The 288,358-nt window shown below is 45.8% G+C and overlaps 3 protein-coding genes, 1 non-coding gene and 1 pseudogene across 9 annotated transcripts; 3 read left to right on the top strand and 2 right to left on the bottom strand.

The window, feature by feature from the left end:
• The first annotated feature begins 61,593 nt into the window (after positions 1-61,593).
• Positions 61,594-62,727, top strand: LOC118617804 (annotated as a pseudogene).
• Positions 62,728-83,996: 21,269 nt separating this feature from the next.
• On the top strand, positions 83,997-89,757 carry PFN2 (profilin 2). Of its 2 annotated transcripts, none has more exons than XM_036243854.1 (3): positions 83,997-84,249; positions 86,162-86,354; positions 88,094-89,757. In XM_036243854.1, the coding sequence occupies exons 1-3, from the start codon at positions 84,118-84,120 to the stop codon at positions 88,189-88,191; spliced, it is 423 nt and encodes a 140-aa protein (XP_036099747.1). In that variant the 5' UTR covers positions 83,997-84,117; the 3' UTR covers positions 88,192-89,757. The 2 variants fall into 2 exon arrangements, with proteins under 2 accessions (XP_036099747.1, XP_036099748.1); XM_036243855.1 differs by having other exon boundaries at positions 84,075-84,249; positions 88,410-89,757.
• A 3,662-nt stretch (positions 89,758-93,419) lies between these two features.
• On the bottom strand, positions 93,420-227,067 carry RNF13 (ring finger protein 13). 5 transcript variants are annotated; one of them, XM_036242883.1, is made up of 10 exons: positions 226,962-227,064; positions 193,014-193,143; positions 187,147-187,227; positions 180,827-180,952; positions 153,342-153,429; positions 148,035-148,125; positions 134,499-134,604; positions 123,247-123,340; positions 94,523-94,603; positions 93,431-94,277 (listed from the first exon to the last, which is right to left on the bottom strand). In XM_036242883.1, exons 2-10 carry the CDS (start codon positions 193,125-193,127, stop codon positions 93,922-93,924), a joined length of 1,137 nt encoding a protein of 378 aa, XP_036098776.1. In that variant the 5' UTR covers positions 193,128-193,143; positions 226,962-227,064; the 3' UTR covers positions 93,431-93,921. The 5 variants fall into 5 exon arrangements, with proteins under 5 accessions (XP_036098779.1, XP_036098778.1, XP_036098777.1 ...); XM_036242884.1 differs by lacking the exon at positions 148,035-148,125 and having other exon boundaries at positions 93,423-94,277; positions 153,332-153,429; positions 226,962-227,067; XM_036242886.1 differs by lacking the exons at positions 180,827-180,952; positions 187,147-187,227; positions 193,014-193,143; positions 226,962-227,064 and adding an exon at positions 156,265-156,474 and having other exon boundaries at positions 93,420-94,277; positions 153,332-153,429.
• Positions 122,983-123,183, bottom strand: LOC118617978. The gene has a single exon (XR_004956925.1). It is a non-coding gene; the product is annotated as a small nucleolar RNA SNORA73 family (small nucleolar RNA).
• Positions 227,068-245,190: 18,123 nt separating the features above from the next.
• On the top strand, positions 245,191-287,879 carry ANKUB1 (ankyrin repeat and ubiquitin domain containing 1). The gene is given in 7 exon segments (XM_036242244.1): positions 245,191-245,280; positions 247,278-247,439; positions 268,906-269,122; positions 283,230-283,344; positions 286,984-287,414; positions 287,417-287,644; positions 287,647-287,879. Coding segments are annotated over 7 exon segments (1,476 nt in total).
• Positions 287,880-288,358: the final 479 nt, after the last annotated feature.

Below are 288,358 nucleotides of genomic sequence, written 5' to 3'. Positions count from 1 at the left end.
TAATGAGTAAATCCTTAAAGAATAAAGAACAAAGCCCTAGCTGGTTTGGCTCAGCAGTTAGAGCATCAGCCTGCAGACCAATGAGTGGCAGGTTGCGGTTTGATCCCCAGACCTGGTCGAGGTCGTGCAGGAGGCAACCAATCAGTGTGCCTCTCTCCTCACATCGATGTTTCTCTCTCTCTTCCGCCCCTTCCCTCCCATTCTATCTGAAGATAAATGGAAAAATATCCTTGGGTGAGGATAAAAATAATAATAATAATAATAAAGAATAAAAGTAAGTCGTTTCTTTTAGTCCCAGGAGAAAAGTGAGCATGATACTGGAGGCTTGGGTATCAAGTATATAAGAAATGTACGCTGTCATGTTGCTGGTTGGACTTCCCCATAGGATCAGTCTGTACTCATCCGAGTTCAACCAGCCTTGACCTGCACAGCCACACAGACACTATGTAGCAAACCGTGTGCTAGACACTGAAGACACAAAGGGGACAGTTCTGGTCCTTGTCCCGCTAGTCCTCTGTGGAGACAGACAGAAACGGACTACCTCCCAGTGTTCTGGAAGCTGTGATAGGGAGGTGCCATAGGCTGCTAGAGGGGACCGGGGGGGGGGGCGGGGGTGTCCATTCACATGTTTTAAAAGAAACATCCAAGATTAGTTTTGAAAGATGACTAGGAGTTTTCCAAGCAAAGCAGAGGGGAAGGAATTCTAGTAATGTTCAGAGAAATGGAGATGTAAGACAACAGGAATAAGATAGTTTCTGCTGAGGAGCACAGGAAAAGGGGAGGGGATCATCTTTAAGGGCAATGGCACGGAATCACAATAATAGCTCACGTTCATTCAGAGGTTGCCACGCGCCAGGCTCCGTCCTCAGCACTGGACATGCACGAACGCGGTTAACCCTCACAACCCCTCTGGGAAGTAGATGTAGTGATCACTCCCAATTTTGCAAGCGGATAACTGAGGCACAAAAATATCAGCAACTTGGTCCGTGTTTCTTGGCCCGTGGAACTTCCCGTGGCTTTCAACATTTTGCTTTACTGTCTGTCAAAACTGTGGGGGTGGGGTCAGAGCACTTACCCTTTGAGACAGCATGGGGGGACCTGGAGAGTATTAGGCTGAATGAAAGAAGCCAGGCGGAGAAGGACACGTATCACATGATCTCACTTCTCTGTGGAATCTAATGAACAAAATGAACCGCTGAACAAAACAGATCCAGAGGCAGGGAAGCAGGGAGCACACGGGCAAACCCAGAGGGGAGGCTGGGAGTGGGGGAGGGACAGGGGAGAAAGGGGGGGAGAGAGAACATAGAAAGTTTCCAAAGAGAGGACAGAGGAGCAACATTTTGAAAAACATGTAAATTTTAGAAAATAATTAATCGAAGGGCTTTACTCTGGAAAAATGGGCTGAGAAGGTCGTCTTAAGAAAATGAACCTCAATATTATTAAGGAGCCTATAAATTAAACTCAGGTAGAAATCTGTACTGATTGAAAGTGAACTCCGCCAGGCCCGCATCACCCAGGGGACCTTGCCAGCTGTCTTTCTGCGCCACGATCCTCATGCGAGTGATGACATCAGAGTCCTGGCTCTCAGAGCAGCACGTGAAAAAGGCCAATGACTCATTTGGAATGAACCAGCCCTGTGAATGCAGATGTTCAGTAGATACTGATTGATAGCAATCAGTAACTAAGAGCTGTAACTAAGACTAGTCAAATTAATTGGAAACACACTGAAGAGTTGTTATGATTCACGGCTAACAGGTAAAAATTCAAAGGTAAAGCTTTAGATTTTTCTCTTTTTAAAAGACTTTAGTGTTGCCCTGGCCAGTTTGGCTCAGCGGTTAGAGCGTCGGCCTGTGGTCCAGAGAGACCCGGGTTTGGTTCCCTCTAAGGGCATGTACCTCGGTTGCAGTTTGTCCCCGGCCCTGGTTGGTCGTGCTGGTGGTGGCCGCTCGATGTGTCCCTTTCACATCGATGTTTCTCTTTCTCTCTCTCTCTCCCTCTCTCTCTCTCTCTCTCTCTCTCTCTCTTCCTCTCTCTCCCTCCCACTCTATCTGAACAAAAAATGGAAAAGTGTCCTCGAGTGAGGACAAAAAAAAAAAGACTTTAGTGTAGATGAGTTGCCAGTAGCTATTATTGAGAGTTCAATGGTAGCACGGCTGGTGTGGCTCAGTGGATTGAGTGTCATCCCATGCACCAAGAGGTCACCAGTTTGATTCCTGGTCAGGGCACATGCCCGGGCTCGATCCCCAGTAGGGGTCGTGCAGGAGGCGGCCAATTGATGTTTCTCTCTCATCAATGTTTCTCTCTCTCTCCCGTCCTCTCTAGCTAACTATCAATAAAAACATATTTTTTAAAAAAGAGAGTTCAAAAGTAAAACTTCAGTTCACTTCTGCCTAGCCAGAGAGGACTTTGTGATGTGTATTTTAATTGCTAATCTTGCCCTCGTTTTATCTTATTTCTTCAATTCTTATTTTCTCTCCATATCCACTATTTCCTTTTCAAACGATTTATTGCACTCTGTGTAGCTTTGAAAATGACTGCAAATTCTTCTGCAATGAGGTACCGCATAAGCAAATACATACATAAACCAGATGTTACTTGAAGGCCCTTTGAGATTCAGTTAAAAGGAGTTCGCCCCCGATCCAAGGACCTCAGAGATCTCCATGATAGTCACACTCCTGTGAGTCATGTCAGTTCAGGTTCACCTACTTATTTTTTTACTCTTGCTTTCAACAAGTATTTATGGACCACCTACTACATCCAGGTATGATCATAGGCAATAGCAACACAATGGTGAAAACCACAGGCAAGTCCTTGTCCTGGTGGAATTTACATCCTAGCAGGCAAACAAGCAAACAAAAGTAAAGGAATACTGTGCAGGAAAAGACCGCTTCAGACAGTGAAAGTTGGATAAGGACAATGAAACAGCACAGCGTGAGGTCCTGTGACGTAGTGGAGGGACAGGCAGTGAATTTCCCTGGGGGGTGTCCTCCCTGACAGGCGGCCACTGCCTGTGACCTGGATGGCGAGTGTGGCAGCCTGCAGATGTGAGGGAGGGGTTTCAGGCAGAGGGAACCACCCAGGCTTTGAGGCTGAAGACGACGCAGGGCGGGTGTGTGGCGGGGTCCGATGCGCAGGGAGAGAAGGGCTGGTGATGAGCCAGATCACAACGGGCTTTGCCAAACCCAAAGACAGAGATGTGAGTTTATTCTTAGCGTGGGTCGGAAGGACCCGCTTTATGATTTTTAAAAACCATTGTTTGTGTTCTGTGGAGAGAACATTGGACGGAAGCAGGGGACACTTTAGGAGGCTCTTGACGTGGTCCGAGGGACAGACAGCGGTGGCTGGAACCAGGGGAAGCGTTAGACACACAGGTAGGAGTGGGTGGGGCAGGGTCAGTACCAGGGATGCTGAGAGAGGCAAGCCCACCCTCTCTCGCCCATGCACTCCCCAAGCAAGAAATTCACTTGCACCAAGATTGTAGGTTTGGGGTTTTTATTTAAGATTTGTGGGGCCAGAGGGAGGGACTCACTTGGGGAACATGTGGGCATCTTTGAGGGGCCTTTTGTCTCACTTTGCTGTTCTAAGGCTCCATGGTGCCCACTTGTGACCTCCTGTCTATGCAAATCCTCCAACATATGCCATCCTGTCCCCACTGCCGGGGCCTCGGAGGGACAGCACTTTTGCATCAAGGCCTGTGCAAGATCATGGCAAACACATTAAATCACATGGGACTTGCCCACATTCCGTATTAAGTATCATTTCCATGTGAGTTGACCTGTGGCTGACTAGGTGATTTGTTGTTATGAGTTGCAGGCATTGCATTAGACATTTGCTTTTATTTTATGATTTACTTTTCTGCTGTCCAATCAATGTTTTTTCAGGCCTCAGCATTTTGCAGGCCACTGCAAAGCTTGCGCCCGTTGTGCCCGTGGAGTTCCACGATGCACACGGCCGTGACCAGCCTGTCTGCGTGGCGCAGGCTCGTGGGCATGCGGGCGAATGACCATCTCCACGCCAGCGCGCATGTGCACAGAAGCAATGTCAGCTGCGCCCGGCAGCAGCAGGTTTTCGTGCCGCAGGCCGCGGTGCGGGCACACACCTGGCCACCCACCCCTCCTCACCAGGCCCTGCGGGTGTGGACAGGGCCCCTGTGCCATCTGCCCCCTCCTAGCTCTCCTCGCCCACATTCCCACGGCCCTGGAGGGACCAGCAGCCCCGGGCCCCGGGTGTCCCACAGCTGAGCGGGTGGTGGCGGGGTCTCCACCCCGGTGCCGAGGCCGGGAGCTGGCGGCGGGGCGCGGCTCAGGCCGGAGAGAGCAGGCCAGGAGAGAGGCTGCAGGGCCCCTACGGGCAGGGGTCTTGGGCACAGGCTGGAGACAGCTGGGGACAGGAGAAAGGGAAGAGGGCGGCGCGTAGGAAGGGCCAGGCCGGGCAGCTGCGCGGGGGACCCGCGGCCCAGAGCCTGGAGCGCACCGGCTCCGCCCCAGCTCGCGGTCAGCAGCCACACGGGGTGGCCCAGTCTGTCCTCCCGGCGTCCCCCCCAGGCCTGTCCTCCCTCCCCCCTCCCTCCCCAGGACGCACAAGGAGCCCTCTCCACGCGCGGAGTGTTTTGAACCGAGACGGCGGATTTGGGGTGGAACAGTTCGCTCTGGAGCCGGACTGCGTGGGCTCCAATCCCAGCCGGCTGAGTCACCTGTGGACCCTGGGCACAGTGCTTCACCGGCCCGCGTCAAACAGAACAGTTCCTGCCTCGCTGGGGTGTCGAAGTTCCCTGCAAAGCGCCCGGCATCAGGGCAAGACTCGTACATGCTTAGTTCGCCCTGATTGTTTCAAAGAAATGTCAGCACAGGATCATCAAGTTGTGGTCTATTGTAATGTACACGGTCACAGATTACAACTTTAACGAAAGAAACACGATGGTGTATAACTCTGCCATTCACAGGTAATTACAAGAGTTTGTTTTTCTTGAATTAATTCATCGCACCCAAAAGGTAATACAGTTCAATCATGGGACGTAAGTTTAGAGTCAAATGAGAAACATCTGTGTCTATAATTTTATTTATAACCTCATTTGGAAACAATGTCAAAAGTCTGCATTTGAGGTCTTTTGTGAATGTTTGTCTCCAGGCCAAATGCTTTCCCTGGTCCCTTTCTGACCCTCGCTCCCACCCCCGCTCATATCTTAAAATGACTGAGCAAGTAAAAGTGGGGAGTTGGAGTAGATTCCACTTCCTGTCTCTCTGATTTCCAAATTAGATGAACAGGACTCGGCCTTTAATTCTATAATTGGGTGATTTACGTATGTTTACATACATCAAATGTCTATATCTAATTATAGCTTAAGATGCGGTCGTGGAGGGAGACGCAGTGCAAGGCCCCAACTCATTTGTCCTGCAAGGAACTGAGGTCGGTCTGGAGATGCAGGAAGGCCGGGTCCTGGCACAGAGAACCCGGGGGAGGGGAGGCAGTCTTGTTGTAAGTTACTTTGTTGCACGCCCAGGAGAAGCTGCATGTAACCAGCGAGCAGCGGATGCTTTCACAGCTACTAACAGGAGCCTAAATTACAGCCGCCCGCAATGCAGGGGCCTGCAAGGGCGCGAGGCAACCCTGCTCCGTGGTTTCCCTTGGAAACACGCACCCTGCGCATGGGGCTTTGTGGGGCTACCAGGGAACTTGAAAGCCCGGAGCTCTCTGGGGAGCGGAGATAAAAGCCTACCTAGACTACAGCGGGCGGGCTGACCTTTCAAAGGCCCCTTTATCCTCGGGAGTCTGTGGTTTTGATGTAGTGTTGCTATCTTACTTCGTATCAAAAAGAGTCCCTGAGTATATGAAAAACAAGGCCTGCTTCTTTACTAATTCCTTTTTTATTTTTTATTTTCCTAATTTTTTTTTCTTTATTGATTTTAGAGAGAGGAAGGGAGAGGGAGAGAGAGAGAAACATCGATGAGAGGGAACATCAATTGCCGCCTCCTACATGCCCCACACTGGGCATTGGACCCACAACCTGGGCATGTGCCCTGCCCGGGAATCGAACCAGTGACCTCTTGGTGCAGGGTCAACGCTCAACCACTGAGCCACACCGGCCAGGCCCCCTCATGCTTTTTTAAGATGTTAAAAGAATGAGTAAACATTGTAATGCTCAATAAGTAATAATTCCAACAAGACGAGAAATTAAAGAGTTCTACTTTGCAACACTCAGGGTTCAAAATCCCTCTGAAGGAACACTTGGGAAGAAAAGAGCACTTTTTAAAGACCAGACCCAATCACTGCTGCTCTGCCCAGAGCAGGACACAGCACATTTTTGTTGAGTGCATGAGTTACTGAGGAACACAGCTGTCTGCATCCTGATGTGAATTACTGTGGAAAAAATAAAGTGAATGGATAATGGTGATAACTTTAAAAACAGCTAATAGTTATTGAATGCATTCTGTCTCAGCTGTTGCGGTGTAACACACCAGCACAAAATGTAGTGGCCTAAAAATACGAATATATATATATAAAAATTTTTTTTAGGATTTTACAGGTTGATTGGGTTCAGCCGGGTGGTTCTTCTGCTGCACATGGCATCTTCTGGGGCTGGAGTAGAACCGGGCAGACCCTGTGTGAATCTGCTCCTGCAAGCACGGCCCTGCGGCGTAGCTCCCAGCTCTGCCTGCAGAGGACTCGAGGATGCTCTTCCCAAAGTATGGCTTCAGGTTTGTTTAAAGTAGTTCTCCATGGTTCGTTAACTGTGCTTCTCACTGTCTCGCGTGCCTGAGTAATGCCTGAGCCTCCCCTGTGCTGTTTCACCTCCTTCGGCTGTGTCGTCGTCTGCGGAATGGCCACGATGACGCCCACGTCGCGGTGTTGCTGGGGTAGCGAAGTGAAGTGGTTTCCACTTTCCTTTCTCTCACCGTCTTCCAGACTCTCACAATCCTGCATCCCAGGTGTCCCTGAGATAGACTCTTCTCTGCCTCTCACCTGAACCCCGGTGGGAAGCTGCAGCCTGTCTCTGCTTTCGATAGCAGAGAGATTTCCAGATTCACCCTGGCCCCCTCCACCTACAGCCCCCTGCTCGTTCCCCGTGCTGCAGGGTGACGTCCAAACTCCGGAGCGGGGCGCCCATGACCACCCAGCTCGGCCCGTGCACCTGCCTCTCCCCCTGCTCCCACCTCGGGTCCCACACACGGCTGCAGCTCGGCGACAAGGTGGAGGTGGTGTGGCCTTCCGGACGTGAGCAGCGGCCATCTGTCAGGTGGAAGGACGGAGAAGCCAGGGGATTCGTGAACTGCGGGGTCACGTGAACAGTGGCTAGAGGTGGCGCTCGGGTTGACACTTCTGCGTGGAATATCTCCTTAGATCCAACCTGTGGGTCATGACCCCTTTGGGGGTCGAATGACCCTTTCACAGGGGTCGCATAAGGCCATCGGAAAACACATATTTCCGATGAACCGAGACGCCCCTCTGTCCGTCTCCAGGCGGCCCGCCCACATGCAGACGCCCACAGACGACATGAGGAGCGGTGTTCAGGGTCGGCATTAGGGACTGAGGAGCGGTGTTCAGGGTCGGCATTAGGGACTGAGGAGCGGTGTTCAGGGTCGGCATTAGGGACTGAGGAGCGGTGTTCAGGGTCGGCATTAGGGACTGAGGAGCGGTGTTCAGGGTCGGCATGAGGGACATGAGGAGCGGTGTTCAGGGTCGGCATTAGGGACTGAGGAGCGGTGTTCAGGGTCGGCATGAGGGACATGAGGAGCGGTGTTCAGGGTCGGCATGAGGGACTGAGGAGCGGTGTTCAGGGTCGGCATTAGGGACTGAGGAGCGGTGTTCAGGGTCGGCATGAGGGACATGAGGAGCGGTGTTCAGGGTCGGCATTAGGGACTGAGGAGCTGTGTTCAGGGTCGGCATTAGGGACTGAGGAGCGGTGTTCAGGGTCGGCATGAGGGACTGAGGAGCTGTGTTCAGGGTCGGCATGAGGGACATGAGGAGCGGTGTTCAGGGTCGGCATGAGGGACTGAGGAGCGGTGTTCAGGGTCGGCATGAGGGACTGAGGAGCGGTGTTCAGGGTCGGCATGAGGGACTGAGGAGCGGTGTTCAGGGTCGGCATGAGGGACTGAGGAGCGGTGTTCAGGGTCGGCATTAGGGACATGAGGAGCGGTGTTCAGGGTCGGCATGAGGGACTGAGGAGCGGTGTTCAGGGTCGGCATTAGGGACTGAGGAGCGGTGTTCAGGGTCGGCATTAGGGACATGAGGAGCGGTGTTCAGGGTCGGCATTAGGGACTGAGGAGCGGTGTTCAGGGTCGGCATGAGGGACTGAGGAGCGGTGTTCAGGGTCGGCATTAGGGACTGAGGAGCGGTGTTCAGGGTCGGCATTAGGGACTGAGGAGCGGTGTTCAGGGTCGGCATGAGGGACATGAGGAGCGGTGTTCAGGGTCGGCATTAGGGACTGAGGAGCTGTGTTCAGGGTCGGCATGAGGGACATGAGGAGCGGTGTTCAGGGTCGGCATTAGGGACTGAGGAGCGGTGTTCAGGGTCGGCATTAGGGACTGAGGAGCTGTGTTCAGGGTCGGCATGAGGGACATGAGGAGCGGTGTTCAGGGTCGGCATGAGGGACTGAGGAGCTGTGTTCAGGGTCGGCATGAGGGACTGAGGAGCTGTGTTCAGGGTCGGCATTAGGGACTGAGGAGCGGTGTTCAGGGTCGGCATTAGGGACTGAGGAGCGGTGTTCAGGGTCGGCATTAGGGACTGAGGAGCGGTGTTCAGGGTCGGCATGAGGGACCTGGGAGCGGTGTTCAGGGTCGGCATTGAGGGACTGAGGAGCGGTGTTCAGGGTCGGCATGAGGGACTGAGGAGCGGTGTTCAGGGTCGGCATTAGGGACTGAGGAGCTGTGTTCAGGGTCGGCATTAGGGACTGAGGAGCGGTGTTCAGGGTCGGCATTAGGGACTGAGGAGCGGTGTTAGGGTCGGCATTAGGGGACTGAGGAGCTGTGTTCAGGGTAGGAATGGGGACATGAGGAGCGGTGTTCAGGGTCGGCATTAGGGACTGAGGAGCGGGTTGTTCAGGGTCGGCTATGAGGGACATGAGGAGCGGTGTTCAGGGTCGGCATTAGGGATGAGGCGGTGTCAGGGTCGGCATTAGGGACATGAGGAGCGGTGTCAGGGTCGGCATTAGGGACTGCGGAGCGGTGTTCAGGGTCGGCATTAGGGACTGAGGAGCGGTGTTCAGGGTCGGCATTAGGGACATGAGGAGCGGTGTTCAGGTCGGCATTAGGGATGAGGAGCGGTGTTCAGGGTCGGCATTAGGGACTGGAGGAGCGGTGGTTTAGGTCGGCATGAGGGACTGAGGAGCGGTGTTCAGGGTCGGCATGAGGGACTGAGGAGCGGTGTTCAGGGTCGGCATTAGGGACTGAGGAGCGGTGTTCAGGGTCGGCATGAGGGACTGAGGAGCGGTGTTCAGGGTCGCATGAGGGCCTGAGGAGCGGTGTTCAGGGTCGGCATTAGGGACTGAGGAGCGGTGTTCAGGGTCGGCATTAGGGACTGAGGAGCGGTGTTCAGGGTCGGCATGAGGGACTGAGGAGCGGTGTTCAGGGTCGGCATTAGGGACTGAGGAGCGGTGTTCAGGGTCGGCATTAGGGACTGAGGAGCGGTGTTCAGGGTCGGCATTAGGGACTGAGGAGCGGTGTTCAGGGTCGGCATTAGGGACTGAGGAGCGGTGTTCAGGGTCGGCATTAGGGACTGAGGAGCGGTGTTCAGGGTCGGCATTAGGGACATGAGGAGCGGTGTTCAGGGTCGGCATTAGGGACTGAGGAGCGGTGTTCAGGGTCGGCATTAGGGACTGAGGAGCGGTGTTCAGGGTCGGCATTAGGGACTGAGGAGCGGTGTTCAGGGTCGGCATTAGGGACATGAGGAGCGGTGTTCAGGGTCGGCATTAGGGACTGAGGAGCGGTGTTCAGGGTCGGCAATAGGGACTGAGGAGCGGTGTTCAGGGTCGGCATTAGGGACTGAGGAGCGGTGTTCAGGGTCGGCATGAGGACTTGAGGATTGAGGAGCGGTGTTACAGGGTCGGCATGAGGACTGATGAGCGGTGTTCAGGTCGGCATGAGGGACTGAGGAGCGGTGTTCAGGGTCGGCATTAGGGACTGAGGAGCGGTGTTCAGGGTCGGCATTAGGGACTGAGGAGCGGTGTTCAGGGTCGGCATGAGGGACTGAGGAGCGGTGTTCAGGGTCGGCATGAGGGACTGAGGAGCGGTGTTTCAGCAGGTCGGCATGAGGGACTGAGGAGCGGTGTTCAGGGTCGGCATGAGGGACTGAGGAGCGGTGTTCAGGGTCGGCATGAGGGACTGAGGAGCGGTGTTCAGGGTCGGCATTAGGGACTGAGGAGCGGTGTTCAGGGTCGGCATGAGGGACTGAGGAGCGGTGTTCAGGGTCGGCATTAGGGACTGAGGAGCGGTGTTCAGGGTCGGCATGAGGGACTGAGGAGCGGTGTCAGGGTCGGCATGAGGGACATGAGGAGCGGTGTTCAGGGTCGGCATTAGGGACTGAGGAGCGGTGTTCAGGGTCGGCATTAGGGACTGAGGAGCGGTGTTCAGGGTCGGCATTAGGGAGGTTGAGAACCACGGCCTTAGAAGAACATCCGCAGCCAAGGTCTATTTCTGAGCAAACACCTTCCCTTGCACCCTTCCCCTGGCTTAGAACCGTGTCTGTTCATTATAATTTTTTAAAAAGTAAGAGCATTGGGGCCGGGGTGGCTCAGTGGTTGAGCATCGACCCTGCACCAAGAGGTCGCCGGTTCGATTCCTGGTCAGGACACGTGCCCAGGCTGTGAGCCTGATCCCCAGTGGGGGCGTGCCGGAGGCGGCCAGTCGATGTTCTCTCTCATCGATGTTTCTCTCTCTCTCTCCCTCTAGCTTCCTCTCTCTCTCAACTCAATAAAGGAAAAAAAAAATTTTTTAATTTTAAAGTAAAAGCAGGTGATACTCTTTAGCTTTGATTAGCAGATTCCCAGGAACTGCAGTCCTGGGAAGAGACAGGGGTACTTTGGAGTTGGGGGACCAGCCCAAACACAACAGTGTGGTCAGTGACGACACTCTGGGGCCAAACACCCTCACTCCCCTTGTGCGCCTTCAGTCTCCGTGCTTTAAGGGAGAAGGACAACTGTTCGAACGGGGAGTGTTATAGTCTTCGCAGAAAAGGGTGAGAAGCTAAAGGGCAACGTTGGGAACCGCGCGAGAACGACAGACCTCGGTGCAGCAATGAGAAGGAACGATGACCAACACGTGCAGAACCGTGGATAACTCCTGAAGCCTTAGGTAAGTGGAAGAAGCCACGCCCCAGAGGGCACACACTGCATGGCTCCGTCTATATGACAGTCTGGAGAAGCAAGACTTCAGGGACAGACAGATTCGTGGTTGCAGGGGTGGGGGCGGGGGGCTGGCTACAAAGGGGCAAGAGGGAATTTGGGGGGTGAAGGAGCTGTTCTGGGTCTTGATTGTGGTGTCATTTCAAGGCTGTGTCATCTAACTGTGCACCCAGAAAGGGTGAATTTTACTGTATGCAAATTATACCTCAATAAGCCACACACACACACACACTCAGGATGTTCCCACTAGAACTGGCTGGGAACCTAGAAATGGCTCTGGGTGTCACCTGTGTTACACATTGAGATTCTGTGGCAGATTTTGTTTGTAAAAAGAGTTCAGCTCCCCTGGCCAGTTTGGCTCAGTGGTTAGAGCGTCGGCCCACAGAACAATGAGTCCTGGGTTCAATTCCAGCCTAAGGCATGTACCTCAGTTGAGGTTTGGTTCGGTCCCCAGCCCTGGTTGGGGGCATATGAGAGGCAACCAATCAATGTGTCTCTCTCACATCAATGTTTCTCTCTCTCTAACACTCCCTCCCACTCTGAAAATAAATGGAAAAATATCCTCCGGTGAGGATTAAAAAATAATAATAATAAAAAATTCTTAAAAGGAAAAGGGATCAGCTGCTAAAAACATTTGGAAACCACTGGATAAGCTGAATGCCAGTGGGCAGCTGAGGTTTCTCAAGAGAGTAAACTGCCTTTGTTGTTCTTCAGATGTGTCTCCCCACGGGCCAGAAACAGAAGAGGAGAAAAGAGACTGGACACGTTTGCTTTCCCTGAGTGACCCCAAAGTGTTTTCTTGCCCTAGAAGTTAGCGGGAACAAGAACGGTGTGCTCTCTGCGTTCAGGAGCGAAGATCGGGAAGCCTCCTCCGCCAGCCTGGGCGCAGCTGGGCACAGGTGGGCACAGGTGGGCAGCGAGGCCTTCCTCCGGCGCCCAGGCTGCTGGCTTTCCCGGCCCCCATCAGGGGGCAGGAACAGGACTTGGGGAGGTTTTGCCAGCCCGGGACGCTGGCTGAATAACTCCCCCTGACGCCATGCTTCTGCTCCAGGCCCCGGCCAGCCCTCCGGAATACAGGCTGTGGGGCTCTTCAGTGGAACGCCCCCACGGGCTGGCACCCCCTTTACCACAGTCCCCACCGCTTGATCCTGCCGTGGCCCTGAACCGCTCAGTGTCCTGGCCGAGCCCTGAGGTGTTAGCATTTATGAACACCTGTCAGGGTTTGCCGGCGAACATGGCAATGAACGGTGGTCATTGAAGACAAAATTCCTTCTCCCGCCCCCGTCTCAGATCAAATGGGCAGGTGGCCGGGTGCTCGGTCGTCCTCGAAGTCCAGATGTCCTGTGTCACCCACCCTCACCAGAACACCCCCTAATCAGCTGTCTCCGCCCTCCAAGCCTCCTAATGGCCTCTGAGTCACCGTCAGCGCAGCTGTCCGTAGCCCCTGTTTCTTCCCAGGGGAGGGACAGCTCCCTGTCCTCGGCCCTCCGGCCGTGGGTACCGGCTCCCCCTGCGGCAAGGGCCGCCTGCTCCCCTGCTTCGGGGGCTCCCAACTCGCCCACCTGTGTTCTGCTTACAGGGCTCTCGGCACAGCCCCTTCAGTCAAACCCTTTCGTGGTTTAACCCGATTTCTATGAGGATGGTGACACCACAAATTCCCTGCCACGCTTTCTCTGATGACCCGTGAGACCTCCCGGCCTCATCCCCTGCTCTCTTGTCCGGGCCTGCGCCCTGCTCAGACTCTCGCCCTCCGCCTGCTGTTCCCATCTGGAAGGTTCTTCCCCCACACGTTCCGGCGGCCGCCTCTCTCTCAGCGGTGGTCAGGCCGGACGTCTCTCCAGACGGCTTTCCAGGCCTGTCGAGGCAGGAAGCTCCCCCGGCCGCTCCACCCCGTGTCCCTAGTCGGCGTGTCTCAGCCTCAGCACCGCCTAAGGTTTTGTCAGGGCTCCTGTGGCCGTGTTTGCTGCCCGTCTGTCGTGCTGAGGTCAGCCTGCCTGCGTGCCATGATGCGGCCAGGTCACAGGAAGACAGCGGGACGGGAGCCCTCAGATGGAGACAGGAGAACGCGGCCCCGGGGCTGCTGGTACCCGGGTAGAGAGAGCAGGTGCCAGGCTCTGGGACGGCAGCTGAGGGCAGGGCTGCTGGCAGGAGCCGTGGCCTCGGGCTGCAAACGCACCGCAGCCGGGACAGCAGGGTCCCCCGTGGCATCTGGGAGACAGCGGGTTCCCCCACCGCAGCGGGGGACAACGGGGTCCCCCACAACAGCCGGGGGACAACGGGGTCCCCCACAACAGCCGGGGGACAGCGGGGTCCCCCACGGCAGCCGGGGGACAGCGGGGTCCCCCAAAGCAGCTGCGGGACAGCGGGTTCCCCCATGGCAGCCGGGACAGCGGGGTCCCCCAATGCAGCCGGGGGACAGAAGGGTCCCCCAAAGCATCTGCGGGACAGCGGGTTCCCCCACAGCAGCCGGGGGACAGCGGGTTCCCCCACAGCAGCCGGGGGACAGCAGGTTCACTGCGTGTCTTCCTTCCCTGCCTCCCACCTCTGCCAGCGCCTCCCACTGTCCAGTGCAAAGTGGGGCCAGAGAGCTGACGCGCCCCTTCCAGGTGGCTTCCCTGACGCAGAGGATGGAGGAGCCGAGAGCACGTCTGAAGGACCGGAGACAGGCAGCCCCCCCCGCACCTGGGCCCTGGTCTGCAGTCCCGGGAGCGCTGCCTACTGGAGTCCTGTGCCCGGGCAGCCGGCCTGGCCGCAGCATCACGGAGCAGAAATGGAACGAATCCGGGATTCCTGTGGGTTTGGCTTCGGGTTCTGGGGACTGATGGGTGAACACGTACCCTCGTCTTCACACCAGACAATACGCAATACAGAGTCCCTCCACGGTGGGCTCCCTGCAGAGGGCCACCAAGGTGTCAACCTTGACCCTGTGAGACGGAGAGAGCAGTCCTGTGACCGGGAGGCTTGCACGGTCCCTGCCAAGGACATTTCTGAAGTGGAACAACAATCTCTCTTTATGTGCAGCACAGAGACAGGAGACTGTTGTGCATTATCTTGAAGGCGGAGAGGAATCGGGTAGCAAACTGGCAGCTCCTCGGGGTTTACACGGAGCGTGGAGCCCGCCAGGCTCTGTGGGGGAGGAACCAGAACATCCGTCCTCAGGTCTCGTGGCTGCTCGGGGACGAAGCCAAGTCCTTCCACACTGCCGCCATCCGTTTTTAGCAAGGTGTGGAGTTACTATGGTGACAGGTACGGAGTAGGTTAATATCTAAGAGGAAGGATTATCAGAAATGGCCCTTGGGTGCCTCCTAAGCACGAGAAGTGGGGAGAATTCACAACCAAATGGGGGCCGAAGGTTTGCCTTTGACCACGGACAGCAAGAGGAGCGGTCGGTGCAGGACTGAGAACCAGGGACACGGGACATGTTACATGCTAAGCGGGGAGTGGGAGACGCTTGTCAAAGGGCGTGAACGGTGAGCTAGGGAGTATGCTGTGACCCCCCGTTTCCTCAGGACAGGAGAAGGAAGAGGCCACTGGGACGGCGGTGCCAATGGACAAGCGGGCAGACAGGACGGGCTGCCATGGTCTAGACTTGGGCTCTGGGTTCTGCCTGATGCCGCCCGGTTCACTCCGTGAACACGCGGCTTTGCACACGGGGCTCTGTGTGGCTGCGTGTACTCGGTGTGCAATTTCCCAACACACCTCTCTGCTTGACCCGTCCTATCCGGTCCGCATGAGAGGACAGCGTTGCTCTCAGTCACGGTGAACTCGCTGTTAGGCGAGGAAGAGAAGCAGTCGCCCACGTGTTAATTCCTGGCGGGAACTCTGCCTCCCCAGAAGGCAGGCTGCCGGGTGCTTGTTCACGGTGACACCCCGATAACGCAAACCAGAAGGTCCGTGTTCCCTGGGGACCTGAACTCGGAAGCTGAGATGTGTTCTTGCCACAAACCCCCAGGAGGCACTGGCTGGTAGCAGCTTAGGAATTTACTTTCTGTATAACATTTGCATTTGATAAGGGGGATCTCGATTCAACGTGGATGTGCCAGTCGCTGAGGTAGGCATGGAAGACACAAGGATGAATAGGATGGGTAGGCGCCCCCAGGAGCTCAGCCCAGCGTGTGTGTGCGCGTGTGTGTGTAGGCGGCTGTGGGGGACACAGCGATGCTGTAAGCTGAGAACACAGGGTGCTGTGGGGCCTCGAAGGAGAGGCTGCTGCCCTGGGGGTGGGGGGGTCTTCCGCCTGCCTCTCCCCCGCTCTGTGCCCTGGGGCTGGCTGGCAGGGCCTGCACTGATGCTCTGTGCCTGCCGCTTCTAGTTGGCCTTGGCCAGTGCGAAGCCCCAGCCAAAGATGAGGGGCTGGGATGGGGGGCCAGGGCAAGGCTGGGTGTTACCTCCGCGGTCCCTGCCTCAGCCTCCTTGCAGAGGGCTGTGCCCTCCCTTGAAGAACGCGGCTCTGTCCAGTGGTCCTCACCCACCGCTCTTGCCCCTGGGGTCTCGAGCCGTCTCTCCCCGACCCTTTCTAGCCTCTGCGCTGGTAACGGCCCTACTAGCCTGGGGTCCTGCACCATCACTCCCCGGCTTCTTTTAACCCTTTGTAACCGGTCAGCTCCTTCTGCTGGACTCGGACAGCACGAAGATTTGCAAGGAGAGGCGCGCGTGGAAGGGCCAGCAGCGGGATGTGGGTGAAACGGGGGGGGGGGTCCCACCAGGAGCCACGCAAAGACGTGGGCGGAAGAGAGGAGGCCGAGTGAGCCGGCCGCCAGGGCGCGGACCTGCACTCCGCCCCCCACGCCTCCACCCGCCCGCACCCTGGACACGCCCTGCGCCTTCCACGGGCCGCGCCCGCCCCGCCCACTGCGCCCCGCCCCACTGCCCTCCAGGCTTCTTGCCCCCGCTGCGCCCCGCTTGGAAGCCATGCTCGGGCGCCTGCCAGCAGTCCTTGCCGGTCTCCTCGGGACAAGGGCGACCCCCACAGCCCCGCGTGACTCCAGCGTGGACGCTGTGCCTGGTTTCTGGCCGCGTTTCTGTGGAGTGAGAAGCAGCAGGAGCACCTGGCCGATGGCTGCGGGAGGACACGGCCGCGAGCGGACAGCTCGAACCCGAGCCAGCGCGCACCGGGCGCGAGGGCCTGGCCAGCGCCCGTGCGCCCTTTCTCCAGCTGCACTGCTGTGCCCTTAGCTCTCCAAACACGCGTGGGTGCCGTCTCCATTAGACGCGGTGAGTATCGAATCGTTGTATTGATTTCAGAATCAGAGAAAGATGGAATAAGACGATGACAAGTATGGCATCGCCTTGATACCAGTGCACTTACGAAATAGGACTTTGGATCTCCATTTCCCCTGGACAAACGGCTCCAGGGGTACGCAAGGGCCGGGGGCCACCGAAGTCACGTCTCTGTTCTCTTGTTTTGCTATTATTATTCCAACGGGCAATTCGATTCAAATCGCCAGAAGCCAGACACTGTGCTGTACAGAATGAAATCTAAAGGAGAACGAGAGGGCCCCCCTGAACTTGGGGTGTCACCGGCATGGCACTGGATAGTGCAGGGCAAGGAAGGAGGAAATGAGAGACGGAATGATCCAAAGAGAAGCCCTGTTTCCTCACAAGGCCGATGATGTGTGTGGACGGGAGGATCCTAACACGTGATGTCCACATGATGACCCCCGTGTGACCGAGGGCCGGGACACAGCACTGTGGCATCACCCCACTTTCCAAGTCAGGGGCCTGAAGCTGGAGAAATGTTTTTAAATATACAGATCAGAACACACGGAGCAGAAGTATGAGTTTCCCTTTTGACATTCGTACTGCATCATGCCAGAATCAATCTTGATTTTGTGGAAATACCTAATATGTACACTCTGAAAGAAACAGTGTAACATGTGATGGGTGAAGACATTAATGGGTTTGACGGCATGAGTATCCAGATAAAAGTTCGATCACTTGGGCAAACAGGAAAAGAGAAGACAGTTTTTAGAATTCTTCGTTGTGTTCTATCAGCTCCTGGATGGAGTGCTATTGTTGATCTCTAGGGGATGGAATTGTGAGTTATTTTATCTTCTTTTTTTCTTATCTCTCTGTTTGCTTCTGTTTTTGAACACCTGCAGATTTTCTCTCTGAAAATTAATGCAATTTTCCAAACCCAACTATACAAATTACAACGTTACACATTGAAAATTTTCTTTCAAGAAAATAATTAGAAGTACATGATGGGGTTGTTTATGAATTGGTATAAGCTAAATAGTATTGATTAATTACTTTTCAGTCTACCCTTCAATGATCATTAAAAATTATTAGTTAGGTCCGGCTGGTGATGCTCAGTGGTTGAGCATGGACCCTGCACCAAGAGGTTCGATTCCCGGTCAGGGCACATGCTCACGTTGTGGGCCCCATCCCCAGTGGGGGGCATGCAGGAGGAGGCCAATCGATGTTCTCTCTCTCTCTCTCTCTCTCTCTCTCCCCTCCTTTCTCTCTCTCTACAAGCAATAAAGGGAAAAAAATGATTAGTTAGATCTATTTTTATTGATGTGGAAGATACTCACAATATTGTTGAATATAATGTACAAAAAATATATAAAAGAGCATACATGACATAATTCTTTTAAAAATGTTTAAATGCCCCTTCAAGGCTAGAATGGATAGACATTAAAATATCAGCGGTGATTTTGTAGTTTTAGAAATACAGGTAATTGTTACTTCTCTACAGCTTTGTTTTGTGCCTCCTTTTTTTTTTTTTAGCTTTATCCTCTCATTCTTTATTCTTTTCTAACTAAAAATAATAATAAATTTATATTTTTTAAATTAGAGTTGAAGAAGATTGTCAGATGCTCATCAGACAAAGTCTTAAGAAACATGTCTCTGGAATAACATCTTTCTTGGAATCTAATGTAACTTTGAGAGGAAATACAGAACAAAATGCTATTGCCACACATTAATATCTCTAAGAGTCAACAAATCATTACCCTATAAACCTGCTTCTCCTCCCTGATTCACTGACTGTGACCATTCTTGAGCTCAGGAACTCAGCACTTGTTCCCCAAACCAGGTTGCAATGACTGTCACGACCTCATGGCTAAAATGGGGGTGTGCTCAGGACAGCTGCAGGCAGAGGTGAGCCAGCAGGAGGAACAGCATACACAAAAGCTGGGCGTTGAGCCCGGCCGCTGTGGCTCAGGGGCTGAGCGTTGACCCTGCACCAAGAGGTCGCCGGTTTGATTCCCAGTCAGGGCACATGCCCAGGTTGTGGGCCCGATCCCCAGTGGGGGGAGTGCGGGAGGCGGCCAGTCGATGTTCTCTCTTATCGATGTTTCTGTCTCTCTCTCTCTCCCTTCCTTTCTTCTCTCTCTGCAATCAATAAAGAAAACGAAAAGCCAGATGTTGAGAATGTGCACACTGTCTGGACAGTAGCAGTGAGACCCTCGTGGGTGACTTCGGGGTTTGTGAGAGGAATGGTGGGAAGTACGATAAAGGGAGCCTGGTCAGCGGGTCTTAAATGTCAGACTGAGGGCTTCTCAGTTTATCTCGGACATGACCACTGGATGTTTTGAAAATCAAAAAGATGGCCCTGGCCGGTTTGGCTCAGCTGTTAGAGCGTCGGCCTGCGGTCCCAAGAGACCCGGGTTCGGTTCCCGCTAAGGGCATGTACCTCGGTTGCAGTTTGTCCCCGGCCCTGGTTGGTTGTGCGGGTGGCAGCCACTCGATGTGTCCCTTTCACATCGATGTTTCTCTCTCTCTCTCTGTTCCTCTCTCTCCCTCCCACTCTACCTGAACAAAAAGTGGAAAAATGTCCTCGGGTGAGGATAAAAAAAAAAAAAAAAAGAAGAAAATCAAAAAGATGAGAGGTAATTAACATTTTAGAAAGATTCATGAGAGGGCTAAAAGCAAAAATGAAAATGAGTGTTACTGCTGTTGTCTGTATGTGAAATGAGAAGAGTCTGGGTTAAGACAGAAGCAGTGAGGGGAAGGTGACCGATGGGAGACCCGTACTCGTCAGGTTCTCCTGAGAAACAGCCAAGGGAGTGCATAGACGTGCACATCTGCATACGGAGAGACTGGTCTGTCTGAGGAGCTGGCTCACACAGTCGCACAGTTATGGAAGCTGACGAGTCCCAAGATCTGCAAACTGGACCCAGGAGAGTTGATGGTGTAAATTCTAGTCTGAAAGTGAGAAGGATCAAGATGCAGGAAAGTTCATGTTTTTGTTCAAATCCAAAGGCAGACAGAGACTGATATCCCGGTGTGAGGGCACGCAGACAGGGAAGTTCCCTCCTACTCCTGGCAGAGTGGGCCTCTTTGCTCTATTCAGGCCTTCGACTGATTAGATAGGGCCCACCACACTGGTTAGGGTAATCTGCTTTCATCAATCTACTGATTCAAATGTTAATCTCATCCAGAAACACGCTCACAGAAACACCTCAAATACTGTTTAGCCAAATGTCTGGGTACCCTGTGGCCCTATCAAGTTGACATATAAACATTAGTCATCACATTTTCCAAAGGAAAACAATTTTACTATTTGCATCTAGGATATCCACACACAAGGAGTATTGCTCACAGGCTTTTCCCACCTTCAGAAAGAGACACCTCTGACATCTCAGACACAAGCCCGACACTCTCCCGTCCCACAGGGTGATTGCTGTGATGTCCACCAGCCACCAGACAGCTGCGAGAGTAGTGGCCATCATCCAGAGCTATGGGAACATCTGTCCAGACACATCCTAGTGAGCAGGTTATTGTGGTCTTCTACCCAACTTAAAGATAAGGAAAACCAAGGCTCACAGCAATTAGCAGCAAAGTCGGGACCAGGGAGGGAAACAAACCCCTGAGTACCCACGATGGATCAGGCAAAGGGCCAGGAACTTGTTATCCATTACTCTGGTTAATCCTTATGGTAACCCAAGATGCTATTATTATTCCCATTTTACAGATGAAGAAACAGACTTAGAGAGATTGGAAATACTGCCCAGAGTAGACAGACAGACTCGGATTGGAACCTACATCTTTGATTCTAAAGCCCTAAGCTACTGTTCAGTGGTTATGACAAGGCACATGAGAACAGAGGGAAAAATGAAAGATGACCAAGGACAGTGAGTCAACCCAGCCCAAATGGCTGGAGTAAGTGAGCCCAAAAATTCTGATTCACTCTTTGGTATCTATAAACATAAAGTCAGCTGTCCCGATGCTCAGCCGCAGTTTATCCCTGACGTGGGTCCTTCCATCCCACACACCGCCCTGTGTTTGAATGATCGCTGGTGCTTGGAACCACAGAAGGGCTGGACGTCTTTGATAACGACAGAGAGACACTCAGTGTGAGTGTACCGAAAGCAGACATCCCCACTGTCTGCGATACTTGGTAAGAGGCCTCGATCCTGAAGGTTCCAGCCCGCACTCGCCGGCTGGCTGACTCATCAGCCGAATGTTCTTTGCACAGACGGAACCCAGCCGCCCAACACCGCCCGTGAGACCCGCCATGTGGAGTGGCCTTTCCTTCCCCACGGGACAGAAGTCTGAACGGAACGCGCTGTGACCGAGTTTCACCAGGGTCTTAAACATAAGGTTTTCAAGGTGGAGAGATGAGCGGATGAAGACAAACAGAAGAAGTGGGCGCTCCCTTGGGAGGTCTGTTTGTCCTTCTGGCTGCTTCGTGCCCGGTTCATCTCCCGGGAGGACGAGCACTGGGAAGGAGGAGGGTTTGTTGGGACCATATTGTGCAGATTTACACAGAAACGAGACATCTGGTCCACCCCTCACCTGCATTTCCTTGGTCTGCCGGAGATTCCTTTTATAATCTCAGGGTCTAGCTTCCAAAACAATTTTAAAATTCCCCCAAACCACAGCCAACACTTCTGTGACGTGGAAATGAACCTGCTCCACCTGACTAAAAGGTATTCTGTCCCAGTGTGCCAGGGCTACCTGGTCCCGGCCACGAGCCAGGGACACTGTCCACACCTGTCTACACTCCCACATCAACGTGGCAGAGGTGCTCTCTGACCCCACGGAGAAATAGTGTTTCCGCGCACCAGACCTCTGCGTGGGCACTACCGTGCCTGCAGACACGCGGAGGGGCCTGCCCGGGACACCAGGTGACACAGACCTGCCGCCCTGCCCAGCGCTGTGCGCACTCTGTCCGGTGGGTTTGCTAGTCCCTGGGGGTACGGACCAGGCCCGAGTGTGGACTCTGAGCCCCCTCGTGGATCTAGCCTGCGGGGTGCAGTCGGTGGGCAGAAAATGGAGCCGGGGACAGGGCAGGGCGAGCTGGGACGCGCAGGAGGGGCCCCGGACGGAGGGACGCTCGCATAGGAGCAGGCGGCTCCGCAGGGCCGTGCGAAGCTGACTCGGATCCGGTGGTGCCACCAGGTCCAGGGCCGCAGGAACAAAGCCCAGGTGGTGTCGGGTGGCAGCGAGGCCAGGCTGCAGCCCGTTGGCAGCCAGCAAACTGGCCCGGGCGAAGGAGAGAGGCTCAAAGAAAGCAGCGTCGTGCCCGCCGCTCTGCCAAGGCCTGGCTCCCCGAACAATGGGCCGAGAGGCGCAATTACCAGAAGGCCTCGCCCCTGGCTTCGGTGCACTGATCTCCGACGCCAGCTCCTGGCAGGCTCTGGGAGGGCAAGAAAGCCATTGGCCTGTGCGAGCGGATTTCCATAGTGAAGATGGTTGTCTCCGCCGCTGTTTGCAAACAGACTGTCACAACTAAGCCCAGTGCTTCCCGGGGGTGCTGTTCCTTTGCGGTTGACACTCGATGTTGAACGTTTCTGTTCTTTGTGTTAAAGAGGTGCGTCTTTTAGATAGGACTCCATGTTCATGGTACTGACGGATTGAAAAGCCAAAGCTCTTTTTTAGCATTTTACGCTCAAATCTGTTTTTCAGTTGATTTTCTGTATATTTATTTCAACCTACAATTTCAATAGCCGTGTGAGTCCTCCTCGACTCCTCTCTTCTCCATCCTCCAGAGTCACAGCCGAAAATCAGGCCCCACCATCTCTCTCCTGGACTGTTGTAAAAACCCCTCACCCTCCTGCCACCCTGTCCCCTGCAGGAACTCTCCCAGGGTGAGTTCGAGCCTCAAGCCAGGCGCTGCCCTTCCTGGTTCTCTGTGCGTCCCGTCTGACTTCCTCAGCAGGACACCTCTGGGCCGGGATGATGTGACCCCTTTCTCCCACTTTCAGAAAAATGAGGACAGCCCTCTCTGCCGTTGCGGGGTTAGCAGCCTAATGAAGGGTTTGCAAAAGCCCCAGTTACGGGGGCTTGCTGAGCAGTCTGCAGCATTTCGCAGCTGCTCTGACGACTCCCGCTTCCGGGGAGCAATCTCTGCACCGCGAAGAGTGGCCGTCATCTTGTTCTATCCAGAAAAGAACTTTCTAGACTCTTGCCAAGGTCAGTACTGTGAAGGGGTGTGGCTTCGATCCGGAGCAGGCCCCGTATGGCATGCCTCTCCCGGCGAATACTTTACCCTGCCGGCAGACCAAGGGTTAAGAAACTTTTTATTTATTTATTTATTTTTTTTTACCCTCACCCGAGGATATTTTTCCATTTTTTGTACAGATAGAGTGGGAGGGAGAGAGAGGAAGGGAGAGAGAGAGAAAGAAACATCGACGTGAAGGGACACATCGAGTGGCTGCCACCCGCACGACCAACCAGGGCCGGGGACAAACTGCAACCGAAGTACGCGCCCCTAGCGGGAACCGAACCCGGGTCTCTCCGGACCGCAGGCCGACGCTCTAACCGCAGAGCCAAACTGGCCAGGGCATAAGAAACTTTTTAGCATTGCCCTATGGTTTGGCTCAGCGGTTAGAGCGTCAGCCCGTGGACCAGAGAGGCCCGGGTTCGGTCCCCGCTAAGGGATGTACCTCGATTGCAGTTTGTCCCCGTCCCCGTGTGGGTGGCAGCTAGTCGATGCTTCTCTCTTACATCGATGTTTCTCTCTCTCTCACTTCCTCCCTCTCTCCCTCCTGCTCTATCTGAAGATAAATGCAAAAATGTCCTCGGGGGAGGATAAAAATAAACTTTTTAGCATTGTGAGAGTTTTGAAGAACTAAAATAAAAATAGCCAGTCTAATTATCCACACTGTTCAGGAGCTCTTGACTCAAGGACAAGCCTGCTAAACAAGAGAGAGACATCCATGTGGGCCCCACTGAGCCCAGAACCGCCGGCTGTCGCTTTTTCCTAAGAGCTTGCTTGTGCACCGCCCTCCGCGGTTGGCACCGAGGCCTGGGAGGGTACCTCCTCTCTGGGCTGTCAGATCCGGACTGGTTGCTCACTGAAGCCGGGGGTGACTGCGGGCAAACTCTTCCTCTGAAGGAAAGACCCAGACTGGCCTCAGAACCAACTAAGCTGGGAGAGGCCAGCCCTTGGCAACATGCTCGAGAAAATGCAGTTTGTGACCCGTGACACAGCTTCCTACTTGGGGTCCATCCATGACACCTCACCAGTGTGATGTGGGGACAATGATGCTGACATTGTGAAGTCATCGGACCTGACTTCAAATGCCTTGGATATATGGCCGAGTGCAGGGGTTGTCAAACTCCATGTAGCCTGCCAGCCAAGTCCAGCCCACCAACTGGTTCAGTAAATAAAGTTTTATTGAAACCCACAGCCACACTCATTCACTGATGGCTGCTTTTATACTCAACAGCAGCGTTGAGTAGCCACACAAAGACCATAGACTCTCAAAGTTTAAAACATTTACTCTTGCCCTGACCAGTTTGGCTCAGCGGTTGAGTGTCAGCCTGCGGACCAGAGAGTCCCAGGTTCGGTTCCCACTAGGGGCACGTACCACAAAATAAATAAATAAAATTTAAAAATAAAAGAAAAATACAAAATAAAAAGTTTACTCTTTACAGAAGGAGTTTGTAGACCTCTGGCCTGGAGCAAGGGATCTAACCTCAATTCCTTTATTTGTAGAATGCAGATAATAACACTATTCCAAAAGGTTTCATGGTAATGCCAACAGATGTTAAACAAAAATAATAAGTACATTTGGAAAACTCTAGGTTAAAGAAGGTTTACCCAGAAGTGTTTCTTTGTGGCATGTAGGCCCTCTCAGCCCTTAAAAAAGCCAATAAAGGAATCTGACATGAATTTCCCCAGTTAACTTAACCTTGGAGCCTACCGTCAAGGGGTAAAAATAAGAGTTGCCCCGCTGCTGGGATATAGCTACCTCCGGAGCTCAGACTTCCCGGGGGTACAGATAGTTTAAAAGGAACCAAGGTTCAGATCTATGTCCCGTGTATATTCTTTCACAGAACAGCCACCTGAGGTGAAGGAAGACTGCTTTCCCAGGACTGTGGTCTTCTCCCTGATCAGAGAAGCTGCTCTCTCTCTCACCCCAGATGTTCCGCCGGCTTTGGGTTGCGGTCCTCGGACCCTGGACTGCCTGTCCCTTTGTGTTGAAGCATGGCACCCGTGAGGCTCCCTGTCTTACGCAGATTCTTGTTGAGCCTGAAGCTTTGCACGAATACAGGTTTCTGACGTATATTGTTTAGCCTGTGACTGGAATGTTTTCTAAGAGCAGCAATTCTTTCGAGATATATCAAACAAAACGAATAGGTAAAAATGTTAAATCATTTTTTGTTTTCAGATTTGATGCTTTTTTATTCAATATGCTAGGGCACATGTATTTTATCAAGTCATGGCATGAAATATGTAGGCCCATGTGATCAATCCTAACCTGCTTTTATGTTATCAAATGTTTCACATTTTATCCTATTAAAAGAAGAATCTTTAACATATGATGAAACATTTTAGATGTGAACTTAAAAAGTGTGTAAGAGGGCACATGATTTTTCAAAATGCTCTTAAAAAGTAGGTGAGCAGCCCGGCCGGTGTGGCTCAGTGGCTGGGCGTTGACCCTGCACCAAGAGGTCGCCGGTTCGATTCCCGGTCAGGGCACATGCCCAGGTTGTGGGCCCGTCCCCAGTGGGGGGCGTGCAGGAGGCGGCCTGTCCATGTTCTCTCTCATCCATGTCTCTCTCTCCCTCTCTCTAAAATCAATAAGGAAAAATAAAATTTTAAGTAGGTGAGCAAAGACGTTTAGAGGCGCGCCCCCTGCAGGACTAGCTGTGTCCACACTCGTGGGGAAGGGCTGGGAGGGCCTGGGAAGAGCGCGGAGGAGCCAACAACCGCAGCTGCTCCCTCCTGCCCCCGCCCCCAGCCAGCTGGTCAGTGCGCGTGTGTCCCCCCGCGCCTCAGCAGTCCAAGCTCCTCGGGAAAGGGGGTGACAGACTTGTTCACACTAACAGATAACATATAGAGTGTGTGCCCCCACGTCACTCGGCATTTGCGTGTAAACGTTGGAGAGAATGCTAGCGGGGGGGAGGGGGGTGGTAGCCGGGGGGAGGGGGGACGGGGAGCCAGGGGGAGGGGGCGGGAGTTAGGGGGAGGGGAGGGTGGTAGCAGGGGGAGGGGGGACGGGGAGCCAGGGGGAGGGGGCGGGAGTTAGGGGGAGGGGAGGGTGGTAGCGGGGGAGGGGGGCTGGAGCCAGGGGGAGGAAGGCAGGAGTTAGGGGGAAGGGAGGGTGGTAGCAGGGGGGAGGGGGAGGAGGGTGGGGGGCGGAAGCCGGGGGAGGGGGTGGTAGTGGGGGAGAGGAGGGTGGTAGCTGGGGGGGAGAGGAGAGTGGTAGCTGGGGGGAGGGGGAGGAGCGTGGTGGGGGGAGTAGCGGGGGGAGAGAGAATACTAGCCCGGGGAGAGAAGTGCCACAGACACACCCTTGCTGTCCGCCAGCCACCATAGAGAGGCCCCGTCTGCACAACTCTCCTCTGCAGACCTGTCGCTGGGAAGAGCGGGGTTCAGGCCCCAGCCAAGGAGAGCTCAGGGCACATCCCGGGCCCTGTGCCAGCGGCTGCGGCTGCAGGGGGTCCCCGGGGGCACAGGCCGCTGGAAAGAGCACACGGGGAGCTCCCACCAGGGACACTTCCGTGCCTCCTGGCCCCACCCGCGCTCGGCCAGCCTGTGGCATTTGGGGCCGTCTTAACTCTCAGAAGTTGGAGAACAACCTAAATGGGCCGTTTTGTGAGTTTTCTCCAACACCGCAGAGGAATGCAGCAGAACTTTTAGCCGATACAGGAAACTCTGACCTCACTCCCACCCTTTAGAAAAGCCCGAGGCCCATCGAGGACAGCAACGGCATCCTCCCCACTCGCCCTCCGCACGTCGTCAGTGGCTTCGCTCAGGCCCTGTTCGGTTTTTGGTGGGAGCTGCTGCCTCGGAACAGAAGGCCCCCCCGGAGGACTGCTCTCAGGGGTGTCCCAAGTCCCCACGCCTGGAGAAGCCAGGACGGCGTTTTCCAGAAGGCTTGGTTGCTGACATGAGAGGCCCTTGTAACCCATCCCGACTCCTCCAACAGGTTTCGCCTTCTCCCCTCTTCCCTCTCCATCGGTTAAGACTCTGTTGAAAGACAAAAACCAGAAAATCCCAGTCCAATGGGCTCAAATAACAACCATAATAAATGTATTTGTTCATGGATATGAAACCCGCGGTCACTGGGATGTCAGGTCAGGTTTGCTCCAGCAGCTCAGATCGTGCCACTGGAGTCCTCATCTCTGCCTCACCGGCTCAGGCTCTGTTCTCAGCTCCCTGTGATGCGGGCCCGCAGTCCACCTGGCCCCAGCCCTCCAGCCTGTGGCACAGCGAGGGTGGGCCTCACGTACTTCACTCCGAGCCGAGGGGACACGTCTTCCCAAACAGGAAAGAAAGGTTTCTTTCTCGGGAGCCCTAGCAAGCATTCTGTTCCTTGTCTCAGACGGCTCAGCACCCATGAGCGAGCACTGGATTGTCAACTAGAACTAAGCCCTGTGGTGGGGACAGAAAACCCCACCTACACCACAGGGCAACTCAGTTCCGTCCCCACCTGACAGCACCTCCTCGCTAACCACGCCAAACCTGGTCACGAGGGTTCCCCTGACTGACCGTTAGTCCTGCTCCTGCTGGCGAGCCCTCCTTGGTGCCCCTTTCCGACACCCTGGCTTGGGAATCTGCCTCTTCTGCACCCGACGGGGGTCACTTCACCCAGACTGCACTCCCTGACCTCTTCACAGCCCAGCCGGACACGCCCACGGCCACGCCCCCACCGGCCCTCGGCCACGGCTCAGGGCTCGGAGCAGCTCTGTGTCCCTGCTACCCTGGGAGCCCAACCGGACCTGCCCTGGAGGTTCAGGGCCCTGTCCTCCCAGCCCGGCGCACCCGAGAGCCCGGGAGGACACATGTGCGTCCACGCCTGTCTCAGGCCTATGGCCACCCCTTGACTGACACGCACGCAGCCTCCCCAGCACCCCGACCCCCCGGGTTCTGGCAGCAGACATTCCCTAAACGGCCCCATCGGTTCTAACCCTCCCCGCTCCTCTCGGGGAGCCCCCGGTCCCATTGGCACCTCCCGGGCCCTTCACTGGGTTTTCCCCCTACGAGCTGCAGCGTTTCATGAAAACCTCACCCCCGTCTTCGCCCATGTGGCCTCCCAAAGCGGCAGGGGAGCCGGCCGAGGAAATGACACACCCCCATTTCGTGTCCAGCATCCAGCCTCGGCCCTTCCTGACATCATTAACATATTCGAAAATCCAAATGTTCTGCGCAGTTCCCTCGGGGGGACCCATCAGCCCAGAGTGTGAGGCTGGCTCACAGTCGACTCTCCACAGTCCTGTTGTGCACGAAAAAAGTATACACTTCAGAGGGGCTAAAACTTGCTCTTCCTTCCTTTTCATTGAGTCCTGTGTGTCCTCTTCACACGCCTGTGTCGCTGTGGTGGGCATCAGGGCGGGGCCTTTCCAAAGGGGATAGTTGCATAAGAACAAATGCATCACCCGGCCGGTGTGGCTCAGTGGTTGAGCGTCGACCCTGCACCAAGAAGTTACCGGATCAATTCCCGGTCAGGGCACATGCCCAGGTGGTGGGCCTGTTCCCCAGTGGGAGGCGTGCAGGAGGCGGCCAGTCAATGTTCTCTCTCATCAGTGTTTCTATCTCTCTCTCCCTCCCTCTCTTTAAAATCAATAAACAACAACAAAAGAAGAACAAATGTATTGGGCTCCTCCCTGGAGCTCCAGGCAGGGGACGGGGCTCTTCCCAGAATGTGGGCAGGAGGTGGGCTGGCAGGAAGGGACACTGGTAACATGCAGTAAAGGGCTGAGCAGTTGGGATGGGCGGGGGGGTGGGGGGGGTGAGGGAAGGTGCCTCCCAGCAGGTGGTCACATGTGTGCCCGAAGCCATGCCCACGGTCAGTATCAGACCTGACTCAACCAGTGACCCCCTCCTGGACCTTCTCCACCTGCTGCTCTCTAGGTGGGACTGGAAACTCCCTTGAACTTGAAGTGGACAACTGTGACTTTCCCCTGCATCCCACTGCCCGTCTCCAGTAATGGCCGGGATGCAGGAGTCAAGGCAGAAGCCTCGAAAAGAGTGAAAGCGTCTCCCGCCCGAAGGATGCTCAAGGACCCCCGCCCTTTGTCGGTCAGCATCTGTGCAGCTCCCCACACCTGCAGACTGAGCTGGCCTGGCACAAACCGGCTGAGCAGCGGGCCCTGCCAGCTCTCCTTCAGCCCCTGACTCACAGTCGGGGTGCCTAAGCCCCAGCCCATGCCCTTCGGGCGAAGCCACCGCACAGTGGCAGGGTTGAGGCCGGAGCCAGCGGCTGGCCCCTCAGACACGTTCTCCTTCGCTCTCCCGAGCTCCAGCAGACGCAACGAACAAACCCAGCCCAAGCGAAGATCAATGCATCATAAGCATCGTGGTGCTTCCAACAGACTGATTCATTATTGATGTGAAATTAAAACCCTCTCTGAACTCTCACAATCCGGTAAGTGTCTTGTAATTGTATTTATTGATGTCGCCCTGATATGGAACACTTGGGAACGGATACAATAAATACACAATGTTGCAAGTCCTAGGTATGATTACTTTTAAGTCGGACAGGCATGGGTTTGAACCCGGCTTTGCCACTCTTTGGAGTCGCTTACATTCTCTGAGTGTCAGCTTCGCATCACGGAGACAAGGATAATTGCCTCCACCACCTCGGGCTGTTGTAAGGATTAAATAAAGCAGCATTTGAAAAAAGCCTAACGTAAGTTTGAAAATACAGCTCATCCTCAATGAATAGTAGCAATCATTATGCTATATTAAAGTCGCAGCACACTGTAATCAGAAAATCCACATCAACAGAGTGAGTCTTAAAAAGCTTTTTTTTTTTTTTTAAATTTTTTTTATTGTTTTCATATGTGCCCCTAGCGGGAACCGAACCCGGAACTCTCTGGTCCGCAGGTCGATGCTCCAACCGCTGAGCCAAACCGGCCAGGGCTTAAAAATCTTTTTAAAAAAGAAATTGTAGCCCTGGCCAGTTTGGCTCAGCGGTTAGAGCGTCGGCCTGTGGTCCAGAGAGACCCGGGTTCGGTTCCCGCTAAGGGCACGTACTTCGGTTGCAGTTTGTCCCCGGCCCTGGTTGGTCGTGCGGGTGGCAGCCACTCGATGTGTCCCTTCACATCGATGTTTCTCTCTCTCTCTCTCTCCCTTCCTCTCTCTCCCTCCCACTCTATCTGTACAAAAAATGGAAAAATATCCTTGGGTGAGGATAAAAAAAAAAAAAAAAAAAAAATTAAAAAAGAAATTGTAGTCGTCACACTCACGGAACACCTGCGCCGTGCCCGACATCGTTCTAAAAGCAGGGACCCCAGCAGGGAGCGAGCTGTCTGCAGGTCACCTGTGAATGGCAGGGAGCCAACGATAGAAAGCAAATAGTTGATCAAAAAAATAGCTTCAAATATTTATATCTTCAGAAGAAAACTTAACTGGGTGATGCAACAGACAGCGAGAGGTGGGTTATTAGGGAAGACTATTATCATCTAAAAAGATCCTAATTGAGGTGACACCTGACAGGAGGAGGAGCCACGGGAATGTAGGGGTGGGACCAACTAGAGGCGAGTTTCAAGGCCTGGAGCAGGGTCAGTCTGTCAGGAGGACGGAATGAAGACAACTGTTCAGCCGCGATGAGGGGGAGGGCGAGCGGTGTGAGCTGGGCCCAGGGGCCTGGGCAAGGGCCCCGAGTCCCTGTCTCAGCTCTGCAGGCTGTGTCTCTTTGGGCAAAGCCCTTACGTTCCTGGAGCCTCAGTTTTGCCATCTGGAAAGTGGGGACAGGGACTGACCTTGACGTTAAGGCGCTCAGCTCCATGATTTGAATAGGATAGAGATTGAACTCCGCCTTGCTCTCTACGCTGACAACGCTAGAGTCAAACAGAATTCTTACAGATTGCCTGCTGTTGTTCGTTTGTGAGAATATCCATCCTTACGAAAGAGACATCCGCGAAGCCAACCCGGCCCCGCACGTGGAACCCTTGACTTCTCCCAACCAAGGCGTCCTTCGAATTCCCCGTGGCCGGGGCGTTAGCTGACGACAGATTGTTTTCGGTTCCTGGGGGCAAACCAGCAGCGGCTCCCAGAGCCCGAAACCTAGTTTAAAACGTCCCCCCCGAACTGTCCTGTCCGGTGCATTCTGTACAGTTTTTTCAAACAACTGAGGAGCGCGTACCAAGTCACACAGCTGGGTTTAGGAAAACGTTAATAAGAGACTTTCGATTTTGTCCAAAAGCATTAGCGAACATGGGAAATCATCCCAAATAGTCCGCGTGAATGTCAACGGCTCTTTGTACATCGCCACCTGGTATTAAAACAACTTCAACTCGATTTTGGTGCCAGAGCTTCTCCGGGCATTTTCCTCCGCAGTCGGCCCGCTCCGGGTCACCGTACATTCGGGAGGCGACAACCTGCACCCTCATTACCAGTGACATTGCCAATTCAAGGTCAGAGGAGACTGTGAGAGCCCTGTGACATCCGAGCCACCCGGTCAAGGGGGTGCCCATCAGGAGATAGCTCCGGCTTAACCGATTTACAGCGAAACGATCCTAGTCGGATGAGCAACGGACAATCCTGTTCGTACTTTCATCTTCGTCTTTATTGCTGAAAGTGTTGCAGACGCCCCCCCTGTCCCCACTGCCCCCTGCTCCCCGCCCAGCAGCATTGTTTCCAAAGTCACCTCGTTTTCCAGCCCACCGGACCAACGTGGGCACTGCCCAGAACTCGAACCCAGCACCGCCCCAGCTCTGCCCTAGTCCCGCCCCCAAGCTCCCGCTCTGTGTGGCTGCCTCGCTGCCCCGCCAACGTGCCTGCGTGGGGAGGAGAACTGGTGGTCGGACAGCTCGCTGACCTCCTGAAATAAGCGTCGATGACGAGCGGAACGTGTCGTGCTTACCGACCCAGGGTCTTCGCAGATTCTTCGCGCGGTCCTCACCGCCAGCCCCGAGCTAACTGCCGTCATACCCCACTCCCCGCAGGAGCGCGGGGGTCTGGGGGCCACACCGGGCGGGGCTGGGTGGCAGCCTTGCCCCCGGCCCCCGGGGTGCTTGTGGTCCCTGCACCATTTGGCCTCTCGTCATTAATCTCCACCTCTTCTTTGCTTCAAGGGGTTCATGAAGATGATCCAGATGTTTCTGTTTCCCCCTCATTATTATTCTTTCCTTTATTGATGTTAGAGAGAGAGGAAGGGAGAGGGAGAGAGAGAAACACGGATGAGAGAGAACGCCTCCTGCACGCCCCCCACTGGGGATCAGCCCACAACCTGGGTATGTGCCCTCACCGGGAATCGAACCGGTGACCTCCTGGTGCAGGGTCGACGCTCAACCACTGAGCCACACCAGTCGGACTCCCCCCTCATTATTTAATAAGTAAATACAAGCCCAAGGTCAGTGCTTTACCACAGAACTTTCAGAAAGGGTCTGGTAGCTCACGCTTCGTCACTGATGGGAGAAACCTCGCTGTGGCCCAGCTACGCCCATGTGTTTCCCATTCCCGTCCACCTGCTCCGGGGACAGCGGGCAGCACGGGGTCGCAGCAGAAAGCCCGCCCACCCAGTGTGACAGCTCAGGAGGCCACAGTGTCACAGCAGAGAGCCCGCCCACCCAGTGTGACAGCTCGGGAGGCCACAGTGTCACAGCAGAGAGCCCGCCCACCCAGTGTGACAGCTCAGGAGGCCACGGTCGCAGCAGAAGCCCCTGGAAACCCCCTCCGCTCACACGAGAACTTACTAGCCTCCCTCGGCCTCCCCTCTTCTTCTCCCTCCCCTAACCTGTAGCGTGAGGCGCTGAGGGGAAGACTTGCTTTTTCTCCACAGGGTCTTTCTATTCCCTGAGCCCTAGAACTTCTGAAAACCTAATGCCTTTCCCCACTATGACCACTTGACGCAAGAGGTCTGCGCCCTAGTGACACACAGGCAAAGGGAGATGCAACGTGAGAGGCCTCGACTTTTCATCCTGCGCCTGCACGTGGGAGTGTGTGACACGCCTGTTACATGTATCCCAACATGCGATGTGCATGCATGCATCTAATATACAAGAATTATATTTAAACATATGGGCATGACTCACCCATGTGGTTTTAGTTCCTGAATTATAGCTTTTGGGGGAGGATCCCTAGATGAATACTTCTATCCAATTCTTAAATATTTAAGTCATAAGCGTCATTTTATTTATGTTTATATTTAGGGTTTGTAGGATACTGAAAGAAATGGAGAACCAGAATATGATAAATGATAGGTAGGTAGGTAGGTAGAGATAGATAGATAGATGATAGATAGATAGATAGATAGATAGATAGATAGATAGATGATAGATAGATAATAGATAGATAGATAGATAGATAGATAGATGATAGATAGATAGATAGATAGATAGATAGATAGATAGATGATAGATAGATAATAGATAGATAGATAGATAGATAGATAGACAGATAGATAGATTTCTCATCACCAATCACAGAAGCAAGAATTTCTGACTCAAGCCCTCTGTAATAATTGACTCACTGTAACCCCAGCCGTGTCATTTAGTTTTATTAACAGTCTCATTTCATCATTCATAAGAGTTTTAAAAGTGCTCAAACACATGACAAGTATAAGATCACAGATTTCAAATAATGAAGTTGATTGTGCTTGAAAGTTAAATAGTGGTTTATTCATGAGTAAGACACTTCTGAACGCTAATCAGAGAGTACAGAATTCCTAGTTCTTGCACCAAATGCCATCGTTAGGATGTTCTTCTTGGTATGAAATTGCCTTCGAGCTAGATTTACACTCACTTGGGAGCAAAGTCAGAACTGTAGGATCTTTCTGTGCAAACTGTATGCAAGGGAGTGTTGAAAAAAAAGCAAATCAATCTCAGATTGGATTGATCACATCTTTATCTTATTTCTCCTACTCTAAGGCAAGAATTTAATTTATTTCTTCCTAAACATGCAAAGAAAATATTCCTCCCGTGGGCAGGAAGGTGGGACGTGGCCGTCTCTGATTACCTGTGTCGAGGGGCAGGATAGCTGTTGAGAGAAAAAAAAAAAAAAATTTCCACGGGCACCTTGAAAGGCAAAGTCCTTTTCCGGGTCGTCAGACAGGAGCTGTTTTCATTTCTGAATGTGTAAACGTATTTGTCACTGTGAATGCTAAGGGACAAGATTTAGGGAAAACGGTTTTAGAGGAGTTACCCAGGGGGACAAGAGGCCGAATCCTGGGGAAAGTAGCTTGAGGGACAGCGTGGCCAAACTCAGGAAGTAAAAATGCAGGAGGCCCCGGTCAATTCAAATCTCAGATGATCAGTGTAAGTCCCAAATGTTGCACGGGACACCACTGCTAGGGTGGAATCATGGGAAGACAAAAGTGGCCCCTGAGCGAATGCTCAATGGGAACATGGGTTCGAAAACCGAAAGGGTGAACACTGGATCCACTTGACCCCTGGGCCTCCTAGCCTCCGAAAATGGCTGAGAACCAAACTGCACCAACAGAACAGGTCCTCGGGGGCCCTAGAAATGCACCGAGCAAGCTGAAATGCTGCCTTGGAATGAGCCTGAGCCGCGCGGCACAGCATCCCAGTGAGACCAAGGTTGGGCGAAAAAGGAACCAAGGGCTGGTGCACCCAGGTTGCCCTGGGTCATGCCCATCTGAGGCTGTCTCTACACGGTCTTAGGGCACACAGTCTGTGCTCAAGGAGCGCCTCTTTCTGAGCCTTTGTATTTTTCAATTTGGATCTTCTTGTCAGTTTTTGAAAATCCTAGCTTTTGTCTCTAAATAATTAACATCTAGGTATTTAGTCTGGAGCATCCTCATCAATCCATCCTCTTTGTAACAACCAGAGGGGTCTCTCTCTCTTTCTAAAATCAACCTTTTGGAGGTATGGTTTGCATATAACAAACTTCATCATCTTCTGTGTACAGTTGCATGCATTTTGAAAATGCGTACAGTTGTATAACCACCACCACAATCAAGCTTGTGGAATAGTTCCATCGCACCTAAAGGTTCCGCTGTGCAGTCTCCTCCTCCTGTACCCGGACACCAGCAACCAGTAGTCTACTTCCTGGTGCTACAGTTTTGCCTTTTCTGGAATTTCATATAAGTGAAATTATACTGTATGTCGTTTTTTCTGTCCAGCTTTTTTCACTTAGCACAATGCTTTTGAGATCCGTCTGTGTTGTTGTGTCAGCTGTAAATTCCTTCACACAGACAGACCTTCGATATCGTTTGCGAGATTTATACCTACGTGTTTCATGATTTTTGATGCTAATGCAAATTTTTTTAAATTTCAATTTCTAATTGTTTATGGATAGTATATGAAAACAGAATTTATTTTTTTATACTGACACTGAATCTTGCAAAGTGGCCAACTTTTTTGTGGAGTAGATTTTTGGAAGATTCGTTGACCTTTTTTACGTAGACGATCATGACATCTATGGATAAAAATATTTTACACTTTCTTTCCAATTTATATGCATGTTACTTCTTTTTCTCGCCTTGTTATACTAGTTAGGACCTCTACTACAATGCCGAATAGAAGCAGTGAGAGAGGACTTTACTGCCCTTTGATCTTAGGAAGCAAGTATTCAGTCTTTCCCCATTGAATGTGATGGTGGTCGCTGTAGGTATGCCGTCGGTGTAGTGAATGTCACATGTGCACTTGACAAGAATGTATATCCTGCTGTTTGGTGGAATGTTCTAGAAATGTCAACCTGGTCCAAGGACACCTGAAACAAATTGAATGTCAACTGCAATGAAAAAATAAATCAATAAAATTTTAAAATTAGGTCAAAAGGGCAAAGATGTCGTTTATCAAATTGAGGACTTTCCCTTCTAGTTTGCTTAGAGTTATATTATGGATCTATGTTGGTTTTACAAATGTGTTTGTTCTATCTGTGAAAATGATCTTATGCTTTTTTTTTTTCCTTTTCTTTATTGATTTTAGAGAGAGAGGAAGGGAGAGGGAGAGGGGGATAGAAACATCGATGAGAGAGAACATCAATTGGCCGCCTCCTGCATGCCCCCCACTGGGGATCTAGCCCACAACCTGGGCATGTGCCCTGACTGGGAGTTGAACCAGCGACCACTTGATGCATGGGTCAACACTCAACCACTGAGCCACACCGGCCGGGCTCTATTCTTTTGACATAGTGAATTATATTGATTGATTTTCAAAAGTTGAACCAGACTTGTATTCCTATGATAAACCCCAGTTGGTCATTATGTATTTATTATCTTTTTATAAAACTGGATTCCATTTTGTTAAAGGTGCTTGTGTCTAGGAAAATTGGTATGTAGGAAAGTGGTAATGCCTTTGATTTGGGTGTCAGAGTGATCACTGGCCTCGTCAAAGGGCTTGGGAAGGGTCCCTGCTCTCCTCATTTCTGGAACACCTTGTATTGTGTCGGTCTCATTTCTTCCTGTAAGGTTTGGTAGAATCCACCAGGGTAGCCATCTGGGCCTGGATCATTCGCTATGGACTGCTTTTAGTCATAAATACAATTTCTTTAATAGTTACAAGGCTATTCTAATTATTTATTTCATATTGCATGAGTTGTGGTAATTTGTGCTTTTCAAGGAATTGGTCCATTTTATCTAAGTTGTCAAAAGTTTGCATGTTGAGTTGTTTACAGTATTTCCTTATTATCGTTTTGATGTCTGTAGGGTCTATAGTAACATCTTCGGATTCATTCTTGATATTGGTGATTTATTTCTTCTCTCTTTTTTTCTTTGTCAGTCTTGCTGGAGGTTTGTCAAGTGTACTGATTTTTTTTCTTCAAAGAACCAGTTCTCTGTTTCATTGATTTTCTCTCTTGTTTTTTCCATTTTAAATGTCATTGATTTCTGCTCTTTTCAAAATATTTTCTTCTTTCTGCTTGCTTTTGGTTTAATTTGCTCTTCTTTTTCTAATTTATTAAGCTGAACTCTTAAAGACATTTCTTCTTGCTTAAATTAAGTTTTAAAACTTTTTAAATTTTTTAAAAATTCCATAAATTTTCCTCGAAGCCCAATTTTAGCTGATAGACTGTGCTTTTATTTTCATTCCATTAAAACAATGTTGTACTTTACCTTGTGACTTCAGAAAAGTTATGCACATGCCTCCAAGTAGGGGACTGTGTGCCAGAGCCTGACCCCGCAGAAGGTCATCACACGCGTGTATTTCATACACTTGTACCTGTCATAGTAAACTATAAGCAGAATGACTTTCTTGGGAGAGTTTAACCTACTGTCACAGTATAATTTTCAAAAGTTAAAAACTTAACACTTGTATAAATATAAGATGAACCCATGCCAACTATTTAATTCAGATCATTAATGAGGAAACTCTTAGATGGTAAAGCTGGTACAATGAGCACTGGAGGGACTGGGTATTTATAAGCAATAAAAAAAAAAAATAGAAGAGATCATTAGATTAGATACAAAATTGATTAAGAAACCAAAATCTTTGAGGATATTTTTTCTACCAGATAGAAATCATTTGCATCTCTACCAGACCATCATTACCCCCTCCAAAAAAATCTACAAGTTAGCATGTAATTTCACAAAGTCTGGAACTATTAAACATTACTTTTAAAAATGAGTCAAATAAAGACATTCCTCTAGACAATTAAATACTCATCAGAGGGTTTGTTATTGATATTGACAGTCTGTCTTTCCGTGAGTCAGATAAGACTCTCTTGGTCTTATTTCTAAGTTTCTGCTGAATGTATCTTTTTTTCTTTAGATATTTTTATTGATTTTTTTTTTTTAGAGAGAGAAGTGAGAAGGAGAGAGAGAGAAACATCAATGTGAAAGCGAAACGTTCATCTGCTGCCTCCTGTATACCTCCTACAGGGGATCAAGCCCGAGACCCAGGCCTATGCTCTGATGGGGAATCAAACTGGCAACCTTTTGGTACACAGGAGGATGCCCAACTAACCGAGCCACACCAGCCAGGGCAAGTCTCACTCTTACACTTATTAGTTGTGTGTGAATTTTTCTTAATAACATACTAGAAAACCTACTGTAAGTGTCACGGTCTTTGACAAGGGTGGGTCCAAGTTGTACAGAGCCTGTAGCTTATATAATATTGGGGTCTCTTTATTTAAAAAAAAGTGCAGCCCTGGCCGGTTTGGCTCAGCGGTTAGAGCGTCGGCCTGCAGTCCAGAGAGACCCGGGTTCGGTTCCCACTAGGGGCATGTACCTTGGTTGCAGTTTGTCCCCGGCCCTGGTTGGGTCGTGCGGGTGGCAGCCACTCGATGTGTCGCTTTCACGTCGATGTTTCTCTCTCTCTCTCTCTCTCTCCCTCCCACTCTATCTGAACAGGATATCGAAAAATGTCCTCGGGTGAGGATAAAAAAAAAAAAAAAAAAAAAAAAAAGTACAGCCCTGGTCGGTTTGGCTCAGTGGTTAGAGCGTCGGCCTGCGGTCCAGAGAGACCCGGGTTCAGCACGTACCTCGGTTGCAGTTTGTCCCCAGCCCTGGTTGGTTGTGTGGGTGGCAGCCACTTGATGTGTCCCTTTCACATCAATGTTCTCTCTCTCTCCTTCCCACTCTATCTGAACAAAGAATGGAAAAAGGTCCTCGGGTGAGGATAAAAAAAAAAAAAAAGTACAAAAAAACTTTACTTTTACAGATCTTACAAAAATATAGAAACATGAAAATGCATGGTTCACATTCCTTCAGGGCCTGGACAGGGCCGTGCACGGAAGGCGCCTGAGGTTGAAGCTGCATTAAATGTCATTGTAAATTGCCTCTGCCTTTGACCACAGCATGATTTTAGTATAAAAAATAATAAAGTATCTGGTGGAAAAGAATTTCCTTTTTACCTTAAATCTCAAATATTTTGTAATCAATCACATCTTGCAAATCGTCGTTAAAATCTTATACCAAGAAACATAGGCAGGCATTGCATTTTCACTGGCTGAGAGACTTTAAGGGTCTGTGTCAATAAAATGATGTGCTTGTGTTTAGTCCACAAGGGACAGACTTAACGGTTCTCATGAAGGTGTGTTCTCGCTTCTACCCCCATTCACTACAAAGGCTCTGCCATCACCAGTTCAGTTACTTCCCAACCCCAAGTTCAGCCTGCACCAGACTGGGGGAGACTTGGAGTAGGAGAGGGAGACGGGGGGGGGGGGCCGGTAGGGGGGGGGATCACGGAGAGCATGAGAGCCAGGCTGAGCGCTTCCCGGGTCCCAGACTCTGCTCTACGGGTGCTGCACGGATCACCCAGCCTGTGGCAAGAGCGACTACTGTCCTCTCCTTATATTACAGGACAGGGAATAAATGAGGAAATAGCTTTCCCAGGTAAAGTCAAAACCTGCATTTTTCATCCCAGAGCAAAGTCACATTCAAAGAAACACAAAAGGTTTTAGGTCCTTTGAAAAGCTTAGAGTCCTTGAAAGACACGGTTTGTATCTACCCATTTTTTAAATTTAAACCCTCAGCTGAGGACAGGCCGTTATTGATTTTAGAGAGAGAGGAAGGGAGACGGAGAGAGAGAAACATTGATGGGAGAGTGAAACATGATCGGCTGACTCCCACAAGCTCCCTGCCCAGAGATCAAACCGGCAGCCTTTAGTATACAGGACGATGCTCCAACCAACTGAGCCACACTGGCTGTATCTACTCTTATTAAAATCCACTGGCCTTGCCCTGGCCAGTTAGGCTCAGTTGTTAGAGCGTCGGCCTGTGGACCAAAGAGTTTCAGGTTCAAATCCAGTGAAGAGCACGTAGTTCAGTTGGGGTTCAGTTCCCCGCCCTGGTTGGGCTCATGCAGGAGGAAGTCAATCGATGTGTCTTTCTCACATCGACGTTTTTCTCTCTTTCTCCCTCCCACTCTGTCTGAAAATAAATGGAAAAATATCCTCGGATGAAGATTAAAAAAAAATTTTTTTTTAAAAGACCCACTGGCGTCTCCCACTTTCGAATTCCCTGTGCATTTGGTTTCATGTCACAAAATCCAGCTCAGACTTTCTGGAGCGGAAGGGTTTCTGTTGAGGCTCTTGCAACGAGGAGTGCTCCCGCTTCAGGAACCGCTGGATCCAGCACCCCCAGGGACACCACCAGAGCCGAGCGCGTGTTCTCTCCACCTCCTGGCTCTTCTTTCCTCTGGGTGGCCTGCTCCATCCTCCGGCGGGACTGTCTCTGGCGTGCGCGAGCGCAGGTCTGTGCAATTAGAAACCCCCGAGCAGGTGCCTGTCCTGTTCCAGTGTGCAATCGGGTCGCGCGGAGGCAGTGCCCGAGGAGCTGAGATCCCCGAGTACGTACGTGGGAGCTCAGGAAGGGGAGAGAGGCCAAGAGGGAACGCAACCTTCCGTGACCACGTGGAGGGTGAGAAGCCCCGGCCCACAGGAAACGGAGCACGCCGTGACCTGACGAGGAGGGCACGGTACCACCCAGAGGAAGCCAGCAGACGCCTCCACACCCTGCCAGGCCCGGCTCTTCCCTCCCGCTGACCCGCACTGCTTCTCAGCCACGCTGCTCTCACCCCCGGCAGGCGTGCAAGGGCCCTCCACGGATTCCCCTCTCTGCTACTGCCCTGAGCCACGGCCTCCTTCTGACCTAGAAGTCCAGGGCAATCACTGACATCTTAATGTGATTTTTTTTCTCTAAGCACTGCCTCCCAATAACATTTGGATTTAAAGTCTAAGCAAGCAATTAAAACCTTGATTCCTGGCATCAATTAATCTTAACGTGATCAAACACAAGAACATCCCAGGTGTCTACTGTTCCAGTGCCGGCCACTGTCACACAGGGCCGCTGAGGTCAAGCCCTCCGTGACCACAGCCCGGTCATCCGGGTGGAACGCCAGGATCGGACTGACTCCTGCACAAACAATTCCTTCCGCGGACAGTCATGGGGTTTTTTTAGGCCTGAGACACATGGGCAGCTCTTCTCCTCAGGGTGATTTATTGGGACTCAGAACAATCTTACTTTCTCCGGTTACCTGAACCAAATAGCTGGCGACCACATTTAACCCAGCGTCACCATATCTGAGTGCCCTCTTAAATAGTCGTCAGCCGTTCTTGTCCTTGTACTTGCTCTCTCTGCAGCAGTGAAGACACTTTGTAGCCCTAACCTCAGTCATTTTTGACCCCTTCATGCCTTTCCATGTATATGCAGAGCAGATCTCTGGGCGAGGGCTGCCTACAGCAATGAAGGAGGACGGGGTGTACTGATGGATGAAGAAGCGGCACCCCAGATGCTCAGACAGTGGGAGTAAATGGAACCCTGCATTTCTTCCCCAGCACTGGGCCAAGGAAGCTTTTGTTTTTTTTAAATCCTCACCCAAGGATGTTTTTTTTCCCCATTTTTGTTCAGATAAAGTGGGAGGGAGCGAAAGAGAAACATTGATGTGAGAGAGACACATCGACTGGTTGCCTCCCGCACGCCCCCAACCAAGGCCAGGGATGAACCTCAACCGAGGTACGTGCCCTTGGCGGGAATCGAACCTGTGACCCATTGGTCCGTGGGCCGACGCTCTAACTGCTGAGCCAAACCGGCCAGGGCCAGAGAAAACTATTATTAAATGGACTAAGTGTTCACACCTAGAGCAGCATCTGTGAGATGCACTGCTGGGCCAACCTTTGGTCTTTAAATACATTCTGCCCGTAGGCTGCCCAGTGTTTTCTCCAAGTTATTTCTTGTCAACAAATGAGCTCATCCCTCGCCCCTCACTTTTCACCCCAAAATGTTGCAAACTCTGCCCTGCGAGTGACCCAGAAGGGCATCGAATGGAGGGGGCGCCTTGCACACCACACGATTCCTTCTGCATTCTCTGGGGGATCAGCGCTGGTCCATGTAGCGAACTAACCCCCAAGGGAAGGCTCTGCTGGTACAGAGATGCTAAACGACGCGCGTCGCCGAGTTCATGTCCTTCAGTCTGCTGGTGACATCGGTGCCCACGGGCCCGTAATCAGTACGAGCTTGCTGCTCCCCTGTTGTAAAAGACGTTGCTACAGAATATCACCCCCTGCCTGACTCCCTTCGGCCGAGGTGGCTCTGTCCCCGGGGTCCCACGGACAGCTCAGGCTGTGTTTCCAGGAACATTTGGGGTACCCAAGTATCTCTGGAACACTCCGGACCAATAAGAGGGGCCCATGTGAAAGTCCATCTGCACGAAGGTCCTAGAACTAATGGGAGAAGATGCCTAGAAAAGGAGGATTGGTGTCTGTGTGTGTGTGTGTGTGTGTGTGTGTGTGTGTGGTGGTCCTGAGTACATGGAGAGTCGGGGCTCACGCTGCCCTCTGGACTGGCCTTCCTGCTACCCCCACCCCCGGGTCTCTGATTAGCATCAGTTGAGGAGGTTGAAATACAAAACAGAGGCGAGGTGTTTCAGAGGTGAACCAAGGAACCAATATGCATGTACGCGTAGCCCAGGGACACAGGCAACGGAGTGGGGAAGACCTGGGGTAGAGCAAGGGGACAGGGGGGAACAGGGAACATCTGGATTGCTGTCAACAATAAAAGTAAATTTAAACACACACACACACACACACACACACACACACCGAGGCAAAGGGGAGGTGTTTCAGTAAAATCTCTGCAAGGCTTTGAGAGCAGAAAGACAATTACCTTGTGGCCTGTGTTACAGAGTGTACTACAAATGGACAAAAACCTGGGGCCCCAACATTGCCATCCAGAGTCACAGAGCCACAGCCAGGGCACAGCCCATGCTGTCTGGATGCAGAGAGCCAGGATGTCACAGGAAACGCACGCAAAGCCACGGAGACACGCCGCGGTCACACTCACAGGGCTGCCGTAACTCTGCACTATTTGGGAAGAATTTGGTGGGGAGCAGGGATGGGAAGGACGTGTGGCTAAGTGTCCCCGTGGTTCTGTGATTAGAGGCTGAGTCAAGAACAACTATTACTACTTCCGTCACTCTGTCTTCCTCAGGTTTGGTGTGGAGAAACAATGAGATTCAGAATTGTGATAAAAATGTTTGTGTTCAATGGTTTGTGCCCCCCCCCAATATAAATTTGCCTCTAAGTTACTCCACTTGTCTAGTTTCCAATGAGCTGACATTTGGGATCGGTTGGGTTTGCACCGGTCCTGTGATGTGCAGTGTCGCCAAGAGGCCCCAGGTGTGCTGGAAGTCAAGCCGGTCCAGAGACGACAATAACACTGGTTTCGGATAACAGACTCTTCCAGAGGGAAGAAGAGAGCCGACCGACGCTTCGGCCAAGCTGCCACTGGGTGCTCCTTGTTTAAGACTACAATTCGGATGCCGGCAATTATGTGCACTTTTGTTACTAATTACCCCTGCCATGGGTGCCACCAGCCACTTTGGGGTGCAATTATCCCCTCATGGGAGCAATTACGTACGAAAACAGGTCTAGACGCACATGCAGCTGAGGGTGACAAACAAAGGAGCTGGAGAGGACAACGGCTCATCAAGTCACAGCTCCAACCTCAGGCGTGTGCCAGCTACAGGAGGCAGACAGCGGGCAGGGCGCTGGCTGCGGCACCCCTGCCTCTCTCGACCAAGTGCTTTCAGGGAATTAGACTGTGGGTTTGTTTAATTAGAAAAGAGCAACTCTTCTGGGCCTTTAGCTAAAGTGGGTTCTAGATACCAAGTGAAGCCAACGAGCCCTCCGATCAGACACGTGGACTCTGATGGCACCAGGATCTAATGCAGCTCTGTTCTTTCACGAGCACATTGTCGCATCCACGCCCCCGACTTCTAACCTGCACACGCACGTGCACACACATCCACATCCACACACAAACGCGCGCGCGTGCCCTACTATACCCACAGCTCTTTGTCCATGGGGGGCAAGTAAGCACACAGGCTTTGGAGCCGGGCTGCCTCGACGTCCCCCTCTGTACATGGGGGCGATGGCTAGAGGAGTCACACACGGACACGCTCAGAACAGTGCCCAGCACCCCACCTGCCAACTGCTTCATCGTTGTCTATGGTATGTGCAATTGTTTATTTCCGGATCTGTCTCCTCTCGGAACGAAGTAAACGTTCCCCAGAGAAGACAACCACAGCCTTTTAAGTCAGACCCGAGCACTGTCTAGCACGCAGGCCTCAGGAGCAGTAACCCTGTCTGACTTACTGCGTTCCATTGACTAGAGGCCAGGTTTGGAAAGTTACATGCTAATCTGCAGAAGGTTGGTCATGATTTTTAGCCAGTAAAGAAGAAAACTGCAATCAAAAAATAAAGACAAAAGTAATGGTTGTCAGTTTCCTGTGTGACCTGAATCAGTTGGTACTGCACCTTGCAATCTTACTCTATGATTTTCTTTGTCCCATTGACTAAATCTAGCAGTTTTTCCTGTCCTCTTTTGAACCACTTTTACCACTTTGTTGATCTCCTTATTGATGAATTAAGTCTTTGACACACACTCACTATATATATTTATGAGATCATGTTTTTACCTTAAAAAAAAAAAAAAAAAGAAATTCCTTGCCAGGAGCCCGGATTCAGCAGGTGTGGGAGGAGCGTGCAAGCGTGGACTTCCCAGCAGGTGCTCTGGCCTTGGTCCTGAGCACAGTGCCGGGCTCCGGAACGCAGGCGCTTACAGATCTGTGTGAATGTCCACCCACGTGAGCAAACAAGGATTTACTCCATCACCACCTTCCAATACCCACCCTTTGTTTTCACAACTTACCCGCAGTGGTACAGAGCATCTAATTTGGGGAAAGACACAGTTAGTAAACCTGGCTTATCACAATGACCAGTTAAATAAGGTTGATGAGGTGGTGAGGGAAGATGGAAGCGGGTTCACCAACACCAGATGTCAAAACTAAGCCACCTGCTACGCCCGGCCGGTGTGGCTCAGTGGTTGAGCGTCGCCCCTGCACCAAGTGGTCGCCAGTTCGATTCCTGGTCAGGGCACATGCCCAGGTTTCGGACTTGATCCCCAGTGGGGGGCATGTGGGAGGTGGCCAGTTGATGTTCTCTCTCATCGATGTTCCTCTCTCTCCCCCTCTCCCTTCCTCTCTCTCTAAAATCAACAAAGAAAGAAAAACTAAGCCGCCTGCGAGAGTCATGGTGCCCCAGCCCCGGCAGGTACCCACATCACCATGAGGAGCGACAGCCCCCAGGAGCCTGGAAATAAGAGGAATAATGTTCCACCTGAGGCTGAAACTAATAACATCCACGCAAAATGGATACAATAAAGAGCCAAGACATTGTGAATATGTGATTATGAAGTTTTCTCTGGAATTTTTTACAGAATATTGTTGTTAAATACTAAAATACTTCTAAAAAATAAAAGAAATGACCTTGAAGAGTTACTGGGGTGAGAACATAGTCCCCACGCGCCCTCCATCCACCGCTCTCCACGTGCTGCAGAGGGGCCGTGGGGGGGGCTGCCTCGGCCCCTGCTCGCCAGGGGCCCCCCTGGCTTCTTCCAGAAGCCAAGCAGCTGAGAAGGCCCAGGTGAGGTGAGGACCGTTTTGAGAAATAATATCTAACACGATACCGAAGTGTCATTAAATGCCAACAAAAACGATGCCAAACGCCTGCACCTAAGGGGAGAGGCCGGGGGCGAAGGAGGACAGGCGCAGAAGGACAGCTGGCACAGAGAAAACAAATGTGCACACGCCGCGGCAGATCCGTGGCCACCACGTGTTGTTACGTGCCGGGTCCTTTACAGGTGCCAGCTCATGCGATTCTCCAAAGAGCTGGTGAGGCGGGGCTGAGGCGGGCTCCCGGTCCTCACCTCTCAGGCGAGGTTTGTTTTCGGCAGGGACAGCTCAGCCGGGATCCTTCCCCACTTGGCGATTTTAGATCACTTTCAATTTTGATGTCAGGGGGGGGAGGGAACACCAGGTGCCCAAGTCTGGGTGCCACTGGGGGTATGGAGCCCCAAGAAGGAAGGGAATGGGGCCCCTAAGTGAGCCCAGGGAAAACCGGCAGACCAGGAACACCCACACCGGACTGGGGGTGAGCAAGAAACACATTTTTATTCATTCATTCATTCATTCATTCGTTCGTTCATTCAACAACCACTCACACTGATTTGCTATGTGTTGGGCACTGTTCTAAGGCCTTTTTGATATAACTCATTTCATACACAAAGCGACACTATGAGGCATGTGTTAATATTCTACCCATTTTATAGATAAGAAAACTGACATATAAAGAAGCCAAAGAACTTCCTGACAGCACCACTGTTGTTTCGAGGCACTGATTAGAAGTTTTGTTTGTTACAACAGTGAGGTTGTCCTAATACAGCGTCACCACGCTGATATTTTTCTATTAGACTTCCTCAACTACTTTGGCCGAGAAGTTTACAAAACCCAGAAGAGTGACTCAAAGGCATTAGAAGTGAGTTTCAAAACACATATTGCATTTTGCTGTGGCTTAGTTCCCAAAGCACTTGTGACAAGGACGAGTCAATCTGGACGGTGGGAGGGGAATGATACATCACCTGCGCTGGTCTTTTTGGAGGCATCTAGCCAATTCCATCTACAGAATCTCTTGTGGAACTCACTGCCTTTTAAATACAATGATTGAGTGCGTCACTCAGATCCCGGTGCCCGTGTGCTCTCTTCTGCTAATGGAAGGACGGGGACTGATGGGCTGGCAGCACCTCCCACGTGCAGCGGCGATGTCACACTTCCCGTGCTGAGGCTGTCTCAACGTGGGAAACGTAACCTAGACTGAGAGCGGCTGACGTCATGGACAGTTCGCAGGGTGCAGGCTGAGTCTGCGCCTCTGACCTCAGTCTTCCCTCTGAGCCTGCAGTGCCAGTATGAGGGTGTATGTATATCTGGCTAATACAGAAAGGACTGTACGTACACTTCCATTCTGCTGTATTTGAAAACAGATTGTACACCCTGTATGGTCCTGTGGTCAATAAAGTGACAGATGAAATATTTGCCTTGGATGCAAGGGTACAGCACTGCTGCGCCCGGTTTCTAAGAGGAAACAAGAGGCATTCGGACTTCCCTGCGTCATGTGCGATACCTTTTAGTTCCTCCTCATGCGAGCCGCTGCCCCCAAATCTGCAGCCCCGTCATGTGACACTGAAGTCACCTTTCCTTTAGACAGTCCCACTACTTTCTACTTTCCTTTTCCTAACTCTGCAAAGATAAAACCTCATTTCTCCACGAAAGCCGAGACTCAGACACAAGTGTAACTGAGAGTTCGCTTAATTGGCAGAGAAAAAAGAAAATGATTTAATAAGCCAGATAACTGGCTCTAGCCAAAACACAACTTCATATCAGGCATAATTACTATCTTCTTTTCAATCCCAGGACTGAACCAAAATCGCTGTTTTGTGGAGGTTTTGTGGACTAGTCGAGAACGGCAGTGGCGTATGTGAGTGACGACATTTCCGAGAGCCCCCCGAGACCATGTGCACTGCCCCTGGCTTGAGCTGACCAAACCGGAGCAACCTTGGGTGTAACCAGGATCTAAAACCCAAGCAGAAAAATGTAAGGCACTGTCCTCCCGGGGCGAAGTAGCAATTCGATTTTATCCTTCAGGCAAGTGGACTGAAGCCACAGCCAGTGAGATACCAAGTCTTCTCTCCCTCCCTCCCTCCTTTCCCTCAGCCCTTCCTCCTGGTCCTCTCCTCTTCTCTCTTTTCACTTCTGATTGGGCGAGGGAAGCGGGAGAGGACGGCCCCCAGGCTCGGCCTCTCCCCAGTGTCTCGGAGGGACCCACTGCATCCTCAGAACCCAACCCTTTGTCTGGCTGTAGCTCCCACGTCCTGTCTTTAGCTCTGTCCCAGCTGACTCCAGGTCTGCAGGGTGTCGGCTCCGGCTCCTGTTGAGAGGTGAGCCTACTCCTTCACCCCCGAATCAGGGGAGGGGGCTGTGACCCCTGCGACCGGCACAATACAGTGGCCACGATGCAGGGAGACGGCCGAGGCTGGGGCTTAGGCTGTGCCGCTTCCCCCGGGACCTCTTGGCGCGCTAGTTTGGGGAAAGCCAGCCACCGCGAGAGACGCCAGTGACCCTGAGACCACCATGCTGTAAGGAAGCCCGAGCTAGCAACAGGAAGAAGCCAGGGAGGGAGCTGCCCCACCGTCCCCAAAGGGCCCAGATTTCACAGTCCAGGCGCCAGACACAAGTAAAGAAGCCACACAGAAATGTTGCTTTAGCCGCCATCTGGCCGCAGCCCCACCAGGAATCCCACGTGAGAAGCACCCAGCTGTGCCTGTCTAGACTGCAGAATGGCGACAGGCACTGACAGACGGTCGCTTTACACCACAGAGTTTCAGGGTGATTTATCATGTGTGGTAAGTAATAAATGCATTAATAAAACAACTGGAAGAGATATCTAACTCTCCTTTCACCAGTGACTCGTTCATCTAACAACTGTCTGTTGAACACTTACTGGATGTGCAGCGACATCCAAGGCACTGGACGTGAGCACTGCACGGGACAAGTCCAGTGTTTGCTTCCCGAGCTGACAGTCTTCACAAAGGAGACTTTGGACAGAAGTTGATCGACCATCTTAACCCTCTAATCCTCCCCTGCTCTCAGCAGCTGGTTACCTTTCTCACTTTTCATCAGAAATAATCAGGGGGCGCCCCCTCGGGAACCTAAATGTGACTCCATCTATGGGCACTCCCCACCGCCTTCTGCGTTTCTCTGGAGAAGTGTCCCCAAGGCCACTCCATCCACTTAGCTCTGGATCCCGTCTCCTTCACCACGACCTCTCCATCACTCCGTCGGAAAGCAAACAGGTCTCAGGTGGCCATCTTCAGGATGATGGCCCAGGGGTCACATCTCCCTTCCCAGACTGTTCCTTACTCGGCCACCTGCTTGGCCCCTCAATTTAGTATGTTTCAAACTTAACATGACTCAGTAGAACTCGAGATGTTCGCTTGCTGCCTAACCCCTCTCACATTCTTCTCTGTCCCCAAAAATGACTTCCTCGCGATTCTGTTACCAACATAAACAAGTTGTCCTCATTCCTCGCTCTCCTCACCCCCACATCTAACCCAGCAGGCAGCCCTGCTGACTCCACCTCCAAACACATCCACACTCTCCGCTTCAGCACGGCCATCCTGGCCCAGCACCGTCCTCTCCCACCAGACTGCTGGGATTTCAAGCTTCCTCCTAGCACTCCGGTCCTTCCCAATCCCTTTGCCGTATGGCATTCAGAGTATTTTTTTAGACACATAAATTGAATCATGAAATGCCTCTGTTTCATGGCTCACCAGTGGCTTCCACTGTACCCAGAAAGCTTGTGTATCTGTACCCTTGTCCCTAAACTCTGCCTCCTCATTTCCATCCTCTGGCCTCTCGGCCTTCGTATCACAAGACTCCACCACCACACTCTAGCCATGAGGTCTCCGTTCACTCCCGGGACAGGCCAAGCTCATTCCACACCAGGCCTGGGCACCAGCGACTGGCCTCGTGTAGTTCCAATGTGTCCTTCTCAGTCTACCCTCGTAGTGTGACGGGTTCTTCACAGCACCGATCACTCTGACGTGGTTGTGTCGATGCATTTTCTAACTTACTGTTTCGTGTCTCCCTTCCGCACGAGGGCAGGTGCGTCGTCTGTGGGCACTGTCGCCTTCTCAATACGCAGCACCGTGCCTGGCCCCTCGCCGGTGCTCAGGAAGTATCTGTCAACGGACTGAAGGAAGCAGTCACCGCGTGCTGAGAACTCTGAAGAAAAGTGCCGGGTGCTGTGGGGGCAAGTAATGAGGGCTCGGACCTGGTTTCAGGGGTGCATGCTGGTAACTATTTCTCTGAGGAGACAGTATGGCAGTTAAGCAAAGATCAAAGAGAAGAGAGAGCCAGGGGAGCAGGGGACGGGAGGAAAGCGAAGGCAGGGGGGCGTGCAGAGTGGCCCCCCGGGTCAGGGCAGGCTGGCTCCTGGGTGATGGAGAGAAGCTCGGGGGGGAGACTGCAGGGGGCCGGGACCACGCCTTGTGGGGGCGGGCGGCCCACAGAAGGTTCTCGTGGTTACAGGTCGCTCTGTGTCACCCTGCCTCGACCTTGTCACCTTCGGGCCTTCCCTAAGGCCCCCACATTCTCCCACAGGGTCTTGAAAGCCTGAGGTCACCTCTGCTCCCTCTCAGCCGGAACTTCATGCCCCCTGGGAATCACTGTCCACTTGATCCCCCCTCTCACATCTCTCTTTCGCCTGCTCTGAGATCCCCATTGCCACCACCACGTGGCAGAGAGGAGCACCTTTGCTCATACAGATCCTTAGGCCTTCATTGTAGACCCTCTGACAGCCTCTGTCTGACCCCTGACTCCCACCCTCCCCTGATCCTCTTCACCACCCTCCCTCCCATGCACACACATGAACACGCATGCGCACACACACACAGGCACACACTCGTGCACGCATGCATCCGCACACACACGCACACACATGCGCACACACAAATCCCACCAGGCATGGCCCACACTGAACCTTCCTGGGAAGTGGCCTTCATCACCGGCTTCCCCCGCCAGGGACTTGGGTGACTTCCTAGTCCCAGCAACACCCTGTCTAAGCCCAGCGGCAGGCTCCACACCTCCGTCCACCCGACTCCCAGCACCCTCCGGAAGGGGCTCCTTCTCCTTCGCCCTCTCTCCTCTGGTGACTGCAACCCTCCTCCCGCACGAGGACCTGCCCTCACTCTATGCGGCCCGTTTGGGGGCCGAGTCTGGAGGGGTTACAGTCCCACCTTCCCTGCAGCGGGATGGGGGCAAGTCACTCACCCTCTCGGTCCGCTGTCTCCCTCGCCTGCGGGTGGGGACAATCACAGTACCCACGGCACAGGGTTCCTCTGGGGATTACGAGTCAATACACGAGAAGGATTTGGGACGGTGCCCGACGGCACCAGGGAGTGTTTGCTACTGTTGCTACGACTTCCTCTTTCCTGTGACAAACTCAAACTTAACGATCATTGCCATCACACATTTAATGCTCACTCTTAGTCCAAACTATTTCCCGTTGCTTCCTGAGACCCCCCCCCCCCTTCACACTCTAATTTCCTCGAAGGCAGAGGAGCAGCAAAGACTGTGCTGTCCGCCACCAGCCAGGGACGCTGAGCGAGGCCCAGCCCGGGGCTGGCTCGTGGCTGGAGGAAGGGGACCGGCCTGTAAGGAGCACTCAGTACGCGGTACAGCCGCGTGATGACAAGGGGGACACAGGGCTTGGCAGCACCGGGGCGGGCTTTCTGGAAGGGGCTGCGCACTGCGGTCCGCAGGGAGAGCGAGAACCCGGCTGGTACGGGACGGGACGGGGTAGACTGCACATCGCTCCGAGACCGAGCCGCTCTTCCCGGGGCGCGATGGAAGCTCTAGCTCCGTATCTGGAGCTCTGAGACGGGTTCTAGAACTCTCCCGGAGCTGTTACAGCAGGCCTAAGCAAGACACGGTGCACAGCTCACCGAAAATTCTCCTGATCCTTCCTCGGCCACGCGGCCCGTCTCCACAGCGGCCACGCGGGACTCTCCACAGTGGCCACGCGGGACTCTCCACTGCGGCTACACGGCCTGTCTCCACAGCGGCCACGCGGCCCGTCTCCACAGCAGCCACGCGGGACTCTCCACAGCGGCCACGTGGGACTCTCCACTGCAGCCACGCGGGACTCTCCACAGCGGCCACACAGCCCATCTCCACAGTGGCCACGCAGACCGTCTCCACAGCGGCCTCGCGGGACTCTCCACTGCAGCCACGCGGGACTCTCCACTGCGGCCACATGGGACTCTCCACAGTGGCCACGCGGGACTCCCTCGGCGCCTTCCCCGCTCCCCTCACTGACTCCTCCCGAACTCCTCCAGGGCTGGCCCTTTCCCTCCACCTCCACCTCCGCACCTCTCACCAGAGCTGTTTAGCTTGGCGAGGCCTCTTTCCATTCATCTTTTATTCTCAGCAGCAACACAAAGCCAGGCTCCAAGGCTCCTTGAAAAGGAAGGAAGGAAGGGGGAGGCTGCAAACGTGTTTTTGTATACGTCTTCTTTAACACATCCCAAATTCTCCCTGGTGAACCATTTGCGGGTCACCCTCCAAACTCTAACCCACCCAGCCTACTTCCCCCACCCTTCTCCTGCTGGGTTGAGGGGAACACTCTTCTGACACCCCCGAGCGAGGGGGATGGGGATGGAGGATGCTGAGGCGGCCTGTGAGAACCGGGTCCTTCAGGGTTTCTCCTAAACCAATGACTTAGGACTTTCCTGGAGACTCATTGTAAGCAATGCATTTTCATTGCAGCCAAGTATACACATGTGTACACACGCAAGGGAAACAAAGCTTCATAAAATATTACTTAACCTTCATACTCTATGTTTTATTCCATGTATGTCATTTTAAAATGATCATAATCAGCCCTGGCCACTGTGGCTCAGTTGGTTGGAACATCTCCCCATAACCCAAAAGGTGGCAGGTTCAAGTCCAGGTCAGAGCACATAAGTTGCAAGTTTAATCCCCAGTTGTGGCTTGTACACAAGGCAACTGGGCAATGTTTCTCTCTCACATCAATGTTACTCTCTCTCTCAAAAAAAATAAATCAATAGACATATCCTTGGGTGAGGATTAAAAATTGTTTTTAAAATGGTCATAGTCACCATCTTTTGGGGATATCTACCAAAATATTTACAGATGAAATGCTATGAGGTCTGGAACTCGCGTCACAATAATGAAGACGGAGGCGTAGAGGAAACAAGACTGAGCCTGAGTTGACAGCTGTTGGGACTGGGTGACGGGATCTTCATGCTGCTCTCCCGAGGACTTCACACATTTGATATCTTCCATAACAAAACAAATTTTAAACAAAACAAAAGTATTGCTCATGACCCATCAAACTGATTTCACAATCCACTCATAGGCCAAGGGCTGCAGTCTGTAAAGTACCTTCTAGAAAAATCTAAGAGCTGGGGAATCTGAAACTGGCCGGCAGGGAACATCCACGCTCACTCAAGTACACTCACCCCCACCCAGGCAAGGCCTCTCTTTTCCGAGGTTGGGAGAGGGGGTGTTGGCTGAGTTTTGCTTCCCCTCAGATGTCCCTCTGCCAAAACTGAGCCCACGTAGTAGTTATCTCCACCGACCAAGATCCACCAAGCTTCTCGTGAACTGAGATCTCCTAGACACTAAAGGATTTGTGTCGGACACCTGATGGCAATCGTGAGAGCCACAGCAACCAGCCACAATGGAAGCAAATGAGGGGACACTCTGACCGAAGCTCTGCAGACTCTGGGAGGGCTCAGGTTGGGGCACAAACACCTGCCATTCATCTTCCACAGCCAACCGGCTGGTCACCTTCTGGCTCTCCAGGTGTACTGGGTGCCTCCCTGGTGGTCTCTGAGGGCCTCTGTGGGAACTCCTGTTCCTTTCTAATTACAGTGGTTTGTCACACGAGAGTTCAGCAGCACCATCTCCTCGCCACAGGTGCACTGAGGTAGCTGCAAGCCTGCTTCTCCGAGCCCTTCGTCAGCTGTGCCCGGGGATGTGGCAGCCGCCCCGTCGAAAGCACATGGTCGTCCCCCTTTAGTCACAGCTACGAGCTCTGCAGAGAAACCCCACTTTGGTGAAAAGCTGTCCTTCGCAGAAGCCCTCTGCCACGGAAACAGAGGCTTCTGGGTTTCCAGTCCACAGTGCTGACCTTGCAGACCCACACTTCTCGTGCCCGAAGCCTGCCGTCCTCCAACTCGGGGTTCTCTTCTCCCCTGCCCACAATTTCCCGTTTCTGATGGCAGTAGGCCTCGTGGCTGCTTTCCCATCCCTACTACTCAGACTGTCACAGCATCCCGACCAGCAGGGGCCAGACACCATCAACACCTGTGAGGAGGAGAAACGAGCATGGTGGAGCAGGAAAAATGCACCGAAAAGATGTTCAAAACACCACGACAGTCCGGACGGTGTCTGTTTCAAGTAAACAGACAAGGAGGTGACTGCCACACCCACTCCGGACATGACAGTGGGCTTCACCAGAAATACTGACAGTTGTGCTCATCAGCTGGTTCTCCAGAAACGCGCTGTAAGTGTACAGTTGATGCCAAGGTGCCAGCCACTCGGGATGATCTCCATTGTGGGGGTTACTGCCCTTCTGAAACAAGGCAAGTTCTCGGTTGAGGGAGAGTGGGTGGTGACACCTGCCTGTCACGTGGAGGCTGTGGTCGCACCTCCGAACCAGGTGTCTGGAGCGCTGGACTTCCGGAGACTCTGCCACCCCAGCCCTCCTGGGCGGCACTGACTGGTATGACAGAGGTGCAGCAGGAGGGCCCTGGCTGTGTGGCTCCTGACCGAGCACCTGCAGAGCCTGTTGACGGTTAGATCCGCTGCGTGGGGACTGACACGTGATACCGGCACCATCATTCCTGGAAGGCGTCCATGGAAAAGTTCAAGAACGGCCCTCCAAACCCTAACCAGGTCCACAGAAAAGGAAGCCTTCAAATGTGCGACCGAACTAGTCGAGCTTGCTTAAACAAGGTGGCAGAAGGCGCTCCTGGCTGATCGGTGTAGAGACACCTCCTAGAAGACAATGCACCATCCCCACCGCGGTGAGGTGGACTGTGGAAAGCTTGCTGTCACCTCATAACGGCTGACGTACAGAGATCAGAGGTTCTGGTGGTGACCTTCGCCACATGGGGAGACACGGCCCTCCAGAGTGGTGGGACCAGAGCGAGCCGTCGTTTTATGTCCCGCAAGCACCTACTTCCTCACCTGCCTCGGGGCCGCCCCCACCAGCCCTCCCGGGGCCGCCCCCCCACCAGCTCTCCTGGGGACCCCCGTTGCAGAACCTCGCGGAGCACCAGCCCCTCTAGCTGGCTGAGAAGCTCTGACCGGTCATGGTCACTCGGGATTAAGACTCCACATCCTGGACCCCCTTTCCCCCCACATCACACACACTCAGCCTCCACAAGCTGTGACATGGCTGCTACTGCCCCTTACTGTGCCCAGCCTTGCTGGGGTCAGGTACTGGGCTCTCGGGTCTCTAGCCCCTGGAGGCAGGGGACGGGGTCTGGTGTAGGACTGGGTCATAGTACAGTCCTGGGTTTCAGGCAACCCTGCTGCCCAAGTCTTCCACCACACACTGGACACTGACCAAGGGGTGTTGCCAGATGACCCCGCACGGTGGGACGAGCACCTCTGTGGGCACAGGGACCCTCTGCATTATGCACACGACTTACACCACCCCTCCCTAAAACCTACCCGACTTCTCTTCTTTCCTGGAATGAATTCACATTTCAGAAACTATGTCCAAGAAGGCGCAGACTAGAAGACCTGCGTGCAGCCTGCGCACCTGTCGGTCCAGAGCAGGCTCGAGGCCCTGGGCATTCGAACGCGCTCCCAGGGCTCCAAACCCGTGGCTTCAGATGGGTCTGGGTTTCCCAGGACTGCGAGGCGCTGCCCCAGGGAGGCACTGTGCTGAGCCCACACGGTCTGCTTGGCAGGAGTCGCCCGCGGCGCTCTTCCGAAGGCTCCTTGAAGTTCCCTCTGGGGGCCAGTTAACTCAGCAGCTTCCTCCAGCCTCAGGGCCGAGGTTCAGGACGCCCTCTCCCCATTTTGCTGGGTGGGCCACACAGAGTGGCTGGAACGAGAGGCGGGAGGCAGCAAGGCCAGGAGAAGGTGACATGTTGTCTCCTTTTCCTTCGCAGCTCATTTCAGAGAGTTGAGGACCTAAGGCAGGGCCGAATTACGGCCTCTGAGGGCCCTAGGAACTTCTATCTTCACGGGCCTCTTTCTCCATAAAAATGTTAAAATGTGCATGTTATTGCAGTGTTTGTATAAAGGACAAATATGCTAGCATTATATATTAAAATGTTTTCAACCTAACAGTTATTATCTTTCTTCTGATTAAAAAAATTAAAACATTTTCATGGACCCTTAAAAATATTGTGGGCCCCAGATACTGTGCCTATTGGGCCTAATATATGCCAATCTGGTTGAGAGGTGCCACTAAGTACCTGTGGATGGATGGGTATATAAAGGGCAAAAACATAGTATTCAGGAGGGAGGTTGGCAGAATACCCTTCACTGTGCTTCCTCCCACCTGTCCACACTGCCCAAGTGTCCAGCTCTCAGCATGGCTGCTGAATCTCCGTTCATTGTGAAGGGAGTGGGGAGACTATGCGAAGGGAAATGTCATTTCTCACACATGAGTCACCACAATAATGTAGTAATAGAGGGTTACAGTTTCCAATTTTAAAGGAAAATTTACTTAAGCACTCTAACAGAAATATCATATCAAGAATAAATTTTGTCCCTTATTGCAAAGCTGCAGATGTCCTAGCATTAGTCACGAGAAAGACCATTTTAAAAGATGTTTACAAAGCTACCTTCAGAATCTTGGGTTTTGTTACCATAATATTTCTCAGCTGTTGATTGAGTATCCAGTCTTATGATCCACTGAGTCACAAATAGAAAGACATGAGATTGGCAGTGGTTCCTACAATATTTCACACTTGTCATTTTCAAAATTTATCAGCAAGAGACAATTCGTTATGATTTTCTTTGTACTAGAGTTCTAACTCACTCTTCCTTACCTCATTCTGAATATCTGCAGAGGAATCCAAGATGGGATCCTCAAACTTCGTATTCTTTTCAAAGAATATTTAGTTCACTTCAGCTAACACCGGGAAGCCAGGCAGCAGTTAGCAGTGTGGGTTCCCCTGATGGGGATGGAGCGTCACAAGACTAGAGAGTTGGAGAACCCTTCTTAATATTGTTAAAACTAAGTGAACTGAATTATTATTGTTGGGGAGAAAAAAAATTTTTCTCTACCCTTTTAGGTTCTTGACTGAGACACCCTATAATAAAAAGATTAAGAGGAGAAAAACAAATTAATTATGTATGTATGGAAACCCCACAAAGATATGAGATTCAAAGTCAGCCAGGCAATTGAAGCTTATATGCCATCCTGAGATAAAAATGAGATAGGGCTTGCGACTTCAATTCACAGAAAGGTGAGAAGAGCAAATGTCTGGTAAACCAATGTCTGCAGCCCAGCAGGTGAGTCTCTCCGATGACAACGTTGTCCCTGGTACGCCAGCAGAGGCAACAGCTTCTCCTGAGTCAGCTGGGTCCGGATCGCCTTCAGCTCGAATAGTCCCCATGCCAACGTGGCATATACTGGGGTTGCTTATTCAGAACCCCCTCCTTATGTTGGCAAAGAGAGACAACTATAACCTGTGGGCCAAATCCAGCCCACCACCTGTTTTTGTATATCCGGAAGATAAGAATAGTTGTTTACATTTATAAGTGATTGGAAAAAAAAATTAAAAAGGAAAATATTTAGTGACATGAAAATTGCTTGAAATTCAGATTCCAGTGTCCGTAAATAAAGTTTAACTGGATCATAACCATACCGATTCATTTATAGATTACCCGCGACTGCTTCCACGCTCCAGGGCAGAGCTGAGTATTTTCCACAGAGACCACCTGCCCCACAAAGCTGGAAAAGTTACCATCTCTCTCCCCACAGAAATGATTGTTGACCCCTAGTGTTGCCAGAAAAAATAGGATTCTTTCACAAAGGAAAGGAATTTCTGGGACTCAGGCATAGGAGGATTTGAGGTACAATGGCACGATTTGTTGGAGCAAAAACAAAGGACTCTCCCCAGGTGCCCAATGTCTCTTCCAGGACCAGGTGCTCAGCACCCAGTTGCTATGGAATAGGCCCAGCGTCTGGGGCTGCAGGCCCACACCTGTCATCAGGCCCACACCTGTGCCCATCAGGCCCACACCTGTGCCTATCAAGTCCACACCTGTCATCAGGTCCATACCTGTACCCATCAGGCCCACACCTGTGCCTATCAAGTCCACACCTGTCATCAGGCCCACACCTGTGTTCAAGCCCACACCTGTGCCCATCAGGCCCACACCTGTGTTCAGGCCCACACCTATCATCAGGCCCAGCAGGCCAGGACCCAGAGGTGCAGAACTTCCGTCTCATTTCCCCATCTGCATGTCTGCCTCCAGGGCCCATGGCACCCGGCCTCGACCAGCACCGCACTTCGGTCCACAGCTGCCCACCTGGCCTGCAGCTGTGAGGGAGACAGACACCCCTGGGGCCTGTCAGGCTTTGCTTGCAACTCCTTGGTTTCGGGAAGGCTGTCCCACTGACTGACGTTCTCCCTAATTCTTCGCAGGCTGCTGGTGCCTCCCCTATCCAATCCCTTTCCGGCCCTTCCCGGGTTTGGGGCCCTTAGCCTCCGCCATCCGGTTCCGGATTTTCCCAGGCGCGACTCCTCCCCTTTACCACCATCTTGGCTCCTGCTGCGCATGCCTCGAAGTTCCGCCGCGTCATCTGGCTTCTGCTGCGCGTGCGCTGGTGGAAGGCCCGCCCCTGCGCCATCTTGGATTCTACTGTGCGCAGCGGAGGAAGGTCCTGGTCTCCGCCTCAATCGGCACGACGACCCGGTGAGGTAGGCGATGTCGTGACCTCCTATTTGTACATGAGAACTATGAGGCTCGAGGAGATAAATGGTTTGCCTTCGCAAACCCTCTAACTGGGATGCAAACTCCGGACCATCCAACGCCAGGTCCGTCCGTCCCCATCAACTGGCGGTGTTGGCCCGCACGCCCAGGCTCCCTGGGTGTCTGGTTGCCCTGAGGCCTGCTCTGCAGGCGGGACGCGCCCGGGACGTGCTAGCTGCTGTGCGAATCCCGCCGTCCTTGGGGGTGTCCCCCAGTGCGCCTTTCCCAGCTCCCCGAGAGCTCTGGGTTCGGCGAACTTGCCCTTGGCGAGTCTGTGCCCCGCCACGGCCTTCCTGTGGCCGCTGGTGGAGTGTGCCCCTCCCCCAGGCCCCTCTCGGAGGGGCGGGCTCTCCCTGATGGCTGCACGGCGAAGCCGCCTCGGCCCTGCCAGCCGGCTGCAGGGTGCTGTGCTTTTATTTCTTTAAATGCAACGGCCAGGCCAACATGATGCTCCAAGGTTCAGTGAACCGTCAGGGTCGTGTCTATTTTCAGTTCCCACGTCTCTCTCACCGGTTCTTTGCGTTTCATCGTTGTTTTGTTTCACCTTCCTGGGGCTGCAGAAGCAACACAGGGCAATGTGTTCAGCTTTTGGTGACATTTCAACCACCTTCCGGGATCCTGACTTTATTTGCCAAGAGCTGAGGATCCTGTTCTGTCGCTCACATTTGTTTTCTCGGAATAGTTTTTTGTTTTTTTTGTTTTTTATTTTTTTATCCTCACCCGAGGACATTTTTCCATTTTTTGTACAGATAGAGTGGGAGGGAGAGAGAGGAAGGGAGAGAGAGAGAAACATCGACGTGAAGGGACACATCGAGTGGCTGCCACCCGCACGACCAACCAGGGCCGGGGACAAACTGCAACCGAAGTACGTGCCCTTAGCGGGAACCGAACCCGGGTTTCTCAGGACTGCAGGCCGACGCTCTAACCGCTGAGCCAAACTGGCCAGGGCTCTCGGAATAGTTTAAATGTCATCTTCCTGGATTGTTCGGATTTGTTCGTTCTCATTCTAAAGGGAAAGGCACAGCATAAGTGGTGTGTGTGTGTGTGTGTGTGTGTGTGTGTGAACGAGGGCTGCCCAGTGAGGCGGAAAGTCTGCATTCCTTCACGGGAACTGGAGCTCCCAAACATCCCCCCAGGAATACCAGACACAACCTAATCTCTGAATTGGAAGTCAGCCAGCTGTTCCCATGACTCAAGACTCCAGATACATCTTTGAATCCTCAGGCCTTCACTTCACTGTGATGGGAGCATCCATCACCAGAGCTATGTGGATAAAGCAGATCCTTTTGAAAGACTCTCATTTATTCCAAAGGAGAGAGACAGGATTTTGATTGAGATACATTTTATCCTGCCTTCTTAAATGTATTTTCCAAAACATTTCTGCCAGGTTTCTTGGTAAATTTTCACATCAGCGTTTTTTCAAATGCCTCAGCATAATTGCCCGTTGGAAGCAGGGGGCTGACCCTGATGCAGCTCCTGCCAGGGCATCTCAAGGTCTCTGTGGTAGTCAATGTCACATGCTATGTGATGAGACGATGCCGTACATCTAGCTGGATGAGAAACGCTGTGTAATTTCTGCCTAGCAATTTATCTCCAGAATGCAAGATTCTTTCTGGGCATTCATGCAACTTTTTTGAAGTTTGCTTAAATGTTTTTTATTGCTTCTCTGTGCTATTCATGCTTATTCTTTCTAATCAGCTAGTTCTTCTTCTTCTTTTTTTTTTTTTTTGGTTAATCCTCACCAGAGGATATTTTTTCCATTGATTTTTAGAGAGAGTGTAAGGGATGGGGGGAGAGAGAGAGAAACATTGATATGAGAGAGAACATTGGTTCATTGTTTGCCCCCCACACATGCCCTGATCAGGGCCGGGGACTGAACCTGCGACCCTTCAGTGTGTGGGCCGACACTCCAACCACTGAACCACATCGGCCAGGGCTACTCAGGTATTTCTTTATGTACTAATTTCTCTCTTCCTTTTTGGAACACCTAATGAAAATTTTATCTACCCTCACTGTTAACACATTCCCTATCCTATATTTGTTTTTTTCATTTCATTTTGTTTTGTCTTTTTAGAAAACCGAGGTCTGAATGCATAAAATAGAAGCCAAGGAAAGGCATCTGTAGGAAGCACCCCAGCGGGTGGCTGGTACACAGTTAAAACCTGGGCTCCCTGAGGGCCATCTCACACATTCCTCAGGTGCTCGGAATTCCACAAAGAAAATGCGTCACCCAGCTCTTTTAGACCTGACACAAGTTTACCAATAAAATGTCATAGATCGACAAGCAGTTGATTCATACTTGGTGTAGATATTGTGTCACAGAACCAGCCAACAACTTCCGAACAGGTTCCAAAAGCATTTATTGACCATCAAAATCTAGGGACAATGGGTCAAGTGACAGGAAGGCCAGATTCAACCTGACGCACACAGACCTGACTGAGAGCCCACATGGGAAAGAGGCTTGCTGTTCCCAGGCTCAGGTGGGCCCTGTGGGAGGTGGCCTAATATTGCACTGGAGCTTGTGAAAATAACAGCCATGTCTGAACCTTGAGTCAAGGCAAGGAAGCCATGCACCTGGCCAAGCTGGAAAGGACGAATGAATGCTTTTAGTTATGTCAAAAGTAACTGAGTAATGTGTGTCTCTAACGTTGTAATTACCTACACTGAATACACTTGTCTGCAACTGATACATAATAGTGTATAATAGTCTTGAGCTTTCTGTGCACGCAGACTGTGCAGAGAGATATCTGTGAGAGGCAAGAAAAAATGAAAGGTTGTGAATCCCAGGGCTGTATATTTTAGAGAAGATCTTCCTGTCCCTTTTAAGAATCACAGAATGTTAGCTCTTACCTAAAGAGAACACCCTGAATGGGGCACTTCTAATATGTTAGAAACCCAAGTCACCAGAGACAATCTTACATTAGGAGAATAGTTTGCAGTAGCTCGTGAGACAAAGAATTTCTACAATCAGTGCAGGTATCTTCCTGTTTTATTAAAATGTAGTATACAGCCCAGCCAGTGTGGCTCAGTGGTTGAGTGTCGACCCATGAACCAAGAGGTCACCAGTTCGATTCCCAGTCAGGGCACATGCCCAGGTTGTGGGCCCAGATCCCCAGTGGGGGGCATGCAGGAGGCAACCCATTGATGTTCCCTCTCATTGATGTTTCTGTCTCTCCCTCTCCCTTCTCTCTAAAATCAATAAAGAAAAAATATTTTTAAATGTAGTATACATTTTAACTCTCATCTGATTTTAAAAATTATGAACCACAAAATACCACAATAAAGACTGAAAAGGGAAGGCTACAAACAATTGAATAAGAAACAATGTTTCTTATGCATTTTCAAAATTTCCATTTCTTAATAAAAGTTTTTATATCCTCATTAACTGATTCTCTAGATCAACCTCATTTCTGATCATGCTATTGAGTGCACACAGGAAAATGTCATCATAAATAGGGAACATTTGTCCCTAAAAACCTATCACATATCAAAATACACTCTCACGTGTCAGTTTCGAAAATAAGAATGTTTTGGTCAAATTGCAACAACCTTTTCTTTTCCTAGTTGAAATATTGTGTTTAACATATTTCCTATTTGCCCAGATCCCCGTTCCCGCCCAGGTGGCAGCAGCGGCCTTCACCATGGGGCAGCTGAGCATGGCCAGCTCCGGGTTTGCACTGGGCCTCTTCCGCACCCTGAATGAGCACCACCCCGCCAGGAACATTTTCATCTCTCCCCTGAGCATTTCATCAGCACTGGCCATGATCTTTCTGGGGGCCAGAGGCACTACTGCCACACAGATGTCCAAGACTCTTTGTTTTGATGTGGTAAAGGAGATTCACTCGGGATTTCAGGGTCTGAATGCCGATCTCCACAAGCAGGGAGCCCCTATGTTCGAAGCTTGCTAACAGGTTGTACGGAGAAAAAAGTTATCATTTCCTCCCTGAGTTCTTAGCTTCAACTCAGAAAATGTACGGTGCCGAGCTGGCCAGTGTGGATTTTCAGCATGCCTCTGAAGATGCAAGAAAGGTGATAAATGAGTGGGTCAAAGGGCAGACAGAAGGGAAAATTCCAGAACTGTTGGCTGCAGGTGTGGTTGATGATATGACTAAACTTGTGCTAGCTAATGCCATCTATTTCAAAAGAAACTGGCAGGCAAAATTCAGTAAAAAGCCACGACTGATGCACTTTTCAGATTGAATAAGAAAGACATGTAAACAGTGAAAATGATGTATCAGAAGAAGAAATTTCGATATGGCTACATCGAGGCCCTTAAGTGCTGGGTGCAGGAACTGCCTTACCAAGGCAAGGAGCTCAGCATGATTGTCCTGCTGCCAGATGACATCGAGGACGAGGCCACGGGTCTGATGCAGACAGAGCAACAATTGACCCTGGACAAACTGCACGAGTGGACCAAGCCTGAGAATCTGGATTTCATTGAAGTCCATGTCCACCTGCCCAGGTTCAAGCTGGAAGACAGCTACAAACTCAACTCTCCCCTGGCCCGCCTGCGTGTAGGGGATCTCTTTACCAGCAAGGCTGGTCTGTCTGGCATGTCAGGAGCCAGAGATCTTCTTATATCACACATTGTCCACGAGTGTTTTGTGGAAGTGAATGAGGAGGGAACAGAGGCGGCGGCCGCCACAGCAGGCATCGCGACCTTCCGCATGTGTATGCCAGAGGAACATTTCGTGGTTGACCATCCATCCATTTTCTTCATTTGACACAACCCGTCAACTAATATCCTCTTCTTAGGCAGACTTGCTTCCCCTTAGAGTCGGTGGAAACACAAGCCCAAGTTCAGGGCTTCATTGCCCCCACTTTCAATGGTGACAGTTTTTATATATCATTAACTACCATTTTAAACAAACCTTTCATCTCCTTTGTAAGGTCAGCTCTGTTGGCTGTTTATACCCATGAACTTTGACATGGGTATCTCTTTTCCTTTTTTATATTGAAAATTTTCAGTGATTGCTTTTGAATGCATCACTCAAATGTAGAGATTCTTCACAATGTAGTAATCTATACTCTCTTGATAGCCATGGGGAAAATTATAGTGCTGTAATCTGTTTCACAGATGGACTTCTGGAAGCCATGCTAGAGAGAGACTTTGATTGTTAAAGGGAGACTTAGAAACCTACTCAATTGAAATATAGGAGAGCAGACGCTGGAGGCTTGGAATAGGAAGACAGATTTGCCCTGGCCAGTGTTTCTGGTTTTTTGTTCTACAGGATTAGTCTTCCATTACAGCCCTGCTGTTTTCAAACCATTATAGACCTACTTCGTGTTAATCCCTTTTTTACTTTCCTTTAACCTACCTGATATGTAGTTGTGTGTGATCATAAGGTGTCAACAAATAGGTGTTTTATCACAAAAGATTCTGAGAAACTATGAAAAGAAAAATGTAGGAGAGACTGTTAAAAAAAGAGGGGCAGAGATCTCACTGTGAACCAGCTACTTGTATGTTTTCTGATACAATAACTCCCATCGTCAGATACATATTGTTATAGCAATGGGATGGCTTTATGCAAGGCTGGAGGCGGGAGGGAGCTCTCTGATTATGATAAACCTTTGTCCAATGTACTTCTTGGGATGGATCCTGAAATGCTCATTTTCTTTTCTTTTTTTTTATCCTCACCTGAGGACATTTTTCCATTTATTGTTCAGATAGAATAGGAGGGAGAGAGAGGAAGAAAGAGAGAGAGAGAAACATCGATGTGAAAGGAACACATCGAGTGGCTGCCACCCACACAACCCAACCAGGGCCGGTGACAAACTTCAACCAACGCATGTGCCCTTAGCGGGAACCGAACCCAGGTCTCTCTGGGCTGCAGGTCAATCAATGCTCTAACCGCTGAGCCAAACTGGCCAGGGCAAATATGTAAGGTGGTGGTGTTGTTTTTTGGTTTTTTGGGTTTTTTTTTTGTATGTGCCCCTAGCGGGAACTGAACCCAGGAGTTTCTGGTCTGCAGGCCGACACTGAACTGCTGAGCCAAACTGGCCAGGGCTAATTTTCTTGCTTCCACAAAGCCAGTGGGCTAATAAAGTTTCCTAAGATTTTGCTAGCCAAAAAAAAAAAAGTATTTAATATTTAACATTCCACACAATCTGTTCATTAGTTCGTGGAGCAACTTTGGGGGCAAACTCAGTGTGCAGACCACAGTGTTGTATAGCATAATAAAAATTAGTTTTTTCTTTTTAAAAATAACTTGAATCAAAAAATTTACTTGCTGCTTTAATATAAAAAACTGACTCAGAGATATAGTTTCTCTGATTTTTGTTTAGCAAAATCCTTCCCAATGGTAATATTGCTAATACTTCTATCAATGACTTATTTAGGTAATATCTTAATAAAATGCATTTAGAGTCCTGGTCCTGGTAATGGCAGACAAGCTTATATCAGACTAATATTCCTGAAGATAACAATAATAAACTTTAGGAAAAATATTTTTAAATGATCACCATAAAGCAGCATAGAGTAGCCAATCCCTGGCAGAAACAGAAGAGAATAAGGAAGGATGAGATTCACATTGATACAGTTTTGCCCCTGAAAGCATAAACCCCAGTTTGAACTTTGCAGAGTGGCTAAAATTCAAGTGGAAAACAGCAATTTTGTTGGCTTGAAATATCAAAAGATTAAGTTCAAAGCTGCTAAAAATAAACACCTGGAAATTAAAGGAGGAAATCTCAGAAAAGAGGGAGACATAGAGGAAGAGTCCTAAAATCTGTGGATAAGCTCCCATCAAATACTTAGCTGATTTCAACTCAGCATGTGTGGGAGAGACGTCAAGGAACCCAGAGGAAAGCAACATATAGACGGCCATAAAGCTAAGCAGGTATTTCATTTGCTGCAGAGTATAGGGAGACTGAATTTGAAATTTTGAGTTCTGTAAAACTGGAAGGGCTTGGTAAATACCTCAAAATGAAACAGACCTGCACTCACAAGTATTAATCCAAGTCTACAGAAATTCAAGGTAATCAGTAAATAATTAAACTGGTGACTACAAGAAAAATCAATACTTTTCAGAGGAAGATAACACAACCCAGAGTCTCTATAACATGTCAATCATAATGTACACTATACAGTTTTTAAATGACTAGATAGGCTATATCAGTCTAAATTTAATCAGGGGGCAGAAAGTATACAGTAATTGAAATAAGGTTTGATATAAAAATCATTAAATTATGATAGAAGAGTAATTATAAAGTTGTAAAGATATCATTAAAAAAGAGATTGTAAAGAGAACTACTCTGAGGCTGAGAGAGTATTCAAGGAAGAACAAACTTGGAAGGGGGTTCCCTTCCCAAGACAGGGGTTCAGACCTCGTTGGAGAAGGTGTGGTTGTAGTGCAATGGAGGGCAGAGAAGTCCACTGCATTGTTCAATCCAAGGCTGGTCTGTATCACATGGCAGCAGGAAGCAAGACTCCAGTGCACAGGTGAGCCAAGACTAGCAGGTGGGTACAAAGAAGGAGTCAGTGTGTTAGGAGCCTGCTTGCTGGCCTAGTGATGCAGTGCCCATGTTTGGATGATCTTAGAAAACAATTTTCTGGGGTGCAGGCAAGCGACAGCAGAATCAGAGCATCACTGCCAACACAGGGTCTGGAGGAGAGTGGTGTCCACATCAGGAAAACAACAGCAAACAATTCTTTGGGATGTAGGCAAATTGAGGTTAGGGACAGCTGTACAAAATGAATTGAGGCTCCTTTCCTAGTATCAGGCCTGACGTGCCATTGTCCACATTAAGAAGGCTTCAGATTGAAGGGCATCAGGCCTGAGATAGGACTGACAGGCCACGGAAGGACTGTGTACTCTAGGCACACACTTGGGGAAGTCTACCACTGATGGACACTGAAACAGGCACAATTGAAAACAAGCCTCTCAGAACACGGAACAGAAGGGCCCTTTCTCCTGCAATGTTCTTCCAGCTTGCTCCACTTATTAAAGTCAACATCATGCTCACTGTATGGAAGAAATCCTTAAACAGTCAATCCATTTTTACAGAGCAAGTATTAAAAGGTAAATTTGGATTTAAGAGACAATAAAGTGGTAACAGGCACACTTGCAAAGAAACAAGAAAATGTTATCTGAAGCTGAAAGGAAAAGCCTTCAGTAGAAATCAACCCTGGTATTCAATACTGGAATTAGCAGACAAGGGCGCTACAACAGCTATTACAAATATGTTCAACGGCTTAAAGAAAAAGATGTTATAATGATTGAACAGATGAGAAATGCCACCAAAGAAATGGACAACATAAAAAATTAAAATTAAAAAAAAAAAAAAGAACCAATGGAAAATCTATTTTTGGAAATAAAACCTCAGAAATTAAATTACTTAACAGCTTATTAAAAAGGAGAAGAAAGGGTTGATGAACTTGAAAACAAATCAATTGAGATGAGCAAATCCAAAGAACAGAGAGGAAAAAAGATTGGAAAAATAAACAGATCCTCAGTGGCCTACGGGCAATATCAAGAGTTCTAACAGCCCTGGCTGGGTTGGCTCAGCGGTTGGAGTGTCGGCCTGCGGACCAGAGTCCCGGGTTCAGTTCCCACTATGGGCACATACCAAAAAAAAAAGAGCTCTAACATATGGTGACTGGAATCTCAGAAGGAGAGAAGACAGAAAATGGGGCAGAAAAAATATTTAGAGAAATAGTGGTGAAAAAGAACTAAGAGGTCCAAGAGTTTAGCAGTTTCAGCAAACTCCAAGCAGATAAACAAAAAGAAAACCACACCTAGCAAAATTATAATCAAATTTCTGAAAACTAAAGATAGAAAATCTTCAAATTGGCTAAAGAAAAATATATATACATACAGGAGGAAAATAACACAAATGACAGATCACTGCTCTTCAGAGGGGAAAATGGAGGCCAAAAGCATTGCAGTGATGTTTTCAAGTGCTGAAAGAAAATTAGAACTGCCAACCCAGACGTTTTTAGATAAAGAAAAGCAGAAAGAATTTGTTGTAAATAGATTTGTGCTACAAACAAATATTGAAAGAAATCTCTGAAAGCAGCACCAAACAGGAATTTGAATTGATGGGAAGAAATTAAGAGCATTGGAAATAGTAAATACTTGGATAAATGTAAACACTTTTCTGCTCTTATGTTTTTTAAAGGACAATGGATTGTTTACAGCAAAAATTTTTAATATTGTGAGGTTTATCATCTACATAAATGTAAAATGCAGACAACAATAGCACCAAGGATGGGGGTGGGGCATAAAGTCATACTGTTGTAAATTCTTCTATTTTGAATGAATTGGGACAGTATTCATTCTAAATAGAGTGTTGTAAATTAAGATGCAGATTATACTCTTTAGACCAACCAATAAAAAAATTACAGAGATATATCTAAAAAATGGAGGAATCTAAATGGAATACTCATATATTTGATACTCTCACAAAGCCTGAAAAGGAGGAGCACAGAAAACAAATAGCAAAATGTAGACTAAATCCAATTGTATCAAAAATCACATTAAATGTAGATGGATTATATAATCCATTTAAAAGGTATAGATATATTTAGATGGATTTTTTATTTTACAAAAGCAAGACCTAACTATATGCTCTCTCCAACAGATAGGTTAACATACAATTTATGTCTGAATAATGAGATTGGAAGCATCCTGGTTTTAACTAAAGGTATTTTAGATATCTGGAGTTCAGTTAAACTGCTACAGTCTCCTCAAAGGGCCACAGCCCACAGAACAGAGGGAATCTGAGGATTTCATGAGACAGACTTGTTTCTGCTGCTGCCCATTGACTACAGTGATACCTCGGTTCTCGAACACCTCGGTTTTCGACCAAATCGGTATTCGACCAGGAGATTCGAGAAACTTTTGTCTTGGAATCCGAACAAATATTTGGAACTCGAACTTCCGAGATGAGCCGAGTTGAGCCGAATGGCATTCATTTGGCCCAGCGCGCCTTGCTCGCGTCATCAGTGTGAGTGCAGAGAGAGAGTCACGCTTTGTGGAGAGAGTCACGCTTTACACTGAATTTAACCCTTAGACATACTGTACACTTTTATTTCTTGTTGAGACTTATGTTTTTCTACATATTATATACAAATTAGGCCAGTAAATAGGCATTTTCTGGGCTTGGAACGAATTAATCCAGTTTCCATTATTTCCTATTGGGTTTCATTGCTTCGGTTCTCGAACAATTTGGTTCTCGACCGTCCTCCTGGAACGAATTATGTTCGAGAACCGAGGTATCACTGTATTCATGCAACTTCCTGCCCCCTCTGTATCTGTAGGCATTAAAATGTCATATTTAAACTCCAGATAAGATCTGATATCTAAAACCATTTTTCAGCATATAAAATCATGGTTTTAAATCCGGATGGTCTTTAATAAAGACAGAAATAATCAGTTAGATATGCAGCTCCGACGTCCCCCGGTGGCACTTCTGCTCCCTTGGAGGGAACTCGCGGTGGTTAGGGGCCACCTGCATCTTCAGAGGAACAGGGAGGCCAACCCACCTTGCTTTGACCTCTGTCTCTGCTAACGCAGTGAGACCTGAGGAAGCTACCTAGCCTTCATCTCTCACTTTCCCTCCTATGTGTAGGATGACTAGAAGCCAGACTGTTTAGATTCTAATCAAACCACCTCCTTCTAACTAGGTAACTTGGTCAAGTTACTTAACTTGTCCGTGCCTTAGCCTCATCATCTGTAAAATGGGTGTAAGCGTGGCCCCACGCTCCCAGTGCCCGGGGACTGACGGAGGCGAGTTTGCAGGACAAAGCGAGTTGCAGAAAGCATTATGCAGTGGTTGACTAAATAAAATAGATACCTTCTTCACTGGGCTCTCGTAATGCTCAATTAAGAAAACTTAAATAAATTACCACCCTGGCTGGTTGGCTCAGTTGGTTGTAGCATCGTCCTATACACCAGGAGGTGGCGGGTTTGATTCCCGGTCATGACACATGCCTAGGTTGCGGGTTCAAGCTCCTGTGGAGACATGTGGAAGAAGCAGCAGATGGATGTTTCTCTCTCTCCTTTCTCCCTTCCTCTCTCTCTAAAAATCAACACATATCCTAGAGTGAGGACTAAAAAGGAAAAAATAAAAATAAATAAATCACGTACCACTATGCCTGACCCGTTGTAAGTACTCAACAGTAGTTCTGTCACTGTTTCGGGAGGTGCTGTGGGTGATGGTGCTAAACCCCAGCCATGGCCTGACTGCTACATTTCCCACCATGCCCCGGGGAGGTCTCTGCTTGCTCGCTAGCTTTGAGACTTGACAACCTCTATGCATCTTTTCTCTTTATAGACTAGTTAATCAAGTGTAAAAGTTGCGGGAAGGGAAAACTTGTTTACACAGAGATCCCCTAAGAAGTTAAAAAAATAAGTCTGTGGAGAGGGGCTGGGGAAGGAGTGATGCTAAGAGATACAAAGTTGTAACTGTGAAGATGCGGGAAGCTGATGAAAATGTTCATGGAGAAGTGAAGCTTTAGGGACGGCTACCTCTGGGCAGGGTACAGCGGAGGAGGAGGAAGCAGCTTTCAGAGACCTGGGCGGCAGACTGGCAGCAGCGTCCGGAGGGCTGGTGGGTGCAGCAGCTGGGCCAGGGTCTGGCTCAACTAGAGCCCCGCTGATTCTCACGCTAATCGAAGTTTGAGATGCACAGTTGACTACTTCCACTTTCCTTGGCGTTTATTTTGAATGTGCTACATTAATAATGTTGAGATTTGGGTGATATTATGCCTTTTTAGAGTGATACATTTTTCTCCGAAGACGCAACTTTAAAATTTGGCTGTATGCATTATTTTATTATATCCTGGGGACAAATTTTTCTAATCAAAAGCCACTTGTAGTTTTATAAAGTTGCAGAGCAGGTTTTATAGTATATATGTCACCGGCATTTCTGTTTCACTCCATGACGGTTGCATGTATTGCAAAAAATTATGTCTGAGTCACTGGAGCTCAACATGTCATTTTTCGCAGGTCCCCTTTGCTCAGCCCGAAGATGAGGGATGAAAGGTGGAAACAGGTCCCTGGTTTCTGCTGCTTCTGTTCGAATGAAGTCACAACTCAGCGACTTTTAAAATAGCGTTTCCAGGCTGAATATTTTATTCGGATGTATCTGAAGAGCTAAACTGTTTCTATTGAAACTCCCTGTGAGAAAGCATTCTGGATATGAAACATCTGTCTGGGGTCATTTCGGCTAAAGACTGATATTTGCACAGGGCAGGGGCCGTTCTCAGTAGTCTCATGATGTAGTCCTCCCGAGGAACTGGCCAGAGGTACTCACCCCGTTAACATGGTTCAAACATTCCCAGCATATTTGGGAATATGTTTACCTGCAGATATGCGAAACTTGCTTTTTCACTTCCTCGTGATAGAGGGTGGAGAGTGTGAGTGGGTTGGCCACAGCTGTGGAGACACCCTAGAAGCTTAGTATTGGGGTAAAGTGTCTGGGAAGAGTCAGGGAGACAGGGGTATGATTACCACCAATGGATCTTCCCTGCAATTCCCTGGCCCAGAGTGAAGATGACCCAGGGGCCTGCCATGGACTTTGGTGGGGGGTGGGCGCATGCGTCCCCCTTTTTGCAGAGTGAGTGTCTGAGAGTTATACCCTCTGGTGTCACTTTCCTTGTGCAGAGGACTGGAGCTCAAGAACTCGTGAGCAGACCTTAAGCTGTCAACCCTGACTGCACTATTGGGGTCACCTGGGGAGTTGTAAGAGTTACTGATGCCCAAGTTTTACCCCGGACTTTCTGATTTAATTGTTCTCAGATATGACCTGGGCATTGAGATATTTTAAAGTGCCCCTGGTGACCAATGTACAGTCTGAGGGACTCACTCCCCTCTCCCTTCTTCAAGACACGCCCCTCCTGTCCTGTCTCAGCCCTTCCGATCTTTCCGTTCCTTCTCTCCAGAGTTGCTATCTTAGCAACTTGCCAAGGCTAAGCCCGTTGCCTTCGGTGAATAGGTCCCAACTCAGTCTTTGGGTTTTAGAAACAGTTGTGAGCTGAACTGTGTCCCTCCAAAATTCATACGCACCTCAGCCTGGGACCGTATTTGGAGAAGGACCTTTAAAGAGGTAATGAAGGTAAGATGAGTTCATATGGGTGGAGCCTGATCCAATGTGGTGAATTTATTAAAAGAGGTGATTAGGACACAGATAGACTTGGAGGGAAACCACGAGACGGACACCGTGGGAGAAGAGTGTCATCTACAAGCCAAGGAGGGAGACCCTGCTGACACTTCGATGTCAGCCTTCCGGCCTCCAGGACTGTGAGTCAGCACGTTTTTGTGACGCCCCCAGCCTGGGGTACTTGCTATGGCAGCCTGAGCGACAAATCTCTCCAGCACCCGGGTGCCTTGTGAGTCCCGGTCCTCCTCGCCCAGGGGCTTGGCTAGTGTGTAATATCGGAGAGAGTTTCACGTGGAGAGGAACGCCCACCATGATACGAACTTCGCTTAATGCTCAATGATTGAGCCTGTTGGCGTTAATAAAAAATTTGATCAAATTTCCTTAATTTAAACTGACGTTGCAAACTCAATATGATTGTTTCTTTTGAATACTGCAACTCCTTGAGTAGCAGATAAAATACACAAATATGATAACAAAACTTATTACATTTAACTTATATTCTAAATGCCATACGTTAAATGTATTTCTTCATGTAAGTTGTGTTATACCTCTCTAGGACTGGGGATGAACTTCTTTTGACATCTTCCAATGTTTCAGTAATAATAGCTTGATACCTACTAGGTTACAGTTCTCACCAGACCCCAAAACTCAGTGAGGTTCTAAAGTTTTAGAAATTTCTTGGTCGGGACACAAAATTCCTTCATTGACTTCTGAAGTATTTAAATCCAAGCCAAAAGTTACAAGGACCAGCCTCTTTTTCTTATTACAAAGCTTAGCTGGCCCAGTTGGTGCTGCTCAGTGGGTTGAGCATCATCCCATGGACTGAGAGGTCCTGGTTTGATTCCCGGTCAGGGCACATGCCCAGGTTGTGAGTCCGAGCAACAGTGGGGGGCATGCAGGAGGCGGCCAATCAATGTTCTCTCTCATAGATGTTTCTCTCTCTCTAAAAAAAAAAATTAATAAAAACATATTAAAAAATAAATAAAACTCTGTCATTAAAAAATAACAAAAGTAAAAACTTAGCTGTTCGGCTACTTAGCTGTTTGTTTACTCCTTTTTCTAGATTTACGCTTGTCACCAGAACTTGACCATTGCATCTGAAAAAATGTATGTTAAGTCTCATTGGCCAGGATTATATACTACACCCCCTAAGGAAATAGACTGAGCAGGTCTCTGAGGGTTACAAACAACGCGCGTGTCTATGTTGGAGTTTTATTACCATCTGGAACCACTGGGATTTCGTCCTCCAGGAGCCGAGTGTGTACTGGGCACCCCTCTGCGGGACACTGAGGACTTCGTCACCCTGGGCACCGGCAGCCCTCCTCCTACCTGGCTATCGTGAAGGACCTTGGTGCTGAGTCACTGTGGGCCCCTTTCCGCCGAATTGTCCTGCGCTTTCTGTTAACTCATGAATTAGAAGTTCATTCCCTTCATAGACTCCACTTGTTCAATCGACCTTAACATTACGTTTATGCTGAGATCACATCACTGCCGGTGCCCGAGTCTAGTCACACAAGAAGCATCTACTAGTCAACGTTGGAAGTGCCTCGTTCAAATCTCCCACCAGTCCCGGGCTTCCTCCCATCCTCACTCCAACTGTCTTGGCCACTCGTGCATAGGACCTTGTGATGAGCAGATGAATAAAAAGAGTCAGGTTGGCGTCTCTTCTCCCATGGCCGACTTAAAACCCAACCAGAGAGGCTAAAAGCAAATACTGGTAGCCAGGTGGGGGCATTGTGGGACCACAGAAGAGCCCAGCTGTGCTCAGACCTATTGTAACAGATCACACCCCAGAGTCAGGGGGAGGCTCCCCTTGACCATGACAGCGATGGGGATGATGACAGCCTCTCACTCTCTAGGTACTTGGTCCAGAACCTGTGCTCTTACTTTACGTATATTATATACACTATCTCATTTATAGTCTTCAAAATAATCTTATGAGCTAGGTTATCACCTTTACTGTACAGACAGGAAAGCTCAGAGCAGGGAGATTGGGTAATATCCAGCCAGTAGCAGGCAGGGGTTCGATCTCACTGCTCAATGTTGTTGTGGGTTGTTGTTTTTTTAACTTAAATTTTACTTCGTCAGTGAAGTAAAATACACATGCTGAACAGTGTTGTCACAAGCATACCAAAAATGAATTCTTGCAAATGAATAACCAGTTATAAATAAGCATTACACGGATCATCAGGGAGATAGAATGTTTCACAGCCTCAGAAACATCCTCACATGCCCTCTTTGTCACAGCCCCTCCTCCCCAAAGCCGACCACCACTCTGCCTCCTAACGCCATGGATGTTTGCCTGTTTCCTAACTTTATGTAAATTAAGTCATAAAGTATGTACTCTTTCGTGCCTTTTTGTGAGTCTTTGCCCCAATGTTATATGCAGCAATATTTCATTTATTACCATTACTGTATAGTATTCCATTGTGTGTGTATAACAATTTATTTATTCTACTGTTGATGGGCATTTAGACTCATAAAAATGCTGCTATGGACACTCTTGTAGACGTCTTTTGGTGTAAAAATATGAACCCACTTTTGTTGGCTGCAGACGTATGGATGGAATGGACACACCCCACGATACATATGAAATCTCCTAACGCATGTTCAGTGTTAGGAGATTTCATATGTATCACGTGATATCAGGGAGTACGTAACAGCAACACGACTTCTTATCCATGACATTAACCTTGACCAGTGTCCAAGGTCGCCTCAGCCAGCTTTCTCTACTGCGAAGTTATTGTTTTCCCTTTTTCATATTCTGTTCAGTAGCAGTGAGTCACCAAGTCCAGCCCACCTGCAGGGGCAGTGACTGAAGCCCCACCTCCTGAAGGAAAGAGTGTGAGGGACTTTGTAGGCTTAAAGCCACCACGGGAATTAATACACATCTGGGGGAGATGCTCTGAGGCTCTCCAAATACTTCGTTTCTCCTAAAAGACACGTCCACTGACTTTAGCACCCACCAGTCTTTCCGTGGTTCTTACTGCGGCGTTTTTTTGTTTTTTATCCTCACCCGAGGACATATTTCCATATTTTGTTCAGACAGAATGGGAGGGAGAGAGAGAGAAAGAGAGAGAAACATCGACGTGAAAGGGACACATTGAGTGGCTGCCACCCGCACGACCAACCAGGGCCGGGGACAAACTGCAACCGAGATACATGCCCTTAGCGGGGACCGAACCAGGGCCTCTCTGGTTTGCCGGCCAACACTCTAACCACTCAGCAAAACCGGCCAGGGCTTACTGTGGCATTTTAATGGTCGTTTTCTATCTTCCTCATCCCTCCTACATGCAGTGCTTGCAATTCTTCCCTAAGGAAGATGTGTCTGTTCTTCATTTATTTATTTATATCAGTATGAAGGCATGAATATTTATTTTGATTTGGAAGATCAAAGTTCAATACTGTCATTACTACTATTTTTTTTTTTTTTTTCTCAAATCATGCCAGCTTTGGCCATTGGGAGCTCTTTTAATTGCTTCTTATGTGCCTTTGACATACGCCCTCCCCTTATTGAGCCCTTCCTTCCTCCCTCCCTCCCTCCCTCCCTCCCTCCCTCCCTCCCTTCATTCCTTCCTTCCTTCCTTCCTGCCTCCCTGCCTCCCTGCCTCCCTGCCTCCCTGCCTCCCTCCCTCTCTTCCTTCCTAAACAGTTTTACTGAGGTACAGTTTATATACCACAAAATTGACCTGTTTTAAGTTGATGTGCATGTTCAACTTTAGGAGATTTCATTCTCATTACATCATATCAGGGATGCATACTATTAATATGAGTTTTGGTATATTTATAGAGCTGTGCAACCATTCAGACAATTTAACTTTCAAATATTTCCATCACCCCAAAAAGAAACCTCATGCCAAGCAGTCTTACCCATTCTGACTCTCAGCCCTGGGCACTCATGAATCCACTTTTGTCTCTCTAGACTCGGCCCCTCTGGATACCCTACTTGCGTTCTGCACAGTGAGATGCTCCGGGCTCATGTCGCGTTTCCCCGCCACAGCCCTGACGACAAGCCTTCCTTCAAGGGGCAGGGGCCCTGCTAGTGGGAGGAAGGTGTTCAGAAGCCGAGACCTGGGTGCTGGGTGTGCTTGTTGCTGCTCGAGTGTCAAGGCTCCCCACTTCTCCATGGGCAGGCAGGAAATAGGTGCACGTGTGCTAACCCAGTACACGCACACCTGTGCTTGTTTCTGTCGTGTGTGTACATACTAATATAGATAGAAGTGCATGCTGACGCCTGTGACTCTGATCCAGCACCACATGGCTCCTCCTAGCCTCTCCCTCTCGCTTATTTGCGATTTCTTTTTCTGACAGTGAGGAACCTGGCTCTCCTTATTTATAATACATTCTTCATTCCATTGTTATATACATGCGGGTACCCTCAGAAAGATATGTCCATGTGCTAGCTACTGGAAGCTGTGCAGGTAGCCTTATTTGAAAAGGGGTCTTTGCAGATGTAATTAAGTCAAAGATCTCAAAATCCTCATCCAGGATCATGGGGGGGGGGGGGGACGTCCTATATCCAATGACAAGTGTCCTTACAAGTGACACACAGAGGAGAGACACAGAGAAGGCCATCTGAAGGAGAAGACGCCGGTGGTGGTGGTGATGTTAATATTCTTCAAATATCGAATGCTGTTTTTAAAACACCTGTCTTCTCACATTCACCTTAAACATTGCTTTTAAATGCAGCCTATCATTGTTAAATCGACACTTCGTTCTCCAATCATCAGTACGTTTGTGGATCTGGAAACAACTTTCTCTAGAAGTCAAAGCAGAGATTTATCAGAGGAAAACAACCACAAACTGAAAGCATATTTTAATACTTTTTCGAAGACTCTCTGCTTAATTAAATTTAATTTCATTGCTTGCCATCTGGGGCTGAGATAAAGAATTAGATGTGCTCTCTCTTTTTTTTTTTGGGGGGGGGGGGGTTGTTCTGATAGAGTGCCTGCAATTCTCTCAGCATCAGATAACCAGTGTCTTTACGCTTCGTGTCCTTCCCCTTGGAATTCTGCAGTAGACACCTCTCCAATTCAAGACTAACTTTTTTGGAATGAAAAAAAAGATGATTCATATGTGACTCCAGTATCTTCTTTTTCATCTGGTAAATCAGAGAAAATGAACACAAACTCACAGGACATTCTCCATCAGACAGTGTGACATTTCGGAGAACATGAAACCCTTGAAGCCTCTACAGCATAATTTAATGGATTATATTTGCTGGGATGCAACCAAACCGGTGGAGCGATTTTCCATGATATTGCCAATTCAGTTGTTATTGCAGGAGATACGCAGTAACTATAAAGCTTTTCCTCAAGTACTTAATGCATTGTGGGAAGACCATACAGGACGAACCGGAATGTTCGGGACCTGCGATGGGGTAGGAAAATGATCGTTTGGTGACTGTGCATCGGCACAGTCTGAAGGGGATGGGGTGGGTGGGGGATGACAGGCTCAAGGCAGAAAGCTCAGGCCGGCTGAGCAGTCTGTTTTCAAAGTACCAGAAAATGAGTAGTTCTCCATGAAATAACTTCTGTTTCAGCTCATTGGCCAAATGATTAGATGGTCACCCTAGCTGGAAGGGCATTTGTGGAGACATTTACAATTGCATTTGCTATCTCCACCCCACCCCCCCCCCCCAAGCACATTTATTATCGTTAGCAAGTGGAACAGTGGATGCTGGGTAGACGAATCAGCACTGTCTAGCACATTTGATTAAGTGCCACGTTTTATATTTTAAATCTTGCTGTCAGACATTTGCATGCCTTTGAAAGTTCACCACCACACACACACACACACACACACACACACACATATATATATGGCTAAATTTTTCTTTTGAAAATTTGATTTTAAATTTTCTTTTGATTATGTTTCTCAACTTGATTTCTCAATCAGAATGAAAACTTATTATACATCCATTTGCTGGATATTGCAGTCATTACAATAACAAACATGTGGCAAAAGATTGGCACACACTCTTCACCAAAAAGTGCCCAAATGACTAACAAAGATACGAAAAAGGTGCTCACTGTTATTAGAAATATGCAAATCAAAGCATAAGAAATTACTATTACATCCCCAGCAAACTGTTTATAATTTAAAAGAGAGATAACACCAAATACTGGTGACGAGGTGCAGCTACTGAAACCTTTATACGTTCTGGTGCCGGGGTAAAATGTATAATCTATCTGGAATGTCGTGTGGTTTATCTATTACACCAGAACCTATGAGCTAGCAACCCCTCTCCTAGGTATATGCTTACCTCTGCTCGCCAAAATACATGCATAAACATGTTTATATTCATAATAGCAAAAACCTAGAAAACTGACCAAATATGTACCAACAGTAGAACCAATAAATAGATGATGGTATAGTCATGCACTGATATACTATAGAGCAATGAGAATAAGCAAACCACAATTATATGCAACAATTTGGATGACTCTTTTGCTGATTTCAAGATTTTCTCTCTTGAGTTTTCAGGAGTTTGACTCTAACCGCTGAGCCAAACCGGCCAGGGCAAACATCACAATTTTTTAATGAAGAAAGTTTTGACCCCCGGCCTCCCGTTTTTTCCCCTTTATCCATTGCAGTTTGGTTTGCTTCTCCACCATTCACCTGAATCTGTTCGCGAAGTTCTAAAACAGCTCAGTTGCTAATTCAGGAGCACCTCGACCCTCCCTGTTTGCTTCCTCAGCATCACTCCTCTTGACCACTCCTACCCTTGGAAAAACTCTCTTCGTTGGGCATTTATGACCCACGGGCTCCTGATCCCCCAGCTAACTTCTCTGGCCGCTCACTGTCTTCACTGTGAACTTCTGAAATGTTCCCGTGAGTCCAGCCGTGGTTTCTGAAGGACAGCTGCATAGCTAACTGCTGTGTGACATTTTCACCCAGATGTCTCATGAGTATGGAAGTCAACCAGGCTTAGCAGCTCCCTCCTTGATGTCCACCTTCCCATACTCCTTGTCTCAGTAAATAGTACCAAGTAGTACCCAAGCCTGAAACCAATTCAAGTCGTCATTATTGAACCCAGTAGGGAGGATGCAGAACTGCGGTTCCGGCATCACCGTGGACTAGATAACATGGGAACGAGCCTGCTGCAGAACAACTAGATCCCGAATCAAAGACATTTCTAAATGTTTTCCTGGCTCTCAGAAATTAGAAAAATCTTCCCGGACCCTCTTCGCACCAACTAGAACTCACTCCCGCGCAGAAACGAGAGCGGCGGTCCGTGTGCAGCCGAAGCGATGGGGCCGCTCTGAGGGCAACGCCAGCAGCAGCTCCGTGGGGGGGGGGGGGGGATGACTCGCACTCCGTGGGGGGGGGGGGTGACTCGCACTCCGTGGGGGGGTGACTCGCACTCCGTGGGGGGAAGGGGGGTGACTCGCACATCGCATTTTGGGGACACCACTGGAAGGGTCAAAGTGGTTCCAGGTTGCTAGCACTCCTGGGCACACAGCAGAAGCAGATGTAAATCATCTTCGAAGGGAAGCGTATTCAATGTAAGCCATGAGAATTCCCACATATTATGATCAAGGAACTGTGAATGCACAATCTGTGATCACGGAGTGTACAAGGAGGGAAAGAGCCATGGGTGAGAGAGAGAAAATAACACAACTTGTTTGCACAGTAGGGTTGTCAGAGGGTGTTTAGAATAACCCAGTAAGCAATGTTTGAAGAAATAAAGTACAGAACCACAAAAATGGGCAAGCATTAAGAGACTATCGGGAATAACAAGAAAGATCTGCAACAATAAAATGTCAATTCTAAAATTTAAAAATAGATTTTTAGAAATAAAAAAGAAAAATGCAATGTAGGGGTTTAGCAACCGAAGCAACATAGTCGAAAAATAAACTGAAACATTTGGCTGAAGAAATTACCCAGAATGCAGAGTCAAGAAGACGGGAATGGAGAACAGAAGAGAAAAGGACATATTTACTCTGAACCCTAAGAGAGTAGAGAGAACTGAGGACACGAAATCACTGAAGAGACGATGATGGCACATTTTCCAGAAGTGATCACAGATATAAATCTATTTCTCCACGTAGAGTAACAGGAATCCAGGTATAGATACAACAAAGTGAAACTTAGAACAGCAAAGACAAAAGATTCCAAAAGAAACCAGAGAAAAAGAACAGATCATCCATAAAGGTACAATATTTTTAAAGAATGAAAGCGATATAAAGCATTTTAAGATAAACAAAAGTAGAGAGTTTACCACCAAGAGACCACTATTAAAATAACTTCTAAAGATTTACTTTAGGAAGAAGGAAAGGATCATAGAATGATGGTCTGAGACATGAGAAGGAATAATAAGTAAAAAACAATGTATATGTATAAATACACATGTATAAACATAAACAAACATCAGTGTAAAATAATACTAAGGAGGGAGGTAACCAGATTTAAAATGTTCTAAGGTCCTTAGATTGTATGAAGGGAAAGGTTAAGGTATTAATTTAAAGTTTTATCCTGTTAAAAATGCATGGTAAAATTTCAAGAGTAATACTGAAAAAATAGATATTGAACATACAAATTTCACATGAATGAAAAATTAAAGAATAGACTGCCTGTTAATAAAAGAGTCCAGCTATGTGAAGTTCACAACAGATGTCTACAATTAAACAACAGGCAAAGGTGTTGGGGGAGGGAGAGAGAGAAGGAGGAGGGAGAGGGTTAGGAGAGGGAGCACAGGGGAAAGCGGAAAAGAGAGAAAATATGTATCAGATAGATATCAATAAAAAGACAACTGGCACCCTGGCCAGTTTGGCTCAGTGGTTAGAGTGTCGACCTGTGGACCAAAGAGTCTCAGGTTCGATTCTGGTAAGGGCACGTACCTCGGTTGCAGTTTGTCCCCAGCCCCAGTTGGGGTCCTGTGGGAGGCAGCCAGTCGATGTGTCTCTCTCACATCGATGTTTCTTTTTCTCCCTCACTCCCTTCTGCTCTATCTGAAGATAAATGCACAAATATCCTCAGGTAAGGATTAAAAAAAAAAAAAAAAGACAACTGGCTCAGTTCCCTTAACTTTTTACAAAATGGATTTTAAGACAAAAAGCAGTATTGGTGATAAAGAGGGCCGCTACTTAACGTAAAGGTTGAAACCATCAGAAAGAAAATAATTTTAACTTGTATGTAGCTAATTAAATAATCTCAAACTATCAAAAGCAAAAATTCAGAGTTTCAAGGTAAAATGGACAAATCCAGAATTGAAGGTATTCCTTGTTCTTTATTGTAAAAATCATGAATGAAAGTGAGTGAATACAAAAATGATAATAAATATCTATCTATCAACAATTGAACTTAAAAAAAAGTCCACAAAACAAAGTAAATGTACAAGCAGAACAGAAACAGACTTATAGATACAGAGAACATTTTGGTTGCCAGATACTAGGAGGGGTAGGGGAATCTGTGAAAAGGGTGAAGGGATTAAGAAGTACAAATTAGTTATTACAGAATAGTCATGATGTAAAGTACAGCACAGGGAATATAGTCAATAATATATTAATAACTATGTATGGTGTCAGATGGGTGCAGGATTTATTGGCGCAACCACTTAGTAGTTATGTATTGTCTAACCACTGGGGTGTACACCTGAAACTAATGTAATAATGTTTGTCAACTGTAATTGAAAAATAAAAATGATTTTAAAATGGGAAAAAATGTGAGTGAATACAATACATTCACAAGATAACGTGTATTGCTTGTGGGATTAAAGGTTGTTTGTCTTCATTTCTAAACTTTTTCTTGATTGTCAGAATTTTTACAATTAAAACATTAAAAAAAAATAAAGTACGGAGGTGAAATTTTTCGTTAATTGAGGGCTTAATTATGAATTTACTATATTTGGGGTAATTATATGCAATAGTTTAGCTCCTACCCCAATGTTTATCAGTTTGAATACATTTGAACAAATACAACTTAACTTCGTTTCTTTTATTTTACTAAAATGTAAATGATTTACTCTTACATTTAAATGAGTCAAGCATCCTTGACTGATACATCAAAAAAATGTGATTTACCACATAGATTCTGTTTTTATAAATAAGAATAAAAGAATTTTGAAGAGAATGCACAATAACATACTCCAAATTTAAATGTGCGATTACTGTTGTTAATGGCCACATCATTCTGGATGACTATATCTGTTTCTGCCCAGCCATGGCTATTCCCACTGTAGAGATCGGTTACTCTAAAAAAAGTCAGAAAGATACAAATTGATAATGCTTTTTCCCCCTATATTGATATTCCCTTGGACTTAATTTTATTGCTAGTCTTAAAACTCAGTGTTCTACCTCTATTTAAACCTTTTGAAACATGCTCTGATAAGCAAGAGTTCTATTAAATAGCCCTGGCCGGTTTGGCTCAGCGGTTGGAGTGTCGGCCTGCAGTACAGAGAGACCTGGGTTTGGTTCCCGCTAAGGGCATGTACCTCGGTTGCAGTTTGTCCCCGGCCTGGTTGGTCGTGCGGGTGGCAGCCACTCGATGTGTCCCTTTCACATCGATGTTTCTCTCTCTCTTTCTCCCTCCTGCTCTATCTGAACAAAAAATGAAAAAATGTCCTCGGGTGCGGATAAAAAAAAAGAAAAAAAAAAAGAGTTCTATGAAATAGGAATAGATCGTTGTATACAAACAGGAAATAAGGCAATATATTAGGAAGCTGGTTCTAAAGAATATGGGGCAGGATTGTTTTATCATAGTATTGAAAACAGACTCTGAATATATCAGTTAAAAATATAAACTGTAAAACCTAGTCAGTCTATTACACAGAATATATTTTTCATATTATTTAAATTTTACTATATAAGATTGAGAAAATAAGACACTATGCTGGGCCCTAGCTGGTTTGGCTCAGTAGTTAGAGTGTCAGCCCACGGACCAAAGAATCCCGGGTTCAATTCCAGCCAAGGGCACATACCTTGGTTGTGGTTTGCCCCAGCCCTGATTGAGGTGGTGTGGAAGGCAACCGATCGATGTGTTTCTCTCACATCGATGTTTCCTCTCTCTCTCTCTCTCTCCTCCCTTCCCCCCTCCTGCTCTATCTGAACAAAAAATGGAAAAATGTCAAGTGAGGATTAAAAAAAAAAACATTTTGAAAAATATAGAAAAATGATAGAAATTCTAAATTTGTATGAATGTTTTACCCAATCGATGTTTTAGAATCTTTGAGCTTTGAATATCTAGAATATTCAGTTGGTCTAATCCTTTTTCTGTTTAAAGACAATAAAAGAACAAGAATGAAATGCAATTATTTCCAACTCCTTGATATAGTAAGTCAATAGTCTAGAAATGAAATCTTTAAAGCTTCAGAGTAGATTAGTAAAACTCAATTTCAATATACTTTTTAAAACTATCATTTATTATCTTTCCTCTCATCATTGGTGTTTACTTTTTAAATTTATTGGATTATACACAAATCATAACTTTACATCTTGATCAAATCTCACAGTGACCATATCCGTTTTATCAGCACAGTGTAACATTAACTTTTAAGGTGATCAACTGCTAAAACTGAAGGATTAGAGGCATCAACAACCACTACCAAAAGTTGGGAGTAGTAAAGAATGAGTAAGTGGAACTGAATCAGGTAGGAGGCACACTTGCAAAAATGAAACAATTGGGGCACACATTTTATACCACATAGTTATTTCAAATAATCTGAACACTGACACAGTGTGTCACAATCTGACAGGTTCCTGACTTGGCGGTTCTCCTGTGCCCCCAGCCCCACAGTAGTTATGCATTTCAAAGCAAACAGCAGAAAAAACCGGAAACTTCAGAACCCATTAGATTGCTTAGCAACGTTTCTTCTTCCCTCCCGAGCTACCTCCGTGTAAGCCTGTCACAAGCTGTGACCTTACACGGTAACTTTAAAACTAGAAATCAGTTGTCGGCGTTTTAAATGCTTTTTCTTCTTTCTCTTGATAGGCAGCTCACTTTTGTTCATTTAAAACCGAAACTGTAGGGCGCCTCCTCATTACTTGTGTGGTCACAGCTCCCAGAGGTTATAAAAGATGAGTCGAAATTCACAAGGACTCTAACAACCGGTTACCTTGTAAATTAAGGAAGAAAAAAAAAAAGTCATTTTCAGATTTGGGTCCCGAAATGGCTTTACCCTTGGAGAGCAAAAAAGATGACTCCTTCAGTAAATCCGTTTAGATTGTCTTATTCTTTATTTTCGGCCTTTTCTTCGACCACCAATAACTTTCCCAGTTGACGAAAACCAGTTGATACAGGTCGATAACTGTTCGGAATTCACCAGCCCTTTAGCCGCACGTGATTAGCAGTGTGAAGGGGGGAGGGGTTCCTCCAGGCAGAGAATCCGAAGAATGCGAGGTCCCCGGTACCCCAAAGAGACAACAATGAAAGACCCGCAAACTCAGCCACGTTCGCACCAGCCGGCAGCGCCCGCTGACTGCAGGCGGCCGGGGCGCCCGGGGGCAGAGGGTCCCACCGCGGACGCCTGCGGGCCGCTCCGTCCCCGGGCCCCCCCGCCGCAGACACGAGGAAACGCTCCGCATCCCGTCGCCAGGGCAACCGCGCAACCCGACACCGAGGCTCGGGATTCCGCATCCCGGGCGCCGCCGCCGCCGCCGGCGCGCAGCACAGCCCGGCCGCGGGGACTCCCGGGCGTCCCAGGCGCCGCCGGGCCCGGGGTGCCGGGGGCCACGGGGAGACGCCCCCCCGCGGCCCCGGGTCCGAGCCCGGGCCCCGGCGGCCGCCGCGCCCCCGCCGCGCCGCCGGCACGTGGCGGCCGTGATTGTCCCCGCGCGGTATCCCTCCGCGCCGCCCCGCCCCGGCCGCCCGCCCCCCGGGACCCTCGAGCGCGCGGCGGAAGGATCGCGCGCACGCGCAGGCGCGGGAGCTGGCGCGGAGGAGCAGCGCCGCCCGCCCGCCCGCACCGCTCCCCGCTCGGCCGCAGCACCCCCGCCGCGGGCGGCAGCCCCCGCGCTCCGCCGCCCCGCGCCGCCCGCGCCCGCCGCAGCCCCGCCCCCGCCGCCCCGCCCCGCCCCGCCGCCGCGCGCCGCTCGCGTCCCCGCTGCAGTGCGAAGGGCTCGAAGATGGCCGGTTGGCAGAGCTACGTGGACAACCTGATGTGCGATGGCTGCTGCCAGGAGGCCGCCATTGTCGGCTACTGCGACGCCAAATACGTGTGGGCAGCCACGGCCGGGGGCGTCTTCCAGAGCATCACGGTGAGCGGCGCGGGCGGCCGGCAGGTGTGCGGGGCCGGGCCCGCGAGCCTGGCCCGGCGCTGCCGGCGGGGGCGCGGCCGCTGCCCGGGTCCCTGCTCCCCGGGTCCCTGCTCCCCGCTCCCCGCTCCCCGGGCCGGGCTCGGAGAGGCGGGGGAGGGGCCCGTCCCCGGGTGCGAGTCCCAGGTGCCCGGAGCCGCGAGGTGTGCTCCCCACGCCCCGGCGGAGCAGGGCCCGGGGCGCCGGCCGGGTGGGGTCCCCGGCGGCCCTCGCCCCGGAGCAGCGCGCCTCCCGCGCGGCGGGCGGTGGAGGCGGCGGCCGGGCCCGGGATCCTCGCGGAGACTTGGCGCAGGGTCGCCGGGGCCCGGGCCCTGCGGCTGGCGAGCCGTGGCCGCCGCCGGCGTAGGCGGAGCCGTGGGTCCCGCTCCAGCCCCGGCTCTATCGGGTTTTTTTTTTGTTGTTTTTTTAAAAATTCTCCAAGATGGCGAACTGCCATTGATTTCTCTCCTCCTATGGAGAGTCATCGATACACCGTTATCCCCAATTACGCAACAGAGCTCGAGGAAGGGGGGTGCTCTCCGGGGTGTCGAGCGTCTGCGAACACCAAGGGGACACCCCTCCTGCAGGTCCCTCCCCCTGCGGTGGTGGGAGCGAAGACCCAATGCCGATGGGTGATCCCGGTGCCTGGTTTGTGCCTTCGTGGTTCCGACTTGGTTCCACATGTGTGGGATAATTGTCACTCGGCCTCCAGTGCTGCTTCGTTGCTTTGCCGCCTGCTGCCCAAGGCTCGCTCTAAATTAGGACGAGTGTACCCCGTGTGAGACCGGTCCCCTCGTTTGTAGCCTGGCGCTCCCTTCCATCGGGCGCGCAAGTGTCATTGCTGTGCTGCCGGACGCGGCTGGAGGTCTGGCCGGGACCTCAGTGCCCGAAGGGCCCCCTGACCGCAGTGGCCTCCGGCTCAGGGAGAAGGGGCATCCGGTGCCCAACTTCGCTCCCGCAGCCCGAGACCGTCTGCGCGGGCCCCGCTGTCTGGCGGGGGAGGTTGCGGGAGCGAGCTCGGGAATGGCTGGGCCCTGCTATGACTCTGCAGTTCTGATGGGGGCGAGCCTGCCTGGCTGAGGGCATGTGGGAGTGCGCCCTGCTGCCTTCCGGGCCTGGTGGCGACCTCAGTTTCCTTCCAGCCCCCCCTTCTCCGGATCCTTTATTTCACCATTGCCTGCTGCAGTGCTCCCCACAGAATCCTCCTTGCATTTCCCGAATGAAAACCGAGTTACCCAGGTGGGAGGGCAAGGGGAAAGTTGGACAGAAGAAGGAGTAGTGGCTGGAAAAATACGAGGGAAATATGAATTTGGGAATGCGCTGAGGTCTAGGTTTGGAAGTCTGTGCATGTGGGGGAGATGTTCAGGCTATTAGAAGCCGGGTAGAAGTGAACAGACCTGCTAAGCATGGGCTTCATTTCCGAAGACTTTCAAGCAACTTTAAATATGATGAATGTAATTGACTGTAACGTGACTAAGTGTGATAGACACATTGTTGCTGAAAGTTTGTAGGTGTATCTTGACCATTACATAAGTACTTCGGGTCCCACCTGACTAGATACAGTTTATAAATAACTCTTAAGTTGGTAGTTTAGCTAGTATCAACTACCAACCCTTTAGAGATTCTTTTCGTAGACTGGTCTTTAGTTAGCAGACAACACTGTGAACTGTGAAATCTAATTAATGTGAAATATGTAATCACGTAGAATTAAGCTGTTCTTCATAAAAGACTAACACTTGATTTGCATTAGTGAAATGCAGCTGTCTTGCTTTGGTAGTAAAAACTTGGCACACAATCTTTTCTGTTATATTGAGACCTAAAAGGAATTAACTGTAACTTGATGGTTTTTTTTCCCCTTCTTTTTTTGGGGGGACAGCCATTGGAAATAGATATGATTGTAGGAAAAGACCGGGAAGGTTTCTTTACCAACGGTTTGACTCTTGGCGCAAAGAAGTGCTCCGTGATCAGAGACAGTCTGTATGTGGACGGAGACTGCACGATGGACATCCGGACAAAGAGTCAAGGTGGGGAGCCGACATACAACGTTGCCGTGGGCAGAGCTGGCAGAGGTAAGCGAGGGGCTCTTTGTTAACCGTTGCAGCCACATCACAGCTTACTAAGCAGTTTCTTTAACATTTTGAATAAAAGTGTTATTAGTCCATAATGGCTATTAAGGTGGTTTTGGTGAACTGCCCAGCACTGAAGGGAGGCCCCGCTTTAAATTTACTCTCCAGCAGCAGCACATACAGCCCAGCCTCTGGGATCCCGACTTGATTCTAACATGGAATATTCACACCAACTCTCCGGTTTGGGCTTTAGTAAACTGCAAACCTTGATTCTGCCTCAAACTGCTTGACATGTCCAGCGGTATATGGTGTACCCAGATTGTCAGGTCGCTGAAATCGTGGTTACTCCGTCCCTTTGAGTCTTTGACCTTTGGATCACTTCCTTTTCTTCTTACACTTTCGTCATTCATTGCTCAGCGTAAAAGTGGGAAAATCAACAGTGACTCATATTTCTATTAGAAACATTGCAGGGAAGAGAGAAATAATTAAATTAAGGTTTCTGGAATAAGTGGTCCCTTTACCAAAATATTTTAAAAGACTCAGTGTTTGTGATTTAGATATAAAAAGCAGGGAATCATAATTCATTTGTACATTTGATCCAGAAATTCTGATATTCCCTGACTGTTGTCAACATTGCAGAAAATCTTACTGCACTAAATAAGTCTCACAACTTTTTCAAAACTTTCAAAATTGGGGTTTATTATGACATCTGATTAATTCACAAGTATATTTAAATGTGCTGACCTGTATAACTATTTTGTAAATAAAGAAGCATTGTGTAGTCTCAGCAGCAGACTCAGCACTTTTGAGTAGGACCAGCTGTACCCGTGAAGGGCCATGAAGCCCTCTGGACTAGGGTGTCCTGTCGGGATCCTGCCCACACCCTGTGACCGTCCCAGAGGTCACTCTTATTCCGATGTGGCTTAGTGCTTATGACTGTTTCCCTATAGGAACATTAGGTGACTGAAATAAAACACAGATCTCTTTAAATATTAACTGAGCTCAGGTAAATGTTAAAAAGCATCAACCAGTGACAAAACCAGAATGTTTCATACCATGTAGCACTGCTGACATCTAGTGGCTGTGCATATAAAATCTGACATATTTTGGGGATAGACCTTTAAACAGCATCAAAGAAGAACCTGTTGTTGGAAATAATACATCTATTTCGGGATTTTAGTCTCAATTTAAAACAGTGAGGATATCAGTAAGCATAACCCTTAGGTACCTTTAATGTCACCTCTTCAAAGTAGCACTGAAAATGCTATTGGAAATTTGGTCTTGGTTTTCTCTGGAAGTAAGAGACACAGTTAGCCTCACTGGGAAGACTTCATAGTTTGTGCTTAATCAAGCTTGTTAAATTGGGAGAACTTTGTAGAATAGTCACCTAAGCTTTTTAAGTTTATATTTTTGGGGCCAGTCTAATATGTATTTGTCATAATAACTGGAGGTTTTTGCCCTAGAATGGAAGATAAATGATGACGCTTTTCCCCCTCGCTGGTGTCAAAGTATTTTACACGGCGCTGCCTTGATCGGGTTCCCAAAGTGCAGCCAGTAGTTCGTTTTCAGCCTGTAACTAGCTTGCAAGTTCTCCTTTTTGGAGACCTAGTTGGCTTCAGTGCTTGACAGTTCATAGAAAACTGACTTAATGTTAACTTATTAATCGGGGTTCTGTCTGCTAAAACTTATGTGACTTTCTTGATTAACACTCTTCTGAAACACTTTTCTTCTCTCTCTTTCAGTCTTGGTCTTTGTAATGGGAAAAGAAGGGGTCCATGGAGGCGGATTGAATAAGAAGGCATACTCAATGGCAAAGTACTTGAGAGACTCTGGGTTCTAGCTGCTAGGCAGACGCTAAGTATTAGGGGAAATTGCTCTTAAACTTTCCTAGCTGTAAGCTTGAGTCTTCATTCTGGAAATTTTATTAGCAATGCAGGGTGATGGGGAATGAACCTGTGTCTCCTTTGTATCCCTCTGTTGGTGGGGAAAGGTGTCTTTCTTTCTGCCCTCCCCCCCAGTAATTCTGTTCACTTTGTTTTGTTTCCCTGTGTGCTCCAGCATTGGTTATAGTCATGGGAAAGGAAGGTGTCCACGGAGGCACACTGAACAAGAAAGCGTATGAACTCGCTTTATACCTGAGGAGGTCTGATGTGTAAGCAGCCTCTGCCCATCTACCTAGCAACTGTCTTCATCAGCACCCAGTTATGGTCACAGGGCTGCCAGACTGCATGGTAGCTCCTTTTTCTTTACCGATTTTCTAATGTCACGATTCCTGTTTGCCCAATGGATCATTTGTATGTTAGCCACTGTATGTAATCAACCCTTATCTGGCAACATAATTGCAGCACAATAATGATTTGCATGATACCTTGAAATTTGGGGGGAGGGGGCATGCCAAGTTGGGCATCACTTTGTTTTAGCAATTAATGGATATTGATTACTAAAATAAGTTAATATAAGCAAGGTGCCGGTGTACAATCTCTAATTTGATCAGTGTCTTCAGCACTTTGAGCATTTACTTAGCTCATCTAGTCTTCCTTTTCCTAGCGCATGGTTGGGAGGGAAAGTGCATGGATCTTCCCTTCACTCCTTTTCTCCCCCTCCCTTTGCACACGGGACGTTTGGTTTGCTTCCATCTTACTTTATGCAATGCCTGGTTTATTTGACCAATTCCTGATCCCTTTTGTTGACGAGCTGTTGAGAGCTGCAGTAGTTTGCTTGTAGTATTGCTGTTGCACTTGAGTAGACGACCCTTTGGCAGTGTCTGCAGGACGCATGGCGAGTGCAGCTGCAAAACGAGAGCGAAGGCTCTTCCTCCCAGGCCCTCCAGCAGCCGCACTGAGCGGATCCCCAGGGACATTCACTCCATCACTGCGACAGCTCACGTTTCTGTTCCCATCTTCCCTTTGCGCACCAGCTCCACTCTCAGTACAGTTGTAAAAGGCTGCCGTTATGGACATCAGGTGTCCCAGCATAACCATCTGGAGTGTGTCCAGTTTGTTCTTCATAGGACCAATTTTTATTTGCAGCTTAAGTTTTTATATGAAGTTGCATTATTGTGGACTTGGCTGTCTTGTGATGAATTTTTTTCATATGTATCCGTGCCATACTATTGTTAAAATGAACTGTTGCTATTGTGAGATGGATTTTAACTGACCTATACAAGGTTTCTTTTGAATGGCACTACTTTAGGGACATTCTAGTATTTGCTTCTATTGTTTGGGCCTTGTGGATAATGTACAGATTTAAAAACAAATCTTGTTGCTGATTTGTCCATTTCTTCCCCTGCACTTTGTTACATCTGGGATACAGTCTAACTCATCTGATTTAATATGCATTTAAAAAAATGCCATAACTATTAAACACCTTGTTTACAGACAGATGAAATAAATTTATTCCAACCAAATACTCTAGACTCCTGTTGTTTATGTAGATTGTTGGCTTACTGATTTGATACAGTTGATTTTTGACATACTGGGAATATACAGAATAGGCCAAAAACTGCTACAAGCATAAAATCTTTCTTGAAAATTCAGTTGATGGCCTACTCTACTTCCTGTAGTATTTACTATAAATAAAATGAATGCCCGGGAATATCTTTTTAATGGTCTTTGATCTATTAAAATGGCTTTTAGTCATCTCAGGCTCATCTTCAGGCTTAGGAGAGGAAAATTAATCTAGCTCCTAGACACTGAGTATTTCCTCTGCGGCTGGCCCCTGGGTGTGGATGTAGTGGGCAGCGAGGCCCCACGCCGGGGGTGTGTGCGCTGGGTGCCTGTGTCGGACTGTCCCGGGGCCTCTGGGCTGGAGGCGGCGTTGCAGGCCGAGGGCAGGCAGCCCGCTGGGACTCGGGAGGAGAAGCCCTTCCTGAGACAGCGCCGGCGACCACTGGGCTGCGTGCAGTCTCCGGCCTTGGAGGGACGTGGCATCGCCAGCTGTGGAAGTCAGGTTCCGTCCCGGAGGCCGAGACCCTGCAGGTAGATCGAAGTTGAGTAAATATGTTCGTTTAATGATATTTCGGTAAATCGTGAGCAGGAACTAGCAAGCAGACGCTCAGAGAAGAGGTGTTTAAAAGTTGGAGGGGTCTCCCCGGCTGGTTTGGCTCAGCGGTTAGAGCGTCGGCCTGCGGTACAGAGAGACCCGGGTTCGGTTCCCGCTAAGGGCATGTACCTCGGTTGCAGTTTGTCCCCGGCCCTGGTTGGTCGTGTGGGTGGCGACCACTCTATGTGTCCCTTTCATGTCGATGTCTCTCTCTCTCTCTTTCTCCCCCTCCCTCCCACTCTATCTGAACAAAAAATGTCCATATTGAAAAATGTCCTCGGATGAGGATAAAATTTTTTAAAAAAAAGTTGCTGGGTCTAAGTGAAACGGGGGCTGGTTATAACCTGGGCTCCAGAGTGAGGATGGGGAGATTCACAAGCCAGGAAGATCCTTGCGAAACCACCGGCGGGTCCGCCTGAACCACTCGAGCGCCTGTGTGCTCCCGTCTGAGGAGCGCTGTCGGAATGAGCATCTTTCTTACTCACATGTACTGCGCAAGACTAACAGCTTTCTCTTTGAGGTGCTGTCAGGCAGTCCTGGGTTTGTACAGAGACACCGCCTTGAAATACAGGGATCTGGGGCGGCTTTGGCAGTTGGGTGGGCATAGAAATTGTAAAATAAGAACCAAAACCAACCTCGTGGCCTGTTAGGAACAGGAGGGTGGTCAGATGAAGTTTGGTCGATTGGGCTGCCATGACTGGATGATTCGTGGTAAAATACATTCACACTTCAGTTGTGAAGAATTGTTAGGGTCATTAGTGAGAAAGCAGCAACCAGAACTGAAACCCCGAATGCACGAGCCTGCGGGTGATGACAGGTGTGTTGGGGTGTCAGTCAGCAGGTGAGTAGGTGGTAGTGGGCATCTGTGTCATCAGTAGATCATGAAACCAGCCATTGGCCCCCGTGCACCGCACTGGAAACACACCTCGGAAAACACGCTGCAGCTCTGCTTGCACCCAGTGCCAGGAACCCCACCTGAGAAAAGGGAGCTGCAGATTCATGTACCAGAATACCCTTCCATAGTGTGACTTGTAATAACTAAACTCGGAGAACCACGGAGTTCAACTTTCAGGGTTCTGGGTTACATAAATGATTGTCCAAAGGATAAAATAGTCATTGAAGAATGACACGAGAAAGTGCTCACCAACGAATGTTAAATATGAGGATATAAATCAGAAAAAATTTTAATAAGGTATTGAATAGAAATCAGATTTTAATTTAATGTCCTGTTTTAAAATTTGTATAGCTATACTATGAAGACTTTATAAAAGACTTCAATTGAATATTAGAATTAGTAATTAAAACACCTGATAAATTTTACAACTAAAAGGAAGAGTTTTAAAAAAAGTAATTTTTACTTCAGAAAAATTAACTTGAATTTAAAGGAACCAGGTCCTTACGGATTAAGAACTGAGGGAACACAGTATATAATACATGTTACAGTGACTTCATTTTTCCGTATAAAAGAAATTGTTCTGGAACTATAAAAGCTATTACTTGTGTGTTTATGTGCCAGGCACTGAGTTCCATGTTTTGTCTTCACACCCAACAGCTTAAATGAAATTATACAAATGATCAAATTCCAACTCTGCTAACTAGCCTAGTAACTAATGTTCTAGTCTCATGCCTGTGCCTTATCTTGAGAAACGAGGTACTATCAGACAGGAGATGCTGAATTCAGGGTTTTATTTTCATAAGCAGAAATAACTATTTTTTGGTTAATTACACAAATTTTTCTAAAAAGCAATTCAGAAAGTGCAATTCCCCCTAATAGTGTTAAATTTCTTTTAAAATGTATTATTTTTCTTTTTTTTTTTAATAACAAAGGTTCATGTACCTAGTACCCTAGTATGGTTATTACTTTTTTAAAAAAATTTTTTTTCTTTATTGCTTTGAGAGAGAGGAAGGGGGAGGGAGAGACAGAAACATCGATGAGAGAGAACATCAATTGGCTGCCTCCTGCACGCCCCCACTGGGGACCCGGCCCACACCCTGGGCACGTGTCCTGACCGGGAATGGAACAAGTCGACGCTCAGCCACTGAGCCGCGCCAGCCAGGCTGGTTGTTACTCTTTACTGAGCTTTTGTTCCCCGACAATTCCCGTGCCCGCGCAGATCTATCGGGGTATTTCCTTTATCCTTCAAGGCTGTGCGCAGTCTGCTGTAAAGATGCACAGTAATTACAACGGTACCGAGATGCCCACTGTTGGTGGAGAGTTGGGCGGCAGTTTTACCTTGTTGCGGGAAGGACCTAACTGCTTGTGAGCCATCATTTTCCTCTTAAAAGTCCTCAGGCGACGCGTGTTTATCTCGTACCCTGATGCCTTTACAACACTGCACATGAAAATAAGCTGATGCCGGCAACACAACGAAGTTCTTAAATTGGAAAACGTTTATTAACATTCGAACTCCCTTCATACAGGCCATATAAAAACCTTAGTATTTTGATTATATATAAGTCTGTATTTTCTACATAGTTACAATGATGTATAATATAATTTAGCTTTTCATAATACATTGTTTATATACATCATTAGTTCTGTTAAACATAAGCAATTATTTTCAAATCCAGTACTTGAACAATTTCCTTTGTACATAGTTTAGCAGGGCTAATCAGCATAAGATGCTCTTTATTGAGAGGTATATGATCTGCGAGTTAACAGTTGCTGAAGTTAGGTATTTTTGTACAGCATTTACTTTTTGCTTTGATCACAACACAAAACCCTTAAGGATACTGAATTCAGTAAGTTAAGTCCAGTGACATAATACTTTAGCTGATGAGTCGAGTTCATACATAACAGTAGGGTATTAAAAACCTTAAAACTTGAGCCCTGGCTGGTTCGGCTCAGCGGTTAGCGTGTGGGCCGCGGACCAGAGTCACGTGTTCAAGTCCGGTCAAGGGCACGTACCTTGGTTGCGGTTCAGTCCATGGCCCTGGTTGGGTCGTGCATGAGGCAACCAATTGATGTGTCTCTCTCATGTTGATGTCCCCCCCCCCCCCACCTCTATCTGAAGATAAAAATGGAAAAAAGTATCCTCCGGTGAGGATTTTAAAAAAAACACCTTAAACGTGGAAATCTGCACCAGTCTAGACTGTTCCTTTCAGGACAAGACTACTTGGGGATAGAAAGGAAAAAGGCAGCTTTGACTTGGCGGTGCAGCAGGGAAATGCCTGTCGCCTGACGCTGGCACCGTGGTGGCACCAGAAGGGACACCCCCTCAGCCACCCAGGAGCCTGGAGCCAGTCCCAGCGCTGACCCGGCTGTGCACGCGGGTCTGCACCCTGAGCTGTCTGGCTGTTTCTGGAGGGAAGGGGTTGGGTGCGGAGGAACAGCAGCCTCTGACTACCACCCGCAAAGTGAAGTACACTCCTGCAGATAAATCTAGATCGACAGAAAGCTTTCAGTGAGATTACACTGTAGAGTGCTAAAAAATAAGTTATTTCTACAGAAACCTGTGAAGGGAGCAAAGAAATCAACTTGCACACCCGAACAAACATTTTACAGGGGAGTGACGTCGCGCCCGGTGGGTCAGACGGTGTTCGCGACGCTGTAGTCCTCGCTGGGCTGCAGCTGGACCACCACACTGCGCGTGCGCGCGTCGTCCTCGGCGTCGCTGCTGTCGGCGTCCTCGTTGTCGTCGTCCTCGTAGTCGGACGACTCCGTCAGGTTCTGGTGCGAGCGGGATTCCGACAGCGCCCCGAACGACTGGGTGCTGACAGAAGCCAAAGGTCTGAGCAAAGGGGTGTGTTCTGACACCTCGTTTTCTTGGCTGCTGTCTGTGTCCGAGTCTGAGTCACCTTCAGAAGAAACGACTTTTTGCTTGCAGACAGGACAGGTTTTTTTGGTCTTAGTTAGCCAAGGGTCTACACACTTGCAATGGTAAGCTGTCGAAGCAAAATACACATCTTTAGGAAGTATACTGTGGTTGTGAACACTTAAATTTTTACCGTCTATATGCATCATACCGGGACAAAAGAAAAGTCTGTAAAGTTTTATAAATATACCTCCACCTTTTAATGACACCAGTGGCGAGCACAGGGCCTGGCCCAGGCTGTGCTAATCACTGTGGTCTGCCTCCCTCCTCGCACTGAGCTACACGTAAACCAGGGTTCGCAGCAGCAGCTCGTACCATGGGAGCAGGGGAGGAGTCGGAGCTTGTCTCCATCCTCGTACTCATCCAGACAGATGGCGCACACGTCGTATTCGTCTCCTGGGAAAGAAGACAGGAAATCAACTGTATTAAAAGATGTAGAGAAGTACTCTAACTTCTCGCTTCTCAAGTTTGGTCTTCCTGTGTTTCAAATGCCTCCTCATCTCCTGCAGCAAAACCTCTGGGTTTTTGTCAGATCAAGGGACCCGCTTCAACTTCAGCTGAAGCTTTAAATAATTAACCTTTTACCTAAAATAAATCAAAAGATGTCACATTTGTTTACCAATTACCTTCGCAAAAGTTTTATAAAAATAATGACTGCATTAGTGTTTTATATAACTATTCAAAAGCAGTTCTGAAATGTTTTATGCCAGAGACGACAACATTTCACTAGATTTCTTGAAGTTTTTTTTTTTTTTTAAGTAAAAATGGAAACATGTTAGAACATACTCAATTTTTAAAAAATGGAGCAGTGACTAGAAACATTCGGAATGAGACACTGGGCTTCAGGCCTCGGCCGCACCCGCAGGCTGTGCCGCGTCCCTTAGCTCTGGCGTCCCTTCTTTATCTGGGACACGGGTCTGCCCACCGTGCAGGGCTGGCGGGATGAAGCCAGGAGATGTGAGCAACGGGGCAGGCACAGTGTTCAATCGATGGGGCTAATTAACATCACTGCCTTTTAAATGTCTTCTTGGTGGAGTCATCACCTTGAATCAGGAACGTGTATTAAGTCATAGCTCTGTTTTTAAGGAGCCGTCTTACATCGCAGGGCACATACCTCTTGAGTCAGTAGTGGCTTCCTGTGTAGTGGCTGTGACCACTGTTTTCTAAGTAATGAACATGTTAGGTAAAAACTTATAAAACTCTCGGGGAACAAACAACAGTTAAATTCAGTGCCCATCTCTCACACGTTAAAAAGAAAGCCAGAGCCCACGTCTGGACAGCAAGGCTGGACGGACACGACACACCAGGAAAAGAATGTCCGTCCCATCCAAAGAATCCCACTGACAACCTTCAGTCGGTTGGTTATTTATTTACTTATTTAATATATATACGTTTTAATTGATATTTTAGAGGGAAAGGAAGGGAAAGGCAGAAACACTTGACGTGAGAGAGAAACATCAATAGGCTGCCGCCTGCATGCCCCTCCCTGGGAATAGAGCGATGGAGCCCACAACCCGGGCATGTGTCCTGACTGGGAATCGAACTGGGACCTTTCAGTCCACGAGACAACGTTCAATCCACTAAGCCACACGGCTGGGCCATCCTTCAGTCATTTAAAAAAACATATTTAGGAGGAGTCATAAAGTTTCAATGAAAATTACTAGTTTTTGTTCAGTATCATATACATCCCATAACAAATACTAGGTTCTGTGTTAGAACCGTGCGTGTAGAATTCGGTGGGGCTGATTAGACCATCTCAAACTATGAAAATACTAAAGCACTCCCCGGCCGGGGTGGCTCAGTGGTTGAGCACCAAGAGGTTGCCAGTCAGGTTGTGGGCCTGAACCCCAGTGGGGGGCGTGCAGGAAGCGGCCAGTCGATGTTCTCTCTCATCGATGTTTCCATCCCTCCCTCTCCCTTCCTCTCTCTAAAATCAGTGAAGGAAAATATTTAAATAAATAAAGGAGCGCAGTGTTTCTATGTCGGATGATACAGCGGGTCCATTCCCATGGACTGAGGGCCACCTGAGCACATGGACAATCACGGCCGAGCTCCCCTACGGTCAGGCTGTCAGTCTCGTGCCTGTCGATGCGCCTGGACGGACAGACGAGCCCGCTCTAGGCCCCAGGCAGGCGGAGGGCAGCCTGCACTCTGCAGCTGGCCGGTGCAGGACCTTCAACCAGGGAAATGTGACTGATGAGTGGTCGGGACGCAGCGCTGCTGGCTTTGAAGATGGGGAGGAGGAGGGTCACAAACCAAAGAACGTGACGGCCTCTAGAAGCAGGGAAACAGATCCTCCTGTAGAGCCCCCAGAAAAACATGTAGCAGCCATGCTCACATCTCGGGTTGGCCCAGTGAGACCTGTGCTCACTTCTAACCCGCAGAACCGTGAGGTTAGACATCTGTGCTGTTTTCAGCCACTGCGTTTGTAGTCATGACTCCCACAGCAATAGGAAAGAAATACAGCTATTATTCGCTTAGCCTGAGGTGTGGGATCGAAGCTGCAGAGCCCCCAGATCCTCTGAACTGTTCCCAGTGATGGGTCTACACTGAGCTTCCTCATTTTCTAGCCACAGCACTCTTTTGAGGATGACAGGTCGAGATTCAAAGGTGCCGTCTGCGGGCATGGACCACGCTGAAGCCCGGCGCCCGCAGGGAACTAACCCTGATGGCGGGGCTCTGGTGGACGGCAGAGCACGGGTCCGAGTGCCCCGAGTCCTCACCCCGTCGTTCTGTGCAACACCTACGTAAGCTCAGGAAGGTGCTCACCACCTATGTTCCAGCGTCTCCAGGAAAACAGACACCGGCACACTGCCCCGGGCCTGCTGGGACAGTGACGCTGGAGCAGAGTGTGGCCCTGTGCACGCGGAGCCCCTTGGTCAGCCTCCGCCCGGGAGACGGGCCCAGAGGGCACCGGGGCGCACTCAGCCGTGTGCCTGTCCCCGCGGCCTGCGTGCCGCAGAGGGGACCGCGGTGGCCACTGAACCTGCCCGCTGCACTGAGGGTGAGGATGTGACTTAACTAAATGCTCAGCAGCCCTTGAACTGTGGCTAAAATACTTCTGGTTTCATTTGAAACTGGGTCAACTGTATTAAGAACACTTTTAATACTGCCAGAATTTGATCAAAGGACATGTAGGTGAGAAACAGAAACTGGACAAGCACATACTGACGAAAAGCAAGACCGAAAGCAGAACGCAGGTTCTTTCCCATTAAAACACCTGGAAGTGAAGAGGAGCCTCAGGTACAGGACAGCTGGGGACCCGGTCACTGGAGCCCCTCGAAACCACGCCGGTCGCACAGGTATGGGTGAGCTCACAGACAAACCCAAGGCATCGACCGCGACTCCGCCTCCACCTCGGCGGCCTCAGAAGCGCGGTCTGCGCGGGAGCCCGGCCAGGGCGCGGCCAGGGCTAAGGCGGCTCCGTCCCTACGCGCACCACCGGCCTCGACGGGCAGTCTGGCTCCCCCGGGCACTGCTGGCACCTGGAGCCTGTGCTGTTCGCTCCGGGGGTGGGTGCTGCTGGCGTCTGGGGAGCCAGGGACGCCGCCGAGCACCGGCGCCCTGGGAGAAGCGTCACCCCGCCCAGGGGTCCAGGGGTCGAGGGTCCGCGGCGCCAGGCCGGAACCGGGCCCCTAAGACTGCCCTCTGCTGGCGGCCCGGCGCTTCAGCAGCTGTGCGCGGGCGGGGACCAGGCTGCCGTCTGTCTGGACTGTTTGCATTATGCTCACTGGACGATGTTTCAGGGGAACTCCAGCGACATCAACCGGAAAGTGTCCTAGTGCGCAGGTGGCATGACTTCCCCTAGACCTGTCCCTCCCGAGTGTCCCATGAACCCGGGGTCGTCGGGGCAGCGGAGGCCCTGGCCCAGGGCAGGCGTCGGAAGGACTGGGCAGCCCTGCAGCGGCGGGAGTGCCATGGGCGCCGGCGCCCCCTCTGCCCCCCCCCGCCTCCCCCAGAGCCCCCCCAGAGCCTCCACTCGGTGTCCTGATCTCCTCCTCACACCTTCCTCGGCACTCGGGTCCAGTCCCGGGACTACGACGAGAGCCTCTAGTCCCCCTTCCATTCCTGCCCCTGTGGTTTTCTCCACGCAGCCAGGGTGGCTTTAAATTTAAAAAAAATTTTTATTTTTAATTTTATTTTAGAGAGGAAGGAAGGAGGAGAGGGAGAGAGAGAAACATCGATGAGAGAGGACATGGACTGGCCGCCTCCTGCACGCCCCCCACTGGGGATCAGCCCACCACCTGGGCATGTGCCCCAACCGGGAATCGAACCGGCGACCTCTCGCTGCAGGGTTGACGCTCAACCCCTGAGCTACACCGGCCGGACGAAGGGTGACTTTTAAAAAAACATCAAGCACACCATGTCCACCCCATGTAAGTGATCCCCCGTCTGGCCCGGCTGGTGTGGCTCTGCGGATTAAACGTCGTCCCATGGACCGCGAGGTCCCGTTGGACTCCGGGTCAGGGCACAGGCCGGGCTGGGGGCTGCAGGAGGCGCCGATCGATGTTTCTCTCTCATCGATGTTTCTCTCTCCCTTCCTCTCTCTCTAAACAGAATCAATAAAAACATTTTAAAGAGAGAGAGAATACATCTCATTAAAGTAAATAAGTAAATGATTCCCCATCTCCCTTAGAATAAAGCCCGAGCTCCTGAGGACGCACTTCTCACAGCTGTGTGCACGGCCCATGCCTGCCCTCAGCCCTGGGTCAGCCACAGACCTCAGCCTTGGACGGCCTGCACTCAGCCGGCTAACAGAGCATCTGCACGTGACCTTCGGCGAGGAGGGGTCCCCACTTCCAGAGACGACTGAGCGCGCCCGGCGGAAGCGTGTCTCAGGGCACAGAGGCTGCCGGAGTTTGCTGCTCCGTCCGCCGCAGGCCGACGTCAGCCAGCGTAGGCTCCCCGAAACCGAGACGTGAGCCCTCGGGCTCAGCACAGGCCCAGGACAATGCTGGGTTAGCGCTGACATTCTGGACAGTCGGCCCAGGGAAGGTGCGGCACCGGGTTCATAAACTTCGAAACCGAGACGTGAGCCCTCAGGCTCAGCACAGGCCCAGGACAATGCTGGGTTAGCGCTGACATTCTGGACAGTCGGCCCAGGGAAGGTGCGGCACCGGGTTCATAAACTTCGAAACCGAGACGTGAGCCCTCGGGCTCAGCACAGGCCCAGGACAATGCTGGGTTAGCGCTGACATTCTGGACAGTCGGCCCAGGGAAGGTGCAGCACCGGGTTCATAAACTTCGAAACCGAGACGTGAGCCTTCGGGCTCAGCACAGGCCCAGGAGAATGCTGGGTTAGCGCTGACATTCTGGACAGTCGGCCCAGGGAAGGTGCGGCACCGGGTTCATAAACTTCGAGGCAGAAACCAGGGTCCTGGGAGGGACAGGACCTCCACTCATTCCCTGCTCGGCCAGTGGAAAACAAAAACCACAATGGCAGCTCTTTCTAGCAAATTAAAAACAACATTTTTTTGTCTGCTGTTCTCTCCTCCTGCATACCAGTTCCCAAGAAATCTGAACAAAAGACAACATGAAAACTTATTTTTATATCCAGATTTGCTTTAGAATTCTTCCTGATTATTTTGAAGCCCTGGGCAAAGGAACAAACATTTACTTTTGAGATTAGATTAAAAGCAGTTAATATGGTTATAAAAACTAATAGGTAAAGCATGCCTTAATAGGTAAAGAAATAAAAAATGACCAAAGTTAAGTATTGCTCCATTTTTATGTAATCTGCTATAAAGTGCTATATTGCTTCTTTTAGTCTCATGTTACCTTGGAAAATCTCAATGTTTACACTATACAATAAAAATCACTGCTACCTTAAAATGTCAAATATGAAAACTATTTTTTTAAAATCCGTTTTTATCTCAGGAACCCGTCTTCACATACTGATGGGGTAGGGAGACAGCTCCCAGAGGATTTTTCATCTGCTACGAAACGTGGTATGTGACCTCCAGTCCTTATAGTCACAGACCTGGAGAAATGTGTTAACTGAATGACACACGAAACCACAATTCCGACTGAAGAGCAATTTTGAGGAGAATAATGAAATAAAAATATATAAGGAAGCTGGCTGCTTCAGAAGCAAGAAAAGGGCTGAAAGGCTATTATCTTGGATGTGCTGGAAACGGCTCAGTCAATAATTACGCCATTCAAGCATTAACCAGCACGAACATTTCTGGAAGAGCGCAAGGTGAAGAACAGTGAGACAATTAGGAATGTTTAAGATAAGCATGTTCCCGGATTATGGTAAATGTGTGAGGGCGTTAACTAACCTTTGCAGATACGCTACTTGTGACAGGACCTCAAGTTAACGATTTCTGCAGGTTTGGTTCAGGCTGTGCCCACAGGGGAGTTCCAAAAGCCAACTTCTTTTTTGGTTCATTGATAAGTATTTCCAAAATGTTACAGATTTCGCCAACAATAACATTTCCCTTACATTTGAAGCCTATAAGAATTCTTTTCAGCCCTGCCTGGGTGGCTCAGTTAGTTGGAGTGTTGCCCTGTATACCCAAAAGGTTTCGGGTTCGATTCCCAGTCAGGGCACATACCTAGGTTTCCGATTCAATCCCCACTTGGGGTGCAACGGGAAGGGACCAATCAGTGTCTCTCAGACTGATGTTTTGTTTTTTTTCTCTCTCTCCCTCTTCCTCTCTCTAAAATCAATAAAAACATACTTGGGTGAGAATTAAAAAAATGAAAAATTCTCTTAGGACGTCCACGGTTTGGTGCGGTAGCTTGCTGGAGTGCTGAGTGCCCACAGAAGCGTCCACACTTCCCTTCACGTTTTCAAGCATCTGTTAGTTGAATCTACAACTATAAGAAATTGCAAGTTTTGGAAAGAAATTGCAAGTGTAATATTTATAAAGTTATATATTTTTAAGCTGCTTTGTGACTTTGACAGACTTCTCTTTTTCATCATAAAAGAAATATTCAATGACTGGATTTGATGACACTAATATTTTACTTATGCTTTTTATTGAAGGGGTTGTCTTGTTTTTGTAATAATAATTGCTACCATTTGTTGAGCTGTGGTTGTGTGCCAGGCACTGTTATAAGCACTTTCCATATATTAATGCACATCTCCCACCCACCCACCCACCTTCTGAGGCAGAAGGGATGCATATCCAGAGGTAAGGACGTGCACACGGCACACAGGCAGTGACCGGGTGCCCAGAATTCCCGCCAGGAATTTCACCCTCCAAAGTCCACGCATGTGCGGTATCACCTTCTGGCACAAGCAATGAGAATTTCACATTTAAATAACCCCCTTTGATGCCCAGTGTATAATGTAAGAGGTTAAGAAATACTCTTAAGCAGCCACTTAGAAACTAAAAGGTTTCCAGTTCATAAGCCAGAAACTCCTTTGGTCTTCAGATGGTCACACATAGAAAAGGAATGAAGATTGTTTTTTGGCCCTGGCCGGTTTGGCTCAGCGGTTAGAGTGTTGGCCTGCGGTCCGGAGAGACCCGGGTTCAGTTCCCGCTAAGGGCATGTACTTCGGTTGCAGTTTGTCCCCGGCCCTGGTTGGTCGTGTGGGTGGCAGCCACTCGATGTGTCCGTTCACGTCGATGTTTCTCTCTCTCTCTCTCTTCCTCTCTCTCCCTTCCACTCTATCTGTACAAAAAATGGAAAAATGTCCTCGGGTGAGGGTAAAAAAAAAAAAAGATTGTTTTTTGTTCCAATCTCCCCTGGTTTCACATTTCTATAAACCTTCCCAGGATGCTACAAAATAGCAGCGATATTCGACAGCATTAACTAAGCGTCACACATTTCTTACACATCCTGATGACGCATGACCGTGCAGGCGCAATAAGGGAACAGATGACTCCACCAAGGAAAGAGCATTATGTTGGCAACTTTTTTAGGGGCACGGGGAGTAATTACTTCTTTATTGAGAATAAGAATAAAAATGACTGCCCTAGAGACCATAAATAAGTCCATATAACAAACTTATAATCCAATCCTACACATTGATACCAGCATCGACCAAATTCCATTTTGGGTAATTTTTTAAACTCTTCCCCGGAATCTGAACGGCCATTCTGCATTAGTCTTTACGCGTTCTAACCTGGTCGCACTGTGCAGATAAACAACCGCACCCGAGACCTTTCTGAATATAGAACCAACCAGATTCAAAACTCTGTCATTGTCCTGAAGGGAAGAGTCAAAGTTAAAGGGATCTTGAAATGGTAAATATCGTCAGACCTTCACCACTTAAGCAGCATTTCCCTGTACTGCGTCCTAAAGGCTGCATGTGCCTTCTCATCATCGCTTCCCAGGCCTCTTCCACAGCCAACTTCACAGCCTCAGATTCCTGTTCGTCTTTAGATCCTGGTGTGTCTAGTCCAATAATTATTTTTCTTTTCCTTCTTATAAAGGAATTTTTTATTTATTTATTTTTTTTATCCTCACCCGAGGACATTTTTCCATTTTTTGTTCAGGTAGAGTGGGAGGGAGAGAGAGGAACAGAGAGAGAGAGAGAGACATCGATGCGAAGGGACACATCGAGTGGCCGCCACCCGCACAACTGACCAGGGTCGGGGACAAACTGCAACCGAGGTACGCGCCCTCAGCGGGAACCGAACCCGGGTCTCTCCGGACCGCAGGCCGACGCTCTAACCGCTGAGCCAAACCGGCCAGGGCTATAAAGGAATTTAAACAGAAAACTTGAGCAGCCTCAGGTACACTTGGGGTTTAAAATGGAGGCGGCATCAGGCCTACATTATTTTAGTATAAAGCAGAATTCCTTCTATTGACTAGATTGGGCTAATATTTATTACAAATCTCAATGCAGCAAAGGTGACTATTAAAATCGTGTGTGTGTATAAGAACTTTAAAAAAAAAAACCATAATACTATTATCACAAATAACAAAATGAACACTAATTTCTTAATATCATCCAATACTCAAGGCATATTCAAATTTCTTCAATTGTCTCAAATCTTTCTTTTTACAGATGATTTACTCAAACTAGGATCCAAACACTGCATCTGATGTTTGTAATGTTTGGGTGATGACTTGTCTCTCTTCATCTAAGAGAGTCCTGCCCCCTTTGTATACTTTGTTGTTAAAGAAACTGGATGACTTGTCCTGTAAATATATTTACATTTTGGACTTGGTGATTGCATACATGACTTTCTTTCTTTTTTTTTTTTTAATCCTCACCCGAGGATATTTTTCCATTTTTTATACAGATAGAGTGGGAGGGAGAGAGAGGAAGGGAGAGACAGACAGAAACATCGACGTGAAGGGACACATCGAGTGGCTGCCACCTGCACGACCAACCAGGGCCGGGGACAAACTGCAACCGAAGTACGTGCCCTTAGCGGGAACCGAACCCGGGTCTCTCCAGACGGCAGGCCGACGCTCTAACCGCTGAGCCAAACTGGCCAGGGCCATACATGACTTTCTTAAGGTGGCTACAGCACTAGCCATCTTACACATCTGAACAGCATTCGATGTTCAGACAAAATATTCTACTGGCTCAGTGGCACCTTTATGCAAATCAGGGGGAAAAGCAACACTCCCTCCCTCAAGGCACTTTATTGCTGTCTGCCAAAAAATAAGGATCACAAATACAAAAATCTCTGATGAGGAAAAATGAATGAAAACCTCCCAGAGATATGCAATGTACAATCTCTGCAACTGTATGTTGCCACCTGGATTCAAAATTCTTGGTAAGACAACAGCCCACAGGTAACAAAAAGTGGGTGGGATTCCTTTTTGGGAAACTGGATTACGTCAATCCTTAAACAGAAAATACTAAAATACTAAATACTAAATGAAGGCTCAGATGAGACAGGTGGGTGTGATCAGACCTACAACTCTCTAAGGTACTGGGCTGACACGGGACTGGGAAGTAGCAGGAATTCTCATGTATCTCCTGTGCGATGATACACTGGTGTCAACACTATGGACATCAATTCAGCCCAGTGCAGTACACTTGATGGTATGCTCTGTGACTCAGTAGTTTCAAGGACCGAGTGGTACGGAGCAGAGGCAGAAGGGCGGGGCGGGCAGAGCCCTCGCTGACTGGGCTGGCGTAAGCCGTGTGGAAGTTGTCAGTCCTGTACTCAAGGAAAACGCTGAACAAACACCTCTTAGATCTACTGAAGGACAGTCCCAGGGAAAACCGACACCACCACCCCACCCCACCCCCCATTGGAGAGACTGGCTGATATAATCACATTTCACTGGAGCAGAAGCCCAGGAGCCACTCCACAGGACGAGCGCGGGGTGGACGAAGGTACACTGTCACTGGCAACTGCTGGAGGCCGGTGTGGACAAGTCTAGTTCCAACCCCAGGGGGTTCCTGGTACGCAGGTGAGGAGTGGAGACAGCGACATTTGTCCCAACGAGTAAAGAGCTTAGCAGATGGAAAAGTCAACAGCTGTCCGACCCGTCAGAGAACCGGCTCACCAGGGAACCACTGCCCCCGAGCTGGGCGCGCAGAGAGGCAGAGGGGATCCCGCTTCCGGAGCAGAAAGCCGGCAGAAGCGTCCAGGGAAGCCGGCGCAGAGCCGGAGCTGACGGACGGCAGCGCCTGTGCCAGCCTGTGCCAGCCTGAGCGCGCTCCACCGGGTGCCACCGAAGGCTGGGGCAACGCTGAGGCACTGGTGTCCACAGCTCAGCCACAGGTTCACAGAACCAGGCATGAGCACAGGGCTGTGCACTCTCCCATCCCCCACACCGTTACATCACACCCACAGCCCGTTAACCCTCGGAACCAGAAGAAAAACAAACGGTTGTTTGAAGACACACAGCAAGCATCACCACCAAACAGATGTGGCGGAATTATTAGTGCATCCAGAGCACTGTGGTTAATATGCGGAAGGGTCGGACAGCGAAGGCAGACAGCGTCGAGAAGGGATGGTAACGTGAGCAGAGACGGGGGTCCTAAGAAACCGAAAGAAACCCTGAGAGGTGAGAAACACTGACGTGAAGGAACAATGCCTTTCACGGGCTCGACAGACTGGACACTGCTGCTCAGAGTCTCTGGGCCTGCGGATGCATCGTTAGAAACCTACAAAACTGACAAGCAGAGAAAAAGACTGGAAAACAAATAAAATACCCGAGAACGGTAGGGCAATTAAAACAGAAAAGGCGGAGTCCGCACAAGGGGACAGGGAGAGAAGCAGACCAGAGCGTCTGGAGCAGGGGTGACGGCGTCCTGTGGCGGTGCGAGGCGGGACACCCCGGACCCCGAGCAGCACACGTGCAGAGAACACCGCCCCACACCCAGACTGCAGAAATCAGAGACAAATGATCTTGAAAAAGCCCAGGTTAAAAAAAATCTCACTCACACAGGAAAAGACAAGAATTACCTTTAGTTCCCCCCAAATCCACTCAAGCAAGAGGAGCGTGAAGCGAACTATTTAAAGAGCCAGGGGTGAAAACCACCAGCCCAGAACTCCGTCCCCACAAAGCTGTCCTTCACAAGAGGACAAGAGCCACCCAGCATGGCAGCGGAGCGCGGGTGTCACGCCCGCCTCCCCTCGGAGCAACTGCAGCTGCGGCGCAGGGCCGGCAGCCCGAATACCCCTGCACCCCCTGCGGGCAGCTGAAGCGAACGCTTACAACCAGGGGTGCGCAGAAGGGGCCACACCAAAAGTGGCTGGAAGGGCCGACGTGTGAAGGGGCCGCCCTGGCCTCGGGCGGCAGCGCAGACGCAGAGGATGTCTCAGCTGCAAAGGGCCCACCCGAGCGGCACGGACCCTCAGTCCCAAGCCAGGCTCCCCTTCCCAGAGCCCCGGAACTGGGGCGGGTGAGACAACATCTGGCTGTGGAAACCCGCGGGGTTCTGCCCGCCGGGGACAAACGAGTCTGCAAGAGAAGACAGGTGCCCTTCTAAAGGGCCGAAGCTCAAAGTCCTGCTTGCGGCCACTCCCCCTGGGCTCCGATAAGGGGGGACGAAGCGGACTACAGTCAGGTGAGGAGACGCGGGTGTGTGGCTCTGAAATGACAGCTGAAGGGACAGCCACCAGGATCCCTGTGCTGAGTCCCTCTGCCACCCGCAGGTGCCATGTGCCTGGGTGAGGCCCTCCCCTCTGTAGGCATCAATCTGGGGGACTGCAACAGCCCCACACTCCTGACTCCCTGTCACCCCACTCTGGGGAGCTCACACCCTAAAGACTTAGTTGCCTGGGCCGGGGTGTAGAGGTCTGGGCAGACTACGGGGATGTCAATGACTGACACCCCCATTTCACTGGGAACCTGATTGGCACTTCCCCCAGATGGGAGACCCAGCAGCCCCACCCCCACCGACACCTGGTGGCTCTGCGTCCGAAGTCTAGGCAGAATCGGGGACGGAGGGTCTGCGTCTCTGGGGGGCCACATCCCCCAGCTTGGCTGGCACTCCTCCCTCAGGCGGCCCACTAGCCACCCTCCGACGGTGGCAGCCCCATCTGGCGGAGGGGAAGCTCCTGGCAGACTCAGACAGACTGAGCTGTGCGGCTAAGACAGGCCCACGCAGTGGGGGCCCACCCCTCACACAGCCGAACCCTGGTCTGTGTGGACTGATACACGCTGCTGGCCTCCCCCTGCCAACTCTCCAGGACCACGTGCTCACAAAGGCGAGTGAGCACAGCGGGCGGCAGCAAGATCTGGCCCACTCAGGACACCTGCTGAGGGTCGCAGACCAGCTCTGGCACCAAGTCCCACCTGTATCGATCTGGTGACTCTCTGAGAACCTCCCTCATGCAACTCGAGTACCACCTGAGGATCCTTCAGTGAATGGACTTAACCAGCAGGCAGGTGAGGCAGATCTCAGGGCGCCGGGGCTTTCGCTAACCTGCCCCTGGGCCCATGCGGTACAAGCCGGCCTTCCGCACAGTTGGTCCTTGAACACAGCCAGGCCAGGCACAGGCAGCGGCTGACACTGGCCAGCACCAGATTCCCTCCCAGGAGGCCCCAGACCAAATGCACGCAGTGGCAGCTCCAGACACCAGAGCAGAACCCTATTAGCTTCACCCGTGGCATGCCCAAAGGGGACCTCAGCAGGCTCCAGACCCTACTGAGGCAAAATTCCACTTAATGTAGTCAGCACCTGCACAGCAGCTGTACACTGTGCTCAGGGTTGATCATCAGTCAGCAGCCTGAGGGTTGACCTCACACGAATGACCCAACAGCAATCAAGGCTTAATTACAACAGGAGGGCCCACATAATCCACACAAGGGGCATTCCTGGAGCACCCAGCCCAGGTGATCAAGGAGATGTGCCACTAGGTCTCAGGTGACACTTACTACATAAGGACACCCTACCAACACTGGGAGTCAGAGCAGATCTACCTAATACATAGAAACAAACACAAAGTGGCAACCAAAAAAAGGAGACAAAAAAACATGCCCTAAATGAAAGAACAGGAGAAATCACCAGAAAAAGAGCTAAATGAAATGGAGGCAGGAAGTTTATAGATTAACTATAGAATTCAAAGCAATAGTTATTAGGATGCTCAAGGAACTTAGTAATATCTACAACAGCATGAAAAAGGACACAGAAACCATAAAAAGAATGAGTCAAAAACAAAGAATACAACATCTGAAATGAAGAATACACTATAAAGGAATAAAAAGTAGGTTAGATGAATCAGAGGATCAAATCAGCTATTTGGAAGACAAGATAGCAGAAACCAGCCAATCAGAGCAGCAAAAAGAAAACAATTTTTTAAAATGATAGCTTAAGGGACCTTTGGGACAACATGAAGTGTAACAACATCCACATCATAGAGATACCAGAAAAAGGGAGAAAGCAAGGGATCAATAACCTATTTGAAGAAATAATGACTGAAAATTTCCCTAACATGGTAAAGGAAAAAGATGCACAAGTCCAGTAAGCATAGAGAGTTGCAAACAAGATACACCCAAAGAGATCCACATCAAGACACATCATAATTAAAATGGTAGGAGAATCTTAAAAGCAACAAGAGAAAGACAGTTTCCCACAACAGAGCTCCCACTAGACTGTCAGCTGATTTCTCATCAGAAACATTTCAAGCCAGAAGGGATTAGAATAAAATATTCCAAGTGATCAAAAGCAAGGACCTTCAATCAAGACTACTTTATCCAATAAGGCTATCATTTACAATTGAAACAGAAATAAAGAGCTTCCCAGATTTAAAAAAAAAAAGCTAAAAGAGTTTGCAACTAACAAACCAGTATTATAAGAAATATTAAAGGGTCTAACAGAGGAACATAGTTAAAAGAATAAAACAAAAATAAATACATACCTACCGATAATCACTTTAAATGGCAATGGCTAAAATGCTCCAATCAAAAGGTATAGGGTAGCTGAATGAATAAAAAAACAAGACCTATATATATGCTCTCTCCAAGAGCCCCACCTTAAAACAGAAGATGCACAGAGATTAAAAGTAAAGGGATGGATGCCCTGGCTGGTGTAGCTCAATGGTTACAGTGTCAACCTGTGCACCTAAGGGTTGCAGGTTCGATTCCTGGTAAAGGGCACACACCTGAGCTGCAGTATGTGTCCCAGTTGGGAGCATGTGGGAGGCACCAATCAATATGTCTCTGTCACACTGATGTTTCTCTCACTCCATAACCCTAACCCTAACCCCCCCTCCCTTCCACTCCCTAAAAATCAATAGAAAAAATATCCTCAGGTGAGGATCAACAACAACAAAAAAAAATAGAGGGATGAAAAAAATATTTCATGCACATGGAAAGGAACAAAAATCTGGGGTAACTATACATATATATGACAAAACAGACTAAGACAAAAGCTATAGTAAGAGATAAAAAAGGATATTATACAATGATAAAGGGAGCAATCCATTAAGAGGATATAAACCTTGTAAATATTGACACACCATATATATATATAAAGAAATTCTTGATGGACATAAATGAAGAGATAGACAGTAATATAGTTATAGTAGGAGATTTTAATACCCACTGACATCAGTGGTTAGATCTTAAAGACAAAAATCACCAAGGTAACAGCAGCCTTAAATTACACACTAGATCAGATGGAATTGACATCTTCAGAGCATCAGAATGTATGTTCTTTTCAAGTGCACATGAACATTTTCTAGGATAGGCCATATTTAGGACACAAAACAAGTCTCAATAAATTTAAGAACACTGAAATCATATCAGGCATCTTCCTTGACCATAACACTAAGAAACCAGAAATTAATCACAAAATTGAAAAACACATAAAGACATGGATGCTAAATAACGTTATTAAACAATGAATGGCTTAACTATGAGATCAAGGAAGACATCTAAAGATATCTTGAAACAAATGAAAATGGAGAACACAGCAACCCCAAATCCATGGGACACAGTGACAGGACTAAAGGAAATTAACAGCATTACAGGCCTATCTCAAGAAACAAGAAAAATCTCCATCTAACTTTACACTTAACAGGAACTGGAAAAAGAACAACAAACACCACCCAAAGTGAGTAGAAGAAAAGAAAATAATAAGAATCAGAGCAGAAATAAATGCCATAGACACTAAAAAACAACAAACAAACAAAAACAATACAAAAGATCAATGAAACCAAGAGCTGATTCTTTGGAAAAATAAAAAAGAATGACAAACCTTTAATCAGACTCATCAAAAATAAATAAATAAGCCCTGGCCGGTGGTTAGAGCGTCGGCCTGCGGTCTGGAGACACCTGGGTTCGGTTCCCGCTAAGGGCATGTATTTCGGTTGCAGTTTGTCCCCGGCCCTGGTTGGGTCGTGTGGGTGGCAACAACTTGATGTGTCCCTTTCACGTCAATGTTTCTCTCTCTCTCCCTCACTCTATCTGAACAAAATATAAAAAAATGTCCTCGAGTGAGGATAAAAAAAAGAGAGAGAGAGAGAGAAAGGACCCAAATAAATACAACTGGAAATTAAGAGGGCATGTAACAAATAACACCAAAGTAATACAAAGGATTGTGAGAACTTGTTATGAACAACTATATGCCAAAAAATTGGAAATCTGAATGAAATGGATAAATTCCTAGAAACATACAATCTTTCAAAACTGAATCAGAAAGAATCAGAAAAACATGAATAAACAGATTACAACTAATGAAATAGAAGCAGTAAGCCAAACCTCCCAAACAACAAAAGTCCCGGACTAGATGGCTTCATGGGTAAATTTTTCCAAACATTCAAAGGAAAAGTAACACTTATACTTCTCAAAATATTCCAAAAAAGTTAAAAGCAGGGAAGACTCCCAAGCCCATTTGCAAGGCCAGCATTATCCTAATTTCAAAACCAGATAGAGACACTACAAAGAAAGAAATTACAGGCCAATATCCTTAATGAACATAGATGCTAAAATATAAAGAAACCAAATGCAGCCCTGGCCGGTTTGGTTCAGCGGTTAGAGTATCAGCCTGCGGTCCACAGAGACCCGGGTTCGGTTCCCGCTAAGGGCACGTACTTCGGTTGCAGTTCGTCCCCGGCCCTGGTTGGTCGTGCGGGTGGCAGCCACTCGATGTGTCCCTTCACATCGATGTTTCTGTCTCTCTCTCCCTCCCACTCTATCTGTACAAAAAAAAAGGGAAAAAATATCCTCGGGTGAGGATTAAAAAAAAAGAAAGAAACCAAATGCAAAAATACATTAAAAAGATCATACACCATGTTCAAGTGGGATTTATTTCAGGAGATTGCAAGTTTGGTACAATATCTGCAGAACAATAAACGTGACAGGCACCACACAAAATGAAGGATAAATAATTGCATGATCATATTAATAAATGCAGAAAAAGCATTTGATAAAATCCAGCACCCACTTGTGATAAAAAGTCTCACAAATTGGAAGAGAGAAAACATACCTCAACATAAAAGAGGCGGTATATGACAAACCCAGAGCCAACATAATAGTGGGAAAAACTACAAGCATTTCCCTTAAAATCAGGAATAAGATAAGGATGCCCACTAACACCACTTTTATTCAACCTGCTACTGGAAATACTAGCCCCAGCAAGCAGACAAGAAGGAGAAATAAAAGGCATTCAAGTTGGAAAGGAAGAAGTAAAACTGTCATTATTGGCAGACAACATGACACTACATATAGAAACCTCTAAAGATTCCACCAAAAAACTACTAGAACTGATAAAAGAGTTCAGTAAAGTAGCAGGGTACACAATTAATATCCAGAAATGGATATTTTTCCATTTGCATTTTTTTTGTTGTTGTTAATCCTCACCTGAGGATACTTCTTCTATTGACTAATTTTTCTTTTTTTAGAGAGCATGGAAGGGAGGGAGGTGGAGAAAAAGAGAGAGAGAGAGAGAAGCAACTATGTGAGAAAGAGACACATCAATTGGTTGCACATGCCCCAACTGGGGTTGGGGATCAAACCTACAACCCAGATATGTGCAACTGACCAGGAATCAAACCCACAATCCTTTGGTGCACAAGCCAACACTCTAACCACTGAACCACATGGGCCAGGGCCAGATAATTTTTATACATCAATAATGATCAGAAAGAAAACAATCCCATTTACAATTGCATGGAAAAAAAATACCTAGGAATACATTTAACAAAGGACGTAAAAATCCCGTGCTTGTAATATTTTATTTTTTTATTTATTTATTTTTTATTTATTTATTTTTTAATCCTCACCCGTGGACATTTTCCCATTTTTTACTCAGACAGAGTGGGAAGGAGAGAGAGGAAGAGAGAGAAACATCGATGTGAAAGGGACACATCGAGTGGCCGCCACCCACACAACCCAACCAGGGCCGGGCACAAACTGCAGCCAACGTACATGCCCTTAGCGGGAACCGAACCCGGGTCTCTGTGGACCGCAGGCTGATGCTCTAACCGCTGAGCCAAACTGGCCAGGGCGCGTGCCTGTAATATTTTAAGACACTAAAGAAAGAAACTGAAGAAGATACAAATAAGTGGAAGCAAATACCATGTTCATGGATAAAAAGAATTAATATCATAAAAATGTTCATACTACCCAAAGCAATCTATAGATTCAATGCAATTACTATCAAGATACCAGTGGTGTATTTCACAGAACTAGAATAAATATTCCAAAATTTATAGGGAATGACAAAAGACCCCGAACAGCCACAGCCATCTTGACAAAGAAGAACAAAACTAGAGGAATCAATGATACCTGATATCAAACTATACTACAAGGCCATAGTAATCAAAACAGCATGGTACTGGCATAAAACACACACACACACACACACACACACAGATTGCCTGGCTGGTGTGGCTCAGTGGCTTGACCATTGTCTCATGAACTGAGAGGTCCCAGTTCGATTCTGGTCAAGGCACATGCCCGGGTTGTAGGCTCGATCCCCATTAGGGGCATGCAGAAGGCACCCGATCAATGTTTCTCTCTCACATCAATGTTTCTATCTCTCACTAAAAAAAAAAAAAAAAAATCAATGAAACATAAAAATAGCCCTGGCCGGTTTGGCTCAGCGGTTAGAGGGTCAGCCTGCGGTCCAGAGAGACTCGGGTTCAGTTCCCGGGCACATAACTCGGTTGCAGTTTGTCCTCGGCCCTGCTTGGGTCATGCAGGAGGCAGTCACTCGATGTGTCTCTTTCACGGTGATGTTTCTCTCTCTCTCTTCCTCTCTCTCTCTCCCACTCTAACTGAACAAAAAATGGAAAAATGTCCTCAAGTGAGGATAAAAAAAACAAAACCCACAAAAATAAAAAAGACATAGATCAATGCAATAGAACAGAGAGCCCAGAAATAAACCCACACCTTTAGGGTCAATTAATATTTGACAAAAGAGGCGAAAACATACAATGGGTAGACAGTCTATTCAATAAATGGTGTTGGGAAAGTTGCAGACAAAATGAAACTAGAGCAGCTTCTTACACCACACACAAATATCAACTCAAAATGGATGAAGGCCTTACATGTTAGACATGAAACCATTAACTCCTAGAAGACAACATAGGCAGTTAAAATCTCAGACATTACTTGTAGCAAGATTTTTTCTGATATATCTCCTCAGAAGAGGGAAACAAAGGAAAAAATAAACATATGGGATTACATCACACCATACAGGTTTTGCACAGCAAAGGAAAACATCAACAAAATTAAAAGAAAAACCAATGAATGGGCGAGCATATTCATCAACAATATATTTGATAAAGGGTTACTATCCAAACTTTATAAAGAACTTATAGAACTTATAATACTCAAAACCAAAAAGACAAATAATCCAATTAAAAAAATGAGCAAAGAACCTGAATAGACACTTCTCCAAAGAGGACGTAAAAATGGCCAACAGACATGAAAAGATACTCATTGTCATTACTCATCAGAGAAATGGCACATTTGGGAGGAAATTTCCAAGTCCTGTCTTCTACCCCAATATGAAAAGGTGCAGAATGTATGTCCAAGGTCAGAATTTTAGAGGGCCTACCCAAAAGAATGGTGTCTGTCTTGCTTTATCCAAGTATTGAGACCAGATGCTGCTTGTTTGAGAGAATTTAGGAAAATCTGAGGTGGTAGCCAAGACTGGCTAACCCTATGGTAAAGCTACCAGAAACGGCTTGGGTGGGCCCAAAAGTTGGTGGGGTAAGGCCTCAGGGAACCACCAGGGTGGGGGAAACAGTGTGAGCCAGGTTGCTGGAGTCCCCAATATGGCGTCCACCTGCCGGTTCGTAGCAGAAGGGCTCACCAAAGTGACAACAGCCTCCGCCAGCACGTCTGTCCGGAAGGAAGCCTGCCCAGCTCTCGCCCTGAAGCCAAACAGCTCAGTTTTCCCCGTATGTCTCTGGTGTCTTTCAAGCTGCCTCCCCCATGCTGGAGACAGTCTCGATGTGGCTTCTTCTTTATCTTTTGTAGTCGTAGGACTTCCATTCAGCTCGATGTCAGGTGGTTCTGATGATGGTTGTTCTGTAGTTTAGTTGTAAATTTGGTGTGGTTGTGAGAAGAGGCGAGTACCCACAATGGAATATTATTCAGTAATAAAAAATAAAAAAAAATTGAAATCTTACCATTTGAGAAAAGATGGATGGACCTAATGGGAATTATGCTAAGTGAAATAAGTCATAGAAAAAGAAATACTGTATGATTTCACTTGTATATGGAATCTATAAATAGATATACAAAATAAATGAATAAAACAAAACCAACAGATCCACAGATTTAGAGAACTAGCGGATGGTTGCCAAAGGGGGTGGGGTGGGGTAACAGGAAGAAAGAAATAAAAGTACTGTCAAAAGAATCCTCAATGAATTAAAATAGAGCACAGATAATAAAAATCAGGAAAATTATGCATAAAATAATATCAACAAAGAGGCAGACACTATAAAGAAGAACCAAACAAATTCTGGAACCGAAAAATACAACACCGGAATTGAAATAGTTAAAAGAGGGATTCAACAGTAGACCTTGCCAAGAAGAAGAAAGAATCAGCAAATTTGTAGAGAGAGCTTTTGAAATTATCAAGGCAGAGGAGTAAAAATAAAGCATAATAAAATAAAATAAAATGAAAAGCAAGCGAAGAGAACCTATAGGACACCATCAAGCTTAACGACACGTGACTATGACTACGGTAGCCCTGGAGGGAAAAGGAAGAGAAGGCGGCAGAGAACCTCTCTGAAGAAATTATGGCAGAAATTTCCCCAAATATGATGAGTGAAATTCTAACTAGGATAAGCTTAAAGAGGCCTACACCAAGACACATCATAATCAAATTGTCCAAAATCACACATAAAGAACACTGAAAGTAACAAAAGAAAAGCAACTCATTACATATGAAGGAACTCCTGTTAGAACTAGATTTGTCAGTAGAAACTTTGCAGGCTAGAAGGAAAAACTGAATGAAACTAACTGCCAAACAATACTATATCCAGACTTTGCCAGATTAAAAAACAAAACAGTTCATCATCACTGGTCTGATGCTACAAGAAATGTTGAATAGTCACAAGTTGAAGCAAAAGGAAAATAAATAACAATGCAAAACCATATGAAAATAAGAAATTCCCTCTTAAATTAAACATATGGACAAATATGAAATCCTATAGTATTGAAGTTTAGGTGAGTAAATCACATATAAATCTTGTATACAATTTTTTTAAAGAAAAGTAATTATATACAAATTGATGTTAATAGATATATGCAATATAAAAACAACATGTATAATCAATAACAAAATGAGAGGAAGCAAAGATGTAAAAGTGTAGTTTCTGTATATGATTGAGGCTATGAATTTAAAATAGATTGTGTAACTTGAAGATGTTTTATGTAATTGCAACGGGAGCCACAAAGAAAATGTCAAAGCAGTATACACAGAGGCAAATGAGAAGGAAATCAAGACATGTCACTACAAAAAGATCAGCAAAACACAAAGACAGCAAGAGAAGAGAGACAAAAAAGCTACAAGACAGAAAATAACCACATGGCAATAGTAAATACTTTAAATGTAAATGGATTAAATGCACCAATTAAAAGGTACGGATTGGCTGAATAAATTGAAAAAAAAACCCCACAAAAACAAAAAACAAGATCCAACTATATGTTATTTACAAGATTCATTTTACGTCTAAGGACATATGTAGGGTGGAAACGAAAGGGTGTAAAAATATATTCCATGCCAGTGGGAACCTACAGAGAGGAGTGTAAACACTTATCTCAGATAAAATGTAATTTAAGATAAAACTGTCATGAGAGATAAAGACACGATATAATAATAAAGGGTCAGTTAGCCGGGAAGTTACACCGATTATAAATATATACACAACCATCATCAGAACACACCAGACACGGAGCAGACACTGCCAGACTGAAGGGAGAAACATGCAAACAGCGTCGGGGGAAACTTCCCCTGCACAGGCCCTCGACGCAGCCACAGCGGAATACACATTCTTCTCCAGAGCACATGGAACATTCTCCAAGGCAGACCACACATCAGGCCACAAAACAAATATTAACAAATTTAAGAAGTCTGAAATAACACCAACTACCTTCTTCAACACAAGGGAATGAAACTGGAAACTAACAGAAGGAAAACAGGAAAATCCACAAAAATGGATAATGCACTCTTAAATAACTAATGGTTTAAAAAAGGAATCATTAAAAAATTTAGAAATTATCTGCAGACAAATGAAAATAAACACATGACATACTAAAATTTACAGGCTACAGCAAAAGTAGTATTAAGGGAAGTTTACAGCAGTGAATGCTTATATTTAAAGAAGAAAGATCTCAAACCACAACTTAACACCTCAAGGACTAGAAATGGAAGAACAAACTAAACCCAAAGTTAGCAGAAGGGAAATATTAAAAATTAGAGCAGAAATAAATAAAATAGGAAAAAAAATCAATGAAATTAAAAGTTGGTTTACTGAAAGATCAGCAAAATAACAAACCATTAGCTAGAATAACTAAGAGAGACAACTCATAGCTAAAACTATAAATGAAAAAGGAGACATTACAACTGATGTCACAAAAATATGGATTAAGAGAGACTTCTATGAGCAATTATATGCCAAACAATTAGATCACTAAGGAAATACTGATAAAGTTCTAGAATCATTAAACCTACCAAGACTGAATTATGAAGAAATAAAAAAATCTGAACACGCACTGTAACTCGTGAAGAGACTGACGTAGCAATCAAAAAACCTCCCACAAAGAAACCCAGGATCCGATAGCTTAGCTGGTGAATTACACCGAAAGCTTAAGAAAGAATGAGCACCACTGTGTCTCAAACTCTTCCAAAGAATTAAAAAGGAGGAAATACTCCCAAACTCATTCTATGAGACCAGCATCAAAAGAATACAACTAGACCCATTTACAAAAATGAACTCAAAATAGATTAAAGATCTAAATACAACGCCTACAACTATTGAGCTGCTAGGAGAAAACGGGACCAGCTTCAGGTCACTGGACTCGCAGTGCTTCCTCGGATATGGTACCCAAAGTGTAGTCAACAAAACAAAGAACAGACAAAATAAAAACATAACAATTACACTGAACTTTAAAACTTCTGTGTGTCAAAAACAAACAAACAAAACACAGAGTGAAAAGGCAACCTATGGCCCTGGCCAGTTTGGCTCAGCGGTTAGAGTGCTGGCCTGTGGTCTGGAGAGACCCGGGTTCGGTTCCCGCTAGGGGCATGTACCTCGGTTGCAGTTTGTCCCCGGCCCTGGTTGGTCGTGCGGGTGGCAGCCACTCGATGTGTCCCTTTTACATCGATGTTTCCCTCTCTCTCTCTTCCTCTCTCTCCCCCCCACTCTGTCTGTACAAAAATCGGAAAAATGTCCTCGGGTGAGGATAAAAAAAAAAAAAAAAAAGAAAGAAAAGGCAACCTATGAATGAAAGAAAATGTACCAATATGTATTCATCGTTTGTAACTAATGAAGCACACAAATGAAAGATAATATTAGGGGAAACTGTAAGAAGGGAGGGGCATATGGGAGATCTCTATACTTTCTACTCAATTTTTCTATAAACTTAAAATGCTCTAAAACTAAAATCTATTAATTAAAAACCAAGTTTTTTTAAACAAGTCTGGGGCAATGTGTTATTCAAAATGTCAATGTCATGAAAGACAAGGAAATGCTAACAAGTCCAATTAAAGAAACCCAAACAAATATAACTGCATGCCAAGGTGATACTAGACTGACTACTGCGCTGGAAGAAACAAATACTTAAAGGCACCTTTGGAACAATGGACAAACTGGGACAACGAATTAGATTAAAATAGTCCATCAACAAACTTCCTAAATTTGGTGACATCAATGAACACAGTAAAAAAATGTTATTCTTAAGAAATATACATGAAAATATTTAGAGATAAGGATCATGTTGCAGCTTACTCCAAATCCATCAGGTGAAAGTTCCATACACACACACATGCATAGAGGGAGAGCGCAAGTGATGCAGCTGTGGCCTCTGCAAGTTCACGTCCACCCAGAACCTGAGAGTCACCGCACTTGGATATGGGTTTCCCAGACATAATCAATGAAGATGAGGTGGCCCTGGGTTGGGGAGCTCAGAGAGGGAACTTGGACACGCGGAGGACGGGGCGGGAGGACGGGGCGGGCGGCTGGCGCTGCCGAAGCCCAGGCCCAGCGAGGGCTGCCGGCAACCCCCGGCGACACCCAGCAACACCCCGGCGACCCCCGGCGACCCCCAGAATCCCCGGCGACCCCCAGCGACCCCCGGAAACCCCCAGCGATCCCCGGCAACCCCCAGCGACCCCCGGCAACCCCCGGCGACCCCCAGCAACCCCCGGCGACCCCCAGCAAACCCCTGGCAACCCCCAGCGACCCCCGGCAACCCCCAGCAAACCCCAGCGACCCCCGGCGACCCCCAGCGACCCCCGGCAACCCCCGGAGACCCCCAGCGACCCCCAGCAAACCCCCAGCGACCCCCGGCGACCCCCAGAAACCCCCAGCGACCCCCAGCAAACCCCGGCAACCCCCAGCGACCCCCGGCAACCCCCAGCGACCCTCAGCGACCCCCGGCAACCCCCAGCGACCCCCGGCAACCCCCAGCGAACCCCAGCGACCCCCGGCGACCCCCGGCGACCCCCAGCGAACCCCGGCGAACCCCAGCGAACCCCGGCGACCCCCGGCGACCCCCGGCAACCCCCGGCGAACCCCGGCGACCCCCGGCGACCCCCAGCGAACCCCGGCGACCCCCAGCGACCCCCGGCAACCCCCAGCGACCCTCAGCGACCCCCAGCAACCCCCAGCGACCCCCGGCAACCCCCAGCGAACCCCGGCGACCCCCAGCGACCCCCGGCAACCCCCAGCGACCCCCAGCAAACCCCCAGCGACCCCCGGCGACCCCCAGCAAACCCCCAGCGACCCCCGGCGACCCCCAGCGACCCCCGGCGTCCCCCAGCAACCCCCGGAGACCCCCGGGACGGACGCGGCAGGAAGAAGCGTCGGCGCCTTCGGAAGGAAACATTCTTGCCAACATCTTGATTTGGGAAATCTAGTTTGTAAGCATGTGAGGAAATGAGTCTCTGTTGTTTGAACCACCTCATTTGTGACCTTTGTTATGAGCCCTACGGAAATGAATCTAGAAGGTAGGAGTTGAATCCGGGTAAAAGGGTTATGGTGTTTTTTGTACTGTTCATGCAAAGGTTTTGTCCTCTTAACGGTCTTTCTCAAAATAAAAGTTTTTAACTTTGAAGCAGTTTTGTTTTGTTTTTTGAAAGTTTGAAATTATTTCCCCAAAAGTTAAAGAAGAAGGCCTAGGACCTTTACGGACATTTCTCCATAGAACACGGACAAATGACCAATAAGCACCCGAAAAGCTGCTCAAAATCACTCCTCCCAAGGGAAATGCAAACCAAAACCACGTGAGACACCACAGCCCATCCATTAGGGCGGCTACTATTTGAAAAACAGAAAAAGACAAATGTGGGCAAGGATGAGGAGGAACGGGACCCCAGCCCCCTGCTGGTAGAAACGTGAAGTGACAGAGCCACTGTGGAAAAGGGTGCGCGTTCCTCAAAACTTAAACCGGGTACCCCGTGATCTAGCAATTCCACTCTGGGTGCAGACCCAGGACGTGAAAGCCGAAGTCACACAGGCATCTGTGCAGCCGTGCTCACAGCAGCTCACTCACCACAGCCAACAGGAGAAAGCAACCCAAGTGCCCACTGCCAGATGATGGATAAACAATGGCATATAAGGAGAGTATTTTGAATATTATTCAGCCTTAAAAAGGAAGGGAATCCTACCACACGCTACAACAGTGAATGAAGCGTGAGAACATTATACCAAGTGAAAAAGGCTGGTCACTTATATCCCATTTATATGGGTACCCAGAACCATCCAATTCAGAGACAAGGGAGAATGGTAGTTGCAGGGACTGGTGGGGGGGGGGGGGGGGGGATGGGCAGCTGTGGGTTACTAGGTAAAGTTTCAGTTTGGGAAGATGAGAAAGTTCTGGAGATGGATGCTGGTGATGGCTGCAGAACCACGTGAATGTACTCAATGGCACTGAACCGCACACTTAAAATGGTTAAAATGGTCAATTTTATGTTATGCATATTGTACTACAAACTGTACAATAACTGTGTACATGTGTTTGGAGCTGGGGTGGCCTGGACAAGCTGGTTTTAATTTTGCACAGAAGTACCGAGTGTAAGAATAGCTAAGACTGTTGAAGGACGAGGTGGCAGCACAGCTGTCACAGGGACCACGACTCACCTGAGCCTACAGGAAGTGGAGCAGTATGACAAGGGTACACAGTAAGAGCAGCAAGTCTGGAAACACATGCACACCTACCCGGACACTTGACTGTATCAGAGGTGAGACTGCAGAACATAACAGTCTTTTTAACAGTTAGCTGAGACAACTGGATATCCTTATGTAAAATATCAAACTATAAACACCGTAAATGGGCCATTGAACAGAGTCAGTTCAGGTGAATTCATACCCAAACGTGAGAGGCAAAGCTATAAAGCTTTCAGAAGACACTGTAATAGTTATATGATCCTGGGGTGAGAAATAAGTTCTTTGAAAACATGCAAGAACACTGCCATAAAAGACATGAAATTTAGTCCTGTGAAAAAATAAGCCACAAACAAGAGGACGGTTAAAACACATCAAATCAGTGAAGAACCAATTCCCCATAGACCACACCTCCGGGGTGGGAGTTGTGGGAATATATAAAGAATCCCTCCCTACATATGGAAAAGAGGGGGAGAGGATAACCTTACAGAAACATGGCATGAAAGTGGAAATCAAACTGGTAAATAAAAATACAGGTACTTAACCTCATTGGGAGGAGAGAAATGTAAATTAAAACTACTATGAGAGCTCTAGGCGGGCTTGCTCAGTGGTTAGATTCCTTGCAGAGGCACGTACCTGGGTTGCAGGTTTCATCGCTGGCCCTGGTTAGGGTCATTTGGGAGACAACCAACTGATGTGTCTCTCTCACACAGATGTTTCTCTCTTTCTCATTCTCTCTCTCTCCTTCCCTCCCTTCTGCTCTGTCTGAAAATCGATGGAAAAATATCCTGGGATAAGGACTAACAAAAAACAAAAAAACTACTATGAGATATCTTTATAAAATATTGGTATAAATATGTTGGACAACAGGAACTCCTATACACTGTTGGTGGGAGTATAAACTGGTACCACCATTACTTTGGAAATAAAACTGAAGATAAGCATATCCTATGACCCAGCTAATCTACTTCTAGGTAGACACCCTAACGAAAGTAACGTTCAAATAAACCACAATGTAAAAATGTTCTTAAGAATGTGGTCTGTAATAGCCCTAAACTCAAAACAAAAGAAAAAAATGTTTATTAATAGCAAAATGGATAAATTAATATATTTATACAATGGAATACAATTGAGTGAACTGTGTATTATACGTGCTATAATTAATTTCATCAAAAAATCTGTTACTAAAAAAGGAGACAGGATAAAACAAATGCAATTCAAAACAGGAAAAGGAAAGCATACTGCCTGGGGACGCATGCAGAGGCTGTCAACTTCAGAGAAAGGCAGTGAAATGATCACCATAAGCCAGCACAGTGACCACTTCCAGTGAGGAAGAGGATTATGATCTAGAAGGGGCACAGTGGTTTCCGGGGTGCTAGTCCTGTTCTATTTCCTGAACTGGATGGTTCCAGAAATGCATGTCATGCACTTTTCTGAATATATGTCATACTTCACGTTTTTAGCAAACAGGGATGTTGAGGGCACACCACTCCATACAGATCAACGTGGCCACGGAGTGTCACTGACGCTGTCTGGTTCATAACCAATACCCTGAAAGGGAGGTTCAGTGTGCCAGGCAACCACGTTACAGTCCATCTGCCTGCCTCCTCTCCGAGAACGATACATTGTAACTTTCTGTTCTCACACCCCAGCCTCCCCCGTCCTGTCCTCACCCTCGGCTATGGTTGTTTCCTACCTCACTGAGAAAGATGGAGTAAAGAACACTTCCACGGACTCTCCACCTAAATACCCATCTACTGGGGCTCTGCACCCAATCTTTCACCTGGCCTTAGCTCCGTGCTCTGCTGGGCAGTGCGCCGACTGCACCGGACCCCACCCCTCCTCCTCTCTCAAGGCACTGTCACAGCCACTCCCCTGTGTCACCAGCATCCTCTGCAGCGTGCTGCTATCTCTTGACCCAACTCCCCCACCAGCTACTACCCCATTTCTTGGCTCCCCTTTGCAGTTAATTTTCTTGAAAAAGTTGTCTGTAGTTACTGTCTCCAATCTCTCTCCTTCCACTTACTCTTAAACCCACCAAAATCAAGTTTTAGGCCTGACTACTATGTCAAAACTGCTCAAGATAATCAATAACCTCTAATGGTAGGAGAAGCTCCACTGGTTGTAATATCGACCACACCCTCCAGCTCTGTCGGTACCGGCTGTGACATTAGTTTTTCCCTCTCTGACCCTCTCGTTCTTCACCTCTAATGCCCATTATCGTATCCACTTCCCGGAAACGTGGAAACGTCATGAGAGAATACATGTAAAACGGAACGGCACACGGCAGCTGCCCACGTGTCCGCTAACGCAGTGTTAACGCAGCGGGGTGCGGTGCGAGAGGGAGGCCGGTGGGAGCAGAGGAGGATCTGATCCACCGATGTTTACAACTGCTGGCACGTGGTGATAATAAAAGCATCTGGCCAGTGTCACTGCTGTTTTTAAATTCTCTGCAGACAACGTACCCTACTTGCCTTCACTGGGGTACAGCACAGGACATTTCCCTCATCCACTCATTCTTTACCAGCTGAATGTGAGGCACAGTATGTGGCACAGACTCAAAAGGTAGTACTAAGAGTGTGGTCACCACAAATTCTTTTTTTTTTTTTCCCTAGACGTTTCCTGCATGGTTTTCTCCTCAGTCCTTGTCCACAGGACTCTGAGAAGCTGTAGGAACACGCAGGCGCAGACCCCAGGCCCGCCTCTCTCTCCAACCACGTGGGAGGGACTGTACAGCATCGGGCAGAGCCCTGTGCTCCCCGACCCACCTGCACAGAGCCTGGGAAGAGTGAGCTCCCAGGGCATCCACGCTGGGGGTCACTACAAATTCTTAAATAAAATAAGGGTAATTATTAGAACATAAAGATATTCACTCACCTTTTTTGAACTTATGTATAGGGAGTTTCTTAAGTTGATCTTTATGAAGTCTGTTTCTTCTAGCTCTATGTCTATCCTGGAAAAATTTTGTGATCTAAAAATAAAAGGGAAAAAAGGAATCAAATCTTAAACATGGGAACAGGAAATGGCCATTATAATAGCAAATATCTTTTAAGTTTCTGGATAGCTGCTGAAAATCAATTTACTTAAATTCTAATGGCATTAAACTACATTAGTGATTAATTACCCCCATTAAATTATCCTTTCAAGTTTTATTCATTCACCTACATTATCTTTAATTTACTGGCAGAAACATTATAAATAACATATATTTGTTTGAAAAAATACAAATGGTAAACTATAGTTACAATGAGGATCAAGAAGAATGGCAGAGTTGAAATTCCTGTTAAGTTATAAACAAAAGAAGTTTTCAAATATACACGTATTAGGCACTGCACTTTCAATTCTGGCAAATACAGAACACCTCTACTACAAATATTCAGAAATGCCAGATAACATACAAACATTTTCTTTTTAATATGATTTATTGAATTTTAGAGAAAGGAAAAGGGGGACAGAGAGAAACCTTGATGAGAGAGAAACATCGACCGGCTGCCTCCTGCATGCCCCTCACTGGGAACTGAGCCCCGACATGGGCAGGTGCCCTGACCAGGAATTCAACCAGCACCCTCTTGGTGCAGGGTCAGTGCTCAATCACTGAGCACACTGGGTGGGCACATGCAGAAGATGTTCACTATGAATGACTGTGCTTGTAAGAATAAAAAGGGAGTCCACGGTGCTAGAACCAAATGCCAAAAGCAACATCCACAAAAGAAAATTTTGACAAATTCGACTACAATGTTAAGGACTTCTGTCCTCAAATGACAGTTAAAAGATAAAAGACAAGTCACAGACTGAGATCAAATATAGGCAAACCACACATAAATAAGGGATTTGTATACAGAATAATAAAAAAGCTCAAAACTCAATAATAGGAAACCACACAATCCAATAGAAAAAGTGAGCAAAATATTTGAATAAGCACTTCACCACAGAAGATCTGAGGATGGCAAATAATCACTTGAAGAGATGCTCAACAAATGAGTCAACAGGAAACTAAAATTCAAACCACAAATACCACTACACACCAATGAGAATGACTAAAATGAGACAGACTATGGGCAGAGGAAGTAAACTGACACCTCTCCAAACAGGACATACAAATGGCCAAGAGACATATGGAGAAATGCTCAACATCACTAATCATCAGAGAGATGCAAATTAAAACAACAGTGAGGTATCACCTCACACCTGTCAGAATGGCCGCCATCAACAAATCATCAAACAACAAGTGCTGGCGAGGGTGTGGAGAAAAGAGGACTCTAATACACTGCTGGTGGGAATGCAGACTGGTGCAGCCACTATAGAAAACACTATGGTGTCACCTCAAAAAATTAAAAATTGAATTGCCATTTGACCCAGTGATCCCCTAAGAAACTTGAAATATACCCTAAGAAGCTTGAAACACCAATCAGGAAGAATATATGTACTCCCATGTTCATAGCAGCACTATTCACAATAGCTAAGATCTGGAAACAGCTCAAGTGTCCATCAGTAGACGAATGGATAAAAAAGCTGTGGTACATATACACAATGGAATACTATGCAGCTGTAAGAAAGAAAGATCTCTCATCCTTTGAGACAACATGGAGGGACCTGGAAAGTATTATCCTAAGCGAAACAAGCCAAACAGAGAAAGACAAGTATCATATGATCTCACTTATTTGTGGAATATAATGAACATAACAGTCTGGGGAATGGGGTAGTCCCAGAGACGTGGAAGTGGGGTACAGACTGACAATCTCCAGAAGAGGGGGTGGTGGGGGAGAGATAAACCACAGAACTTATATGCATGTGTGCATGAACAATGGACATGGACAACAAAGCTGGGGACAGGGCAGGGAGGGAGGGGGAAGGGGAATCAGTGGGGGGAAAAGGAGAAACATCTGTAACAAAAATAAATAATAAAATAAAATAAATAAAATAAAACAACACAATAAAATGAGACAGACTGACTACACCCAGCGGCAAGGAGAGAAAGCGCCCCGGTACACTAACAGGAGACTGTGAATGGTCCCACCCACTGAAAAACAATTTGGTGGTTTCTTATCAGTTTAACATACATGTACCATATAACCCAGTCATCCCACCCCTAGTTTTATTTACCCAGCAGGAATGAAAGCACATATCCATACTACAATTTGAATACAAAAGTCCATGTCCAAATGTCCACGTCAGCTTTATTTGTAAGAGCCTAAAATTATAAGCAACTCAAATGTCCATCAACAGGTAGATGGATAAACAAAACCTTGGCATTTCCATACAATGGAATATAACTCAACCATGAAAAAAAACGAATAATCAATGTATTCAATAACATATATGAATCTCCCAATTATTATTCTGAGAGAAAAGAGGAAGACACAAAAGATTACATAGTTTATGGTTCCATGTGTATAAAATCGTAGAAAATCTGGAGTGACACAAAGCAGATCTGTGGTTACCGAGGGCTGGGGGAGAGGGACATGACGGCCGAGCTGGAAGGAGCTGGAGGGAGGGGTCACCAGGGAGCAGGAGGGAACTGAGCTATCAACATTCATGGTCTTGATCGTGGTGGTGGCTCCACAGACATACACATGTCAGAATCTGCCAAATTGTGTAATTCAAATATGTAAGGTTTATTATGTTAATCATGCATTAATAAATGCTTTAAAAAAAATAACAGTGACCACTAGAAGAAGAACTATATAATGTAAGCTTTCAAACAAGGAGGAGAAGAGATGAGAGAGAAGGGGGAGGGGGAGGTAGGGAGAGAAAGAGGGAGAGAGAGAAAGAAAAAGAATAAATAAAAGTTGAGTAACCCAAATTTACATAGAAGAAAAAAACTAATAAAAAGTAAACAACAGAAATTAGTACAAATACACAATGATTAAATTCACCAGTTTTCCAAAAAAAGAGTGTATCATATTAGATAAAGAAAAAATTCCAAGCATGCGCTATGTACAGGACACAAGATTAAAACTTAACAACACACTAAGACAAAAATAAAGGTAAAAAATAAAGGGACAGATAAAGATAGACCACGATAATACTAAGTACAGAAAAAGATGGCATATCAAGTAAAATAGAATTTAAGATAAAAGTCATCATTAGGAAACAGTCATGACAATGATAAAAAGGACGTTTCCTCTAGAAAATGACAAAATTATAAGAGAAATACACAAATTCACAAGCTCCAGCAAACAAACATGTGGCGATGACAGATCTACGCTGCCGGCATGGGAGCCGTCGGCATGCGCGGCTCTGAGCGTGGAAATGCAGCTAATCTCAACCGAGATGTGCATGAAAGTACCAAATACACCCAGATTGCAAAGACTTTAGTACAAAAAGAAGGTAAAACATTTTATAACTATTCGTATTAATTGAATGGTGAAATACAGTTTAGCTTTATTAGGTTAAGTAAATATAGCATTTAAACTAATATCACCTATTTCTTTTTACCTCTTTTAATTTGGCTAGCAGAAAATTTTAAATTATAATAAATGATCTGGGGTGGTGAACACACAATACAATATACAGAAGATATATTATAGCATTATACACCTGAAACCTATATAATTTTACTATCCAATGTCACCCCGATAAACTCAATAAAAAAGTAAAGATATGCCCTGGCCTGTTTTCCTCAGTGGTTAGAGCGTCGGCCCACAGACCAGTCGCGGGTTCGATTCTGGCTTAGAGCACGTACCTCGGTTGCAGTTTGGTCCCTGGCCCTGGTCAGGGTCGTGTGGGAAGCAACCAATCAACGTGTCTCTTGTCTCTCTCACATCGATGTTTCTCTCTCTCTCTGTCTCCCTCTCTCCCACTCTGAAGATAAAAGGAAAAAATATCCTCCAGTGAGAATTAAAAAAAATTTTTTTTTTAAAGTAAAGATAAATAAATGAACTCATTGATTCCAGCTCCATCATCATGTAACCACAGGCAAGTTGTTTCATCCCTCGGAAGCTCAGTTCCTCACCTGTAAATTGAGGATCATGATTCACACATACTGGGGTCACGCTAAGGATGACAAGAGATAACATATGGCTCTGGCCAGGTGGACCAGTTGGTTGCAGCATCTGATCCCACACACCAAAAAGTTGCAGGTTCGATTTTGGGTCAGGGCACAAACCTAGGTTACAGGTTTGATTCCCAGTCTGGGCGCATAGGGGAGGTAACTGTTCAATGTATGTCTCTCTCTAAAATTAATCAAAACATATCCTCAGGTGAGGATTTAAAAAATAAAATAAAAAAGTTAGATAACATATGTATGTTATTGGTTATATAAAAATGTACAATAGTCCTGGCCAGTTTGGCTCAGCGGTTAGAGCGTCGGCCTGCGGTCCTGAGAGACCTGGGTTCGGTTCCCGCTAAGGGCATGTACCTCGGTTGCAGTTTGTCCCCGGCCCTGGTTGGTCGTGCGGGTGGCAGCCACTCGATGTGTCCCTTTCACGTCGATGTTTCTCTCTCTCTCTCCCTTCCTCTCTCTCCCTCCCACTCTATCTGTACAAAAAATGGAAAAATATCCTTGGGTGAGGATAAAAAAAATAAAAAAAATGTACAATAAACGTTAATTTTCTGCCAAAATAAATACAATTATAACTGTGTCTCACAACATTGGTCTGTTGCCTAGCACTGCTTCAGGAAACAGAAGAGTGAAATACCACAGACACTGTGATGACTGCACAATTCTGCACGCATACCACAGACACTGATGACTGCACAATTCTGCACGCGTACCACAGACACTGATGACTGCACAATTCTGCACGCGTACCACAGACACTGATGACTGCACAATTCTGAACGCGTACCACAGACACTGTGATGACTACACAATTCTGCACGCGTACCACAGACACTGTGATGACTGCACAATTTTGCACGCATACCACAGACACTGTGATGACTGCACAATTCTGCACGCGTACCACAGACACTGATGACTGCACTATTCTGCACGCGTACCACAGACACTGATATCTGCACAATTCTGCACGCGTACCAGACACTGATGACTGCACAATTCTGCACGCGTACCACACTGTGATGACTGCACAATTCTGCACACATACCAGACACTGTGATGACTGCACAATTCTGCACGCGTACCACAGACACTGTGATGACTGCACAATTTTGCACGCATACCACAGACACTGTGATGACTGCACAATTCTGCACGCATACCACAGTGATGACTGCATAATTCTGCACGCATACCACACTGTGATGACTGCACAATTCTGCACGCACACCACAGACCCTGATGACTGCACAATTCTGCACGATAACCACAGACACTGTGATGACTGCACAATTCTGCACGCATACCACAGACACTGATGACTGCACAATTCTTCACGCGTACCACAGACACTGATGACTGCACAATTCTGCACGCGTACCACAGACACTGTGATGACTGCACAATTCTGCACACATACCAGAAACCACTGAATGGTGCCTTTTACATGGGTCAATTGTATGTATGTGAATTATACAGGTGAGGCAAAGGTAGTTTTACAGTTGTTTGTATGGAAAATAATATAATTAATAATAGTACAAGAATAAACTGTTTTGCAAATCCACAACTGTAAACCTACTTTTGCCCTACCCTATATTTCAATAAAGCTATTTAAACACTGTGAAAAAAAAAGACTTGACAAAACTAATGTGCAAACTCAAACAAAAGAACATACACAAACTTTGCAAACTACAATTGTTTTCACACGCATGGGGAATGTTTATACGATAAAATAAAAAAGCCTTTTCCTTTTTAGAGGCAGAGGAAGGGGGAGAGAACCGCGGATGAGAGAGCAACCCCGGCTCAGCCGCCTCCTGCACGTCCCCAGCGGGTGGAGCCCGCAGCCTGGGCGCCAAGCAATCTGGAACAGTGCTTTCTGACCACACGGCAAGTGCATTAGAAATCAATGAGGAGGGAAAGATACAGGAACAAACATATATTTTGAACACTTAAAGTAGTTCACAAGTCACAGGAGACGTCAGTGGACATCTGTGTGAGGGCCCTGAACCCGGCAAGCCTCTTGGCCAGCTGCTGCCAGATGACGAGGCACAGGATGAGCTGCAGACGGAGGCGAGCGGAGCACCCAGCTCAGCGGAGAAAGAGACAGACTTTTCGCTGAACCACAGAAACAGTCTGCCTTACCCACGGAGACAGGACTAAGACAACGGGAACGGTGTGGGCCTTCCCCTCCCCGCCCCCAGAACTGCAGAACCAGTCTGGAGGAGCTGAAGACGGCTGGTCCGAGAGAGAGGTGGAGTCAGGCAAGCATGCCTCTAACCCTCATGTCCTCTTCCCACCGGCACCACACAGGTAAGACACCTGATCTTTCCTAAGACCGACTGAGTGCGAGTCGAGGAGGGCCGGGAGTCACAGTGACTGAGTCCCCCTCACACGGATGGAGAAGCAAAGAGTTGTAAAGAAACAGACATAAAACAATCAAAAAATTTAAACAAACCAATAAAAATATTCCTTATCAAAATTTATGTTACAGCTAAAGTTAAAGAGAAATGTATAACCTAAATGCATATACTAACAAGAAAAAAATTTTAATAAGCATTCCGCTGAACAAGCTAGAAAAAGAAAAGCAATATATCCAAACAAAACAGAAGAAACCAAATAATGAATGATGCTAAGAGCAGACATTCATGAGATAAATGAAAAATGAAAGGACGTTAGAATACAAGTTACACTAAAATCAAAGTTGCTTAACATCAGGGATTTTAAACTATTTTGTTCAATGATGGATCCTCAGACCCTAGAGTAGTGACTGTTCATCCTAGGTGCAAAGTAAATATTTGTTGAATGAAAGGGGAAAACAACACATCAAAGTCTACTGATCTGAAAGGCAAAACAGATACACTAACAATAATGTGCAAGGCACAGGTGGATATGAAGAGATCTCATTCCACACACAGTAGAAATTCTCTGTAAGTTGTTATATGAGTATAAAAATATTATAAATCTTTTGCCACTGTATTTGATAACAGACTATATAATTTCCTAGAAATATAATTTAGTATGAAGAAACAGACAACCATCTGAATGTCCAGGTAACTATGAAAAAAGTCGGAAGACTTTAGATGATTTTATAGGCAACCTTCATCAAAAAGCCAAGTAACAGATAATTCCAATTTTAGAAAAAAATTATTTTAGAAAATGGAAAATAAGAGAAAGCTTCATTTTTTGTGGTGCTAGTTTTGTGTATAGTTATTTTTATGCTATTTACAACATAGTAAAATATACATAAAATTTACTGTCTTACCCATTTTTCTGCGGCATTTGTATACTCAAATTATTGTGCTACCATCACCACTACCCATCCATAAAATTATTTTCATCTTGAAAAACTGAAACTCTGTACCCATTAAACAACAATTCCCCATTCTCCCCTTCCTACAGCCCCAGCAACTACCATTGTACTTTCTCTGACTACTCCAGGTACCACATAAAATGGAATCATACAATATTTGGCCTTTTGTGACTGGCTTATTCACTCAGCACAATGTCCTCTAGGTTCACACATGTTGTAGCATGTGTCAGAACTTCCTTCCTTTTTAAGGCTGAATAATATTCCACTGTATGTATATACCACATTTTGTTTTTCATCCACTGATGAACAACTGGATTGCCTACTACAAACAGTGCTGCTATGAACATAGTTTCAACCCCCTACTTTTGACTCTTGTGGGTATATAATCCCCTTTTGATTCCCAGAAGTAGAATCACCAGATTATACGGTAATTTATGTTTAAATTTTTGAAGAATTACCACAGTGGCTGCTCCATTTAACATTCCTACCAACAGTACTGAAGAGACTGTCTAGTTCTGATGTCAAGAGTATTCTAGCTCCATAAAACTAAAACCTAGACATCAGATGGCTAATATTTTACTTAGGATTTTTACATCTATGGACAAATCTAAAACTTATGGACCTTTATTAGAAATCTGAATAATCCAAAATGCAAAGACAAAATGAACACATCATAATCAAAGTTACCCCAAAGATACAAGAATTTTTAAAATTTATAAAACAAATTAATGTAATCCAACTTAATAAAGAGAGAAAATCAATGATCATTACAACAGATAGAAGACATACTTCAGGACCCGTTCATTATTTTTCTGAGAAGCAAACAAAAATTTAGTTTATTTTATTTCTAATCCTTATACTGCCTTTTTCTTTCATGTTTTACCAGAAACTATAATGCAGTCCTAATAGAGTACAACAATAGGCAGCCTTTTTTCCTGACTTTCAAAGGAAGGCTTCTAATAATTTACCAAATGATAAATGATGTTCATTTAAAGTTTTTAGTCAACAGTCTGTATTAGTTTAAGGGGTTTACTTCTATTCCCGGTTTGCCAAGAGTATTTTTTATTTGTTTGTTGTTCTAACTTTCTACATTTCTTCTTCTTTTTGTTATTTTGGTTTTATTTATTTATTAAAAATTTTTTTTTTCCTTTATTGATTTTAGAGAGAGAGGAAGGGAGAAGGAGAGAGATAGAAACATCGATGAGAGAAAACATCAACTGGCCGCCTCCTGCATGCCTCCCACTGGGGATGGGGCCCACAACCTGGGCCTGTGCCCTCACCAGGAATCAAATGGGCAATGTCTTGGTGCAGGGTCGATGATCAACCACTGAGCCACACCAGCTGGGCTGGTTTTATTTATTTATTTATTTTTTTAAAATAATATATTTGTTGATTTATTTTTGTTACATATGTTTCTCCTTCCCCCCACCCCCTAGACACCTTCTAACTTTATATATTTCTTTCTACACTGAAAACCCAGGAGAATCAACAAATTCAGATGATCAAAATAGGATAATTCAGCAAGTTTATAGATACAAAATTATTATATACAAATTAATAGTGGCCACTGTCCAAATCATGGTTTCTAAATAAAACTCTTTAATAAGAGAAATAGGAGTCCTTGGAGAAATGTCTGATTCTAGGGCTGGGACAAGAAAAATGTAAGATGAGCCTGAAGCTTCTTATAATACCAGACAGGAAAGATACTTAAAAAATCAAAGGGACACAGAAATAAGCCTAACACAGCTCCCAATGGCCAAAGTGCAAATAATTTAAACATAAATAAATAATGTTGTATTTTACCCAAAGTGTAAAATAAATATACATGAGTACTTATTACTGTCAATGAATGAATGAATGAATGAATGAATGAATGACCAAGAGACAGATCTTCCTTACAAAAGAATTCTAGGTAATGTATGCAGATACTCCTCCAGGAAATGAAGCCTACCTCCTGCCCCTCTCTCTCCACCTTCAGGGTGGGCGATACTTAGTGCCTCGTTCCCAAAGGAAGAACAGAACAGCAAAGGGGAAAATGATAACTGCACAGTGGAAACCTGGCAACGCCCACCTTGACCGAGGGAGGAACACTAGCATCTCAGTGACATTACGCAGAGATCTCGTGTCCCCTGACATGACACCAGGAAAAGGGAATCTCACCTCTGGGAGAAAAGCATCAGACTGAGAGGCATTCTACAGGACACCTGGCCAAGGTCACGGGAAGTAGAGAGACTGAGACACTGTCACAGACCAGAGACTGGGAGGAGGTGATGACTAAACACAATGAGGTGCCCTGGATTGGGTGCATTGATGGAAAAGCTGGTGAAATCCATACAAGGTCTGGGTTTAGGTGCCGGTAATGTACCAAACGTCAGCCCTTAGTTTTAACAGACGTACCATGACAATATAAAGTGTTAACAGGGGAAACGAGATGAGAAATGTACTGGAACTCTCTTCTTTGCAATATTTCTGTAAATCTTAATGTGATTCCAAAATTAAAAGTTTATTATAAAAAATCAATAATGTTCTTATAGACTAGTAATAACCAATTAGAAAATGCAATTTCCAAAAAGTCTAACAAAAGATATGCAAAATATTTACAGAAAAAAATTATTAAAAAACTATGAACAATATAAATAAATGAAGACATACCATAGCAGCACAGGAAGACCAAACATTTCAAAGATGCCATTTAATTTTTAAATTAATCTATAAACTCAATATAATAATAAACTCATTAGATGTTGATATAAATATTCTTTATTTAAAAAATAGAAGTTAGCCCTGGCCGGTTTGGCTCAGCGGTTAGAGCGTCGGCCTGCGGTCCGGAGAGACCCGGGTTCGGTTCCCGCTAAGGGCATGTACCTTGGTTGCAGTTTGCCCCCGGCCCTGGTTGGGTCGTGTGGGTGGCAACCACTCGATGTGTTGCTTTCACATCGATGTTTCTCTCTCTCTCTCTCCCTCTCACTCTAGCTGAACCAAATATCAAAAAAAATGTCCTCGGGTGAGGATAAAAAAAATAAAAAATAGAAGTTAAAACAGTGGGGTTGTCTTACTCTTTTGCAAATGCCTATCTTAACAGAATACAGGATTCTCATATCTGCTTTGCCTTCAATTTGTTTTCATACCATATACCATGCACCCTCAGAAACCTCCATTATAAACCCCGAGACTGACAGAGACGAAGGCAAAAGTGTCTTAGTATTATTATGAAAATGACTGTGACCCTGCAGAGCCACTAAGAGTTCTGGAGCTATACTCGTAATCACTGTTTTGAAGAAACAATGTGTCATTCCCCTTAACCTCAAGCTCTCATACTGTTTTATTATTTACATTTTAATATGAACATTTTCAAACACAGAGAAGAGTTGAAAGAATTTTTATAACAAATACATATATAGCCACTACTTAGATTCTACAATTAAATACTTCAGCATATATATCATTACTTAGAATTTACCTTTTTTCTCTTTTCTTTTTAGGTAAAATTTACGTACAATGAAATGCACAAATTTAAGTGTACAATTTGGTGAATCGGGCATCAGGGAAACCCAACCCTTTTCCAGATTCAGAACATGCCTCACACCCGGGAAGCCCCCCATGCCCGTCCCAGCGAATCCCTCCACTCTCCCAAGTCCCGCAGAAGCAACCACTGGTCTGATTTTTTTCCAACCAGATTATCTTTCCTTTTCCAGAACCAGTTACGTAAATGGATTCATACAATATGTACTTTTTAATGTAAGGCTTCTCCTACTCAGTACAATGGTTTTAGAGCCATCTATGCTATTTTAAAGTAGTTAAACTTAATTTACCTACCATGAAAATGACTATCAAGATGAGACAGATGCCCACTATGATGAGGAAGGGAATCAGGTAGTATTCCAGAGGAAGGCTGAATTCTGGAACTAAGACAATGTGGCCCCTGGAAGAAACAAGAATGTATAAATGAGAAATATTAAGAGTTATCAAATTATGATGCTAATTAAAACCAAAGAAGTATTTTTTGAAAAGCATTTAGACATTACAATTCAATCCATTAAACACACCTCATTTTCAATAACTTAAGGAATGATTTTTCCATCTTTAAGACTATTTCACATATTTGCCAAAGTAAGTTGTCAAAATAATTAAAAAACTTTTAGAGTGGGTAGGGGAAATCGGCCAATCAGTACTTACTGTGCCCATCCTGGAAACATGTCATTCACCGAATTTAATAACTTGGGCAAAATATGCATATTTTACATGCAAAATCGGCATTAAAATAATGGCAGTACCTGGGGTAGTATGCCAACCACAAACCCCAACCCCAAGCAAACTGCTGTTCCCCAGTTCCTATGGGAAAACCCTGGGCATCAATGACGAAACATTTCCCTCCTCCCCGTATGCTTCCGTGAACGTGTTGCACCAGACGCGGAGGCACAGCTGCTGCACTCCACGGTCTGTGCGGTGGGGAGTGGAGGGCTGGCAAAGGAATTCATCAGACTACGTCCTTATTCTCCATCCCCTCCACTGCTAAACCGAGAGAACACCACCACAACCCTAGAAACTATGCATGATGCCGGGGGAGGGGAGCACGCGGCATGCCTTACTACCCTCAGGTACTGTCGCATTACCATTATAAAAATGAAACTGTGACGAGAGTAGGCACACTATTTGTGCAGCGTGGGCAACTTCTGCACAGCAGCGAGATCTGCACTAGACAATATCCTCAGGCTAGGGAAGGGCCTACATGCTGAGCAACATGAGCGACTTCCCCACCGCACTCCCGGGCTACTCGCTGACGTGGTGCAGCAACACCTGGTCACCCACCGCGGGGTGACTTTTTTAGGTAGCAAAACCAGGTACTTCGTAACTCAAGGATTAAATGCAAAACAAAAATTCTCAATTTTATAAAAGAAAGTAAAAATAGGTTGACTCTTTCCCCCATGTAGAGATGCTTAGGACACCGTAGTACTTAAGAAAAAGAACCTGAAAGCAAATTATTTCTATTCCAAAGTGATTTTTAAGTGTTTATGCTATTATTTATTACACTTACATCCAAGGAACTCTATCAAGCTTCACCAGAAACAAAAACAAACAAAAGAAGAGGTAATACCAGGAATTTCCCCCCACTAATTTAAATTTTCTCCCCAAACTGCTAAGATTGCTAGAATAAAAATAGCTTTTTACTTCAATCATCACTTTCCAACAGAATAGGGGAAGACAAAGGAATCACATGCACTGTTTGTACATTCCCATGAGATGACGAGGTGCTAACGTACCAGCAGTGTGAAGGGAGAGCAGGCCCGAGCCGCCCTGCTTGACACCATCTGTTTCGCATGAAGTCAGCTCTTCAAAGTATGTCCTGTTCTTGGCATGCGCCCTCTGGACCCCGAGCCAGGGCTGATGTGTGACAGAAGTGCCACTTTGAAGGAGAAGGGCTTGTCCACGAGGTGCTAACCCTGGCACACCTGCCGGCCACCCCCACCAGCTGCTAGAGATCAACAGCGTCAGGTTTAGAAACCAGACTACTGCGCATCCTCAGTGCAACCCATCGTGGCATCTCAACATCTCAGCACAGCAAACATTCTCCGCTATCCCGTTTCTTCTTCTTCTATGTTAGTCCTTCCTAAGGTGCTCACGGCCTACCTGAGATAAACGAACACGACCCTATGAGACAAGTCCCAGGGTTGCTTAGAAACGAACGGAACGGCCAGGTGAAAGGAAGTTAAGCTCAAAGAACAAGGCAGAGGCCCGAGCCAACCCGGAATTAGAAGAGTTTACTGGAAACTCCCCGTGTGTGTGACCACGGAAATGGAATCGATTCCAGAATTCTCTAGTGCTAGGAATCACAGGCCTGTGTTCTAAATCTAATGTTCTGTATGTCCTGTTAATGTTTGCTGTCACATTTCAGACCGTTTCCGTTTACTGTCACGGTGCACTGCGAGGGTTCTCAAAGGGTCAACAACTGACAGGGTTAAACATCTTAGGTCGGCAGTCGCACGCACATTCAAGGCTTTTCCTCAGCCCAGCTGCTCGCAGGCGCGGGTGACCATGATCACGTACTGGCCGAGAGCTGGACAGAGCACCATCCCTGCTTCCCTTCTGTCTCCTGTCTGACCAGCGGAGCCCGTCCATTCACCCCTGCCCCATGCATCTCAGATCAACTTGAATTTCAAAAATGAGAGATGTTTAAGCAGCTTTCGTATCTTAGCACACGACCTCCGTGTCCACCCCAAACACCCCACGAGCTCTGCAGCCGGGATTTGCTCACTGAGGCCGAGTCCTAAACCACCCAGGAAACAGTGTCTTACTCCCCTTCCCAGGAGTTTCCAGGCTCATTTCAAAGCAGGTGTCTCGACCCAAACTTTGTAACAATAATCACTCTGATTTCCCAGTCCCTCTGGGATACAAGATGTTGCCTTGTTGTGTTTTCACATCCAACCCCCACCATCTTGGATCAAAGAGCTACAGCCAAACTACGAGTCCCTGTGGACGTACAACTACACACCGGAGCCTGCCCTTCCTCCACACCAGCTGTCCAGGCAACGGCCTGTGATCAGCCCGCTGCTGGACACCCTCAGCACTGCAGACACTGCCTGCCGGAACGTGCCCCTTTCAGACAAAGCTAGGCCTACCTCACAACGTCCTGCATCCCTACGGACAGGCCCTGCTGCCGTGGGGACCCCTGTGCGCTGCCACCGCAGCCCTCTGTCCTGCTGGAGAACCTCAGGTAGCACAAGAGCAGTTTAATTTGACCGGCATTTACTGAACGTGCTGTCGCTGTGCCTGGTGTGAGGGACAAAATATGAAAAAACAGAGTCCCTAAACATGAGAGAAAATGGAGAATTTAGAGTAACCCCTCATTTTCAAAAGACAAAACAGGTCCATGAAGATTAAATGACTGGTAAGGGCCACACCCCAACAATATCTGCAGCACATCTTGCTACTCACTAGAATCAAAAGCCATTCTCTGCCCACAACTGTCAAGGTCGTATGTGGTCCAGCTGGTGTGGCTCAGTGGACTGATCATTGGCCCGTGGACTGAGCATTGGCCCACGGACTGAGAGGTCCCGGTCTGGGCACCTGCCCAGGTTTTGAGTTCAATCCCCAGCAGGGGGCGTGCTGGGGCCAGCCCATTGACGTTTCTATCTCTTCCTCTCTCTAAAAAAATCAATAAAAAAAATATCTAAAAAAAAACCTTGTGTGTCATCCAATGTTGTCTCTCCTTCTAAAAAGTTACTAAATGCATTTAGAGTTCAATTTTTAAATAGACCAAAATAAACAAAGGACATCAAAGAGCTTACAAAAATATTCTCTATGATTAAAGAAATGCCAATTTAACCAATGAATTTTCTTCTTATCATATGATAATCAAGAAGACAGACGATACAGTATGGGCAAGAGCTGAGGGAACACTGGCTTTCCTCAAACGCTGGTGCAAACGACAGGCCCACAGTTTCTGGAGGGCAGTAAGATTATTTACTATTCTTCTTCTCCAGCAATTCCACACGCAGATGCTTTTGATAAAGACACACTTGTACAACTGCACATGATGTATGATCAAAATTATTGTCATAGTACTCTCTGAAATGACAAAAACTGGGAGAAGGGATTAAGAGCTACCATTTATGAACCATTTACTTTGTCTCAGGTATTCCTTAGAAATCTGACTAATGTGTTTAATCCTCCTAACGATGCTGTGTCATTTTTAAAGATGAGGGAGGCTAAGGCCCAGATGTGATAAATTTTTGTTGCGGGTCAGACAGGTAAGAAGTGATGGAAGCCAGGATCTGATAGAATCCCCACAAGCCTGACTCCAGAACCCATGCTCATTCATAACCAGTCGCTGTCCTTGTTAAGTAAGTAAAGGTATATTAAGCCATGGACTATTATACTATTCCTTTTATTTATTTATTTATTTATTTATTTTTTTTTTATCCTCACCCGAGGACATTTTTCCATTTTTTGTACAGATAGAGTGGGAGGGAGAGAGAGGAAGGGAGAGAGAGTGAGAAACATCGACGTGAAGGGACACATCGAGTGGCTGCCACCCACACGACCAACCAGGGCCGGGGACAAACTGCAACCGAAGTACATGCCCTTAGCGGGAACCGATCCCGGGTCTCTCCGGACCGCAGGCCAACGCTCTAACCACTGAGCCAAACTGGCCAGGGCTACTATTCCTTTTAATAGCAGTTAAAAGAATGGACAGTAGTTAACAAGAATTAAGTACAATAAAAGAGATATTGGTAGATAATTTCTTAATATGGTAAAAAGCCAGAATCTGAAAGAAGAAACAAGAGGCTGCTCACTGAAGTGAGGAACAGCACAAAGAGGCCTGCCGTCTCCATTACTATTTAGCATGAGGCTGGAAGTACTGGCCAGCACGACCAGACAAGAACAAAAACAGTTACAAGCCTAAGAATGAGAAAGCAAAAGATAAAACTATTTCTACTGCCAATGAAAAAGTCACCGCCAACAAATAAGAGAATTTAGTCAAATTGCAGGTTCTAAAATCAACATATGAAAGTAAGCTTTTATATATACAAATAAATTCTGGTTAGTTTATAATAATGAAAGCACACACCCCATTAACAATAGCAAAAAAGATATACTTAAGTATAAATTAAAACAAAGAATGCTTTTTCTCACATGGGTTTTAGACTAAAAACAAACACCACGTCCTGCCCCACCAGTGTGGCCCAGGGAAATGACTGTAGTCCACGGACTGCGATGTCCCGGTCGGGCGCAGGAGGCAGCCCATCGATGTTTCTCCCTCACGTTGATTCTTTTCTCCCTCTCCCTTCCTCTCTCTCTAAAAAATACCTCCCAAGTACATAAAAGAGGAATTGACAAATAAAAGGACATACCATGTTTTCAGATGAGGAGATTTAACATCCTAAAAATGTCAATTCTCCCTAAATTAATTTATAAATATAATGTAATTTCAGTAAGAATAGCAGCAGGTTTTTCTGGCGCTAGACAGCTGCTTATCCAATTCCTTCGGAAGGAGAAACCAGAACCTCACGCGCTGCTGGGCAGGCAGACTGGAAAGCAGACTGGCAGGACCTCAAAGGTCACAGAGGCCCTGGCCGGGTGGCTCAGTAGGTTGGAGCATCATCCACACACCAAAAGGTTGCATGTTCGATCCCTGGTCAGGGCACATAAGGGAGGCAACCGATTGATGTTTCTCTCTCTCTCTCACCCCCCATTCCTCTCTCTCCCTAAAATCAACAAAAATATTCTTGGTGAGAATAGAAAGTCAGTCAGTCCCAGAGTGACCACAGAACCCTGCAATTCTAGTCTAGGTGTGTACCCTAGAGAAATGGAAGCACATGCACACATGACTTGTACATGAAGCTCACGGCAGCATCCTGCACAACAGCCAGGACACGGGAGAAGCTGAACGTCCTTCAGCTGGGGAGTGGAGGAACAAACGTGGTCTATCCATCACGTGGAATGCTATTCAGCAGTTATAAAAAAAAAAGAATAAAGCTACAACATGCATGTACCTTAACATTATTCTAAGTGAAAAAAATCCAATCACAAAAGACCACGTATTGTGTGATTCCACTTGTGTGCAATGATCAGAAGAGAAAACCATAAAGACAGAAGGTAGACTGCAGCTGCCTGGACGGGTGTGGGGAAGAGGAGGTGGGGAACAGGGAATGACTACGAACATGAACAAGGGTTCTCTCTGAGGTGTGAACAGGCCTAGAATTAGTGTGATGATGGCTGCACGACTCTGTAAAACACTGGAATAGATGAATTATATATTTTGAATAAGTAAATATTATAATAAGTGAAGCAGATCTCAATAAAGCTGTAAGTTTTAAAAGGGCACGCAAGCCAGAAGAGCTATAACAGACCAGAAAAGAGGAGTGGGGGTGGGGGCTCGCTCAGCAGACAGATCCATGCACTTCATAAAGCCCCGTAACAAAACACTGGTGCTGGAAGACACAAAGTAAAGAACAGAAAACCCAATCACGTATGCAGGATCTCCAAGGGGAGAAGGGATGGATGTTTTAAGGAGTAGTGTTGGTATAACTGGATGGTTATTTGGAAAAAGATACAACGTCATACTCTGCTCAAAGAGCATGTAGGCCAGATTTTAAAAGAGCCATAGACTGAATGTTAAAAATGAAACCATGCGAGTGTAAATGTGGATCCTGCGTAACTCGGAAGCAGTGGAAACCCTTGAGACTCAAGACTAGCAGCCCAAAGAAAAAGATTCATACATCTGATTACACGAAAAACCAATACTGTAAGTATAATTAACATAACAAATTATGAAAAAAATACTAGTGATGCATCACAAACACCTAACAAATAACTTCTAAAAACAGAGAGGACAATTACCAACATGCTGAAAGGGAAAATGGGCTAAAGATAAACAGTTCACAGGAATTGCATGCAAATAGTTCTTATACATAAGAGCAGATGCTCAGATCTGCCATAATAAGAGAAATATACATTAAAACTATAACAGGAGCCCTGGCCAGTTTGGCTCAGCAGTTAGAGCGTCGGCCTGCGGTACAGAGAGACCCGGGTTTGGTTCCCGCTAAGGGCATGTACCTCGGTTGCAGTTTGTCCCCGGCCCTGGTTGGTCGTGCGGGTGGCAGCCACTTGATGTGTCCCTTCACATCGATGTTTCTCTCTCTCTCTCCCTCTCACTCTATCTGTACAAAAAATGGAAAAATATCCTCGGGTGAGGATAAAAAAAAAAAAACTATAACAGGAACCATTTCTCACCTATCCGATTAGTAAAAACCCAAACATATGACAACCTACGGCGTTGAGGACTCTGAGGGAAAAGAGACACTTTCACGTATTGCTGGCATAACCGTGTGGGTGGGAATTGTCAACGTCTAGCAAAGTCCATACACACTGAACCTCTGACCTAGCATTCACACTGCTAGGAATCTATTCCAAAGGTAAACTACTAGCAAAAACGTGAAAAGACGTCTACATAGGGTTATTCACTATAGCACTACTTATAAGAGCAAAAGACCATAAATAATCCCAATGTTCATCAACAGGGGGCTGGATGATTAAACTGTGGCAGAAAAACAAAACGGAGTTCTATGAAGATATTAAAAACATATGAAGAATATCTCTATCTACTGATATGGTGTGATCTCTAGGGCATACTGTTAATTGAAGCAAACCAAGATAGGGAATAGTATTTATATATTGAGGATGGAAAATAAAGAAGAGATAGATATTTGCTTATAATATATATTTTTTTAATAATTAAAGAATAAACTAAAAGCTTTAGTAAGTTGTTACTTATAAGGTGGGAATAGAACAGGAGGGACAAGGTTATTTCTCTAAATATACATTGTTTTGTTGATTTTGACTTTAAGTTTATATAGAATTGTAAGTCACCATGGGAATTTTTAAAAAAGCAATCCCCAGCCCAACTGGTGTGGCTCAGTGGACTGAGCGTCGTCCCATGGAGAGGTTCTAGTTTCATTCCTGCTCAGGGCACATGCCCAGGTTGTGGGCTTGATCTCTGGTGGTGGTGGGGGGGGGGGGGTGCCGGAGGCAACCAATCGATGTTTCTCTCTCACATCTATGTCTCTACCTCTCTCCTTCCCCCTCTCTCTAAAACATCAATAAAAACATCCTTTTTTTTAAAAAAAGCAATCCCTAAAATCTAAAAGCAAAATAAATCAACTAGCCCTGTGTTTGCATCTAACAGCATCAGCACACACACGATTATTTCATGTCTTTAAAACATAATTTGACTTTACATTCTTACTATGCTACACCTTAATCAGAGAAAGAACTTTTTTCAAATGTTCACAGTAGTGTTGGTATTGTTCTTCTGAGTCTGTTTGTGTGTATTATGTAATGTAAAAGGAAAATAAGTAACTATATTGGTGTCTTCAAGCACAGAAAAATAAAATACAGATATAAGATTAACAAAGTAAAGTAAAAATCCTATAGCCCTGAATTAAATTGGAAGTAACAGTATGCACTCATGATTTATTGTATCTTTAAAAACAGACAGCCCTGACTGGGTCGCTCAGTTGGTTGGAGCATCATTCCATACACAAAAAGGTTGTGGGTTCAATTCCTGGTCAGGGCAGATACCTTGGGTTCCAATCGATCCCTGGTCAAGGTGTGTATGGAAAGCAACCCATCGATGTGTCTCTCTCTCTCAAATCAATAAACATATCCTTGGATAAGGATTAAATAAAACAAACAAACAAAAGACCTATATATTTCCTAACTCTGTACACTGAAAAGTCCTAGAGGTAATGACAAACCCAGGAGCGTCGATCACCCTGGTCTCCACCGTACCATAACCAACTAAAAGAAACCAGACCTGAGGAAGTGACTGGTTCTAGGTTAGGGGAGGAAGACAACAAAACGGGCCTGGAACATCTTGCCATACACCCCAAAAAAGGAGCAATCAAAAGCTCTTTGATTCCCGTCAAATTAGGATTAAATATGAAGAAGTCTGAAATGAGACAATGTGAAATCAATAAAGATAATACCTACAATGGACGGAAGCATATAAAATAAGTTTTAACTCATGAGTTTACAAACGGAGTCATTCTGAAAAACAGTAAAGGGAAAGAATCAAGGGTTTATGTTATTTTTCCTAAACAGATTGTATATCATGGTAATCAAATAATTGATAAGATGAAGTCCTCTTTTATTATTATTATTATTTATTGATTTGAGAGAGAGAAAAGGGAGGGAAGGGGAAACACTGATCTGTTGTTCCACTTATTTATGCATTCACTGGTTGATTCTTGAATGTGCTCTGACCAGGAATCGAACCCACAACCTTGGCATATCAGGACAATACTCTAATCAACTGAACTCCCTGGCCAGGGCAGTACAATCTTTAGAGAAAGATTTTAACTAATAAATAGGGAAGGAATTATACAATTATATTACTTGCACCACAAAGATAGAACCGAATATTGTATCTCCAGGTAGAAACACATAATATCATATATAAAGCATTCTTGCCTTATCTGTTCTCCCAGGCCCCCAATAACTCTTAAATTTGAACAATCCTTGAGATATAGTTAGCAGTTTACCAGGAAAGTAAGTAACAAAGGAACAGACAATGCCCAAGTATTCAATCAGAAAAGTCTAGACCAGTGGTTCTCAACCTTCCTAATGCTGACCCTTTAACACAGCTCCTCCTGTTGTGGGCGGGCCCATCTGCGTGTGGGCGGGCCCATCTGCGTGTGGGCGGGTCCAGCTGCGTGTGGGCGGGTCCAGCTGCGTGTGGGCGGGCCCGCCTGGAGACGGACAGAGGAGCCATGTCTCGGTTCCTAAGACCACCGGAAATACATGTTTTCTGATGGTCTTAGGTGACTCCTGTGAAAGGGTGGTTCCCCCCCAAAGGGGTTGCGACCCACAGGTTGAGAACCGCTAGTCTAGACTATTGTGACATTCACAAGACAAATGATAAAAAAAAAAAACCATAAGACGTAAGAACCAAGGCAGTATATGGACATTATATGGAATAGTAACAATATTTTATCACATGATCTCACTGATATGTAGACTCTAATGAACAAAATAAACTGACGAACAAAATAGTGCCCGGATATGGAGGCAGGGCACAGACTGACAGATCTCAGAGGGATGGGGCAGAGAGGAACCAAAGGACACATACGCAGGTATGAATGGCCCATGGACACACAGAAAATAGTAGGGTGAAGGCCCTGGGTGGGGCGGAGCCGGCTGGAGGGAAGTAAAGGGGGGAAATGGGTGACATCTGTAATACTCGCAACAATAAAAATAAATAAATAAATAAGGGTTTCAAACAGCTGGAAAAATCTGAAGACAAATATGTGTTTGTTTTTTTTTATCCTCACCTGAGGACATTTTTCCATGTTTTGTTCAGATAGAGTGGGAGGGAGAGAGAGAAACATCGACGTGAAAGGGACACATCCAGTGGTTGCCACCCACACGACCCCAACCAGGGCCGGGGACAAACTGCAACCAAGGTACATGCCCTTAGCAGAAACCGAACCCGGGTCTCTCTGGACCGCAGGCCGACGCTCTAACCGCTGAGCCAGACCGGCCAGGGCTATAATATGTTTTAATATTGAATTAATGTTTATTTTTTTTTAAAAAAAAAAGGTGTGAAAATGATAATGTGGTTATGTTATGGGAAAGAGAACCTGGCCCTTGGCAGGTCTGCCTGGGCCAGCAGGGTGTGGGTTCTTGACTTCCTGCAGGGAAAGTTTGAATTTCGGGACCTTTGTTACATCTGGGACAGAGAAACAGGGAAGGGCTCGGGACATGAGCCAAGGCTGGGCTGCTCTGGCTCACTAAGAAGCCAGAGAAAAGGGGGCCTTGGGGCCAGGTTCAGAGCGTTTGCCTGAGATGAAATGCCACCACCCACTGCTGCCCGGATGGCAGGGGTCTCTTAGAGTGTAGGAGATGCTGCCGAGGGGGTGGGGGGGTGCCGGCACGTTCCTGGGAGGGAGCAGTGCTGGGACCTGTGTTTTCAGAGGGTTTAAAGGCTGGGTGTTTGGGGGAGGTCTTAGGGGTGGATCTCAATGGAATATTCATCAGCTTTATGCTGATGTAACAAAACGAGGTTTATTCTCTTAACTTCATCTGTCCTTGGATGTGGTTGGCAAATGGCACTAACTGGATTTCTGCTGTCTGTCTCCCTGAACAGGGTGATTAAACTATCTACCCTCTGGCTGGGGAGAAGTGTCTCTGGTTTAGGCAAGATAAGATTTACTAGATGGCTGCAAACTGCTGTTTACCAGCCTCAGTTTCCCCGTTCTGCTTGTCCTGGCTTACTGGCCTGTCTCAGTGATATTTTTCTATAACCTTTTCTTCTGAGATATTTCCAATTGGAATGATAACTGGGACTTGCTTCAAAATAATCATGGTGCCCTGGCTGGTTTGGCTTAGCGGTTAGAGTGTCGGCCTGCGGTCCAGAGAGACCTGGGTTTGGTTCCCGCTAAGGGCACGTACCTCGGTTGCAGTTTGTCCCCGGCCCTGGTTGGGTAGTTCAGGTGGCAACCACTCGATGTGTCCCTTTCACATCAATGTTTCTCTCTCTCTCTCCTTCCCACTCTATCTGAATAAAAAATGGAAAAAGGTCCTCAGGTGACGATTAAAAAAACAAAAAACAAACAAAAAAATCAAAATAATCACGGTGTGGGGAAAAGGGAGGTGAGACCGGGCCAGAGGGTGGACAGTCCAAACTAAGTTGGCCGTGAGTGATGATTTTGATGCTGAATGATGAGATTCATTACAGTCACCTCTCTACTTTTAAACATGGTTGGAAGTTACTCTGACAAAAAGCTGGATAAATTAATGAGTGGGTGAGTAGCAGGTGGGCCGGCGGCTGACAGACGGAAGAGACAGGTCTGTACCTACAGGTCTACAGTCCCTCAGACACAACTCTGAAACCTAAAGAATCTCTAAGAAGGCTCTCTGACCCTTTCCCACGGCACGGAGGGACCTGGAGGGCATGAGGCTGAATGAAATAAGCCTGTCGGAGAAAGACAAGTATCACATGATCTCACTTACATGTAGAATCTAAGGAACAAAATAAACTGATGAACAAAACTGGTCCAGACACGTGGATACCTGGAACAGGTTGATGAATCAGAGGGAAGGGGGACAGGAGGGCGGGAAGAGATTAACTAAGGAATTTATACGCATGTAGGCATAATTCATGGACACAGACAACAGTGTGGGCAAGACCCAGGCTGGGGTGGGAGCGGGGGGGGGAGGGGCTCAACAGGGGGAAAAGAGGGGGGATATCTGTAGCACTTTCAACAATAAAGACAAATTAAAATAAATAGAAAAAAAATAGTGCCTGCAATTCACTGACCCGGCGATGGGACCTGGACTGACAGGACTCACACATTCACTGCAGATGCGCAGCAGTGGGCAAAAGTGGGTTATAGCTGTGAGCAGCCGGAACAGAGTTCATTCTTCTATTCTTATTAATTCGTATTTTTCTATATGAACAACTGAAACCTACTTCTGCCCATCCCTGTATAAAATTTGTTTGATTATGGGATGCTTCCTCAAATCCTATTTAGAATATTACTTAAATTTTAAAAATCTAAAAAATTTCAATTCCACAATACATCTGTCCCCAAGAGTTGGGATGAGAAGATTTGTAGACTTGTATTTACACGGAAAGGATCTAAATATTAAGTAAATAAAGTATGTTACAAAATACTATGTATTTTATGAGCACATTATCATCCATTAATGTGACTATTCAAATACGGGAACAATTAAAAGCTTTCTTAAAACAGTAGCTGTTATTAGAGAATAGTATCATAAAAACTTTCATTTAAATACTTTCTATTTCTGAATTTTTACAGAATTTACCAGCATGTATATATTACTTTTTAATTTAAAAATGTATGATTTTATAATTAAAAACAAGACTCTTTAAAATATACAGAATTTTCCTAAATGGGGGAACAGTACTGAGGTAAAATATTAGTTCTCCCCTCTACTAACTACAGAAACATGGCTGACACAACAGCATCTTAGTGAACTATTATTTTATTTTTTCTTTATTTATTTTCTTTGTTGATTTGAGAGAGAGAGGAAGGGAGAGGGAGAGAGAACACTGACTGGCAGCCTCCTGCGTGCCCCCCACTAGGGATTGGGCCACAACCTGGGCATGTGCCCTGACCGGGAATCGAACTGGCGACCTCTTGGTGCAGGGTCGACGCTCAATCCAGGGAGCCAAACTGGCCGGGCTTGATGAACTATTTTTAATAAAACATCCAAAATTACATCCCTAATTACTAAAGACATTGTGAGCATATTATTTGTGAACAGTATTTTAAATATCAGAACTAAACAGGAAAGTGGCAAAAAGAGGAAACCGAAATCCTCCCCTTCTTCATATGCATTTCCAGACTCCTGTCCGTGGATGTCCAATCAGACTGGAGCCTCACCGGGCCAGTTCCTCCCGGGCACACCGGGCGGTAAGAGCTACGTAAGCTCTGGGGTGCTGCTGAGAGCCGTGGCGGTCACAGCGTAAGCCCACGGCCCCGGCGCGTGAACACGGCACGCACTGCTAACGCTGCCGCTGCTCCTCCAGGCGCGGCCGCTCCGCCCACCAGGGCTGGGTCGGGTCGGGAAGAAGCGCCAGGGGTCCCCTGCAGTTTCCATGTCAGACAGAGGCTGCGCCTTAGTTTCACTCCCTGTTACCGTGAGATCTGGGGGAATTCCATACAGAAGTTTTTATTCCGAATCAAACTCTGTGAACTTGCAAATAAACTTTTTGTCTCTGAGAGTTAGTTACTAACACATTGTGTTTATAAAATAATAAATTTATTTTAACTAAAATGAAAAAATGTAATCTACATGATTATTTTCATATCCATTACTTACCCTCTTTCATATGTGAATTCATCTTTCAGGGAATTAGCTGATGATTCACCAATAAAGACAGATGGTATATCAATTTTCTTTAGCACACCAACTGCATAAAACAATAATAAAATTATTCTCAAAAGCCTATACTTAATGTACAATCAACTTAATTTTCTTCATAATAGCAGCACAGCCAACTGGAAATAATTACAATCAACTCAAATTGTATATTGGTTGATTTACCCAACTGTAGATTTATACCATCATCAAAGTGACTGAGATGTATCACACTTACAGTAACAAAAGCTAACATTTACATATATATCATCATACTATCTCAAGAGTCCTCAGATTGGAATTATTTTTAATATTTCCATCTGACCTATTCTTGACAGACATAAGTAAGTATTAGAAAAGGAAGAAGAGAGACTTTAATTCCTGAGTGGGAAAGTGAAAAGGCTTTAGTACATACCCATTCCCAGGAGCAGTGTGCGCCCAGGGATGTGACGGCCCCTCAGAGCGGTCTGCAAAGGGCAGCACTCGGCTGGCTCCCAGAGGGGAGGCCGACCCGCTGGAAGGCACAGGGCGGGAAGCTGGGTGAATTTCCACTTCCCCCTAACCCAGGACTTCACAGGAAAGCTTTGTGTTCTGACCAGTGTCCTAAGAAATGTGACCCTTCCTTCTATAGTATTACTAAGCCAAACTCAAACACCAAGAGAAAAGAAACAACGTTGTAAAAATTACCCATGAGGAAGAGAAAGAAAAACACCCTCTTAATGTGACTACAGAAAAAGCAGCCTTGTTTTCAGTGGTGAGAAAGCCCATTTGTTTTCTTTTGTTATATTTTTCACAATAACTTTGCTCTACATTTCTTTAAAAATGCATTTTCATTATTTATTTTAATAAAGTGGGGGGAATACAAGAAGAAAACAAAATTCAACCATAATCCTTTCCATCCAAAGACAAAGGTTTTATTTTAGTAAATCTTTTGGGTTTTTTGTTTATTGATTTTAGAGTGAAGAAGGGAGGGAGGGAGGGAGGGAGAAAGAGATAGAAGAGGTGAGAGCGAGAGGTGAACGAGAAACATCCATCTATTGCCCCCCATATGTGCCCTGCCTGCAACCTGCGTATGTGCCCTGATTGGGAACCGAACCCGCGACCCTTCCGTTCATGGGAAGATGCTCCAACCAACTGAGCCACCTGGTCAGGGCACCTCTGTTTTCACAAATACATGTAATTATGTAACCACCACCACAATCAAGATATAGAATGTTCTATCACCCCTCAAAATAATCCCCTGTTGCCCCTTTATACTCAACCCCTGCCCCCAACCTAAGCAGACACTGTGTCTCTCTTTAATCCTTACAAAGGCAAGTATTAATGTTTTAAACTCTTGGTATCCCTTGGTAGAATATATTTTTTTCACTTCCAGATTGGTTTGTTTTATGAAAATATAATCATTCATTCCCACTTGTTTTCTCCCTCTCTCTCTCTCTCACAAACACACACCCCATATAAATCCCAGAAGGGCAGGAACCAAAACGGTTAGTAAAGGGATATTTAACCACTACTTTTACCTCAGTAGGATCAATTGTCGCATCCACGGAGTCACATCATCATGGAGACAGTGTGAGCTTTTCCTCCCCTCAGTGACACACCCCCAAGATCCCGACATGTCAGTCAAGACCCACCTCACCTTTTCCAATAGCTGCAGAGATACTGATACAATCACACACACTGCAGGGAGAGGTGTCCTAGTTTGTTAAGAGATCTTTCTCTAACACACAGCTTACAATTTAGTTTATTTGCTAATTAAAAGTTGGGATTATATCCCCTTTGTAAGATGAATGTTTTACCCTTTCACGAAGAGACTGATAAACCAGAGAGAAACCTGGGCTGTAACCAATGGCTTGTGATCATTTGTAGTAGCAGAACTCTCTGACTTATGACACCTGAAGGATATGGAGAGCCCCTCACTTTAGGCAGAAGGCTAAGAAGAAGGGGGCAATGCTGTATGCAAATATGAACAGCCATATTTCTCTCTGCAACATAAGGGACACGCTGCAACATTATTTATCTACTAAAAACATGATCTAGTTCACAAAATACTTTAAAAACACTAAATTTTAATTCTGATCCACAAAACAATTTTGCAAAGAATACACTGCCAAACAGTGTTACTGTGTCACAGACAAATCATAATTTATTTTTTAATATGTTTTTATTCCTTTTGGGGGGGGGGAGAAACATCGATGTGAGAGAGAAACATGAATTGGCTGCTCCTGCACGCCCCCCACAGGGGATCAAGCTCGCACCCTGGGCATGTGCTCTGACCGGGAATCGAACCAGGACCTCTCGGTCCATGGGACTGATAATCAATCCACTGAGCCACACCAACTGGACGACAGATCATAATTTAAATGGCCAGCCCCAACCTCTACAGATTCGTCCTGCCTGTTGGCCACCTCCACTAGACAGCCTAACGGACGCTGCCAACGTCATGTTTCAGCTGGGATTCCTGTCTCTGCTCTGCCCCAGCCTCTCTTCCCTGTGAGGAGCGCGGCCACCCCCGAGTTTCCCAGGGCAGCCCTCCTGGAGCCCCGCTTGCCTCCTCCCGAAACCGCAGCCTGATACCGCAGCCCGCTGCTTCCACGGAGCTGTGCGCGCGGAGCCTTCCACTGCACCGGCCCTGCTCCAGGCGGGGAACCTCACACGCGCTTCCCGCAGGACAGGCTGCCCAAAACAGTCGCTGCGGGAAGAAAGCAATGCAAGACAGGGCAACCAAACCCAGACATGACGACCCCTCGCCCTGGTCACACGGGTGGGCACTCGCACAGCCGCGCTCACACCGGAGGCTCTGCCACGGCAGGGTCTTCTCGTACCTGCTCACATGCTCGCCACAACCTCGTTAACTGTTTTTAATCCTCACCCAAGGACATTTTTTCTTTTTCTTTTGTTTTTTTCTTTGTTTTTAGAGTGGGAGTGAGAGAGAAGAAGAGAGAGAGAGAAACATCGACGTGAAAGGGACACATCGAGTGGCTGCCTCCTGCACGACCCAACCAGGGCCGGGGACAAACTGCAACCGAGGTACATGCCCTTAGCAGGAACCGAACCCGGATCTCTCTGGACCACAGGCCGACGCTCTGACCGCTGAGCCAAACCGGCCAGGGCATCTTATTTTAAATAAAAATTAAAATTATTCACATTTTTACAGATGAAAATAAAGGACTTAGAAAGGTTAAGTAACTTTCCCAAGGGCGCAGGTATGTAAAATCCCTTCATCAATTCCTCCAATTCCCAAGTAGTGGTTGTGAAATGGTTGTGAAATGCTAGAGCCTCTTAAGGGTGCTTTATGATTCTGTAATCATGGTGATTTAATCAGCTATAAGATTAAAATAATAATGTAAAGTATAAAGAAATTAACTAAGAAACTTATTCCTAAAATTTTTCTTTTTATATATTGTAAGTCTGCCTCAGATTATATTAGGGGTAAGAAGGAAAAAAGTTCTACTCCAACAACATAAAATGCTGTCTTATGCTGTACAAAGTTATTTTTGGTCAAGGAATCCAAAATATTTCCTATTGAAGATGTCCTAAGTACACCAACAAAATATATATAATAAATAAATACAGAAAGTCCTAAATGCATCCCAGTGTGGTGCATCAGCCCACAGCCCTATGTCTGCTCCTTACTCCAAGCCCCTGCTTGCATGTGCGACTCAATGAAGTAGCAGGAGGTGTGATTATGTACTAAAAGGAAAACAAAAACAAAATACCCAGTCATGAATGCTGGCAGTGTATCTTCGGTTCTGAACCCAATTTCCAACATACGTGTGTGTGCATGCCTGCGCGCGTGTGTGTGTCCCACACCATCAAACAATTAACTTCAACTCAAGTCTGACACTAAGTAGCCAGAGACAGCATCAGATTCCGCAGTTTAGGGTTTAATCTCATGAGATTAGATGCCCCGCCTCCAGAAGCCGTTACGAATCCACGGCGGCAAATGTGCTTCTGACCGTAGGTTGGAGGTTCCACCCTACCTTGGGTCCAGTTACTTTGCTCCAGCAGCTCATGAAACTCAGAGATCTTTGACTTCTAGAGCACCAGGCGGACAGGCAGAAGAGACGGACAGGGCAAGGCGCGTGGGAAGGGCCCGGAGCAGCTTCCACGCCCATCCAGCCAGTTCTCCCGCACGTCTGCCCACCAACCCGAAAGCTTCCAAGCTGCCCGCTGTTCTCTGCGGAGGCTCCATCACACAGGCAGGAGGATAAATCACAGCCACTGGACCTCCAGCCCCTCTCCCTTCCCCAAGGCGGGGGCACTGAAAGGCCCAGCCCTCTAATCACACGGTTGGTCCTGCCGGCAACCAGCCCCCAGCCTTACATGGGGTCCAAATACCATCACCTCATCGACACAGCAGAAGACATCTTTCATCACTCACTAATACAGTAGAAGTGCACAGCTTAAAACTGACTTTGACTAAAGCCAGTTATGCCATTGAAATGGGCTCTTTCTCCCGACAAGCCAATATTTAGCATAGATTAAGGAATGATATTCCCACTTCCGTGGAAAGCTACCGACATGCCATGTGTGTCAAGTGGCTGATAACCAAGTGGTGTTTAAGAAAGTATAAGGCTTTCTGCCCTGGCCGGTTTGGCTCAGCGGTTAGAGCATCGGCCTGCAGTCCAGAGAGACCCGGGTTCAATTCCCGCTAAGGGCACGTACCTCGGTTGCAGTTTGTCCCCGGCCCTGGTTGGTCGTGCGGGTGGCAGCCACTCGATGTGTCCCTTTCACATCGATGTTTCTCTCTCTCTCTCTCTGTCTCTCTCTCTTCCTCTCTCTCCCTCCCACTCTACCTGAACAAAAAATAGAAAAATGTCCTTGGGTGAGGATTAAAAAAAAAAAAAAAAGTATAAGGCTTTCAAAGAAAGGTTTTGAAATTCCACAAGAATGCAGGAGCCTCATATCCAAAAATGTAATCTTATAAATCTCTAAATAAATCACAAAAATTATTTGATGGCATCTTTAACTCAGCATATTTATCTCTATTTAAAGCTTTGGTTTTCCTTTGGTTTTTACCAAAATATCACTACATCTTCTACCATGAAACACATCGGTTTAAAAAAGACTGTTTGGAAAAGAACAAGTCAATTCCTTTTCTACTGTGAATAAAATTGTCCCAAGGGAGTTAAAAATTGGGAATCACCTCTCTGACAGAAAATAAAATTTGCTTTTTGAATAGAAAATGGGAGAAGAAAATCATGTTAATCTTAGTTCTGAAAGATCTGTCAAACAGGAGAGAAGAAAAGTGATACCTGTACTTACTGTCGTTGGATCCCATGCTAATGAGCTCATCTGAGTCAACATTGTGAACTATGGCTGCTTTGTATCCTGCTCTCTGAGCATTTAAAACCTGCAAGTCAGAAAACAGTCATGACATGAGGAAGACAGTGCTTTGTCAGAAAGTCCCTCAACTTCAACAAACAAGTCTATACCAGATATCTAGGACTTCTTATATATCTCATGTATAAGAATAGATATCAAATGTGTTCTTGAAACGTAAATGGATGTTTTACAACTGATTATCAAGGACCTCTTTAGCTATCTTCTTGATCTCATTCACGGCATTAAGTGAAATAAGAAGCAAATAAAAGACAGGGATACACACTGAAATACAAAAAGGAGCCAAAACAATAAACCCCAGCTCTAAAGAGACAGAGACTTGCTCTGACCAGGCCTGGGCCATCAGCCTTTGGGTTCGAATCTGCCTCCACTGCTTACAAGTGGGATACACTTGAGCAAATTATTTTTCTGCCTTATTTCTCAGTTTCACCAATTTTAAAATGAGAATAACGACAATATTTTTCTCATGTAAAATAATATTAAAATGATTAATACTATGTCTAACATGTAGAAATGATTCAAATAAAAGCTACTTTTGTAAATTGATTTCATCAACCGTGTTATTTAGAATTCGTTTCTAAAGCGTTAAAATAATTAAAATACCTCCAGCCACAGTTGTTTATTTTGGTTCTATGTAGCTATTTCATCTTTCCTAAAGCTAGTCTCCAAAGTAGTGACTTCTGCATCATAAGAAGAGAGCTAGACATGTGACAAATTTTCTCACCTGAAAGATCTGAAAAGTACCCAAACATGTTACCATATCTCATTTAAAAATCACAGTGTTTTTGCCCTGGCCAGTTTGGCTCAGCGGTTAAAGCCTGCAGTCCAGAGTTCCGGGTTCGGTTCCCTCTAAGGGCACGAACCTCGGTTGCAGTTTGTCCCCGGCCCTGGCTGGGGTGTGGATGGCAACTAGTCGATGTGTCTCTCTCTCTTCCCCCCTCTCTCCCTCCCACTCTATCTGGAGATAAATGCAAAAATGTCCTTGGGTGAGGACTCAAAAAAAATCACAATGTTTTAAATAAAAATAAGCCCAAACCTAAGCTACTCAGTATATAACATTTGAACCATTGGTAAAAAAATGAAGGATTAGATCATTATTTGCATATTGGTTAAATAAAATAAAAATTAGGTAGGCAATATATATATATATAAACTATACATATTATATATACTATATACATTATATACAAAAAATATAATTTTGAAAATTTATATAGTTTTGAATACTTAATATGGTAAGAAGCTCTTGAAATACATCATCTTATGATCATTGCCTAGTGACAAGTCTCTCAGTGTTTCTTTATAATAGTTATACTTCTAAAGAACAGAAAATTTAATTTTTTAAAAAAATTTCCAGAAAGTCTATTAATTGTTTTAGTTATTGGATTATAATGACTCAAAACTCTACTGTAACTCAATAAAAATAAAACTTGAATCGAGTTCCAAAGAATAAGGAAAAGCTCAAAGAGTCAATCGAGTTCACAAGAGCACAAAGAAGAGCCCAAGTATGAGACAGACTCCGGATCTGAATGGCAGGGAAGGAGTGAGGCTCATGGGCTCAACCCCAGCCGGGCAGGCTGGCTTTGCACGGGTGAAACTCTCCTGCATTACCCATGACTCCTCGAACACTATCCTACACATGCAAGTTGGGTTTCTGAAAGACAATAATGTGGATAAATCTGAATAATTTATCCTATCACTGAAAAAAACTGAACAGTCGGAGATGAGAACGCCTAAAAAGATTTAATACTATAGCATCTACAAAATAGTCAGACACAGAGCAGGAACTCATTAAGTATTACTTGAATGAGTAAATGTATAAAATACGTGCTTAAATTAATAGCTCACATAATATTACGAACACAAGAGAGAAAATTAGGCAGAGAGTTTTAAAAAACTAATTAAAATAGCATAAAGAGTTGACTGACACAGTACCTACTGCTCTAATGTTAGGAATAATGGCAAGAAAAGTTATAAGGAATGTTTTGCGGTCATGCAAGAAAAAGTAAATAATAAAGAAAGCAAGTTTACTATTTTTGGTCAGTATGTAGACGCTTTATTTTTAGGTGGATTTGTTATCCAAATAAAACTGAGACAGTGCCAGCCTTGTAGCTGCTTCCCCACTGATATCACTGCTTTGGGGGGGGGGGGGGTTAAAAAGGTTATTATAATTTCTAAAACCTTACTTCTTACTTATATATTAATCTATTACTTATTCATTAAATTACCACAGAAGTACAGATTTCACTTAGCTTCCATTTAAACAAAAGTATACTTGGTTGGGGTTGCTATTAGTTTATCTGTTGCTTTAATGACCTAAATTTTAACCCCAAAAAGCAGTTAACTAAGTCACTGAGGAGAAACGTTTACTTTACATATCCCAAAAACAACTGTTCCCAGAAATACAATGTAATATAAAATTGATATCAAAGCTGCTCTCTGCTAATAGAAAACAAGTTTACGTTTCTTTTTAAAGCTGACTAATGCACACCGTCATTGAAATTACATAACTTGTTTTCCTGCAAACTATGTATTTGTGAGCAGAGACAACGCATTAGGACACAGAGGCAGGTGCTGCTAGGACCACGTGCAGAGCGAGAACGCGGGTCCGCGCCTGCGGAGCTCACGAGGCAGGGCTGTGTGCCGGGCACCGCAGGGCCCACGGCCAGGCGGAAACCGCAGGAAAAGGGGCGCGTGCGCGTGCGCACCCGGGCCGCCGGGGCCGGGCTGCTCAGCCAGCACCTGTGCGGGGGACCGCTGTCTTCGGAACGCCTCAGGCCTTCAGACCCGCCTCGTCCTGAACCCGCCCCGCCCCGTTCCACACGTGTCCCCCGCGCTCACATACCTGCACCTGCTGAGAGCGGTCGTATCAGCTGTTGACGTTTTCTTTACATTCGCACACAGTGCCTTACGTCACTGCCTACCACACACCCAGGACTAGCCCATTCCCAAAACAGCCTGCCAGGGGCCCGAGTCTCTTGCACTCTCTATGTGTGAACTTTCCTGGTAAGATGGGGCGAAGTTCTCATCAATTTTACAAGAGGCTTTCTGACCCCCCAATTTGTTAAGAAACACCAATACAAATTAATGCATTTACAACAATGTGCTGAGTGTGTAACTAAGAAGCCATTAGATTCTTAAAACTATACCAAGCAACCGAGGAGAAATGTTTCTTTCGTACATTCAAAATGCTATTGTTTCCATAAATACAATGTAAAATTATATCAATATCAAAAGCTGTTTTCTGCTAAAGAAATAAAATTTCTAAAACAGAAAACACTAATATAGGAAGAAATCCTTGTATGCACAAAAGTAAATTCCAAAAACAGAAATATGCTTTCAAAAATATAACAAGAAATATCCATTTAAAAAATATATATTGTTTTATTTTTATAGATATATATATATATATACACATATATATAAACATATATATAGATATAAAAAACAAGAAGTCTTCCCCAAGGTGTTTTGTTGTTTCTTTTATTTATTTCTAAAGTAAAATAAAGAAATTAAATCAAGAAACACATTAACATATGGACCAAAGGTTTATGAATACAAACAAGAAAAATATGTCCATGTTTATGAACTAAAAAAACTCATGTGTCAGTCAAATTAAATTACATTTTTAAATAAGCAGCAGCTGGGTTTTGTTTTTTTTTTCAATCCTCACCTGAGGACATTTTTCCATTTTTTGTTCAGGTAGAGTGGGAGGGGGGGAGAAAGAGAGAGAGAGAGAGAAACATCGACATGAAAGGGACACACTGAGTGGCTGCCACCCACACGACCGACCAGGGCCAGGGACAAACTGCAACCAAGGTACGTGCCCTTAGCGGGAACTGAACCCGGGTCTCTCTGGACTGCAGGCCGACGCTCTAACCGTTGAGCAAAACCGACCAGGGCAGCAGCTGGTATTTTTAAAAACACATGAACAAAAATAAAACCTAAATCATTTAGTAAGCATGTGCAAAGTTTCACAACCACCATCAGAAAAGCAAACGGCATTAAAAAGCCTTCTGAATTGTAAGGCCACATGCCTCTTTAAGAAGACTGATCAGAGCTATTAGCTCAGACTGTGGCAAATGCACTGTATCTAATCAAAATATTCCTGCAACTAAGTAATGTAGACCAGCTGGCACCTAACCAAGAGTTTTAAAGAAATAAATATAAGACTGCTGGGTTTATTATTATAAACAGCCCGCATGTCAGAAGACAAACAACTGCTAATGAAAGTGCCTTCAATAAGACAGGTTCTAAAAGAAACCCGGAAGTGACACAGTAGCTCCTCTTACTTCCAGACTGGGCAAACTGGTGTCGGACACGAATGGAAAGGTCTGGATCACGTGTCTAGAGGACCGTGGGCAGAGATCTCCTGAAGGACACAGAGCCCTCAGGAGTGGGGGAACCGCTGACAGACCAGGCACAACAAGGCCAAAGGCTGTGTGAAGAAAAGAAGCCGTTTTGTGCTGCGGCCTTAAATAGAGTATTTCTAATAACTAACACCACTCTACAATGTAGATATTTTGCTGTATTTTAAAAATAGAAAAAGATGGGTAAACAAAACTGCCCTAAGGTTACACTTAGGCAGAGCGGAGATCCGAACACAAGGAATTTGAGCAGAGAAACATGGTCCCCCAGTGTTTCTGGATGAGGTCCAGGAACACTAACCTTATTGAACAGTCTTTAAATGTCTAAAAGAGGAAATGAAATGAGAAAGCATCAAGACTCAGAAGACATTAATCTTAAAATCTTGTAGGCAAAATAACCTGCGCAGCTCGCCACCCGCTTATCTGCAGTCCCCGCTCCAGTTTCAGCCGCCCGTGGTCAAACCACAGTCTGAAAACAGTAAATGGAAAATTCCCAGAATAAACCATCTGTAAGTGCTGAAGTGTGCGCTGCTCTAGCAGCACGAGGAAACCTTTCGCAGCCCCGCTCCGTGGTGTGCGCTGCCCACCCATCGTCCCGGCCATCCGGGTTATCAGGGCACTTATCAGAGACAGAGAGAGACCACATTCACCCAAGTTTTATTACAGTATATTGTTATAATTCTTCTATTTCGTTACTATTGTTGTTAATCTCTTAATGTGCCTAATTTACTCGTTAAACATTATCACTAGTATGTCAGGTATGGGAAAACAATGTGTGTACATACAGGTCCAGTACCACCCAGGGTTTCAGGCATCCCCTGGGGATCTCGGAACATACCCCCTGCAGATCAGCAGGGGCTACTGTATATAAGACAGAGTACAAGCTAAGAAGAAAAGTACTAAAATACTGTGGTAGAGTTTATAGAAATTTAGAAGAGAAAAGTCTGTGGACTAAAATACCTAGATTTTATGGAACCCAAATTACACTTTAACAGAATTTGAGCTAACAGTGAAAAAGTTGGGGGAAATTTCTTATATGGGAGAGAGAGAAATAACAAGACAAAAGGCAAGACCTAGCAAAGCATATGAAAAACAAAGCAAACAAACAACAACAAAAAGCCCACAATGCGTGCCCTGTACGTTAAGAGGAGTGTTACCGGAAGGAAGAACAGCGGAGGAGTTAGAAGCACAGACACGTTGAACTAGATTACCTGGACTCAAAATCTGACTCTGGCATGTACCAGCTGTATGCACTTAGGAAAGTAACTTCTGTAAAACGAGCAAAATAATAAAACCAACATAAAGATGTGGCCTGAGGATTAACTTACTTAATATAGGTAAAGCAATTCAAATAGTGCTTAGTGCCTGGCACATATTAAATAAGAGCTAGTTATTGTGGTCGTCGTCACTGGTTTTTATTGTTGCCACTGGAGAGTCAGGGGTGAGGAGAGGTGGAGAAAAGGGGACAGACTGTGCGTGTCTCGAAGGCCACCCAGCAGAGCAGAGGCGGGCCTCTGCGGGGGCTCCCAGCAGGCGCTGGCACAGGGGTGGCGACCAGACAACGCTTAGCACAGTCCGCCAGTGCTTGGGCTGACGGGGGGGGACAGACGGAAGATCTGGAAGCTGTGGTGACAAGGCAGCCAGTTTCTGAGCCTGGAAAACTTGGGGACTACACTCAACCACAATTGGGGAAGCTGGGAAACAACTCATTTTCATATGAAATCTGAGAGGCAGCAAAGATGTCCTACGTGGGGAGACTTCAACAGATCAGAATTTCAGATAACAATTTAGACCTTTACAGCAAATTTAATAATTTATTCCTCCAACAAATATTTGGAAAAATATAGCCATCTGGTTGTTGAAAATAAACTTCTAATAAAACATAATCCATTCATAATTTCTATATCTTTAACATCTATGTGTGAACGCAGTGAAATGTACTTTAGGCGGAGATACTACAAATAAGCAGACCTGTGTACATTTCTGCACTGTACACCTGCAAAAATGGTAAATATGTAACAGTTCACTTTCCTTGAGGGAAAAGAAACTTGAAAAGAACCCAATTTTTCTATCAGACAGCAGTCTGATGCTCATATAAAACAAAACACACTTGAAACAAGAATATTTTTGCCCAGCTGGTGTGGCTCCGTGGTTGAGCGTCGACCCTGCACCAAGAGGTCGCTGGTTCGATTCCCAATCAGGGCACAGCCCAGGTTGTGGGCCTGATCCCCAGTGGGGGACATGCAGGAGGCTGTCACTCGATGTTTCTATTTCTCTCTCCCCCTCTCCCTTCCTCTCTCTCTCTCTCTCTCTCTCTCTAATATCAATAAAGAAAAAATAAATAAAAAAAGAAACAAGAACATTTTTAATTTGAAATGCATTTTGAGATCTAAAGCCTTTACCTGAATTATAGTTTTTCCCTTGCGTTAAAAATAATTTGTGGAATTTGTGGATGGAGGTGAGAAAAGAAGAGAAATGGGGGACATCTGCAATAAGGTCAACAATAAAATTTAAATAAAAAAATAATCTGTGATGTGTGAACAACTATGAAAAGGCAAGTTCGGAACAAGGATTACTTCATGCAGACAGGTGGTACTCCATGAACACATACATGCATCTCCTGTAGATGCTAGTGTTTCTGTCTTTAGGTGATGGCAAAAGATGTCTGACTCAGAACAGTAGCTATTTTAAACCCATTCACTTCTAATTTTAATGATAATACAAACTTAAGCTTAGTTGATTATTTCAACACTTTTATTAGAAGTGCAAAAAGGTCATTTATTATAATTAGGAATCTAAAAGAATATACTCAAACACATCAGATTGTAATTCACGCAGAATAAAAATATATGTGATTTAGAGAAAAACTTCAGTGACAAGTTATAATTCTGTTTACTAAAACAAGTAAAGTAGTAGAACAGAAATAGAGAAAGACATAGAAAATATTATAAAAATTCAATTATTCTGATTTAGGGATAAACATTTTAAAAATATATCTATCTTGAGAAGTACCTTGAGTGCTTAGCCACTACAAAGAGAACTACTAAATGGCCTTGAACTCCCATTAATCATATAATATAGTCAGTGACTTTAAAGCATCTTTATTTTCTTCTTGCTCTCAATCTGCTTTCCCACCTAAGAATAACATTGAATTCACATTTTAAAAGATTTCCTATTAATAGCGGTATGCACAAAAACCCAAGAATTAACGTCATATTTTCTGATAAAACATCGAAAGCTTTTTCTTGTATAGCAGGGTGAGTTCTATAGCCTTTACCTGAATTATAGTTTTTCCTTTGCATTAAGAATAATTTGTGGGTGGAGATGGGAAAAGGAAGAAAAAATGGAGTAGGAGAAAAGAAAAAGAAAGAATAAACACATATTACAAAAAGAAAAGTAAGATGCCATTAATTTGCAGGTTGACATAATCATCTACTTAGATGATTCTATAAAAAGGCTACAAGAAGCCTGGCTGGTGTGACTCAGTGGTTGAGCATTCACCTATGCACCAAGAGACCAAGAGGTTACTGGGTTCAATTCCCGGTCAGGGCACATACACGGGTTATGGGATCGATCCCCAGTAGGGGGTGCAAAGGAGGCGGCCAATAGATGTTGATGCTTCTCTCTCTCTCATCAATATTTCTATCTCTTTCCCTCTCCCTTCCTCTCTGTCTGAAAAAATAAATGAAAAACATTAAAAAACAAAATGCTACAAGAAGAAACACATGAGTTTAAAATTCTATATCCAGCTAAACTATCCTTCAAAGATGAAGGTGAGTCCCTGCCATGTGGTCACCTGCTTAGAGCATCATCACAAGACACCAAGGTTGTGAATTCAATCCCTGGTCCGGGCACATAAAAGAATCACCCAAAGAGTGCATACATAAGTGAAACAACAAAGCAATGTTTCTCTTTCTGTCTGTCCTCTCTATCAAATAAATAAATACAAATTTTTTTAAAGATAAAGGTGAAATGAACATATTTCCAGATAAATAAAAACTTAATCTGTCAGTAGCCCATTAAGAAATATTAAAAGGAGTCCTTCAAGCTGAAATAAAGAGAAGACAATAACTGAATCTACACAAAATAAATAGCATCAGTAGGTATTATGAAAACAGTATAAAGATATATATATATATTTTTATCCTCACCCAAGGACATTTTTTGATATTTTGTTCAGATAGAGTGGGAGGGAGGGAGGGAGGGAGAGAGAGAGAAACATTGACATGAAAGGGACACATCGAGTGGCTGCCACCCGCACAACCCAACCAGGGCCGGGGACAAATTGCAACCGAGGTACATGCCCTTAGCGGGAACCGAACCCGGGTCTCTCTGGACCGCAGGCCGATGCTCTAACCGCTGAGCCAAACCAGCCAGGGCTAAAGATATTTTTATTTGTTACTCTTTTTTGTTTTAAAAGACAGATGCCACCCTGACCAGTTTTCTCCGTGGTTAGAGCGTCAGCCTGCGGCGCAGAGTCACAGAATCGAACCGCGGAGTTCGATCCTGGTCAAGGGCACATATCTCAGTTGTGGTTCAGTCTCCAGCCCTGGTCGAGGTCGTGCAGAAGGCAACCAATCGATGTCTGTCTGTCTGTCTGTCTGTCTGTCTGTCTGTCTCTCAGAAGGCAACCAATCGATGTCTGTCTGTCTGTCTGTCTGTCTGTCTCTCTCTCTCTCTCTCCCTCCCTCCCTCCCTCCCTCTCTGTCTGAAGATAAAAACATGAAAAAATGTCCTCAGGTGATGATTAAAAAAACAAAAAACAAAAAAAAACTGGCTGGTATGGCCCAGTTGGTTGGGCATCGTCCTGTGCACAAAACGTTGCTGGTTCAATTCCCGGTCAGGGCACATGCCCAGGTTGTGGGCTCAATCCGCAGTAGCGGGTGTGCAGGAGGCAGCTTATCAATGTTTACATTTCTCTTTCCCTCTCCCTCTCCCTTCCTCTCTCTCTAAATATCAATAAAATTATTTTTAAATAAAAATAAAAGGCAGATGCACAAAAAATAATTGTGTGGATGAGCTTATGACATATAAAGATGCAATTTGTATGACAACAGTACAAATGTATGACAATAATAGTACAATAGTATGATAGGTGGAAAATGAAATATATTGAAACCGAGTTTTTATATATTACTTAAATTGAGTTCATATTAATCTAAACTATACTGTTTTAAGTTAAGATGTTAATTGTAATACCCAAAGCAACCACTATGAAAATAACATAGTAAAAGAAACAACAAGGAAATCAAAATGTATGCTAGAAAAAACACATTTAATACAAAAGACAGAAATTGAGAAAAAGGAGTAAAAGAAGACATATTTACTTTATAAGTAATTGCATTACATGTAAAAAGAGTACCTCAACCTAAAGCCACAGATTGGCAGAATGGAGTTAAAAAACATGATCCATCTATGTGTTGTCTATGAGAGACTCGCTTTCACAATTCAAAGACACAAACAGCTTCAAAATAAATGAAAAAGAAAAAGATATACCATACAAACAGTACAAAACTCGATTTTAAGATAAAAACTGTTACTAAGACAAAGAAAGACATTTTATAATGTTTCCATCAAGAAGATGCAGGTACTATAAACATTTATACACCTAATTACAGAGTTCCCAAACACATGAAGCAAGAACTGAGAGACCTAAAGGCAAAAATACACAATCAACAATAATAGAGACTGCCGTAACAGACAACGCCTATAGTAAATAGAACTAGTCAGATCAACAAGGAACAGAAGATTGAACCGCACCATAACTGACTAGACCTCACAAACTCTATGGAACACTGCACTCAATAATAAACATTCTTCTCAGGTACAACAATAAACATTCTTCACCATAGACCATATGTTGGGCCATAAAACAATCCATGATATACTGAAATCATACAAAGCATGTTCCAACCACAATGGAATGAAATTGGAAACCAGTATTGAAATTTAGGGAATTCAAATTTCATATGTCACAATTAAACAACACATCCTACCCAATCAATGGGTAAAATAAGAAATGACAAGGACAAATAAAAATACTTTGAGATAAATGAAAATAAAACATATCAAAACTCATGGGATGCAGCTAACACTGGGTATTGGACAAAAATCAATATTCTTGCATTATAAAAACAAAAAACACTCAAGCTAGAAACAGAAGGCAACTTCCTCACCCTGATCCAGAACACCTACCAAACCACAGCTAACGCCATACTTAAGAACGACAGGCAGAACGCTTTCCCTCTAAGACAGAAACAAGGCAATTACGCCAATCTTGACACTTCTATCCCACATTACACAGAAGGGTCTAGCCAGGAAAATGAGGCAATGAAATGAAATAAAAGGCATCCAGATAGTAAAGGAGAAGTAAAACTTTCTCTTTGTGCAATGACATAATCTTACATATAGAAAATCCTAAAGAATTCACAAACCACTAGAATAAAGGAGTTCAGCATCGCAGCAGGACATATAATCCATATATAAAAATCAATCATGTTTCTATATACTAACTATAAATTAAGGGGGGGAAATCACATATACAATAAAAGCACAAAGAATAAAACACCTAGGAATAAATTTAACAATAACTGCAAGACTGTACAGTGATAATTATAAAAACACTGAAATAAATGAAAACAAATGGAAAGATATTTCATGTTCATATAGTTTCCCAGACAAGAAAAAGTTAAAGGAGTTCATCACCACCAAATCATTATTATATGAAATGATGAAGGGTCTTTTTGAAGAAAAAGACAAAATATATGAACAAACAAAATGGTAATGAATACATATCTATCAACAATTGAATCTACAAACAAAATGAACAGGCTCTACTGTGATCAATGAATTTCTGCGAAGTAGGGTTCTCTATTATACACAGTCGTCCCCGCCACTTTGCGTTTTGACCTTGGCGGTTTTTCAAAAAACCAAGATAGAGTGAAGCTGTCAAAGTCCAAGAACTGAGCAAAATGGAGATAAGCAACCTAACCCACACCAAGACACATTATCATCAAAATGCAAAAGGTTCAAAACAAAGAGAGAATCTTAAAAACTGCAAGAGAAAGGCAGCTAGTTACCTACAAGGGAGTACCCATAAGGCTGTCAACTGATTTCTCAAAAGAAACTTTGCAGGCCAGAAGGGAGTGGCAAGAAATATTCACAGTGATGAAAAGCAAGAACCTACGACCAAGATTACTCTATTCTTCAAAGCTGTCATTTAGAATCGATGGCCATATAAAGAGTTTCCCAGACAAGAAAAAGTTAAAGGAGTTCATCACCACCAAACTGTTATATGAAATGTTGAAGGGTCTTTTTGAAGAAAAAGATAAAATATATGAACAAACAAAATGACAATGAATACATATCTATCGACAATGGAATCTACAAACAAAATGAACAGGCAGAACAGAAACATTCTCATAGATACACAGAACACTGTGTTGGTTGCCAATAGGAGGGGGGGTGGGGGAATGGGTGAAAAAGGCGAAGGGATTAAGAAGTACAAATTCACTGCTAGACTGACAAACCTCAAAGGGAAGGGGGCTGGAGGGTGGGAAGAAATAAACCAAAGAACTTATATGCATAACCAATGGACACAGACAACAATGTGGGAAAACGCAGAGTGGGGAGGGAGTGGAGAAGAGGGGATCAATGGGGGGAAAATGAGGAACATCTGTAATACATTCAACAATAAAGATTAAAAAATAAATAAAAGGAAAAAGAAAAACTAAAGTCCGACCGATGTGGGTCAGTGGTGGAGCATCGACCCAGACCAATACCAGCCATGAGTTGTCAATCCTCCAGGACCCACAGCAGGCAACAGGCACCATACACCAAAACAGACTGGGAGGCACAGCAGCATTGTTTGATACACACCGACCTGCCTACACACTCCAACATCCCTCACCAGGCCTAGAACTACCAGACTGCTAAAATGGTAAGACAAAGAAACAACACCCAATTAAAAGAAAAGGAGGAATCACCAGAAAAGGAACTACATGAAATGAGAGAAAGCAACTTGTCAGATAAAGAATTCAAAGCAATGATTTTAAGGGTGCTCAAACAATTTGATGAGAACTACAAGCAACTTAATAAGAATTATGAAGAGCTCAGTGGGAACTACTTCAGCTTAAAAAAAGAGTTAGAAGCTATGCATAAAAATCAACAGGAAATAAAGAATGACATAGCTGTTATGAAAAATATCTTGGAAGGGTTCAATAGATTAGAAGAAGCCGAAGACAGAATCAATGACTTAGAAGACAAGGTAGAAAAAACACCCAAATAGAGCAACAAATGGGGGAAAAAATTAAAAAGCAAGAGGAGACGTTAAGGGAGCTGTGGGACAACACAAAACATAACAACATTCACATTATAGGGGTACCGGAAGGAGAAGAATCAGAAAAGGGAATAGAGAACCTGTTTGAAGAAATAATGACAGAAAACTTCCCTAAACTGGTAAAGAAAAAAGTCACACAAGTCCAGGAAACACAGAGAGTCCCAAGCAAGATGAATCCCAGAAGACCCACAGCTAGACACATTATAATAAAAATGGCAAACATTAAAGACAAAGAAAGAATCTTAAAGAAAGCAAGAGAGAGACAGAAAGTTACCTACAAGGGGGCTCCCATTAGACTGTCAGCTGATTTCTCAATAGAAACACTGCAGGCCAGAAGGGAGTGGCATGAAGTATACAAAATAATGCAAGGCAAGGGTGTGAATCGAAGACTACTCTATCCAGCAAGGCTATTCATTCATAATTGAAGGAGAAATAAAGAGCTTCACAGATTAAAAAAAAAAAAAAGCTGAAGAAATTTATCACCACCAAACCAGCACTCCAAGAAATGCTGAAGGGACTGTTGTAAGAAGAAGAAGAAACAGAGAGAGGGAGAGAAGAATACAGGAATAAAATAAAAATGGCCACTAATAACTATCTATCAATAATAACCTTAAATGTAAGTGGCTTAAATGCTCCAATCAAAAGACATAGGGTAGCTGACTGGATAAGAAAACATGACCCATACATATGCTATCTACAAGAGACCCACCTTAAAATAAAAGACTCACACAGGATGAAAGTGAAGGGATGAAAAAAATTTTCCAAGCAAATGGAAATGAAAAAAAGGCTAGTATAGCAATTCTCATATCTGACAAAATAGACTTCAAAATGAGGGCCATAATAAGAGACAGAGAAGGTCACTACATAATATTAAAATGATCAGCCCTGGCCAGTTTGGCTCAGCGGTTAGAGCATCGGGCCTGCGGTCCAGAGAGACCCGGGTTCGGTTCCCGCTAAGGGCACGTACCTCGGCTGCACTTTGTCCCCGGCCCTGCTTGGGTCGTGCGGGTGGCAACCACTCAAATTGTCCCTTTCACATTGATGTTTCTGTCTCTCTCTCTCTCCCCCTCCCACTCTATCTTAACAAAATATTGAAAAAAAAAAAAGAAAGAAAATGTCCTCAGGTGAGGATAAAAAAAAATATTCAAATGATCAATCCAACAAGAGGATATAACCCTGGTAAACATATACACACCAAATACGGGAGCACCAAAATATATTTAAAAACTTCTGGAGACTACAAGGGAGAGATCAACAGCAATACGATCACAGTGGGTGACTCTAAAACCCCACTGACACCACTGGACTGATCTTCTAGACAAAAAATTAACAAGGACGAAGCGTCCTTAAATGACAAATTAGATCAGTTGGACTTAATTGATATATACAGAACATTTCACCTCCAAGCTTCAGAATATACATTCTTCTCTAGTGCACACAGGATATTCGCAAAAACAGACCACACGTTAGGACACAAAGTCAGTCTCTACAAATTGAAGAAGAATGAAATCATATCAAGCAACTTCTCAGATCACAATGGCATGAAACTAGAACTCAATTACCACAAAAACATTCAAACCCTTGGAGGCTAAATAGCATGTTATTAAACAACAAATGGGTTACCAACGAGATCAAGGGAAAAATTAAAAACTTCCTGGAAACCAATGAAAACGAATACACAACACAAAATCTATGGGACAGTGAAAGCAGTTCTGAGAGGGAAGCTCATAGCACCACAGGCCTACCTCAAGAAACAAGAAAAACTCCCAATTGATTTTCTAACCCTACAACTTAAAGAACTAAAAAGTAAACATAAAGAAAAACCCAGGGCAACCAGAAGGAAAGAAACAGTAAAGGTCAGAGCAGAAACAAACGACATAGAGACTAAAAAAACAATTCAAAAGATCAATGAAACAAAAAGCTGGTTCTTAGAAAAGATAAACAAGATTGATGGACCTTTGGCAAAACTCACCAATAAACAAAAAGAGAGGACCCAAATAAACAAAATCAGAAATGAAAGTGGAGAAGTAACAACTGAGCCCACAGAAATACTAAGGATCATCGAAATATATTATGAACAATTATATGCCAAAAAATTGGACAATCTAGGCAAAATGGACAAATTTCTAGAAACACAGTCTCCCAAAACAGAACCAGGAAGAGATAGAAATCTTGAACAGACCAATAACAACAAAGGAAATTGAAGGTGTAATTAAGAAACTACCAGCAAACAAAAGCCCAGGTCCAGATGGCTTCACAGGAGAGTTTTACCTAACATTCAAAGAAGATCTAATACCCATTCTCCTCAAACTATTCCAAAAAATTCAAGAAGACGGAAGACTTCCAAACTCATTTTATGAGGTCAGCATAATCCTAACTCAAAAATTGGATAACAACACTACAAAGAAAGAAAACTACAGGCCAATATCCCTGATGAACACAGATTCCAAAATCCTTAACATAATTAGCAAATCAGATCCAGCAATACATCAAAAAATTATTCATCATTACCAAGTGGGATTCATCCCAGGGATGCAAGGATGGTACAATATTTGCAAATCAATGTGATACACCACATAAACAAAATGAAAGATAAAAACCATATGATCATATTAATAGATGCTGAAAAGGCATTTGACAAAATCCAGCATTCATTTCTAATAAAAACGCCCAGCAATGTGGGAATAGAGGGATCATATCTCAACATAATAAAGACCATATATATAAAACCTACAGCCAACATCATACTTAATGGGCAAAAACTAAAAGATTTCCCTTAAAAACAGGAACAAGACAGTGATGTCAGCATTAGCCACTCTTATTTAACATAGTACTGGAAGTCTTAGCCACAGCAATTAGACATGAAGAAAAAATAAAAGGAATCCAAATTTGAAAGGAGGAAATGAACCGTCATTATTTGCAGATGACATGATATTGTATATAGAAAACCCTAAAGACTCCATCTAAAATCTACTAGACTTAATAAATGAATTTGGCAAAGTAGCAGGATACAAAATTAGCATCAAGAAATCGATAGAATTCTTATACACCAACAATGAACTCACAGAAAGAGAAACAAAACAAAACAAAACAAAAACAATCCCATGTACCATCGTGGCAAAAAATTAAGATACCTAGGAATAAACTTAACCAAAGAAGTAAAGGACCTCTTCACAGAAAACTACAGGTCATTGAAAAAAGAAATAGAGGAAGATATAAAATAGTGGAAGCATATACCATGTTCATGGATTGGAAGAATTAACATCATTAAAATGTTCATACTACCCAAAGCAATCTATAGGTTCAATGCAATCCCCATCAAAACACCAAGGATATACTTCACAGAACTAGAACAAATACTCCAAAAGTTTATATGGAACTAAAAAAGACCAAGAACAGCCACAGAAATCTTGAAAAAGAACACCAAAGTAAGAGGGATCACAATACCAGATATCAGGTTATACTACAAAGCCACTGTAATCAGTACAACCTGGTACTGGCACAAGAACAGGCAGATAGATCAATGGAACAGAACAGAGAACCCAGAAATTGACCCAAGACAATATGTTCAATTAATATTTGACAAAGGTGGCAAGAGCATACAGTGGAGTAAGGACAGCCTCTTCAATAAATGGTGTTGGGAAAATTGGACAGCTACATGCAAAAAAATGAAGCTAGACCACCAACTTACACCATACACAAGAATAAACTCAAAATGGATAAAAGACTTAAATGTGACTCATGAATCCATTAAAATCCTAAAAGAAAACGTAGGCAACAAAACTTCAGACATAATACGCAGCAGAATTGTCACTGATACAACACCTAAGGCAAGAGAAACAAAGGAAAAAATAAACACATGGGACTACATCAGACTAAAAAGCTTCTGCACAGCAAAAGAAACAACAATCAAAATGGAAAGGCAACCCACTGTATGGGAGAGCATCATTGCCAATGATACATCAGATAAAGGTTAATTTCCAAAATGTACAGTGTACTCATACAACTCAACAAAAGGAAGACAAAGAACCCAATTAAAAAATGGGCAGAGGAACTAAATAGACACCTCTCCAAACAGGACATACAAATGCCAAGAGACATATGAAAAAAAGTTCAACATCACTAATCATCAGAGAGATGCAAATTAAAACAACAATGAGGTATCACCTCACACCTGTCAGAATGGCCGCCATCAACAAATCATCAAACATCAAGTGCTGGTGAGGGTGTGGAGAAAAGGGGACTCTAGTACACTGCTGGTGGGAATGCAGACTGGTGCAGCCACTATGGAAAACAACATGGTGTTACCTCAAAAAATTTAAAATTGAACTGCCATTTGACCCAGTGATCCCACCTCTAGGAATATACCCTAAGAAGCCTGAAACACCAATCAGAAAGAATATACATACCCCTATGTTCATAGCAGCACTATTTGCAATTGCTAAGTTCTGGAAACAGCCCAAGTCTCCATCAGTAGACGAATGGATAAAAAAGCAGTGGTACATGTACACAATGGAGTACTATGCAGCTGTAAGAAAGAAAGATCTCTTATCCTTTGAGACGACATGGAGTGATCTGGAAAGTGTTATCCTAAGTGAAACAAGCCAAACAGAGAAAGACAAATATCACATGACCTCACTTATTTGTGGAATATAATGAACAAAACAAACTGATGAAAAAAACTGACCCAGAGACACAGAAGTAGGGTATAGACTGACAAACTGCATAAGAGTGGGTGGGGGAGGGGAGGGAAGAGATAACCCATGGAACTTATGTGCATGTTTGTTTTTCTTTTTTTTTTATCCTCACCCGAGGACATTTTCCCATTTTTTTGTTCAGGTAGAATGGGAAGGGGAGAGAGAGAGAGAGAGAGAGAGAGAGAGAAACATCGATGTGAAAGGAACACAGCGAGTGGCTGCCACCCACACGACTGACCAGAGCCGGGGACAAACTGCAACCGAGGTACATGCCCTTAGCGGGAACCGAACCCTGGTCTCTCAGGACCGCAGGTCGACGCTTTAACCGCTGAGCCAAACCAGCCAGGGCCTTATGTGCATGTTTGTATGACTAATGGACATAGACAACAAAGCTAGGGACGGGAGGGGGAGGGGGTGAATGAGGCAGAGGGTGTCAATGGGGGGAAAGGAGAAACATCTGTAACAAAAATAATATAATTTTTAAAAAATAAAATCAGTAAAGAACAAAAAAGAAATAAAATAGTTTAAGACAAAACACTAAAGAATTACTAACAATGGTAACTTCAACGGGATACCTATGTTTTCATTTTTGTTCTATAAACCACAGGTTTTTGTCTTATAGGCATTATTTTTCTAATGCCCATCTGGGTACTCTGACAACCAGATACATTTTAATCAAGCCAATGTCACGTAATTAACTTTAAATGGAATAATTTTCAACTGGCATGGTTCATTAATAAAATAAATGTAAACTCATTTCACCATTTCTCCAAAAGATAAAAGTAAAATCCTGCTTCACATAACGATAATTGAAAATCACAATACTAGAAAACTAATTTTGTAATAACATATAAAGTATGACCTTAAAATTACAAAAGATCATTTTCTGATGCCTTTTGGTGAAAATATTAATTACCAGGAAACTAAGCCTATTATTGCCTTGAAAAACAGATCTAACAACATTTAGAGCATTCTGAAAATCACTTTATGTTCCTTAAGAAAAGGAACTACCTCGTTTATTTGCATATATCTCAAGCCTAGAAGAATCTTTCTCACATAAATACCTATTTAATGAAACTAAATCACAACTAAGGTGTCTGTTTAGCGCTACTCAACAGAGAGATATGCCACAATAAAGAAAATGTCCCTATATCTGGTTAATTCCCCCTAACAAGGATGCCAAACATTTTATTTCAGGCATTATGGATAATTTTGCTGAAATAGTTTGTATTTTCTCAGCTTCCTCCAGTCAGAGGTACTGAATGCAGCGTGGCCTTTGCCAGTGAAGGGGATCCGGAACCTGCTTCACCAGTCCCGGGCTGGTTTTCTCCTCAGTGCTACGTGTCAATATCACTTCCTCTCTCTCTCTCTCTGTTTACCACCAGCAGGCCACAGCCTCACTCCACCCTTGGTACAGAAACAGAGAAGTAAACCTGAGAATTGTAAACTTTAATAAAAGAAATTCATAAAACTTCCAAGCAGAAGTACATGATTTTAATGCTGAAGCTTCATGACAGTATGGTGGTACAAAGGCATGTTTTCTTGTTATTTTAGGTGATGTTAACAAATGGCACTTTACAACTGTGTGTGTTTGTTTCGGTCTAGAAATAAGCTAAATTTATGTTTCATTAGAAAAAGTTTTGTCAAGACCAGCAGAATCTATATCTGTATGCTGTTATTGGTTTCAAGTATAGCAGAAAACAGAAGCCAGAATCCTTAAAACTTTATTTATTTATTTATTTTTAATCCTCACCCGAGGACATTTTTCCATTTTTTGTTCAGATAGAGTGGGAGGGAGAGAGAGGAACAGAGAGAGAGAGGGAAACATTGAAGTGAAAGGGACACATCGAGTGGCTGCCACCCACACGACCGACCAGGGCCAGGGACAAACTGCAACCGAGGTACGTGCCCCTAGCGGGAACCGAACCCGGGTCTCTCAGGACCGCAGGTCGACGCTCTAACCGCTGAGCCAAACCGGCCAGGGCGAATCCTTAAAACTTTAAAAATCAATTAAGGTCCTGGCCAGTTTGGCTCAGCGGTTAGACGTTGGCCCGCGGACCAATGAGTCTCAGGTTCGATTCAGCTCAAGAGCACAGTTCGGCCCCGGCCCAGTAGGGGTCATGCGGGAGGCAACCAGTAGATGTGGCTCTATCACATCGATGTTTCTCTCTGTCTCTCTCTCCCCCTCCCTCCCACTCTGTCTGATGACAAATGCAAAAATGTCCTCGAGTAAGGACAAAAAAAATTTTTTTTAGTATAATAAATATATGGGTGGATTAAAATTGTGGGTTACAAAATAAATTAGTGAACCTTGGTGATCTTTTAAGTAAAATCAACATTCATACACCAGAGTACCACAGGTAGTAGAGGAAAGTACCGATTCGTGAAACTTTATTATAGGCTGGGAGTTGTGATATACCAGAGCACAAGTGAAAATAAATGTCTCACATGGGCTGCAGTCAGAAAGTCTGAAACCCACTCACGCAGTGGGCTGTTCATGTTCTGCAGGTTGTACGCAGTCAGAAAAGAGACTTTTACTTTTCCACTTACTGCAACAGTAATATTCTGCCACATAGCATCACAAAATCAAAGTCATTCATTTGCAGGTCTTTGAATGTGGCTGTTTCCAATGAACTTTTAATTCTGTATCTGGCACATGAGTAGTCCAAAGATTAAAACTAAAAATTATCTCTTTTTCCCCATCAGTCACAATCAGAAAACCCAAATAAACCTTTATGTGCAGCTACTTCTGATGTATGTTATTAGTTTGAAGTAAAGATGCTTAAACAAAAAACTTTTACTTTATAATTAACTATATTAGTTCAAATAAACTACATTAGTTAAAAGCTGCCAAATATTTAATTTTCAGAATTGTAATTTAAGTTTAACAAAGGTATCCATCTAACATTCTCTAGTTACCTGTGTATATCAACATGCATATTAAAATCAAGAATCTAAGTTCACATTATTTTGGTTACTGATAGGATTCATATCCAATCAAATCTGAATTATTTCTCACCCTAACGCAGCAGAAGCTCCACCTTACCCACCCACCACTGTAAATTAAGCTTGATGGAAGAACGTTTTGTGCAGCAGAAGAATAACTCTCTGAACTTGCTATCAGCCCAGTGGGAATTTCCACCTAAAGACAGGGACTCATCTTGAACTTGAAAAATAACTGATGGAGCAAGTTAGTGAGAACTGGGATGCTCAGCGCCACCCAGTGGCAGGTCTCTGATTACACGTGTCGTAGGCTCTGTAGTAAATGCTCAGCTCCAAAGCAGCTGAAGAAAGAAAAGACATACCCATGAGTTTTCTAGGCTAGAATCAAGCGAGAGGAAAAGAAAAGAAATATTATGGAGCAAAAAGAAAAGAATCTACGTAAAGAAGCAGGAGACGCACAGTGTACTGCTGAGGCTTGTTCTGGCCTTGGCAAAAGTTTCCCGTCACGAGCCTTTTCAAACACAAGACCATAAATGAGCTGCTTTAATGAGCAATCACTTTATGGAACAATTAGCATCACTTTATTAAAACACTTGAAATTATTGTAAAAATGCTACATATAGGAAACTCCCTCATGAAGATAAGATGTTAATACTAACTTAACATGATCTGTATATTAATAAAACCTAAAAGATGAAGACGTTACCTAAGTCTTTAAGTTGGACTGGTTGAAGATTAACAAGTTTAATTAACATGAATAAGTAAGCAGAGTAGTGAGTACTGATATTCATTTTACTATAAACTGTATACACATACATTACAAATACTTTTTCTGTGCATGCTATGTCTCAAAACACAAAAAGGTCATTAGCCACACACACACCGCGCGTGACACAGGTACTGTGTGGTCTGGGGGCCTGCCCTCTTGCGACCACCCTGCTGTGTGCGCTGGGTCGGGCTGTCCTAGCAACCCGAGGCTGCGGCCTAGAGAATCCCGTCCCCACACCCGTCCCCGCGTTGTTTCAGTGTCCCTGGAGGCCGTGCTGAGGGCAGCTACTCCACAGAACACAATGCGGGCTCTGGCGACATATCATCCTTAGTAACGTAAGTTCAATGACGAAAGTCGTCTTTCCCTCTTCTTTTAAACCCCATCTTGCTTCCTTAATTAGACACTCAGTATTTATAGTGTATCTGAGTAATCTGAATATCTTGATTTTGAAGCAAAAGAATGTGTGGGGAAGAGATATGTAAATGAAGTTACCGGAATAACACTGTTCACTGGATTAGGGTAAAGTACATGTAATTTACTATTTTTCAGCTTTTTTCTTGCATTGAATATTACTTTCCTAATTTAAAAAAAAAAAAAAAAAGAATTTCCCTTTGTTGTTTTAATATTAAATAAATTTGTGTATAAAGAAACCAAGTTATCAAAATACAGATATGTTTATCAATTAAAAGGTGGAAGAAAGAAACAAATGAGCAAATTAACTAGTAGCACAAAGCTGTTTGAACCATATATGGGTAGAAACGTTTCCATCCACCAAATATCCTTGAACACATTCTTTATTGGGATCTTTTAAACATAATTCTGAAGTAGATTAATAACAAAGGCTATACATTACTTTGTAGGAATATAGAGAAGAGTAAGAAAAATTAAATAATGACATTAAATGACTTTCAGATCATTTGCAGAGGCTAATTTCCACTCGAGGTCATATTCACCTGATGAGCACCACTAACATACAAGTGCGGTTCTGGAGATACCATGCGAGGCACCCACCAGGAGGCCTGGGAGAGGGTAAGGAAAGGTAACCCTAGAAAGGAAAACTGGGGGACTATTTGTAAGATAAACATCGTTTTTTTGGGGGGAGGTTATTATTTATTATTATCAACTTAGCCAAATAATCCACAAAAAAAAGCTCATGGTAATTTTTTGTAATTCCCATAAAACTTTTGGACCTAGAGAAAAATGTTTGTGGGCGAGAAGACTATCTAGATTTAGAAATACTCAAGAGCATGAAGGAAAATGCACATGAAGCCAATAGAAGGTTCTGATGTTGTTTATTCCCTAACCCACTTACATTTCATTATAAGCCCTCGGGGTCTTCTAAATTAGTTCATTCAGCAAATATTTATCAGTCGTCTACCGGTACCACACACTGTATTAGGCACTAGAACTATAGAGTCTCAAACACGTTCTTCTCTCCCGAGACTGACATGGGATAGAGAGGAGGGGCGGACTCTTCTGCCTCGGAGGAAATCAGGAGAAGATACCTCACCTTAGACCTAAAAGTCAGCTTTCCCAGACAGACAAGCAGAGGGGACATCACAGCTGAAGGACACAGTCAGATCCAAGGCAGGGGAGACTGCTCAGCATGTGTGGGGACGTACACATGTGACTTGAGAGTCGGAAGTGAGGTAAAGTGGGGGCTTGTACCCCAGCCAAGTTTTGTAAAAGTCACATCCCCACAGAAGATGAATATGAACATATTCCTTATGATCTACAATCCAAATTGCACCCCATCCATGGCCGCCCCCGCCCAGAGTGAAGGGAAGAATCTGTCCTTCCAGCCCCTTGACAAAGGCCCAGGTGGCTCTGCAGCTGCAGTTTTCACAGACGACTGTAGAGCAGGAGATGCCGACGGGATTCGGGAGCACATGCACGGCACACGCCGTGTACAAGCTTCCGCAGGGTCCAGTTCAGAGGAAACCGACTACGAGGAACAGCTGAGTCTGCACTGGACGAGGAGGGCAACGGACGGACACCACCAATCTTTATTTCGTTGTAAACGCAGAAGTTTGCAATTTTGAAAAGTTACATTTTATGTGATTATTTTAATGTTCATGAAATAACTATTTACAAAAATGTTTAAATGGCATATTTCTCACTGGGATACAAGTGAGGAATATGAATCTCCTGAGGACTATCTGCCTCAGAATGCTAAAAAGTCATTTTTCTAATTAAAATATTTAATCTAGCCTTAATTTATTTACCAAAGAGCCAGCAATGTTTCTTTAACTTCAAACACTCACCCAAACAAATACTTCCAAATAATTATATTTTGTCACAGTAAAGAACAGCATTTTTCAAAGATAAACAAAGTGACATTATTTTGCTTTTCCTCTAAAGAGCTTTATTTTTCGGAGGATATGGTTTTTCTCAGTGTACGTCGAAGTGACTGTTTTAGAATAACCCTGGCACGTCATCAATACTTCTCGCTGGGCTTCTGGTCACCCCCTGTGGCCAAACACTGCTTCTGAACACGCGCTCAGCTGCATCTCTTCAGGGCAAGATAAATTAAAAGGCTCAGCCGTGCTTCTCCCGACAGAGAGTTAAAAAAAAAAGTGCTTTCTTTATTTCAGAATGTCACAACAGTGCAATTCTCCACCTTCAAAAGAGCATGCGCCTGCTGTCTTACTTGGTCACCTCTGCTGCCTCTAGCCACAGAACACTTGGAATAGTTTCTAACCTGCCATTTCCATTATTTTTAGCACGTGACTTGCATTTCACTTACTTTTACGGAAGAAATAAGAGATGTCTTATTTCATCTTCAAAGAAAATCTAAAGAGTTTACAAAAAGTAAAACCCTGGAATATGCACTACCATTAATCATTTGAAATATCTTGATAAAATTTTATTTCTTTCTCTTCTCTTCTGCTATCTTCAAGGAAAAGGGTCCCTCTCTCCAAGGACAGCTTTGTAAAACAGAGCCAATTCTCATTTATTTGAGATAATTTAGGCGTCACTTTGGATAGGAAGAATGGCAAAAAAAAATAATCTTGCAACACTACCAACCGCAGCATTCTGTGTGGTGCTGAATTAAGCTTTTCTCTATACTCAATCACAGTTTGCTACATCAGGAAAAAGGAAATGAGTTGTTTTTCTGTTTTCTTAAGTCAATGCATTCATAAAAAATTGTAATATATAAATGAACCACTATTTATTATCCACAAAGAGCTATTTGCAATTCAAAAAAAAGTAGAATATCTAAATTGTAAATAATTAGGTTCCACAACATCCCTGCTACAAAACTGCATGGAACCCTCAATTTGAACGCCCAGAAAATGCCGCTATGAGTTCTGATGGGAAGATTGCTACTAAGGAAGCGAGAAGTCTGTCTACCAGGGACTAGCCTGAGACAGAAAATTCTCTCTGGGATGAGATTCCAGTTGTTTTTCTAGTGATCATGATGAATTTATTCTTATCAATTCACTCCCCTTGATATTCTATTTATGAAACATATTTTATTCCTGTGCACTGGTATAACTTGAACTGTTTTTTATAAGCCAAGCCAGAAATTTCACACATCTACTGACAATGAGTAACCATATCACAACGTGACTTATCAGCCAATAATTCAGCTTCTGAAAAGTCAGTGTAATGGTTTATTTTACATGTCAGGTTGATTGAGCTAAGAAATGACTAGGCAGCTCACATAACGTTACTTTGGGGGTGTCTGTGAGGGGGTTCTGGAAGACAGTGGCACCGGATTCAGTAGAACAAGTAAAGAACAGTGTTCACCAGTGTGGGTGGCCAGCATCCAGCTCCAGGAGGGCCCAAAGAAACAAAGAGCAAAGGGAGGACAAATTCCCTCTGGAGATGAGCTAGAGTAACAGCGCAGTCGTCTCCCGGCCTCGGGACTCCAGGACTCACGGCATCAGCCGCGGGCTCAGGCCCTCGGACTGAACCACAGCACTGGCTTCCCGGCTCCCTGGCCTGCAGACGGCGGCGGTGAGACCCCGCACCTGTCACCGTCAGCATCTCTGCCATCGTTACCTTCGATCAACCTGACACCAATGGTACTACACAGTGAGGAATAATGGGACATTTTTTAACATTTTCCTTTTAAAGATGAGAAATCTAAATTGAAACGTTTTTACATGCTTTTTACAAGTACGTGTTTTTAGAGAATAATTTATACACATAAGTAGAAGGTTTATCTATACCACACAGTTTGATTTAACAAATCTTTCCTGCTCTCTCCTACCATGCACTATGATACAAACAAGAAATATAAATATAAGTAAAACGTGAACTCTAAGCTCACAGAAGTGAACTGTATATAATTAAAAGGGCAATGAGAAGTATTTACAAGGGGAAGGGCGGAGCTCGGAGCCGGAATGACCCCCTCCGCCAGACTGGGCAGAAGGAGAGCAGGCTCCAGGGGACGCACGCCCTCAGCGCTTCGACGACAGGCAGAAACGGGGGGAAGGTCGTCCGGACAGAGACCTCGGACAGAGAACAGCAGGGGTAAAGGCACAAAGGTGCGGTGAGCAAGGCACGGCGAGCTAGACACTTGGAGTAGGTGACGAGCGGAAAGAGATGAGATGGAATCAACCATAAACCCCAGGAGAAGTGCTCAAACGACGAGGACCCACTAACGACTCACCAGTCTCCCTACATTCCTGGACTGGGTTTCCACCCTCAAGAATAAATGTTCAATGACAGTACTTCCCTAAACTGTGCAGTGACACCTCTCATCCCCACCTAAAACAGAAAGTTAAAAAAAAGTAAAAATAAAGGTATTCTGGTTTCTAGTTACCGAAGACTGAACTGAGCCAAAAATTACATGGCATAATAGTATAATGAAGCTTGGGATCAGCATTTAGTTTATTTTTTATTTTTTAGAGGCAAAAATTAACGATCAAATAATATTTAATTTTGTCGGAACAGTCTATAATTACTATAGCTTAGTTCTGGATCAAATCCTAAAATGTTTTAAATTCAAACTACTATGAGCAATGCAAAGGCTCTGAAGAGCAGGGAATCTACTTGAAACTCTTCGTTTATTTTCCATTTAAAAGCAATGGAGAGCCCTGGCCGGTTTGGCTCAGTGGTTAGAGCGTCGGCCTGCGGTCCGGAGAGACCCGGGTTCAGTTCCCGCTAAGGGCACGTACTTCGGTTGCAGTTTGTCCCCGGCCCTGGTTGGTCATGCGGGTGGCAGCCACTCGATGTGTCCCTTTCACATCGATGTTTCTCTCTCTCTCTCTCCCTCTCACTCTATCTGAACAAAAAATGGAAAAATGTCCTCGGTGAGGATAAAAAAAAATATCAAAACCCCACGGAGCAGCACTGGTGCGGGGCGCACTGGCGCGGGGCGGGGTGCACTGGAGCGGGGCGGGGAGCACTGGCACGGGGAGCACTGGCGCGGGGCAGGGAGCACTGGAGCGGGGTGGGGAGCACTGGAGCGGGGCGGGGAGCACTGGCACGGGGAGCACTGGCGCGGGGCGGGGTGCACTGGAGCGGGGCGGGGAGCACTGGCACGGGGAGCAATGGCGCGGGGCAGGGAGCACTGGAGCGGGGCGGGGAGCACTGGCACGGGGAGCAATGGCGCGGGGCGGGGAGCACTGACACCGGGAGCACTGGCGCGGGGCGGGGTGCACTGGAGCGGGGCGGGGAGCACTGGCACGGGGAGCAATGGCGCGGGGCGGGGAGCACTGGAGCGGGGCGGGGAGCACTGGCACGGGGAGCAATGGCGCGGGGCGGGGAGCACTGGCACCGGGAGCACTGGCGCGGGGCGGGGCGCACTGGCGCGAATTCCGTTCCCTGAGCTGCCAGCTCAGCCACTCGGAGAGAGACTGTGCGCGGGGAACAGAGCCGCTTCCACAGAGAGGAATCCAACGTCACCACTTACGGACCCGGTGTCGTAGAAGGGTGAAGACAGAGAACTAAAGGTTACTATTTCCATTCCTAGATTAGAATAAGCAAGATTCCGCTACTCAACCATGGTTCAAAGATGCCCAACCGCCACCTGGAAACTCCCAGACCCAACAGTACTTATTATATCCTAGTCAATGTGTTTGTTGCCAATATTACTACAACTGGGAATCATGAAACCGACGCGTCTTCCTCTTGGTACTGTCTGCTAAAAGCTTCAAATGAATTTTGTAGCAAATCAATGAGACACGTAACCCTGCTCCTGAATGTTGTACTTCACTGCCTCCTTCTGTCGTCACTCCTTTCGTTTTTTAATCCGAATAAACAGTGTAAACTTTCCTAAACAAGAGAGCATTTAAGATACTAAACAAACATTAACCAAAAAATAAAAAAGCAAACATTACCTTTACATCGAAGTTACAGTCGAGTCTCCTGATCAACACGATGAACGTGCCGGACGAGTTGTCCTTCAGTGGGGGGGGCACTATCGGCTCACAGGCGTTCTCCGGCTTCGAGTTTATCAAAAAACCCTGAAAAAGAATTGGTAGTGAGTTCTTCTCTGTTAAACTCAAAAAAATCAATTCAACTTGCTTCTATAAACATCGTTTGAACTTATTTCATGTGTTCTGCATTATGCTAGACGAATTATCTGGCAAAACAACAGTTCCCACCCTCCAACTGCTCACAACCCCAGAACTTCTAAGTACTGGGTTTCATAAGTATTTAGTTTTGTTTGTTTTTTTACTCCTCACCTGAGGATATTTTCCCATCTATCTCTACACACAGTGGGAGGGAGAGAGAGAGAACCATCGACGTGAGAGAGACTCATCCATCGGCTGCCTCCAGCACGGCCCTGACCAGGGCCGGGGATGAACCGCAGCCCAGGCACATGGCCTTGACGGCAATCGAACCAGTGACTCTGGTCCTCAGGCCAGCGCTCTAACCACTGTGCCAAACTGGCCAGGGCAGCATTTAGTTTTGTAAGTAGTTCTGTTTTTGTTGTTAAAGTTTTTTAAACACACATAAGCCCATACCTGAAGACAATCACTATTAGCATGTTGGTATATTTCCCAACAATGACTGACATTTCTGAACCAAGCAAATACTGTGTTTTTAATTTTTTTTAATCCTCACTGGAGAATATTTTTCCATTGATCTGAGACAGAGATAGAGTGGAAGGGAGGGAGGGGGAGAGACAAACATCGATGTGAGAGTGATACAGCAACTGGTTGCCCCCCAACAACCTTGACTGGGGCCAGAGATCGAACCTGTAACCCAGGAACATGCCCTCGACCAGGAGTCGAACCTGCGACCCTTCAGTGGAGGGCCAGTGCTCTACCCGCCGCGCCAAACCAGCCAGGGAAAGCAAATGCTTTTTTAAAATTAACTTTTTAATGGTCTCAATCATGTACTTATTTATTTAAAATGAACCTTTAAATTTCTTTTATGCTAGCAAACAATGAAAATGCACACAAGTTCTAGAAACTTTTTCTGTAGAAACACTAGCCTCAGTGACTAAAGGCATTCAGGGGTTCTCAACCTTCCTGATGCCGTGGCCCTTTAACACAGCTCCTCATGCTATGGGAACCCCCAACCATAAGATTATTTTCGTTGCTACTTCATAACTGTAATTTTGCTACTGTTATGTCTTAGGTGACCCTGTGAAAGGCTCGTTCGACCCCCAAAGGGGTCGCGACCCACAGGTTGAGAACCGTTGGCATATATAGAAAGATGATCTCTGCTACATTTTAATAGCAAAAACTTGAAACCATGCACATCAATATGGCAGCCATTTAAAATTTATAACATATTCATAAAATTTAAAAAATTAAGCCATTAAAAGGAATGAGGTAAATCTATATACATTAAATTGAAAAGATGTCCACAACATAATTATTAATGTAAAAAGAAAATAGTAAGTTGCTTTTCCGGAACCACAGGATGATTTGACATCAGAAAAAGTATTACTAGAAAGGGTTATGTTATTATAATACATATATCATTAATACGTTATGTTATATTAATGTCATTTATTAATATAAAATGTTACTATATTAATGTTACTTACTGATGTTATATTAACAGATTAAAACAAAAAACCAAATGACTGTCAACAGATGTAAAACACTGAATAAATGCGTAAAGAGGATCAGATTCATTACATCACTTGTAAAAAGACATGAAGAATTAACCCTATGACACTCTGCCTTAACAAGAGTCTCTGTGGCTGGTGTCACACCAACCATCCGTTCCCCGGGCCTGCGAGTCCTCGGGCCCTAAGTTTCACTGCTTAGCTTGTACAGGGGATGCTTTGCACCTGTTTCAGGAATACAATGCAGCACACCTTCCACAAAAAGTGGCTGCCCTTCTACACTCCATAAAGCATTTGGCTTTTATCATTCCGACGATGCACATTTATTTCACTCAGGTTAAATGGACACTGCTGCCTTTTCCGCACCTATATGCGTACACAGACTTTCTGCTTTCAAGTCAGATCACACAGTACATACAGTTCTTCCCAGGACACTTATAACAGCAATTAAGCTGAACCTGTGTAGTACAACGAAGGCATATAACTCAACTAAAGTGAAGAAAACATGAGCAGCTAAGGCCAAATTCCCCAGGCCCTGGAGATGGCACCTCCTTCATGACTGCCACCTGGTGGACATCAATTGAAAGACATCCCAATTTCAGAGATGTTAAAACATGGGGTAAAAAAAGGGTGAGGATAAAGAAAAAAAAAAAAAGGTTTTTTTTAAATCCTCAGAGGAGGACTTTTTTACATTGATTTTAGAAAGAGAGGAAGGGGGAAAGGGAGAGAGTGAGATGGGTAAGAAGGGAGGGGGGGAGAGAGAAACATCGATGTGAGAGAGAAACATCCATCAGCCACCTGTTGTACGTGCCCTGAGCAGGGATCAAACCCGAAACCTAGGTACGTGCCCGAACCAGGAATCAAACCCGTGACCTTTTGGTGTACGAGACAACACTCCAACCAACTGAGACACCCAACCAGGGTGGCATGTATTATTTTTAAACTTAAAATGTATAAAAATACGCATAATCTAAAAGTACAAAAATTATAAGCATTAGTGAAAAATTGAATTCTTAAAAAAACAGGTCTTATCTTTCCTTTTCACTATGCTAAAAAATAACTTCTTAAAATAGCATACTAATTCCTATTCCTCTCTCAGATGTGAGTCACTTTAACTAATAACAAATTTCCCTCCTTTCACCCACAAAGTCTGTGAGGTAATGAATGGCTCTGTCATTTCATTGGCAGAAGTCTCTTGAATACGAGTGGCCAAGAGGGTGCTGCCTCGAGCCAGGTCCATGTGCCTGGTGTCCCCTCTCGGCCAACCCTCCCTCATCAAAAGGATGCTGGCCCCACGATCAAGAACCGTGCTCAGCTCCACCTTGACAGGAGTGCCGTGTGCCAACACGCCGGGGCCAAGCTACTGCCCACGCCTAGGAGACGCAGAAGCCGATGCCCACCTCTCCCTTTACTGCTGTGATTCTCTGACCATTAAACAAGGTGCTGGGCGAAAATGGTGCATCGAGACTAGCACCTCAATTATCATTAAATGCATAATGCAGCAAGTTTACAATACATTGACATGCTGATCTTTAAAAGCTTCTATGACTATATATAAAGCAAACTACACAAAATATAACTGTTCAGCTCGAAGAGTTCTCACAAACTGACACACCTGGATCAGGACACAGAACGTGAACATCACCCCAGAACTTCCCTTCACCCTCCCTGCCATCCACTACTCCCCAACTCAACCCCCAGTGTCCCTGCTGAACTTCTAAGAGCTTAGGTTAGTTTGGGCCATACTGACACTGAACACAAACAGAACCATGCAGTATAGTAACTGGTCTTTTAGATTTTTCTCTCAGTACCATATTTGTGAGATTCAACTCTACTGTTGAGCAACCATACTGTTGAGATATACTTGGTAGATGTTTTATTTTCATTTCTACACAATATTACATTGTGTGAATATGCCAAAACTTATTCTATAACTGACGAGCATTCCCAGGTAGGGGCTACTTCAAACAGTAGTGTTATGAACATCCTAGCACAAGTCTTTTCACGAACACATGCATGCATCTGTGAAGTGTGTACAGCAGCAGAGCCACAGGATATCCAGCCGGACCACAGGGGACTGAGCATTAGTAAACACTACCAGGCGGTTTTCCAAAGTGATTTGGGTGACCACTTTTGAACTGAAATAATCTACACATAAAAATCATACAAACATAATTTTGCTTTAGTGCTTCAGAGAGTATTCAGAATTGCAGCATTATCAGAGAAAACATTAGAAAAAATTACTTTTCTTGATAAATCACACTGGTTAATAAAGCCATAAGGAGACAGATGATTCAATAAGTGGTTTTGCGTACAAGACTGTTTCGGGCTGAAAGAGCCTGAGCCTTCCTCCCTTCGGCGGTCACTGGGTGACAAGCTACACGATAAGATTAAGCAGGGCACACGCAGCGATGACGTCGACAGGGACGCCCTCACCAGGGCGTAGACGCAGGAGCAGGAAGAGGAGAGAAGAGGCAGTTGTCTCGGTGAACACCCGAAGGTAGGAATGGATCACCTAGAACAAGCAGGCAGCTAACACCTGCTGAGCCATGGCACTCGGTGCTGTGGTCAAACCTATGCTATACCTTTGTTTTCACTCAGTTCATCTTTGCAACTCTATGAGGCAACTACTAGTCTCCTCGTCTCTACTTAAAGATGAGGAATCTAAGGCTAACGAAGGTGACCTGCCCAGTCACACACAGCGGCATGCAATCCCAGGAAGCAGAAGCAACGTGCAGTACAGCTGCAGAGAACAGAGCCGAACATTCTAACCATAGGAGGCAGTAACAGAAAAAGTAGTGTTTGCGTTGATTCTTAAACTTCACTGTATTTCAGTTGGCAGCCAAAAACTGACCTTGCAACTATAAATGATCTGACCAATAAAACAACGGATAGGAACCTAAGTTCAAGATCTAATTGGCTTTATTCAACAATTCGTGAACAGGGCAGCATCGCACCTGGTAAAGAGAACGGTTCCCTGAGCTCCGACTCTTCAGCCTGGTCCAGACCTTATACTTCTGACGCACTGTAAAGCCGTATTAGGTTTTGGGCAAATACATCACAGTTATTTCAACAAATTAAGCTACATTTCTACTCTTTTCAGTGACCTTTTTTTTTTTTTTATCCTCACCTGAGGACGTTTTTGCATTTATCTTCAGATAGAGCGGGAGGGAGAGGGGGGAAGAGAGAGAGAAACATCGATGTGAGAGACACATCAACTGGTTGCCATCCACATGACCCCAACCGGGGCCGGAGACAAACTGCAACCGAGGCACGTGCCCTTAGTGGGAACTGAACCCAGGACTCTGGTCCACAGGCCGACGCTCTAACCGCTGAGCGAAACTAGCCAGGGCAGTAATCTATCTTTTAAGATTCAAGGGCAAAACATTAGTATATGAACCATCCCAAACTCCATGCCATCTGCAAATCTGACAGCCACGCCTTCCAAGTCTTGCTGCGCATCACTGAGGAATGCACTGACTAGGGAGGGATGGCAGGGTTATATACCAGTTAAAAGTTAAGCCCTTGCCCTGGCCAGGTGCTCAGTTGGTTGGAACATCATCCCATACTCCAAAGTGTTGCAGGTTCGATCCCGGTCAGGGTGCGAACAGGAGGCAACCAACTGATGTTTCTCTCTCACATCTGTTTTTCTCTCTCACTCTCCCTTCCTCTATAAAATCAATAAACATATATCCTCAGACCAGGATTTAAAAAAAAAAAAAGGCCCTGGCCCAGCCAGTGTGGCTCATTGGTTGAGCGTCGACCCTGTACCATGCGGTCCCTGGTTCAATTCCCTGTCAGGGCACATGCCCAGGTTGTGGTCCAAATCCCCAATGAGGGGTAAGCAGGAGGTGGCCAACCGATGTTCTCTCTCACCAATGTTTCTCTCTTTCTCTCTCCCTCTCCCTTCTTCTCTCTCTAAAATCAATAAAGGAAAAAAATGTTTAATATATAAATTTTAAAAAATGCCCTGGGCGGTTTGGCTTAGCCGTTATAAGTGTCGGCCTGAGGACCGAAGGGTCTTCTACATTTGGAAAAGCACCTTAGGCAAATAAACACACACAAAAAAACAAAGACATTCATTGTAGCACTGTTGGTAATAGCAAAAACTGGATAATCTAAATATCTAGTATGAAAAATTAAATAAATCAATGTTCAGTATCATAAAAATCCCGTTTTATGATATTGTACAACCACGCAGCCATTGTAAATAAAAATGTACCTCCTCTATTAGCATGAAAAGATTTTCCAGGTAAATGATTAAGTGAAAAAGGCAGGTAACCAAGTAGTATGTTTCTATTAGTGTTACAGATAGATTATCTATAAACATTTACATAAATACATATGCACACACATCGACGAACACACACGCAAGGCACATAGCCTAGGAAAAAGGTCTAAAATATTGTATACCAAAATGTTAACAGTGGCTAGTTCAGAATAATATAATCATAAGTAATTTTCACTTTCTTCTTCATACCTTTTGAATAGTTTAAACCCTGTACTAATGAATATGTATGGACTTTATAATAAGAAATAGTAACAAATACTTTCAGTCTTGAAACAAATAAAGAGCAATAAAATCACCTATTAAATACCTTGTGCCATTACTATATATTACTATTTTCTTACCTTTAAACCTTCAGCTGGAAGTCTGTAACCAAATCTTGCTGGAAGGTCATCAAACGTCTGAGATACATTTTCAAAATTATACTAAATGTAAAATTAAAAACAATCAGGTTACAACCAATTTACACATAACATTTCAAAACAAAAAAATTGTTAAATTATTTGAGATGTCATTTCCACAAATCTGATTTATTATCACAGTTTATCACAAGAAAAATAACCTTGCAAATGCACGTCCATCCACTAAAATAGCAAGGAATAGATACAATTCACTACATATCCAGCTGCTTAAATTAGACTCTTGGTTTCATATAATAATTAAGCAACAGCAATAATTTTATAGTATTCCACTTTATTTTCTCTATATTATAAGGGTCTGACTTATAGAAGAGATTTGCAGGGTTTCTGGCTCTAGCTATGAAAAAATGCCTTTTCCCTAGGAGAAGAAGGAGCATCAAATCATACTCTTAAAGCACTGTAATCTTTTATACAATCTGAACATTTTTATCTAAGGCTAAACAATGAAAGTTCTATGCTCAATGAAGTACACACATCTAGAGAACTGAAGGTATTCAAAAACTATTTTAACAACTTTCCCCTCCTTATAGATACAAACTCCTACGCTACAGTGTCCTCTCCCGGAACAGAACAAAACAAGGGTTCTCCTGCTTTTAGAAGATAACAGTAAATGTGATTGTGAAGTGAGTTTGCTGTATTACTTAGAATGCTCAATCGGCTATAGAGAAGACGAGAAACAAAAAATATAGATGAAACTAAGCAAAGACAGTAAACAAGTAACTTCTGAAACACAGACAAAAGATGGCATGGTGCATCAGAAGTTAAGATGGTTGCCACAAACTGTAGGCAAAAACCAGAAAAACTAGAACACGACTTGTTTTGAATATAGATAAAAAGAATGGGACAAAGCAGAGTGTATGTATAGACAGTCAAGGATGGAAGGATCAAGCAAACCTTAAATATTCACAAAGCATGGTTTAGGTGGAACACCAGGACTGATGGCGATGTCATCCCCAAATCAAACACCTACTGGTGATCCCCATTTCAGCTTCCAGATAAATAACTCTTCAGGGTAACAGCCAGTTACAACTGTGTTCGCAGCAAATATCTCACTCTCTCTAACAGAGCAAGCAAAGGTTGGATCCCGACACCTTCACCTGTCAAGCCCCCTTGCTAACCCTCGACTCAGGGCCTGGTCCCCAGGAAAGCTGATGCAGCACAGAGAGAGTGGACAGACTAGTGGCAGGAACACAGGATTCGGGCAGTGTGGTTCTTGCTCCTCTCGTACCCGATCCCAAGTGCCTCAGCGCACCCATCAGTTCCCTGTACCTCTCATCGGATGTTTGTCTCATATGATGGAATAATCAGCCTGGCGTTCCAAGGCTAAAGACCCGACTGTAAAATAAGGAAATTAATCTGAATGAAAGAAAAAAAGAAAGAGGTCACTCTAGATCAACACGGATAGACCAAAGGAAAATACAAATGTGTGCTGGCAGCACTTTTTTTTAAAAAGTACTTTTAAAATCAGGAAATGGAAAATCTACAACTGCACAAAAGTATTCTTGTATCATTTCCTATTACTGCGGGACTTGCTGGGGTTTTTTTTTTTCCAGAAGTTCAGAAGTAAAATATCTAGCTTGTACATATAGTACTTGTAACACTAGGACTAAGAAGCACTTTTGTTATTGAGTGAGACCCATTTTGAAATTGCTCTGTCTTTTCTTAATAGCAAAATAAAGACTGTCTCACACTGCCTCTTACAATGACATTGTTTAAAAAAAAGTTCTTATCATGAACAAGAGACATGAAAACATCTTTAGTACAAAAGTGCTTCACACTTGACTATTAGAGGGGCAACTGGGCTCCTGAAATTAAAGCATGCTCACTATTAACATGTTTGAATCAGAAAATAAAATTACTCCTCTCTGGAATCCCATCCTCAGTGATTACCACGTATGACAGTTTTAATGCACAGATTTTGAAAAGGCTTTTTCCTTATCCAATTCTTTTTGACTGCAGCCTTAACGGAAGGTTTAAATTTAATTTACAAAGTAACAATTATTGGGCATTTATGACATCATGCTAAACACTTAAGAGGTATTCACTTATTTAACCCTTACAACCACCCTACACCATCAGTCTCTGCTACCATCACCCTCATTTAGAGACCACAGACACTGAAAATAACTCGCTCTAGCGAATCAGAGGAACCGGATTTTAATCCATGCAGTCTGGCCCCGGAACCCTGGCTCTTAACCCACTGCCCCCGTCTCTCATCCAGTCCCGTTTTCATGAGAAGTGAGACTAAAGAGGTGTTAAATTCAACTCAGATCCTAGCTCGGTTGCAGACCTCTCCGCTCCCAGGCGGTGTGAGCCGGTCCACCCACCGCGGGGCGTCCCTCCGCTCTGCCCGCGGACCCTCACAACCGCCTGCAGACACGTCTCCCGGCCAAGCCGCTGCAGCAGAACATCCAAACGGGGTTGTTCGACTCTGAAACTATGTAAGATGCACACTACTTCCAATCAAGATCACAGCGCTGCTCAGGGCTAGCAAGGCACTGGGAGCTCAACCTGTCATCTCTGAAGTCAATGCCCCGCCCACGCCGGGGCGCTGTTTCCAGACGTAACCCTACGAAATGATCCCACGTGTCCTTGCAGACGGGAGGAGAGACGGACGCGACAAGGGACGCGAGGAGCAGCGCTCACAGCACCACTCCATCCGAAGCACCGAGGGACGAGCGCTGCCCAAGGAAGACGGGGAAGAACCAAGTCCCCAGGGGCGGTCCTGCCCTCCGGCCTCCGACGGGCGCTGGCGGAGACACGGCACCAGCCTGGGGCGGCGGCTCCGTGGCCCCGGGCTCACCACCTACCAGCCAGACGAATACTGCTGTCGGGAAACCAGCCCCCGCGTGGGAGCCCGACCGCCAGCACCCAGTCGTCCGGCTGCACGCAGCACGGCTCGCCGACCTCGGGGTGCAAAGGCGGGGCCCCAGTACCTGTGCACGTGGGGCTGGAGTCAGTTCTTCACCGCGTACTTTTCCGTATCGCTGCACACTCAGATTTTAGGGGTGCTCTTACTGAATTAAAGAAACAGCTGGCATTTTCTACCTCTTGACTCACTTCCTTTGGGTAATTGTGTTACCACATCAAAGTCCTGAGCTTGGATTTTTAGTTCCCCTTTGCACCTATTTCATGTCTTCACACCCCGTCCTGGTTCCCATCGCAACAACCCCCTCCCGTCCCCCGCCCCCGCACTGCACTCCCCTCCCTGCCCGGTCCCCGCCCCCACACTGCATTCCCCTCCCTTCCCGGTCCCCCGCCCCCACACTGCACTCCCCTCCCTTCCCGGTCCCCGCCCCCGCACTGCACTCCCCTCCCTTCCCGGTCCCCGCCCCCGCACTGCACTCCCCTCCCTTCCCGGTCCCCTCCCCCTACACTGCACTCCCCTCCCTTCCCGGTCCCCTCCCCCTACACTGCACTCCCCTCCCTTCCCGGTCCCCGCCCCCCACACTGCATTCCCCTCCCTTCCCGGTCCCCGCCCCCCACACTGCATTCCCCTCCCTTCCCGGTCCCCGCCCCCGCACTGCACTCCCCTCCCTTCCCGGTCCCCTCCCCCTACACTGCACTCCCCTCCCTTCCCGGTCCCCTCCCCCCACACTGCATTCCCCTCCCTTCCCGGTCCCCGCCCCCCACACTGCATTCCCCTCCCTTCCCGGTCCCCGCCCCCCACACTGCATTCCCCTCCCTTCCCGGTCCCCGCCCCCCACACTGCATTCCCCTCCCTTCCCGGTCCCCCGCCCCCCACACTGCACTCTCCTCCCTTCCCGGTCCCCGCCCCCCACACTGCATTCCCCTCCCGGCCCCCGCCCCCCACACTGCATTCCCCTCCCTTCCCGGTCCCCTCCCCCCCACACTGCACTCCCCTCCCTTCCCGGTCCCCGCCCCCCACACTGCACTCCCCTCCTTCCGGTCCCCGCCCCCCACACTGCATTCCCCTCCCTTCCCGGTCCCCGCCCCCCACACTGCATTCCCCTCCCTTCCCGGTCCCCGCCCCCCACACTGCATTCCCCTCCCTTCCCGGTCCCGCCCCCCACACTGCATTCCCCTCCCTTCCCGGTCCCCGCCCCCCACACTGCATTCCCCTCCCTTCCCGGTCCCCGCCCCCCACATTGCATTCCCCTCCCTTCCCGGTCCCCGCCCCCCACACTGCATTCCCCTCCCTTCCCGGTCCCCTCCCCCACCCCCCTCCCTCTGCAGTCACAGCCTCTCTCTCTGCGGCAGCACGGCGGTCAGCTCTGAGCAGCTCCCACGCGGACGGTCCCTCCACCAGGTAACATCCGTGTGTCTCTCACGTACTTGCCGCAGCACAGGACACTGATGGCAAGCACGGACTGCGCCATATCGGATGTTTTGCTTTGTCCTATTAAACACACCGTGGGCAGTCTCATACCTGCTCCAGGGAGTGAGGGAAGGACGATGAGAATGATAATTATAAATGCAAACAAAACATTTCCTATGTGTCGGACACTGTTCTAAGCAGCTCACCTTATCTAACCCTCACGGCGCCCTAGCTTATGCGAAGGAGCTGAGGCCCTGCAGTGGCTAAGTGATCTGACTGCGGTCACACAGCGGTTCGGCCCCCAAGCGCCCACTGGTGGTCTAACCCACCTGGGCCGCCCGGGGCTCCCAGCCCTCCTCGGCAGAAGGGAGAGCCCGGCCACAAGGCCCGCAGAGGAAGAGGGGCGGAGCGAGGGGGCGGGGCGAGGGGCGGACGGCATGGAAGAATCAAAGGTGAAAAGGTAGACAAGGAGAACCTCACTCCCTGATCAGTTCATGTATCCGCTATCTCATTTCAAAAGCCACCCCAAGAATATTCCAAGGACTTTGGGGACCAATTTAGAGAAGTTTGAATGAAAATGGACTTTTAGTTCTACTTCCATTCCAACTCGAAAAGATCCTCCTTTCTAGAAAATCATCTAATCAGCTAGTTCCTACCACAGAGAGTAAGAGGGTGAGAAGCTCAGAGGGGTTAGAACTGCTGTGCCTTCTAAAGCTACAGCACTGAGAGCCTGGTTCTCCGGCTCTGCACTGATCCCGGCCCTTCCCCAGTGCCACAGGACAGACACATGACTGAGGACCACATGACTGGTCAGCAACAATTCTGGCCCTTCCATTTCTCACCTCATGTCATTAAGCAAATCACTGTACTGAGAAAGAAAAACAGTAAACCTTGGGATAGTGCCTACAGTATACATGGGCTTGGGTACACATGTGCACACACACACAGTTCATTCTGCCCTTTCCAGCTTCACAGAAATGAGCACTAGAAACACATGCGCTTCCCAGTTTAGAGGACAGTAAGACAGTAGCCCAGAAAGGACACCTGAGGTTTTGAGCAGCGATATTCTCTAAACTCTTCTCTATCCACCATCACAGGTAACACCAGTATGCTTTTCTTCGGACTCTTTAGCATTAATCTTAGTTTAACATTTTCTATGGACATCTTGTACAATTTTTTTAAATAACATTACCAAAGTCATTACAGATATACTAATTATCAGAAAAAAACATAAGACTCTACAGAAATACCCCGCATGGAGATACACATGTGCATGAGCACACACACCCTTGAGAGCAACCACACTCACCAGGTACCTACTGTACGTTAGCTCTTACACGAGAGAATAAGCAATAAAAAGATGAGTGCGGTCCTCCCACTCTCCAGAAACAACTGTGTGCATGCACCTGTAAGTTTGTAGGCGAACACCTTGTAAGATTCCATCATTTAGGACTTTTTTAAAGCTGTCCCTTAAGGGATGCACTTGGACATGAATACACTTCCCAGTACTTACTGCTAGAATGTCTGCTTCGACGGGCAGCAGGTGTAAGAATGCGAAGAGCTGCACGGTCAAGATGGTGTACACCTGGGTGGCCGACAGCATGAGCATCCCTATGGAGAGCAGCATCGCGCTGTAGAATCACCTGGAAGACAAGTAGGTAATTAACAGTGAACTCCGGGGCTTTGTCCCTGAAAATAAGTGATTTACCATATTAATTCCTGATGGCCAAAATTATCTTTTTTAAATAAAAGTGATAACATTAAAATTAAACGTATTTCAACAACATAAGAATTGACACAGATTTGCATCAGAGATGCAAATTAAAACAACTACGAGATATCCCCTCACACCTCTCAGAATGGCTGCCATCAACAAATCATCAAACAACAAGTGTTGGCGAGAGTGTGGAGAAAAGGGGACTCTAGTACACTGCTGGTGGTAATGCAGACTGGTGCAACCACTAAGGAAAAAAATATGGTGTTTTCTCAAAAAATTACAAATAAAACGGCCACTTAACCCAGTGATTCCACTTCTAGCAATATATCCTAACAAGCCTGAAACACCAATCAGAAAGAACATATGTACCCCTATGTTCACAGCAGCACTATTTATGATAGCTAAGATCTGGAAACAACCCAAGTGTCTATCAGTAGATGGGTAGACAAAAAAGCAGTGGTACATATACACAATGGAGTACTATGCAGCTGGAAGAAAGAAAGATCTCGTATCCTTTGAGACATGGAGACCTGGAGAGTATGATGCTGAACAAAATAAACCAGTCAGAGAAAGATAAGTACCACATGATCACTAATTTATAGACTTTTGTGGACAAAAATAAGCTATCAACCAAAACAGATCCCGAGACATGGATCTATTGACAAACCTCAGAGGGAAGGGAGGTGGGGGGTTTGGGAAGAGATAAAACAAAACTTATATGCATATATGCACAACCAATGGACACAGACATTAATCTAGGGAAAGCAGGAGGGGGTGGGAGCAGGGAGGAGAAGGTCAATGGGGGAAAAAAGGGGGCACTTCTGTAATACTTTCAACAATAAAGATAAATATAAAAAAAAAAGAATAAGATCAACACTGCTGACAAAGCTTGAATTATAAATAAAGCCGTATGAGGGAGGGGAGGGGGAGGGGAGGGGAGGGAAGAGAAGGGGAGGGGAGGGGAGGGGAGGGGAGGGGAGGGAAGGGAAGGGAAGGGGAGGGGAAGGGAGGGGAGAGGAAGGGGAGGGGAGGGGAGGGGAGGGGAGGGGAGGGGAGGGGAGGGGAGGGGAGGGTAGAAGGAGAAAGAGAAAGAGAAAGAAAGAGAGAGAGAGAGAGAGAGAGAGAGAGAGAGAGAGAGAAAGCTGGTTTTTCTTGAGTTTGTTTTCTGAATGAAGTTAGATGCAGTCACTTAGAACATCTCCTTGCTGTTCAAGAAGTTCTGCCTGAGCAGCTGTGAACTCCTGACTTGATTCTTTGGGACTCTGGACTGAGCCTAGCCTAGGAGCTCACATCCTGTCATTTTCACATCTTATTGGTCACACGCTATTCAGTATGGGAGGGGATCACATGGGGAACGAACACCTCTTCAAGGCTGATTGCCACACACATAATGGTTGTTCAATAATGTTCTGAACTAAAAAAAAAAAAGACTTTACACAGATTTGGACACTTAGGCAAACACCCAGGGTTAGTCAATACTTACATAACACATGATGACTAAGTTCTGTTTTAACCACAAAACAAACATCTTCCCACAGTTCTTGGTTTACAGTACAGCTTATCTACTAATTCACTTATTGGGGAAACTAGATTTCCATCAAAATAATTATTTAAACACTCACAAGCACCTTTGCTTTAAATTTTTTACAATTCTGAAGAATTTTTATAATTCTTTAAATGTATTTTATAAATTCACATGTAAATTTACTTTTCATTTATTCTTGTTTATTGTACCTATAGTAGAGAATACAAAAAAAAAAAAAGCCACTGACTGCAGAGTGATAGTCCTGCCCTCCTCTCCTAATGCGCATCTTCCGCCTGCACCCTAAGGGCAGTGAGCAGCTGCTCTCCCGACCCCCCCAGTTCTCTACATGATTCCCAGCCCACCTCACAGCAGAAAGAAACCATGAAGACTCAATGTTAGCCGAGCTGAGTTCAAGCTTCTCCCTGGTAAGCCGCAACCAACTAATAGAATACTTAAAGGTGAAAACAAAGTTTTCCTTTATAAAGAATTATTTCATTAAATGCCACCAACTCACACAACACCAACTGTGATGACTACTGGTAAGGCTCTGGGCTTGGAGACTACACCGACTAAAACTCGGACTCTCTGAAAAACACTGAAAGAGAAATATCTGTGCATAATTTCCGAGCTACCGCCTTACAAACCCATTAACATCAGAGATGAAATAATGGTGAAAACATGTTAAACGTACAGATTTGTTCCAGAGACAGATCTCAGGGTGATAAAAATGTCCTAAAATCAGATTGTGGTGATGGCTGCACAACTGTATAAATATACTAAAAATCACTGCACTGTTCACTTTAAATGGGCAAATTTTATGGTGTGCAAATTATAGCTCAACAAACCTCTTTTAAAAATGTACAGATTGCCCGGCCAGTGTGTCTCAGTGGTTGAGCATGGACCCTGCACCAAGAGGTCACTGGTTCAATTCCCAGTCAGGGCACATGCCCAGGCTGTGGGCCTGATCCCCAATGGGGGGCATGCAGGAGGCAGCCAATTGATGTTCTCGCTCATCGATGTTTTTATCCCTCTCTCCCTCTCCCTTCCTCTCTCTAAAATCAATAAAGAAAAAAAATGTTTTAAAAAATGTACAGATTGCCCTGGCCAGTTTGGCTTAGCAGTTACAGCATCAGCCCTGAGACCAAAGGGTCGTGGGTTCGATTCCCAGTCAAGGGCATGCACCTGGGTTGCAGGTTTGATTCCCTGACCCCAGAGTCATGCGGGAGGCAACCAATTGATGTGCCTCTCTCACATCAACGTTTCTCTCTCTCTCTCTCTCTCTCTCTCTCTCTCTCTTCCCCCTTCTCCCTCCCTCCCTCCCACTTCATCTAAAAATCAATGGAAAAATATCCTTGGGTGAGGGTTACCAAAAATAAATAAATAAATAAATAAAAATAAAAACATGTAGGTTTGTTGGTCTTGGTGTCTTAGGAAAAATACATTTTATAATATACCTCTGTGCAGAGCAAAGCTAACGCAGTGACCCCGACACGCTATCTTCAGAAAGGTCTTCTTGCCGCCGGCCCTCCACCGGCACCCGGGAGCTTCCATTCCAGAAGGGCTCCACCACTCCCTGATAAGAACAACTCATTGCGCCTAACGCTGCGAGCACCTGGTTTATGTTTAACCGTAATCTGTTTCTGAGAGTCTGAAATTTCGGCACATGCCAGGCCACATGAGCAGCCCCGGTGTAACCGCAGGCGGACATTTCCACGAGTCGACCTAACTCACTGCTGAGGTGAATCCCTCCGTCACACATTCTGTCGACTCCACGGAAGACGACGCAAGTTTACACCTGTTTCCCCTGGACCTGACCCCATGCTCCTTTGCTCTCTGCTGACTTTGCTTTGTATCTGTTCACTGTGATAAATCATATTCAGGAGTACAACCGTATTCTGAGTCCTGTAAGCTCTCCTGGTGAACCACTGAACCTGGGGTGGTCTCGGGGACCCCCAACACAACCACATTAGGCAATTTCTGGTCAAAAATCATACCATAAAAACATACAAATCCCCATAAATAAGGCACAGTTGCTACTAAAGTTTGCTAGGAAGAATATTCAATATTCGGTATGTTGACCACTGACCTGTTTGACTTCCCTTGTAATGTTCTGCAATTGCCAGCCAACTTTGCAGTCGAGGGAGTTTGGAAGGAAAATAATTCTACGAATAGGAGTAATACCCACAACTGTTACTGATCACTTACAATAACCACAACAACTGTTATTGATCACCTGTACTCAGAGCAACAGGCATCGCTATGAACATGTCACTGAGTTTACCTCATCCAATCTTAACAACTCCCTATAAGGGAAAACCCACCGTTAAGTCACTCGCCCAAGGGGAAACAATGAGTAACAGCAGAAGCGGGATTCACACTGAGGTAGCATGCCTCCAAAGTCCACACTCCTGGGTAGAAGTCAGGATTTCTACCCAAGACAGAGAGAGATTTAAGAACTATCAACAAAGTCCAGCCGGTGTGGCTCAGTGGTTGAGTGTCGACCCTGCACCAGGAGGTCACCGGATCGATTCCCAGTCAGGGCACATGCCCAGGTTGTGGGCCAGATCCCCAGTAAGGGGCGTGCAGGAGGTGGCCAATCTATGTTCTCTCTCATCGATGTTTCTATCTCTTTCCCTCTCCCTTCCTCTCTCTCTAAAAGCAATAAAAATATATTTTTTTTAAAGAAGAACTATCAACAAATAAGTGATAACTAAAATCATCTTAATGTAAAAATGAAAATTAAAAAGAGAAGAGGCTAGAGAAAACTCTGAAGAATATCTAAATTTAAGGGTAGGGGGAGAAAGCAGGAAAAAAGATTGAGTTCACAAAAGTCAAGAAAGAAAAGAACTTTGAGAAAATGTTAGGGGAAGAACGGTAGTCAAGAAGAAGTAAATGTTGGAAAAGAGGCAAAAAGATAAAAGAATTTCCCCATTTCAGTCTGTCCAACCTAAAGGATCTGACCCCTGTAGCCTAACAGACACTCTTGCTCTGACCAGTTCTTTACTCCCAAGAACGCACCCTGTGCCGGCCAGCTCTGTGGCTTCATCTGTGTGCTTTCCAGAACTAAAATACACTTCCCTCTACCTTCGAAGGGAAAATTAGGGGAAAACTAAGAATTCTATGAAATTGTATGTAAATATTTTTGAATGTATAAATATGTGCTGTTTCTGTGAAAGAGATCCATGGTGCTAACACATTCTCCAAAAAAGCACAAAACGGTTTTGTTGTTGGTAAATCTTCCCTTCTCAAAGAAGTCTTCTGGAAAGAAAGGTTAACAAAAGCTTAAATTCTTTTTTTTAATCCTCACCTGAGGATATGTTTTTATTGATTTTTAGACAGAAGAAAGGAGAGAAACATCCATGCAAGAAACACAGATGAGTTGCTTTCCCCATACGAACCCCAACCCGGGACTGAACCCATAACCTAGGTACAGTATGTGCCCCGACTGGGAATCAAACCTGCAACCTTTTACTGTACTCCTGGGATGACGCGCCAACCAACTGAGCCACCTGGCCAGGGCAGCGAGCTTAGGTCCTCTGACACCATCTCCTGACACTTACACTGCTGAGTACAAAGAAATACAGACTGTCGGCTGTAGCACTAGGCGACATTATTTATTATAAAAATGACTCCCCAGTTGGTGAAAAACATTAAAACTGGAAGGACTGTATGTTAAACATAAAAGCTTGTTACAACAACAATAGACTCTTGGTTCCCTGTGGTGTATTTCTTGAAACCAAAAATGACTTTTGAGGGCACCTGGAAGCTACTCGTGAACTGTTACAAGACATGGCTCCTTCACACGTGACCTTCCTATGCCGATGTGATACACACCCACACACTTGACCTTGTCTGTACAATTCAGTACTTTCCTTGTGGAGCATAAAGGCTGCACCTGGACGAAGTAAGCTTCTCAATGAAGATGTATCTTATGTTGATATTCTGTCTCAGTCTGTGTCCTCCTCCAAAGCTAGGGACCCCGGGACCAGATTGTGACCAATCAGTTACTGAGAGTGTCGGTGTCAACCAGACCTCTGACCACGTCAGCCGGTCACGCACAGCGGGTGTGGTACCCTTCTTCCCCATTAGGATCCTCAGCAGCCTCTCACCCCTGACTTTACTCAAGGGATGCAGCCTCTATGACAGAACATAAGACTGTGGGTTGTGACTCTCACGGCCCCTAATAGGACACAATCACCTTCACATTTCTTTAGAACCATGTTTAGAAAGAGAAAACACAGAAACACCTAATAAAATCTTGCTAATTACAAATACCAACCCCTTTTCCTCCCTCCCTCCTTCTTTCTTTTTCTCTCTCTCAATAATTGCCAAAGATAGAACATGACTCCGTCTTCATTCTGAGTAAGCCTAAAATCAGAATCAGGTTACACTTTTTCAAAGGAAGTGTATAGTGGAGAATATGCAGGAAATCCTTAAGAACTACAGAGCAGGTGTCTAGAAATGTCTCCGTCACCACCATCTCCGATCATACCTAACTTTGTCTACTGTTTGACAAAATCCTACTAATTATTAACAGACATTTTATCTGAAAGTAGCTTCCCGACTCTATCAACTGGCAAATTCTCATTCTACTTTCTATTTAGTCTATATCACCTAAAATGTATTCTTTCCAAAATTGTTTTAACCTGACTCTCACAAGCCTTTGGCTCTAACTTGAAGTTTACAGAAAATACATGGGATAGAAAAATAAGCTCTAAGACAAGGTGGGCGTGTTACTTGAGGGCACTGCACTGACTTCTACAAAATCAACAGGAATAAACAAAGCAGTGCGGGCAGATGGAATGGACGGTTAGAGAGATCAGAAACAGCCCTGGCATATGTGGCTAAGCTGGTTGGCACTGAGCCATGAACCGGAAGCTCGCCAGTTCAATTCCCAGTGAGAGCACATGCCCAAGGCGTGGGCTCAATCCCTGGTGGGGCGTAGGGGGTGTGCAGGAGGCAGCCCATCGGTGTTTCACGTCAATGTTTCTCTCTCTCTCTCCCTTCCTCTCTCTAAAAATCAATAAAAATAACTTTAAAAAATACTTTAAAGAGATAGGAAATATTAAGTTGAAATGCAAACACAAAGTTCAAGCAAAACAACAATAAAAATACAGTTTAGGAACAAGGGGGATAATGTGAATATAGTCTAGATATGATATATTTTAACAACAATTGTTAATTTTCTTAGGTATGATTGTAACCACTGAACTAGCTCAAACTGGCCTTATCCCGTTTCTAACAAGATAATGAGTTGCTTTTCAGGGACAACAGAACAAAACCGTAAGTCATGCACTGGAAGCATGTGCCAAGGGGAGAATCTGACCTCCAATAACAACCAGAACACCACCATCAACCCAACCAATGAGCTGGAACTTGACCGTGACTTCATCACCAGAATCCTTCCAGAAGCTACAGATTTGCCCAAAACTTCCCGTGTTGAAGCTCTCCAACCAAAACCTGCCCACCAGCCCTGCAGCAGCCCATCCTTCCCTGACCCCTTAAACCCCACCCCAAACTCTCCACCGGGACAGACTGGCCTCCTGTCTTCTTACTGGCTGACTTCGCAGAGGAGCCTTTTCCTTGCTCATAAGCCACAGTCCTGGCTTTCCATACGCATGAGGCAGGGAGCCCGCACTCAGTAACATGATCACAGTGCTGTGCTCACATGAAAAAACCCTTACTTTTGGAAATGCCTAGTGAAGTACTTAGGAATGAAATCTCATGATATCTGTAATTTACTTTAAAATACACCAGCCACCCCTGGCTGGTTTGGCTCAGCAGTTAGAGCGTCAGCCTGTGGTCCGGAGAGACCCAGGTTTGGTTCCCGCTAAGGGCATGTACCTCGGTTACAGTTTGTCCCCGGCCCTGGTTGGGTCGTGTGGGTGGCAGCCACTTGATGTGTCCCTTTCACGTTGATGTTTCTCTCTCTCTCTTTTCCTCTCCCTCCCTCCCACTCTATCTGAACAATAAAAGGAAAAAATGTCCTCAAGTGAAGATAAAAAATTAAAAATAAATAAAATACACCAGCCAAAAAAATTAAACCAAGAACTAATAATTTTAAATCTAGGTGAAGATCACTTTGAAGTCTACTTTTCTATATTTTTGATCATTTGTTTTTTTTTTGTTTTTTTTTTTTATTTATCCTTACCCGAGGACATTTTTTTCCATTTTTTGCACAGATAGAGTGGGAGGGAGAGAGACGAAGAGAGAGAGAGAGAGAGAGAAACATCGACGTGAAGGGACACATCGAGTGGCTGCCACCCGCACGACCAACCAGGGCCGGGGACAAACTGCAACGGAGGCACATGCCCTTAGCGGGAACTGAACCCGGGTCTCTCCGGACCGCAGGTCGACGCTCTAACCGCTGAGCCAAACCGGCCAGGGCTATTTTTGATCATTTGTATAAACGTTTTTATTTAATGCAGTGAATAAATAATTGTTCTAACTTTTCAGAAGGCCTTCAGCCTCATTTTTTTTTGTAGTATAATATATAGAACATAAAATTTACCATTTTAAACATTTTTAAGTGTCTAGTTCAGTGACATTCCTATTGTTGTGCAACCATCACCAGCATCCACCTCCAGAACTTTTTCATCTTCCCAAACTGAAACTCTATACTCATTAAACACTAATTTCCCATTCGTGCTCTAGGTACTTCATGTAAGAGGAATCACTTCTTGTACATTTATGTCTGGCTTATTTCACTTGGCATAATGTCTTCAAAATGTATCCATGTTGTAACATACATCAGGATGTCCTCCTTTTTTAGGGCTAAATACTACTCCATCGCATGTATATAGCACATTTTGTTTACCCATTCATTCACTGATGGACACTATGGTTGCACTTGTTGCCCACTGTGAATAGTGCTGTTGTGAACATGCATGTGCAAATGTCTGAGTCCCTGCTTCCACTTCTTTACACATGCCCAGAGGTGGAATTGCTCAGTCATACGGCGATCCGTTTAACTTTCTGAGGAACTGCCGTATCGTTTTCCGCAAGAACTCCACCATTTCACATTCCCACCCGCAGTGCACTAGACTTCCAGCTTCTCCACGTCCTCACCAACGCTTCTGTCTCTGTTTGGTAATAATCACCTTAATGGGTATAAAGAGGACCCAACCAGGGCTGGGGACAAACTGCAACCGACGTACATGCCCTTAGGGGGAACCGAACTCGGGTCTCTCTGACCGCAGGCCGACACTCTAACCGTTGAGCCAAACAGGCCAGGGCAGTAATGTTCCCCGTTTCATGTCTAATTTTAATTGCATCTTTTCTTTGTCTTGGTAAATCTAGCCAAAGATTTATTAATTTCATTGATCTTTAAAAAAAGAAAAAACAAGTCTTGATTTCACTGATTTTCTCTTGGCCTCATTTCTGAGAACGTGGGCACCGGGTGACACGTGACTGGTCATCTGTGTGACTTAAAGAGCACAAGTCCCAGTTACTCGTCTAACGCTGACCTGGTGACTGCAAAGTTTAAAAACTCCCGAGCATCACAGGAAACCCTAACCTCACATTTCAATCTGTGGCAATACCATATCCAAATGGGGATGCATTCAGGAAGTGTTTAAGACCAACATCAGACCGGCCGCTGTGGCTCAGAGGTTGAGCGTCGACCCTACACCAAGACACCAAGAGATCGCGTTCAATTCCCGGTCAGGGCACACGCCCAGATTATGGGCCCGATCCCCAGTGGGGGGCGTGCAGGAGGCGGCCAATCCATGTTCTCTCTCATCGATGTTTCTATCTCTCTCCCTCTCCCTTCCTCTCTCTCTAAAACCAATAAAGAAAAAAAAAAGTTAAAAAAAAAAAAAAGACCAACATTACTGTCAGAACATTCCTTTCCAAATAATTTAATTGTGAAGATGACTCTCATTCTGACATTAACTAGATCAGTGCCAAATAACACTAACGAAACTGCTACCGTCTTCATTCGAAAGCCTCTGCACGAGCTCATATTCCATGCTGTCACGCTCACTCCTGAGCATCACTGCATTTCAACCCTGACCCAAAACACTCCACTGCTGAAAGAATGCTAATCTTTCCTAATCTGCAAAAAGATGAAATGGGTAGTAATTTAAATTTGTTTTTCTCTGAAAGTATATCTTATACAATATGCATCAAAAGAATATATACTGTAGCAAGCACTAACAGAAAAAGTATAAAAAGCTAGTTAACTATTTTAGTGTAAAATTTATAATAGCCAAGTCACATTTCATTAAATAGGTTGTTTTCTTATAAATGTGCTCATAGTGATGTATGTATATTACTTATATGTGGTACTAAAACATTTCCTCCAATACAGTGTTCTCAACTCATACAACAACTGAATATATCAGTAACTTCACAGTGTTCCTTAAAAAGCATCATGACTTCCAAGAGTTCTAACAACTGAGAACTACTAACATATACTACAGGGTAGGACAAAAGTAGGTCTATAGTTTTGAGAAAGCAAAGCACAGAGTTTATTCTTGTATTATTATTTATTGATTATTGTATCATTTTCCATACAACTGTAAACCTACTTTTGCCCCACTACATATAGTTAAATTCCCATAAAGCATGTTTTGTTTAAGCTTTTAAAGAAATGGTTGAGGGGCTGTCATGAGCAAAAGTGTAACCTCAGGGAAAAACAAACAAACACAAAAACAAGGCTTAAATCTTTAAGCAATAATAAGATACCCAATAGTTCTAAGGAAACCAAAGGTTACCCAGCTAATTTCTCTAACATGAAGCCATCCAAACTAAAAGCTAATATCATTAACTATTACCCTCAACCAAAACAATTTATTATATGACAACTGCTTCACAATCTGATTTTTCTAACAAATAAAACAAAATGAATAAATATTTAATTGTAAAAGATTAGCAAACAGGTTTCTCTAAAATAGCAATTCTTTCCAACCTCAGGGACTCATACAAACTGTTCCCGATGAATAATGTATATTTAAAATTGATTTTTTCCCACACAGAAACAGTTATTGACTATTTCAAATAAATATCTACCATAATAGAATCAACAATATTGCTAGTGTTAAGTGACAGACTCATGTCCTGTTCCTCCCCAATATGCCTCCTTTGTCCTTATGCAGACATAAGCAAATGAGTTGTCCTTTTCATATTCAACATTATTGAGCATTATGCATAAAAGTGGAATTAATAAACTGTGGTATATGCATATAATGTAATTCGCTACAATAAAAATAAATGACAGCTGCATGAACATAGATACATTTCACAAGAATAACCCTGAGCAGAAGCAAGTCACAAAGAATGCAAACACTATATCCCACTCATATAAAGTTCTTTAAAAGGCAAGAGAGAGATTGTATGGAGATTCACATTTAGGAGGCAGAAGCGTAAAGAAAAACGAGGAAGTTGTCATAGAATGAGGTGAGAGGACGCCTCAGGGGCGAGAAAGGGACGTGATCTGGGAGGTGCTGGGATGCCAGCACTCTGTGTCTCTAGACGGGAGTTCACATTGTAATTATTATTTAAATCATATGCAAATGTTCCATGCACACTCCTGTATCTGTGATATCTAACCATTTTCTTAAAGAAAGAAATAAGAACGAAGCAGCCTGCCATTCAGAACAAGGCTCCTTCGGCTGTCCGACCACGTGGCCCGGGAAAGCCGCAGCCCACCAGGCTCAGACACGGTGACTCATGTCCGGTATTGAACACCGGGCTCATGCCCTGGCCGGCTGCTCAGCGGCTGGAGCGTCGGACCAATGAGTCTCGGGTTCGATTCCGGTCAAGGGCACGCACTTCGGTTGCGGTTCGTCCCCGGCCCTGGTCAGAGTCACGCGGGAGGCAACCAGTCGATGTTTATCTCTCCCTCTCTCCCACTCTATCTGAAGATAAACAGGAAAATATCCTCAGGTTAGGATTAAATAAGTAAATAAAAACCAGACTCATCTTCAACTCCAGAGATAAAACTTCTCATTCACTGGACATGAGATCGGGTCTGTGGTCACCTGCATTATTCACATTATTAACAGGTATAAGTGATTCTTATCAACAGGGAAGGTTGTAAAATATGCTTCAGCACATATTACCTGGGGGCCTGTGATAAAAATGAACGTTCTCAGGCCCCTCCCCTAGAAATTTAGACAGAAAGTCTATCATTTTGCTTTTTAAAAAGTGTCACCTAGTGAATCCTTATGACCAAGCCAAAACTGGAACCCACTGTTCTGATAGGGTGGCATGGGGCATACCAAGATACTATTCATAAAGTTCTTGTAAGCCAAAGAGAGGCGGACTTGAGAGTCAAGTTAGAGAGAGAGACAGAGAATAGAAATGTTAACAAAAATATACTTCATAATTCTCTCAAATACCACTGTTGTCACACAGTGCCAAAGGCTGCCATCAGCAAACTTGAAAAAGACAACTGACAACAAAATTGCTTTCATAGCTATCAGAATCTTAAGCTCCATTTAGGAAAACATGCAGAAAAGTCTAGTTTTGTAGGTTATCAAAAATACCATGCCCATTGTACTTCAAAGTACACATCTCCTAAACCAGAATTCTTTTTATGATGCCTCATACAAATGTCACCGCCATTACTATAGACAAATGAATAGAGAACTAATTTTGTGCCAGGCGCTCTGTTAAGCATTTGACATGAATATTTTTCCACCTAACCCTCAGAACAACCTTATCAAGTAAAACAAAAACAAAGCAATTTCATTACAAAAAATATTCTTGTTTCCCTATTTTAGGGGCTTCAACTTCTATGCATAAGTACTAGATACTAACTGAATAAGTGAACCAATTCCCTTACCCATTATCTCCACCCCCATTCCTCTGTAATTATTTTTCTTTACTGAATTTAGAGAGAGAGGAAGGGGGAGGGATAGAGATAGAAACATCGATGAGAGAGAACATGGATTGGCCGCCTCCTGCATGCCCCCCACTGGGGACTGGGCCCACAACATGGGCATGTGCCATGACTGGGACTAGAACCAGTGACCTCTAGGTACAACCACTGAGCCACACCAGCCGGGCCATCCCTCTGTAATTTATACATAATTTCTGAACAAAAAGCTGAGCATGCCCAACGACCTATACAGAGTTTGGTGTTATTTGCCACTATGTTAATTATGGAGGATTATGGGGTACCAGATCAATTGATTATAACAAGTGTTTGTTTAAAAAATCACCCCAGAGAACTGTTGGCCTTACTTTCTACACACACTTTCACCTGACAAATGTCTGCAACCTGCCTATGTACCTACCTTGCCTCACTCTTAATCGCCTCTACATTTTTTATTTATCATTACAAGCATTACTTTCTATCATGCTATACTTTGATTACATGATACAGTTACTGTTTAGTGTCCATCTGTGTGGCAAGAATACAAATGCCTCCAAGACAGGAATCTTTCTCTTATGGGTATACCATGAAACATCTAAACAGTGCCTGGCACATAAAAACCAACACTAAAACAAAACACTTTTGTAAAAACGAAGATATATTAGCCTAGGTACTTAATATTTGTAAAATGAATACGCACAAGGCCTTAGTATTATCGTCCACAGGACTCTTGGCCACCTCTTAACTAGGAGGGAAAAATTAAGACCTTACCACTAAAAATATGCAAAAATTCTATGAAACAGAACAATTTGTTAAAACATGTAAACTCTTTCCTGGCTGGTGTGGCTCAGTGGTTGAGCGTTGACCCTGCACCAAGAGGTCACCAGTTCGATTCCCGGTCAGGGCACATGCCCAGGTTGTGGGCCTGATCCCCAGTGAGGGGCATGCAGGAGGTGATCAATCGATGTTCACTCTCATCGATGTTTCTATCTCTCCCTTTCCCTTCCTCTTTCTAAAATCAATAAAGAAAAAAAAATTTTTTTTAATAAATAAATAAAAGGTGTAAACTCTGGGTGGGACTCTATATGGTTTTTATGTTATGTTTATCTGCATGTTTCCTAATAAAGAGTTAAAAGTTTCTAAAGTCTATTTCATTTTATATAACATACCAAACAAATGCCTAAAAGAAAATATACAGTATTCTTAATAGAAATCTGTTTCATTTGTTCAAGTTTCCTAAGTGCTGTGCATTACTTTTATACCAAAAATATATTTTTTAATGAGAAAGAATCAAGGTTTTATAATTCACAGTCTATTCACAGTTTGGAGAAGATGCAATTATTTCTTCTGAAGTAAAATGTGTAATCAAAAGAGAGAACAAAGAGCAGATCTTGAGCTGAGAGCTAACAAATCCAAGCTGTCATTCTCTGTTCAAGTACTCAATTACTTCCAAAATATTCCACTCCACACTCTCTGTCTAGTTACAATTACTGCCATAAATGTCAGATGCAGCAGCCACTCGGACTCTGAGGTGAGTCTCTGGCAACTCAGTCGTGCGCCGCTGAACGAAGGGGACGTGTTCTGGGAAATGTGACACTGGGCAACTTCGCTGTTGTGGGAGCATCGCTTACGAACCTGGGGGTATGTACTGTCTCCAACAACCGAGGCCACACGGTTCAGCCTGGCACCCTAGGCTGCAAGCCTGTACAGCATGAGACTGTACACCGCAGGCAACTGGAACACGGTGCTATGTGTACCTGAACACACCGAAGCACAGAAGCGGTGCAGTACAAAGACAATATAAACGACTCACAGAGAACGGCGGGGCCCTCAGCACGGATGGAGCCGGCGGGGCGGGAAGGGCCCTGGGTCCGTGAGCGAGCAATGGGTGACCGAGGCCTGGGACATGACTGCACCCGGCTGAAGACTGCATAGACACTGCACACTTAGGCTACACCTCCTTCACAAAAAACCCTCCTTTTCCATCATTAATGAACCTTAGCTCACTGTAACTTCTATAAACTTCATTTTTAACCCTTATCAGTTCTCCTCTAATAACTCTTAGCTTAAGACACAAAAACATGGTACAGCTGTACAAAGGTATTCTTTCTTTCTATCTTATTCTATCAGCTTTTTCTAGTTCTAAATCTTTTTTAACTTTTTAAACATTTTTATTAAAAACTAAGCCACAAACTTAAACGAGACGATTCTGTTAAGAGCTAGGCAATGTTAGCCGTGGCCAGCTCAGGGTCAGGCCACCAAGGTCACTGCCTCCCCGTGTCCATCTTGCCCCACTGACGGTCCTCAAGGGCATCTCCATGACAACAGTGCTTTCTCTAGAATGCATCCAGGAGGCCCTGCCCGAGGCCCTTCCCGAGGAGGTGGTCCTTACAGAAACACGTGCCTGGTGGTTTGTTTGTGATCAGGTTCATGCCCCGCAAACATTCCTCTCAACGGAAACCTTCTGATGTTGGCCTCCCTGTTTTCAAAGTTTTTAAGGAGCCTCACTGGAGAGCAATAACCATCCCTGATTTTCCATTTTAGCAGCTCTTAATCACTTTTAATTTCATTTCCAGGTCAACCACTCAAAATGGCCTCTTACAGCTAACATTAGCAGTGGATTTTATACGCTTAGATTAAAACAAGCACACAAGAAAATGATACGACCAAGAGAGGGATAAACACAAGATGTACGAGGCGGCCACCAGTGTAACACAACATACTGTTTCACAGCAGACTTTTTTTCTAAGTAGGAAGAGTACACTCTAAAACAATAAAAAGAATAGTCTAGTAAATACACACACCAATAACATACTCATTTATTATCAATAATCAATTATCAAGTAGCACGTAATGTACTTAATTGCATGTGCTACACTTTTATACTCTGACACACAGGAGGTCTGTTTACACAAGCATCACCACAAACATGCGAGTAATGTGATACACGTCAGCAGGTGACAGGATTTTTCAGCTCCCTCTCATCTCATGGGACTGCCCTCATATACATGGTTCCTCATTGACCAAAAAGCCATTATGCAGTACGTGACTATGCATCACAAGCAACCCCATATGACAGCTAGATAAACTGCGATGCCATGGATTACTAGCATCCCACTTCCATTAGCAAGGAGCTCAACACTGAGCTCAGGCCCAAAGGCATGACCAAACCAGTACCAAAACCTCATTTTTAGGTCCATCTCCTAGAACCCCACCAGGCACCAAATCTGTATCCGCAGGCATTCAACCCAGAGACAAACTAGCCCTGACCAGTCTAGCTTGCTGGTTAGAGCACTAGCCCGTGCACTGAAGGGTGTGGGTTCAATTCCTGGTCAAGGGCATGTACCTGAGTTGCAAATCTGATCCCTGGCCCAGTGTGGGAGGCAACCAATTGATGTGTCTCTCTCACATCGATGTTTCTCTCTCTCTTCCTCTCTCTCTCCCTCCCACTCTATCTGAACAAAAAATGGAGAAATGTCCTTTTTCTAGTTCTAAAATAAGCTTTTTCTAGTTCTAAATCTTTTTTAACTTTTTAAACATTTTTATTAAAAACTAAGCCACAAACTCGAGGATAAAAAAAGAGAGAGAGATAGAAACTACATAATAAATTAAACAGACTGCTTAACATAATAATTAGTAAACTATGATAGGATAGTAGCTACAAAGATGTAACAGGGACAGGAGAGAGGGACCCAAAGGGGCATCAGGACATCTCTACAAGAGATGGTTCTCTTCATTAACGTCATTATGGTGATGGTTTCACAGTTATATACATATCTCAAAGCTTATCAAAGCATATACTTTAAATATGTAATTTATTGTATGTAAATTATAAGTCTACAAAGCTATTTTTTATTTTTAAGAAAAATAATAATTAAACTATGCTGGGAAAATAGGGCTGAGGGAGAGCACCCAAAACGATGAACTTGGCAGATGGGTCCCCCTCCCCAAGGCTGGGGCTTCTCACTGGAGAAGGTGTGGCTGCAGCACCGTACATAAGAGAATCACTGGGTTTTCCCAAACCAGAGCTGGTCCACATCGCCAGGCAAGCAGAGGTGATCAGGGCACTGCAGGCGTGAGGCCTGAGGTCGGCAGTGTCCACTTCGGAAGGGCCATCGCTAGGCGGTCACCAGGTCGGGAGCAGGGCTATGAGTTCATGAAGGCCTGTGCTCTCTGAGCAACCCCAGATGTCCCCACCATATGTCCTGGGTCAGACCATGCAACAGGACCAAGAAAATAGAAAGCACAGCTCCTGAGAACTAGAAAGGGAGAAAGCCCTCCTCCAGTAAGTCTCCTCTGGCACTGAGCCCCTCCAACACCTGCCGAGTGCAGCACCGCGCTCCTTGTGAAGGAGAAATGTGCAAGAGTCCAGTCCATTAAAGCTGAGCATGTATTGAATGGTGAATCTGGAGCAGAAGTCAAATAAATTGACACAGTAATCTTTTTGTTATTTTAATATGTTTTTATTAACTTTAGAGAGAGAGAGGAGGGAGAGGGAGAGAGAGAAACCTCAATATCAGTTGGCTGCCTCCTCCACACCCCCACTGGGGATCAAGCCCCAACCAGGGCATGTGCCCTGACCAGGAATGGAGCCTGCGACCTCTCAGTGCCCGGGTGACGCCCAAGCCACAGGGGCCAGGGCTGACCTCTGCTTTAGCAGCACTTACATAGGCAGTGCTTCCCTCATTTAGCAACAGGGAGAAGAAGTGAACACGTGGCCACTGGTGTGCTGTCGAGGCGCAGAATCTGAGAAGGCCCCAGAGTCTCTTTGAAACAGCATATATTTTTGAAAGTCATACAAATTCCACTACATCCTGGTCTCCCAGCCTCGCCTTCGGCTCTCCTTCCTCACCGCCACCGGCCAGCCTGTGGCCCAGCCTGTGGCCCAGCCCGTGGCCCAGCCCACCCAGCACAGGAGGCACAAGGCAGCCGCAGCCTTGTAACATGCTTCACCAGCTGCCAGAATTCCCTCAGGTTTCATCCCTTATTCTACATCTCCAATACCACTCACAGTGGTTCTGCTTCGGGGATCCAGACATAAGTTTTTCCCGTGCTTTATTTTACACCATTTGTATCACACTGTACTGTGATTTATATGTTTTGTTACTTAAAGTTGTATCACTTTCCCTTGTTATTAAAACTCTTCATAACCATTACGTTAATAGCTATTTTGTTTATCTTTGTTGTTGAAAGTATTACAGATGTCCCTCGCTTTTTCCCCAACTGACACCCTCCTCCTATACACAATGGAACAGTACACAGCTGTAAGAAAGACGATCTCTTACCCTTTGAGACGACATGAGGGACCTGGAAAGTACTATGCTAAGTGAAATAAGCCAGTCAGAGAACGGCAAATATCACATGCTCTCACTTATATGTGGAATATAATGAACAAAACAAGCTGACACACAAAACAGATCAGAGACACGGAAGTAGGGAACAGACTGACAAACTTCAGAGGGAATGGGGAAGTGAGGGCAGGAAGAGATAAACCAAAGAACTTATATGTGTATTTGCATAACCAATGGGCACAGACAACAGTGCAGTGAAGGCAGGGGGGAGGGTGTGGCGAAATTATGGCTTTGTCTAACTATTCCCCTCCTGTTCAGTATTAAAGTGAACCCAAGCACAGCTTCCATGATAAATTTCAAATCCTTCTATGATAAATATAAATCTCTTTTCACGTTTCTGATTGTTTTGCTGGGATTGATTCCTACATGTAGAATCACTATGCCAAAGAAATATTTTAAAACTACACATATCGTCAAATTGTTTTCCAAAAAGAATGTTCCTATTTATACTTCTAAATGAATATACATTTTATTGTACTGACTATCCTTTTCTCATCTTTATTGGTGTTCAGTGAAATTACAAATGATAAAAATAGCTAATGTTTCTTAAATGCTTACGACATTTCTGACTCAATACTTAACATGCATGATTTCCTTTAATGCTCCCAACACTATCAACAGAAGTAGAGTCCACTACCTTTCCATAAAGATAGGAAATTGAGACTTAGATCAATAACAAAGTGCTTATAACAGTGCCTAGCATATATCAAGTACTTTGTAAGTTTTCATTCTTATTTTGTTATTTTTTAAGGTTACAGTTGACAATATTATCTTAGTTTCAGGTATATAACATAGTGGTTAGATAGTTATATAATTTATGAAGTAATCACCTCAATAAGTCTGGTACCATCTACCACCATAAATAGTTATTACAATGTTACTGACTGTATTCCCTATGTGGAACTGTACATCCCCATCACTCTTACTACTTTTAAGTAACTTGCCCAATGACACCTTTTATTATTTTTTTTATCCTCACCCGAGGACATTTTTCCATTTTTTGTTCACGTACAGTGGGAGGGAGAGAGAGGAACAGAGAGAGAGAGAGAAACACTGATGCGAAAGGAACACATCGAGTGACTGCCACCCGCACAACCAACCAGGGCCGGGGACAAACTGCAACCGAGGTACATGCCCTTAGCGGGAACCGAACCCGGGTCTCTCAGGACCGCAGGCCGACGCTCCAACTGCTGAACCAAACCGGCCAGGGCAATGACACCTTTTAAATAGTGGAACCGGGATTCAAATTCAGGTCTGTGTCATGAAATGACAGCCTTTCTAGACTATCCAATTATTGTATAAATTTGCATTTCTTTAATTACTTGTGAGGTTGAAATTATTCAAATCTATTCATAATAAAATTTTAAATATTTAAAAACTAAATATTTAGTCCGGCCGGTGTGGTTCAGTGGTTGAGCATCGACCATGTACCAAGAGGTCGCGGGTTCGATTCCCAGTCAGGACACATGCCCAGGTTGTAGGCCTGATTTCCAGTGAGGGGCATGCAGGAGGTGGCCAATCGATGTTCTGTCTCACCAAGGTTTCTCTCTTTCTCTCTCTCTCTCTCACTTCCTCTCTCTGTAAAATCAATAAAGGGAAAAAAATTTTTTTAATTAAAAAGAAAAACAAAAAACTAAATAAACACTTCAAGGGAAACTAAAGTATATTAACGATAATTTATATACTCAAATCAGCTTCCACTGCAATCTTATTTTTACTATTCAGGGATCTAAACCAGATTTGGTAATATATATATAGTTTATGCTTAAGGCTTTCTCTATAACATCAGAATTTAAGTCACAAATAATAATATGTTTTTTAAATGAATTATGATGTTCAAACCTTTCTCAAGCTTAAAGAAAATGAAATGAAGTGTTCTATCTTCTATTATAATAGCCAAGTAGATGTAACAAGATACCAGGAATGCAATAATTTAATTAAATAATCATTCAATGCCATGCCACAAGGACATTCCACACTATTCATAGTCAGGATAATCATACATCAGAGATCAAAATTCTCCAGTGTATCACTTTCCACTTTCTTATTTACCTATATAATCCAGTTCACATATGTAAAAAAGAAAATAAAAGACTGTTAAAAATCAATGTTACACACAAAAATCAGTTGTGTTTCTCTATATATACTAGCAATCTAAAAATAAAACTTTTTAAATAATATCTTTTCTTTTTTTTTTTTTAATCCTCACCTGAGGATATTTTTTCATTGATTTTTAGATAGAGTGGAAAGGAAGGAGAGAGAAAGAGAGAAAAAAACATCAATGCAAGAGAGACACATCAATTCACTGCCTCCCGCATTACCCTGACAGGAGCCAGGATCATACCTGCAACCCAGGTATATGCCACTGACTGGGAATGGAACCCAAGACCCTTCAGTCTATGGGCTGACACTCTAATCACTGAGCCAAACCAGCCAGGGCAATGGGGGGAAAGGGAGAGAAGGGGACAGCTACAATACTTTCAACAATAAAGATATATCCAAAGAAAATAAAAACAAGTAAAAGTTAAAATTAATAATAATAATTTAATTCATAAAGGTATCCAAAACAATTAAATACCCAGGAACCAGTTCCATCAAGGAGGCGCAAGGGGATCCGAGATGACAGCTGGAGGAGGCTGAAATGGCCGCACCATGAGCAGACTGAACGTGCACGTGTGCACAGTGCACAGTGACGCCTGGGAAACACGAACGGACAGCTCCTCCACCAGGAGGACAGAAAGAGACCAGCACAGAAGACTGGGAAGCTGCAGACGCTCTCAAGCTCTCATGAGCTGCGGCAACTCTCCAGACCGGAGGTGCACTGGGCACCACAGTTTACATCCCGCTCCACTTCCAAAGGGCAAGCAGAAGCTCTATTAAGGTGTCTTGGTCTGCTTAAAACACAGCACAGCCCATTCCCAGCCACACTGCCCTAGCCACTCCAAACACAGGAACACAAAGGGTCAGCAGGGAGTTACCACGAGCACCTGGCCTCCCTTCCCACAGCCTCTCTAGCCCAGCCAGCCAGTGCCCCAAGGTGCCATAAGACTGCCAGGTTCCAAATGACCTGCCAAACTACCCAGCACACAGCCTGCAAAGAGGGTGCTTCTACACAAGACAACTCACCACAGAACAAACAAGGGAGTGATGATATAAACAATGCTGGGAGCCACAAGAGCTCTCCAAGAACTATGGGGTTTCTCTGGAGTCGAAGATGCTGGTGAGAGCCGTTACACACATGCCCCTCCACTTCCACAGGGCGGGTGGAAGCTCTATCCAGGTGCTCTGGCCTATCTGCAAGGTCGTCACAGAGCTTTCTGGTAAACATCCCCCAAGTCCATTCATTTCAAACAAAGGGAACAAGGAGAATCAACAGGGCACTATTACATGCACCTGGCTCTCCACTCAGGGCTACTCCAGCTCAGTAGGCCAGCACCTCAGACACCATAGGCATCTGCTCAGCTCCAACTGGCCTGCCAAATCTACCCAGTACACAGAGCCTATACAGATGCCACTTCGACATAAGGCCACTTTTTTCAAGACTGGAGAAAGAGTTATTTTGTCTCATATAAATAATCATAGAAACTCAAACAAAATAAAAACATAGAATATTTCTCAAATCAAGAAAAAAGAAAAATCCCCAAGGGAAAAACCCTAAGGAAAGGGAGATAAGTAATTTGCCTGAAAAAGAATTCAAAAAACAGTCATAAAATGCTCATCAAGTTTCTAAAATGGCGGCGGAGTGAATGGAAGCTACACAGACGGTCTCCCAGGACCAAACTGGAATTACAACTAAAATAAAGACAAATCATAGGGAAAAACCAACAGAAAAGCAGCTGGAGGAAACCCATATAACCAGGGACGAAAAGAGGACACCAAATAGAGCCTCTAAGGAACTGAGGAGGCAGAGAGGGTGGGCTGGGAGCCCACAGACAGCAGCTGTTTCAGCTGTGCACAGCTCCCTCTGGGTTAAAATCCCGAGACGGCTCCACAGAGCAGAGGGCCGGCCCAGAGCACTAAGCTACAGCCACTCACCTTGGGCTCCGGTAGAGGGAGGACAGACTGGGACTGTGTGGTGAGACTCAGGAGTTTGGAGAGCTACGAGGCAATGGGAGTTTTGTGCTGAATCACTCCCTCATAGGACAGAAGCCACCGTACTCAAAGAGCTCCTTCTCAGAGCCCTGGGGAGAAGCAACAGCCCCTCCCTCAGGCACTTACCACCACCCAGGCAGGGCCAGAGAAATGCAAATTGAGGCTCATTAACAGCCAGCAAGTATCTGCCCTACCCAATGGAAATCCTCTTACCCTGAACACCTGGGTGATTTTTTTTTTATTCACCTGAGGGCAACAAACCAAGGCTCATCAAGTAACTGAGACTAATAGCTAGCAGGCAAAAGCTAGAGGAAAACTGAACCCTTGATAGGCCTGCAAATCTACCCAGGAAAGTAAGACTTGGCAGTGGTGTTTAACGTGGGTCCTCCCAGAGTCAACGAAACCCAGTAGAGCTGCAGTTCTCAACCTGTGGGTCGCGACCCCTTTGGGGGTCGAACAACCCTTTCACAGGGGTTGCCTAAGACCATTGGAAAACACATATTTCCAATGGCAATTCATAACAGTAGCAAAATTACAGTTATGAAATAGAACAAAAATAATTTTATGGCTGGGGGTCACCACAACATGAAGAACTGTATTAAAGGGTCGTGGCATTAGAAAGGTTGAGAACCACTGCAGTAGAGGGAGCAACAATCAGCGGAACACCAACACCCGCAGAGAAAATTTGGCAGGCTCCAAAACCCACTGAGACAGCCAAAATGGTGAAACAAAAACAAATCCCAAGTGAACGAATAAGAAAATTTTACAGAAGATGAGATATTTGAAATGCAGTGAAGCAAGTTATCAGAGGTACAGTTCAGAGTAATGATAATGAGGAAGCTCAACAGCATGAGTAAAGATACAGAAACACTGAAAATCAACCAATTGGAAATGAAAAACCGCCAAGCAGAAATGAAGAATGACATAGCAGAAATAAAGAACACGTTGGAAGAAATAACCAGCAGAGTAGAGGAAGTCAAGGATCAGATCAGTGAATCAGAAGACAGGCTAGAAAAAAATCACTCAATCAGAGAACCAAAAAGGAAAAAAAAAAAAAAAAAAGAAAAACAATTAAAAACCACGAAGACAGCTTAGGAGAACTGTGGGACAACATGAAACACAATATCTGCATAACAGGAGCCCCAGAAGAAGAAAATGAGCAAGGGTTAGAGAATATATTTGATGAAAGTGACAGAAAACTTCCCTAACTTGGTGAAGGAAAAAGGCATACAAGTTCAAGAAGCACAGAGAGTCCCAAGTAAGAAGAACCCAAAGAGGTCCACACCAAGACATATAATGATTAAAATGCCAAAAATTAAAGATAATGAAAGAATCTTAAAGGCAGCAAGAGATAATCCTAAAGGAACCGCCATAAGGCTAACAGCTGACTTCTCAACAGAAACACTACAGGTCAGAAGGAAATGGCATGAAGTCATCAAGGTCATGAAAAACAAGGATCTGAATCCAAGACTACTCTACCCAGCAAGGCTATCATCCAAAATAGAAGTTGAAATAATAAGTTTCCCAGACAACAAAAAGGCTAAGGGAATATATTAGCACCAAACCAGCACTGCAAGAAATGTTAAAAGGACTGCTGTAATTAGCGGGAAAAATAGGAAGAAAAATATAACCACAATAAACAAAAATGGCAATAAATAAGTACATATCAATAATAACTTTAAATGTAAATGGATTAAATGCTCTGATCCAAAGACAAAGAGTAGCTGAGTGGATAAGAAAGCATGACTCATATATATGTTGTTTGCAAGAGACCCGCCTCACAACAAAAGACTCACATAGGTTGAAAGTGAAAGGATGGAAAAAAAATCTTCCAAGCAAACTGAAAGAAAAAAAAAGCTGGAGTAGCAACACTCATATTCGATAAAATAGACTTCAAAATGAAGGCCATAACTAGAGACAAAGAAGGCTACTACATAATATTGAAAGGGTCTATCCAACCAGAAGATATAACCTTGGTAAATATATATGCATCCAATATAGGAGCACCAAAATACATTTAAAAACTTCTGGAGGACTTCAAAGGAAAAATCGACAGCAATACAATCATTGCAGGGGACTTCAACACCCTGCTGACATCACTGGATAGATCCTCTAAACAAAAAATGAGCAAGAAAGGAGACTCTAAATGATGCACTAGAGCAAATGAATTTAATAGATATCTACAGAGAATTACACCCTAAAACTGCAGAATTCACATTCTTCTCAAGTGCACATGAAATATTCTCAAAGATAGACCACACATTAGGACACAAAGTCTCTACAAGTTCAAGAAGATTGAAATCATATCAAGCATCTTCTCAGATCACAATGGCATGAAAGCTAAACATAGGATCACCATCTGATCAAGCAACTGCATTCCTGGTATATACCCAAATAAATAAAAATGGTCATTTAAACAAATTCTTGTACATGAATGTTCGTAGCAACAATATTCACAATGGCCAAAGGGTAGACAGAATTCAAATGTCCATCAAAAGATGACTGGATAAAGTATAGCACACACTACACAACAAAAATGACGTAGCTATGAAAAGGAAAGAAGTACTGACACATACCACAATGCGGCTTGCAACAACATGGAAGAACCTCCAAAACAGTGTGGTGAGTGAAAGCAGCAAATACAAAAGGCCACATAGTGTATGGCTCCATTTATATGAGATTTCTAAAATAAACATGAGATGTCCAGGAAATGCGCAGAACGAGAAAGCAGACACGTGGCCATCAGGTTGGGGGCAGCAGAGAATGGAGAGTAACTGGTTAATGGGTATAAGATTATATTTTGGAATAAAAATGTTCAGGAACTAGATAGAAGTGATGGTTGTACAACACTGGGAATGAACTAAATGCCACTCAGTTGTTAACTTTAATATCATTAATTTTTTGTTACATGAATTTCACCTCAAAAAAAAAAGTTAAAGCAATTAATGTTTATAATACACGTTGGACAAATGTATAAATTACAAGCACAGTTCTTTCCTTTTGAAGGTCGAACATAAATTGCAAGCACAATAATTAGGCAAATAAAGCACTCTTCAATATTTGAGTTTTATAACTAAGCAAAATAAATTCAACTACTAACCTATCAACAGGTGGATTTATTTTTTATTTCCCCTCTGGAAATTCATTTCTTCTAAAACTTAACTGGATAGCTCGATCATTAGAAATTGAGCCTGAACTAGAGTCACATTCAATCAATTAAACTTCAATAAATTTCTAGACACCTAGAAATTATTATAAATTAAATTCTTGTACCTGACCAGAAGCAGCTCTCATATTTCAATGAGCAAAATATCCCAAAATTTTAACAGTCTTTTCAAATTTACATTAATGAGGCTATAAACATTGAAATGTTTGTGGGTTTTCCTTGAATTTTTTTTTTTTAATCCTCATCCAATGTTTATTGATTTTAAAGACAGAGAAGAAGAGAAACATTGATGTGAGAGGTAAATATCAAGTGGTTGCCTTCCGTATGCGCCCCAACTGGGAATCAAACCCACAGTTTAGGTATGTGCCCTGACTGGGAATCAAACCCACAACTTTTTTGGTGTATGGGACCACACTCCAACCAACTGAGCCTCCCAGTTGGAGCAAAATCGAAACATTTTAATGTTTAAATTTTTCATGATTACTCATACTCTAAAATCACAAAACTGACACTGTTCCTCACACTTTACTTGAGTTAAAAAACTGATTTCCTCAAAGAGGAATACATAATTGAAATAACTAGAAATAACATAAATATCTTACTAATGAATCCGTTCCTTAAGAGAAATATAAAGGTAGATATAAAAATGCCTAATCAGCCCTGGCCGGTTTGGCTCAGTGGTTGGAGCATTAGCCTGCGGTCCGGAGAGACCCGGGTTCGGTTCCCGCTAAGGGCACATATCTCGGTTGCAGTTTGTCCCCGGCCCTGGTTGGTCGTGCGGATGGCAGCCACTCGATGTGTCCCTTTCACGTCGATGTTTCTCTCTCTCTCTCTCTCTCTCTCTCTCTCTCTCTCTCTCTCTGTTCCTCTCTCTCCCTCCCACTCTACCTGAACAAAAAATGGAAAATGTCCTCGGGTGAGGATAATAAAAAAATAAATAAATAAAAAATAAAAATGCCTAATCATCTTACTCTCTGTATGAAATTCCTTCACAGATTAAACAACTCTCAGAATAAAGCTCAAACCTGAATGGTGATTTAGCACAGGAAGTTCTCCATCAACTTGCTGGGCCTAGGACCCCAGCTTTACCCCATGCTATACCTTCTCCATCTTTCTTCTCTGACCGTATTAGCTTTTTCTTCTCCCAGCCACAGTGCAAATTTAAACTCATTTAATTGTTCATCAGTCCCATTGTTCTTTAAAGTTAGTAACTAAACCTTTTCTATCTGGCATACTCAGCATCTAGCACAATAATCAAAGGCTGTTGTAAAATTGAAGTATGAGATCCATTATTAGTATGTAAAATATCATAGTTTACTTTTCCTACATAACAGCAAAGGGAAAACTATATACTAGGCAATAATTTGCGCTTTTTTTTTTTATTACAATGTGCTCTTACTAGTAAACAACATCAGATAACATTAATTTTGTAGGCATCTCTTTTTTTAAACATATCATTCATTAAACAAAATAAATATAGTTCCTATAATTTTTCATTGAAAGCTCATGATCAGCTCTATTTTATCTACATTATATAGTGAGACATTACTGCAATCAAGACTTTGTAAGGAAACTCAAAAGCAGATTTTTTAAACTAGAAAATTCCAACTACCTCATTTTACAAATGAGGAAATGAACTGAGAGGTCAAGTTATTTATGCAAAGTCACCCTTAATGTTGATGTTTTCAGCCACAATGTAACCTTATTTCCATTTCAACCTCATAGGCATGCCAGGCAATGCAATTCCTAGTACCCTTTTCATTTTCCCTACCTGCAATCTAGTGAGAGTATATGGGTCCTTAATACTCGCTACATTTAACTGATTTCTTTATCTTTAAGATCTGGCCCCCACCTTAACACAACCTCCTCCTCCCCATCATAAACATTTAGTTAGTACCTACATTTGCTAATTATTAACTACATCTAAGTCATCCATAGGGAAGAAAGGGAAATGGGAAGACACACATGAGTAAGACTGACACTGTCCCTTCCTTCAAAGTGCTCTCTACAAAAGTAGGTACAATTTGGAACAGTACCTTTATAATTATCTGTTTAAGATGGTGTTTTTATAAATATATAGTACAAGAAAAATCTAACTACTTTCCATTAGTAAAATATACCTTATTTCTCCCACTAGAAGACAAGTTCCATGAAGTCAAGGATTTTGTCTCTGATTCACTAATACACTCTGAGTGCCTAGTACAGTTTCTGACATGCAAGGTACCTGATAAATATTTGTTGAGTAAGTGAATGATACAGAAAAATCCAAGTAATGTTTCCAGTAGTGTGACAGAATATGTAAACCTTTCCTTGTCCTATTGCTTGTGCCTACTATTCAATTTTTTATTTGACCAGTAACTCAGGCCGTGCATTACAAGGAACTAAAAATAGTTCAGAGATGGATAATTTATATTGCTTAATCTAACACCGTGCCCTACTCAAATGCACCAAACCCTAGAAAATCTGCCAAAAGAGGAAAACTACAGGCCCTTCTACTACTTAAACCGCGGGGCTGTTTTTTCAAGTGTAGAGAGTCTCCAAAAGGTTTTTCCTTCTTACCAAAGGTCAGAATTGGCATTGTCATCATCATTTTACAGAACGAGGAAACTGAAGCCAGAGAATGGGTGGCACAGAGATTCACTCACACAATCTCTTCTTCCCACATCATGTAGCCTTTTCCTCTTTTCCTTTGAGATTCTTCTTCCCCAATCTTAGCTATAAACAGAATACAATCTCTCTAGGTCCCCTCTTGTTGCTGCCCCCGTAACAAGCACACGGGCTCTCTGATGTGAAAGGGTTTGCTACTAATCAATTGCGGGTAACAAAGAGGGTATGACAAAAATAACAACCTAGAGCTGTTACAACAATTTAACATTCAACTGTGTGTATAAATGCCTGGCACTACAATAAAATCACGGCATCTTTCCAAGTTCTTAATGAGCATCCAATTTATTGGCTCTTTTTGAAATAATAAATGAGTCTTGCTAGGTTTCCAAAATTTTCCCTCCCTACCACCTTCCCTCCTGTCCGCCCAGGACACAGACCATGTCACAGGGAAAAATAGTGGCGTCACCTCTATCAGTGAGATATGTGCAGGAGTCATATCACTCTTGTGAAACTCTGAGCATCAAGCAAATGATTGCCTTAGCCCATTTCCTCAAAATTCGAGCAATTTCCGATTTTTATGGACTACACAAAGCTCCCAGTTCCCATTTTACAGTTCCAAATGTCTGAACAACTCCTCAGCTCCAAAACAAAAATCCCTATCTTCTCCTAAATCCCTTTCCACCAACCCTCTTCATATCTTTTTTTTTAATCCTCACCCGAGGATATTTTTCCATTTTTTGTACAGATAGAGTGGGAGGAGAGAGAGGAAGGGAGAGAGAGAGAGAAACATCGACATGAAGGGACACATCAAGTAACTGCCACCCACATGACCAACCAGGGCCGGGGACAAACTGCAACCGAGGTACGTGCCCTTAGCGGGAACCAAACCCGGGTCTCTCCGGACCGCAGGCCGACGCTCTAACCGCTGAGCCAAACCGGCCAGGGCCCCTCTTCATATCTTTATTTTTGTCAACAGCATCGCTGTCCCCCAGACATTTGTCTTAGACTCGCAGTCATGTCCGTTCCCAACGTCAGTGTCAACATTTCTCAGATCGCTCTTCACTGCAACCCCACGGTCACCCCTTCTTCACTCTGTCATTAAACCCAACGGTGTTCCCAGCTCCAGCTTTCCACTACACCACACTTCTGTTAAAGACTAATAGCCACAGAGAGGGGTTCTTTTAACTAAGAACCATGTACAAAATCCTTAGCCTAGCGTTTAAGGATCTCCACAATCAGTATCCAGGCATCCTTACTAGCCTGTTCCTTACAGATACAACTTTGGCGAATGTCTTCTGCTTTCCTACCTCAGTGCCTTTGCTTGGGCAGTGCCCTCACGTGGAACTAGCTGTCTTCTCCCATACTCCTTCAACTGTTAACAATGTTCTGAATGGCCCTATCCCCAGTGAGAGAAAAATGGATGAGGCATATCATTTATTGAACACAAATTCTGTCTAGTGTTTACAAATGATCCTAATTCCCATAAACACATATGGCTTACTTCTACATTTTTTTGAGGAAGGAGTTGAAGAAACTGAGAACCAAAGGAGTTAACCCAAAGTCATCCAAACCAAACAGGAAAGAAACCAAACCAACCCCAGAGCGTTTTGTACTTTTTAATAAAACATCACACAGATCAGATGGCACTTAGGTAAACGCGGTTCTCCCCTCTTGCCACAACCACATAAAAATAACAACTGAACTACAGAACAAAGCCGCCTGACCCTGAGCTGGATGGAAGTCCTACAACTACGAGATTAAAGCAGCAGCCACACGGAGACTGGTAGGAGGGCGGAGGCAGAAGGGCTGGTCCCACACCCATGGTGGCAGATAAAAATCAGGGGACACCTCGGCTGAGAAGGTCCTCCCTGAGGACTGAGGGGTCCCCATCCCACACCAGGCGCCCAGCTCAGGGTTCCAGTCCCAGGAAGAGAGTCCCCATCACTTCTGGCTGGAAAACCAACGGGAACTGAGGTTGAGGGAGGCTGAGGCGGCTGGAGCCCAGGCAGCTCCTCTTAAATGACCCACAAATGGACTTACTCAGACCCACTCCCTCCGGGCTCCAGCATGGGGGGGAGGCAGCTTGAAAGGCACCAGAGACATACGGGGAAGAACTGAGTTGCTTGGCATCAGGGTGAGGGCTGGAGGGGCAGCTTTCTCCCGGACAGAACTGCTGGCAGAGCCTTTGTTCCTTTGGTGAGCCCTTCCCCAGGTGGGCAGATGGGGACCATATCTGGGACTCCAGCAACCTGGCTCACACTCTTTGCCCACCCTGCTGATTCCTTGAGGCCCCGCCCCACCCAACTTACAGGTCCACCCAAGCTGTTTCCAGTGCCTTGACCATAGGATTGGCCTGTCTTGGATCCTGCTTCAGAGTTTCCTAAAATCTCTCAAACAAGCAGCATCTGATCTCAGCAAGCCCCATACCCCTCATTAAGTGGCCCAGGACTGGCACTAGAAGCAGCCAGCCTTGGTTCACAACTTGGCTTTTCCTGGACACTTCCAAGCCCAGCACAAGAAGCAGCCATCTGCAGATCACTCTGTAGCTTATGCTGGTGGCCCCGGGTAGAACACAGGCAGTGGGTGACCTTGCCCCAGAGCCAGCACACCCAGTGGACAGCTTCAGACCACGTCGAAGCACCACCACCCAACCACCTCCACAGGTGACACACTCAAGGAGTAGGTTCAGTGGGTACCAGAGCCCTGCTGAAGTCAGTCTTGCTCTGTGTGGTGGGCCCTGCACAGCTGATCCTCCAAGGGAGTCAGAGGTCAGTGGTCAGTGGGCACAGCCAGTCCTTGCAGCTGATCAGCCTGAGTAAATCCCTCCCACTGACGTGCCAATAGCAATCAAGAGTCGATTTCAACAGAAAGGTGTAAAAGCCCACACGAGGGGTGCACCACCTCCAGGGCCCAACAGGAAGGCTGTGCCACTGGACCCTACAGGACACCTACTACAATAGGCCACCCTAGGAAGCCTCGGAGACATAGCAACTCTACCTACTATATAGAAACAAACACTGGGAGGCAGCCAAAATGAGGTGGCAAAGAAACATGTCCCAAATGAAAGAACAGAATAAAACTCCAAGAAAAGAACTAAACAAAATGGAGATAAGCAATCTAACAGACACAGAGTTCAAAACACTGCTTATAAGGATACTCAATGAACTTAGTGAGAATTTCAGGGAACTTCATGAGAACATCAAGGAACTTAGTGAAGACCTCAAGAGCATAATAAAGGACCAGTCAGAAATGAAGGATGCACTAACTGAAATAAAAAAACAATTTACAGGGAATCAATAGTAGAGTAGGTGAAGCCAAGAAACAAACTATCAATTTGGAATATAAGAAAGCAATAAACACCCCATCAGAACAAAGAACTTATATGCATATATGCATAACCAATAGACACAGACAATAGTATGGGGAAGGCAGGAGGGGAGGAGGGAGTCAAGGGGGGATAAAAAGAAGGACATCTGTAATACATTCAACAATAAAGATAAGTTTAAGGGGAAAAAAAATAAAGAAAAAACATTTTTAAAAAGGGAAAATGGCACTATCTACCACACTGATAACAGTGAGAATTACATGAGGTAATATAAAGCGCTTAGAATTATATGTGGTCCACAGTAAACAATCAATGGTAACTATTACTGCTGTTGTTGCTATTTACATGCTATGATATGTAAACTCTGACAATACCAATTATATGTTCTCACCGCTTCCAAATCAACTTTGCATAATGTAAAAGCTTAATACTGTATTTTTATGTATGCTCAATAAATATTTGCAGAACACACTAATTTTTAAACAATCATTAACCACCATGCTATATTTTTTAAAATTCACTTGTCTATTAATTGCTTCCTCTTTTGAGAAAACCATTAATGCTTACCAACTTTCTTCCCTTTTTGTCATGTGAAACTACCATATGTAACGCCGTATGGTAGTAATATGTCAAATGGTGCAAAACACTATTTTGACTCAAACTCATCTTGACTTCTGCTAAACATTAATTCCCAGATTTTGAAATGTCCAAAATCATACTTTTTATTTAAACTCCAACTGTTTATAGGTCATACCAACATGAATTAAGCATACCATGAAATTTGACCAAACCATTTCATTCCATATATTTCTTTCTTGCTTGCTTGCTTTTTTTTTCATCCTCATCTGAGGACATTTTTTTCCAGTTTTTGTTCAAACAGAGAGGGAGGGAGGGAGGGAGGGAGGGAGGGAGGGGGAGAGAAAGGGGGAGAGAGAGAGAGAGAGAGAGAGAGAAACATCAATGTGAAAGGGACACATCAAGTGGCTACCACCCGCATGATCCAACCAGGGCCGGGGACAAACTGCAACCGAGGTATGTGCCCTTAGCGGGACCGAACCCAGGTCTCTCTGGACCACAGGCCAACGCTCTAACCACTAAGCAAAACCAGCCAGGGCTCACTCCATACATTTCTATGGCAATAACTGTAAAACATAAAATGCTTTCCTATCCAATGTAACTCAAAGGCATAAATCTATCATACCCTTAGTCCTACCCTTTGTTAAAATTAGTGCCTGAAACACTCCTAATACATCCATGTTACTCTAAGATGCAGAAAACATCAAAGGAACATCAAAAGCTAGTAACAATGCGCTTGAGGGAAATTAGCTTTAAATAAGGGTAGATGAGAATTTACCCCAAACGCTTCAAGTACTAACACCTCACAAGCCAAGATTCTGTCCACATGACTTACTATTACACATGGAGACATCAAGCTGGCTTGAGTTCTAATAAAAGTAAAATATATAGTAACAAAATAGTTTGTCATTTCTGACAGAAATAACGGGGTTCTATCCCTTTGTTTAAACAAGACACTGAGGCTTAACTGTGTTACACATTTTATCTCAATTCATTCTTACGATTCTTCCCTGTTTACAGATAATGATCACAGAATTAGGAAATACCAGAGCTGAAGGCTGAACCCAGCCTGATCCCCAAGTTTGGGATCCGGCGTTTGGACACAATCCACAATAATAAGGTATACATTAACATCTTCCTCTTCATACACATGTATTTAAAAACAAACAAAAGCTTCGTGAAATACCTACTCTTCCTCCACAGGATGTCCTCTGATATTTCTCTCTCCCTCTCTCTAATGTTAATGTCAATGCACTAAAATGATTCCAAAATCCATTCATAATTTCCCATGTCCCTGCACTACACTTCTTGCCTCCTGTTTAAGTTTTCTTTTTCTTTTGCTATCACGGTCCACTTGTGCGACTCTGAAGTGGAGCTCATCTCTTCGACCCCTAAAAAATGGTCCTTCCATCGATTGGCCGCTTCCATCTTGGGGTGACGCGCTTCGCTACGAGAACTCTTTGGCAGTACACCCATCTCGCTTCCATTGCATCAAAACTGCAGATGTTATCCTCGGAACACAATAGATCATTGTGGGGAGAACTGCCTTCGTGTTCACGGTTCCCGCTGCGTCGCTGACAAATGACAGTGGGCAGGCTTGGGGCAAACAGAAGGGCCCCGGCGGCCGCCAGGTGCCGAAACGGGGCACAGAGCCGCTACTGCCAAATTAGGCCAAAACCGAGCAAGTGACCACCAGCGGGCAGCGAAAGCGGCTGCCACCCAAGTTGCCCGAGTGCTTCTGGGGTCGCCCGGCTTCGGGGTCGGCCCACCCCGCATCCTCCCTCGGAGCGGGGCGACTCCACCGCCGAGCGGCCGGTCGAGGAGCGCAGGGACGCGGAACCCGGCCCCGACGGGTCACGTCCCACCTGCCACCTGCGCTTCCAGCGGGGCGGGGGCTAGAACAAGGAGGTGACAGCCTCCGGTTTCCAAAGATCAGAGAGTCCCCGCAACTCACGTCGAGCGACTTCGCCTGGGGACTTCGCGGCAAGTGCTAGACGAGAAGCCCCCCAACATCTCCCCAAGCTCCTGCCGCCTCGGCAGGGGGACGTGAGAAGCCAAACGGACACACCAGCAACTTCAGAGACACCCAGACTCTGGGGATGGAGGTGTGGGGGCCTCGGCCTCGCCAGGGCACAGCTCCCCCCGTATCTTTACGAAAAGCCTCGTTTCCTCCGCGCCCAGCCTGGGGAGCCCCAGCGAAGACCTCGCGGCTCCGGGGCGGGCGAGGGGTGTGTGCTCGGCCCGGGCCGCCCCCGCCGCGCCGCGCCTCGGGGTGCTTACCTGGCAGCCTCACCCCGCGACACACAAGGCGGGCCGGCGCGTCTCTGCAGGACAGGTCCTAGCCTGACTCCATGACTGCAGGTCCGCACCGACCCACAGCCCGGAGTCGGAGCGCGGAGGACAACACCGCGGAGGCGGAAGTCCCGCCCCGCGCGCCCCATTGGCTCGCGCCCGCCGGCAGACGAGAGCCATTGGGCCACAGAGCTGCTCGCTAGGGCTGCGTCCCACCCCCACGCCGGCGTCTCCGCCCGCCGGGCCGGCTCGGAGAAATGCCGAGTTCGCGGAGCCGCGTTCGCGCCGCGTGACCGGCCTTCCCCGGAGGGACGGCGGGGTGGGGCTGGCTTCTGAGCCCGCCCTTGGCGGGGGTGGGGAGCGGCCCGAGGCCTCGGCGCGGCGGGGGCGGCCCGGGCCGAGCACACCCCCCTCGCCCGCCCCGGAGCCGCGAGGTCTTCGCCGGGACTCCCCAGGCTGGGCGCCGAGGAAACGGGGCTTTTCGTAGAGATACGGGGGGGAGGAAGGGGGGAAGCCGGCGGGGTGCGCGGCCCTGGTCGGAGGTGGCTGGGGCCGGAGCAGCCGGGCGCCCAGCTGGCGGGCCTGGCTGGTGCCAGCGCGTCTCTTCCCTGCACCGCACTCGCCCGACCGGCTGGCGAGGCGGGACCAGGCCTCATCCCCGCTGCACGGGTGAGCGCTGGGGGCGGCTCGCAGGGGGCCAAGGCCACCGCCTGCGAGTCCCGGGCGAGGGGTCGGAGGGGCAGCCGGAGGGCTGGACGCGCGTCCTCGCCTGGCCCGGCGCCGGCTGACCTCACCCTGAGCCTGACCGGGCCGTCCCGGGGCTCTGCCAAAGTCAGACCGTGGGATTAACCCTCGCTCGGACCTGCAAAACCTTTGCCTCCTTTAATGAACCAAAACAACCTGGTCCCCTACGCCCGCCCGGTAAACCTTACGCGTCCCGGTCGTTCCGGTCTTAAATGAAGCTACTTTGAAATTTACATCGACCAGATTGAACCACTGATCATCAGTTGCCAACTAGCCACTTTAAAGAGGCAATGAAAACAAAAAGAAGAAGAAATGGGTTTAATGCAGTAAGTCCCTAATTAGAATGCCAGGAGACCTAGATTCGGGTCCTGCTTCTGCTCCCAAACAAGGCGCCTTTAAAAGCCTTCGCGGGCTTCACATCCTTCAACTTCATCTTAAGTTAAACAAAGGAGGGGCGAGAGGCGGCCAACTCAGAAAACACCTGCAGAATACCATTGGCTGTAACTTCTAACCCTCCTAGCGCTGGGGACACCTGAGTGGCTGGAACACGGGAATGAGAGAAAGACTTTTTCCGTATTCTTAAATTTCACCACTTGTGAAGTCAGGCAACACTTTGTGCACAATCCTGCCTTTAAAATGATCACACGTAAAAGTCAGAATTGGGAATATTACTATGAAGTCTAGTTTAATTAGTGTAAACAGTTATAATATCTATAAGCATTTCTTCATTAATTCTTAAACTGGCTTTATATTAAATCAGAAATTTCTTGCATGACATCACAAAAAAGTAAAAAAGAATAACGTTCACATATTACAGGTTTTAAAAAGAACAAAGAGGTTTTATACTTTTTTTTTTTTTTTTTTTTTTAATCCTCACTCGAGGACATTTTTCCATTTTTTGTTCAGACAGCGGGAGGAAGAGAGAGAGAGAGAAACATCGACGTGAAGGGACACATCGAGTGGCTGCCACCCGCACGACCGACCAGGGCCGGGGACAAACTGCAACCGAGGTACGTGCCCTTACGGGAACCGAACCCGGGTCTCAAAGAGGTTTTTTAGTCCTTAAATAAAAACACCTGGAGGACAGACCATTTTAACCCCACTAATCTGCTCTTCAGGTGACAACTGGTATAGTCCTTTCCGTTGTAATCATGGTAAAATGCTATTTCTACTGCATTGTTCTACACCCTGAAGAAGAATTTATTCTCACCACTATATTGGATAAAGGTAATTGGAAGAAAGCAGACTGAGAAAACATGCTAGCTTTGTAACAGTTGGTTAGACAGAAAAGTTGATAGATATCTTAATTATGGTTTTCAAGAACATAAGGGTTAACATGGCACATGATACTGATAGCCACTAATTATCCTTATAAAAACAAAAGGAAATTAGCTTTTAGGACTTTGTGTTTGACAGGTTTTCTTTTTTTTAAATCCTCCTAAAAGTACAGACAGCATGTAACATTGTAGGATTTCCTACATCCAAAATATTTTAAAACAGCAATAACAACTGAAAAAACAAGATACGCAATTACCTAGTTGTCTAAAATGGATTAAATGTAGTTTTCCCTGAAACATGAAAGAATGTGGGCAGTCTCTGTAAGTACTGAAATTAACTAAAGATGTTAAACTTTTGTCTCTAGATATTAGTGTGCTTACAATTTAAGAAAGGTAATTTTAGAATCAGTCAAAAGTTATTTTCATTGTAAATAGGAGAAAATGAAATTATTACTGTGATAAAAGAAGGAATAGAACATATAAAGGATCCACAGGAATTCATACATGTGTGGGTGAAAACACATACATGTGTTTACAGACAGTAACCTCATAGGATGATCTGATCATAAATTCCTAACCATGCAAGTCATGATGAGTAGTTATGCCCCAGGCATACAACTGCTTCAGTGAAAGATTTATAAGCAAGCTGTTTTTCTTATTTGTGTGCATCTAGGTTAACACACCTTTGAAACATCCCTGGAATGTGTAACCTCGTTAACTGTAGTGTAATCCGATTTCCCACCATGCTTTCTCCCTCAACTTCAAGTTCATACAAGAAACTGGAAAACTGTTATTCTCTGAAGCATTTGAAATCTTGGTTCCAGGCAATTGTTGTCACTTCAGCTCAAATAAACTCTTTTTTTTTATCCTCACCCGAGGACATTTTTGCATTTATCTTCAGATAGAGTGGAAGGGAGAGAGGGAGGAAGAGAGAGAAACATTGACGTGAGTGAGACACATCGACTGGCTGCCACCCACAGGACCCCAACCGGGGCCGGAGACTAACTGCAACCGAGGCATGTGCCCTTAGCCGGAACCGAACCCGGGACTCTCTGGTCCGCAGGCCAACACTCTAACTGCTGAGCCAAACTGGCCAGGGCTCAAATAAACTCTTATTAAAAAAACTCTCTGCAGTTTTGAATCTTCTTATGTCGACATATATATGGACTAGGTGCATTTGAAAAAGTACCAAACAGAACTTTTAAAATTTTTTGGAAATTTCTGGCCAAAGATTAGAACAGACTCCCATTTCTTTATCAAATTCTAAGCTAAGAAATAAATTCATTTTGTAAGACAATGAAAGTGTTAGAACACAAAAAGTAAGGTTTGGGGGAAGAGGGTGGGGTAGCTTATTGTGTTTTGTTTTTATTTATTATTTATTTTTATTAATTTATTTTTGTTACAGATGTTTCTCCTTTTTCCTCAAAACGGTTTTTCAGCCCAGCCGGTGTGGCTCAGTGGTTGAGCATCGACCCATGCACTAAGAGGTCTCTGGTTCAATTCCTGGTTAGGGCACATGCCCCCGAGGTCGTGGGCCAAATCCCCAGTGGAGGGCATGCAGGAGGCGGCCAGTCAATGTTCTCTCTCATTGATGTTTCTATCTCTCTCATTTCCTCTCTCTCTAAAATCAATAAAGAAAAAAAAAAATTTTTTTTAAAGAGTTTTTCAAAAAAGTTTATTTTCCAGGAGTTGAGAAAGTTCAGAGAGAAAAAAAAAAAAAAAAAGATCTGTTTAAAGTTAAATGCCTCTAAGAAATGACCTGGTCAATGTTTCCCTTGAGACAAGTTGTATCCCTCCTTATATCTAACATGACTGGCATAGGATTTCAACTTTTCCTTTCTTTTCGCTTTTTTTTTTTACTCTTCACCTGAGGATACTTTTTCCCACTGATTTTTAAAGAGTGTGTAGGGGGCTGGGGGGGTGGGGGGGACACTGATTGATAGGTTGCTTCCAGCACGCATACCCTTGTCCAGGAATTGAACTTGTGACCCTTCAGTGCACAGGCCAACACTGTAACCACTGTGCCACACTGGCCAGGGCTCCTTTCTTTTTAAGATTTTTTTCCATTGATTTTGAGAGAGAGAGAGAGAGGAAGGAAGAGGGAGAGAAAGAGAGAAACATCAATGTGAGAGCCAAACACTGATTGGCTGCCTCCTGCACGCCCCCTGCCAGAAATCAAGCCGAAAACTTGTTCGTGTGCCCTGACAAGAATCAAACTGGCAACTTTGCTGTGCATGGGATGACACCCAACAACCGAGCCACAACTGTCCAGGGCTTACTTTCTTATTTGAGGTATTGAGAGGCAGTCTTCTTCTATTTGCTAACAAAAAAATAAGCATGCAAAATTTTATATGACAATGGGAAAAAAAATTAGCATTATTTGGGAAAGCTGACAAAGAACATTTTGTATTACACAGCAATTTCAATCACTAAAGAAACACAAACTCTTAGCCCTGGCCAGTTTGGCTCAGCGGTTAGAGCGTCGGCCTGCGGTCCGGAGAGACCCGGGTTCGGTTCCCGCTAAGGGCACGTACTTCGGTTGCAGTTTGTCCCCGGCCCTGGTTGGTCGTGCGGGTGGCAGCCACTCGATGTGTCCCTTTCACGTCGATGTTTCTCTCTCTCTCTCCCTTTCTCTCTCTCCCTCCCACTCTATCTGTACAAAAAACGGAAAAATATCCTCGGGTGAGGATTAAGGAAAAAAAAACAAAACAATTAAAAGAAACACAAACTCCTATTTTGAGGTACTTTGTAGTGAAATGTATTTTCTATTTTGATTAACTGATTTGAAAGAGAGAGTGAGAAACATCAACTTTTGTTCCACATGTTCATGCATTCATTGGTTGCTTCTTGTACGTGCCCTGCCAGGGATGGAACCTGCAGCCTTGGAGTATCGGGATGCTCTAGCCAGCTGAGCAGTCCAGGGCACATCGTAGTGAAGTTTAAAGAAAATTAAGGAGCCCTGGCCAGTTTGGCTCAGCGGTTAGAGCATCGGCCTGCGGACCAGAGAGACCCGGGTTCGGTTCCCGCTAAGGGCATGTACCTCGGTTGCATTTTGTCCCCGGCCCTGATTGGTCATGCGGTGGCAGCCACTCGATGTGTCTCTTTCACGTCGATGTTTCTCTCTCTCTCTTCCTCTTCCTCCCACTCTCTCTGAACAAAAAATGGAAAAATGTCCTCGGGTGAGGATAAAAAAAAAAGAAAATTAAGGAAAAACAGAAGTACTTAAGTAAGCAGAAAGAAAAATAAAATACTGTACTTATAAGGACATAGAGGCTGGCTTCTCAATGGAAACAAAAGAAACTAGAAGTCAACGAAATAATATATTCAAATGCTAAAATAAAATAATTATTGGAGGGAACAGGAAGAGGTTAACAAAGAGCATATACGCATATATGCATAGCCCGGGGACACAGACAACACTGTAATGAAGGCCTGGGGTGGGGCAAAGTGGGGGGGTTTTATGGGGGACATCTGTAATATTGTCAACAATAAGAAAAATAAAATAATTATAATTGCCAACCTAGAATTGTATGCCAACCTAAGCTATCATTTAGTTTCAGTTTTATTTATTTATTTATCTATTTATTTATTTATTTTCTTGGTTGATTTTTATTTTATTTTATTTTTTTATCCTTTTTTACCTAAGGACACCCTTCCATTTTTTTGTTCAGATAGAGTGGGAGGGAGAGAGAGGAAGAGAGAGAGAGAGAAACATCGACGTGAAAGGGACACATCGAGTGGCTGCCACCCACACGACCAACCAGGGCCGGGGACAAACTGCAACCAAGGTAACTCCCTTAGCGGGAACTGAACCTGCGTCTCTCTGGACCACAGGCCGACGCTCTAACCACTGAGCAAACCGGCCAAGGCTTGATTGATTTTTGTATGTGCCCTAACCCAGGATGAAAGCTTTGACCTGCCAGGGTGCTGCTCTAACCAACTGAGCTATCCAGCCAGGGCAAACCAGGAGGTTTTTAAAAGGAAATAAAGAAAACATAATTATTTAATAGAAAACAGGAAAGTAGGGGTGGACAAGGATCAAATAAAAGGTATTATAAATGGCAAATACAAAATGATATATGAGAAATATATCAATAATCTCTAAAAGACGTAAATGGGGTACACCTGCCAGTTAAAAGATAGATTTTCAGTGGTATTTTGTTGTTGTTTTGTTTTGTTTTATCCTCACCCAAGAACATTTTTGCATTTATCCTCAGATAGACCAGGAGGGAGAGAGGGAGGAAGAAAGACAGAAACATCAACGTGAGAGACACATCAAGTGGTTGCCACCCACACAACCCCAACCAGGGCCGAGAACAAACTGCAACCCAGGTACGTGCCCTCAGCGGGAACCGAACCCAGGACTCTCTGATCTGCAGGCCGACACTCCAACCGATGAGCCAAACCAGCCAGGGCAGTGGTATTTTTTTAATAAGACATCATACTAAAACTCAAAAGACAGAGAAAGGTTGATAGTAAAAGGAATGGGACACATTTGCAAAACAAAGATGGTATAAATGTATTACTGTGGGAAGGAGGGCAGGAATAAACAGACCTAAAGTCAAAAGCACTCTAATTAGGATAAACTGAATTATTAAATAATGATAAAATAAATATTTGTCCAAGTTATAATCATCTTGAACCAATATGCATGTAGAAACATAGCCTCAAAATATTTAAAGCAAGGCCCTGCCCATGTGGCTCAGTGGTTGAGCATTGACCCATGTACCAAGAGGTCGCCAGTTCAATTCCTGATCAGGGCACATGCCCGGGTTGTGGGCTAAATTCCCAGTGGGGACATGCAGGAGGTGGCCAATGTTCTCTCTCATTGAAGTTTCTATCTCTCTCTCCCCCTCCTTTTCTCTCTCTCTAAAATCAAGAAAGAAAAAAATAAAAATAAAAGTATTTAAAGCAAGAATTGGCAAGCTTACAAGAAAAAGTTGTCAAATCCACAATCCTAGTAGAATTTTACATAAAATTTTAAATAATGATAAATCCAACAGACAAAAAAAAAAAGTAGTAAGAATATAGAATATTTGGACAACACAGGGAACACATAGATAACCCTGTAAACATTCTTCTCAAGCTCACCTGAAATCTTTCCAAAATGCAGCATATTATATTGTAACATAAATCTCAAAAATGTCAAAGAATCAGTGACACATGACCCATGTCATATAACAAATATGTAATATTAGGTTTCAACTACAGAATAAATATTTTCTAAAATTCGAAGGGAGTGCTATGTACAACCTTAGATAATAAATACTTTTTAAAAACATCAAATGGACTATTTCCTAGAAGAAAGTTTTAACTTAACCAAGTGCCTGAGAAGAGGTAGAAAACCTGAGCAAGCTAAGGGCATTTAAACAGTGCTCCAAAATCTGAACCCACCCCTCAAAATAATCAACTCTAGAAGGTTTTTTTTTTTTTCCTTCCATTTTTACTTATTGATTTGAGAGAGAGGGAGAGAGAAACATCGATTTGTTGTTCCACTTATTATGCACTCGTTAGCTGCCTCTTATGTGTGCCCCGATGGGGGAAGGCGCCCACAACCTTGGCATATCAGCTCAATGCTCTGACGAAGAGCTACCTGGCCAGGGCTTTCTGAAAGATTTAAAGACGACTTCACCATACCTTCAAGGGATAGATAAAATTTTTACAAACCATTTCATAGACTCAAAAGGAAAACTTTAGTTGCTTTGCAACTAATTCCATGAAGATAGTGTAACATTGATACCAAAACTGAACAAAGACAGTAAAAGTAATAAAAATTGTAAGCCAATCTCATTGTGAACAAATAGGCAAAAATTCCAAACAAAATACGGGTAAACTAAGACTGGTGAAGCTTCAAAAATGACCAAATAGTGTTTATTCCTCCAATAGGAAATAACATTTTAAAATGTAATAATATGATTCACCACATTAATTCATTAAAAGTGAAAAGCCATATGGTCGATCGATGTTCTCTCTCATCCATGTTTCTCTCTCTCTCTCTCTCTAAAATCAATAAAGAAAAAAATAAATTTTTAAATAAAAATAAAAGTGAAAAGCCATAAGATTACCTTTTTAACTTATCTTTATTGTTGAATGTATTACAGATGTCCCCCCTTTTTTCCCCATTGACCCTCCTCCCCACACCCATCACCCTCCTGTCTTCCCCACACTACTGTCTGTGTCCATTGGTTTTGCATATATGCATATAAATTCTTTGGTTTATCTCATCCCACTCTACCTCCCCCCTTCCCTTTGAGGTTCATCAGTCTAACAGCTAACTTGTACTTCTTAATTCCTTCATCTTATTCACCCAACCCCTCACCCCCCGCCCATGTGGCAAGCAACAAAATGTTCTCTGTATCTATGAGTCTGTTTCTGTTCTGCTTGCTCATTTTGTTTGTAGATTCAATTGTTGATAGATATGTATTCATTGCCCTTTTATTGTTCATATTTTTGTTCTTCTCCTTCAAGAAGACCCTTCAACATTTCATATAATACCGGTTTGGTGGTGATGAACTCCTTTAGCTTTTACTTGTCTGGGAAACTCTTTATATGTCCATCAATTCTAAATCACAGCTTTGCAGGATGGAGTAATCTTGGTTGTAGATCATTGCTTTTCATCACCTTGACTATCTTGTGCCACTCCCTTCTGGCCTGCAACGTTTCTTTTGAGAAATCAGCTGACAGTCTTATGGGAGCTCCTTTGTAGGTAAGGAACTGCTTTTCTCTTGCTGCTTTTAAGATTCTCCTTTGTCTTCAACCTTTTGCATTTTGATGATGATGTGTGGACCTCTTTGATTCACCTTGTTTGGGATTCTCTGTGCTTCCTGTTTCCTTCACCAAGTTTGGGAAGTTTTCTATCATTATTTATTCAAATAGATTTTCAATGTCTTGCTCTCTCTTCTCTTTCTTGCACCCCCGTGATGCAAATATTGGCACGCTCGAAGTTGTCCCACAGGCTCCTTACACTGTCCTCGCTTTTTTTAAAATTCTTTTTGCTGTTCTGATTGGGTGTTTTTTGCTTCCTTATATTCCAAATCACTGGTTTGTTATTGATTCTCTGTAAATTATTCTTTTTTTTTTTATCCTCACCCGAGGACATTTTTCCTTTTTTGTTCTGGTAGAGTGGGAGGGAGAGACAGGAACAGATGGAGAGAGAGAGAGAGAAAAAAAAAAAACATCGATGTGAAAGGGACACATTGAGTGGCTGTCACCCGCACGACCAACCAGGGCCGGGGACAAACTGCAACCGAGGCACGCGCCCCTAGCGGGAACCGAACCCGGGCCTCTCGGGACCGCAGGTCGACGCTCTAACCGCTGAGCCAAACTGGCCAGGGCAATTCTCTGTAAATTATTCTTTATTTCAGTTAGTGCACACTTTATTTCTGACTGGTCCTTTTTCATGTTGTTGATGTTCTCGCTAAGTTCCTTGGAGTTCTCCCATAAGCTGAAGTTTTCACTAAGTTCCTTGAAGGTCTCCCTAAGTTCTTTGAGTATCATTATAACCAGTGTTTTGAACTCTGCATCTGATTGATTGCTTATCTCCATTTTGTTTAGTTATTTTCCTGGAGTTTTGTTCTGTTCTTTCATTTGGGACCTGTTTCTTTGTCTCCTCATTTTGGCTGCTTCTCTGTGTTTGTTTCTATGTATTTTTTGTTTCTATTGTTGTAGGTGTCCTGTAGGTCCAGTGGCACAGCTCCCTGGTCACCCATGGGGCCCTCGAGGTGCATCCTCTAGTGTGGACTGTACACCCTTCTGTTGTAATTGAGTCTTGATTGCTGTTGGCACATCAATGGGAGGGGTTTACTCAGGCTGATCAGCTGCAAGGACTGGCTGTGCCCACTGACCACTGGCCTCTGAGTCCCTTGGAGGATCAGCTGTGCAGGGCCCACCACACAGAGCAAGACTGACTTCAGCAGGGCTCTGGTACCCACCGAGTCCACTCATTGAGTGTGTCACCTGTGGAGGTGGTTGGGTGGTGATGCTTCGATGTGGTCTGAAGCTGTCCACTGGGTGTGCTGGCTCTGGGGCAAGGTCAGCCCTGCCTGTGTTTTATCCAGGGCCACCCAGCATAAGCTACAAAGGGATCTGCAGATGGCTGCTTTTTTTTTTATCCTCACCCAAGGACATTTTTCCATTTTTTGTTCAGGTAGAGTGGGAGGGAGAGAGAGGAACAGAGAGAGAGAGAGAAACATCGATGCAAAAGGAACACATCGAGTGGCTGCCACCCGCATGACCGACCAGGGCCGGGGACAAACTGCAACCGAGGTACATGCCCTTAGCGGGAACCGAACCCGGGTCTCTCAGGACCGCAGACCGACGCTCTAACCGCTGAGCCAAACCGGCCAGGGCCAGATGGCTGCTTTTTATGCTGGGCTTGGAGGTGCCCAGGCAAAGCCAAGCTGTGAACCAAGGCTGGCTGCTTCTAGTGCCAGGCCTGGGGCCAGTTAATGAGGGGTACAGGGCTCACTGAGACCAGATGCTCCTTGTTTGAGAGAATTTAGGAAAATCTGAAGCAGGAGTCAAAACAAGCCAATCCTATGGTAAAGCCACTGGAAACAGCTTGGGTAAGCCCGAAAGTTGGGTGGGGCGGGGCCTCAGGGAATCACCAGGGCGGGGCCAACAGTGTGAGCCAGGTTGCTGGAGTCCCAGATATGGTGGCTGTCTGCCAACCCAGGGAAGGGCTCACCAAAGGAACAAAGGCCTATGCTAGCATGTCTGTCCAGGAGAAAGCTTCTCACCAGCCCTTGTTCTGAGGTCAAACAGCTCAGTTCTTCCCCATATGTCTCTGGCACCTTTCAAGCTGCCTCCCTTTGGAGCTCAGAGGGAGCAAGTCCGATAAGTCCGTGTGTGGGCCCTTTAAGAGGAGCTCCAGCAGCCTCAACCTCCCTCGGCCTCAGTTCCTGCTGGTTTTTCCAGCCAGAAGTGATGGGGATTCTCTTCCTGGCACTGGGACCCTGAGCGGGGCGCCTGGTGTGGGACGGGGACCCCTCAGTCCTCAGGGAGGACCTTCCCAGCTGAGGTGTCCCCTGATTTTTATCCACCACCCATGGGTGTGGGACCAACCAATCTGCACCTCCGCCCTCCTACCAATCTGGATGTGGCTGCTGCTTTTTTTTTCTTTATTGATTTTGGAGAGAGAGGAAGGGCAAGGGAGAGAAAGATAGAAACATCGATGAGAGAGAACATCAATTGGCCGCCTCCTGCACGCCCCCCACTGGGGATCGGGCCCGCAACCTGGGCATGTGCCCTGACCGGGAATCGAACCAGTGGCTTCTTGGTGCAGCGTCGACGCTCAGCCACTGGTCCGCACTGGCCAGACACAGCTGCTTCTTTAATCTCGTAGTTGTAGGACTTCCATTCAGCTCGAGGTCAGGCGGCTCTGAAGGATGGTTGTTCTGTAGTTTAGTTGTAATTTTGATGTCAAGATTAGCTTAATATAAGCAGAACAAAACATTTGAAATTAAAGGATGGACCTATGTTGTACAAAACTGAGAGAAACCTCTCTGATATGCTGACATAAACTGATATCTTTGTTGTTGTTAATCCTCACCCAAGGATCTTTTTCCATTAATTTTCAGATAGAGTGGAAGGGAGGGAGGGGGGGAGAGAGAGAGAAAGAAACATTCATCCATGTGAGAGAGTCACATTGATTGGTTGCCTCCCACAAGACCCCCACGGGGCTGGGGATCAAACCTGCAACCCTGGTATTTGCCCTTCTGGGAATCGAACCTGAGACCCTTCCGTCTGTGGGCCAACACTCTAACCACTGAGACAAACCAGCCAGGGCAATACGCCGAGATTTAAAGCATGAGGGTTCTTAGATTGTGATCCACAGGAACCAATTCTGGTAAATTTAGGTAGAAAAAAAGTAATTTATTTGAAGGATATGGGAATACTCACAGGATCGAATGGCTGCTTGAAGTAGAGTCTTTTTTTTTTTTAAGTCCTCACCCGGAGGATATTTTTCCATTCATTTTCAAACAGAGTGGGAGGGAGGGAGGGAGGGAGGGATGGGGAGAGAGAGAGAGAGAGAGAGACATTGATGCAAAAGAGACACATCGACTGGTTGCCTCCTGCATGACCTGACCGGGGCCAGGGACCGAACAAACCGAAGCATGTGCCTTTGACCGGAATCGAACCCGAGACTCTTTGGTCCATGGGCTGACGCTCTAACCACTGAGCCAAGCTGACCAGGGCTTGGAGTAGAGTCTTTATTTATTTATTTATTTTTTTTGGTACGTGCCCCTAGCGGAACCGAACCCGAGACTCTTTGGCCCATGGGCTGACGCCCCAACCGCCGAGCCCCAGGGCCGGGCTGGAGGAGTGCTGTAGGGGCCAGTAACCAGCAGCCCCGCGGCTCCCACAGAGCCAGGCCCCTGCCCAGCTGCCCGCCTCCAGCCCTTTCATCGCTGCGCTCACAGGTCAGGCTCCAGGGCCGGAGCCTCCACGGGCTCACCCCCCCCCCCTTCCTCTCTCTCTCCAGTCAACAAAGACAGATAATTTCTTAAAAATTGATCAAAGCATAATTCTGTGTTAAAAACAGACACGATCAAATTTTTAGCAACACTTCGGCATTGCGCATGGTCCACACGAGGCAGAGTCCTGGAGCGACTGGGACGCACAGCACCCCGATCACCCAGCACTTTCATGGTACTGTTTGCCACGTGACACGCAGTTCTGTTTCTTCTTATTCCGTATGCATCACAGAACATGTATGACACATATCAACATGTCATAGTCAGAAACTATTTTAAAGGCAACACAAACATATAGTTAGTTTAAAGCTTTTTAAAGAATCTAAAGTAGCCCTGGCCGCTTTGGCTCAGCGGTTGGAGCGTTGGCCTGCGGTCCAGAGAGACCCGGGTTCGGTTCCTGCTAAGGGCACGTACCTCGGTTGCAGTTTGTCCCCGGCCCTGGTTGGTCGTGTGGGTGGCAGCCACTCGATATGCCCCTTTGACAGTGATGTTTCTCTCTCTCTCTCTCTCTCCCACTCTATCTGAACAAAAAATAAAAAAATGTCCTCGGGTGAGGATAAAAAAAAAAAAAAGAGTCTAAAGTAAAAGGTTAAACTGTAATAGGTAAAATGCCATTACTTGAAGGAAAGAAATAAAAATCAAGATTTCCATCTTTGAAATATATGAGAGATCAGAGCACCAAAATAGTAGTCACGGACTGTGACACAGTTACTTCTTTTTTTACCCTGGTGCAGATCTTGTAACATTATTTATATATCTCTTTCCCTTCGGTATGGGTCATCTTCCTATTTACTCGGGGGTTTTTTTTGCATTTAATCTAATGCTTTCTTACCATTTTTCCTAGCAAGTGATACCTTTCCTGTTTCTTTACATTTATTTGATCTTATTTACTTTTTTCAAGCTTATCCCTACTATCTGACCATTCCCTTTATTTATTTGTTTAAAAACTTTTTTTTCTTAATTGATTTTAGAGAGAGGAAGAGGGAGGGAGGGAGAGATAGAAACATCGATGAGAGAGAACATCAATTGGCCGCCTCCTTCATGTCCCCCACTGGGGATCGGGCCCACAGCCTGGGCATGTGCCCTGACCGGGAATCGAACTGGCAACCTTTTGGTGCATGGTCAAGGCTCAACCACTGAGCCACACCGGCCCTGCTCTGACCATTCCCTTTAAACAAAACTTATTTATTTACTGCTTACTTAATTACTGTCTTTCTTTGTGTCCCCCCTCCCTTGTTCCTTACCGACCTTTAACCTTTTCTCCACCCCAAACACTTGCACACATTCACACTAGGCTGGGGGCTCCATGTTCATTGCAATGACCCAACACAGAACCGTGCCTGGCACATACTAGGGGCTAAATGACTAAAATTAATTAGCAGTATATCTTCATCTCAGATCCAATGTATCGTCACTTTCATAACATCTAGATGGTTTGTACCTCTCATCACTCTTCATCCTATGACACTTTCTGGTCCAGGTGTTTTGGACAAGTCTCATCTTGCCTCCTTGTGGCAAGTCGCTTAGGTCACAGTTATCACCAAATCTTTCAAGATCTAGCATATTCCATTGTACATAAGAGGCACTCAGTAAGCCCACTAAATTAATCAAAAACTCCTAGAAAAAGAAAAAAACCCAAAGGGCCTCTAGATGCTAACTCCAGCTTTTCCTAGATTGCAATTAAGAGAATTTATAAGTCTCATTCTTATCCTTTTGAGCCCTCCCTAGACAGATTTCTCAGAGTGTTGGAGTCCACTTGTTTCATTGTTACAAAGGCAACTTTTAGTGATAACAATCTACAACAATCTGCTTGTTTATTCAGCTACTGAAAGGCACAGGGTTAAGTCACTGGGGAAACAAAGGTGATGGATACACTGCCCCTCCATGGAGAAGCTCAGAGTCTAATGGGGGGCTGACAATGATATAATAATGGAGTGCAATATAAAAAAAATCTTATAGAGAATGTATGATGCAGTTGAGTGAGGAACAGAGTCTACTTTCCCGGGAGGTCAAGAAGGCATCTTAGTGAGACTGAGTTGGGCTTTATTTTCATCCATTTTTTTTTTTATTTTATAGTATTTTATTTCTCATTTAAATTTTTTGGTGAGCTAATGCAGTCACATGGTTCACAATTTGAAAGATTACAAAGATGATAACAAACAACAAATCTTGGTGAGGATGAGGAGCATCAGGAGCTCATTCATTGTCAGTGGAAATGCAAAATAGCACAGTCACTCTAGAAGACAGTTTAGCAATTTTTTAATTTCTTGGTATGTGTCCCTAGTGGGAACCGAACCCCGGAGTCTCTGGTCTGCAGGCCGATGCTCCAACCACTGAGACAAACCGGCCCGGGAGTCTGGACCTATTTTGATCATCAGTTTATTGTGTTCATTAGATTGCACATATACGTGAGATTACATGATATTTGTTTTTCTCTGACTGGCTTATTTCACTTAGCGTAATAATTTCCAAGTCCATCCATGCTGTTGCAAAGGGTAAGAGACCCTTCATTTTTACAGCCGCATAGTATTCCATGATGTAAATGTACCACCGCTTTTTTTATTTTTTAGTGCTCTTTTTTTTTTCAACTTTTATTAATTTATTTTTGTTACAGATGTTTTTCCTTTTCCCCTCCTAGACACGCTCCTCCCCATCCCGCCCCCCTCCCACGGAATTGTTGTCTGTGTCCATTGGTTACGCATACATGCGTGTAAGTTCTTCGGTTTATCTCATCCACCCCCCAGCCCCCTCCTCTGAGGTTTGTCAGTCTGAACCGTACTCCTTTCTATGTCTCTGGATCTGTTTTGTTCGTCAGCTTATTTTGTCCATTATAGTCCACAAACAAGGGAGATCAGGTGGTATTTATCTTTCTCTGCTTGGCTTATTTCTCTTAGCATAATACTTTCCAGGTCCCTCCATGTTGTCTCAAAGGATAAGAGATCTTTCTTTGTTACAGCTGCATAGTACTCCATTGTGTATATGTACGACAGCTTTTTATCCATCTGTCTACTGATGGACACTTGGGCTGTTTCTAGATCTTGACTATTGTAAATAACACTGCTATGAACATAGGGGTGCATATGTTCTTTCTGATTGGTTTTTTGAGATTCTTAGGATATAGTCCCCAAAGTGGGATCTCTAGGTTAAATGGCAGCTCCATTCTTAATTTTTTGAGGAAACTCCATACTGGTTTCCACAGTGGCTGCCCCAGTCTGCATTCCCACCAGCAGTATACTAGGGTTCCTTTTCTCCACACCCTCGTCAACACTTATGGTTTGTTGATTTGTTGATGGCAGCCCTTCTGGCAGGTGTGAGGTGATACCTCATTGTAGTTTTAATTTGCATCTCTATGATGATTAGTTGAGTTAGAACTCTTCTGATTTTTAAGTAACAGGCACCAACTGGAGCATGCTTCAGTAAAATGAGGAGAATGTATTATATAGAGACAAGGTGGCTCACAGAATTCAAGGAAAACAGAATGGGTTACTCTCTATCCTTCCATGTCCTCTGTTCCTCTGTGTGCCTGTTCTTTCTCCTTAATCAGCTCTCTCTGCTAACTCAGCCACATCGGGGGACAACATGGTTCACCCACAGTCACCAAGTTACGTTACACATCCAACCACAGTCATATTTTCCTTCAGTCCGAAGAGAAAAGATTCTGACCCTTCCATTCTGGTCCATCCAACCGCGAGGATGAGAATAAGGTCACATTACAAATATGGCTACTGGGGAGCAGAAGTGGGGAGCACGTACTTAATGACATCATTTTCAGCTGCGCATTTAGTCTGGAAGGTGTCCCTCACAGTGGACAAAAACACATGTATAACGAAACATGCAGTTCGGGAAACTACAGAGCACTTGGCTGGAATTTCTTAAAGTGCAGGATCTTCTTTGACATCCTCTGCCGTAGGCTGGTTTCTCTGGAAGCAGAGCCCGAGGAGGTCTGAGATGGGTCGGTTGCTGGGGAGTCTCCTTGAGAACCATAGTCAGGGAGAGAGGGAAGCAGGAGAGGAGAGAATGCTGAGGAAGGACATAGCCTCAGGTAAAGTCCAGCCTGGAATGATCTACAGGGATCCTTTGTAGAGATTTCGCCCCTTAGGATGAGAAGGTGGGCCCTTCAGTTATTGAGGGGAGTGCCTATCTTTCCTGCCAAGGCAGCTCCCCTCAACTGGGGCAATTCTTTGGAGAAGAGAGTGTAACTGTGACCTTCAGCAGGTCAACAGTCACAGCAGTGGGTGGTGTGGGGTGGTCAAGACACCAAAACAACATCGACCACATCCCACATGAATATACTTTCTATTAAAATGTTGACAGCAGAAGAAGATAGCATTATGTTGCACTACTTGAAAAATATGAGGCAAGAAGAGTTAGCTTTGACATGGAATTCCTTGCCTTTATGTTTTCCATTTGCTAAGATTTCTTCTCGTTGGAACTCCGGTTGGGAATCGGAACGGAATCCATCAGCAGGTTAACATTACTGAGCACCCGCCATGGGACTCACACTAAGCTAAGAGCCATGAAGAATGAAAAGAAGCCCGGCCAGTGTGGCTCAGGGATTGAGCATCGACCCTGCACTAAGAGGTCGCCGGTTCGATTCCCAGTTAGGACACATGCCCAGATCCCCAGTGGGGGGCATGCAGGAGGCAGCCAGTGATGTTGTCTCTCATCCATGTTTCTCCCTCTCTCTCCCTGTCCCTTCATCTCTCTCTCTCTAAAAATCAATAGAGGAAAAAAAAAAAAGAATCAAGAGAAAGGCAAGGTTAGGATTCTGTCCTAGATTAGGAGGAATTTCAGGAAGAAGACAAGATTTACCTATAAGAACAAATGACCAGATGTAATCATTAAGGGATTCCAGAGGAGAGTCTTAAAATTAAGTCCTAAGTAAAACGCTTCCTCTGGACATTTGAGTCCTGGTGCTGAATATCTTTGCCCATTTATTGCCTGGGGTTCGAAATCCTTTCCACCGACAAGTTTGAGGACGTTGAAAAAAATAACAATGGTAAATTGTCCTAAATCACACGAAGGCAGGGACTGAAGGAAATGCCAACTACATTGTGTAGCTACTGGGCAGAGATGACAAGGGAAAGCCAGAGTCATTTGCCTACACATTCATCTCCCTGGTGCAAGCAGGCATTGTTCTGTGCCCCGTGGCAGCATCAGAAATACCACTGGGCAATAAGTACACAAAGTTGCTATGGAAACCAGAACGCTCCCGCCCAGTAGTATTTACAGAGAACTTGGAGGATTATCACAATCAATGAAAGCGACTCGGTGTCGCTTTTATTCTGTACCGGGGCATCCCACGTAAATATCTATTTTGAAGGCTCCTTCAGTCAGTACTGCGTGAAATGGAGTCAGGGGTCCGTGGATGATGGTCAGGCCACAGGACATTTACACGTGGTGTTTCTGTGTGACGTGTTTGACTGTTGTTCACACTTGCCTCAGCTCCTGTCAGGCTTGCTGGACTCTGGAACAAGGTGCTGTTTGACACCAGCAGAGAAACGTCTCCTCCGAGGCAGCTGGTGTGTTGCCGACACTGCGACACGGTGGGACGTGTTTCTCCACATTCTCTCAACGCACCTTTGAGGCTGCACAGTGACAGCTGCCTCTGCCCATCGTTTTTGTCCCCGATTGCAAATTGGAATTTTCCCAGCTATTCAACAGGATATATTTTTTTAAAGTTGTGGGAGTGGTTTGTGTGGTGGCGGTGGTTTTGAGAACATGAGGATTTTCATAGCCTTTGAGGGATCTTTTGAACCTTTTGAAGTCTCAGCCGATGAAACGGTGGGGGCTGTGAAGCTGATGGTAAAGGTACGTGCTTCTCCGCGAGCCACTGAGATGCATATTCGTTCTCACAGGATCCATTTCACTAGGCAGCGGAGTTTACCCCGCACCGGGGGCAGAGACTTTACTACTCGGCACATTCTCAGCAAACAGGGAACTAAAACGATTTCAAAAGATCTTTGTTTGCTTACACAAGAGTTTGATAAGGACATGGTAACTATGGAGGGTTAGACGGGAGAGCAAACTGGGTTGGTAAATAGTCAGGAAAAAGTTGCACTTCTCTTTATAAAATCTGTGGGTTGTGCCTAAGCCATATAGTATTACAGTAATTCTTCATAAAAGGACAGAAATGAGGCCCCAACTCTCGGCTCTGTGAGCTGAGCTTGCCCGTTCTGACACAGATGGCTTGTTTGGGGAGCAAACAACGCTCAAGAACCAACGGAGTTTGGAGGTGAAGAGGCCTTTAGAGGACTGGGCTGCAGCCTCCTTTGGCATTTAGGGAAACGGAAACTCACAGAGGCTGCATGTTACCTGGGATCACAGAGCCAGCATCAGAAATCATTTGGGTGCTCTAACGTCCTTAGAAGCTTCTTACATTCACTCTAAAATGGGAACGTAAGACCAATATTTAGGTCCTGACCGTCGGATGGTATTTAACTTGGAGAGGATCGTTTCCACGTGCCAAGGAGCATTTACTGAATCAGTTACATGGTATTTGGTGGATTCCTGTGATCACTGACATCTGGATCCTCTAACAAAGGGGCTCTAAACCTTTATGTGTTGGGATCCCTTTGGCAGTCTGGCAAGCCTACGGACTCCTTCTCGGAATGTCTTTATTTATTTATTCATTCTGCTCTTTTTTAATTGTTAAAAGTGTTGCAGATGTCCCCCCTTTTCCCCCACTCACCCCCCTCCTCCCCGCTCCCACCCCCTTCCTGCTTTCCCCAACCTAGTGTATGGGTCCGTTGGTTGTGCGTATATGCATATAAATTCTTTGGTTTATCTCTTCCCACCTCTCCCACCCCCATCCCTATGAGGTGTTAGTCTGTTCCCTATTTCCATGACTCTGGATCTATTTTGGTTGACAGCTTATTTTGTTCATGATGTTCCCTAAATAAGTGAGATCATGTGGTAATTGTCTTTCTGTGACTGGCTTATTTTGCTTAGCATAATACTCTCCAGGTCTCTCCATGTTGTCTCAAAGGGTAAGAGATCTTTCTTTCTTACAGCTACATAGTATTCCATCGTATAAATTTGGTGCTTCCTCAAAAAATTAAAAATGGAATTGCCATTTGACCCAGTAATTCCACTTCTAGGAGTATATCTAAGAAGCCTGAAACACCAATCAGAAAGAATATATGCACCCCTATGTTCATAGCAGCTCTATTTACAATAGCTAAGATCTGGAAACAGCCCAAGTGTCCTTCAGTAGATGAGTGGATGAAAAAGCTGTGGTACATATACACAATGGAGTACTATGCAGCTGTAAGAAAGAAAGATCTCAGAATGTCTTTAAATGCATATAATAAAATACGTGCAAAGAAAAGGAAACCAGTTATATTGAAATGCAATGTTCAAACATTAAAAAACAAATCTGTGACATGTGGGCTTCTTTATTAACACATGGACAGGTTCTAGCTGAATAACCACTGTGATTTCAAAGTAGGGATCAGCATACTGTCTTGAGATATCTGCAGCAACTATAAGGTGACGTGAAAATATTGGTGATTCCTATTGGTAGCAAGTCACAGACAGGTACAGCCAACTACCTCTACTTTAGTTTATTGACTATATGCATAATTAAAAGAAAATCTCCATTTTGTTTAGAATGAATAAAAATAAACTGTCATTTTTCTCATATAAATTCTATCTATAAACTTTGGGGAGGTCTATAGACTCCAAGTTAAGAACCCCTGTCTAATACTTCTTCCCTCTGCCCCAATTTTATACTGCTCAGTGGAAAATGTAAGCAGAAAGAAATGACATCGTTGGCCCGTAATGTAGAGATGTGCTGTTTTCATAAGGTGCTATCGCTTTTTCCGGACTGTTTCCACATTCCCCTCTCTGAAGACGAACGAGGCAGGCAGTTTCTGGAGCTGTCGTATGCTGGAGCAGCCCGGAGGGACGGCTGGGGTCTTGCTGATGTCGGAATCTCCGTTTGTTCAACTCTCAAATGCTTTGCGAAGGTATGATGATCAACACAACCTTTGTCCGAGATGTCTAGTTCATTTCACATAACAATGTGGGTCATTTGACAGAACTAATTCTACAACGTAGGAGGAGGTTTTCTCTTCTTTCCTTCTTCCTTCTTCAACGTAGGCTGTGAGGGGCAACAAGGTGTGGAGACTACAGAGTTCCCTTGTTTACTTCCTCTCTCCCCCCACCCCCCAGCTTAACGTGCCTGCCCCAAACAGCCGCTACAGGGCAACCCACAAACCAACATTGAAACAAGACCAAGGGGAGGGTCAGGAATACAGATGTGGTAGAAAAAGATGACATCACTTCCGTGGGTCTGCAGTGAATTAGGGGCGCTGTAGTGAGGAAAGGGGTGCACTTCTCAGTAACAATGAGCATGAAGGGGCTGGTTCTATGCTCAAATCCAGCCCGATCAGCCATTCCTGAATTAGGTGCATATATATCGGAGATAACTTTTTCCATTTATAGGGCCCTTAATCTGTGGTGCTTAATTCTGGGTCCATGGATGGGCTTCAAGAATTTGACAAAACCCTGAAATTGCAATCTGTGCAAAATTATTTTACCTGGAGACTTTCTGGGTGGAGGACCTGTAACTTTAGACAATTTCTTAAAGAAACAGATGCCTACAGAGTTTAAGAGCTGCTCTCCAGGGAAGAAATAGAATTCAGGCCCAATTCTTTACCACACACGAAAACATGAGCCTCAGAGGAACTTAGTAAAATACATATTCTCTGCTACATAAAATACTTATTTTCTCGTATATAACATTTAAGAATTTTTATGGAAGATAGTGGGTAGGTAAACGCGGTCTCGCCTCCTCCCACAACCACATCAAAATGACAACTAAACTACAGAATAAACATCCTTCAGAACCACCTGATACCTAGCTGAGTGGAAGTCCTACAACTACGAGATTAAAGAAGCCACATGGAGACTGGTAGGAGGGCAGAGGCGGACGGGCTGGTCCCACACCCATGTGTGGCGGATAAAAATCAGGGGGACACCTCGGCCGGGAAGGTCCTTCCTGAGGACTGAGGGGTCCCCGTCCCACACCAGGCACCCAGCTCAGGGTCCCAGTGCCAGGAAGAGAATCCCCATCACTTCTGGCTGTAAAACCAGCGGGAACTGAGGCTCAGGGAGGCTGAGGCTGCTGAAGCTCCAGGCAGCTCCTCTTTTTTTTTGGTACGTGCCCCTAGCGGGAACCGAACCTGGGACTCTCTGGTTTGTAGGCTGATGCTCCAACCACTGAGCCAAACCGGCCATGGCCAAGCAGCTCCTCTTAAAGCACCCACGCACGGACTTACTTGGACCCGCTCTCTCCAGGCTTCAGCACAGAGGGGAGGCAGCTTGAAAGGCACCAGAGACATACGGGGAAGAACTGAGTTGTCTGGCATTGGGGTAAGAGCTGGAGGGGGTGCTTTCTCCGGGACAGACATGCTGGCATAGGCCTTGTTCCTTTGGTGAGCCCTTCCCTGGGCTGGCAGACATCACCATATCTGGGACTCCAGCAACCTGGCTCACACTGTTTGCCCCGCCCTGGTGATTCCCTGAGGCCCTGCCCCACCCTCTAGGCCCACCCAAGCTGTTGCCAGTGGCTTACCATAGGATTGGCTTGTTTTGGTTCCTACTTCAGATTTTCCTAAATTCTCTCAAACAAGGAGTACCTGGCCACAGCGAGCCCCATACCTCTTGCTAAGTGGCCCAGGCCTGGCACTAGAAGCAGCCAGCCTTGGTTCACAGCTGGGCCTTGCTTGGGCACCTCCAAGCCCAGCACAAGAAGCACCATCTGTAGATCAGTCTGTAGCCTATACCTGGTGGCCTCGAGTAGAACACAGGCAGAGGCTGACCTTGCCCCAGAGCCAGCACACCCAGTGGACAGCTTCAGACCACATCAAAGCACCATCACCCAACCACCTCCACAAGTGACACACTCAGTGAGTGGACTCAGTGGGTACCAGAGCCCTGCTGAAGTCAGTCTTGCTCTGTGTGGTGGGCCCTGCACAGCTGATCCTCCAAGGTAGTCAGAGGCCAGTGGTCAGTGGGCACAGCCAGTCCTTGCAGCTGATCAGCCTGAGTCAACCCCTCCCATTGACGTGCCAACAGCAATCAAGACTCAAGTACAGCAGAAGGGTGTAAAGTCCACATGAGAGGTGCACCTCAAGGGCCCAGCTGGGGTGACCAGGGAGGCTGTACCACTGGATCCTACAGGACACCTACTACAACAGGCCATGCTAGGAAGCCTAGGAGACATAGCAACTCTACCCAGTACATAGAAACAAACACAGAGACGCAGCCAAAATGAGGAGACAAAGAAACGTCCCAAATTAAAGAACAGAACAAAACTCCAGGAAAAGAATAAACAAAATGGAGCTAAGCAATCTAACAGATGCAGAGTTCAAAACACTGCTTATAAGGACGCTCAATGAACTTAGTGAGAATTCAAGGAACTTAGTGAGGACCTCAAAAGCGTAATAAAGGACCAGCCATAAGTAAAGGATACACTAACTGAAATAAAAAATAATTTACAAGGAATCAATAGTAGAGTAGGAGAAGCCAAGAAGCAAACTATCGATTTGGAATATAAGAAAGCAATAAACACCCCATCAGAACAAAGAATCCTCCAAAATGAGGATAGTGTAAGGAGCCTCTGGGACAACTTCAAACATACCAACATTCACATCATGGGGGTGCCAGAAGGAGAAAGAGAGCAAGAAATTGAAAACCTATTTGAAAAAATAATGACAGAAAACTTCCCTAACATGTTGAAGAAAACAGACATACAAGTTCAGGAAGCAGACAGAATCCCAAACAAGATGAACCCAAAGAGGTCCACACCAAGACACATCAGCATCAAAATGCCAAAAGTTAAAGACAAAGAGAGAATCTTAAAAGCAGCAAGAGAAAAGCAGTTACCTACAAAGGATCTCCAATTAGGTTGACCACCAATTTTTTAAAAGAAACTTTGCAAGCCAGAAGGGAGTGGCAAGAAATATTTAACAAGATGAAGAGCAAGGACCTACAACCAAGATTACTCTATCCTGCAAAGCTGTCATTTAGAATCCATGGCCCTATAAAGAGTTTCCCAGGCAAGAAAAAACTAAAGGAATTCATCACCACCAAACCAGTATTATATGAAATGTTGATGGGTCTTCTTGAAGAAGAAAAAGATTTTTAAAAAATATGAACAATAAAATGGCAATAAAAATATATCTATAACAATCAAATCTATAAACAAAATGAGTAAGCAGAACAGAAACAGACTCATAGGTACAGAGAACTTTTTGTTGGTCACCAAATGGGAGGGGGTTTGGGGGAGGGGTGAGAAAGAAGAAGTACAAATTGGTTATTAGATTGATGAACCTCAAAGGGAAGCGAGAAAGTGGGGCAGGAAGAGAGAAACCAAAGAGCTTATATGCATATATGCATAACTGATAGACACGGACAATAGTGTGGGGAAGGCAGGAGGGGGGTGGGAGTGGAGAGGAGGGGGTCAAGGGAGGAAAGATGGAGGGACAGCTGTAATACATTCAACAATAAAGATAAGTTTAAAAAGGAAAAAAAAAAAATTCATGGTTGCCCAAACTAACTTTTTTGTTTTAGTATGTTTTGCTGATTGACAAAGTGGGAAGGCTGCATTTAAAAGGAATATTCTAAAATATTTATTATTAAATAGTAAAGACAATTAATAGAAAAATAAGCATTGTATAATCCTGTTAATGTAAACAAAAGATCATATCTTTACATGTCTTTAATATTTTATGAGCATTTATTTACTTACTTTTATATTATTGAAGAATGTTTAATTACCAAAAAGAGAAATAAAAACCACTGCGATGTCTTCTTTTCTTTATGACACTCAGAAAATTGTAATATAATACTTCTTTCAACAGACTAAATTTCATACCTTTTTTATTATTGACAGTATTATAGAAGTCCCCAATTTCCCCCCACCCATTTGCCTTTCTCCACCGAGCCTCCACCCACCACAGGCCTTCCCCACACTATTGTCTGTGTCCATAGGCTATGCATATAGGCATATATGTTCTTTGGTTAATCTCCTCCCCTCCCCTCCACCCTCTTCCTCTCTGAGAGCTGTCATTCTGTTCAATCTATCTATGCCTCTGGACCTATTTTGTTTGTTAATTTATTTTGTTCATTAGATTCCACATATAAGTGAGGGCATGTGATATTTGTCTTTCTTTAATTGGCTTATTTTTCTTAGCATAATAATCTCCAAGGTCATCCAGGCTGTTGCAAAGGGTAAGAGCTCCTTTTTTGTTTTTTTGTTTTATAGCTGCATAGTATTCCATTGTGTAAATGTACCACAGCTTTTTTCCCCACTCATCTACAAATGGGCACTTGGGCTGTTTCCAGATCTTGACTCTTGTAAATAATACTGCTATGAATATTGGGTGCATATATTCTTTCTGATTGGTGTTTCAGGATTATTAGAATATATTCCCAGAAGTGGGATCTTTGGGTCAAATGGCAGTCCCATTTTTTTATTTTTTGAGGGAACTCCACACTGTTTTTCACAGTGGCTGCGCCGGTCTGCATTTCCACCAGCCATGTATTAGGGTTCGCTTTTCTCCCCATCTTCGCCAGCACTTGTTTGATGATTTATTGATGGTAGCCATTCTGGCAGGCATAGGTGGATACCTCACTGTGGTTTTAATTTGCATCTCTCTGATGTTTAATGACACTGAGCATTTTTTCATATATCTATTGGCCATCTGTATGTCCTCTTTGGAGAAGTGTCTATTCGGGTCCTTTGCCTATTTTAACTGGATTATCTGTCTTCCTGGTGTTGAGTTATATGAATTCTTTGTATGTTTTGGAAATTAACCCCTTATCAGATGTATCACTGGCAAATATATTCTCCCATACCACGAGTTCCCTTTTCATTTTGTTGGTGGTTTCTTTTACTGTGCAGAAGCTTTTTAATTTGATGTACCCTTTGTTTATCTTTTTCCTTTGTTTCTATTGCCCTAGGAGATGTATCGGCAAAAATACTGCTACATGAGATATCTGAGATTTTACTGCCTATGTTTTCTTCTAGCATTTTTATGGATGTTAAGACTTAACATTTAAGTCTCTTATCCATTTTGAGTACACTCTTGTGTATGGTGTAAGTTGGTGGTCTCGTTTCATTTTTGTGTGTGTACCTGTCCAATTTTCTCAACACCATTTATTGAAAAGACCATCATTACTTCATTGTATGCTCTTCTCTCCCTTGTCAAATATAAATTGACTGTATTAGTGTGGGTCAATTTCAAGGGTCTCTGTTCTGTTCCATTGGTCCATATGTTTGTTCTTATGCCAGTACCAGGCTGTTTTGATTACAATGACTTTGTAGCAGAGTTTGATATCTGGTATTATGATTCCCTCCAACTTTGTTCTTCTTTCTCAAGATTGCTGAGGCTATTCAGGGTCCTTTTTTTTTTTTTTTGGTTCCATAGAAATTTATGGAATATCTCTTCTGGCCAGTGTGGCTCAGTGGCTGAGCATCGACTCATCACCAAGAAGTCACCAGTTAGATTCCTGGTCAGGGCATACGCCCAGGGGTGGGCCCAATCCCTAGTGGGGGGCATGTAGGAGGAAGCCAGTCAATGTTCTCTCTCATTGATGTTTCTATCTCTCTCTTCCTCTCTAGAATCTATAAAGAAAAATTATTTTAAAAGAATTTATGAAATATTTGTTCTAGATCTTTGAAATATGCCATTGGTATTTTAATAGGAATTTCATTGAATCTATTGATTGCTTTGAGTAGTATGGACATTTTAATGATGTTAATTATTCTAATCCATGAACATGGTATATGCTTCCGCTTGTTTGTATCTTCCTTTATGTCCTTTTTCAATGTACAGATCTTTTACCTCCTTGGTTAAGTTTATTCCTAGGTGTATATTTTTATTTTCTGGTGCAATGGTAAATGGGATTTTTTAAAAATTTCTTTTTCTGATAGTTCATTATTGGTGTATAAAAATGCCATCAATTTTTGGATATTAATTTTGTATCCTGCTACTCTGCTGAGTTGATTTATTAAACTAGCAGTTTTTTTGGTGGAGTCTTTAGGATCTTCTATGTACAATATCATTTAATCTGCAAATAATGACAGTTTTATTTACAATTTGGATGTCTTTTTTTTTCTTCTTGTCTGATGTCGGTCGCTAGAACTTCCAGTACTATGTTGAATAACAGTGGTAAAACAGATAACCCTGTCTTTTTCCTGATATTAAGGGAAACACTTTTACTTTTGGTCTCTTGTGATGTTGGCTGTAGGTTTGTCATATATGACCTTTATTATGTTGAGGTATGATACCTCTATTCCCACTTTGCTGAGAGTTTTTACTATAAATGAGTGCTGGATTTCGTAGAATGCTTTTTCTTCATCTATTGATATGATCATGTGATTTTTATCCTTCATTTAGTTTATGTGATGTATCACATTTATTTATTTGCAAATATTTTACCAGCCTTGTATCCATGAAATATATCCCACTTGGTCATAGTATATGATATATTTAATGTATTGCTGGATCAGAGTTTCTAATCTTTCGTTGAGGACTTTAGTATTTATGTTCATCAGGGATATTGGCCTCTAATTTTCTTTCATTGTAGTGTCTTTATTTGGTTTTGGAATTAAGATAATTCTTGCCTTGTAAGAAGAGCTTGGAAGTCTTCTGTTCTCTTGAATTTTTAAAAATAGTTTGAGAAGGATAGGTGTCATTCTTCTTTGAATGTTTAGTAGAACTCACCTGTGAAGCCATCTTGTCTAGGACTTTTGTTTGCTAGGAATTTTTTTATTACTTTTTTCCATTTCATTAGTTGTTATTGGACTATTCAGGTTTTCTGATTCTTTCTGATTGAATTTTGGAAGATTGTATAATTCTAGGAATTTGTCCATTTTACCCAGGTTGTCCAGTTTGTTGGCATATAGTTGTTCATAGTATTTTTTACAATCCTTTGGATTTCTGTTATGCTAGTTGTTACTTTGCCTCTTTCATTTCTGATTTTATTTATTTGGGTCCCTCTCTCCTTGTTTCTTGGTGAGTTGGCTAAAGGTTCATCAATCTTGTTTATCTTTTCTTTTTTTTAATATATTTGATTGAGAAATATGATTATTTTTTAGAGAGAAAGGAAGGGAGACAGAGATAGAAACATCGATGAGAAACAGAAACATTGATTGGTTGCCTCCTGCACGCCCCCTGCTGAGGATCAAGCCCACAACCCAGGCATGTGCCCCGGGAATCAAACTGGGACCTCTCAGTCCATGAAATGATGCTCAGTCCACTGAGCTACACTTGTTTATGTTTTCAAAGAACCAGCTCTCAGTTTCATTGATGTTTTGTTTTTGTTTTTTAGTTTCTATGTCATTTATTTCCAGTCTGATTTTTATTGTTTTCTTCATTCTATTTACTCTGGGCTTTGTTGTTGTTCTCTTTCTAATTCTTTTAATTGTAGGGATAGATTATTTTTTCGAGTTGTTTCTTGTTTTTTGAGGTAGGTCCATATTGCTATGAACTTCCCTCTCAGAACTGCTTTTGCTGTGTCCCATAAATTTTGTATTGTTGTGTGTTCATTTTCATTTGTTTCCAGGTAGTTTTTTATTTCTTCCTTGATCTCCTTGGTAATCCATTCATTGTTTATTAGCATGCTATTCAGCCTCCATGTGTTTGAACGTTTTTGAGTTTTTTAACTGTAGTTGATTTCTAGTTTTATGCCATTGTGATCTGAGGAGATGCTTGATAATAATTTTAATCTTACTGAATTTGTTAAAACTTCATTTGTGTCCTAAAATGTGGTCTATCTTTGTGAATGTTCAATGTGCACTTGAGAGGATGTATATTAGGCTGCTTTGGGATGAAATCTTCTGTAAATATTAATGAAATACATCTGATCCAGTGTGTCATTTAAGGTTGCTGTTTCCTTGTTGAAATTTTGTCTGGAAGATCTATCCAGTAATGATAATGGAGTGTTAAAGTCCCCTACTATAACTGTATGCTGCCAATCTCTCAAAGTCCACCAAGAGTTCTTTTTATTTATTTAGTTTTTATTCCTCACCCAAGGATACTTTTCTATTTATCATCAAATAGAGTGGGAGGGAGGAAAAGAAGAGAGAGAGAGAGAGAAACATGTATGTGATAGAGCCACATTGACTGGTTGCCTCCCGCATGACCCAACCAAAGCTGGGGATGAACCACAACCCAGGTATCTGCCCTTGGCTGGAATCAAGCCTGTGACTCATTGGTCTGTAGGCCAACGCTCTAACTGCTGAGTCAAACTGGCCAGGGCCAAGAGTTCTTTTTATATATTTAGGTGGTCTGCCTGGCAGGAGTGCCTCAGTGTTTGAGCGTCAACCCATGCACCAAGAGGTTGCCAGTTCGATTCCTGGTCAGGGCACATGCCCAGGTTTTGGGCCCAATGCCCAGTGTGGGGTGTGCAGTAAATGGTCAATTGATGTTCTCTCTCATTGATGTTTCTCTCTCTCCCTCTCCCGTCCTCTGTCTCTAAAAATCAATAAAAAATTAAAATTAAAATAAAAAATATATTTAGGTTCTCCTATATTGGGTACATATATGTTTACCAGATGTGTTCTCTTATTGAATTGATCCTTTTAGTATTATGTAGTAACCTTCTTTGTCTTTTGCTATGGCTTTTGTTTTGAAGTTTATTTTGTCAGATACAGTGACCTCGGTTCTCGAACGCCTCGGTTTTCGACCAAATGGAGATTCGAGAAACTTTTGTCTCAGAATCCGAACAAATATTTGGAATTCGAACTTCCGAGATGAGCCGAATGGCGTTCATTCGGCCCAGCGCGCCTTGCTTGCGTCATCAGTGTGAGTGCAGAGAGAGAGTCACGCTTTGTGGAGTCACGCTTTCCTATTGGTTTCATTGCTTCGGTTCTCGAACAATTCGGTTCTCGACCGTCCTCCTGGAATGAATTATGTTCGAGAATCGAGGTATCACTGTATAAGTATTGCTACTTCAGCTTTTTTTGTTGCTGTTTACATTTGCATAGAATATGCTTTCTCTCTCTCTTTTTTTTTAATCCTCACCTGAGGACATTTTTTCATTTTTTGTTAAGGTAGAGTGGGAGAGAGAGAGAGGAAGAGAGAGAGAGAAACATCGACGTGAAAGGGACACATCGAGTGGCTGCCACAACCAACCAGGGCCAGGGACAAACTGCAACCAAGGTATGAGCCCTTAGCGGGAACCAAACCCGGGTCTCTCTGGACCACAGGCCAACGCTCTCGCCACTGAGACAGCATATATATGGGTCATGTTTTTTTATCCATTCAGCTACCCTAGGTTTTTTTATTGGAGCATTTACTTCATTTACATTTAAGGTTATTATTGACAGGTAGTTATTTATTATCATTTTTTTTTCTTTATGCCTACATTCCTCTCTCTCTCTCTCTCTCGATTTTTTCTTCTTTTTAATGCAGTCTCTTTAACATTTCTTTCACTACTGGTTTGGTGGTAATGTACTTCTTTAGACTTATTTTTTTTGATCTGGGAAGCTCTTTTTTCCCCTTCAATTTTAAATGATAGCCTTGCCTGATAGAGTAGTCTTAGAGTCAAGTCTTTGGCTTTTCATTACTTGGAATACTTCATGTCAACCCCTTCTGGTCTGACGTGTTTCTGTTGAGAAATCAGCTGATAGTTTAAAAGGTACTTTCTTGTAGGTGACTTCTGTCTCTCTCTTGCTGCCTTTAAAAAACAATTTTTTCTTTGACATTTGTCATATGAATTATAATGTATCTTGTTGTGGGTCTCTTTGGGTGCATCTTGATTGGGACTCTCTGTGCTTCCTGAACTTTGTGACTTTTTCCTTCACCAGATTAGGTAGGGGACATTTTTTGTTATTATTTCTTTAAACAGATTCTATATTCCTTACTCTCTTTCTTCTCCTTTTGGTACCACTTTGAAATGGATATTGTTGCATTTCATAATTTTCCAAAGTTCCTTTAAATCAGGGGTGGGAAACATTCAGCTTGTGTGCCATATAAGGCCTGTGAAATCAATACCAGCTAACATCACATGCCTCACCTAATTAGCCTGACCAAATATAGCAGGCTAACTTTTAAGTTGATAATTTTCTATGGCCTGGGAATGTTTTAAATATCCAAATAGCCCTTGGCAGAGAAAAGGTTCCCACCTCTGCACTATCCTTCTACTTTTTAATTCTTTTTTCTTTTTGCTGCTTTAAGTAGGTGAATGTTTTTTGTGTTGTTTTGTTGTTTTTACCTTGTCTACCAAATCACTGATTCATTCCTCTGCTTCATTCAATCTATTTTTAATTTTTTCCAATGTATTCTTTTTTTTTTTTTTTTTTTTTTTGGTACATGCCCCTAGTGAGAACTGAACCCAGGACTCTCTGGTCTGCAGGCCGATGCTCCAACTGCTGAGCCAAAGAGACCAGGGCTTCCAATGTATTCTTGATGTCAGATACAGTATGCTTCCTTTCCAACTGGTACTAGTTCATCGTTTCTATTTCCTTTTTCATGCTGTTGTATAACCGTGTTCCTTATAATTTTCACTAAGTTCCTAGAACATCTTAATACTCCTTACTTTGAACTCTATATCTGATAAATTGCTTGTCTCCATTTTATTTAGCTAATTTTCTGTAGATTCCTCCTTTCCTTTCATTTTGGGGTTGCTTTGTCTTCCCATTTTAGCTGTCCTTTGTGTTTGTTTCTATGTACTTGATAGAACTACTATGTGTCCCAGTCTTTATGAAGTGGCCTTATGTAATAAGTGTTTTGTGGGACCCAGTGGTGTAGTCTCTTTGATCTCCTGAGCTCAATGCTCTAGGAATGTCCCTTGTGTGGGTTATTTCTGTTTTCCTGTTGTAGTTAATTGGGTCTTGATTTTGTTGCCCTGTTTGTGGGTGGGAATCTCCCATCAGGTTGGCTGACTGTGAGGTTCCACCCTAACCACATGGTGTGAGCTGCTGTGCAGGTGCAGACAGAACAAAACAAAACAACACAAGACAAACACACACAAAAGACCCCAACAACAACAAAACCAACCACAAAAGAAAAGAGAATAAGGAAAGAAAAAAGAGGAAAGGAAATGGTCTAAAAGAGGAAGGAAAAAAATTATAAAAAAGATAAGAGAAAGGAGGACAAAAAAAAAGTAAGAAAAGGCAAAAAGAGGAAGAAGCAGAAAGAGAAAAAATATAGAGTAATAAAAGGAAAGAGAAAAATAAGAGATATGAAAGAAAAAAAAGAGAGAAAAAACAATAACAATAAAAAAATAAAAATGGAGAATATAATATTAAAAAAGTGAAGCAGAGTTTATCCAGGCAAAGTTTAGGCCCTTTGGATGCTGCTCTTATGTTGACTGAGGCTGACTGTTTTGTAGGCTATTTTTGTGCGTCCAAAGAGGTACTTTGGTGCTGGCCACCGTCAGATGCTGTCCAGGTTTGGCTCTCCACAACCTCTTCGAAGCTTCACGCAATCCACCCTTGTGGCTTCCTCCACAGGGCGTGGTGGCACGCAGGAAAGGCAAAGCTGGGCTTTAGGGTTGGCTTGTTAACCACGTGGGGCCAGGGCTGGGTCAGTAAATGTCTCAAGGCACCGAGGGAATCCACCTCTGCCTGTGTCTGCCTGCTGGCCAGCTGCCAGACTTAGTCCCTGAAAAGGCTTTTTCTGAAAGGGCTTTGGCTGAATCGGGAAGATGAGACCTCTGGGTGTCCCATCAAGGGGAGGTGCTGTTCAGATCTCAGGGAGGATGGTGGGTGTGTTCCCCCATCCCGGAGCCACACATCCGAGTCTATCCCAGAATATTGCGTGACCTTGGCAAGGCAGAGCCCCTCACAGGCAGTCCAGTGGGGTCTGCTGGAAGCCAGGAGTTTCTGTCAGCTTTTCTGTGAGCAGGGAGAGCCAGTCAGGTTCTGGGGACAGTGGGGGCAATGGTCCCACCCAAAGCCAGTCACTGACCACCCCCCAGTCTATTCCATCGTGGAGGCCTGGCTTCTGCGGCTGCCTCCTCAGCAGGGATGGAGAGGCAGGTGGGGCTGGTGGGATTCCTGAGGGCGGGGCGACCTGCATACCGAGTGCATTTGCCTTTCTCGGGGCTGCTGTGGTATGGGTGTGGATGACCGTGCAGGTCACCTGGCCGCCATTCTCCCACGTGTCCCCCAGTGACTCCCACCCCAAACTCTCCTCCGGTGACTCCAGTCCACACTGCCCTCCCTGCACCCAAGCCTGGGTGAGCGGATACCAATGAAAACTTGTGCTCTGATTGTTTTGTTTGTTTGCTTTTAAAAAGTGGCTCTGTCTTCTGTAGGCTCCTCCCCTCCCTGGCAGATAGAAGCCCTGCTACCATTCACAGCAGGCTGTTAGTGGGCCTCTGCTCATGGCCCTGGTGCTCCGAGCCATCCCTAGCCTAGAGTCTGGCCCTCCCCCTCTCAGGGAGCCCCGCCCCCTCTCAGGGAGCCCCGCCCCCACAGGGAGCCCCACCCCCTCAGGGAGCCCCGCCCCTCAGGAGCCCCTCCCCCTCTCAGGGAGCCCCGCCCCCAGCACCTGAGCCATCCTTCCCAACCCTCGGCCTGCTGCCGGTGGGAGCCGGGCCACCCTCTCTTGCGACCAGCCTTTCCCACCAGTCTCAAGGGAGCTTCTGCCCTTCCTTGTTAAAAGTTTCCTCTTCAGCGAGTCTTCAGTTGGTAATTCAGGGTAAATGTTCTCCCATTTAGCTTTATTTACTGTTTGGGAAGATCGACCTACTCCACCACCATCTTGAAATCTCCCCCTTATTATTTCTTAAGTGTCTTTGCTTTATGTCTTATGGTTTGGGTACTATATAGGATAACTCTCTAAAACTTCCTGGAATTTTCCAATGCCAGTAATGATATTCAGGATGTTTTAGTTGTTTGCTGAGTTGGACATAGAGGTATACATTCATTATTAATATCTGAGCTAGCTGGGGGAATTTGATTGGACTTTGGCTAGTCAGAGATATAGACAAAATGTGTTAAGGATATAAATAGGAGCCCTGGCCGGTTTGGCTCAGTGGTTAGAGTGTCGGCCCACGGACCAGAGAGTCCCAGGTTCGGTTCCTGCTAAGGGCACGTACCTTGGTTGCAGTTCGTCCCTGGCCCCGGTTGGGGTTGTGTGGGTGGCAACCAGTAGATGTGTCCTTCTCACATTGATGTTTCTCTCTCTCTTCCTCCCTCTTTCCCTCCTGCTCTATCCAAATTTTAAAAAAATAATAATAATAAAAAATTAAAAATAAAAAAAGAATATAAATAGGATACTATTATTTAACTAAGCATGGTGTGATTTTTCTTATTTAAAACTTTAAAATTTTATTTGTCTTTGATTAGGGAGCACATTCACACAGTGCTCAGTTCAAAACAAATAAAATGATATACAGTAAAAAGTCTACCTCCTACCTCTGGCCCCCAGTTTCCCTCCCCAGAGGCAACCTATCATCATAGTTGTACTTATAAAAATGTTTTATTCTGCCAAAAAAGCTCCATCTATCACAGTGATGCAAGTTGCCTTTGCACTGAACCCTAACCTTCCCTAGAGATTAAACCGCTAATGAAAAAGAATAGTGTAGGCTGGAAGAGTTTATTTAAGAGAGACAGGACATAACTCGCAGGACTGGCCAAAACACAGGCTTTCATCAGAAACTCTCAGTTTCCTCGGAAATCTTACTGATCTCACCTTCCCCAGCAGAATCACATTTAGAGACTTTATCACTGGGTTCGAGGAAGAATACATGATCTTGAATGGAAGGCAGAGAATTACCTGCAGAAGTCATAAATACTGGTGTCTAGCCTACGTTAATTCCTGTTTAGATTGGATGATGAAAGAAGCCTATTCTGAAGTCCATACTATTTCCTGTGCATTTACGGTAGCAGTTCAGAGTGGCTGACAGCGACCAAACCCGTCGTGAGTGTATTCCATGCCTGGAGGAACACGGTCACGCCAACTCTGCGCTCTGTCTTACAGAACCAAAGGCTGCATCTGAGTCATGCCACTGCTGGATTGCATAATTGGATGTGCACAAAGTCAAGTAGTACCTTTAAAAAAAAATTTTTTTTATTGATTTTTAGAGGAGGGGGGGAGAGAGAGAGAGAGAAAGAGAAAGATCAGTGTGACAGAGAAACATCGATCAGTTGCCTCCTGCACGCCCCGACAGGGATCGGACCTGCCAACTGTGGTGTAGGGACAATGTTCCAGCCAAGTGAGCCACACCGGCCAGAGCAAGTAGTGCCTTTCTTTCTTTCTTTTCTTTCTTTCTTTCTTTCTTTCTTTCTTTCTTTCTTTCTTTCTTTCTTTCTTTCTTTCTTTCTTCCTTCCTTCCTTCCTTCCTTCCTTCCTTCCTTCCTTCCTTCCTTCCTTCCTTCCTTTCTGTAAGAGAAAAGTTGAAGAAGTTTGAACCATATTAGTTGGTCTAAAATTGATTCAAAAATAACATACATTTTAGCTTTTGAAAGGCACCATTAAGGCACAAACACCAAAATCCAAAAGACACATCATGTGTGAATACATGCTTCTTAAAAATGTATACTTTATAAGTGAACATGTTTCTAAAAAAAAGTCTGTCTTTCCTCAAATGAGACACAAGAAATAGTATGTAAAGAATTTGATGAAGAAAGTGTTCCAGGTCAGTGTCTAGACTCCCGAGGTGAGCTCTTGAGGATGACGGTCATGCCAAAGGCAGTTTGTGAGCTTCAGGTGTTTATGAACATCTCCACTTTATGTGTTCAGTTCAACAAAAACATGATTTCCTCTTTCAGCCTACTCGGGAAGACTTGGGGCAAGCTTCTGCTTATTGGGTGCTACAACTCCAAAATAGCAAAGTATGAAAAAGCAGAACTTGTGAATAAAAACGCAGCCGTATTCGAAACTTGAATTAACTGTTTCCTTTCCATCTGTTTCTTTTTAACGTTTCCTACTTCATTGTTAATGCGCATGTACGTGTTTATAGTGAATGGCATTTGATTTCATTTGTTTTTAAGAACCCAAACACGCTTTATTTAAATAGGGATAGGAAGGATGTTAATATAATAACGCAGATATTGACTAATGAGGCTGGGGGTTGCCTAGGAGTTCATGACTCACCAAGCCTGCTTTATGGAAGCAGTATAAAACTGCATTGGGCATTTTTCTCAGTTTTCTTGTTTCTCTTTTTTTTCAAGACATGTTTATTTATTTTCCTTTATTGATTTTAGAGAGAGAGGAAGGGGGAGGGAGAGAGAGATGGAAACATCGATGAGAGAGAACATCGATTGGCCGCTTCCTGCGTGCCCCCCACTGGGGATCAGCCCACAACCTGGGCATGTGTCCTGATCGGGAATCGAACCCGCGACCTCTTGGTGCAGGGTCAAGGCTCAACCACTGAGCCACACCGGCCGGGCAGTTTTCCGGTTTCTTCAAGCTTGTGAAAATTCCGAGTGCTTTAATGACAACTTGTTGAACAGCAATAAAACAAGGCGATGTCCTTAGAAGCCAGTGAGTGTCTCAGAGAAAAGGTCACAGCCAGGCTGTGCTGAAGCCCCAGCCGGCGCGGCGCACAGAGAACGGGGGACACAGAACGGACCACGGCGGCAGACAGCCCAGCTCAGCGGAGTGCAAGGAGGAAGGCTGACTTAGGAACATTGCAATGAGGTACCTGGTTTTTTGTTTTTAATATTGCGTGATCCATGTTGAGCGTCGAAGCCAGACTGACGTTGCCCAGCCATTTCCACAACCAGCGTGACCAGAACAGTAACAAACACCCAGAGCGGAGGAAACAGGAGGAGCCAGTCCAAGGTGCCTTCTCATCCAGTTTCCACAGCGACCTGCTCAAGGAGAGACTGTGAAAAGCCAGGTGGGCAGGGCTCTCTCGGAGCCTGGGGCATTCTCATTTAAACGTTTGAAGGGACTGGTGCAGAGTCTAAACTGTGAAATCCATCTCTTTCCTGAGCTGGCAGGTGCTTCACGCTGCAGCTTGAGCAGCGATGCTCTGGCTCTGGGAAGGCATCGTCTGTGCTGGCCTCCCCTCCAGCCAGAGGCTGTCGAGTGGGATGTGGGTGTGGGGTGTGGGATGTGGGTGTGGATGTGGGGCTGAACGGGCAGTGCCGCGGGCCGGAGAGCAGAGAGGGGCATGAAGCCCAGGGAATTTGCCAGTTTGGCTCCTTGGTCTATGCCACACTTTCCCCGCATTAAATACAGAACCAGTCACATGATCATCAAGAACAAGATCTGCGCGCCTCTCCAACGACTGGTAGAGCGAAATTCATATGTTTTTGAAGACAAAAGTGGAATTGTCCCCATGAAATAGATCTATGCATTTGTGTTTATTGAAAAGTAAGACACTTTGCGTACCTCCTCCCATGGTGTCTTGGTTTGTTTGTAAAAGGGGGAATCTAATTTTATGTATGTATGTTCAACAATGACTTGTGTATGTATTGTTTACTTAATAGCATCTGACTTCCTTGGGTATAACTACCAGTGTTCCCTCATTCAGAATATTTGGGGAAGGGTATCAACTAGATAGAGAGAGTCTTTCTCTTATGTAGATAAGGTGAGTTAGCAAATCCCTATGAATTAGCATCTAGCTGCTCCCCTCCATATAACCACCGTGAAGAAGTGTCTCTAACCTGTGTTTTTAACTTAAAATGGGTTTTGCCAGCCCTGGCCGGTTTGGCTCAGCGGTTAGAGCGTCCGCCTGCGGTCTGGAGGGACCCAGGTTCGGTTCCCGCTAAGGGCATGTACCTCGGTTGCAGTTTGTCCCCGGCCCTGGTTGGTCGTGCGGGTGGCAGCCACTCGATGTGTCCCTTTCACGTCGATGTTTCCCTCTCTCTCTCTTCCTCTCTCTCCCTCCCACTCTGTCTGTACAAAAAATGGAAAAATGTCCTCGGATGAGGATAAAAAAAAAAAAAATGGGTTTTTCCCACAAAAACAAGCTTTATAAAATGGTGGATACAGAGAGTTGAAACAGTGCACTGGGAAGTATGTTCCAGTTACATTATGAATTGAACAGGCCTGGGAAGTTCTTGGTTGCCAAAAAAAGAAAAAACAAGTTCTGTAGGTGTTAATCTTCTTGAGACGTAAGAACCTGGCTTCATTGATAATATTTTCTTCTTTGCAGTTTTTTTTTTTTGTTTTTTTTTTTTATTATTATTTTTTAATCCTCATCCGAGGACATTTTTCCATTTTTTGTACAGACAGAGTGGGAGGGAGAGAGAGGAAGAGAGAGAGAGGGAAACATCGATGTGAAAGGGACACATCGAGTGGCTGCCACCCGCACGACCAACCAGGGCCGGGGACAAACTGCAACCGAGGTACATGCCCTTAGCGGGAACCGAACCCAGGTCTCTCAGGACCGCAGGCCGACGCTCTAACCGCTGAGCCAAACCGGCTAGGGCTCTTCTTTGCAGTTTTGATTCTTGTCTAAAGATTGCCAGATGTTTCACAATTCTTCTTTGTATTACTTGTCTCACAGCTATTTGTATACAAATAGGTTATAGATATTTATTTTTACATATATATAAATATATGGTTATTTGTATTCTGAGAAGCATCTTTCATATTTATTTCTCTAACATTATATAGGAGCTAGTTAGCTGTTAAGAGTGACTTGGGCCTTTGCCATTTTGCTCGTACATTTACCCTTTTAAGTCTAAACAGAAATTAGTACCCACACCAAGGGCTGAAGAGAAATCAGAGTAATCATAAAAGAAATAAGGAACAGCAATGATATCAAATATAGTTTTTCTCTTTTATCTTTTTATTCCATTTTTAAATTTTTTATTACATTTATGGGAGTGACATTGGCTAATAAAAGTATATAGGTTTCTTTTTTTTTTTGGTATGTGTCCCTAGTGGGAACCGAACCCAGGACTCTGGTCCGCAGGCCGGCGCTCCAACCGCTGAGCCAAACCGGCCGGGGCAGAGGTGTATAGGTTTCAAGTGCAAGGTTCTACAATAGGATTCAGTTTTCACAGGAGTCCTTCCTGCCCATAAATGTCGCATGCATTAGGCTGGGCAGACACTTGCTTTGATGCAGCCGTGGCGACGCAAGAGCATGGTGAGAGGGAGAGGGCGAGTCCTGTGTCCTCTGAATCTTTATTGAGAGCATTTGTGAGAATCCATTAAGAAAGATTGTTCCAAATACTGAAGACTCTGGGAGCAGCTCCGCTTGCTGGGTGTCTGAGGCTCCGGGTGAAATGAGTCACTAAAACGGACCCTAGACTGAAGCATCGCAGCCTAAGCGTCCGTGGAGAACATAGCTCCTGAAAGGCCCTTACAAAGAGGTTGGCCCTGGCCGGTTTGGCTCAGCGGTTAGAGCGTCGGCCTGTGGTCCTGAGAGACCCGGGTTCGGTTCCCGCTGAGGGCGCGTACCTCGGTTGCAGTTTGTCCCCGGCCCTGGTTGGTCGTGCGGGTGGCAGCCACTCGATGTGTCCCTTTCACGTCGATGTTTCCCTCTCTCTCTCTTCCTCTCTCTCCCTCCCACTCTGTCTGTACAAAAAATGGAAAAATGTCCTCGGATGAGGATAAAAAAAAAAAAAAATGGGTTTTTCCCACAAAAACAAGCTTTATAAAATGGTGGATACAGAGAGTTGAAACAGTGCACTGGGAAGTATGTTCCAGTTACATTATGAATTGAACAGGCCTGGGAAGTTCTTGGTTGCCAAAAAAAGAAAAAACAAGTTCTGTAGGTGTTAATCTTCTTGAGACGTAAGAACCTGGCTTCATTGATAATATTTTCTTCTTTGCAGTTTTTTTTTTTTATTTTTTTTTTTATTATTATTTTTTAATCCTCATCCGAGGACATTTTTCCATTTTTTGTACAGACAGAGTGGGAGGGAGAGAGAGGAAGAGAGAGAGAGGGAAACATCGATGTGAAAGGGACACATCGAGTGGCTGCCACCCGCACGACCAACCAGGGCCGGGGACAAACTGCAACCGAGGTACATGCCCTTAGCGGGAACCGAACCCAGGTCTCTCAGGACCGCAGGCCGACGCTCTAACCGCTGAGCCAAACCGGCTAGGGCTCTTCTTTGCAGTTTTGATTCTTGTCTAAAGATTGCCAGATGTTTCACAATTCTTCTTTGTATTACTTGTCTCGCAGCTATTTGTATAAAATAGGTTATAGATATTTATTTTTACATATATATATAAATATATGGTTATTTGTATTCTGAGAAGCATCTTTCATATTTATTTCTCTAACATTATATAGGAGCTAGTTAGCTGTTAAGAGTGACTTGGGCCTTTGCCATTTTGCTCGTACATTTACCCTTTTAAGTCTAAACAGAAATTAGTACCCACACCAAGGGCTGAAGAGAAATCAGAGTAATCATAAAAGAAATAAGGAACAGCAATGATATCAAATATAGTTTTTCTCTTTTATCGTTTTATTCCGTTTTTAAATTTTTTATTACATTTATGGGAGTGACATTGGCTAATAAAAGTATATAGGTTTCTTTTTTTTTTTGGTATGTGTCCCTAGTGGGAACCGAACCCAGGACTCTGGTCCGCAGGCCGGCGCTCCAACCGCTGAGCCAAACCGGCAGGGGCAGAAGTGTATAGGTTTCAAGTGCACAGTTCTACAATAGGATTCAGTTTTCACAGGAGTCCTTCCTGCCCATAAATGTCGCATGCATTAGGCTGGGCAGACACTTGCTTTGATGCAGCGTGGCAACGCAAGAGCATGGTGAGAGGGAGAGGGCGAGTCCTGTGTCCTCTGAATCTTTATTGAGAGCATTTGTGAGAATCCATTAAAAAAGATCGTTCCAAATACTGAAGACTCCGGGAGCAGCTCCGCTTGCTGGGTGTCTGAGGCTCCGGGTGAAATGAGTCACGAAAATGGACCCTAGATTGAAGCATCGCAGCCTAAGCGTCCGTGGAGAACATAGCTCCTGAAAGGCCCTTACAAAGAGGTTGGCCCTGGCCGGTTTGGCTCAGCGGTTAGAGCGTCGGCCTGCGGTCCGGAGAGACCCGGATTCGGTTCCCGCTAAGGGCGCGTACCTTGGTTGCAGTTTGTCCCCGGCCCTGGTCGGTTGTGCGGGTGGCGGCCACTCGATGTGTCCCTTTCACGTCGATGTTTCTCTCTCTCTCTCTCTCTTCCTCTCTCTCCCTCCCACTCTACCTGAACAAAAAATGGAAAAATGTCCTCAGGTGAGGATAAAAAAAAAAAAAAAAAGAGGTTGGCACGTTGATTAGATGGTGGCGATGTGTTATCTGGGGGGCGGAAACCACCGAATGCATTATAAGCCTGGAGCAGGGAGGCCCCTGGAGAAGCCGGAGATGGATTTTGATGGGAGAAAGGGGGTGGGGAACAGGGAGAGCCCCGACTGGCCGGAGCGGCCTCGAGGAAACTGGAGGCCGGTTGCCCGCTTCTGGGTTTTGCTCAAGGCCACTCGGGCAGAGCAGCGGGGTCACCAGGGCACCCAGTGCAGCCTGTGCCCCTGTCTGCCAGGCCAACAGAAACCTGAAGACCCCGATTCCTGACTCTGCTAAAGAGGAAGAAGAGCCAGTTTCATGTGTTGCTGCTGTTGTTAGAAAAGTGGAAATGTTAAAAACATTTCCCTCCCACCACTTTCCCGTGTTCCCTATTTGCTGTGTTTCCAGTTCGGGTTCGGCTTGATTTAACTGCTGCTCACAGAAGGATTAGTACTTCCCCCAATTTCTATTCTTAACTCTAGTTCAGACACCGAGTTCCACTTGCTTTCCTATTAAGATTACAACATAAAGGAAGCTCTTTTCACTTATATTTAGCACTTCCTTTTAAAAATAATACATATAAATGCTCATGACTACATTTTTTAGGTTGAGTGATACAGACAATAAAGAGCATAAAATGAGGAGCAAACCTCCCCTCTCACCCTGAACTCAGTTCCACTCCCCAGAGATAACCTCACAGAAGGGATGTTTTAAAAATCCGTTTTTACTAATTTTTTAGATACAGAGGAAGGGAGAGAGAGAAACATCCATGTAAGAGAGATGGCTGCCTCTTGCACGCCCCCTACTGGGGACCAGGCGGAAACCTGGGCATGTGCCCTGATAGGAACGAACCAGGACCTCTCGGTCCAGGGGACGTCACTCAACCCACTGAGCCACACTGGCCGGGCTGGAAAGGATTTTTTAAAGGAAGTTTAGAATCCATAGCGTTTCCAAATTCAAGTGCAGCGTGATGGAGGAGTCGTTTTGAAACTAACACCTCTTTCAGCACAGCACGGACGTAAATGGTCACCACCTTGTAGCTGGGCCAGTAGAGGAAGAAGTAGGAGGGGTCTCAAAGCCCCGCCAAGTCGCCTTCACTTGACTCGAAGGAGGGGGACCCCTTCATATCCTCAGACAGAAGAGCAAGGCTCAGACCGGCAGTCAGGAGACTTAACTGACCTTCCCTTTCATCCTTAGCTATAGAAAGCCACCCTCCGAAATATTTGTCCGTCCCAGCCTCTAGCTGGCGCCTATTCCTGAGTCCCCTCCTCTTCCCTCCCCGCAGGACGAAGAGAAGCCCGCTCTCTACCTGTTCAGTGCTGTTACCCAAGAGACGATGTCGATCATGGAGAGCACGGCCCTTCTTGGTAAAAAAGTGTCTGAGCTGAGAACACTGATCTCCCTGAGATGTGGCTTCCCCGTGAGTGTCTTCTGCCTCCGGACCCCAAGGGGACTGGAGATGTACGACTGCAACACCCTCAGGGACTATCACACTGACATCGGTACTGCCCTCTACTCTTTTACTTTTTATTGATCTTAGAGAGAGAGGAAGGAAGAGGGAGAGAGAGATAGAAACATGGATGAGCCCTGGCCTGTTTGGCTCAGCGGTTAGAGCATCGGTTCCTGCTAAAGGCATGTACCTTGGTTGCAGTTTGTCCCCGGCCCTGGTTGGGTCACGCGGGTGGCAGCCAGTCGATGTGTCCCTTTCACGTCGATGTTTCTCTCTCTCTCTCTTCCTCTCCCTCCCTCCCACTCTATCTGAACAAAAAATGGAAAAATGTCCTTAGGTGAGGATAAAAAAAATTTTAAAGAAACATGGATGAGAGAGAACATCAACTGGTCGCCTCTTGCATGCCCTCCACTGGGGATCGGGCTCACAACCTGGGTATGTGTCCTGACCGGGAATTGAACTGGAGACCTCTTGGTGCAGGATCAATGTTCAACCACTGAGCCACACCAGCCAGACTTCCATCTACTCTTTTTTTTTTTTATCCTCACCCAAGGACATTTTTTCATTTTTTGTTCAGATAGAGCGGGAGGGAGAGAGAGGAAGAGAGAGAGAGACACACACACACACATCAATGTGAAAGGTACACATCGAGTGGCTGCCACCTGCACGACCAACCAGGGCCGGACACAAACCGCAACCGAGGTACGTGCCCTTAGTGGGAACTGAACCCAGGTCTCTCTGGACCACAGGCCGATGCTCTAACTGCTGAGCCAAACCGGCCAGGGCCCATCTACTCTTGATAGCAGCTACTACTCAGCGCTAGTGTTCTTTGATACTAGGTTTGTAACAAATGGAGGAGTTGTTTCTGAACTAAAACCTCTGTAAGTGCTGTGTGGATGTAAATTATCAACACCCCTCTCTGGGGTCGGGTTCTGTGCATTAAGACATGAGAAAGGTCTCATAGCCCGGCCAGGTCTTGTTCTCTTTACTCAAAGCAGGAGGACTTAGTAGTCTCAGGATAGAAAAGCAAGACTCAGACAAGTTTATAGTTCTCTCTTTCTAATATGTTTGCAGCATATATACAAGCAAGTTCAAGTACATCTTTTTTCTCTTTGTAACACAGGTGGTAGCATATGAGACACACTGTTCTGAGCCTTGCTTCATTCAATCTCATTTTATTTTATTTTTTTTATCCTCCCCTGAGGATACACACACACACACACACACACACACACACACATTGCATTTATAGATAGAGTGGGAGGGAGAGAGGGAGGAAGACAGAGAGAAACATCGATGCGTGAGAGACACATCAAGTGGTTGCCACCCACACAACCAACCAGGGCCGGGGACAAACTGCAACCAAGGTACGTGCCCTTAGCAGGAACTGAACCCGAGACTCCCTGGTCCACGGGCTGATGCTCTAATCACTGAGCCAAACCAGCCAGGGCACATGCAATCTCATCTTAAAATATTGTTGGTTATATTAAATAATCTTTCAAACAGGGTGAAGCCAATACTGTGCAGGCTGAACTGTGCAGTTAACTGGCATTCACACTTCATGGGTGGCTACAACCTCCCTTTAAATCCTGTCCTGCCGGCCATACACCAGTAAGATCGTCAGGTTTATTTTAACCACATTGGAAAATGGTGCAAACCTTATAGAGATCCTTGCTTGAAGCAAATAGCTCTTTGCTGACAATGAGCACATTTTTAGGTAACATTGTGCTGTAACATTTGTTGCAATGGAATTTGAGTCCTTCCAACTTACAATAGGTCTTTGTAGACATTCTTGAGTTAAGCAGTTTTGCTCTTTATAAATGCTAAAGTTGCATTCATTGTTACTTCTATTATATTGGCTTATTCTTCTATGTTCTTTTTAATTTTAGGCTCTCAAAACTTTGACATCAATTATCATCACTGTTTTTTTATTTATTATTATTTATTATTGCTTTAATTTAGTATTGTGCTTATTTGACTTTTCCAAAATTTACAATTTAATAGACTCTGAATACCAGTAAATAAAATTTGCTTTCTAAAGTCCATTATTATCCAAAATGGACATCTGTTTTTCCCAAGTTGACTGTTTACATTTCTAACTAAATTCACTCTTGGGTCAGAGCATGCTTTTCCAATATAAACAATTTCTTTCTTTTCTTTTTTAAAATTTTCTTTCTTTCTTTCTTTCTTTCTTTCTTTCTTTCTTTCTTTCTTCCTTCCTTCCTTCCTTCCTTCCTTCCTTCCTTGCTTCCTTCCTTCCTTTCTTTTTTTTTTGTGGTATGTGCCCATGGCGGGCACTGAACCCAGGACTCTCTGGTCCGCAGGCCGATGTTCAACTGCTGAGCCAAACCGGCTAGGGCAATTTCTTTTCTTTTTAATTATTTTTTATTTTTCAATTGTAGTTGACATACAATAGTATATTAATTTCAGATGTACAACCCAATGATTAGACATTATATAACTTACTAAGTGATCATTCAAATAAATCGTGTACCCACCTGACACCATACATAGTTACTGCAATATTAGTGACTATATTCCCTGTGCTACACTTTACATCCCCGAGACTATTCCGTGACTACCACTTTGTACTTCTTAATCCCTTCACCTTTTTTACCCATCCCCTCAACCATCCTCCCATCTGGCAATATCCAAATGTTCTCTGTATCTATGAATCTGTTTCTGTTCTGCTTGTTCATTTGTTTTTCAGATTCAATTGTTGCCATTTTATTATTCATATTTGATCTTTTTTCTCCTTCTTCATAAACATTTTATGGAATACTGGTTTGGTGGTGATGAACTACTTAGGCTTTTTCTTATCTGGGAAGCTCTTTATCTGTCTTTTGATTCTAAATGGTAGCTTTGCAGGATAGAGTAATCTTGGTTGTAGGTCCTTGCTTTTCATCACTTTGAATATTTCTTGCCAATCCCTTCTGGCTTGCAAAGTTTCTGTTGAAAAATCAGCTGACAGTCTTATGGCGCTCTCTTGTTGGTAACTAACTGCTTTTCTCTTGCTGCTTTTGAGATTCTCTCTGTCTTTAACCTTTGTTCCCCCCCATTATTGACCTCCTCCTCCCCACTCCTGCCCCCCTCCTGACTTCCCCACACTGTTGTCTGCATCCACTGGTTATGCATATATGCATCTAAGTCCTTTGGTTTATCTCATCCCGCCCTCCCTCCCCCGTTCCCTTTGAGGTTCATCAGTCTAACCACCAATTTGTCTTTCTTAATCCCTTCACCTTTTTTGCCCATCCCACAGCCTCCACCCATCTGGCAACCAACAAAAAGTCCTCCGTATTTATGAGCCTGTTTCTGTTCTGCTTGTTCATTTGGTTTGTAGATTCAATTGTTGATAAATATGTATTTATTGTCATTTTATTATTCATATTTTTTATCTTCTTCAAGAAGACCCTTCAACATTTCATGTAATACTGGTTTTGTGGTGAGGAACTCCTTTAGTTTTTGCATACATAGGTTTTCAATTCTTTGCTCTCTCTCTTCTCCTTCTGGCACCACCATGATGCAAATGTTGGCACACTTGAGGTTGTCCCAGAGGCTTCTTACACTAGCCTAATTTTTTTTTTTTTTTTTGCTGTTCAGATTGGGTGTTTCTGCTTTCTTATCTTCCAAATTCCTAATTTGATTTTCTGTTTCATCTACTCCACTTTTGATTCCCTATAATGTGTTCTTCATTTCAGTTATTTCTAACTGGTTCTTTTTTGTTTTCTATCTCCAGTTTTATGTTTCCTATCTCTTTGTTGAAGTTCACACTAAGTTAATTGAGCATCTTTATAACCAGTGTTTTTAACTCTGCATCTAGTAGATTGCTTGTCTCCATTCTGTTTAAATTTTTTTTTTTTCTGTTCTTTCATTTGGGACATGATTCTTTGTCTCCTCATTTTGGCTGCCTCCCTGTGTTTGTTTTTATGTGTTATGTAGAGCTCCCATGTCTACCAGGCTTGGTCGAGTGGCCTAATGTAGTAGGTGTCCTGTAGGGTCCAATGGCACAGCCTAGCCTCCCTGATCAACCAAGTAGGGCACTCCAGGTGTGCCCGCACCTCATGGGTTGTAATCGAGCCTTGATTGCTGTTGGCATGTCACTGAGAAGGATTTATCCCCAGGCCGATCAGCTGCAAGGACTGGCTGTGACTACGGTGGACAATCAGCTGTGCAGGGGGCCCACTCCATGGAGCAGGACTTACTTCAGCAGGGCTCTGTGCTCGCTGAGTCTGCCCCTTGAGTGTGCCGGATGTAGAGGTGGTTGGATGGTACTTTGATGTGGCCTGAAGCTGTCCACCAGTATGCAGGCTCTGGGGCCCCCCAGGAGATGCAGGCTAAGGTCAGCCACCATCTGTGTCCTGCCTGGGGCCACCGGGCATGAGCTACAAAGTGATCTGTAGATGGCTGCTACTTTCTGGGCTGAGGTGCTCAGGCAAGGCCAAGCTGTAAACTGAGGCCCACTGCTGCTAGTTCTGGGCCTGGGGCCACTGAGCGAGAGGTATGGGGCACACAGAGGCCAGACACTGCTTGTTTGAGAGATTCTCGGAAAGTCTGAAGCATGAGGTAAGACGGAAAAGCCACTGGAAACAGCTTGGGTGGGCCCCCAAGACAGGTCTCAGGGAATCACCAAGATGGAGCTAACAGTGTGAGCCAGGTTGATGGAGACTCAGATATGGCCTCGTCTGCCAGTTCTTTGGGGGAGGGCTCATCAAAGGATCTATGGTCTCTGCCAGCACTCCGTCTGAGAGAAAGCTGCCTCTCTAGCCCTGGTACTGATGCCAGACACTTCAGTCCCTCCCTGTGTGTCCCTGGTGCTTTTGAGCTGCTGCCCCTGTGCTGGGGCTCAGAGGGAGTGAGTCTGAGGAAGTCCGTGTGCAGGCCCTTTAAGAAGAACACCAGGGACTCCAGAAACCTCAGCCTCCCTCAGCCTCTAACTCCGCTGGTTTTTACAGCCAGAGGTCATGGGACTTCTCTTCCTGGCACTGGAACCCCAGGCTGGCAGGCCTGCTGTGGGGCTGGGACCCTTCACTCCTTGGGGGGACCTCTGCAGCTGAGATAGTTCCCAAGTTTCATGTGTCACGTGAGGCTGTGGGACCAGCCCATTCAGCGTCTCTGCCCCTCCTACCAGTCACAGCGCGCTTCCTCTTTAACTCCCTAGTTGCAGGACTTCTGTTCAGCCAGATGTCGGGTGGTTCTGAAGGATGGTTGTTCTGTAGCTCAGTTGTAACTTGGATGTGGTTGTGGGAGGCGGCGACACCGCGTTTACTTACCCGCCATCCTGACCGGGAGCCCCAGTGTAAACCGATCACCCCAGTGTTTGATCAGAGGAAGCACTGTTCTGGGGTTTGTCCCGAGTACCTCGCTGTGTAAGCACCCATTTTCTCTGTGTGCTCGCTGGGGGTCCGCCCTGCCCAGAACATGCGGGGTTGGGGGCTTGTGTGAGTAAGGGTACACAGGAGACACTTGTCCCCAACCACGTATGATCTGGTTCTTTAATGAAACACCAGAGGGTAAATGGGGACACTAGGGGACTGTTATTCCAGCCTATGTTGCCCAGATCTCGATGTGACATTCTAGAGCTGGAAAAGACTCTAGACACGGCTTGGCCCAACCCCAATTTTTACAGATTTGAAGAGAGCGAAAGCATTCTGAATGTTTCAATGACTTGCTCAGGGTGTGTCGAGAACAACATACCAACACCTTTAAACAACTCTGTAGGAATAAGTGTTTTCAGATATAAGGTCAGAGGCTTGAGCATGACCAGGGTAGATCACTTTAGCCACCATGAGAACACAGGGCAGAGGAGGAGAGGCGACAAACAACGGGACTTGAAGGGAAAGGAGGAAATCTTTGGCCTGCTTCATGTCTTCGCCGAAAGTATCCCTAGCATTCCTTAAGTAGTTCGCCTTTTTATTTATTTACTCATTTTATTATTATCATTATCAGTATTATTATTATTATTTTTTTTTTAAATCCTCACCCAAGGATATTTTTCCATTTATCTTCAGATAGAGTGGGAGGGAGGGAGAGAGAGAAAGAAACATCGATTGGTTACCTCCTGCATGACCCCAACCGAGGTACTTGCCCTTGACCGGAATCGAACCCAAAACTCTTTGGTCTGCAGGCCGATGCTCTAACCATTGAGCGAAACCGGCCAGGGCAAGTAGCCCACCTTTAAAACTAGTGGGTAAAGGGGTCCTCTTCCAGGTTCTCTCCTTTCTAGCCAATAAGTCATTCCTGGCACTGTCTGGAGGTGAACCTTCACCATCTTCCAAAGGCCGTGGAAAATTGATGGTTTTGCACAGAACTTACATGCATATATGCATGACCAATGAACATAGACAACAAAGCTGGGGACGGGGCATGGGGGAAGAGGAGGAGGGTGTCAATGGGGGGAAAATGAGAAACATCTGTAACAAAAACAAATTAATAAGAAAGAAAGAAAGAGAGAGAGAGAAGGAAGGAAGGAAGGAAGGAAGGGAGGGAGGGAGGGAGGGAAGGAGGGAGGGAGGAAGGAGAAAAAGAAAATCAGATGGTTTTGGAGAAGTAGTCAAGTTCAGACTGGAAAGAAAAGGTTTAAGTAGCTCAGTCACTCGTCACACGAACCAGCTCATACAGAAGTATACGAAACTGCCTCCGTGCCTGGGTGTTCACAGGGACTTGGGGGAAGCGAGATGGGCACGTAGGCTCGGTGACCACCCAGTGAGACAGTTCACTGTAGGCCGAGGGCTCACGGAAGGCATTGGGAAGAAAGCAGGGCTTGAGCGCACAAAGGGGCAGGAGCATCCGCCGGGAAGGGAAGACTTCCGGGCGTCTGGGCCAGGAGAAGAACCTGGGCCGCAGGTTCCTGGACATGGCTGAATCCAGGGGGGGCAGAAAGCAGGAGACGGTTCTGAAGAGGGGAGCCTCCCCGAGACCAGCAGGAAACACCGCTGGGGTCCGATGAGGGGGTCTTCGAGGTGAGGCCGCAGAGCACAGGCCTGATGTGCGCAGACTCTGCCACCACGGGCATTGGGAGCAGGAGCTTTAACGGCAGCACAGGTGGTAAGGAGCAGCTCGACGCAGAGATGGCAGGGAGGGCGGGCGGCTGGAAGAGGCTGCTGGCCTAACTGGCATTTCTATTTTTTTTTTTTTTAATCCTCACCCGAGGACATTTTTCCATTTTTTTTTTTGTACAGATAGAGTGGGAGGGAGAGAGAGGGAGAGAGAGAGAGAGAGAAACATCAATGTGAAAGGGACACATCGAGTGGCTGCCACCCGCACGACCAACCAGGGCCGGGGACAAACTGCAACCGAGGTACATGTCCTTAGCGGGAACCGAACCCGGGTCTCTCCAGACCGCAGGCCAACGCTCTAACCGCTGAGCCAAACCGGCCAGGGCCTAACAGGCATTTCTGACCACCCCAGCATCGACGGACTCCACCAGCAACGGATGAGACGGATCTGGGAAACTCGGAAGAAGAGACAGAATGCCAGGCTGGCCCACGCAGAGAGGGCACCAAGACCCGTCACTAGGACAGCGGCGGTGACCTTGGGACAGGGACTTAGGCTTTGGGTCCTGGACTTGAGATATAAGGAAACTCGGAGATTTCCATTTTCCTGCAAGTTACTCAGCTAGTCAGTGGTCGAGTTGTAAGTGCATCTCCCAGACAGACACGGAGCTAGGGCTTGAGCGATGGTTGGGTGAGCAGACGCTGCTGCCATGTCCTGCCGGGGAGCTGTGGGCGGAGCTCTCCGTAGAGAGTCAGTGCAGCGGGACATGCCAAGGGCCAGGGGCCGGTGCCAAGGACCCCGGAAGTCAGGGCGAGTCGACGGATGAGGAGTCCGGAAATGAGAACCACAAAGCTGTCAGCGTCGAGAGAACTGGACTCTGCATCGTTACACGTGGCGAGGAAAAGACAATGTTCAGGTTGTTGGAAAAGGCCAAAAACAATGTCTAAGAAATAACTTTAGATTTGGCGTCAAGGTCGTTGGTGAACACAGAGAGAATAGTTTTGATGAAGTGGATGGTGAAACAGCATGATTGCAGCAGTTAGGAGGAAGATCAATAATGAGGGGATGAGGGACTTTTTTGGTAGTAGAATACCTAATGATTGACTTATCAAGAATTTGTTAAAGATAAACATCTCCAGATTTTTGAGGGTTTTTTTTTCTTCCCTTTATTGATTTTAGAGAGAGAGGAATGGAGAGAGAGAGAGATAGAAACATCGATGAAAGAGAACATCGACTGGCCACCTCCTGCACGCCCCCCACTGGGGATCGGACCCACAACTGGGCATGTGCCCTGACCGGGAATTGAACCAGCGACCTCTTGGTGCATGGGTTATGCTCAACCACTGAGCCACACCAGCCGGACAAATATCTGAGATTTTGTGACAAGGTTTAGTGACACATGATATAGGTGCGTGCATACACACACATGCTCACACACACACGATCTCTCTCTCACACACACACACACACACACACACACGCTCGCACACACACACACACACACACCTTGTCTTGTATGGACTCACATGGGAAAGATGTTCATCTGAGCCCATTTCTAGCTGCTAAGCCTCCATCCTGGCCCTCACTTTCTTCTTGCTTATCCATGTGCTTGTCTGCTTGTTACTCTGTATTTTATACATTCTTATAAACCGACACTAATGCTTTCTGGAACAAGGTGTGCCTAATAAGTGAGTAAACAAACGAATGCCTTTCCTTCACAGGGTGACGCCACTGGTACTTGTCACTGTCGATGCCTCTGGCAGGTGTCATGGCCTGGACACACTGCACCTGGAGACTTGCAGGAGCAGGCTCCGGTCAGCCTGAAATCTGGCTGGCTCCAGGGTCCCTCGACCTCTCCTGAGTCCCTCTACTGGCTCCCTCAGGCCCTTTGGAGGCCTGCTGTGCCATTTTAATTCATTTTACAGATGAGGCTCCGAGAAGTTAACTGACCTGCTGATGGAAGCCCTGCTGATACGTGGTGATCACACACTCAGGACTGGGCTGTTCCCAACACGCACGCTGCGACCCAGCCTGCCGTTCACGTACACCTGTTCTCATCCGTGCTCTTTACCTTCTGCTCAGTGCTGTGTTGTGTTTCTCATTTGGGGAAACCCAACCCGGAGACTGGATTTCTGCGCTCAAGCAGAGAGGGCCTACGTCAGAGAGGCAGCTGTCGACCTCGGAGTGTGGATGAGGGTCCGTCCATGAACCTGGGACACAGGGTCCACGCGGCGGGGGCTGGACACGGTTCCCTAGAGAGGCACCGTGGGCCACGCCTGCTGCTGCGGATGGCTGGGACACGGGAGGTGGGTTGGTTTGCACACAGATTGGGTGGATCCAGGTTTCGTAAATATATACAATTTGAGGGGTCCCTTAGGAAAGAGTCCAACGTTAAGAATAGAGCATTAGAAAGCTCATCGAGTGGGAGGCCCTGCAGCTTGAGTCTCATCCGTTTTCCTCTCACCCCAGTTACAGGTTTTAGCGGTGTTTCCCGCAACAACACAGCGCTTTCCGGTGAATGTCTGTTTCCCAGCGGAGCTCCCAGGCTGATGAGAACGGTAACGGGCGACCAAGCAGGCGTTGCAGATGGATTGGGATGGAAGGATTCGCCAGTAAATGGCGCTGGTAAACTTGCCTAGAGATTCTCTGGACACACAACAGCTGAGCACGGAACGTTAACAGAAACAAAGATCCACTATTATGGGTGTCCTTTTAGAAATGAGGGCTGCCTCACCGCAGGGAGCTGAAGTGGATACTTGTAACATTTGCTCCCAGGTAGGGAACTGAAGCGCAATGACGTCCGAGGCTTGGTGGACGTGCCCTACTGCTGCGGAGGGTTCAGTCACGCCTGCACTGTAGTGTTCAGAATGGGCTCCTCGCGGTGGGCGGAGAGCTGGACCCTGAGGCGAGGCCACCCCTAGGGGAGGCCGGTGGGCCAGGAAGAACCCACCTGCAGATATGTAGCAGAAGGAGCTGAGCCTCCAGGAAGTGCTGCTAGTGGGGGCCTGGGAGAGGCAGGTCAGTCTGCATCGGGCAACTGGTAAGATCGAGAAAGGCAGAAGGTGAGCCTCGGCGAGACCTAGCAGGGGCCTGTGGTTGAACATAGTGTAATGTCAAGGGAGTAAGGTCGAGGGAGTAAATGAACATATGAATGAATGACATACAAAGTAGAAAACTAGCCCGGCCAGTGCGGCTCAGTGGTTGAGCGTCGACCCTGCACCAAGGGGTCACCAGTTTGATTCCCAGTCAGGGCACATGCCCAGGTTGTGGGCCCATCCCCAGTGGGGGGCGTGCAGGAGGCAGCCAATCAAGGTTTCTCTCTCTCCCCCTTCCTCTTTCTCTAAAAAAAAAAAAAAAAATCAATAAAACCTTTAAAAAAAAACCAACCCAAAATTAAAAATAGAGCATGAGAAATCTCATCGAGCGGGAGGCCCTGCAGCGTAGGTCTCGTTAGCTTTGCTTTCGCTCCGGTTACAGATTTTAGCTGTATTTCCTGGAACAACGCAGCGATTTCAAGTAAATGTCGATTTCCCAAGGAACTGTAGCCATGGCAGCAACAGAGGCAAACTGGCTGGGACGGCACCCCCAGTGCGGACCTTGGCCACGGACGTCCAAGTTCAGCACAGGCCTTGGAGAAACGGAATCGATCGTGTCGAGGATGACCCACATTTGGGGAGAAGTTTGTAGGAGCGCTTCCCCAGGACACCTGCAGAACCGCTGCTGGGTCTGCACAGAACAATCCCACGATTCTCCAGCACAGAGTGACCGGTCCCAGCGGAGGCCGGTCCGTGTGGGTGGAGGCAGGTAGGGGAAGAGGTCAGGCCCTGTGCAAACACGCATGGCAAACAGGAATCAACCCACAAGAGAAAGCGAGGCCAAGGTCAAACATACAAGACCGCAGTACCAAGTAACAGAGGGACAGCCTGGTTTCAGGGTTACAGGTCATGGCACGGAACCTCCAGGACGGGAAGGGTCAGCAGAGAGGGCCATGCTTAGATGTGTGTCTGTCCTGGAGAGGAAGCAAGAAGGGGAAGAGAGGGAAGCAGAAAGGGGGGCGGGTGTAGGCGAACGAGAGGGGGAGGCTTTCCAGGCCCTAGAAAGTGTCCAAAGGACATAGACTCCAGGCCGAATTCTACTCTCAGCTTGCTGAGTAACTGCAGGCAACGCACCCGTATCTGTGGGTCTCAGCTTCCTAGTCTATAAAAAGGGGCAATTGAGTGGTCTTTTAGGATCTTTTTATCCTCAGCACTCGGTGACTCTGCACGACCCCAGCTAACAAAAGTAAGCATGTTTCAAAGGTCTGTGAGCCTCTGAAACACCAATGAGGTCGGATCCCCCCCCCCCTTTCTTTCTCACCTGCGAGTATGCACTGTGCACCTCCGCGTGTCTGAGCCTGAAGATGAGAGTGGGGAGGCCAAGACACCCACACACCCCAGCTCCTACTGCTAAGTCCGTCCTATTGACTCAAAGGCAGCCGGTCCATGGGCTGTCCAGGGCCATCAGCCATCACAGCCGAGCCGGTCAGCTTCTGTTTGGAGAGAAGTGTGACATAAAGAACAGGGACATGGGCACCGGGTCCAACTCCTGGCTCCTCTCGTACTGGGTGTGGAAAACTTGAGCGAGTCGCCTAATCTCTGAATGCCTCAGTTTCCTCTGCTCTCCAGTGGAGATAGTAATACCACCCATGACTCAGGGCTGCTGTGAATTTTAAAGTACCTTCTTCACGGAAAGTACTGAGAATAATGCAGAGCGTATAGTAAGTATTCAGCGAATATTAGCTGTTCATAATCAATATATTATGATTATCCATTATTCTCTGTCCCGTAAATCCGATTTGGGAAAGGCAGAAAGACAGACTCGGGTATCAGTAGGGGCAGAAAATGAGCCGCGTCATGGAATATACTTGGGCCGTGGTAAGCTGATGTTGCATGAAGCCAAAGAGGTGACGGTAGGACAGAAGCTGTGAGCAGGGCAGCCTGTTGGGAGAGGCGGAGAGAAGGCAGACAAAGAGACACGGGGCGGGAGAGAGCTCCCCGGGCCCTAGTCCCTCAAGCACATTTCTGGTTACTGTGTCAGTTATTAACCTGCGTTCTGAGGGCCTCCTGTGACCCAACAGCGTAACTGAAACGGAGCCGCAGACTGGATGAGACACGGTGCCTGGACTGAAAGCATCCACCAGTGCTGGCAAAGCAGCGCCTCCCACGTGGAAGCACGTGCTCAGTGGTCGTTTCAGCTATGCTGTGGCCGCCAGGGGTGCGTTCATTCACCTGTGTGGGGTAGTGAGAGAATGGTGTCGTCAAGAGGGTGTCGTCAAGATGGTGCCAGGTTGCAGCAGAAACTACTGGTAGGAGGGTGTGGGGAAGGAGTCAGAAGAATTCAGGCAGAAGGGCAGCCACAGAAGAAGGCCCAGAGCCAGGCACAGCCTGGTGTGCGCACAGAGGGGCAGGTCGGCCTGCGGGCTGCTGAGGGTGAGGAGGGCAGCGGTGCCCACGTGGTTGGGGAGTGGGCGGGACTTCACTCAGCAAAGATGCGCTGACGGTTCGGTGACCCAGGCACACTGAGAAAGCAGGCCCAGAGCAGTGGGTGCGAGTCGTCTGGCTCCTACCCTCCGAAACTCGCATTGCAGGGGGGAAAGCAAGCCCATCAAGCTAACGGAAACACAGCACCTTTTCAACAGAAACAAGAACTAGGCGTGAAAGAAAGCGGGCTAAGGGGATAAAGAACCACGTGGGGAGGTAAGGAGACAGTGTTCTAGATCCGAAAGGGAGGTGGCGTTGGAGCAGAGACCTGGATGGAGAGGGGGAGGCGTGTTGGGAGCTGCTCAAGGCACATTCAGGAGAGAGGGTCCCGGCCTGCAGCAGGGCGGAGCTGGCTGAGACGAGGGCAGGGACAGTTCATCGATGTTTCCGAGGCCAACCAGCCAGGCTCCGTGATGGTGGATGCACAGCGTGAGAGACGGGGAAGGATGAGGAGCAGCTCCCAAGCCTCCAGCTTCAGCAGCAGGGAAGACACAGGCGCAGGGGAACAGCAGGTTGGCACAGGAAGGGACAAGTGTCTCCTGCAGCAGCGTGAGGGGGTGCGGTCCCTTGGGCGCAGCGTCCCCGGCAGCCAGGACCAGAGCTGCAGCAGAGGCGGGGTTGGAGGTGTGGGTTCGGGAGTGGGTGGCACGTGGGCGGGTGGTCCACGGAGCCGTTATGGTCACTGAGATCGCCTGTTAGTCGGCCACGTATCTAGTGAGCACCTTCCAGGGGCCAGGCTGTGCGACAGCCCTGAAGGGGCTTTCTGTTTAACGGGGACGTGGGAAGAAGTCTGTACACAGGTAAGACGATTTCGAGTCCTGGTGATAGGGGACATGAGGACGTAGGAATGAGGTCGGGGGATAACAGTGTGAGCAGGAGGGGCCGCGGTGGCAGAGATGGCTTCAGCTGTGGTGGCCGAGACCGTCCTCTGTGAAGACACGATGCTTGAGCTGAACACTGAATGAGAAGGACACGCCCCTGTGAAAATCTGGAGAAAGACCCTTTGAAGCGAAAGAAGTTGTAAGTCTTTAGGTCCTGAGGTGGGAGAGGACTTGGTGTGTCTCAAGGACAGGGGAAAGGTCAGAGTGCCCTGGACACAGTAAGTGAGGCCGGCTCCTGCAGGGAGGTGACAGAGGTCGGGCGGGCCCACTGGCTTTCTCCCGAGAGGTGTGTAGGGACACTGCTGGAGACACCTGCCTGAGGCGCAGAGGAAATGGGGCGTCACAGGAGCGGGACAGGGCCGACTACTGAGGAGCAAGTGGCAGATCCTCCGGCAGCAATGAGCCTTCCGAACACGGAAGCTCCCCCTTTGCGAGGACGGAACAAAAGGATCATTCAGCGCCACCCACAGCCCAAGGGGCAGCCCACTGTCCAGCCGCGTTTTCTCTGTTTCCTCCTCGAGCACAAGAGCCCCAGTGTGACGGTGACAGGGACGGTGGCCACAGCACCGTTCTGAGAGAGCAGCAAGAAACATCCCCCATTATCTGCAGTCACTGTGCAGGTCTGAGCTCAGAATAACACCTCTTTCTGCTTATTCCAAGGTGACTGTTGCATCGAGTCCCGCCTCTGCTGGGGGAAGCTCTGTGTCGGAGTGGGGACCCCGAGCCACGCGGGGGTGGACGGTCACCTGCCTCTCTCCATCCACAGGCACAACGCTTCGCCTGGACGTCTGGGACGGATGGAAGGAGTTTCTGATGGGTTGTCTCCTCGGGCAAAAACGTCAAGTCCAGCGCCACTTATCAAGTGAAACACCAGTCCTGAAGTACGGAGATAAAGCAAATGCTAAATCAATTTAAGTAATTTTTACTCAGTTTCCACAGGGCCTTGAGTGTGCGATGCACTCCATGGCCGGGGTGTGGCCCCTCCACTTAGCTCATCTCTCCAGACAGTGTCGCTGAGGTCTCTGTGGACTGGGACAGCAGGGTGCCAGAGGGCTGGGCCCTGGGGAAGGAGCGCGGTTCGGGTAGAGGTTCCTCAGGAACCGCGAACTGCGTATTCAAATGAGTGACCAGTTGGGTTTGGGAATCAGAATTTTAACATCTCTTTTTAAAGCCATCAGAATAAGTACCTTGTCATTCTCACATTCAAGTGTTCTTTTTAAAAAATAGCAGCACTGTCTGCTAACTGATTGGCTGAAAACTTTGGCTACCTCTGCCCAAGTATCCATGTAGGTTTCCAAACTGCATTTCATACCACATTCAGACCTTTGCAGAGCATGAAATGGAACATGTGTGGCTGGGGCCGCGGAGGTGGGTAGGTTCAGAGAAGCGGGTGGACATTTAATGTATCTCTGCAGCTTCCCAAATGCTCCATTACCCTTTCGTTTTCAACTCAGTGGCACCGTATCTTAGAACAGTGCCCCCTCGTGGGTGATTTGATTACTCTTGACAGAAGCCCACATACCCACCAGGGCTCTGTGAGGCGACAGATTGGAAAGCAATTTTACAAATATTCAAATATTTTAAATTCATTTCTATTTGGAGATAGTAATAATTCTCTATTTTTTCACTGTCTAAATGCAAAGAAGTAGCTGTGCTACTTTTTTACTTTTATTTTTTCTTTATTAAACAAATTTGTTTTCTTTATTGATTTTAGAGAGAGAAGAAGGGAAAGGGAAAGAGAGATAGAAACATCAATGAGAGACAATATCGACTGGTCGCCTCCTGCATGCCCCCCACTGGGAATTTGGCCCACAACCTGGGCATGTGCCCTGACCGGGAATCAAACTGGCCACCTCTTGGTGCAGGGTCTATGCTCAACCACTGGGCCACACCGGCCAGGCTATGTTGTTACTTTTTTTTTTTTTATCCTCACCCAAGGACTTTTTCCACTTTTTGTACAGATAGAGCGGGAGGGAGAGAGAAGAAGAGAGAGAGAGAGAAACATCAACGTGAAAGGGACACATCGAGTGGCTGCCACCCGCACTACCAACCAGGGCCGGGGACAAACTGCAACCGAGGTACACGCCCGTAGCAGGAACCGAACCTGGGTCTCTCTGGACCGCAGGCCGATGCTCTAACCGCTGAGCCAAACCAGCCAGGGCTTGGCTTTTAATAGTGTGTCTTTATTGAGTACTTTGTAGCAGACACTGTGTTATATTCATTACCTAAGTTTATACTTAACAATTTTGTGAGGTAGGTCCTATTTTACCTTGTTTTGTAGATGAGTAAACTGATATTAGAAAATCTGCCCATTGTCACATGGCCAGCAACTGGGTGTTGGATCCTGATGACCTAAGTGCTCATGGGTTTAACCATCTCCACTGGACTTAATATTTAAATAAAATCTAAGGGCTCAGTGACTATAAATGATCACACTGAAAAGCTCCTTTTATTCCCCTACCCAATTCCAAAATACCTATGGAGCATTTGCTCTGCATTCCGCCAGACCCTCGGACAATAGCAGCTAACAAGATACAGTCCATACTTTTCAGCGAGCTCACGGCCCAGCAGGGGGAACAGAAAACCAGTCACCAATTTCTGAACAAGCAGAATCGCAAAATGTTTGTGAGGACAAACTCAGGGCCCACTGGCTAGGTTCAAAGTCCCACCCCCTCGGGGTTTATTGTGCAAACTTGGGCCAGTGATAGAGCCATCCTGTGCCTCTGTGTCCTCTTGTATCTAGTGGGAGTGATCCTAGTATCTATCTCGTAGAACTGTTGTGGAGATCACACGGCCTGGTCACTGCAAGGGATTAGCGAGCCTGGCACGGGGCGGGCAAGCAGGACGAGGGTTGGGTGTTGTCATCAGTCAGTGTGAAGAGTGTTCTGACGGGGCACAGCGCTATGGGGATGTATAACATGGAGAACCAACCAGGCTCCAGGGATCATCCTGAGAAAGAGAATTGAAACAGACCTGGAGAGTTAGCACTCAGATGCAAGGCAGGAGAAAACAGCCATGTTCCAAACCAGAGGAACCGCGTGTACGAAGACGGGGCAAGAGAACAGCTGTTCGAGGGACTGAAGGATGTTTCACGTGGGAGGTCACAGGGTGACAGGGAGCTAGTGGCCCAAGGCTGAAAAGCTAGAGGCCAGTGGGCAGGGCCCACAGAAAGGCGAAGGCAGTGTTTGGAGGACATTGGCGGCAGAGCACGGCCATGGCGAACTGTGCGTTGGAGGGGGGGCTGGCTTCAGCGTGAGGCAGGGAGACGGGGACAGCCGAGAGCCTGTGGTGGCCTGACCTCGGCTCAGGACTGAAGGTCAGGCTGGGAAAAGATGCATTTGGGAGGCGGGATCCACTGGCCTCGGTAACAAGAGTGCCCCTAGTTCCCACAAGCGAGCTAAGGATGAACGCAAAGGCCAGTTCGTCCATCCAGGGGAGGGTCTTCTCCCCAGTCCAAGAAAACAGATCAGTTCAAAGATGCTGTTTTGCACTAATAAATTTCAAAGGAAATTGATGAGGGAACCAAAGTGCCACTGTGTTCATGTAGCTCTGGCTGTAATCTAACGGCCAGAGGGTCCCAGAGACCTGTATGTCCTGGGAAAACCATCCACCTCATACAGGAAAACTACACGGGGAGCCACACACACATCAAAAGATGGTGCAGCGAGCAAGCGCTCAGACACAGACACAGCTACATGCTGTGCATTTTGGAAGATAGGGGGCTGGCTGCCCTCCATCTCGACAAGGGTCCGACAGCCCTGTCCACTGTATCCCGGACACCTGGTGGGACCCTGTCTAGGTTTCCCTCCCCAATTCTCTTTTCTCAACAGCCTCCCCCGTCATTCGGTCTATGCCCAGGGGGTGTTGGAAGGAGCGTAAAAAGGCCAGTGGGGCTGCTGAGCCAGATGACGCGAGGCCCTACAGGCCAAGGTGAGGAGTAAGAATTTCAATTGCAGAGGGAGCTGCAGAGGGTCGGCACAGAGGGCAGGCAACCTCCAATCCAAGGAGGAAAACAATCCCGAGTCCTGTGTGCGGAAAAGCCTGGAGAGGAATAGATGGAGGCGAGAGACCAGCCAGGACGCGTCGGCACGGGGAGTGGCGCTGGCGGGGCGCCCCCTAGCGGTGCAGATCAGATGGCCGTGGAGAGGAGCCAGAGAGGACGGTCAGAAAGACGAAGCAGGCAGACACGGCTTTCAGTCGTCTAAAATGTGCGGAGTTCCTTCCAGTGCTTTCCCGGTTGATCGAAAGCTTGGTGTTTTCCCCGAGCATTTCGTTTCCGTAAGAAAGAAACCGGCTCCAGGAAACCATCCCCGGTGGTTTGCACGCGCACAGCAGGGTGCGTAATGCGCTCCCGCGGGGCCTCTGCCGGCCGACCGGGGTGTTACCCGAGGCCTCTCCGGGAACAGCCGGGTCAGCGTTGGGAAGAAACCTCATAACTGGAATGTTTCGGGGGTATCCGGGGTAACTGCCTTTCTGTTCTGAGTACTGAACACCGCACCCCTGCTTGCCCGCTCCTCCAGGTTCCAGAAGCGGGTGGCCCTGTACGTCGCCGCCTCTTACGGCCACATGGAGCTCCCGAATGCGCCCTGCAGGACGGGGTGCGGCCCGGCCAGGCGGTGGGGGGTGGCTTGGTGCCGCGAGGCCCAGCATGCCGATGTCTCCAAGTGTCCCATTCATGCGGCGGCGGAAGCGGGCCAGCTGTCCACGCTGAAGGCCTTTGTCAACCACCGTGCGCTGTCCCTGGGAGGCAGACCGGCGGCGGGACAGACGGCCCTGGGCCTCGCGCCCAGACACAGGCACAAGGGCTGTGTGGAGTATCTGCTCAGTCAAGTGTGGTCCCCGGTTTCCTTCCGGAAGGTTTCAGTCCCCATGCGGATCTACATGAAGATAAAACAGGGGGCCCTTCGAGCCCAGAGTCACGACCTTCACAAAAGACAGCTCCGTGGGGCGAGGGGCAAGGGGCAAAAGTTGGAGACACTGGGATGGTGGATGGTTTCACCAAACCAAGAATGACCTCCAAGAGCGGGCATGAGGCGGCAAGCAGGGACTCCCCGAGCTGCAAGGGCAAGCTGCCGCCTGGCAGGGAGCAGGCCAGTCCTCTGGCAACCGCACAGCCGGACACCAGGGGACGCACCCTCCGACTTCCTCTGCTGGACGATACAAACACCCCCTCCGAACCACAAGACATCGACGACAAAATCGGAAAACTAGGAAAAGAGAAAAGCTCGTAAAAAATGCCTCCCTCCTCCAAGCCCCCCGCCCTCCTCTTTCACGAGTGGGGTATTCACACCCATCCTTTTGCTGGGCGACGCCCGGCGCTGGGTTTTCGCTCGGGTCCTCCGTGGCCTCTGTCTCGGAGCGCAGCGGGAGAACGCCTCGGACAAGCGCCCTCTACTGCCGCGCTGCGGCCAGGTGACCGGTAACAGGGCAGGCGGGGAGGGAGTGGTCCACCAAGCCGACGAGCCGACCCTGTGATACAGGACTTGTCAGTGCGTCAGTCCCGGCTTCGGGGGCTCCTCTCAGCCTCCTGTCTAGGACAAAACGAACTGGTTTTATTGGCCAATCCAGGCTGTGCAGTGCGTTACTCCCCAAGCTTTTAGGAAGAAAAGAGACCCCGTTAAAAGAGTTACAACAATTAACAATGTCCCTTGCTTCTTTTTTAAAGAAATTTTTTTCTTTATTGATTTTAGAGAGAGAGGAAAGGAGAGGGAGAGAGACATAGAAATATTAATAAGAGAGAACATCGATGGGCCACCTCCTGCACACCCCCACGGGGGATAAGGCCCAAACCTGGATATGTGTCCTGACCCGAAATCCAACCAGTGAACTCTTGGTGCATAGGTCAACGCTCAACCACTGAGCCACACCAGCCAGGCAGTCCCTTGCTTCTTTAAA

Source organism: Molossus molossus, unplaced genomic scaffold (genome assembly GCF_014108415.1).
Source record: "Molossus molossus isolate mMolMol1 unplaced genomic scaffold, mMolMol1.p scaffold_m16_p_5, whole genome shotgun sequence".
NCBI classification, from domain to species: Eukaryota; Metazoa; Chordata; class Mammalia; order Chiroptera; family Molossidae; genus Molossus; species Molossus molossus.
The sequence above is the reverse complement of the archived record's forward strand: the minus strand, read 5'-3'. Positions and strand labels throughout refer to the sequence as shown.

Bases quoted from the DNA above. Each gene is read 5' to 3' on its own strand.
- RNF13 (XM_036242883.1), bottom strand. From the start codon at position 193,127: ATGCTGCTCTCCATAGGGATGCTCATGCTGTCGGCCACCCAGGTGTAC. The intron at 180,953-187,146 runs GTAAGAAAATAG...ATTCTTTTTCAG, and splicing joins TTCCAGCTGAAGGTTTAAAG to GGTTTTTTGATAAACTCGAA. The intron at 134,605-148,034 runs GTAAGTAATGGA...TGTTTCTTCCAG, and splicing joins GAATTCACATATGAAAGAGG to GGGCCACATTGTCTTAGTTC.
- PFN2 (XM_036243854.1), top strand. From the start codon at position 84,118: ATGGCCGGTTGGCAGAGCTACGTGGACAACCTGATGTGCGATGGCTGC. The intron at 84,250-86,161 runs GTGAGCGGCGCG...TTGGGGGGACAG, and splicing joins GCGTCTTCCAGAGCATCACG to CCATTGGAAATAGATATGAT. The intron at 86,355-88,093 runs GTAAGCGAGGGG...TCTCTCTTTCAG, and splicing joins CGTGGGCAGAGCTGGCAGAG to TCTTGGTCTTTGTAATGGGA.